This window comes from Sphaeramia orbicularis, chromosome 14 (genome assembly GCF_902148855.1).
Source record: "Sphaeramia orbicularis chromosome 14, fSphaOr1.1, whole genome shotgun sequence".
Taxonomy (NCBI): domain Eukaryota; kingdom Metazoa; phylum Chordata; class Actinopteri; order Kurtiformes; family Apogonidae; genus Sphaeramia; species Sphaeramia orbicularis.
Window position 1 is genome coordinate 19,545,722 of NC_043970.1, and position 274,066 is coordinate 19,819,787.

General features: G+C 36.5%; 7 protein-coding genes and 1 non-coding gene across 15 annotated transcripts; 3 read left to right on the forward strand and 5 right to left on the reverse strand.

The window, feature by feature from the left end:
- Positions 1-15,439: 15,439 nt before the first annotated feature.
- On the forward strand, positions 15,440-50,865 carry LOC115433053 (alpha-1A adrenergic receptor-like). The gene is made up of 5 exons (XM_030154248.1): positions 15,440-15,902; positions 19,132-19,383; positions 22,811-23,198; positions 44,250-44,371; positions 48,517-50,865. The coding sequence occupies exons 1-5, from the start codon at positions 15,573-15,575 to the stop codon at positions 48,937-48,939; spliced, it is 1,515 nt and encodes a 504-aa protein (XP_030010108.1). The 5' UTR covers positions 15,440-15,572; the 3' UTR covers positions 48,940-50,865.
- Positions 50,866-52,460: 1,595 nt separating this feature from the next.
- Positions 52,461-59,725, reverse strand: LOC115433299 (T-cell immunoglobulin and mucin domain-containing protein 4-like). The gene is made up of 5 exons (XM_030154626.1): positions 59,683-59,725; positions 59,158-59,502; positions 56,350-56,444; positions 55,682-55,790; positions 52,461-52,871 (listed from the first exon to the last, which is right to left on the reverse strand). The coding sequence occupies exons 1-5, from the start codon at positions 59,723-59,725 to the stop codon at positions 52,810-52,812; spliced, it is 654 nt and encodes a 217-aa protein (XP_030010486.1). The 3' UTR covers positions 52,461-52,809.
- Positions 59,726-61,049: 1,324 nt separating this feature from the next.
- LOC115433079 (cysteine-rich and transmembrane domain-containing protein 1-like) lies at positions 61,050-70,206 on the reverse strand. 3 transcript variants are annotated; one of them, XM_030154291.1, is made up of 5 exons: positions 70,056-70,206; positions 64,062-64,131; positions 63,675-63,718; positions 63,434-63,584; positions 61,050-61,615 (listed from the first exon to the last, which is right to left on the reverse strand). In XM_030154291.1, the coding sequence occupies exons 2-5, from the start codon at positions 64,129-64,131 to the stop codon at positions 61,467-61,469; spliced, it is 414 nt and encodes a 137-aa protein (XP_030010151.1). In that variant the 5' UTR covers positions 70,056-70,206; the 3' UTR covers positions 61,050-61,466. The 3 variants fall into 3 exon arrangements, with proteins under 3 accessions (XP_030010151.1, XP_030010149.1, XP_030010150.1); XM_030154289.1 differs by having other exon boundaries at positions 64,062-64,162; positions 70,056-70,205; XM_030154290.1 differs by having other exon boundaries at positions 64,062-64,164; positions 70,064-70,202.
- Positions 70,207-72,630: 2,424 nt separating this feature from the next.
- On the reverse strand, positions 72,631-139,089 carry LOC115433038 (rho guanine nucleotide exchange factor 12-like). 2 transcript variants are annotated; one of them, XM_030154227.1, is made up of 38 exons: positions 138,491-139,089; positions 114,449-114,540; positions 110,067-110,165; positions 109,570-109,619; positions 106,995-107,052; positions 104,432-104,628; positions 101,506-101,583; positions 99,583-99,696; positions 99,360-99,455; positions 98,156-98,269; positions 97,902-98,000; positions 95,843-95,953; positions 94,269-94,367; positions 94,138-94,180; positions 93,669-93,774; positions 92,112-92,249; positions 91,993-92,025; positions 90,313-90,427; positions 89,857-89,962; positions 88,653-88,898; positions 87,218-87,368; positions 85,378-85,550; positions 84,377-84,523; positions 83,673-83,758; positions 82,194-82,319; positions 80,600-80,714; positions 80,406-80,506; positions 80,238-80,315; positions 79,838-79,913; positions 79,585-79,752; positions 79,093-79,180; positions 78,924-79,004; positions 78,765-78,850; positions 78,437-78,682; positions 78,135-78,359; positions 76,056-76,255; positions 74,504-74,576; positions 72,631-74,413 (listed from the first exon to the last, which is right to left on the reverse strand). In XM_030154227.1, exons 1-38 carry the CDS (start codon positions 138,520-138,522, stop codon positions 74,400-74,402), a joined length of 4,260 nt encoding a protein of 1,419 aa, XP_030010087.1. In that variant the 5' UTR covers positions 138,523-139,089; the 3' UTR covers positions 72,631-74,399. The 2 variants fall into 2 exon arrangements, with proteins under 2 accessions (XP_030010087.1, XP_030010086.1); XM_030154226.1 differs by having other exon boundaries at positions 78,437-78,697.
- Positions 100,334-100,406, forward strand: trnav-cac (transfer RNA valine (anticodon CAC)). Its single transcript has one exon. It is a non-coding gene; the product is annotated as a tRNA-Val (tRNA).
- Positions 139,090-141,385: 2,296 nt separating the features above from the next.
- emsy (EMSY transcriptional repressor, BRCA2 interacting) lies at positions 141,386-168,311 on the forward strand. Of its 4 annotated transcripts, none has more exons than XM_030154229.1 (20): positions 141,386-141,596; positions 143,478-143,586; positions 143,856-143,955; positions 144,067-144,141; positions 144,500-144,675; positions 144,968-145,123; positions 147,077-147,336; positions 148,373-148,607; positions 150,254-150,472; positions 150,557-150,706; positions 151,816-151,989; positions 152,095-152,231; positions 153,062-153,235; positions 156,469-156,679; positions 158,957-159,163; positions 161,121-161,276; positions 161,407-161,567; positions 162,745-163,323; positions 165,358-165,762; positions 167,362-168,311. In XM_030154229.1, exons 2-20 carry the CDS (start codon positions 143,481-143,483, stop codon positions 167,542-167,544), a joined length of 3,864 nt encoding a protein of 1,287 aa, XP_030010089.1. In that variant the 5' UTR covers positions 141,386-141,596; positions 143,478-143,480; the 3' UTR covers positions 167,545-168,311. The 4 variants fall into 4 exon arrangements, with proteins under 4 accessions (XP_030010089.1, XP_030010090.1, XP_030010091.1 ...); XM_030154230.1 differs by having other exon boundaries at positions 165,361-165,762; XM_030154231.1 differs by having other exon boundaries at positions 158,999-159,163.
- Positions 168,312-199,295: 30,984 nt separating this feature from the next.
- Positions 199,296-220,756, reverse strand: lrrc32 (leucine rich repeat containing 32). Its single transcript, XM_030154910.1, has 3 exons — positions 220,529-220,756; positions 211,214-211,307; positions 199,296-205,045 (listed from the first exon to the last, which is right to left on the reverse strand). The coding sequence occupies exons 2-3, from the start codon at positions 211,301-211,303 to the stop codon at positions 203,147-203,149; spliced, it is 1,989 nt and encodes a 662-aa protein (XP_030010770.1). The 5' UTR covers positions 211,304-211,307; positions 220,529-220,756; the 3' UTR covers positions 199,296-203,146.
- A 14,973-nt stretch (positions 220,757-235,729) lies between these two features.
- On the reverse strand, positions 235,730-265,359 carry mpzl1l (myelin protein zero-like 1 like). 2 transcript variants are annotated; one of them, XM_030154654.1, is made up of 6 exons: positions 265,228-265,359; positions 258,331-258,512; positions 250,004-250,214; positions 246,803-246,923; positions 242,826-242,931; positions 235,730-237,678 (listed from the first exon to the last, which is right to left on the reverse strand). In XM_030154654.1, exons 1-6 carry the CDS (start codon positions 265,298-265,300, stop codon positions 237,583-237,585), a joined length of 789 nt encoding a protein of 262 aa, XP_030010514.1. In that variant the 5' UTR covers positions 265,301-265,359; the 3' UTR covers positions 235,730-237,582. The 2 variants fall into 2 exon arrangements, with proteins under 2 accessions (XP_030010514.1, XP_030010513.1); XM_030154653.1 differs by having other exon boundaries at positions 246,803-246,926.
- Positions 265,360-274,066: the final 8,707 nt, after the last annotated feature.

Sequence of the window (274,066 nt, forward strand, 5' to 3'; positions counted from 1 at the left end):
AACTCAGATTAACATGTATTTGTATTTAGGATTAAAGGGATAGTCTGAATGTTTGTAAAAGTATCCTGATTAATCCTCAGTGGAGGAATTCTTCCAATCGCTCCAAACACAACATCAAAACATTTCAGCCTTCTTCTCTCATGGTCTCAGTCAATGATTTAATGCTTTTATAAAACAGTTACCACATATACCTGGTAAGGTTTCATAACATAAACACTTAGTAATCTATTGATGTAATGACAACCAATAAACTATCAAAAATCAACTGACATAGCACAGCAACAGAAAAGAAAATGAACACATTTCAAAGTCAATTTAAAAACACTGGACATGCTGCAAAAAAGTAAGAAAATTATTGATGTAGTCAGTTCTGTTATTAGTCCTTTTGGCTTGCAGGCTCTGGAAAGGTGAGTTTTTGCATGATGGATGTACAGTGATATTTAGAAAACACTGTTCGTGACTTGAGTTCTTATATCGAAGCAACATCACAGCCATCACAGACTGTGGAAAGATCACACTGGACTTGAATCAACTTGGATTCTGTGCCTCTCATTTGTCCAGAATCTGAAAACTTGATTTACAAACGAAATGCAACATGACTATGGACCTCCTAATAGTGGTCCAGCACAGGCAAGACTCTTCTGACATTGTCTCTGGTTCAGGAAAGTCCATTTCCAGGGCTTGTATGCATGGTGGTCCGCTCTTTGTGAAGCTCCCCAAACTTTTGAATAAGCTTTATTTGATGATTATCTCAAGGCTGTGTTTCATCCTGTTGCACCCTGTTGATCCAGGGTTTGTTACTGGGTTGGGTGGGGGGGGGATGACATATAGTGTCTGTAGGCGTAATAGTTTCACTGCAGATGTTGACGTAATCAGGAATAGATCCACCCATTCTGTCAATAGCCATACTGTTCACTTTTGTGTCCATACATTCCATTCAGTGCTTTCAACAGTCCATTAGAGCCTCAGTAGCCTCAGGTGTCCATTTCCTGACAGTTTGGGTTGTTGCAGACTGTGTCAAAACACAATGTTGGTAACAAGACCAGATTGCGGTCTGATCTTCAGATGCGGAAGTGGTGTTACAGCAGCAGCTCTGTAGTAGAGTATGAGTTTTGACATTATCATAGAGCAGGCCAAGGGCCTTGTTTTCTCTGGGAGGACAATTAACCAACTGTGTGAATCCAGGCAGGGGGAAGGAGAGGGTGGCATGATTGAAATCGCCAGGTATTGCAATAAATGTATCAGGATGTTGGTTTTGTATCTTGGCAACAGTCTGCTGGATAACATCACATGGAAGCCACTGTTCTGGGTTCAATGTAAACAACAAAGGAAATGATGTGCATAGTGCAGAGTCAGATCTGAGACTAACTGCTAACAGTTCAGCGACTTCACAGCAGATCTTTCCCTTAACATTAATATGACCATTCTTACACCACCTGTTGTTCACATATGGAACAAGTTCACCTCCTTTAACCTTTACACTTGCTGTATTTCTGTCTGCTGAAATCATGGTGAAGCTGAGTATATCCACAGAGGAGTTTGGAGTGTTGTTGTTCAACCAGTTTTCAGTAAATCTTATGAGCCTGGCCTCACAATAGACGTAGTTTTCAGTAGCGCCTCCAAATAGTGATTTACCCATACCTGAAATGAAATAATCTAATATTTTGATATACATTTCTTGATTTTCTTTTTGGCTGTAGGCTGTAATTTACAAGCAATTTTCACTTTCCTGCAATAACTGACCAAAAAAATTCAGCTTTTCCACAATATTTAAATTTGTTCAGACACACCTGTCTGCAAGTAAGAGGTATTTAGTCAAAACTCCAAACTGGTTTTGGTTTTTGTCTTTGAACTGAAAGCCTGCTCTGGATCACAGTGTTGGTTCACACTCTTCCACAGCTTCCAAAGCCTTCGTCTGACAATTGTTTCTGCAGGTCTTCATACATGCTAATGTTTTGTTGCCACTTCCATATGTCATTTGTGTTTGTGTCTGGTACTAATTCAGTGAACATTCCACATTGCTCCATGCATAAACACACCAAAGTACTCACTACATCTGTTTGCACTGCCCTTACATTTACTATATACCCAGACAAGTAGTTTTACACCTCTACTAACGGGAACTTTTTTTGCAATATTTCACTAATTTGACATTTCTACTTTGCTTTTTATGTAATCAGTGTACGTATAAAAAATATGAGGACAAAGAGTATTTTACCAATGAGAAACAAGAACTACAACACTTACTTCACATCTTTTTACTTGATGACTCTTACTCTACGAGTACATAGCCCACTGTGGGTCCTTCCATCTTTGTATGCAGTACAAAGTATGAGGCGTCTCCTGGCGTAATGCAGAGGCTTTAAAGGCAGCTGGAGACTGAGGAGCATCCAGCCCATTATTAATCCACAGTTTGCTGACAGAGCACTGGCTCATTTTCAGAAAACCCCTCTGGAAAATACTGCAGTTAAATACAGATACAACGCTGCCAAACACACTTGTCTCTGAAGGTTAAGGGTTTTTATCAGGTGAACAATTCTCTGGAAACTCATTCATGATGAGGTTGAAAAATCAAAACATCAGGTTCATCCATTAATCACAGTAACTGTGTGTATCAGATATAGTCAAAATTCATCATGAAAAAATTCTATATTGAAAACAAGAGTACAGGTTCAATCTGAGTTCTCGTTCAGCAAAATGAAAATGGAATGAAAGATGGTGTTGTTTCAAGTGAAGTTTCAAGCTCGATTTGAAAACAGTATGTTTCTGCTTCTGGCGTTTGGCTGCTGTCTCCCACTAATATGTCATTGCTGTTTGTTTCTTCAAAGTTTTACTTTTTATCCAGACAAATATTTTTACATCTTTACCTACAGAAAACTTCATTTTTGCAATATTTAATTCAAACTTTTAAAGCGATATCACAGTGGCCTTTGTCGACTCGTTTTCAAGCTGTTTAATAAGTTGATTATTCTTCCATCCATTTTCTAGAGCCTATCCTAGTACTAATGGAAAACTTGATTCTTTTTACTGATTCAAGTTTATAGGAGTCACTCACCAAAGAGAATCAAAATTTTGACTCATTTGAGTCAGTCACCCAGAATATGCAGAAATCCACTCCCAGTCCCCACTGATTCATAATGTTAAAACTACCTGATTAGTTTTGCAAGACAAGCATATATATTATGGTGAATAATTTCTTTTTACGCCATCACCCAGAAACTAGCAGATCAGAACAACCGACTTTCAACTCTATAGGAACAGCTCTCCCGATGGTAAGAGAGTGTGAGTGTGATGCTACGAGGCTACCGAGGTCTACGTTTTTTTTTGCAGATCATAGCAGGGAAGGAAAGGGGGAGTTCTGTTGAAACAAAAAATCAGAGTTGTTGATTTTTCCACGGTGCTAACACAGTATCAAACATTGATCAAAACTTACTATATTTACAAAAATCGAGCTAAAATAGCAGTCACACATCAGCGAATTAGTTAAAGGGTACCTATAGTGAATTTTCATTGCTAGCTATTTCAAAAGATCACGCACAGCCTAATACTAGTGGTTCCATCAGGTAACTTATGTTATAGCCTGTTATCAAGTACACGCAAGTACTAAGTCACTGCTCCATCAGTCAGACATGGTCAGCAGCATGTTTCCTCCTTTACAATCTGTTCCAGCACCAGTAGTGAGGCAGACTCATTGTTTTGTCTGATTACCTGGGCTGTGATGGACTGGTCACTGAGCCTGTGCAGCAGACACCAGTCTAAGATGACACATTATCGGCCAGTGCTGGGTTGCATCCCGAGGACAATGGCGGGGTGAAATCAACTCAATCTCACTTACTGACTGCTGCTTGTTTACTCGCACTCGATTCCCCGGAATGAATGATGGTACATCACTTCCAGCTGACAGTGGCTGCTCCCCATAGGTTCTGCCCCCGCCCATAATTCACATAATAAAAGGTCCAATGTGGTGCATTTATGGCAATTTTTGACTGAATTTGAGCCTCTCTTGCTTATAAGTAATAAACAAAACACAATTAATGTTGTAAGCATGACCAGCACAGGTATACTTTAATACAGGCAAGGAATCATGATTCACAACTCAGTAAAATGACTGAAAAGTTTTGAACACTTCATTTAGGACCTGTACATCACTGTATCCTGGTTACCAATGGGTGAAGAGGGGGTTCACTCTGGACGTGTCACCAGTTCATCGCATGGCTGAGACATACACAGATGAACAACCATACTGACTCTCACATTCACATTTGCACCTACAGGTGATTTAGATTGACCATTTAACCTTTGAGTGCATGTAATGGGATGGTGGGAAGAAATTGGGGTACCTGGAGAGAACCCACACACACATGGGGAGAAAGTGCTGACCACTGCACCACCGTGCCGCCCTGCCAGATAGGAATTTTTTAGATATCTTAATAATGTAAAAAGGTGCCACATTCCTTGAGCCTCTGCAAACGGAGGGAAAACCCTTGACACTCTGATGTAACATAATGTCGATGAAGAAAAATGCAACATTCTCTTTTCCAACAGACACTTTCCATCCAGACTATATTCATATATATAACAAACTCCATCGCTTACGCAACAGCTATACTTTCCATATGGACACTCAATATGTGCACTTACATTCTGAGCTGTCTGTGTTTCTGTGCTTCTAAATATCTGTGTGGATCTCCCACACAGGTTAGAAATGTTCGTGAGTCTTTTTATTCGGTCTCTTAAAGTCAGTTAAATTATTTTTTTACTGCCTCTTTTAGTCTTGAGTTTCTGATGTATGACATAAGAACTGTGAACTCCCACACACCAGAGTTTATTTGGATTGATTTCAATTCACCGTTTGAAAGAAATGCTCTTTTTTTATGACTGTGTATTGTGTCCTATTGTTTTATGCACATTTATGGTACTTGACCAACCTGTTTTGATCTTATAATTTAATCATGCTTTTAGATGTAAAGCACTTTTTTCTTCTTCATGGTGTTGTAAAGTGCCATATAAATAAACTCTGATTGACTGATTGATTGACTCATTACAAACTGCATGAAGATACTAAAAATAGGACCAATGGCCCTGTAGCTTACCGGCCAAATTAGAAGCTTTGGGAAATGTATCCAGATGCCATTTATTATCACCCAGTTATGTGTATTTATGATATTACAGAAATAGCCCATGTTTTGGTCATATTCCAATCAGATCTGGAAAAAATTCCAATTCCAACTTGATATCATTGATACTCACTGATTTATTGGATCAATTCACTTCATATCTCTTATAATGGGAAAATATTTCAAATGGCACCAAATCCAGAATCAGATCCGGATCGAAATAATTTCAATACCTTGTGTTGACATCATCATAAAGAAGCTGTATACCAAGTTTGAAGTCAATCAGAACTGTAGTTTGAGAGAAGAAGACGATTGAAATTTTTTTCCCCATAAGAGCCCATGTTAAATTTTCTGTGAGTCCTATCTCTGATAATGGGGAAACTTTTCAAAGTTGCACCAAATCCAGAATCAGATCCGGATCCAAATAATTTCACTAACTTTTGTTGACATCATCATAAAGAAGCTGTATACCAAGTTTGAAGTCAACTGGAATTGTAGTTTCGGAGAAAAAGACAATTGAAATTTTTGTAACAGATGACAGACGACAACAGATGACGACAGACGACAACAACGCCGGATGCTGCATGATGACAATAGCTTACGGCCTGTCGGCCGGTAAGCTAAAAAACAATGAAAAAGTGTTTAGAATAATCTTTGCACATATATGACGGAGCTGCATCAGTTATATATATCCTTATGTTCAGTATAAAATACTCTGCAGTGAATAATACAGGAAGAAAAGTTCAAGCTGTCCATGCTTAGATGGAATTGACCTTTTTATGTGCAAATATCTGATGAAATATTTTCATGCAAAAATATTTTCAGGTTCACCATTGTGGAGTATTTTGCTTTTCTTGTATTTTCACACCATTGACTGAGAAACGACAGCATATTGTGACTGATGTGGAAGATGAAGACCAGAACCAGAACATCAGAGCATAGTTTCATTTCATATCTAAATCCACTATAATTGATGGGTGTTCCGAAACATTGTAACTTTATACACTAATTTTTTATGCCTGCTCAAACTCAGTCTGGTAATAAAACTGACAGTACTGACAGTGAAATCCCACCCACTCCCCTACAAATAACTGTGAAACAACTGATGGTAGAAACATGCATCCACATCACCGGAGTTTTCAGGGTCAAAAAATGTATAACATATATAGGGTGGCCATGGCTCAGGAGATAGAGCGGGTCATCCAATAACTGAAGGGTTGGTGGTTCAAATCCCACTCTGTCCTAGTCAGTCTGTTGTGTCCTTGGGCACTTCACCCACCTTGCCTCTAGTGTCACTCACACTGGTGTATGAATGATCGGTGGTGGTCAGAGGGACCATTTGGTGTGAATTGGCAGCCATGCCTCTGTCACCCTGCCCCAGGACAGACAAACTTAGTTTACCACCAGCAGAGTGAGAATGTGAGAGCTAATGGATCAAGAATGTAAAGCACTTTGGGTGCTTTGAAAAGTGCTATAGAAATCTAATCCATTATTATTATTATTATTATTATTATTATTATTATTATTATTATTATTATTATTATTATTATTATTATTATTATTATTATATGTTTCATAAGAGGGTCTTGTGTAGTTGCCACTACCATCTTCACCTTTATTCATCATCACTGCTTAATTGTTCCAAAGTTAACCCATAAAGCCCCAAACAGCCACTGTCAACCAAAATCCTCTACTGATCTAAAATGTTTAGCACCTATTGATCCACTAATCCTATCAATACATGTAAATAATTGGTGTTAAATGCAGTTTATCATCTTTTCATGGTCATCAGATATGAGCCATTTGGACATTCAGAGGCTCTGTAGTGAACATAGAAACGCCGTCATCTTCTACGACATTGATTCACCAGTAAAACCCATGGAGTTGGATCAATGACAGTGGATGGACACACTTGTTTTTATGCTCAATTAATGATATCTTTGCTGAAAATGTCACTTTTTCTTCAGTTTTCTTTGTTTCTGATATAGTAACCCTCAACTTTAATTGGAGCTTTTATGAACATCTACATGATCAGGCAATTAAATATAGGAAAAGAGATGATTTATGCTGAAAAAATGAAAAACAAGCAGGATAATATTACAATCAATGATGATAAATCACTTAAGAAAGGTTAAATACAGAGAAAAGTTCATTTAAGAACTGCCATAAAAGTAGCTCTGGGTCCTTATGGGTTAATGATAGATTTTAGATTTTTTGTTTATTTGTTCTCTCTCCTATTTTCTGTTGTTAATATTTATTTTTCTCTACACTTTCCTGTCTTGGCAAATTGCAGATTTCCAACTTCTTATCTTATCTTATCTTATCTTATCTTATCTTATCTTATCTTATCTTATCTTATCTTATCTTATCTTATCTTATCTTATCTTATCTTATCTTATCTTATCTTATCTTATCTTATCTTACCCTCCTAAGACCCAGCTATGGGTTTTCTGTCCACATTTGTGGACAAGAGTTTCACAACTTTATACAAAAAAAAAAAAAGAAAAGAAAAGAAAACTGTCTACCACAAAGGACATTCCATAAAAATTTAAAAAAATTGTATCTGAAAAAAACTGTTGTATCAAGATGTTTCCAATATAGGCACTTATTTAATAAAAAACAAAAAATGCTCGTACTTTGCTGACATTTCCTGGGTCTCAGGAGGTTAAACTGAACGGTTTCTTTTAGCATGATGGAGTTATTCAGCGTGGTTGAAATAATTTAAGGGGACAATCTGCAATCTTTTTATTATTATTATTATTATTATTATTATTTTACCATTTTATGATCCAAACTCTTAAAGTGATTGAAGTTAGTTTGATTAATTTGATAATGAAAATAATGCTCAGCTTTATAAAATGAAACAACGTGAAGCTGTTTTAAAGTTGTACATCAACAAAAACAGACATTTTAAGATAATCATTAAAATATTTACATTTATCCTAAAACATTGCATCTAATGGAGAGCAGGTAGATTATTTTAACCTTCCTCCACCCACTTGTGGATCTGGGCTCTGGTTGGCTGTCCACACATTAGCACATAAGCAGGAGGTTATTGTTGCTCTCTTGGCAACATGGTGCACATTTCCGACAATCTGAAAATAGATCTCTCACACACATGCAGGGCTACTTTTATCACCTGAAACTGCCGACCTTGACTCATATCACACACACATACTCTCAGATGGACGGAATCAAAACAGCAGCTAGGCTCACTCTGATCGTCTGTCTGACAGGACTCACATTTTCCACATCCTGTTCGTACCGTCTCTTCTTTTCAGCTCCTGAATCCAACCTGCTCCAATGCCATTTGCCATGAACTCCAGTCCTGTTTCTGCATCAGTAAGTCACACTAAGGAAAAACTGATTAGTTAAAATTAAACAGCAAGCAAATACAACAATGGTGCAGGTTTAATGGAGATTGAAAAAAAACTCAAAATTGTGCAAAAAAAAAAAAAAAAGGTGTTCAGGTCAAAAGTAAATGTGTGTGATAACAGTGAAAACAGACTGAGTGAGTAAATGATTACTGAATGTAATTAAATGTGTATGTGTGTATGTTCACGTGGGAAGTGATACATGTGTGGAACAAAATGTAATTACTCCTAGATATTTCCTTAGTCTGTATACTGTCAAGTGTCACAAATATCAACACTCATGAGTTATGCTGGTCACACACACACATACAACAGTCCACTTCATCTGGTCAATAGAATAGCAGCACTTAAAGGAATAATTGTTGATCAATTTGTCTTGAAAATCGATAACTTCTGAGACCCACCTGCATCCAAGTTGTGTGTGAAAATGAAAAGAACAGGTTTAGAAATGTGACTAGTGTTGATTAGGTGAGTGAAGATGACACCAGAGGTTTCTGAGGGTGGTGGGGGGTCAGGGTTAAAGTCTCAGATTTTTTGGACCATTATTATGTGTACAAAACGTTTATTGATTTCATATTATTTTGTCTCAGCTGGTCATCAAAACAGCTTGGGTGTTGTACCTAGGCCTTTACCATATCTACCTTCAGTTTGTGCTTGTTTGTGGGTCTTTCTGCTTTCAGTTTTTAGTTAGTGAAAAGCTGTTTTAATGAAATAAGATTAGGTGACTGAATGTGCCACTGAAAAACATCCCATTTCTTTACCTTCTAAAGCTCTCTTTCAGTTCAATTCAATACAACTGTATTTGTAGAGCCCTATATCATTACAAGGTTGTCTCACAGGGCTTTACAGAATTAGCTGGGTATGAAAACAAACAACAGTCAAATAAACAGTAGATAAAGGAAATGGATTAATGTCCCAGGCATCCCCTGTCCTTAGACCCTCCTTGTTGGCAAGGATAAACTCCAAAAACCCAGTGGGAAAAGAGAAACCTCAGGGAGAACCACAGTGAAGGACAGATCCACTCCCATGGACAGACAGGCTGTAGATGAAACCAGGACTGATGGACATCCATTTGCAGATGTAGTTCCAGTCTGTAATAAATGCAGTAGGGTGGGGGCACATGAGGGGGTCCATCTAGTCAGATGAGGGTGAGGAGGTTCATCCAGGCTGGTGCGGGGGGGTTCCGGGGTCACAGGTCAGGACAGGGCACAGATGAGTCACCTCAGATCCTGACGTCACTGGGCTTCAGGTGCTTACATCTGAAACAGTAGCCACTGCCCCAGAGGGAAGTGGGGAAAAGGGACACCGGGTGAATAGTGATGAACAGACTAAATAAACCATACATTGGAAATTACAGTAAGGAATTAGTATAAGTACAGATAAAATTGGTACGTAGAACCAGAAACAGGTGATAGGACTCTACTGTACTTCCCCCAGCAATATTGCTCCTTGGGCAACTTAGACTGAACTGTGGGTTCAGTGTGTTTTGAACTCATGCATGTTTTGGGTCATTATTCATCTGAAATGTGAAGTGCAGTGAAGTCCTATGAGTTTTTCATCGTTTGTCTCAATCTGTGCATAGAGGGTAGTCCTGTATACTTCAGAATTCCTCATGTTCCTTCTATCAGCATCACATCATCAACAAACACCAGTGACCCGGTTCAGCTGCAGACATACATCCCCAGTGATGTGGTCCAGGGTATATGGGGGTATATGGAGTATACCTACTTATTTTTCAGTCAGCATTGGGTATGCCCACTTCTAAATCCCCCCGATGAGCACCATTCAGTAGTATTTGTGAGTCAAATTGTCCATGTTTTCCCCTAGGATGGTGAAGCCATGACCCGCCTACTCTGCCTCTGATTGGCTAGTACTTGGCACCTTCACTGAATAATTGGTTAACTTTAGGCATGAGGACTGATGAGCCAATCAGAGGCAGAGTAGGGCGGGTCATGCCAAAGAAAACATTGTTAACTTAGCACCAGAGCCAGGGCTCTGTTTAGCGCTGGCCACTTCTGGAACCTGATTGGACACCTCAGGTGCCAGTGCCACCCCAGTTGATTGACAGGTCACTACACGTTGCGTTGAAAGATGTGCGATTATTGCAAGTGTGAACAAGAAAGGCAGAATAAATGTCTTTCAAATGATTGACACATATTGAGAGAACCTACTTTCATGGAATAAATAATTCTGAGGTAAGTTTTAAGGTGGTTTCAGAATGAGTCACTGTTTTAAACTACTGACCATATGACTGGACATTTAGAGAAGAGATTTTGTCGCCAATAGTTTAACTGTGTGAGTAACGTTATGAAAGGCTACTATTGTGAAAGACTAACGTTATCCTATGTTTGCCTCATGTTGAATACATTTACATTCATGCAGCTGCTTGTGTGACCAGTAATACCTACAAACTGCTCCTGATCAAGTCATGATAATTTTATAATAGTGAGCAAATACTACTGATGGATTTTTGGGTAAACTAAATAGAGTAGTCTGACATGTCACTGTTTCCAAAACTTCGTTTTTCTGGAGTAGTTTAATAAATAAATATATAAACAAATGAATAAATCAATAAATTTTAAAAAGGCAAAAATTGATAGAATACCCACTCCTCCAGGGACCACTACACCACTTTACATCCCCATATCATAACACTGTCCACTATGTTGGGCACATGATGTGGTCTGCTTTGGATCATGAGCTGTTCCTTTCCAAATACTTATGGACTTGATTGTAGAACTGCATTAATGTCACAATAAAATACAAGGAACATGATCATGAAAATGGCAATATATCCTTATGACAGAATAATCAAGTACCAATTCCATATTCACTTAAAATGACAAGCAAATCTGAGGCAAATTTTTAAAAAACGAAAAAAGCAAATTATGCTTTGTCGTGTGGAGTAAATAAACTAGGCTATGTAACAACACTGTTAACCTTCAGCGCACAGGGTAATGAATTTCACAAAGGTATGAATTTAGCTCTAACATTCATGCATTTATTATTTCATACAACCTCAGGAGGGTCATGGTGATACTAGAGCCCATCCCAGGTACCAGCGGGTAGAGGTGGGGGGTATTCCCTGAATGAGCTGCCATTTCATCACAGGGCTGAGATATACAAACAGAAAATGCATCTAGAATATTGCACATTGTTGAAGTGTACAAAACCAAGGTGAACCAAAGGTTTCAAGTCAGTTTTCAGGTGTAGAATTTCTTGCATTTTCCTCCTCATGAGCAACAACTGTGTTACTGAATAAAGCTTCCTCTTTTTATTGAATCTATTGACTAGAGTGATGTTAAATGACTCTAACCAGAGGCATTTTGGCAGTGTTTTCTATGGAGAAAATCCCTCCCTGCCCTCCACCTGCAGGTTGCACTGTGACATGCAAATAACCTACAGCACTAGACAATACTATTACAGATGCTGCAGTCGTTTAGGCCAACATTAAATAAAGCTGAGATAATAAGACACCCAAAGGTAAATCCAGACATTTTAAATTATTGGGATTATTTTCTGTGACATTTAGCTGTGATTCACCCAACAGTCTTTCTGATGAACTATTCTGTTAACTGTTAATATATGAATGGTGAAAATGAACCTGGGTTAGTGGAAAATTGTAATCTTTTTTTTCTAGATGCACTTGTATGTTTTGTATCTATATCTACAACTGCAGTCAGTAGTTGTCTAATATAGTCATCAATCAGCTAAGTACACTACCAGTCAAAAGTCTGGACTCACCTGGTTTTTCTTTATTTTCATGACTATTTACATTGTAGATTCTCACTGAAGGCATCAAAACTATGAATGAACACATATGGAATCATGTAGTTAAAAAAAAGTGTGACATAACTCAAAGCATGTTTTATATTTTAGATTCTTCCAAATAGCCACATTTTGCTTTTATTACTACTTTACACATTCTTGGCATTGTCTCGATGAGCTTCATGAGGTAGTCACCTGAAATGTTTTCCAAAAGTCTTGAAGGAGTTTCCAGTGATGCTGAGCATTTGTTGGTCATCTGCAGTCCTTCCCATGCCATTTTATTACCTCCGTCAAGGAGGTTATGTTTTTGCCAGGGTTTGTTTGTCTGTCTGTTTGTTTGTTTGTTTGTTTGTTTGTCTGTCTGTTTGTTTGTTTGTTTGTTTGTTTGTTTGTTTGTTTGTTTGTCTGTCCGTTAGTGTGCAACATAACTCAAAAAGTTATGGACAGATTTGGATGAAATTTTCAGGGTTTGTTGGAAATGGGATAAGGAAGAAATGATTACATTTTGGTGGTGATCGGGGGTGGGGGGGCCCACGGGGGGGGGGGGGGGGCACTGATCAGCCTTGGCGGAGGTCTGCGCTCTCCGAGTGCTTCTAGTTCATTTATTTATTTATTTATTTATTTATTTATTCATTCATTCATTCATTCATCCATTCATCCATTCATTCATTTATTTATTTATTTATTTATTAGGGACAGTGCATATTAATGAACATCTACAACAATTGCAGCTGTAAATATGCCTGATTGTAGCAGCAGTGCTAATTTCCATCTGTAGTCTCTAGGCAGGTGGCAAGAAAGACAGTTGACAAAAAGGTGAAACATCATAAAAACACACAGAACAACACAGTGAGGACATTCTGCTGATGGACACAGGCTTTGTTTTCCTTCATCCAATGTTTAAGTTGTGATTTGAAGGAGGCGTATGATTGTGAGTCTCTTATGTTGAGTGGTAAACTGTTCCAATATTCAGTTCCAGTGACTGAAAGTGTAGTTTGTCCAAAAGTAGTGCACCTGCGTGGCACCTCACAGTTTCCTCTCCTAAATGAGGAGGTGAGTCCAAACTTTTGGCTGGTAGTGTATATGGCATGTATTTCCTGTAAACATAGAAAAATCAGAGAATCAGGTAATTTACTGTATAAATTAAACCATTCTACTGGCAGTTTTCAACCTGGAAAGTGAATTGTTTCCCAAATTACTGTAAAGACTATATTTTTTCCTGCTGTGTAGTTCCAAGTAAGGTGGTGATGTAATATGAGAGCATTCCCATCTCATATTTATATACTGTATGTAGGACTGAGTCCAAATAAACTGCAGTATGTGTGTTCATAGTGAAGAAGGAACACATAATCCATCCATACCGTCGCTCACTGATGATTTTTATAGACTTTTGCAGCAATGGAACTGGAGGAAGAAGATAAGTCCTTGTTTGTAGAGCTTGAGTCTGCACATAAATATTTATTTAAGGTTATCTGTGGTAGCTGGCCTTTGCTTTTTCTGAAGAGTACTCAAGCCTTCGAATAAATAATTGGGTAAATTTAATTTAACTGACTATAGTGAAGCAGAAAGAGTCAAGTTCAGGGTAATTTGTCATGTGCACAGTTTAGTTAGGAGACATTAAACGCTGCAGATGATCTTGGGTCAGTTGAAGATACACATCATTTAGCAGAAATCAGGAAGAAAATAGGACTTAATATATTTACTTTAGCAACAGAGTGAGTAAAAATCAGTCTGTCTGCAAAATAGCTGACGTGAGCTTGAGCCTGTTAACAGCCATCAACATGAGAACGTACTGGCAAACTCAAAGTCAGTTTATAACAACATTGTGGTATTTTCATTCATTTTCCAAACTACTTAATCCCCAAGAAGCTCGTGGGTGTGATAAAGCCCATCCCGGTTCCAGTGGGTGAAAATGGGCTACACTGTGGCATTATCTTTTTGGAAAATACATTTATTTTTACTGTTATGCACAAATCCAGTTAAGATTCCAAATACAGGAGTGGAAATATTTTTTCACCCTTAAATTTTACACACCCACAAATATTATCATGAAATATTGGCAGAAATGTCAATTTTGTGTTTCAAAAGGCAGAGTGATTCTTAATGCAATACATCACAAATATAAGGGGTGTCCATAAACTTTTTTCCACCACTATATGTATTGACTGATGTGTAAATTTCATCACTTTAGCAACACCTTCATTACATAACTAGCCAGCATCAAAATAATATCATGAATAATTGTGGATATTGATATCCACAACTGCACAAAGAAATTGCACAATAACTGTACAGAAGTTGACACTCTGCCCTTATATATATATATATATATATATATATATATATATATATATATATATATATATATATGTATATATATATATATATATATATATATAGAGAGAGAGAGAGAGAGAGAGAGAGTTTATATGTACATAGAGTTGTTTTTTTTTTTTTTATTATTTGACTTTTCTTGCATTTTTTCTTACATCTTATATTTATAACATATAGAGAGAGAGAACATCTATGGGCAAAAAAAATATTTTTATGTGTTTATATACTTGGCAAATAAAGATGTTTCTGATTCTGATTCTTAGATAAAATAAGTGATGGATATGTGAAACTTACAGACATAAACTTCACACATGGAGACTTCTGTGATAAAGACTGGAACATGTTGGACAAAAATCTATCTGATCATTGAATTTTCAAAATAGAATAGAATAGAACCAAATAGAATAGAATAGAATAGACTTTATTGTCATTGTACAAGGATGTAAAAGTGGGAGTGCATACAAAAAACAGAAAACAAACCACAAAAGCTCAGTTTCCCAGTAAGAAGCCTGTCCATCAGCTGTAGTGGTGTGAGTGTTTGTTGTGTTTATTGAAGAACATGGAACAACCTGTGCGTAAAGTGTCCGTTGACGCCATGTTTCCAGACGCAGTGAAGGAGGATCTCAGTGCGTCTCGGTCACCGTGAGAGTAAGATGCTGCAGTTTGTGTCTTTTTTTCACCAGTCGGAACTTTCCCACATTAAACACTTGAACCATAAAAGGACACAGGCATCTGACCCGCTACTGGAGCAGCACTTCCAGCCGAGGAGGAGCCCGCTCGGCCGGCAGGAGGTTGTCCGACGGTCCGAGCCTGAGTCCCCGCCACCTGCTGCTGCTGCTCCCGGGATGTAAACATGGAGACTCCCGCCGACGGATTTTTATCTAAAATCACCACCCGGAGCTGTTATTAACACACCTCAGAAAGCACTTCATTAAGTTTTCAAGCGGTTTTCCAACAGTGAATCACTTTTGTGTCCACCATGAGTCTGTGGAGTAACGGCTCCTCCGCTGATCTGTACCCGGGGACCCAGCCGCCCCTACCGGACTCCAACACGTCCTCGAACCGTACTGACGGCTCCCAGCCCCGGGGACCCCACGGAGCGGCCCCGCTGGACTTGAGCCGTGCGGTTCCGGTCGGGATGGTGCTGTCCTCCTTCATCATGTTCGCCATCGTCGGGAACATCCTCGTCATCTTGTCAGTGGTTTGTAACCGACACCTGCGGATCCCGACCAACTACTTCATCATTAACCTGGCCATCGCGGACCTGCTCCTGGGCACTACGGTGCTGCCGGTGTCCGCCACCCTGGAGGTCAGTGGAACTGCCCACTGTGCATGGCTTTAGCACTCAAGTGGAAGTCAACCCCTTTGACTGGATTGTTTTTCATTTTCTTTTTTACTTTGTTAAACAGTTGAGTGTTTTTGTTTGTTTGTTTGTTTGTTTGTTTGTTTGTTTGTTTTAATTTGAAATTATTTTGGTTTACATCAGTTTAGACTATTATTGTAGTTCAGGGGCCACACACAACCCAATACCTCAAATGGACCAGTAAAAGTTCAATAACAGAATGAAAAGGTTTATATCTAAACTATCCTTGAAAAAATGTGAATAACATGAACAACAAACAACCTGATATTTCCTAAGAAAAATAAGTGCAATTTTACCAATATTGTGCCTCAACTTATTTCCAGATGTACATTACAACTTACAGACCACAGTGGATCTACAAAGGCACAAAACATTTAGTAACAGGCAGAATATGATAAAAATTGCACTTACTTCTTTTAAGAAATTTCAGGTTATTCATATTTGCTCAGGTTATTTACATTTTTTGTGAAAGGATAGTTTGTAGATACAAACATTTTTATACAGTAGGCTGATTTTTTTCACACTAAATTAAGGAGAAAATTTGGTGTTGGCATTATCTATAGCTTGTTATGATATCGCAGTGTTACCCATAAAGATGAAATAAAATATTCACCTCTGCTCATGAACTGATTGTGACTATGTGATTTATTAATTATATAAGAAGAACGTGTGCACTTCTCTTTTCTTAAGACATTCCTAGTTGTTCATATTTGTTCGGTTATTCACATTTTTTTTAAATGAAAATATAGTTTGTAAATGTAAATATTTTCATGTAATTTTACTTTTTTAAGCTAACACAAAGGGAAAAAAATGGAGTTGTTATTGTTTATAGGTTGTTATTCTATTATTGTACTGGTCTGACCTACTTGAGATCTCATTGGTTTGTATGTGGCCCCTGAACTAAAATAATTTTAACGCCTTGACTGTCAATATCTTCAGTGTATTTGCATTTCACATGTTCATCCCATGGGATGGATTACACCTTTTGGCGTCTGGTGTCAAACATATGGTGTCAAATATTGGTGTCAAACGTTTGACATTTGGTGTCAGTTATATAGCCCACGGGCCACATGTTTGACACACCTGGTTTTGAGTTATTCTACAGATATGAACACTTTTAGCATGATGAAAAGCCTTATTTTTTTCCACCAAAAAGTCATCACCACTATATAACAAGTATTAAAAATAAGATGGCAGGTGAAGGAGCCTATTATTAAAGCTCAAGTGGCTATTGTAAGGTTTTAGGAAAATTAAGAAATGCTACCCTACTGGGTTTATTCTTAAATGTTACAACCACTGAGTGTATCTTAATCCAGATGAACAGAACTGAATCTGTGTCTTAGATTAAGGGATATTTCTTGGGTATTTTCAACCTTTTTCTGGCATTGAAATAATATAGATATTCTCATAAACAGCCAATAAAAATAAGCAAATGAACCAAAAGCAGGTACTCAACATAAAAAAGGAGAAAAACTGAGATTAATGGCTTGAACATTTGGGATCAACTGGCCAATCGTCTACGGCAGAACAATTTACTGCCTCGGTACTCTTCAAAGTCATTTCTCAAAGAAAATATTCTAAATATTTTCTGGTTCTAGCTTTTCCAGAGAGGACTGGCTGTGGTTTTCTATTACACATCACTGTAAACTGATATTCTGGGAATCTGCAATGACAACATATGTCATGTTAATAAGTTAAGTGAGCTGCTATGCTTCTGATGGTCTTTTTTTGCTCATTTCAGGGCAGTTTATTGAAGAGACGTTGGATGATTTGACTAAAATAATAATCTACAGATGAACTTGAAATGAAAATAGTCACATGCTGCAGCCTTAGAGGAAATATTAGGTGGGAAAAATGTAAAGAACGAAAGAGTGGAAACAGCTAGACTTAAACGTCTTTTGAGCAGATCTTAAAGTAAACACGTTCTGACGGTAGACCCTAGGTTTCATTAAACCTAAAAATTATGTGATTGCACTTACAGAGAGCCAAGACCAAACAAGAACATGATAGCAGGGCCAAAATGATCCTGTTTATATAGCCTACTACTAGACTACATAATAGCAAGTACTGTATAATTTCAGATTGAAACTTTTTGTAAATAATCACATAAATAGAAACACACTATCTTGTCTTGTTGGACTATTATTGGACGTAAACATGAACAAACCATGTGACCTGCAGCTCTAAAATTTTCCCACCAAACATGGACCAAACATAAATTTCCAAAGCTTTGAAAATGATCCAAACAAATGGAGGAATGCCTTAAATTATCATTTTGCTTCATCTTAAAATAGTTTCTCTATATTTTTTGTGTATGTTGTGACTTTTTTCCTGTCAGTTAGGACCATTTTTGGGAAAACACCAATGTCTGCCGGATTACTATCTACACCACCTACAGGAGTCATTACGTTATCCTCCAACTGCACTCACACCGTAACAAATGTCACTGCACTAAATAGAGATTGGTGATAGTGTATTTTTAAAGGCAATCAAAAGAGCAATAGTTTGGAGCAGGGAAAAGCAGATAAAGGTTTAATCTGATGATACCCCCCCCAAAAAACATGTCTGACTCTATCTCACATATTAGAAACCAGAAAACTGTTGTACTGATAATCTGACCATCCAACCCAAAGTAATTAAACCAGAAGTATTGAAGTGTACATCACTGTTATTGCAAAAATCAATGTGATTTTCTGTCAAAGTTAGTATTAATACATTAAAAGTCAGTTATTTCCAATTCGCCAATATCGGCATCAGCTTCAGTGCAACTATCAGTGTGATTAACTGGTTCATCTTTAGTACCAAACAAAAACAGATGACAAACTGTTTCACTCCTGAGTGGAGTCATAGTTTTAAAACAGACCTATAAGTGCAGTGTAAGTTTTACTGTGTGTCTTTAGTGTGTGCTGCCCAGTCTTAGTGTTGTAGTAAGTGTTAAGAGAGGAACCACACAGATTCAGGACTAGTGGCCAAGAACAACAGAAAAGATTAAAATCAAAACCACATTTGCAAACAAAACATTTTAATTGAGAAAATACACTTACTAGCTTCTGATTTTGTGATTTGATCCTTTTTTTTGTTCCTTTATACAGATTAAGTCAAACTTAAAAAAAAAAGAAAAAAGAAAAAAAAAACAGTATAAAATGACCTGGAGTTTTTTTTCCGTGCTGGACAGGTGCTGGATTACTGGGTGTTTGGTCGGATCTTCTGTGACATATGGGCAGCGGTGGACGTCCTGTGCTGCACGGCGTCCATCATGTCTCTGTGCGTCATATCCATTGACCGCTACATCGGCGTGCGTTACCCACTGCAGTACCCCATGATTGTCACAGAGAAGAGGGCGCTGCTCGCCATGCTGGGCGTCTGGATCCTGGCCATCGTCATCTCCATCGGCCCACTGCTCGGCTGGAAGCAGCCACCCTCACAGGTAACAACATTACCCATCATGCATCACTGACGGAAACACATCAACATAAATACTGCAGATAAGGAATTGTGCATAAAGGGAATATGTTTAATCAAACCACTGTCTCTTCTCTCCACTTACAATATTTCCAGAACAAGCAGGGCTATTTCTGTTTTATTTTAAGGGACAGCCATGATTATAGTAGATTACTATGTCCCTAATATGTCTGAATATGAACTGGACATATTATTACCCCTTAACTGCACCTACTTCTGCAACTACTTCTTGTAAATGTAAATGTAAATGTAAATATGTTTATAGCCTACAGTTTTATTTGTGCTTTGGTTTAGTCGTGGCTTCATGGTGGGAGGGTAAATCACAGCTCAACAGGTGGTGAAACAACCAAATAAGGCCATAAATCCTTGGCTATGAAGACTGCCACTGACACAGGCCACAGGGCGAACGCTGAAGTTAAAGCTCTTGAGTCAGACAGAAATGTTAACAGAACCTCTGCCGTGTTTTTTGCTGAGCTGGGCTCAGTGTGTTTATGGTCGTACAGGGTAGCTCTGGTGGTTACCAGCAGTTGTACTTCCTCTGATTTATTATGTTCCCAATATATGTCGTTTTTGTGAAGGAGACTTTACAAACAGTGTGTGTCTATCCAGCAAGTTCATAAAATCCATAATGTGCCCAGATGTCAACACACAAGCGTTCATCAACACACACCCTACCCTGAAGAATTCTGGGGAATCTGAAAAGTCCTACCCCCCATACTAGGAACTTTTCAGGTTTGGAGTCGAGTGAATGTTTTTTACCTGAGTAATTTCAGTAGTAACACAAATCCTGGCTAAAGTTAAAGTTCCTGGTAAAATACCTGATGTAGATTTACATCTTTACTGTCTGGTCTGAGACTGAAAAATCAACAATGAGTATTAGTGCAGTATAATTATTATTATTAGATAGACTGCAAACTCTAAAACACCCAGACTTAGTTTACTGCATCAAAGTCTGTATCACGATGGATCTTTGAATCAAGAAATTCCCTCATTTCTACAGATAATTAATGTGCCTTAATTAATGGGCCTGACATCACGACATGTCATCTCACTTTTCCAAGCTTCTGTAAAACCAGTAAAGCGATGAGTAACCACAGCTTTCAGTCTTATATTTAACATTCTGCCTGTGTGAAAACACCTACGAGTGGAAAAAATCTGGGCTCTTCTGGGTTTTTTTTATTCTGAAAGGTAAAGGTACAGTGAACTGTGGAATTGTAATTACACAGTATTAATGACTCAACCACTGAGGATGTAAAGCAACCATGACAACTGCTGTTTGTCATGAGGCTACACAATCAGCTGTGGTGAGGCGTTATCGTGATTCATCACCTGACCTGATTTTTAAAGAACCTGTACAGATTATGTCATTGCATAAAAATACGAATGAAAATGACATCCAATGTTTGTTAATCCATTAATATTAGTCTTAACTGTGTCTAGAACAACTGTAAATGCAGAGAATGGTGCTTTATGGGTTGTTAACATTAAGGTTGTAAGGCTTGCAGGTACATTATAATCCATTTATTAAGGCTCTTTATCATCTGGCAGCACTTGACTGTTCAGTTAGTCTGCAAATTAATCTATAGAGTTTATGAAATGTATAGTTTTGCTGCTGTAGGGCATTTTCATGAAAAAGAAAAAAATTTAGTGTAAGGGCATCACAGAAAAAAAAAGCTTTTTCCAATGGAAAAATGGTTTTAATCAATTACATAAAGAACGTTCTTTCACCTCTGTGCTTTTGATGGGTGTAGTTTTCTATTTTTAGATGAATAAATTGGGCTGAAAAACAACAGACTTTTCTTTAAGGGATCCTTATATAATGACATGTTCCTCTTGAAAAATATGAAGTAGTTCAAATATAGTTCAGAAGACCACATAAGATGACAAGGAAAGAAGAATGCCTCATGAGAGAAGAAAATGAGGAGAGAGTGGTAATAAAAGTGTTCAAACAGCTGCTGTAATTTAATGTAAGTGCTTCAGTGACATCTAACAGAAGCTCATTGATTCTCACTTTGTTGTTTTTCCTTCATCCTCTCCTCCTTTGTAACTTTAAGCCACACTTGTCAGGGGTGTGAGAAGTTTACAAAGATTTAGTACAGTAGGAGGACTAATACACACGTTGAAAATACTCCAGTTTAAATAAAAGTACCAATACATGCTGTCGAAGTATGCAAGTACTACCAATCATGAGCAGCAAAATGGGACTTGTTAGTTTTTTTCTTATTATACATGATGTAATTGGATTCACATTACTGCATTCATGTGTGTTAGATTTTAATACTGCACAGAGAGTGATATTTGCTTTTACATATTAATGTATTTCTTGTAAAAGCAAAGGATCCTGGGAGGTCATTCCACTGACTGGTCAACACCACCCGTGGGGCAATGACCATTACAACCTAGTGAAGACCATAATTATGTGTAATGACCTATAACAAACCATAAAGACCCATAACCACCCGTAATGACCCTTAACTACCTCACATGCCGTCTGCAGCCGACATCAAAATTGGTCTTTCATTAAATTAGTCCACACTTTTACAGGATGAATTACCCAAATGTTTTACATGTTTCACTTGTAAAAGCATTCTTAGAATAACAACTCTGTACAATGAACCTTTATGAATACATATAGTGATTTTTGTTCATTTTGAAGGGGAAATTAACCCTCAGCTGCTGGCAACCAAAACCATCTGCTGATCTAAAAGGTTTAATGACTGTTGATTCACTAATGCTACCAATATATGTAAATAATTCAGGTAAAATGCTGTTTCTCATCTTTTCATGGTCATCAGTTATGATCCATTTGGACGTTCAGAGGCTCTGTAGTGAAACTTCATCATCCTCTACAAAACTGATTTACCAGTAAAACCAGAGACACTTGTTTTTATGTTCAATTATTGATATCTTTGCTGAAAAAAAAAACATTATTTCTTCCGTTTTCTCTGTTTCTGATATAATAACCTTCAACTTTAATCTGAGCTTTTATGAACATCTACATAATCGGTAAATTAAGCACAGGAAAATAGAAATAGAATAGAATGTCTTTAGTGTCATTGTACAGGTACAACGTAAAAACAAAAGTGCAATCGTCCAAGGTGCCATAAAAAGAATAATGTATATACAAGAGTATAAAAACTAAAATACCTGATTTTCACTGAAAAAAATCCAGGTTGAATTAAATCAAAATAATTGGTGATAAATAACTTGAAAGAATCAAACTGAGAGAAAAAGTTATTTGGGAACTGCCACTAAAGTAGTACTGGTTCTTTAAGGGTTAATTCAGCGTAACAGCACTATTCTATTAATGTCTTTTCAAGGTCGTCTGTTTATGGTCTGAATCTGTTTGAGCCTTACTTTTGGTGACTATCATAACTGTGGTGTCTGTGCAGGATGACACAGTGTGTCTGATCACTGAGGAGCCGTTCTACGCTCTCTTCTCGTCGCTCGGCTCTTTCTATATCCCTCTGGCCGTCATCCTCGCCATGTATTTCCGAGTCTACATCGTGGCTAAACGCACCACCAAGAACCTGGAGGCGGGCATGATGAAGGAGCGGAATGAGGACTCCAACGAGCTCACCTTAAGGATCCACTGCAGGAACCAGCAGATCCAGGACATGTGTTCCGCCTCCAAAGGGGGCGGGAACTCAGCTGGACGCAGCACGCTCACTGTCAAACTACTGAAGTTCTCCAGAGAGAAGAAAGCAGCCAAGACACTGGGGGTGGTAGTGGGCATGTTCATCCTCTGCTGGCTTCCCTTCTTCCTCACTCTGCCGCTCAGTAAGTATCCACCAATACAAAATTAATCACATTTGATCAATTAATGTCAAACTGCTCTTCCAAATCAAACTCTGAAAAATGTCTTTGTGTCCATGTCCATTCACAAACATTCACATTCAGTTGTTGGCAGGATTGAGATACAGATTGAATTTTCTAGAAATAGGCTTTCTCTCCATGGCAACAGCAGCTGAGGCTCATGGGTACTGTGTTATTTAGGGTCAGTATTTGACTTGGAAAAATCTGACATTTTTAAACCAGCTTCACCACATTCATCATCACTGCACTGGCATTTGTCCTTTTGTCATAGCCATTAATAAACATTTACTGACGGCTGAAATTTCTTTAATTATTTCATAGCGACCTTTCTGAAATTTTCCCACTTTGTATCAGAGTGTTTCACATTTTTTTCCACATTTCCATATTGAAAAACTGAAGCGAGCATAACCCTCAAATTGTGTGTCTTTCAATAGCAGGCATTCACACACACACACACACACACACACACACACACACACACACACACACACACACACACAGTTCTTCACAGTACCAAACCATCTTTCATAAATTTTGTTTAATTTACACTTAGAAGTTTCAGTATAACACAGTCTGTTGTAATATTTGTCAAAAGTAATCTCAAGTCTTTCTGCTTGGATGTTAAAATTCAGAATATTTTAATCTATATTCTAAAAGGGAAATGGACTCTGTGTGTGTGTGTGTGTGTGTGTCTCAGGCATCACGTAAAATCCAGAAAGAGCTGACTGCTGCAGTTTGGCATACTTATGTATTTTTGGTCAAGGAAGAGACTAGTGAAAACGACAAGTTGATTTGGCCAATATTTTGGGAGATATTAGTAATTCTGGAATACAATAGCCTTACAATGTCAATGATGGTTGACAGGAAGTTGACAGTAACATGCTGCATGACGGAAAATGAGGTTGAAAGCAGGAACAATGCATTTACTAACTTAAGTCTCAAGACATTTGTATTAATATATTAATTGTCATTTAAATTTTAAAGAATGTTTTACCAAATAATTTTTATGTCAGTACTAGAGCTGCCCTATACATCATTTGAGCATTGTCATCGCAATGTACATGTACGCAACAGTCACATCGCAGGTCCTGCAATGTAGGAGGAAAATGAACTCAACGTGTTCTCATCTAATTTCAACCTGAGTACCTGGCACACACTGCAAACAGAGATCCACCGATCACAATCGTTTTTAATCAGTTTGCCGAAGCAGACCCTGGACACTGAGTGAGTCACTGGTAATAACATTGAAAAATGAGCAACGAACAAGAGAAAATCACTGAAAACGAAGACTTTGTGCCAAAAAGAAAGGCAATGTCAGTTCTCTGGAATTATTTTGGCTACAAGAAGGATGAAACTGAAACACATGTTCTGTGTCAACAATGTCTTGCAATTGTTGCCACAACAAGAGGAAACACAACTAATTTGTTGGACCATTTATGTCGGCACCACACAACTACTATATCCTCCTGAGTATTTTTTCATATCAAAATATTTATCACAAGCTTAAAAGAATTGCATTGTCAGTTTTTTCCAATATCGTGCAGCCCTCGTCCGTACTTATAAAATGTAGACGAACATCTTTTCCCAAAAGTCACCTCTCCCCAGCAAAAAAGACTACCACATCTAGAATCCGTGGTTCCCCACGGGTCAGCGTTCCAGTCATGATATAACCATGGCATAACCTCCTTTACAGACACTGAGCATGAATGTGTTTGTAAGTGTCAAAGCAGCAGCTGTACATGGCTGCTTAGTCTCAGCCTGTACACATACACAGCACACTGTGATTAAGCCATTAATGACATCTATTTATTTATCTGTCAAACCTAAATTAACCTGCATTTGACTCTGTGTGGATGTTGATTTTGGACCCTAATAGCTGTTATATAGTAGCCATTTTGCATTTATTTGTAAAATTTTGTAGTGCAGTCTGAATACAATAAGACGGTGGATGCTGTGGTTCCTTCGCATATTGTGATATATAGGGGTATACATCCCAGCATGTTGTATCTTCTAAACCCCCTTTTCATTTGTGAGTCTATACGGTGTGAATATACTGTGGAAGTTAATTAAATTGCATCCTTGTTACAGCAACGTCATTCTTTTGTGATGAAGGCTGTGACTGATCCAAGCTGTCATTGCTGCTCAGCTGTACTTCTGCTGATGTGACCATGATAATTTATGGTGTTATTGCATTTGTGGCAGTTGACGCAAGAATGAGCATGACATTCACTGGAAGGCATGGCTCTGTGTAGTATTCATACAGATTACATCCAATACACAGTAATGTTACTAGGAAATAGTTGAATGTTAACATTAACTGTTGTTGAGCGATAGTTAACGTCTATCAAAAACATTATTACCATGATATATGGTCCCTCTAGATCAGGGGTCCAAATGCGGCCCACCAAAGGTTCCAATCTGGCCCATGGGATGAATTTGCAAAGTGTAAAAATTCCACAGTTAAGGCTGTCGAACTCAGTTTAGTTCATGCTCCACATACAGACCAATATGATCTCAAGTAAAATAATAATAGCATAATAACCTACAAAAAATAATGACTCAATATTTTCTTCTTGGTTTGATGTGAAAAAAACAATATTACATTATGACCTGTAAATAATGACAACTTCAAATTTTTGTCTTTGTTTTAGTGAAAAAAATAACATTAAATTATGAAAATATTTACATTTACAAACTATCCTATAATGATAAAATGTGAATAACCTGAACAAATATGAACAAGAAAGAAAATGAAGTGTAATTTAACAATATTCCGCCTGTTATTAAATGTTTAGTGTCTTTGTAGATCCGATCCATAATGTACATGTAGACATGATAAGTTGAGGCATAATATTGTTGAAATTGCACTTATTTTTCTTAAGAAATTTCAGTTTTTTCAGGTTCACATTTTTTTTTGTTTGGATAGTTAATAAAAGTAAGTTTTTTCAGAATTTAATGGGGTTTTTTGCACTAAAACAAAGACAAAAATTTTGAGTTGTCATTATTTATAGGTTATTATGTTATTATTTTACTGGTCCAGCCCACTGGAAATCAAATTAGGCTGAATGTGGCCCCTGAAAGAAAATGAGTTTGAGACTCCAGCTCTAGATGTTCATTATCCATTGTGTTTTGTTGCTGATCACATGGTGGCAGTGACATAAAGGTGCAATAGAAAGAACATGGCATTGTAATGTCATACTTTTCAGAGAGTGGTGTCACAGAAAAAAGGCTGATGTGTGAATACAGTCTACGGCAGCTGTAGTTTACGATGCTAAAATATTTGTTAAAATCACAAATGTTCCAGTTTCTATTAAAAGTGCTGCAGTGGAGCCACAAGAAGTGATGTCAGAGCTCTGTTTATGGGCTGTTGACAGTTTTGGAGCTGCTCGTCTCTGACCTTTGAACCAGTAACAGTATTTCACTCAGTGCTTCGCAGCTCTGACGTCTGACCTTCAGTGGCTGATTAAAACACCCAGTGAGCACAATAAAACCTTTTTATGTCTACAGAGAGCCTCACCTCGTATTATTAAAATCGTGCAGTAGTCTGGATGTACAGTATTATGTGTCAGAATAAGAGCTACTATTTTTGTCTCAATAGCTGGGTTTCCATTTCAGTCTTCCACAAAATAAAAGCGATATTTCTACAGTTTCGACAAAGTACAGTTGCTACTTGTAGGTGTTTCCACTGAAGAGTGTCTGGATTCGGATGCGTGATTCTAGTAAAGTCGCATCTCGCAACATGTCGTAATCCTCGTAAAATACTGTTTCCTCTTTTTTCTTTCTTTTTCTCTTGGTTCTGTGTTGTTTGATTTTGTCCTTTTGTTTGTTTTGTTTTATTCTACCTACTTTTTTTTTTCTGTTAATTGGACAATTGTTGTATCCACTCTTTATTGATTGCTTGTCAAAATTGGATTTACATTACCGATTGTCTTCATTTGTGTAAGGTGGGACTGTGGGAGGGACAAAAAGAAAAATGAAAGAATGGAAGTCCTTTTTGTCACATTGCATTGTCATACCTGTGAAATTACTTCCAATAAAAAAAGTTAATAAAAAAAAAAATACTGTATAGTTCTCGCAAGATGCTCGTTTATGTAAGATGGATGCACTGAGTGTGATTCCAAACCTCCATGATGTTGGCATTGTAGTGTCGGTTCATCTACTGGTATCGCAGTGACTGTCTTAAACAAAAGAAAAAGGGAACATCTAATTGTCTCAAGACAAAGTACTTATTTATGGCAGCGGCCATACAGAATGGATCTCTGGGAGAGAATTGGACATCAGGAATTCACTAACGACCAACAGCGTTGAGAGTCTGGCTCTATATGCAAAGTGTCACTAGATAACTTTTGTTATGATTTGGCACTATATAAATAAAATTTGATTGATTGATTGATTGATTTGAGTTGTGAATCCAGAATTTCCGAATGACCCGGGCAACATTTAATGAACTGTGTGATGTTATTGAACCTCTCGTGGCACCAGACTTGTCATGCCTTCGGGAGGCAGTTCCTACACAAAAGCAAGTGGATATTGCCTGATACAAACTAGAACCACCTGTTCTGAGTACGGGGTCATATGTGAGATGTTTGGCATGAGCAAAACCACCGTGCACAGATGAGTGAAAGTGTGTTTCAAGTACACTTTTGCTCTATACTTCTAAATCGAAGCGTCTCAAAAACCACCTCATGAGAGCGTAAAACCTTTTTTTGCAATCTTTGACAGTTTTTGCGACATTTTGGTGTTTCCATTACCAGTTTTCTATTGCGCAGTTTACATTTTTTGTGCATTTCTGAGGGTAATGGAAACCCAGCTACTGTGACAGGATTGTCATTCTCCTTCCTTCTGAAATCTGGATGTTACTCTTTTGAAAATCTCCCTCACTATAACTAAGAACAACCTCGCAGCAGCAATTACACATTAAAAATAACCAGTTTTGACAGGTTTTGTAGGGGCTTAGTCATTTAACTATTGCAATGCACATCCTCATGGGTACATGTTCCACCAGAACTTCTTTTCAGACAGTATTTGGCAAAGGAAACTCTGCTGCATAGCACTACTCCAGACATACAGGGTGGGGAAGCAAAATTTACAATATTTTGAGGCAGGGATTGAAAGACAGTGTATGACCAGTTAGTTTATTGAAAGTCATGAGAATTTATTTGCCACAAGAAAATTGACATCATAGAAAATGTTTTTATTCTATGTGTCCTCCTTCTTTCTCAATAACTGCCTTCACACGCTTCCTGAAACTTGCGCAAGTGTTCCTCAAATATTCGGGTGACAACTTCTCCCATTCTTCTTTAATAGTATCTTCCAGACTTTCTCGTAATAGTTTTGCTCATAGTCATTCTCTTCTTTACATTATAAACAGTCTTTATGGACACTCCAACTATTTTTGAAATCTCCTTTGGTGTGACAAGTGCATTCAGCAAATCACACACTCTTTGACGTTTGCTTTCCTGATTACTCATATGGTCAAAAGTTTCTGAAAAGGTATGGATAATAGTGTTAGGTATGATTATGACATCAATATATGTTTGGTTTCAAAACAATTGACGTAGTGCCTGCTGAGAAAAAACAACTAAATGTCCATTGTAAATTTTGCTTCCCCACCCTGTATGTATCCAAAACTAGTCATGCAGTACACTCCTGAACATTCTCTGTCCATAACAGATCATATTATACTGATGTGTGGTTCGTTTCATCTAGTTCTGTTGTTACAGAATCCAAAAGTGTGCACATTTACCATCCAACCTTCAGACGTGTGTCCTCCCTACAGATTCAGACTTTAGATATCATAGAGCTGCTGTTGCTGCTTTTAACAGTAACAGTAAAACACTTTCTGCCTCTTCAGTCCTCAGGTTAGATGTGATAATAAGTCTGATTTTGACATAGTGACTTACACTGAGAACACACAAAAAGGTGCTGGAACCAAAAATAATTCAACACAAACATCATTTAAACCTTCATATTCATTGTTAACTCCATTTGTTCTGGCAGAGTGTCAGTGGAGTAAAGCTGAGTATATTTATGATCACGTTCAGTTCAAGGATGACTGCTTTATCTGTGAAAACTCATAACACTGCTCTTAGAAAATATCTGCTTCAGACATTAAATGTGCTAAATCTTACATACTTTAATAAGATGAATCAGAAAACAAATTACAAAAGTGCTGGTTAGCTCATGTTTTCAATATATATGATGGTGTGTTATTACACATATATGTTGGTTTATGTACATTTATACAATGGATTTATAAATGTTCCACTAGAAACAACCTGTAAAGTGAGTGTATTATATTGTACAGACACTGTTTTGAGGTAGATCTGGCAGCTTTGAGACAAACATTCCTTTTGAATAAAATCCATTCTTTCATTAATTCTCAGAATTTCACATTTTGGCCCAAGACTGGATCTTTGAAACTGCAACCAACTAGCACTGTGGACTTAATTTTTCTTAATTAGTGACTCAAATTTGGTAAAGTTTAACTGCTTTTATTCTGGAAGCATTTTACTTGTAGACCAGTGTAACCTGCCTCTCTTCACAGCAGACATTTGCACCGACCAGAATGATAAAAGAGCCTTTGAACTGCTGAACATGAAGGTTTAATTTATACGTGTTGAATTGTCTGAATTGGAAGAAAATAGATTGGAACCTCTGATGATGTCAGCTGTAATGAGAGGTGCAGGGTCAGACAGGGTCAGCGTGGGTTGGTATGGGAGGAGTTTTCAGGTAGATGGCCTCTCTAAAATCTGGTTTTTACATGGAACAAGAAATAACACTCCATTTAGTACTTACATCTTTTATTTGTTTTCCGCAAAAACATTATTTATGTAGATCTTTGTGTCTATAGTATCTTATGACACTGATATTAAAATATGGGATATAAATGAGTGAAAATACTGAACTATTAAATAAGCCTAAATAAATTCATACTTTTATTTTAAAGTTAAGTTGAGTTATACTGTATATAGTATGGATATTCCAAACTCCTAACAGCAGGGGGCAGTCAAGTACCAGAACACACTTAAAACCAAAACCATCAACAATTCAAGGTTATGTATCCACAGACTGAATCACTCACTGTACAAAGTATAAAGCTCATTGTTTACACACACATCTGTATTATGATATCGAGTTTTCTTCTTCAAATAAAAATTCACAGTCAGTTATTTTGATGGTCGGTCTAAATATCACTGTGTCTTATGATCTTCACGTGCTACGTCAGCTGATAGTTTACATTATAGCTGTGTTTTTAGACAGAAAACAACCACAGTAAAACCACAAATTACCTCCATTTTCTCTAAGGTTTATGTTGTCAGTAGAGGCACTGAAGATCTGTTTGGAATCATCCAAACAAGGTCAGACCTGTAACAGTCTAGTCTGAACTGTGAATCAACAAACGGCAACTTAGCAAAGATAATAACATCACATAATGACTTTATACCTTCATAAATCCTAGAATCAAACTCGCACGTGTAGAAGAAACACTGTGATTTCATCATCAAACTCCATTCTTTTCACTTAGAGCTGTGTCCACTGGTGAAAACAATAACAGTACTACTGGCTTCTATCACTTTCTTTGCCTCTAAATGTTGTTTCGTAGTGGTTCTGACCCCATTTCATCATTTTGGTCAAATCCCCTGTCACATTAGTTTTCTTCATCACTTGTCACTCTAGTGGTCACATAAATCCATTGATTGGTGTGAATATTTTCAGTTCATATCTTTTCAATCCAGTACATTGGCATCTTTGGCAAAACTTATTACCCCGTTCCTCGAAGGAGAAGCAAGGACTCTAGCGGCAAAACTATTGGTTGCATTCATACTAAATTGGGTGTATAGATTGCCAGTGACCCAGAGTAGATCTGATTGCATTTTGGGAAAAGTAGGTCAAAGTTCAGATTTTTTTATGAATTTTAAAAAAAATTTTTTTTTCCATTTACTTATAATAGGCGAAATTTCACATGTCTGTAGCAGCAAACCTATTGGTTGAATTCATACGAAATTGGGTTTATAGATTGCCAGTAAACCAGAATAGATCTGATTACATTTTGGGAAAGGTGGGTCAAAGTTTAAATTTTTTATGAATTTTTTCTTTTCTCCCATTTACTTTTAATGGGCGAAATTTCAAAAGTCAATAAAAAAAAATCAATTTTGTTTCAATTAACTTCAAACTTGGCACATGTATAGAAGCAACTGATATGCTGACATCAGCGCATCCATAGACATTTATTTATTTATTAGGATCCCCATTAGCTAATGTAGGACATTAGCTACTCTTCCTGCGGTCCTCCCATTTAACAGACATAACAGAATTCATTTACAAGCACTGAAATAATGTGATTCACCCTATTACTTTCTTAAGTACACTCAACAGTCAAACAAAACAACATTAACAATAATAATAATACTGCAAGATAAAATAAAAAACAAAAAAAACCCCAAAAAATAGTAAACATGATGATATCCGCTGGATCGATGCCAAAATAAGCTACAATATGTGTGAGGGGCGGGGTTTGTTGTGCCTGGCACCACTTCTTAACTCTTTATTCTAAGCAGTCTAATGATAATTAGATTTTTAATATTTGAAAATATACCCCTTTGACCCCTACAGTGAGACTAAGAAAAATCCCGCCTCTCGGACAAATACAGTTGACGACCCCTGTGACACCATGAGCCAATCAGCAGCCAGTGTATGAAGGACAGAGCCCAGAAAGGCCTGTTGTTGTTTTTTTTCTCAGAACATCGATGTGACACAGAAAGAGGGAGCAACAAGTTTTCTTTATTTTTGGTGATGATTTCCCACAACACAGCTCATGGATCAATGCCAGACATTCCCCACCGACTCATATCACAGATTATCTCACATTACAGCCTGTTTATGTTCATGAAAACTGAGGCCACTGTGTCACAATGAATGAATCACAAACTGGTCTGAGCCCCTTTAAAGACACGAAATCACAACAAATACAAAAAAAAAGATACAGAAGATAACACATACACAGGCAGAGAAAACTAATAATAGTGACTGTGTCAAAGCGTTTTTATACTTTTATACTAAACGGATTTTGATTAAACTCATGAGAGGTTTTGAAGCTCCACGCATGTGTTAAAGTTTACATGTATGTACCATCACTACCAACACATAACTTTAAATCTGGAATATAAATCAGGCTTTCCACTGTTCTGTAGGTCTGTACAATGCTGTATCTGTCACAGTAGGTATGGTAAAAATATTATTATCACTATAAAAGGTAATTTTTTTTTTTTATTATTATTATTTTTTTTTTATTTGCACATCATAAACAGCAAGAGAAAAAGAAAAAGAAACAAACAAACAAAAAAAACCTAACTACTTTCAAACAAGTAACATCATTGTGCAGGAGAGGATAGAAGCCAAAAAAGGCTTATGTGAATACCTCCCCAGAAATAAACAATACACAGGAGGAAGAAAAGAAAAAAAAACAGAAAAAAATAATTAAAAATAGGATATAACTGGAATAATAATAATTTAAAGTAAAAACAATAGAAATACAAATCAAATTACAAATCATCAAATTCAAATCAAATGATATACAGCTTACATTTTTTCATAAATTAGAGTCCTTTTCAGACGCTTTTTAAATAATGATAAAGATGTTGATTGAAGTTCAGGTCGTAGATTATTCCAAAGATGTGATCTCCGATATTTCAGAGAATACTGACTGACAGAAGTTTGGCAGTACAGAAACGAATAATTTGCTTGAATATCGTGTAGGATAATTGTGAATAATAGAGGACAACATAAAGAAGTTCTGGAAAACGTATTCATTAATCTTTACAGTTTAAAGGTTGATTTCTGTTCCTGAGTGAAAGTTAATGTGAAAAAGATGGCTATTTGTAGTTTTAGATTTTTCATCAAGAAAGAAACAAGACAAAAAGGATCCAAAGATGTAAAACAAAACAATCCATTCTGTCCATTCCAATTTTTTTTATAAAGAACAGTCAACCAAAGTGCTGTGCAAAAACCAATACAATACATAATAACAAAACACAAGCATACAGTATGTACAAAATTAAAGAATTTAAAGAAAAAATTGCATAAAAGACATATAATCTAGTGCAAAACAGCATGAGACTGCTCTTGTTTCAGTGTTTTGTTTTGTTTTTTATTGCTTTTTACTCTTTTTGTTGTTTGTTTTTATGATTTATGCACAGCACTTTTAGTCTCAGCAGTGGTTCTTCTTAATGTGCTTAATAAATAAAGTTGAGTTGAGAAATGACACAAGACAAAACCATATTTGTTGTCATCACATTGTATGTTTTCCAGCCCCAGTATCCAGTCTGGTTGGAGTGTGTTTTGTTTGGCTTTTTGGGTCCAGAAGTGGCCATATTTAAAAACATTAGAGCCATAGGGTGTTAAGTACGCTACGAAGAAACACACATCATCGATCAGACTGTAGAAATGGTCAACTGTTCTGACAAAACACATTGCTGAGTTTCACAGCTATTGATTTTATAAACAAGGAGGCCAGAGACTGTTTTTAACCAGGAAACTGAAATGGTTTGATGTCAGTCCTGATATACAGGGTGTATCAAAAAACAAAACAAAACATACATTTTGAAAAATTACCCCCAGTTGCGCATTTGATACTTTTTGGAATTTTCTTTTCTGGACGTCAGTAGGTAGGGGATTGGTGGATATTTGTCCAAATTTACAGACCCAGGTTTTCATGCATGAGTGAGCAGGGGCAAATTGCGCAATCCAAGTTAAAACTGGTTTGTATGACGTAGCGGTGGGATTTAAATCCAATCAAAGGTCATGGGAGGGGACAATGGGCATCCATCTGGTTTTCCACAAAATTAAAATAACTTGGCCTGTTCTCAGTGACATTTTCAGGCCTAAACAAGTTGAATTAACTTTGAACGGCAGGAACAGCTGCCATGGGTAAAGAAATGAAATTGACATGGTGGCCAAAGTGTTAATGCTGTAACCTGGTAATTTTGTGGAAAACAAGATGGATGCCCATTGTTCCCTCCCATGACCTTTGATTGGATTTAAATCCCACCGCTACTTTGCACAAACCAGTTTTAACTTGAATTGCGCAATTTGCCCCTGCTCAGTCATGCATGAAAACCTGGGTCTGTAAATTTGGACAAATATCCACCAATAACCCTACCTACCGACGTCCATAAAAGAAAATTCCAAAAATGATCAAATGCAGAACTGTGGGTAATTTTTCAAAATGTGTAGTTATTTTTGTTACACCCAGTAGTGGAAAAAACATCATTTCTGATAGAGAGCATTCTTGGGTTTAACAGTACTGTGTGGTGTGGACACTTGATCAGAGTGAATAGGAACAAGTTGACCAGGTTTGTGAAGATGGGAAGACAGATACTGGGACACCAACAAAACCCACAAGATGGTTTTCATAGCACAGGAAAACCATGTCACTTATAGGTGAGTTTCCATCCAACTGTGGAAATTATAGGAAATTTTACAGACAGCTTTTTTTTTGGAAACATTTAGAGGCATCTTCTCCATGCTACCAACAGCTGAGGCTCATGGGTACTGTAGTATTTATTTGACAAAAGCCCTGATTCAAATTTTTTGAGGGGTAGTATTGAAGGTGTGGTATGAGATCTTAGAAAAACGGTTCGAGCAGCTACATTTTGAAAATACTCAATTCAAAAGTCCAAACCCCTTTCTTCAGACATCCCCTCAAAGCCACGCCTCCAGAGTACTAGCACGTGCAATGCTTGTTCTCAAGGGTTCACGAGCACTGCACAGCAACAGTTCACCCAGCTCCAGCAGCCCCGGCCCCTGCTCCGATCCATGCATACCCCATTCAGTCTCCTCCAACACCCCCGCTCTTACAGAACAGCCCCAGTTCATACCTATCTGCTAACGTTACATTTCCTAGTGATTTATGTTAGTGACAAAACAGTTTGCCGGTGAACTTTCCATCCTAATAAAAACTAATATAGCAAAGATCTGGCTCTGGCTTTGTTTCCTGTACCAGTGCTCCAAACCTCTGGGAACGCACGATTCATGCACGAAGACGGGTTAATGCAGAGGGGGGAGGGACAAATGACAGTTGAGTTTGATAGACATTACACCGTTCAATCATTTCAATTGGGTGCTTAAAAGGATTGGAGGGTGTTTTTTCATTCCTGTCCGTTCCACAGGTGACTACATTTTTTTATTTTTGTGTTAGAGCATTTGATTAATTAGTTGTAATCGGGGTGTGAAGGGGATTTTAAGCAGTATAGGAAAAAAATGCTCCAGGAAAACATCTCACACCCCACCTTTAAATACCTTTATACTGTACTTCTTCCAACTCCTTTTCAGCCATGCAAATTTAGACTTGTTTGTACTTGAAGACAGATTCTGTTCATTTAAATATTATTTTGTATTTGTTTTATTTTGTTTCTTTATATGTTTGAAATAAATAAATAAATAAATAAATAAACCTGGGGACCTGAAGTAGATTGTCTGAAACCCTGCAGCCTGGCACCGCTGTCCTGACCTCCCATCCTCAGTGACTTACTGGTGCAGTGTTTCATCTGTGCTGAGTCATCCTCTGCACTGCGTCCTTAGTGAAGGAACTGACTCAACCTCCTTCAAACACTGCCTTTGTTTAATTTAATGCTGTGTGAACAAATGTCTGCATGACTGGTTTAATGATCTTTACTATCAGCTTTAGTGTCAGAGTCCTACGGGTAGTAGTCTTCTCTCAGATCTTCACCATATTAAATTTAACATGAAAACAGATTTCAACAGGAGATTATTGAAAAAGTAACTCATAAACAGCGAAATATTCTTATAGACTGGATATGTAGAGGTCATTGTAGGTCTGGGCAATATGAATGGAGATATTACAATAGATATTCCATAATAATTGTAACTGATAGTTACTACAACAAATGTAAAAAACATTATTTATTTGCAGTTGAAAGTATTTTTACTCCTGAGGTGATGAATCATCTGTTTTTATCATTTGTAAAAGACACAACAAGACATTGAATGTAACAAGAAGACAACACATCTGTCGTCTCTGATTTTGTAATTTAGTGCTTACTTTATTTATTATAGCCAGCATAGTTTATGTTTTCCTCTTCCTCATCCGTTCTACTGTTTACATCCTGCCCTGCATCTGAATTTCATGCATCTTTAGAATCATATTTCAGCACCAGGCCTGTGAGGAACCTCTTCTCTTTGAAATCTCCAGCTTCACTCCACAGGAATAAGCAGTTCGGAAAATGAATGAGTGAATGAATGAAACTAATGAAACGTTACGGTTTGCAAATACAAAATGTAACTATCACACAATGACACAACATATTTCTAATACATCATGCGTATGATGAAAATATTAATGATTTCCAGATTTATAAACCACTTCCCCAGTTTCCCAAAAAAAAAAAAAAGAAGATAACAAGTGGTGCCAGGCACAACAAACCCCGCCCCTCACACGTATTTTATCTTATTTTGGCATCGATCCAGCTGATGTCATCATGTCTATGCGTGTGCTGATGTCAGCATATCCATTGCCTCTATATATGTGCCAAGTTTGAAGTAAATTGAAACAAAATTGATGTTTTTATAGCCATGTGAAATTTCAGACTTTATAAGTAAATGGGAGAAAAAAAAGATTTTAAAAATTCATAAAAAATTTAAACTATTACCTACTTTTCCCCAAATGTCATCAGATCTATTCTGGGTCACTGGCAATCTATAAACCCAATATGGTATGAATTCAACCAATATTTTTGCTGCTAAAGTGTTAATAAACAAAGAAACAAACCGAACCATAGACAATACCCCTTGCCTCCCCTTAGAGGGGTGGAGTAAATACCACTACCATAATTACTACAACAAAAATTATATCACGTTAACATTATTAATGTAAGCCCCCTTTTTTGGTGCTGCCCAAAATGGCTTAAAATCTGCATCCACTAAACCTTATAGAGGAGACACTAATCAGTCTGTGTGTAGTTGATATAATTTAGATAATATAGATACATGAATGGTGGATGCTTTATTTATCTTTTGGATACTGATACCCAAAATTCATCTTTTATGTCCTTAAAATGTTTTTTTTTTCCCCTACCCACAACCAAGGTTATAATAGTTTTGGATTTTTCATTCTAGTTTAGTTTTATTTAGTTTTGACTTTTTTTTCTCTAATTCAGTTAGTTTTAATTAGTTTTTAGAGCAGGTTTGCTAGTTTTTATTAGTTTTTGTTATTTTCTAAATGCTTAGTTTAAGTTTAGTTTTAGGTTCTTTTTTTTATATATCTTTTATCTTCTTCTCCGTCGTATTCACATAAATCCCAGACAGGACTCTGCTGCTGTCTCCCACCTTTAGTCTCCATGTTTCCAGGTAGAGTGGGGATGAGAAGATGACTAAACGACAAGTGACGAGAAGTGACAAACTGTTAAATATCATATGGTGCCAGCAGCTAAAATTGCTTGAATCCGACATTGACAAAGATGAAAACTAAGGGAATTTTATCCATAATTTTTATACGTTTTAGTTAGTTTTGTAAGCACACAATACAGTTTCAGTTAGTTATGTTTTTTTTCTTTTAATTATAGTTTTTATTTATTTCAGTTAACGAAAATGTTTTTACAATTCTAGTTTTCGTCATTTTGTTTGTTTTCGTTAATGATAATAACCTTGCCCCCAACAGTTCAAAACCTAAAGGAGTTTGTGTGACTGTTCAGAAGACAAATATGTACAAACTGACACAACTGAGAAGCAGATGTTTGTCATTTTTACTGATAGATCACCGAACTAATTCAAATATTACTAGAGCAGCAGCAGATTATCACTTTTGATCGGCTCATCTCAAATCTCAACGTTACCGAGAATGAAAACGGACCGTGGACAAAACCAGTCCTGGGAACAGTGAATATATTTACATAAACTAAAGTGCAGCTAAAATAGATCAGGGTATTTGTGTGTTTGGAGCAACTCTTCGCCAAAATTGGAGGTTTTTTGCCCAACAGCATCATGTTCAGGTGTCACACGTTGCTCTCATGGCGGTTTCTGGTTGAGCCGTCAGATTCTTCATATATAGTCAGAGACAGCAGCCTGGGGCGCAGGATGGCCTTACAAGTCCATGTTGTGGAAAAAATAATCCATCTGAGCAGGAGCGCTCTGGGTTTAGGGTTATCTAAGGAACATCAAAACTCTGATCCCCAAAATCCTCCAAAACCCTCCAACATACTTCAGATCACTTGCTGATCTGAGGGTCATGATCTTTGAGCAGGAGGAGGAGGAGGAAGAAGAAGAGGAGAAGGAGGAGGAGAAAAAAGGACAAGAGGAGATGGAGGAGAATAGAAGAGCAGGAAAAGGAGGAAGAAGAGTAGGATAGAGAGGAGGAGGAGGAAGTAGGAGAAGAGAGGAGGATGGGAGAAAGACTAAGAAATAGAAGAGGAGAAGGAAGAAGAGGAGAAAGAGTGGGAAGAGGAGGAGAATGAAGAAGACGAGGTGGTAGAGGAGCGTGAGGAGGAAAAAGAACAGGTCAAGGTTTATTTATATAATACATTTAAGAACAGACACTACTGCCCCAAAGTGCTGTACATAATCATGAAACAGAATATAAGTAAAAGACAATAGATAGAATATAACAATACTGACCCGTAGTTCATGCATTTAAAATATTAATCCTTTCATGCATGAATTATGAGAACCTTAATCAGGATTTTTTCCCCAGTGTTTTTATTCCTCTTTAGTTATGAAAAAAACAATGTGATTGAAAATTTTCTTATGAACCTATTTTTCATGGAGTTACAAAAATATCCACTCAGCAGGACCTCATGTGTTTTATATTTGAAGCAAAGAAAAATGTATTTACTGATATATTGTGTGAAAACTATGAAGTAGAAACATTTCTAATGCTGCTAATCTGTTGTTTTCTTACATTTTAACATACTATAATACTAGTTATTACTCACTTCATGGAGATAATATGCAAAAAACAAAAGAAAAACCTTTTGTTAATGACAGTCTAATAACAATAACAAACAACTGATTTACACTCAAACATGTTACTGCAGATCAAGTTTATCAAGAACAGCAAAGTTACAGTAATGGTATGAATTGCAGTGTATGAGATGATGCCTAAACGTCCACTGTGTTGGCTGATATGGAACTAAAACAACAAAATCCATGAATATATCCTCTTGAGACCCTGTAAGTAAAAGTTTTCGCCGTTTTACATTAAATAATTGCCTTAATTGGAAACAGCATGATGCAACAGTTTTTTTCAGATGCTTTTTTTTGTGTATATATATATATATATATATATATATACATATATATATATATATATATATATATATATATATATATATATATATATATATATATATATATATATATTATAAAATGTCCTTTTTAGTGGAGATTTTTTTTTTTTTTAAGTAAAGATGTGAAACTCTTGTCCACTACAGAAGACAAAGATACATTGCTGGGTCTCAGGAGAACATAAGAGAATATCTTTGAATAGCTGTCCACTGTAGTGACCACTATGCATGAAAGGGTTAAAACAATAAATATAAACATTGAAGTAAAATGTCTAGCTCAGCACATATTAAAAGCCAGTGCAAAAAAAGTGAGTTTTAAGCAGCGATTTGAAACTCTCACCAGAGGTAGAAGCTCAGGTAGAGAAGAAAAGACAATAGGAGAAACAGGAGAAAGTAGAAGAGGAGAAAGAAAAAAAGAAGAAAAAGACTGGGAAGAGGAGTAGGTGGAAGAACACAAAGGAGGAGGAAGACGAAGACCAGAAAGGAAGAAGAAGAGTGGGAGGTGTAGTAGGTGGACGAAGAGGACGGAGGATGAAGATGACTCAACCACAGTTTAAGTCCAGCCACCAAAACATTACACTAAAATAAAAAGTAGAAAAATAAAAAAACATGAACATGTTAAGCAAGTTGTTGTTATTACACAAATTACTATCACATTTATCACTGATTTATTGCTATTACTTTTATTATGGATTGATTACATTGAATATGATCTTACTTGAATTCTTTTATCCTTGACACTGTGAAAATGGAGGAATGTTTTTACAGAACACAATTACTCTCATCTATTGAAATTCATTTGTTTTATTGTATTTTAATTATTTTATCTTGGAGAGGAAGGTGCAGTTAATAGATTAGATGTATTACATAATTATGATTATGCTGACAAAATCTTGAGACTGAGTGTGTTTTTGTTTATTATATGTGTCCGAATGTGATTATAGGAACATGTAGCACTGTTGTCCAAGACAGATTTCCCATGTGGGACAATAAAGTTTATCCTGATCCTGACTTAATTTTAGCTACATTTAGAAGTCATTCAAGTAGTATCTGTCAAAACAAGGGGAAAAAATCTTGTTCCTCTGTTGGATATTACACAAACCACTGTTTTAGTTTGTTAGTGATTAGGTCCATTGAAAACACAGATTATTATTTATGACAAAGTGCAGCAACATTAAAATATCTGCATTCTGTTGTTTAGGGTTTGAAGAAAGTCTGACCGACACAAGTTACAGCAGCAAAAGACAAGAGAGCAGCGAGCTGAGACCATCTTAGAGAAAATATTTTCTGCTCTTTTTATCTTAAGACCAAATAAAGACTTGTCTGAAACTGAGCAACAACATAAACACTATAAGAGGTGCATGCTTTTTGCACTTCACACATCTTCACATCTCTGCAGTGTGATGTTGATTGTCCTAATATTTATGCTGAAGACCAAAAATGGCATCTAAAGTGTCATCTGAAAGTGTTGCTTTCACACCATAAACTGACACCAAAATCTGAAAACAGCATCTAAACTTTTTTAAAAGCTTTTTAACGTCTCCTACTCTCACTTCTAGAGTGTGTAATTCAACCTTGTTATAGTCCTTCTGACAAGAAAATGAGCTACAGATGGGACGTTTAACAGCTCCTTCTGTCGTTGCCATCAGGACAGGAAGGACATGAGGAGAAGTTTGGATTTGAATTCAAATCTCAGATCTGAAAAGTTAAGACAGTATGGAAAGTCATATTAAAAAAGAACACACTGATATTAACCCATGAAGACCCAGTGCTATTTTTATGGCAGTTCCCAAGTGAATTTTTCTCTATATTTAACCTTTCATAAGTGATTTATCACCACTGATTGTAATAATAATAATAATAATAATAATAATGATAATAATTCTGTGACATGGTGGTGCAGTGGTTAGCACTCGTGCCACACAGCAATAGGTCCTGGGTTCCATTCCAACACCAGTGGATGGGGGTGGGACCTTTCTGTGTGGAGTTTGCATGTTCTCCCTGTGTCTCCGTGGGTTCTCTCCAGGTACCTCCCACCATCCAAACACATGCACTGATAGTTTAGTCTGTTAATCTAAATTGCCCATAGGTGTGAATGTGAGAGTGATTGTTTGTCTCTACATGTCAGCCCTTAGATGAACTGGCGACTCGTCCAGGGTGTACGCCGCCTTCACCCCTATGGAGCTGGGATAGGCTCTGAGCGACCCCCATGACCCTAGTGAGGATAAAGCGGGTTCAGAAAATGAATGAATGAATAATAATACATGTTATTCATTGGCGCCTTTCGTGGCACTCAAGGACACTGTATGGTAAACAAGGAAAGTATGAAACAAGCAATAAAACAGAGTAAAAAGTAAAGGTTAAAAAATTGAACTATGCAATTGTGGTCACAAAGAGAAAGCAGTCCTAAACAGATGGGTGTTGTGTCTGGATTTGAAGAGAGGGAGTGAAGTGATGTGTCTGAGCCCTGGTGACAAGGAGTTCCAGAGCTGGGGAGCAGAGCGGCTGGATGCTCTGCTCCCCATGGTGGTGAGACGGGCAGAGGGAACAGTGAGGTGGACGGAGGAGGAAGATCTGAGGGTGTGAGAGGGAGTGGCAACATGAAGGAGGTCAGACAGATGTGGAGGGGTGAGGTTATAGATGGCCTTGAATGTCAATAGAAGGATTTTGAATTCATTGTTATGCTATTATTCTCCTTATTTTGCATTTTTTCAGTGTAAATCATGTGTTTTCCTGTATTTAATTTATTGATCATGTAGATGTTCATAAAAGCTCAGATTAAAGTTGAGAGCTATTATATCAGAAACGGAGAAAACTGAAGAAAACGTGACTTTTTTAGCAAAGATATCAATAACTGAACAAAAAAACAAGTGTGTTCATCTACTGTCAATTGTCGCTTTTCCATTCAACCTCGAATTGTGCAAATATAACTTGCACATAAAAATTTGTCTAATGGAAAAACAACAGTTTCGCTAAAACTCTTGTTTTTCGATTAAAAGTCTTTGCACTGGCAAGAGGTGTTTTTTCAGGCGTAGCGCAAATGGTATTTCATGCAAAACTGCAATGGAAAGACCTTTTTCCACAACTAGAGTCAGGTGAATCAAAAAAACAGATGTTGACAGATGTTACAACAAGTGAGGAAGAAGAGTTTTAAAAGAAACATGGCGCGATATGTGTAGACACACCAGGAAACCAAATAATTTTTTTTAAAATTTAGAATTGGATAGAGGGGTAATAAATTATAATAATGAATATATCTGTAAATCAACATGATATTTACATTCATCACCATGTTCACTGAATGACTTCTCGTGTCATCTCGTGATAATAAATAAACAAATCATCACGTTTGTGATTTAATGGAAAAAAAACAACTTTACACACTTCTGGTTTTTTGACATTTAGTAAATATCAGTAACATTTTATGCATCTATCCAATGGAAAAGCCACTAGTAATCCAACTCTATGGGTTTTACTGGTGAGTCAATGTTGTAGAAGATGACAGTGTTTCCATGGTAACTGCGGAGCCTCTGAACATCCAAATGGGTCATATCTGATGACCATGAAAAGATGAAAAACTGCATTTTACACCAGTTATTTACATGAATTGATAGAATTAATGGATCAACAGGTATTAACTATTTTAGATCAGTTAGTTTTTGTCACTGTGGCTGTTTGGGTCTTTATGGGTTAACGTCATTATTACTTTGCCTTTAGTTTCCATCATCACCTACCAGTAGTCACAAGCAACTACCAACAATAAGTCCAGAGACCAGGGTTAGTTATGGTCTGGGACTGAGTCAGTGCAAAGGTCAAAGGCCACTGTCACCTCTATGATGCACCATTAACATTTTGGAGCAACATATGCTGCTTCAACATGATTGATGATTTTCCAGATTGACCTTTACATATTTCAGCAATGGACACTGGAAACCACATTCTGCAGACATGACAAAAGCCTGGCTGAGGAAGAAGAGGGTGCAAGTACTTGACAGGTCTGACGTAGTCCTGATTGTCCCCAGTGAAGTACTTTCATAACAACCTATAAATAATGACAACTCCATTTTTTCTCTTTAATTTAGTGTAAAAAAAAAAAAGGAAAATTACATGAAAGTCTTTACATTTGCAAAGTATCCATTCACAAAAATGTGAATAAACTGAACAAATATGAACAAGATGAAATGTCTTAAGAGAAGTAAGTGCCATTTTAACAATATTCTGCCTGTTATCACATGTTTTGTGTATTTGTAGATCCACTGTGATCTGTAAGTTATAATGCACATGAATGAATGATAAGCTGAGGCATAATATTGTTAAAATTACACTTATTTTCTTAAGATATTTCAGGTTCACATTTTTTACAGGATATTTTGTAGATGTAAACATTTTCATAATGTAATTTTATTTTTTTTACTCTAAGGCAAAGAGAAAAGTTTGGAACTGACATTATTTATAGGTTATTATGTTGTTATTTTACTAGTCCAATTAATTTTACTGAACTAAAATGAGTCTGACACCCCTGCATTTAGGCGTATTACAAATGTGTACTGACCTGTTGTTGAATGCTGCCCCACAGTGGTGTAAAAAAATCCTACACTTGGACTTCACAGAGTGAATGCAATGAGTAACCCTGACTTTGATGCGTTCTAGTGTGATTTTACATCATCACATTGATCTGCTGTGTAGCTGTCATACATATGTTTGTTTGTGTCAACAGGTTCTTTTAACAGCAGCCTTCGACCTCCAGAGACTTTCTTCAAGGTCATTTTCTGGCTCGGATACTTCAACAGCTGCCTGAACCCCATCATCTACCCCTGCTACAGCCGAGAATTCAAACAGGTAAAATATATAGATGAGAAGAGGAAGGACAGAACAAAGTATAAATGTCACTGATTCAGTTTCTGCTGTAGTTTTATGCCTTAGTTTCAAAACAGATTTCATTAACTTTTTTTTTTACAAGTTTTGAAGGGGTTCTATGTAGTATTGATTATTGATTGTAGTATTGATATTCCAGTATCTCCGCAGTAGGGGGAAGTCATGTACCAGAACACACTTACATCCAACAAATTAACACTATGTATCCACAGACTGTATCACTCACTGAATAAAGTTTAATTTTCATTGTTTACACTCATCTGTGTTATGGTATCATCAAGTTTTCTTCTTCAAACTCATAGTTGTTAGTTTGACAGTCAGTCAAAGTCAGAGGTGTCAAAAGTATTCACATTTACTACTAGTATAGATACTAGGGTTTAAAAAGACTTCTGTAGAAGTTGAAGTATCAACTCAAGCTTTTTACTCCAGTAAAAGTATAAAAGTACTGGTTTTAAAACTACTTAAAGTATAAAAATAAATGTAAGGGGAAAAATGCCATTAGGACAAAAACTTAGGCGGTGCCACAGGGGCTTATAGTGCACTACCCACCTCCCCAAAACACATTTTTCTAAAAGCCATAATGACTATCATATTATATTAAAATATTAAAGTTGAAAAATTTGGGATGCACTAGTCTACCTGTTTCAGCCGCATATATGCCTTTTGAAAATGAAGGCATTTTAGTCCAATGCAAATGTGTTAAAGAACCATATACGTGCACTACTGAGCATTAACATGTTTATGTTTATGTTTATGTTTACGCATTTGGCAGACGCTTTTTTCCAAAGCGACTTACAGGGGAAAACCAATTAAATCACTCAATCAATCAAATTTTATTTATATAGCACCAGATCACAAAAAAAGTTATCTCTTGACATTTTATATATAGAGTTGGTCAAAACCAGACCCTAAGTCAATTTACAGAAACCCAACAGAATCACATGTGTTTCATGGAGCCGAAAATATGATGAGTAGTTGAATATAAGTATTGGAATGATGCAGAAAGTCAGGTGTGATGGATCACATACAAACCAATAGGGTGTTGGAATGGTATATGTTTAGACTTCTCATCCAACCACAATCAAATTCACTCTATCCGGATGGAGCCATTTATCTGAATAGTTATTTTTTATTTGAATGACGACAGGCCAGAATGAAATAGGAGTAATGAGGCTATTCTTAAAATATAAGGAGTAGAAAGTACAGATAATTGTGTGAAAATGTAAAAAGTAAAAAGGCAGCTGAAAAATAATTACTCCAGTAAAGTATAGATAACCAAAACTTCTACTTAAGTAAGGTAATGAAGTATTTGTACTTCATTACTTGACACCTCTGGTCAAAGTAACACTGTGTTTTATAATCTTCATGTGCTGCGCCAGCTGATAGTTTACATTGTAGCTGTGTTAGCTTAGCTCTGTTTTTAGACAGATAACAGTAAATCTACAAATCACCTCAGTCTTCTGTACAGTCTGTGATGTCAATAGCTGAACTAATGATCTGTTTGTAATCACTCAAACAAGGTCAAAACTGCCACAGTTTATGGCAACTTAGCAAAGATAATAACATCACATAATACATTTATACCTGCATAAGCCTCATAGTCAAACTCAACCATGTAGAGGAAACACTGTGATTTCAGTTTCAAACTCCATTCTCTTCATTCAGAGCTGTGTCAGGTGGAGAAAACAACTACAGTGATTCTAGATTTGATCACTTTGTCACTTTGACTCTAAAAGTCATTTCTTAGTGGTTCTCATCTCATCTCATCACTTTTTGACACTTTGGTCAAAGGCTCTGTGGTGTTAGTTTTCCTCACCATGGGAGACCAGCAGATTGACACATTATTCCCTCTAGTGGTCACAGAAATCTGTCTGTTTAAAGGGGTCATATTTTGCTAAACCCTCTTTATTAGTCTCTGGTACATTTATTTCTGTATTTGGGGACCCTAGTAGTTCATAAAGTTTGAATTTGAACCCTCCAGGTGCTGCGAAGCTATCTTTAACCCTTTCATGCATGAATTGTGAGAGCCGTAATCAAGATTTTTTTTCCCCCGAGTGTTTTTATTCTTCGAGGCATTAAAAAAACAGTTCGATAGAAGTTGTTTTTATGAACCCATTTTTCATGGAGTTGCAAAGTTGTCCACTCAGCTGGACACCATGCTTTAAATTTTTGAAGCAAAGAAACGTGTTTACTGATAAACTGTGTGAAAACTATGAAATGGAAACATTTTTAATGCAGATAATCTGATGTTTTCTCACATTTTAACATACACTAATACTAGCCATTACTCACTTCATGGAGATAATATGCAAAAGAAAAAGTAAAAAAAAAAAAAAAAAAAAAATCCCTGTTAATTACAGTTTAATAACAGTAACTAGCAACTGATTTTCACTCAGACATGTTAGTGCAGATCAGGTTTGTAAAGAACAGTAAAGTTACAGTAATGGTATGAATTGCAGTGTATGGGATGGTGCATGCACTGCAAAAATCTAAATGTTACCAAATGTATTTTTCCTCATTTCTAGTCAAAATATCTCATCACACTTAAAATAAGACATAATCACCTAAAGAGGAACATTTTTTTTTGCTTAATTCAAGGAAAAAAATCTGCCAGTGGAACAAGTGAAAATTATCTTGGTAAGATTACTTGAAATCAGATTTTGCAGATCCATTGTTTAAAAATAAGTTCTTATATCTAACTGAAAAGTTACTCTTTAGGTGATTATGTCTTATTTTAAGTGTGATGAGGACTGATGATTTGGACTACAAATAAAAAAAGTACACTTGGTAAGATTTAGATTTTTGCTCCGTGAGCGTCCACTGTGTTCGCTGATATGGAACTAAAACAACACAATCCATGAATATACAAGAGAACAGCTGTCCACTGTAGTGACCACTATGCATGAAAGGGTTAAAGCGAAGACACACCAACCTGATTTTCAACAGTCGGACGTCGTCAAGCAGTCTGGCGAGGTCGGTGACATGAGTCTGGTTGGTGTGTTCTGTGTGATCGCTAATGCTGTCGCCAGTCTTTTCAGCCAATTCAGCATGTGTAATCAGCCACTACCCGTCGTTCAGTCAGACCAGTCTGATTGGTGGATGGATAGCCCTTGACTAGTGAATCAGTGAAGGAGAAGTTTCCATGTGAATACAGCTATGCCAAGGTACTTCACACTATTATTGTCTTCTATAATAGACCACTCACTGCTCATATCGTATCTGAATGAGTGCCAGTCAGTGTTTTCTATGGACTTCATTCATTTCATCAAGTGAACACTGTTAGCACTGTTAGCATAGTGTGATTTCTCCTTATTTTTTGGCTTTGACATCTTTTGACAAGAAGAAGCCAGAGAGCTGACAACACCAGTATCTTCTTATTACTTACCATCTGTTCAACAAGTACAACAACCACAAACCTTCTGGACTACTCAACACTCTCTGCTGACAACAGTGACTGACAACAGCAAGCTCTGTGTTTGAGAGATGTTCCATCATGTTCTGGTTTTACGTCTTGCGCAAGTGCAGAACATACGCTCAAGTCGGTAGTCGATTTGGTGTGTTCTTCACACTTTTTTGCTACCTTTTCTGGTGACGATCGGCTGTCGGGTTGGTGTGTCTTGTACTGGATTTCTTGCTACATTGGCTGTATCACAGCCTCATCAATGGTGTCAATGACATCAGTGAGCTTTTTCCTTCAGGTCGTTGATGTCCCGTATCTTTGTTCGATACACAATATCTTTAATATAACCCCATAAAAATAAATCCAGGGCAGTGATATTTGGTGTAGGAGGTGTCCAGGGAATTGGACCATCCTTTCCAATCCACCGGTCTGGAAATGTTTAAGTTAGGAACCCACCAACATGCAGTCCCCAATGTGGTGGTGCACCATCTACCTGGAAAATGATGGTTGGCTGAAGGTCATCCAGTTGTGGTGACACATATTCAGTCAAAAGGTCAAGGTCAACATTTACAGTAGCTGACTTCTTGTTCTTTGTTTTTTTTAATTGTAAAGACACTTTGTGGACTTCCTGTATTTGGTGTTGCTCACTTGATATCACTTACCTGTATTATTCTGTGTTTTTGTTTTGTGTTACTCATTGTTTTTTCAGGCGTTCATTCGGATCCTACGTTGTCAGTGGAAGAGGAAGCGTCAGGGTTGGCAGGCGTACTACAACTATCGGAACCAGCAGGGCTCGAACCAGTCCTCGTTCCTGAACGGCAGCCAGCAGACGCTGTCATCCATCAGCCCTAGCCCACGCTGCGTCGACTCCAGGCTCCGCCCACCTCCATGGACCACCACCAGGACCACTTCGACATCATCCGACACCACCAGACCTAACCTGCTTCCCGGAGAACGAGCGAAGCCCAACCCCATGTCACCTCTTGCTAAGGATTCTGGGTCGATGTTCAGCAAATTGATGAATGGACGGAGTGGAAACGCAGAGGACGGCAAAGGAGTAATGCCATCGAAACACACAAATGCCGCCTCTGAGCCGGGATCCATCAGGCCATCAGGAGTTTATCTCACATGACGCACAGGTACTGATGACATCACCAGGTGTGATGGACAGGCGGGATGAATCACAACGCTGTTCTCAGATCAGCTGCTGAGGAAACAAACACTAAAGCATCCAGACATTCAGCTCAGTTTGCTGTGAATATGTAACAGGTTACACAAACACTACAACCACACATCTAGTATGTGTGTAATACTGTAATGGAAATCAAGGCCCTGTCCACACTAATCTGGATATTTGACTAAACAAACATCTTCCTGTACATTTGGGTCGTTTTAATAACTGCTACTGCTGTTACCCCTAAACGAGAACTGTACCTATTAATGTGCATCCAAAGCATGTCAAAGTTCTAAACTGGAAGAACTGACGTAATGGATTAAATTAAAGTTTGATGGTCATTTCAACAGTTATCCAGTTTGTAAAAGCGGAAGACATTTCATTTTAGACATTAATAGCATGTTTTCAGTGTCAGATCTTAGGGCTGGGAGTAGCTCTTTATATCACTGATAAATGTTTTATATCTGATAATGTTATATATCTTTATATCAGCGTTTAAGACACTACAATCAGTCAGTTTCTACAGGAAACTAAGACACTACGCATCCCAATTTGTGCACATCTACTGCTTTTTTGGTGCACTGACCATGCACCTGCAGCTTCCAGTTTTTCATATTCCCTTAGCTCTCAAAATTACAAGTTTACAACTTCACTTGATGGTTTAGTTCCAAAATATAAGTCTCTGCAACAATTAGACATTTAATTGTTTTGATGTTTGCACTTATTTTGCATTATCATGTGTTTAAAATAAAAAGAAAAATACCAAGGTGGTCTGGGTATACTTGTCTTTTAAATGGGAGTAGAGGGATCAAGAAAAATGCGGAAAAATATCCACATTAATGTGAACATGGTTCATTTCTTCCAACATGAAATGATTTTTCTTTCTTTTTTTTATTATCTGAAAGAAAAAAATTACTCTTTATTATGATGTGTCAGTAAAACAAAAAGAAAGGTAATACACTACTGGTCAAAAGTTTTCTAATGGCTCCATTGACATTTTAAACACCTGTAGTAAGTCTGTTTTTTTCTGTTGATTACCATTAACTAATCCTCTGGTTCAAGGTGAAATATCTCAGTTTAACACTGTCTGGTCTAAAAATGGTTTATACACATGGTTTTTATTAAGAACTGAACTCAAGTCATATAAAGGTAAACGTCCATCCATTACAGAGACTGTGAAAGCAGGTTGAAGTAAAGGTAGAAGTACTGATTCATCTTCTTTACTGCAGTAAAACTAAAAAGTCTCTGAAACGCACTCACAGTGTAATAATAAATGGTTTATGGTCATTTCTGAAAAGTAAACTGAATCTCATGCCTCATAGTTCCATGTTTTCATGTGTCTTATATGATGTTTTCACCTCATTTTCGTCTTGCTTTGTCTTTTGTGTCATTTTCATCTTATTTCAACTTATCTGCACACCTTATTACATCCTATGAGTCATTCTTGTCAATCAGTCAACCTTTATTTATGTAGCGCAATACAACAACCTAAGAAAATAAAAGATTAAGACATAAATACAATAAAAGCAAGACAACAAAACACAATAAAACAATCAAAGTGCCGTCATATTCCAAAATCCATTCATTGTCTTGTTGATTTTTATGTTTTTTTCATTTAATCTTTTGAATCATTTGCATCTTATTACATGTTTTATGTCATCTGTCTTTGTTTCATTTTCCTCCTGTTTCATTGCTTTTTCAGTTCTTAGTATTCAGGTTTATTTTTTACATTATTATTCATTGCTTATATTTCAGTAACAGTATGTTTTATCACTTTTGACCAGTAGTGTAGGCAAACAAAACAAAGAATAAAATACTGTAGTGTTAAAGTTGGTGAAGACAGTTTTATCTATTAAATACTATTGTGTCAGTTTTTATTAAAAATAGGCTTAAGGAAGTGTGTGAAACATAGATTAGTCTAGAAAAAACAAATAATTGAATTAATAAAGAAGAATTTAAGTAATATTGATAGATTAATATATTTTCTGTGGGCTGAATTTTTTCTCGTTTGTTATTCAAGATGCTTTAAAACGGGTCTTAAATTATCATTAAGATGCAATAAGTGAAAGTAAGTTTAAAGTTATTTGGACCTGTTTATTCCCATAATGTAATTTATTCTGGGAATGTGATGAGAACACATAAATTCTCTATTGTAAAAACTGTTGTAACTTTTCATTGTTCAAGTTGTTTGATTTTTTTTCACGTCACAGTTTTTTTTTTTTGAGCAGCATCTAGTGGACATCAGAAGAACTGCAGCTAATTTCAGTTCATCTGTTGAGACATTCAGATGATTATTCTGAAGACATTGTAATGTTTGTTGTGTGTGCTGTATTATCTTGTGTTACAATAACAGAGGTTTGGACAACATGTTTCTGTTATGATGGACAGATACTAGAGTTGTAAACTACACTAAAACCCCAGGATGTGTCTCTGGATGGAGATAAAACAGATGAAACGTCAAACTGTTGGACGACAATGAGTGACAGGACTTTACCACGTCGACATGGGTTTGAAGTTCTGCAGATACATGTAATTATTTAAGTTAATTCATCAAATAAAAACTTTTATTAAATTTGATGTTTTGTTCTTAATATTGTCAGACTAAAAATGTTCAGGTGATGGATTGTGGTGAAAATATTGAATATGTTTTGTAATTGTGAGATTAACTCATAAAGTAAAAAAAGAATAATAATAATAACCTGTACTTTATGTCTTTGAGTGTGATATGTTGGAATGTTTATCATTATTTTTTTTGGGAAAAAATCCCTTTAATTTGAGAAGGTTTGCTGCTATTTTGGGAAGTATCTAATAATTTTTGAAAGAATAATGTGTATAAATCATATCAGAAGACATTCTTTTGTGACACTTTTTTAAATTTTTTTCAGATATGACCTCATTATTTTGGTGTACAGCACATTTTATTTAATCACAGTGACAGAAATCATTACATCCAAAGAATCGTCCGATCTTCAGAAAAAAGACAAACATTGTAAACTGAAGTATAATAGGATATACAGGGTGACACAAAAAAACGGGAACTTTTTAACAATCCAATAAAACCAAGAGTGATGGAAGAAAAATATTTTATTCATAGTAATTGAAACCTTAAAACATGCCATTTAAGAAACAATGATGGAATTTTCATTTTTTAAAAATTAAAACGGGAATTTTTGAATGCCGTGGGCTCCGTAAGACAGACTCGCGTACAACATCAATGTTCTGTGGAGTACGAGCACTTCTTGGTCGTCCTGCTGGTTTCTTCTTTAGGGCAGATCCAGTCTCTTCAAAGTTATTAATCCAACATTTTATCACATGTTTTGATGGAACAGCACCATGACGTCCTAAGTTGTAAAAACGTCGGAACTCCCTCTGCGCAGCTGTCAAACTATCACCGTTTTTATAAAACATTTTTATGGCTAACGCACGCTGTTGCCCATTCCACTGATCCATGGTTACTAAAATGGGGGTGTGTTTACTTGCTCAAGGTCACTGTCTCGCAGTGCTGCCATTTGCTCATGTCTGCCAATACGCACTTCAAAAATTCCCGTTTTTTTGGGTCACCCTGTATTTATCAAAACACAACACTTTTTATTCATATTGAGTTTGAGATAAATCTGTTAATTTGTTTTAAACACTGTTAATCTTATTCTGCTGTAATATTAAACTATGTTCACAGGTCAATAATAAGGTGAACAATCTATATGTAAATACCACTGGCTACATTAATTTCATTACTACATGGATTATTTTACTGAAATAGATACCTGTATCTTTAAGGAAAGTAAAAACACATCTTACGCATACATGTGTATAGTTTCTCTGTGGAGTCTACACTGAGCGGTTCTCCTCCTCTGATTGGTTCTCTGCTCTGTGTTTACACCTCCACACTCCTGCAAACACAAAACAAAAAACACATGAACAAAAGTGGACTGAAGTCTCTTTAACATTCAGAGTTTGACTGCATAACATTCAGTTTGACTGCAACTAGATGGTTGGAAAGCTATTTGAAAAACCGAAAACAGTTTCATTTAATGGAAGTTTATTTGAGCCAAAAGTCATTGATTGATGAGTCCCACAGGGAAGTAGTCTTGGTCCATTGCTATACTCAATATTTACCAATGACCTACCATTGACCCTAAGGGATGCTAAAATTTCAATGTATGCTGATGATTCCACAATATACATAGCAAAACCCACAATGACTGAACTTGTTTTAAATAGCGATGGCCTAAGCCAAAGCTAACGGAGATCCAAAGAAATGAAATGAAATGAAATGAAATGAAAAGAGGGCGGTGTGTGTAAGAGCTGCTTCTAGCGCACAACAGGCCTGCTAGGTGTCCATGCTGTTTCTATGGTTACCTGCAGGTTAGTGCATAAAACTGATTAAAGATGAAGATGAAATTTTAGCCACTTTTGCCATATACAGTAGTGGACAAAAAGTTTTCAAACACCCTTGAAATTTGACACAATCTCAAATTTTATCTTGCATTTCCACAAAAATGTTTTTTCTCTTTCAAAAGGTGCAGCTGAATCAGACACAAACAAATACACATTGTTTTGTTTATTATTTGACAAGAAAAAAAAAAAAAAAAAATTGAAATGAACTGCATCTCTTGTTGCACATTATACACATCACCAACATAAAAACATAGGACCAATGGCCCTGTAGCTTACCGGCCAAATTAAAAGCTTTGGGAAATGTATCTAGATGCCATTTATTATCACCCAGTTATGTGTATTTATTATATTACAGAAATAGCCCATGTTTTGGTCATATTCCAATCAGATCTGTAAAAAATTCAAATTTCATCTTGATATCATTGATACTTACTGATTTATTGGATCAATCCACTTCCTATCTCTTATAATGGGAACATTTTTCAAAGTTGCACCAAATCTAGAATCAGATCCGGATCGAAATAATTTCAATACCTTGTGCTGACATCATCATAAAGAAGCTGTATACCAAGTTTGAAGTCAATCAGAACTGTAGTTTTGGAGAAGAAGACAATTGAAATGTTTTCCCCATAAGAGCCCATGTTAAATTTTCCGTAAGTTCCCGGATCCAAAAGAAGATCCTGATCAGCATGTGGCCATTATGTTTTGGTCATCTCCCCATCAGGGCTGGACTGTAGAAATTTACATTTGATATCATTGATATTTACTGAGTTATTGTATCGATCCACTTCCTATCTCTTATAATGGAGAATTTTTTCAAAGTCGCACCAAATCCAGAATCAGATCCGGATCCAAATAATTTCACTAACTTTTGTTGACATCATCATAAAGGAGCTGTATACCAAGATTGAAGTCAATCGGAATTGTAGTTTCGGTGAAGAAGACGATTTAAATTTTTGTAATGGACGACAGACGACGACAGACGACGACAGACGACGACAGACGACGACAGACGACAGATGCTGCATGATGACAATATCTTACAGCCTGTCGGCCGGTAAGCTAAAAACAGACCCTTCTTGGCCTATCCATAGCATAGACCATAGCTCCAGATTGAGTTGTCAAGTCTTGTTACCACCTCCCACCAGTAAATGGCAGACATGTGCCCCTTTAATTTTAACACCATTTCAGGTCATGTTTCTATTCAAAGTGAAGAAGAAAATCCAGTTTCAAAGGCACAAAATGTTGAGATGCTTGTTCAGTGTTGATGAAGTGCTTTGAATGATATTTGCTGACTCTGATTCTGACAGGACTTTTTTTGTCTTTTGACAATGCATGAAGATCAGATTTGTGGTCTTACTCCATTCTACCACTCTTTTATTTTACCACTTTTTTTTTTTTTTTTTTTTTAACTTTTACCACTGTTCTTTTTTTTCTAACTAAACTAAAGAAAAAAAAACTATCATGTAAATATCTTCAAATTTCAGTTATACTGAAAGTTATTCAATCCAATATGGCCACCACCATATGACATCACAATATGCAAATTTGTTGTGTAAATTTACTCCCATCATAAACTTTGGGTCATATCCAGTATTTTTCTCAGTATGCCTTTATGTCAAACCACTCCCAAGCAACAGCTTTTTAAATTCTTGATATCAAAAATTCATATTTTTAGGGAAAAAACTCCAGCACCTTAAGGGTTAAAAGAGATGACACTCACTTCAGTCTGGTCATGTTTACGTTGCAGAGACGTCTTCAGGAGATCATGGGCAGAGACACTTACAATGATGTCACTTCTGTGACTTTCAGGTGTGTAGTTTTTATATTTACGTATTTGCACAGTTTGACATTTCAGCAGTTTCCCTGTTTTTAACTGACAAATGTGTACATGATAGAAAATTTTAAACAGCATCAAAGTCTCTCTCCTTGACTTTAATACAGATATTAATACAAAGGTGCCCAGGGGTATAACTGGGAATGGGTGGGGCTTAAGCTCTCTATTGTTTAATTAGCCTCTGTTCTCCTCTCTCTATGGACCAGACATCACTGATGAACTGTTTGGTTAATGCTGGAAAAACCAACCAAGCATCATGGCTCATACACCTTCAGGTTTTGCTCAGTGTATTTCTATTTCTGCATTGTGCACAAATATTAGTTTGACTGCTGATGTCATAGTTTCCTGTCATGCTGATGGGGGCATGCATGATGGGGAAGTGATGTCAGTGTAAAACCTGATCTGAATGCACGACCCTAGTGTGTGTGTATGTGTGTGTGTGTGTGTGTGTGTGTGTGTACTGACCGTAAACAGCAGCCATCATGACTACAGCCATGAGGATGAAGGACAGTTTGACTGCATTTGTTATGATTCTGTGTTCAGAGTTATCCTGCTGTGCAGCTGTACTCCATTTCTGTACAAGACAAAGTTTACTATTAGTCTATTAGTGCACCTGAATAACACGTGTTTTATTCTATATTTAATCATCAAAGATGTAGGACTATTTTTAAATGAATGTGAATTAACTTTTTTTCCCCTTATTTAGCCTTTCCTAACTGATTCATCACCTTTTATTATAATACTATCCTCTGCATTTTTTGCTGAAAACCAGATATTGTCATGTATTTAATTCACTGATCATGCACATGTTCATAAAAGCGCAGAGTAAATGTAAAGGTTATTTTATCAAAACAGAGAAAACTGTAATTTAAGACATCTTGTCAAGTGAAATTATCTTGCTGCATGGACAGATTATTTCACTTGTTTTGAGTACCTTGTTCCTCAGATTTAGTGTTTTTATCTTTTTTTACACCCCTTTTTTGCAGTGTACATGTGTTGATAGGATTTGTGGTTCAGAAGTAATTAAACATTTTCGATCAGTAGGTGCATTTGGCTGCCTGTGGTCATTTATGTCTTTGGGGAACAAAACACAGTACATTATAAAGTAAATAATAATGTTGGTTGCCATTAACCTGCTGGGTTCCTGTGACTTCTGTGAGTTTGACACCGGAAACATCACTTCCTGTCATTACAGTTATGGCTGTTGTGGTTGGACGGTGGGTGAAACCTGACGAAGCACCAAACAAACAAAGAGCAGTTGGTCACAATGACAATCAAAGTACAGTTTAAGTGTATCTATGACTAAAATTTGATTAAATCACAAAACACACCCTCAGGGAACTGAAACACACTTTAAATACTCATAGGATTACAGGCAGACATGAGACTAGCATCTCAATGTGCTCATGTTGACCAGAAGCACAACTATAAAACCCCCCAGGAAGGAAGTCAGCACATGTTATTTTTATATGTTGAAGTGACATTCGTAGTTATGGACATATGAGGTTTTCTTTTTTTTTTTTTTTTGTCTTCACTCTTTGCTCAAGTAAAATGTACCTTTACATTATTATGCTACTGCAATAAGCTCAAGTAATATTCACCTTATCGCTTATTTACTGCACCTTCTTCATTTCGGCTAAAATTTACTTAGGAGGTCAAATGAGTGGCCATTTTTGTCAAAAAAAAAGTTGTAAGAAATATATAGAACTGTGTTGAAATAATGCTAATACATTTGTGCACAGACTACTGACATTATTTGACAGTGGAAGCTATATTTTCAGAAATATTGGATTTTGAATAGCACGTGTATGTGAAAACTTTTGCTGGTGGACAAATGTGACATTACCCATGATGATCTGGTCAGTACCAGTACTTTATTAGTAATAAACTTATATACTTACTATTGCTAATTCTCCTCTTATTCATAAATGTTAGTATTATGGATCTAAAACAATAACAGCTGACACAAAAACACAAAATGTGGCAGTGGACGGATGTGACATGGTTGTTACAGATCCCATCATACTGATGCTCGGCAGCCATGTCACCGTTTCCACAAATGATCCCTGTGCAAAAACCTTTATCATAATTATTTATTGTGTAGTTTATCATCATACTAAACAGTAAATAACATTATAGAATTGTTATTTCTTTATAAAAATGCTTATTATTAGAAAACTGTTGATTTAAAAAGTGACGTGTGACATTCTTAATGTATGTATTGGTGTAGCATAAGCAGGATGGATCAGCACCATACTCCATATTGAACCTGTAAAAATAAAACATGTGTATGTAGTATATAATCTTGTAAGAAAAAAATGGGGAATCTAAAGGAATAGAATATTTGTTTTTCAGATAAATTCAGTTAAAATATAACTTGGCCATTTGTAACATGAAAATATAGCATTAATTGTGATGAAATTGGACATATTTGACCTGAAAACATAGTTCATATGACCATCAACATGTTGCAACAGAACTGAAATCCTGTAAATTTGCATAACTTGCATTTACCAACACAAAGTTCCTTTGGGGATTCACTTATATTGATTTCTTATGCACAAAGACATAAATAAGACCTCTAAGCAAATTTTAGCCGATTTATACATTATATTTTAGACTTTAGACTCTAGAATTTGCTCTGTTTTTTACAACTGTGTATTTATTCCTTTTTTAATACTTTGAATTTTTAACTCTTTAACCCCTGAGACATTATTTCAAGTAAACGTTCTGCTGTGAATTTGTAGAAGTACCATAAAAGTTGCTGTGAGTATGTGTTTGTGTTCCTTTTCTTCAGTGGTTTTGTTTTGCTGTGTGTTTTAAGGTCAAAACAGGGTGGAATAACAGAAAAAGACAAAGAGAGGAATTGAAGTTTGACAGGATTTTACTAAATAAGGCACTCAGAATGGACATCCGTAAGAGATTTAGGATGTTTAACATGAACTGTGAACTGGAACACACTGAACAACAACAAGTATTTGAATTTGGGCCCAGTAGTTTTTGTTTTGGGGCTCATTTTTTCTAAATCAGTCCAGCTGCTTTTTGGCACTGAGTTGAACTCAAAAAAGCAGCTACACAGTCAAAAATACGTAAAAACACAATGAAAAATGGAAAGGAAAAGAACAGAAAATTACAACAACACTGCAAACAACAGTAAAAACAAACAAACAAACAAACAAAAAAACACAAGGAAAACTGTCAAAAAAAAAAAAAAAGCCCAAATGATCTATTTTTATGAAGAGCTGGTCCCGCTCACTGCTTTGTGTTTTGCCTCCTATTCCACGGGTGGCGGGGGGTGTATTGAGCATGCTCAGATGTCTATGGAAAGAACAAGGTCTATTCCATCACCATGTTTTGAAATTTTTGCAATTGAGCAAACAGTTCAATTTTTATGAATATTTAAATTAAATCATACATTCAGAAAGATCTCCACAGACATGTCAGGGGCTAAAGGGTTAATGATGCACTTTCTAAAATGTTTGATGTAATTCACATCTTCTTACAACTTAGACTTCTTATATGCCAGCACTTTTACAATATCCACTGGCTCTGTCTATTCTCTTCATCTTGTTCTATTTTAAACTATGTCTGCCTCTCTGTCCAATTTGTTTTTTCACTTTGAAAGTATTTCTTACTTTGGAGTATTAAATTTATTTGGAAAAGTTCAGCTACATTCAAACAAATGTTCCTTGGTACTTTTAATTGTTATTTATGTTGTTGTGTTTCTTTTTTCACTATATTTGCCTCCAGATTACAGAACACATTGTCCTTAAATTTTTATTTGAATGGTATTGCATGTGATGTGTTTTTGCCTTGGACCCAGAATACATTAGAATTCAAGGTGATCTAAAGTCAGCTCTGTCCTCAAATAATTTGTTTATAGCTCCTTAACGTCGTCAACTACCTTTATTCTGTTGAACCTAAATTCGGTCTTTTCTTACCTTGATTAATCACCAAATCGATGTGATATTTTTCATCATTGAACCACCCTGTCACCTCCACCCTGCATCCATACCGTCCAGCATCCTCATCTTTGAGGTTCAGTATGGTCAGAGAAACGTCTCCTTGGTCCAGTGGTCCCAGTAGCTGATACCTACTGGACAGTCTGGTGTTTTTTCTTACTGTCTGTCCATCTAAGGCGATGATCTGCCTGTTGCAGCCGCTGTTTGGTAAATCTCCTCGACCCCAGCAGACTGACAGAGCACCATGATGGTAGATGTCATAGGAACATGGCAGAGTGACGCTCTGACCTCTGAAGCCAACGATCTGAACGCTGCATTCACTGACTGTAACACAGAGCACCAGTCATGTTAGTGACCTTTACCTTTTCATCCAAGGTTCACACCTCATATGAATATTCACCCACAGAACCTTAAAGAAGGGCCTTCAAACAAAAGAAAGGCTGTGGATAAATCACATGAAATCTAATTGTTTTTCCTCTATTTCTACTTAAATAAAGTCAGTACCTCTGAGAACAGCGAACAGCAGCAGCAGCAGAACGTTCCACATCTTCACAGTTTTTATGATCAACACGTCATAGACACTTTCACATTTAAACCCACTGCACAGAACTGTCCACTCTGCACCACAACCCACAGCCAGAGGAATGAGCACGGAAACATTTTGTGTTCTGTTAAAAAACATGTAGACAAAGTTCTGAGTTGAACCATTGATTAAAAACTTCATTCAATGACATTTTGGTAAAAAAGAAAAGTCTTGGAATATGACCTGACTAAGACTATGTCATGAGCTTCACCACTTTTGTCTTCACAGTAAGGGCATTATATTTTAAACTAATTATGAAGTTTTTTGATATTGAGCGATTTTTTTTAAATTTATATTTAACCTCCTAAGACCCAGCTATGGGTTTTCTGTCCACATTTATGGACAAGAGTTTCACAACTTTATACAAAAACAAAAAAGAAAAGAAAATTGTCCACCACAAAGGACATTCCATAAAAGTTTTAAAAACTGCATCTGAAAAAACTGTTGCATCATGATGGTTCCAATATAGGCACATATTTAATAAAAAAACAAAAAAAACGCTTGTACTTTGCTGACATTTCCTGGGTCTCAGGAAGTTAAATATGTAAGACAAATATCATTGTATCATTGATCACATTTGCCATATTTTGGTTTAACCATTACAGAAACACTTCTGTTAGTTTTTTCTCAGTCCCTTTGGTACATTTCTCAGATCAGAATTGAAATTCTCAAAATCATTAGTTCTACCTTCACTTCACCCTGTCACTTGTGCACATTATCAAACCAGTTGCCACAAACAAACAGCGATTGCTTTCACATGTCCATGAAATCACCTCTTTGTCTGCTGTGTTTTACATTATAAACTGCATTGTTGTCATTTTGATCAAATGCATTACACGTTCTCTGTTGAGTCCTTCCTCAAAAACATTTAGGCATTAGTTCATAGCTCATATCATTAAATGCAATACTAGTTATCTAATCTGTCAAGCAGATTTTTATATTCTGTTAATTTTGTTTGTAAATCTGTCTTACATGAAACAAATGTGGTGGATAAAAAAATGTCCTGAAAGACTGGAACATTTTTAATTTTTGGTCATATTGTACATCTTTCTTCTCATCCTCTTGTTATTGGACATGCATTCTTCTTCATTGACTTTTATTTGATAAATTGCAGTTGTTTCAATTAAAGACAGTGCTTAACTGTGCATTGGTTTTTCTCTGAAAATAAAAAGAATTTAATGCTTTATTTGGTTGTTTTGTCAGAATAAATAAGAACCACAGTATTTTAATGACTTGTCTCCTTTTCTTCACAGCCTCAATTCAAGATAGAATAATACTTATTAGAGTGTTCATTAGTTTATTTATTCATTATTTTAAAGCTTAACAAGGAATGATCAATAGTCAATCAACATACAAAAGTCACCAATGAAGTAGAACACTGAGAGAAATAAATAAAGAAAACAGATTGAGTAGTTTTGGGTTTGTTGTTCATCTTTTTACTGCAGAAACCAACAACAAAAGCAAACTACACCATCCAGTGACAGAAAGAGAAAATAGCAACACATGGAAAAAAAACAAAATAAACCTTAAAATATAATAAAAATAAACACATATTCTTGACTGTTTTATTAAAGCAAAGAAAAACTGTGGTGTGATTAAGGACAATTCTGTCACTGTGGCTGTTACAGGTCAAAATAGGTCAAATGACATCAGTTTAGTCTTTTATAGAGAAAATAAGAGACATAAAGAGTGAAGCGTTCAGAGGTCATCTGGTGAGCATGTCCCAGAGGCAGCAGCAGCACAGAATGGCTGAGCACGCTCCGAGACAGGATTTGAGGCCACCTCCGAACCCTCCAAGCCCTCCGAGCCCTCCGAGCCCTCCGCTGTTGCCTTGATCCGGCTTCACCATGTACACTGAAACCAAAACATCACAAATACGTCCACACCGAGAACCAGATCTAGAACTCCAACAAAAGCCAAACCAAAAATGAAGACTGGTCCTGTGCTGTAGGATACAAACTTTAACCCTTAAAGACCTAGAATTATTTTTATGGTGACTTCCAAAATAGTTTTTTCCCCACATTTAACCACCCCAAGTGATTTGCTACGACTTACTCTAATACTATCCGTTACATTTCGCATTTTTCAGTTCTAATCTAATCATATGTAATTTATTATATCATTATATCAAAAGTTACTGGTTCAGCAAAATATGTTATTAACTGGACATAAAAACAAGCATCTATAGCCACGGTGAACTATGACTGAAGTATATTATCCTCTTGATTAATCACAAATTTTAAATATTTTATCCTGAATACAGTTACATCTTGGTCACTACAATTACTCTGTGATTATGTCTTGATTATGTTTTGTTCTATATGACATTTTTCCTCAAAAGTCTTTCAGTTCAATCATCTGGAGCAAAACATTAACCCATAGAGACCCAAACATCCATCGGCGACCAGAACTATCTACTGATGTAAGCTGGTTAATACCTGTTAATCCACTAATCCTATCAATACATGAAAATAATTGGTGTAAAATGCAGTTCGTCATCTTTTCATGGTCATCAGATGTGACCCATTTGGACGTTCAGAGGCTCCGTAGTGAACATGGAAACACCGTCATCTTGTACAACACAGGTGTCAAACATGCGGCCCGGGGGCCAAATTTGGCCCGCCAAAGGGTTCAGTCCGGCCCTTGGGAGGAAGTTGTAAAATGCAAAAATTACACTGAAGATATTAACAATCCTTTTAGTTCAGGTTCCACATTCCGACCAATTTAATCTCAAGTGGGCAGGACCAGTAAAATACTATCATAATAATCTATGAATACTCACAACTCCAAATTTCTCTTAATAAATGTAAATATTTTCATGTATTTACACTAAAACAAAGTATAATTTCACAAAAAATGTGAATAACCTGAACAAATATGAACAACCTGAAACGTTTTAAGAGAAGTAAGTACAATTTTAACAATATTCTGCCTGTTATTAAATGTTTTGTCTATTTGTAGATCCACTGTGATCTGTAAGTTATAATGTACATGTGTAAATGATAAACTGAGACAGAACATTGTTAAAATTACATTTATTTTTTCAGTTGGTTCATGTTATTCACATTGTTTGAAAGGATAGTTGGGAGATGTAAACATTGTCATTGTTTAATTTTACTTTTTTCACTTTAAACAGAGAGAAAATTTTGGCATTGATATTATTTATATATTATTATGTTATTAATTTACTGGTCTGGCCCACTTCAGATCAAATTTAGCTGAATGTGGCCCCTGAACTAAAATGAGTTTGACACCCCTGTTCTACAACATTGATTCACCAGTAAAACCCATGGATTTGGATCAATAACAGTGGATGGAGACACTTGGTTTCTGTTCAGATATTGATATTTTAGTGAAAAAGTCTCTTTTTCTTCAGTTTTCTGGGTTTCTGATATAACAACCCTCAACTTTAATTTGAGCTTTTATGAACATCTACATGATCAATGAATTAAATATAGGAACATGCAAGATTTTTACTAAAACAATGCAAAACATAGAGGGTAATATTATAATAAATGGTTATAAATCACTTCAGAAAGGTTAAAATTAGAGGAAAATATCATATGGGAACTGACACAAAAGTAGCACTGGGCCTTTATGGGTTAATATTTCCACCAGTCAACACTACGTAAATGTGTTTTAAATCAGTGAAGCTGCTCTCCTCTGGCCTACCTGTGTCTTTGGGTGCCTGTCCCTCCCAGGGGTAGGAGGCCCCTGGGGGCCCACTGTGGTGGTCCTGGTGGTAGGGCCACGAGGGCCCCGGTACCGCAGAAACAGGAGGAGGAGGAGGGCCCTGGTAGTAGAAGGTCTGAGCGGGAAAGGTCTGCAGAGGAGACACAGGTGGTTGTCATGGTAACAGAAGAGGTCATGTGACAAGTAGGGACAGGTGTGTGCAGCAGTGCATGCTGGGTACCTGATACGGTGAACCGGGGAAGGCTGCAGGCTGAGAACCAAAGGCTGCAGAGAGATGACAGGTCACATGATCAGAACAGATCATTTCCATGGTAACGAGTAGATAATCACTCAGTAAACTACAAACCCCATTTCAGCAAAAGTTGGGACATATTCTAAAATACAGAACTAAAATATGTTTTTTTTTATTTATTGATTTAAGTTTGCCATGAATTAACAGGTCACAGATTTTAGATCAAAAAAGCTCCAAATCTTCTGGAAATGGTGTTTGGAAATGAAAACTTACCTAAGACTCTTCAATTCCTCCAAACAAAAATACAATCAGATAAAAAATGCAATTGAAATTATAACTGAAGTTAAATGTTTTATTGTTGTGAGGCTGACGTACGTCCACTGAATCCAGGGGCAGAGGGTCCAGCAGGGGGAGGAGGGGCATACGGAGGAGGCTGGTCACTCATCTGGACAGGTAACAGGGGTCAGAGGTCACACCTGTGTAGTGTGTGATACCATTAGACAGGTCATACAGATACACTGCACTGCCAGACTAATTCTTAAATGAGAATTAGTCTGGGCTTGGTTCATTTTTTTATTTCCATCAGCAGGTAACTGGATGGTTGGTGTGTGATTGTGATGGTTGAATGTGATTGGTTCAGCCCGATGTGGCTCCTGGATTAAAGATAAAGAATTTGTGCAACTGTCACCTTAACTTAAAAAAAACCCTGTTTATACACGGGATATGAATATATATTTCTGTGGAGATAATGAGTGTAAATTAAAGATTATATTGCTTTATTATCACTGTAGGGAAATTCGGTCTCTGCATTTACCAATACAGTATCTTGGATTAGCATTAGCATACATTAGGAGCAGTGAGCTCCTAATGAAGGCCCTCGGGGACCATCTCCAGATCTTCATTCGGACTGTGGTCAGGGGCAGTGACAGGAGAATTAACCCACATGTGCCTGTTTTTAATGGCAGAAGCACTGGGTCAGCAAAATAAAGAATATTTCAAAATAAATGTAATTACAGCATAAATACATAATGATCATTAAGTTGCTGTAAATGGTGAAAACCTATTACATTACAGACTGAGGTTTGACCTAAATCCTGAATATTTACAACATCTGACTCCAAAGCTAGTGTGGCTTCATTTATAGACCCACACATAGAAATAAAAACAAAGATTTGACCCTTGGACTGTCTGAATAACTCAGTATGAGTGACCAAAACATAAAAGTTTGATTACTAAAATATCAACAACAGTGAAAAGAACATGACTTCAGTACAAACAGAAAAAAACATCCAGACAAAAACCGCCTTTAACACAACCCACACTCAGACTCAGTGTTTTGGTGAACAAGGTGTTTATTGTGTCAGTCAGAAGTCAAAGGTCATTCTGTCAACAATTGCAGCAGTGAAGCATTTCTGCTGACTCGAGCCAGACGTCACACATTACATTGTCCAGTCAGAGTGGAGCTGAGCTAAACTTAATAATCACACAGCTACGACCTCTGACCTCTCACTCTGTTGTAGAATGTGACATCATCACAGTCAGGTGACACCACCATGGTCAGGTGAACTTCACATCCCATAAGCCTAGGCTCTGTAAAACTGTGTCAGTTTACAGATTACACCCAGATTATGAAGGTAATTAACAGTTACAAATGAGGTATTAAAAACAGATATTAATCTGAATATCATTTCACCTCATAACATAATTGCCTAAAGTCATATTTTTGGCCAAATTGTGATATCGCATAACTTTACTCTCCTAACTCTGCTGCTTCATTTTTCATCATTGGCTGTGACCTGAAAAAACTATGACTTGGAAAAATTATGCTTGGCAACTGTGCTATGAGGCTAACGATATGTAGGTATATAATTCTAAAACAAAGTCAGTTGATAAAAAAAAAAAATCTGGTGAAAATCACATGCATCATGCTCCCTCTGACAAACAGTGATAATGTGATTTTTTTTTCAGCTACAACTAAACAGGTGTTGATTCTGCGATGTTCATCTGGTTAATGAATATTCAGCATGTGATTTTGGGGGGGGGGGGGCAGCAGTTATATATACGTGGGGTTGTGGTCCATAACTAATGTAACTAAAGTAACTAATGCTGGCATGAAATGAAAGTGAACACAAAAGTGAAACTTTACATACTTTCAACATTCAACTCCTGTGTTCTATTCCTCTATTATACAGCAGATCTTACAAGAAATTTTCACAACTTCTAACCTGAATCCACTGGACCCTCTCCACTGCTCTATGGCCCCCCCACAAATGCTGGGCCCCAGGAATTTGTTACGTCTACCCCCCACTTTACGGCGCCCCAGTGCATGGGGACGTTCGCAAATTCTGAGACTGCCAACAGTTCCTTTCAGGTGAATGTTAGTGCCAGTAAAATGCAGTCACAACGTGCCTGTTATTTACATTGGTTGGTTGTCTCCCCCAAGGATGAAATTAATTCAGCAGAGGCAGGGATGTAAAAACAGGAGGGGGGTGTAGTAGTACCACACGGCAGTGTCCCCATTTCTTTTGCTATAATGTAGCAGGATTGAGACTTCATTCTATATACTCCACATCTGTAGTAATGAGTGGGTGTAGATTATCCATTTTATTCTACTGTAGTTCTTTTAGTTCAAGTATGTAACTAGGTATACTAAGTAGGTATACTGTAAGTAGGATACTGTAGAACAGTGTAGAACAGTGGTTCTCAAATCCGGTCCTCGAGGATCAGTATCCTGCATGTTTTAGATGGTTCCCTCTTCCATCACACCTGGAAGCCGTTACATCGTTATCAGGCTTCTGCACAGTTCGGTGATGAGCTCATCATTAATTAAACCAGGTGTGCTGGAAGAGGGAAATATCTAAAACATGCAGGTACTGGTCCTCAAGGACCAGATTTGAGAACCACTGTTGTAGAGTCATTGAGCCTTGCCACCAAATTCTTTAAGTTCTGCAGAATAAAGTTTCTGAAACCATCACTTTGGCGTCTGTCGACTCTCTGGGCTAAGCTAACTATCCACCTGCTGCTAACCATAGTCATCTACATCCACCCAGTGTTACATTGTATGTCTCCTTTAAGTAACACCAGCAGCTGACAGTTTGACAATGACTATGGAAAATAACCAGACTTAAACAGATGGTCTAGTTTTCTGCCTGTAAACATTTAAACCATTAGTTCTGCAATGAACTTCAGATCACTACCATTATATCTGAATCTGCAGTAATAAGTGATAAGACTGCACAATGTCATGTTACTGTTACATCTCTAAGTCAATTCAGTTTATTCAGAAGGGGAGGCAGGGGTTTCCCATCATGCACTGAGCTCTGCAGAGTCTGAACCATAAACCTGAATCTGTCTGGATTGTGTTCTATGTCGCTGTGACTTCAGAGGGAGTCAGGATCAAGTCAGCTAGAAACCAGCAGTGTTGTGTGATGATCTAGTCCACGGGTGTCAAACATACGGCCCTCCAAAGTGTCCAATTTGGCACGTGGGATGAATTTGTGAAATGCAAAAATTACGCTGAAGATATTAACAATCACTTTAATTCAGATTCCAGATTGAGCCCAATTCGACTTCAAGTGGATCAGAACAGTAAAATACAACCAAAATAACCTAAAAATAATGAGAACTCAGAGTGTTTCTCTTTGTTTTAGTGTAAAAAAGGAAAATTACATGAAATATTTCACAACATTCACAAAAAATGTGAATAGCCTGAACAAATATGAACCTGAAATATCTTAGAAGTAATTGCAATTTTAACAATATTCTGCCTATTATTAAAGGTTTTGTGTATTTGTAGATCCACTGTGATCTTTAAGTTAAAATGCACATGTATAAATGATAAACTGAGACATAATATTGTTAAAATTGCACTTATTTTTCTTAAGAAATGTCAGGTTGTTCATGTTATTCACATTTATTTTAAAGTATAGTTTTACTCTAAAACAAAGAGAAATGTTTGGAGTTGACATTTATAGATTATTACGCTATTATTTTACTGGTCTGGTCCACTTTAGATCATACTGGGAGGATATGACCCCTGGACTAAAATGAGTTTGACACCCCTGATCTAGTCTATGCAGGTCTGGGATTGTTGGCTTTTCATGATTTAATTAAGGATTTTTATCAATACAGGTAACCACCACCATGAACATTCATTATAAGGAATGTGGACAGTCAATAATTTATTCTTTGATAAATGTAAAATCAATAACTCAATAACTGGAGTTCAGTTGTTTGTAACTGTTAAAACTACATATATTAATACAAACATGCTACCTATACATTCCTGTTCATGTTTTATTGTAGTGATATGTTTAAAAGTGTTAAAAAGTCAAACAGCTTCTAATCTAAGCACACATAATGACACTGTGTCGTGTTGTTGTCGTGTGGGATCCGTCTAACATCTGGTCAGCTGAGTCTTCATTCCAGATGTAATCGAATAAACCGGTTTCCATGTCAATGACGGCACAAACACAGACTGTTGTTGTGTTTGTTAAACTCACAGTTAATGAGCCGCTCTACACAAATGTACACTTATGTGACAGAAAAATGCAAAAATGTGTTCCTTTTTCTAAGACAAATGACTTCTGAATGAGTTTGTATTTACTGTGTATTTACATAATGGCTGTAATGGTGTGCAAAAATAATAGTAAATGCACTAAAAAAACTGTTTTAAACCAACTTTTCTCTATTTCTTTTCCCAATTCCCTCAAAATAAAGAAGGTCTGACAACATATATCCACTAAGAGTTTTGTAGGAAATCTTGTGTGTGTATTTTTTTATGGATCTTCATGAAAATAAATAAAAGGAAAGAAAAAGATAGATTTTTGCAGTGCACTCATATACTTAGAATAAATGCTGAGCATTTTAAATATGTCATTTTGCATCATATATGCAATAGTTATTCAAAGTATTACATTTTAAATAGTACAAACGTGTGTTAAAACATGACATTTCACCTTAAGACATGACTGTGATGTTTCTAGAAGATGTAACTATTAAAAAACCATAATTCCTACATTACTTTTAACTCCCTTACTAAAATCATTTTCAGGTGTAATGACTCTAAAGGGTTAGGACAGGAAATTTCACATTTTTAGAATAAACTAAATATGTTCTCGGTCTGCTGCTTTCAGTGTTTTAACGTTTCATTCAAAACAAATAACTTTACAGCTTTTTCTCAGTCACGGTTTGTTAAAGCTGACATCGTGATCATGAACATAATGCTGCAAATTAAATCATTAATGTGTAAAATATGATTAATCTGAGGAGTCACAGTTCAGATTCAAAGCCTCTAAAGCTAAACCAGTATACAGATATCAATCCCTGTTGATTTCAGATTATTTACTGAGGTTTAAATGCAAAATTCACTTATTTATTATAGTTACAACACAACTCTGTTCTGGTGTTAACCCTTTCATGCGTAGTGGTCACTAGAATGGACAGCTATCCTACAGCTGTTCTCTTATATATTCATGGGTTTTGTTGTTTTAGTTCCACATCAGCCAACACAGTGGACACTTATGCATCATCACAAACAATGCAATTCATATCATTATTGTAACTTTGCTGTTCTTGATAAATCTGATCTGCAGTAACATGATTTAGTGTAAATCAATTGCTAATTATTAGCCTGTAATTAACAGTTTTCTTACAAAAAAAGTTGTTTTTTTTGTTTGTTTGTTTTGCAAATTATCTCCATGAAGTGAGTAACAACTGGTATTAGAGTATGTTAAAATGTGATAAAACATCAGATTAGCTGCATTACAAATGTTTTATTTCATCGTTTTCACAGTTTATCACTTTCTGTTGATGGGTTTCTTTGCTTCAAAAATTAAACACATGGTGTCCAGTTGAGTGGACATTTTTGTAACTGCATGAAAAATAGGTTCATAAAAATATTTCAATTGCATTGTTTCTGTCATGCCTGAAGAGGAATGAAATCACGTAAGAAAAACATATTGACTAAGATTCTCATAATTCATGCATGAAAGGGTTAAAGTGCGCAGTTGTTTCCATTCTGTGCGCAGTCCAGACTCCGTACAAAATCTTTGACATTTAACATTCTCAGACCAAAAATCCTACACTAACAACACTTACAAGCAGATTTTCAACTTTTAAAAATACAATGAGAGGCAGTTTATTAATTCGGCGCTAGTTTTAGACATATTCTCTCTCATTTGTATCACTTCTACAACTTTTCCTGCAGTAATTCCTCAAAAATCCTAACCTAGATACACTTTGGTTTGGTGGTTTATCTGAGCTGAAAAACTCCAAACCTTTCAGATTTACTAAGAAAATGTCCGACAATGAAACTCCACGTCTTCCTGAGGCTGAAGGAGGATCAAACCTGGTCAAAAACAGACTCACCTTCCAGATGGACGGATTCTCTGCTCTGTCTTCGGCCTGGTCGGGTCACAGATGGATCAGCTGATTAACTGATGAATTGATTGATGGATGGAGGAGACTGATGGCGCGCGGAGACAGTAGGGTGAGGCTGAGGCACGAGGGACGGCTGAGGTCAGAGGGGCGTGTCCCAATACTCACGCGCCTCCTCCTTGTACTTTCCTCGTGCTTGTTTTGCTGTACTACAGCGGAATTTTACGCCGTCGTAAAAATATCTGTAATTTATTATTTTCAAAACATGCTTTAGTATTCATGCATTTTAGAGGAATAAACGAATTCTTTTTTTTTTTTTTTTTTTTTTGATTTTGCATCAGTGCACAAATCATTCACAAGACTGGGAGTTATTTCAACCTAAATGGATTAAAACAATAACAGATTTTTTTTTTTTTTAAAAAAGGTAATTTCATTGTGACAATAATAAATAAATCACACAGGTGTCAAACATGTGGCCTGGGGGTCAAATCCAGCCCGCCAAAGGGTCCAATCCAGCCCACAGGATGAATTTGTGAAAAACTGCAAAAATTACTCTGAAGATATTAACAATCAGTGGTGTCAAAATCATTTTAATTCAGGTTCCACATACAGACACATACAGTCCAATTAGATTTCAAGTGGGTCAGACCAGTAAAATATTATCATTATAACCTATAAATAATAACAACCCCAAATTTTCTTTGTTTTTTGGTGTAAAAAAAAAAGTAAATTAACATGAAAATGTTTACATTACCAAACTACACATTTACAAAAAATGTGAATAACTTGAACAAATATGAACAAACGGAAATATCTTAAGAAAAGTAAATGCAATTTTACCAATATTCTGCTTGTTACTAAATGTTTTGTGCGATTGTAATGCACATGTGTAAATGATAAACTGATAAGCCGAGGTATAATATTGTTAAAATTGCACTTGTTTTTCTTAAGACAATTCAAGTTGTTCATGTTATTAACATTTTTAAGGAAACTTTGTAAACTTAAACCCAATCATAATAGAATTTTACTTTTTTTACTGTTATTATTTTACTGGTTCAGCCCACTTGAGTTCAAATCAGGCTGAATGTGGCCCCTGAACTAACACCCCCTGGTAGAAACAATGTAAAAGATGCAACAAGATAATAATGACGTACAGTAAAAGACGCAATGAGATGACACTGACGCAAAAGATGCACAAAAAACCCCCCCACAAAATAAACAATAAATAAATAAAATTAAAAAATAAAGTAGCAAGAAAATACTATAAAAGATGCAACAAGATGAAAATAATGTAAATGGCTGGATACAAAGGACACAAGATTTAAAAAACAAAATGTGTATTGAGATGAAAGTGAGGTTAAAGATGCAAAAAGACAGAACATGTAACACACAAGATGAAAACAACTTAAAAAACTAAAAAAAAACACGACACTTTTGTTAATTTTTTTTTCCTTCATTTTTAACAACAGGCCAACTTCAGATCACATCTCTAAAAGGATTGTGGTTCTTAACAATGTCAGCAACATGACAACAGGGTTAATAACAATACAATAAAAACATAACAGTTGAAACATAATATTTATAAAATACATTAACGTTTGCACGGATATCTCACCCTTCTTTTAAGTAATTTGTGTTAAAATGTTACATGATTGTAAAAAAAAAACAAAAAACGATGCAGTAACAGTAAAACATCCAACTAGATCTTTGATATATCATCATATTTATACATTATTTTCCTTTACATTTCATATTTTCCATTAAAGACAAGCAACATGAATCCATACACGTGTATATATACAGTATTTGAAAGGTTTTCTTCTTTCTTACTCAGAGCTATAGTTTCAGATGTGCAGTCTTGAGGCCAGTGGATGTTTGTGATCAGTCCTGTGGTGAAAGTGCAGATACGTAAAAGAAAGGTCTCCAAAGCTTGTACCAAAATAAGCTTAAATATGGAAAGAGATGAAAGTGGTGTCATCAGGAAGCTTTTTGCACAACCTGAAATTATCCTCCATAGTGTTTAAAAATGTACAAAAGGTAAAATACTCTTCTCAACTTCTGTGTCAATTTATATGTGTTGCTTGTGTCAATAAACAAGGACCACATCCAAAAGCTGCAATACCACTAACAACCACTAGATGGCGACTCCCATAGACTTACATTGAACTTCTCATCAGAATGGCAGTAGGGAAACCAGTGGTCTATGGTTTGCGCTTTTGTTATTGTAGTAAAGACATGATGGATTTGTCAGAATATCAGCTATATTTAGACAATTTGTTTGCACATTCTACCCTTTTAATTTTGTAATTATGTTGAAGCATTAAAGGAAAGAGGCTTTTTATGGTCAGTTTGTGATATTAGTGATACCCAGTGGTGAGGTTGCATATTACAACCGACTGAAAATACCGCTCCCTTCCCTATGATGTACAGAAAAAATGTGATTCTTTTTTTTGTTTTGCCCTTTCGAGTCTTTTAGACAAGAGGATGATAACTCTGGTCCATTGTCAGACATAGTGGGTGAGATAGTAGTCAATTTTAACCCTGCTTTCCTTCCATTTATGTGCGCTGTTTCTTTTAAGTGGGTTACTATAATATAGGCATATAGGCAATGTGGTGTTCTTCTGGTTTTCTGGGTAAAAACCAACTTACTATGATCCTCACTCCCTATTATTCCTCTCATCCCAGTCATTTGACAAATAGAAAAACCAAGTCCCATTGAAAAATCTTAAGCTTTTAGGTACATTATTGATGGATTTTACTGATATAAAACAAAGAAGAAGAAAAAGAAGAAAAGAATGTCTGTTCTGTTCCTTTTGTGGATATAAATGACTCATCTGAAAACATAAGGATTCTCATTTTCATGTGACTACCGCTAATAAAACACGATTATGAATATTACATTCTGTTTTTGCAGTCTGATGCTCCTAAATCTGCCAAACCGGACCTTTAAAATCTACTACAATAACAGCGTCACATTAACTAAGAACAGAACTGACAAAGAAAAAACTCATGTGCCATATTTGTCAGAGGCTGTCATTCTGGACTGTGTTTTGTAAAGTGACTTAGTGAGATTATGCTTCATGCAATTTGCAGAGACTTCTTACATTTGCGTATCTAACTTTATACTTTTACTTTTTGCACAATCTTTATCCAGTTGCTTCTATATTTTAAATAATTCTCATCTAATTTCTGAACAATTTCCTGGAAAAACTGTAATTTGATACTAAACACAAATAGTCTCAGCAGATCCTGGCTAAAATTGCACCTTCAAACTGGGAAAAAGAAGATTTATCTTTGTTTTTAATTTTTTCTGTCAGTGTGTAGTTGGTGTTTCATGTGTTTACTGATGTACTGATGAAAGAAGATTTTAAGAGATATTCAATGTCCTGATGGTTCAGTGTGAGGTTTTGTTGTCAGTGTGTTGAGTCTTGTCACCAATAGTTTGAAAGATTCTATCTAATCAGGAAAAACTATAAAACCTGTTTGGAGACACTTAGAGGTGAAGGCATCAGATGTTACAGCAGATATGTCCTTCAAATGTCTTCAGTTAATATTAGGCTCTAGAAGTCATTAAATAGTGTTAAAATTGAAATATGAGGTAATAATTCCTGCAAATATTTTTATTCATTTTTGTTGAAGTGAGTCAAACTCTGTGTGTGTTAAAGTGTCAGATGTTACATAATACAGTTTTTTTTTCATCTTTACACTTAAACTTGGCAAATGTAACTCAGTCTAATACTCATTTTCCTACATATAATCTACCTCTGTGTGGAAATGCATATATACTACATACATTTATATTTGCCTATTTATTAAAAAAAAAAAAAAAGATGGTTTATCCAAAAAGTCTTGAATTTGGATAAAATCCATCCTGTAAATGTTGAAAGAACCATTCAATCTAAGTGTCTGATATCCTGTTTGTAGTTTTCAAACATCAAGTCTTTGTATTTATGGAGGTTTTTACCAGATAACAGTGTCCATATTCAGGTACTGACATGACGTACTGTGCTGCCTCCTGAACGTAACCTCCTGTGATCCTCAGAGAATGTGATCTGTCCATTTCCCTTTCTTCTCTGACCGACTGCTTCTTATCTCCAGTGTTTAAGACGCTTCACGCAGCGACTGAACTGTCCTTGTGTGGGTTCATGCGCTTCACTTCGTTCTCCCTTTGCTGGTGGGAGCATTGTGAGTTAACGGTAGAACAGACACGACTTTGATAAGAGTTTGAAGTTATTCGACAACACCAGTGTTCAGTGGTTAAGGATCAGTCCAGACGATGTGAAAAAAGTAACATGAAAGTCGACAAACACGTCCATGAGAAGCGCAAAGATCAACTCACTGGATCCCATCTGGAAAAGATCAGAAACAGACACTGAGAGGCAGTAAATAAACCGATGAGGTGATATTTGTTCACATATGAGTTGATATCTGACACACACCATTGTTGTCATCAGAGTCAGTAGTTGTATCACCGAGTGTTTGTCTCAGCTCCTTGTATTTCATCTCCACCTCCTGGAAACATGTTAGTATAGCAGTTAGCGCCATAGCCTGTCTGTCTGTCTGTCTACCTAAACATCTGCCTGTGTGTGAGTTCCATAAATATTATACCCCTTATAACAAGTGACAGAGTAAGCAGAGGTTACTAATACAACCACCAGTGTCTGAGAAATTGGTTGGACAAATTGTCTAACTGGAAATTTTGAAAAACTTATTTAAAAAAAAAATCCCAAAATTGCAATTCAGGCATCAAACAGTACACTGCATCTCTCTTAGTGGTGAAGAACATTTGTCCAATTTGAAATGAATCGGGTGAAATAGCATCTATGAAACGGGATAGACAAAAATCTCGAACAGATGGAATTCCTGATCTATCTACATACCCTTATATATATTATAACCCCACCCTCTAATAAACTGTTAAGTTTGAGCTTGTTGTCACATCACACACTACTAAATGTCATAAAATGTTTAAACCATGTGTAAAGAAATGCATTGCTATTTGAGTAAATTTTATCCAGTTGAGGGGATATGTATAAATGCTTGCATTTATTGCAAGTCAATATGTCAATTTTATAATAAAACATAATAATGCACCATTGAAAAACAGATGCAGGGACAGTAAATGTAGTTTGCACATTGACACTTCTGGTATTAAACAAAGGAAAATCTAAACATTAATTGTTATTAACAACACTGGTTTGAGTTTGAAACTAAAACAGTAGATAAAATAGATCAAATGAGCTCAACCATAAACATTTACAGCACTAAAATTGAACACATGATGACATCAGTAAAATAAATCTACAAATCTTCATATACAATAGTAAAACACTGATGGAGACCACTACTGTACAAGGGCTGTGCAGGAAAAAGGTTTAGATTTATTGAAATATCTATTTTTTCCTTTGGTCTCTTGAATGTTTCACTGTTTTGTTGTTTTACATAATTGTATTTCTGCATATTTTGCTGTTGTACAGAGACTCTTTATATATTATGTATGTATAGAAGAACAGAATAGACTTTATTGTCATTACACCGGTGGTGCAACAATATTGCAAGTTTCGTTGCATAACAACAGAAAATTGTGTGTATCTTTATGATAGTTGTGAATGTTTTATGCTTTTGGATTTCTGAAATGTAAGTGGTCTGTGTTTTGATCTTAAAAAAGTTTGAAAGCACAAATGACAGTTTTATATGATGATACAACCAGAATAAATCTGCCTTTAAGCTGGAAAAGAAATAACAATTTGTCATTTGTCAGGACAATTATCAGTATTGATTTGTACATTCATGTACATCTTGTAAATGGAGTACTTTTACTTGTAATGGAGTATTTTCACCACTTAAGTCCTTTTTTTTAGTACTTTTACTTAAATAAAGGATCTGAATCATTCTGTTTTCACTGTCACTGTCACCCTCAGTGTGTTTTCCTACCTTCTCTAGGGTTTGTGAACGTCAGTATATTAAGTCATCATATAAATTCTACTGGACCTTTAGATACTGCAGGTCGGCCTGGAGGAGGCGCAGGTGGGTCATGACCTGCCGACTGAGGTTGGGGCCGCCACCGCCCCTCTGCGACGATGACGACAACAGTTTCCTCATGTCGATCCCCACGTCTCCTCCTGCTCCGAGGTCATCGTCAGTGCTGCTCTCCTCAAAGCCTCCTCCGAAATCCAGAACCACAAAACCACCTGGAAACACAAGAAGAGCAGGTGTATGATGGAGGATATGAGCTGACCGGCCCATTTCTGAATAAAACACATTTGCTTCATTTGTATTCTTACTGGAGGACTTAATGGTGATAAAAAAAAAAGTTACAAAAATACAAATCTGCATCACATAGTACTGAATTACTGTGAGGCAATAACTAAAATCCATTCCATTTCTTAAGTTTGAAAGCAGAGTGTACTTCTCAAAGATGCATCAAAGTGCATGAAATAAGGTGCAATAGCAAGACACAAACTAATTAAAGCTGGACCTCAAATACAGGCTGGGAAAAAAAACATAAACCATAGTATTTATTTACGAGGGCCGTTCAATAAGTTCATGGCCTCACCCAGAACAGAACAACACAGACTGATAATTTATATTTTATTTTTCAACATAATCTCCATTTACAGCAATGCACTTGGTCCATCGATGTTCAAGCATCACTATCCCATCACGAAAGAATGTAACATCCTGTATTATAACAACCAGTATTTCTGGGTGAGGCCATGAACTTATTGAACAGCCGTCGTAGTTACATGACAGTGTGTATTAGCATTAGTTCCAAAGAACAAGATGCGTGCACCAGATTTAGCAGAGAAGCTAATTTCCGTTTCTGTTGTCCTGGACATCGACCAACATAATAAAACATCACATGTATTACGAAGTACTAGTATACTGGAGGAAAACTGTTAAACAATGACAGATATAGGAAAATATGCTCAGGCTGAACGGCTACAGCCAAATACATAAAAGGGGCTTACATTCTAAAAGTACAATAACATGGACTATGGATGTTATCTATGGATTAAGTTCTGGTGCTGGTCCTGTTATGTGCTGCTAATTTAACACAACATATATTTCTACATGTTTATTACATGATTAATTCCATTCAACAATATAATCTGGCTGTTTTCAACACTTCAACACTCCTTCTTGTTCAGTTTTTTGAAGTGTGATTGTCTGATTTCAGTCACTGCAGGTGTGTGTTTTACTCTTTCAGCGAAACTGTCACTTGTAGAAACTTAGAAGCACAAAAGGAAGAATCTGTTTGCTCAATAAAAGTTCTGATAAGCGATGAATGGCTTCACTCCACTGAAACGCTACAGGGTTTTCTTTGTTTTTGAGATGGTTAAGGAAGTGCAGTGTTTGTTGAAAAGAGAATTGCAAACAGGGGTGGATTAAAACAAGGCTTTGCACTAAATATGACCATTTCCACTTATTCAACAGAGGAAATTAGAAATAAAGATCTGTCTCTAATATTATCTCCAAAGACTTGATGCATATGATAAACATGTTTTGATGTTTTGCTGGTGTACAAAGCCTTAACCCCTTGTAGACTATTGTCACAAATTCAGCTTGATATTCCACTGTTTTGCTCTTTTTAAATGTTAGCCTCATAGCATAATTGCCCACTGCTGCTTCATTTTGCATCATAGACTGTGTCCTGAAAAAAATATGACTTAAGCCATTATTCTATGAGGCTAATGATGTTACCTGGTTATCTAGGATCCCTGACGTTCATGGATCAATTTCAACAGCCTGTTTCTGTAACAGTGTTATTAATTTTATGACATTCTACTGATTTTTGGATCATTTTTGTTTTGTTTTGATTGCTGACTGGAGGAACTGAATAATAGTAGCATCAATAAAATAATCTACATGCCCGAAACAGGAAAACTTGTTTAATTACTAATATAACAATTATGCCAAATGTTACTGGTTTTCATAACAGCTATTGTAGGTGCTATATTCCATAGACAACACAATTTTTTTATATAATTGTAAATAAATGTAGGCAGTAAGGGGCTAATGCTGGTCAGTATTTAATGTCTTGTTTTGTTTGTTTGTTCATTCTCTCACCGTTTCTTTCAGCAGGAAGGACCTGAGGATCTTCTTGCGGTGAATTTGCAGACACTCTGCTTTCGTCCCATGCCGTCGCCGCCTGGTCAGGACCCTCTGGTAAGGAGGTGTTCATCTGACACCCAGAGGCCTCACTCTGTTTAGTCTCCTCTGTTTCCGTGTCTTTTTCCTCCTCGCCGTCTCTGCTGATCATGTGGTCAAACACGACCTGCTTCAGCATCGCCACTAAACACAAGACATGAGTTATTTCCTGACCAAAACGCCCCGCCATGGGTGTTTTGAAACTCTCGTGGTGAACTCACAGGTCCTCAGAGCCTCTTCGGCTTTGGATGAAGGTATGCTCAGAGAGTTTTGCTGTTGGTTTTCCTGCTGTGACTCTTCCTGCAGTCTGTCTGCCAGCTGCCCATCTAGGAAGGCTTCGAGCTCGGCTTCATCCACTTCTCCGTCCTCCTCCTCTTCCTCCTGCCTGTCTGCCAGAGCCAACTCCTCTTCTTCATCCTCTGATTTCATGCCATCAAAGGGGTTTGTGTTCGCTGGAGCTTGAGCATCTGGAAAAAAGACATCTGGATGAAGACTTCAGAGCTGTTAGAGCTGCAGCATTAACACAGGGTTTACTTCCATTGGTGCTACCTGAACTTCCAGCTGATGTGTCGTTCGGATCTTTGCTCGACTTCGACATCCCATGGTTGATGATCTCATTGGCTTCCCGTTCATCACTGAAACACAACCGACATTAGAAAACACACACAAATCAGCAGCGGTAGCAGAGGTTTGTACTGTTGGACTCACTCAGACCGAGCTGCAGCTGCATCTCTGTTATGAAGCTTGGCCTTCATGGCATCGGCACACTGTGTGATCAGACGCTGCCACCTGCGTTAACAGATGAAAAACAGCGGCATGAGACTGAGGCAACGCAAGACATGTAGTGGAGTTGACCTGTTTGTGGCGCAAGACTTACGTTCTCTGGTCAGAGATGGTCTGAGCTGTCAGTTCATAAATCTGAGCCACGTTGTCTGACATGGACAGGACGAAGAACGACCTGTGGTCTGAAGAGACAGAAGTGTGACACATCTGTATCAGCAGGTAGAGAAAAGGTTCTAAACTGTACAAACTGTAACTGAGGTAAACTGAGACAAACTGAACCAAACTGTAAAGCTGTAAAGAGTTTTAGTACCAAATCTGATTTCTGCTATTGTCATGAGGTATGACAAAGACAACACACCCATGGCCATAAAGTTTGAATAACATACTTTTACCTCTTCCCATGAAATGATTGTGATGATGAGATTTATTATCAAATAATAAAGTATAACTTGTACTCAGTATGCAATCATGGTCAACGGTGATTAATGATGTGTATAAATAGAAATAAAAAGAGCAATGTGGCTCAAAACTAAATTATTCCAACTCTACAGGCCACAGTGTGTTTCATAGTAACTGTGGTTCATACTTGTTGCCACTGGTCGAACCAGGACTGTGCTGAGTTTGATGACGGGGCTGAAGATCTGCTTGGCGTCAGCGGTGCTGGCCAGATTCTTGCCATGAAACTTAAGGACCAGACGTTCATCCTGCTTTTGGAGTAAAACCATAATGTCCTCCAGGAGGATGGTGTACATGTCTGAAAGAAAGACACGCTCATACAGACTGCATGCGTGTGGAAAAACAGGGTATTTCTCACATTGTGTGGAAGTGTGCATCTATACCAATCCTCTTGTCTTTCATGATTTTCCAGGACAGAGGTCCCTCATGTACCATCTTTCTCTTAGTCAGGTCCAGATTCTGTTGGAAAAGAATATATTTCGATGTAAATATAAGACTAAACTTCATTATTAACCACATTATGTTTCAAGTTAGTCATTGGTGGAACTATTGTTACTCAAGTTGTACTCTGATGTACCTATACTTGTACAACTCAAAGTTTCTCATAAATAGACTTTACTTAGACCCATGTGAATTTATAGCCAGTAAAATATACTCACAGAGTAATTTTAACATGTTTAACTCCACCAATAATGTAATAAGCTCTGACGTGTTAATGTACTTGATGCTAAAAGTCAAAACATCACTAAGTTCTTAATGTCTTCCAGTGATGGGATGACCAACCTTCAGTTCCAGGACCACAGGGTTTTCATTCTGTTTGAGTGACGACAGGTCTAACCTCCTCTGATAATCCTCTAACCTCTGTTGGAAAAAAAACAACCCCAATTTTTGAGAGTATACCTAAAATATCCCACTAGTTGGTTGTGAATAATAAATAACTGACTCCTGTACCTGTTTGTTTTCAGCCTCTTTGACGGCCTGGTTAACGTGGTTTAGGATCTTTTTACAGCATTCTGCAGCTTTCTTTACCTTTTTCCTTTCCTCACCATCCTCTGTCAATACAACACACAAGCAACTGTTAAAGGAGCTGCTAAAGAAAAAGCCAACATTTAGTCCAATCAAAGACAACGTCATGTACTTTGTACCTGTGTATTTGGCGATGTTATCCAACAGGAGCGGGTACTTTGTGACTCTCTGCATTTCTACTGGAATGATGTCTTTAAGCTGCAGCCTCCGACACAGACGGTTGCTTTCAGCTTCCTGAAGAAAAGCAACAACCACATCATAAAGTTACATAACTATTTCTAATACGTGCAGCTTTATTGATCTATTCCACTGTATTTCAGAGACAAATATTATACTTTTTACTCCACATTTCTCTGACAGCTATAGTACCTTTTCAGATTTGACAATAAAACACAATCCAGTACAACAGTTAATGTCAAACAAACCTTTTGTGTTGACCTTTAGCATAAAGCTGTGTGTAATCAGACACCTTTAACTTGTCTATAAACTATTATTAATAAATATAATAAGAAGAAGAAGAAGAAGAAGAAGAAATTTTACTTATTAGCGCCTTTCACAACACCCAAGGACACTGTACAGCAGAGGATAAAAAAGACAATACATAGAATACAAAAGAAATAAATTAATAGATTTTTTTAAAAAGTAATTACGATACATAAAAGATACAAGGGAAAAAAGTGAAGAGGTGCAGTACAAAGTAAGATGAAGAGTAATAGTTATGGTCTGTACGCTATTCTGAAGAGGTGCGAGAAACAGTTCCAAAAATATAATAATGATATTTTTCCTTCTGAACTTCTAACAGAGTCAAACCATCTGATATCCCACCAAAACGTAAAGAGAAAAAATACAAAACTGAAAACAGATTTGTGTCAGAACCTTATTTTTCCTTCTGTTCCCTCTTCTGGACTAGTTTTAATAACTGAAATTCTGGATATATTACTTAAAATATGAATGAGAATACAAGTTGTTCCATATCAACATGTCAGAGATTTTTCTCCCCAAAGATAAGCTCATTATTATACAGTAGAATTTTTTCCATTCAGAATTACATTTTCCCTCTTTTTAAAATGTTTATTAGGGATTAAAAAGTGAGAGACAAAGGTAAACAGTTCAAAACAGTTCCCTTTTTCTTATGTTAAGAGCAACAGGAACATAGAACATCCCTGTGGAAAAAGTGAAAAAAAAACAAAAACTGTTGTATAATTATGTACAAGCCAAGCCACTACATCACGGGAAAAAAACAATAACCTTATATTTCAACAGGGATTCATTTTGAGCAACTGTTAACAGAATTTACTAGGTTTAGGTGATACAGCCAAAAATATTATCATGATAAAAATGATCATGAAACAAGACAAAATAATGTGAACACAGCAACAAGACATATCAAAATGAAAATAAAACATGTAACAAGACGTAATAAGTCAATATAACATAACTAAAAAAGACCTAAAAGACCATATCAAAATGAAAAATATAAAAGCTGCAAAAAACGATGATGCACCAAGAAGACAACATAAAAAATGCAAGACTCAACATTACAAAAGCATCTCAAAAACTGTAATTAGATAAAAAAAAAAAAAAAAACATGTAAAGCTCTTAACAATACACATAATATTATACTACAACATATCATTTCATCCCCCAGCCCTCTACAATCAGAATATTATGATCATCACGTTAAAACATACATGTACGAGCACTGATTCTGACCTGCATGAACAAGGCGAACCTCTGGTCTTTCTTCTTTTTGGTCTTGATGAGCTCCAGAGCTGATGGTTGGTTACTGCAGAAAGTCGCCACCGCCCTCCTGATCTTCTCCTCTTCATCGCCACTGAACTGGAATGAAAACAGAATTAAAAATAGCAGCTAATAAACTCCAGCAAAAGCAGCTTTGGAGGTGGTTGTACCTGAAAAAAGGCACAGTGATCATAAACAGCATCCAGGCTTTATTTAGGGATTGTTATTGTATTATACTGAATCCCAGTGGAATTACTGAAAAGCCTCAAATGTGGGCTGTGGCTTTCATCTACGTCTACTGCAGAGATCAGAAACACTTCACATAAAACAGGTTTATATTTGAGACAGACTTTAAAAAAAACAGAAATCAGAGAAACATGGGATGATATTAAAAATGCACATGAAAACAGAGCAGTGACTTCTAAATGTACAAAGTGCTGACTTGTGTTTGATTACAAACAGTAGGAAAACAACATGTTTCAGGTTTATCTGGTCAACATCAGTTCATTTTGTAAATATGCATCTATTCCTGGCATTCAGGGTTGTAATGTGCTAATACAGGGACATTTAAGGACAAGTTTATATGAGGAAAATGGTTCAGCATCAAGAACCATCATCCATCCACAGCTGAGGGTTACTGTTGAAAACATTTATTAAGCGTTACAACACAGAATTAGAGTCACAAAAACCAGTTCAAGCTTTACTGAGCCAAAAAGGAAACTTATGTTAGTGTGTCCAGAAGTGTTGTCGACTTCTATGGACTTAAAGCGCTTTACATTATTGACCCATTATTCATTCGCTCTCACATTCCTCCTCTAGTGGGGGTAAACTACATCTGTATCCACAGCTGCTCTGGGGCAGACTGACAGAGGAGTGTCTGCCAATTCACGCCTACAGCCCCTCCGAACACCATCGAACATTCATACGCATTCATACACCAGTGTGAGTGGCACTGGGGGCAAGGAGGGTGAAGTGTCTTGCCTAAGGACACAACGGACTGACTAGGACAGAGCGGGATTCGTACCGCCAACCTTTTTGTTATTGAAAGACCCGCCCTACCTCCTGAGCCATGGCCATGGCATTTTTATTATTTACCTGTAAATCTTTTGCCAGCTTGAATTGAACTGAAATGAAAAATCTTTAATGTCCCCGAAGAGCAATTTGATTTGCAACAGAAGTGTACATAACTCACATATCACCAAAACAATCAATCTCACATAATACATTAAATACAAGAAATACAGTAAATAAGTCATCATAGTTAACAGTGCATGGTTCCCAACAAGCTCAACTACAGACTATTTAAAAACTTAACAGCAGATGGGACAAATGATTTGAGATATCGGTTTGATTTGGTTTTATAACATAATGGAATGTTCTCTTATGCTGCTTGTTGTTAACATATAAAAATAAATCCAATAGTCAGAATATGGCATATCCAGTCTGTCTTACCCATCCCAGCAGATCATCTCCAATCTGACCAATCACTGACGTCTCACTCCTCTTTCGAATGGCTGTCATCTGCTCTGTAACAGAAACTGACACACATATGACAATTCATATATTTACTGCAAATACATGAAATATATGTCATTATAACTTCAAAATCTTAACATGGGCAAAACAACCTGAAAAAAGCTTGCTGCAGAACAGAAAACTGTGCATATATCATGGTTTTTATTCCATTTTGTCGGCATCTTAACACATTTTTTTCTCATGGCAGCTCATGTTTGCTTTGGGAAGGGTTTGTTATCTGATGTAATAAAAGAATAAAAACATTAGTAACAAGTCAAAAGATTAAATTATCTAATTTAATTTATCCTCTAAACTAGAAGCACTCGGAGAGCGCAGACCTCCACCAAGGCAGATCAGTGCCCGCCCCCCCCCCCCCCCCCCCCCAAGATCACCACCTGAAAACATTTCCTGAAATTTTCATCCAAATCCGTCCATAACTTTTGGAGTTATCTTGCACATGGACAGACAGACAGACAGAGAAACCAACGCCGGCAAAAACATAACCTCCTTGGCAGAGGTAACAAATACTCACTCTAACCAGACTGTTTGAGGGCATAAAGTCACCACTAGGTATCACTAAATCTCTCAGGCTCAACCTTTAAAGCAGGTTTGCAGTGTTGTACATGTATGTGTGTGAATACCATGCAGCTGAATAATCTCCTCCAGGTTGCTGAAGATGTGTTTGATGTCCTCTGGTGGGAGGATGCCGTCTTTGTTCAGCCTCTGGTAGAAAACACAGTCCAACACCTTCAGCCTCCGCAGGTGGGTGCGTTCAGTGTAGAACAGCTCTGAGGATGAAATAAAGACTGAATGTAGACATAGAGCGATGTGGCCTCAAATATGATTATAATAAAAAGTCAGTCAATATCCATAATTATCACAATAAATGTCAAATTACTATTTCTTTAAGTTTTAAAGCTACTTTTTGGTCCTGAGAGAAGACACCAGATAGTTATTTCTTGTTTAAAGTATTTGTACAAGACATAACAAGGTAAAAACAATGTAAAATATCTAACAAAGTAAAGGTAAAAGACACAATAAGATGAAATTGACCTACAGGATGCAACAAGACAAAAACACATCTGTGGATCTCATTCAACAACATGAAACTCTTCTTTATGGTCTGACCTCGGCAAACACTTTACAGATCTGGTAGGAAAACATTCTAAACAACATAATCATCATGTTTAATATCAAAATATAGAAGCACCATTCAAAAAATAAATGGATGGATGGATGGATGGATATGGATGGATGGATGGATGGATTATTCCTATTTTGGTCATTCATGTTCCATTGTTTGGTTTGAGTAGATGATTAATGTCTGTTTGTTTCTCCTTTGTTTGAGCCAAACATTATCAACTACTTGGTTATTTATGGATTTCTTCTGTCATTACTGCTGGGACTCAATAAACAAATCAACCAAATCGTCCTCTCTGACCTCGTATCCAACCGTATGTCAGTGCAGAAGGTTGAAGTCATGATGTGATGTAACATATCATAATTATTACCATTATTACTTTATTGACAGATGAATACATTTAAAGACTGTAAATAAAAAGAACATGTCCATTCCAGATTTGTTCATGTAGAAGTGCCTCATACTGTGTGTTTGAGAGGTTCAGACTCTCACTGTTCTCACCGTTGATGACTTCTTGTCTTTTAATCTCCTGTGGCTGTAAACTGGATAGGATGTCTGGACTGACCACACTCTGCCAGTTCAGAGGGTCTTCCTCACACTCCACCTCTGCTCCCTGATCGTCTTCACTCAGGACGTCGGCCGAACTCACCGCACACTGAGCCTCCATTCGACGACTGTAAGGCATGGAGCATTAGAGGTCAGAGGAGAGTGGAGTGCTGAATCAAAACTATACATCAAGTACTTATGAAAAATAAAGCTTAACTCATAAAGACCCAAACATCCACTGGCAACCAAAACCATCTACTAATGTCAACTGTTTAATACCTGTTGATCCACTAATCCTATCAATACATGTAAACAATTGGTGTAAAATGCAGTTGTTCATCTTATCATAGTCATCAGATATGACCCATTTGGATGTTCAGAGGCTCTGTAGTTACCGTGGAAACATCGTCATCTTCTACAACGTTGATCCACCAGTACACACACTTGTTCTACGTTAGTTATTGATATGTTTTGCTACAAAAAGTCCCTTTTTCTTCAGTTTTCTCAGCTTTTGATATAGGGTCCTGAGACCCAGGAAAGTGAAATTTGTTTAGCTTTTTTACATTAAACAATTGACTTGATTGGAAACTGTATAATGCAACAATTTTTTCAGATACATTTTCAAAATTATTTTATTTATTTTTTAATGGAATGTCCTTTGCAGTGGACATCGTTTTTTTTAGTAAAACTGTCAAACTTTTGTCCCCTACAGAGGACAAAAATGCATTTCTGGGTCTCAGGGAATATGAACCTTTGAATTTGCTCTGATATTTACTGAATGTCTACATGATCGGTGAATACATGTGAGAAAATACATGATTTTCACTTAAAAATGCAAAATACAGAGGATCATATTAGAATAAATGATGATAAATACACTTAAGAAAGGTTAAAAATAGCTAAAAATTCATTTGGGAACTGCCACGAAAGTAGCACTGGGTCTTTATGAGTTAAGATACAAAAAGCAGTTGTGGTTGTGGTACAATAAGTCAAAAGGAACAAAATTAAGAAAATACACAAATCTGGTATATTTTTATTTTTTACATCTCATTGCGTCATGTTGCATTATTATTGTTTCATACTTACTGCATGATACTGACTGTGGGTTTATCTTTGTACAGTAGTGGAAAATAAGTCTTCGGACACCCTTAAAATTTTACTGTCTCAAATATTATCATTAAATATTTATGGAAAAATCTGTTTTGTGTTTAAAAAGGTGTGGCAGCATCAGACAGATACAAACAAATGCAAATGAGTTTCTTGATTTATTGTGAACAAGAAAAAAATAAAACAAAATTTTTGACAGTTTCAATACATTATGTCCTGGATGTGTTTCAAGGTCTGCTGAAACATCCAGTTTTGACTTCGACAATACAGAGCATGTGCAGAAGGAAGCATGTGGATTTAGAGAATGGAACAGTACTTGACACAGTTCAATAATTTAAGTGTAATTATAAATGCAGTACATCACAAATGTATGGGGTGTCCAAAAACTTTTTTTCCACCACTGTATGTGTTATTGTTTCACCCATTTTAGCTGAAATTAATCTTCACATTATGAAGAAATGATGATGCAAAATTAAACTAATGGGTAATTTCCCTCAAAAATCAGAGTTGAAGGTGCAGATACTTGTGTTAGAATAAAAAGTATTTGTTCTTTATCTGTATAAACATCCTGTTCTAAATCTGTTTTTAACAATGGGATTTTGGTGTTTTCATATACACTTTTCATATCTGTGTTTTATGCATTTTCCACTTCTCGTACTTTTATTGATGATTAATGTAAAACCCAGACCTGAAGGCGTCCTGGTCCTCCTCCTGGAGCTGCTCCAGGTTGGTGGGGCTGAAGTCAAACTGGGTGCTGGTCGGGGTGGAGAGTCCTTCCTGATGGTCTGATGACTGTAGACCCTCACCAGAGCGGAGCTGGAGGGAGAACGGAGATAAATCTACAGAGGAAAGAAGAGAAGAGTCACTCTGACTTATTTATGTTCATGCTTTTTCATATACAGTATTTCCATCTCTGGTTCACATACTGTTAAAAGATGTATTTGCACTGGTTACTTCTCCTTTAGTGTCTGATTATTTCACTACAGCTGTGGTTGTTTTAATGCATCGTTGTGTTGTAGTGAAGACCAGATATATACACAGTAGGAGCATTAGATCCTGTTTGTTTTGAAGATCACTTGCAGCTTTGGTCACATTAAATCTTAACAAATCAGAACTAGACAAGACGTCCATTTTCCAAATATGCACTTTTGAGCGTATTCATCTCATTACAAGTGTATTGCAATAATCTGTCCATTTGGATACACTAAAGAGTGTATTCAGCAAATACGCTCATAACAGCCAGGACCCTGTATTTGCCGAATATGCAGAACCCATAAAGACCCAGAGCTACTTTTGTGGCAGTTTCCAAATGAATTCTTCTCCATAGTTAACATTTCTTATGTGATTTATCACCATTTATTGTAATATTATCCTCTTTATTTCATGTTTTTTTCCATGAAAATCAGGTATTTTCCTATTTTTAAATTCACTGATCATGTAAATGTTCATACAAGCTCAGATTAAAGTTGAGGGTTATTATATCAAAACAGAAAACTGAAGAAAAAGTAACTTTTTTATTTTTAGCAGAGATATCAATAACTGGGCATAAAAACAAGTATCTCCATCCACTTGTCAAACTCCATGGGTTTTAACTGTGGCTCAGTGTTGTAGAAGATGACGGTGTTTCCACGTTCACTACGAAGCCTCTGCATGTCCAAATGGGTCATATCTGATGACCATGAAAAGATGATAAACTGAATTTTACACTAATTATTTACAGGTACTGATAGGATTAGTGGATCAATAGGCATGAAACATTTTACATCAGTAGAGGCTTTTTTCACCTGTGGATGTTTGGGTCTTTTTGGGTTAAAATACATTCATGAGACTTTGAGTAAATGATTGGAAATTACGAAGCCTGATTTGAATCAATTTGAGGAGCGGTGGAAACGCACACCACATTACCAGGAATTCTTCTACCCTGGTAAATAAATGTTGGTGGGAAAGGGGCTAATGTGGTAGAACTGAACTGATCTGAGTAAATGGAAATGCAGTTCCTTGATTCATGAGTCATTTTAGGGATTTGAGATCCGAGGAGGGATTCACTCAGTCGACCTCTACACAGGTTTTATATTTGCAGCCCATTTTGTCCATTTCTGGTGAGGACAAAGGAGGGGTCTTACTGGAGTCAGAGTCGTGTCCACTGGTGTCTGAGGCCACACCGGTCGGGGAGCTGTGAGTGGGGGAGGTGGTGGACAGTGACAAATGTAGGCCCGAGTCCGACCCTTCACTGGGCAGATTTCCTCGGGTTCGTCCGGAGCTGGAGGCAGAGGAGGAGGAGGAGGAGTCGGGCTGCTCGGGGATGGTGAAGGTTGGCTGAGGAAGCTGCTTTGGAGACCGCTGCTTGTTCATCTCCACGGCTTTACCCACTGAGTCAACACACACACACACACACACATCAGCTGGATGCAGGACACTTGAGTTATAGGGCCGTTTCATCGTCATCATAAGACCACGCAGACGCAAACGCATTGCGACACATCATGGCGCATTGGCAGCCACGATGCGTGCTTGCGTCTCAAAATGTGTTGTCCATTTAAGGAAAAAAAAAAAAAAAAGAAATCCTGGTTGAGAACTCTTAAAAAATTATTTCAATTCATTTATATGATATGATTTTAATTTGTAAAATAACACTGCATTACTTTCAGCTTTTTTCAACTTCCCCTCTGTCATGCGTGGTTCTACTTGTACATTTGTTGTGTGTTATATTTTAAATAAAGCTAAAAGTACTAGTGATTCATTCTTAAAAAAAAAAAATGTGTCATCCATTTTTTTTATACGCAACACAGTGACGCGTGTAATACCATACATCACTGGCGGGGGCAATGCACAAGTGATGTAGTTTAATTTAACACATATTTATAGAAGAAGAAGATGAAATATGGCAGGTGAGGAGGAAAAACTCTGCAAACTTGTGTGGGCACATTCTCATTTATATGACAGTTCCAGTGCCCTAAATTCTATGACACAGACATTTGGAAATATTGGAAATGCCTCTCCCTGTCTAGAATTCGCATAGGCCGAACATGAGATTGGAATTCCCCGTCCTGACCTCTGCTGCAGTTCAGAGGTCGGACATACCAGCATCTATATTTGGCATGTTTTTTTTTAGCACCGCAGATTCAAAATCAACATCAGAATACCAATATACACCGATAATTTTGATCTGAGTATCACCTGTTTTGACACCTGGAAGTACCTGACTCTGCTACTCCCTATTGCGCGAGCAATGTGTTGCATTTTACGTGTCGCCCGGCTCACTTGCGTTCAATGTATTGATTGTGACAGGACTGATTATACAGTGATGTGGGATGAACGGTACTTCACCTGATGTGGAATCCACTCTGCTCAGGCGCCGTGGAGGACCGAGGATGTTGGGAAACCGAGGCTTTTTCACCTTCTCCTCACCCTCCTTCTCAGGTTTGATACTTTTCTAATCATTCAAAAATATGATCATGTTGATAAAGTGCTGAAGTTTGTCTGACATGATGATAATATGATAATCCCACACAGACAGAGACACCTGGACCTAGTGTTGGCATGTTTATGTGAGAATTGTGTTTTTGTTGTCACTAATTTAAATACACTTACTTTTTTCTCTCTGTTTTTGAAACGATCATTTATTGTGTTGTCAGATTTGTGTCAGATCTATACACAAACCTAATGTCTTTACAATTCACATTTATGACGAATCTTCACAGTGGAATACAAATCATTTCCAAAGTTGTGTTATATTTCTACATTTATCAATACGTGAACATGTTTGTGATGAATGTGTCACACCTTAATCTTGGGCAGGAAGTTGATTCGTGCTCGTTTCTGTTCGAGGCCACGAGGCTCCTTCACTTTGACCCCGAGATGCTTCATGTAGGTTAGAATCACATATTGCATCGTTGTGCTGTAACACAAAACAAAGGATTATGTTCAGCTGATAATTATTTAATCTTCAACAATGTGTTAGTAATACTACTACTATTACGACTACTACTACTACTACTACTACTAATAATAATAATAATAATAATCATAAATAATAATACATCTGTGCATCTGCAAACAGTATAATCACAGTAAAAACTATTGACATTTTACATTAATTAAGGCATTTTCATGCAATTAATGCATTTTAGTTATTTTTGCTCATTTTACTTCCTTCTGGATCATTTTAAGAATTATCTTCTTCATTTTTCTTCATTTTGTTGATTGTTTTGCAAATTTTTCTTCATTCTTTGTTAATTTCTTGCTAACTTTTTTCTTTTTACTTCATTGTGTTGACATCAAAGCATACCATACACCATAATCAAGGTATTTTCATGCCATTTGCACATTTTTGTTCATTATGTTTGCTCATTTTATTTCGTGTTGGATAATTTAAAGATGCATTTCTTAAGTTTATGTTAATTTTCATTCATTTCTTGCTGTTTTCATTTTTCATAGCATAGCATAGTTGCAGAGTTAAATGGAGCCTATGCGATATTCAGTATTGCAATGGATCTATCACTGATTTACTAGTATTAATGCAAATTTTTGGGGGGTTTTTTCAGCATGACAACATCATCTATAATGCAAGAAGTTTACTCTTCAGTGCACTTCAATAAAACTCAATTCAAAGTCTGTTGCTTTTAAAGTATGTAAAATTCTTCCTCACATCACATACGTTTTAGGGATTATACATATATTAACATTAAGTTTGTTGTTTTAGTAAAGTTATAATGACCACACATATGCATTTCTCAGTTTCTGTGTTAAGAATAATGATACAGTCTGTGAAGTATGTACAGCAATTAAAAACAAGACTTTCAAGAAATAAAACAAGCTTCTATAAACCAAAGAGGTAGTATTTAATGTGATCTCCATTTGCACTTAACACGTCTTTAACCCTTTTGTTCAGATAATATGACATTTATTGCATTAATTTTCTGTTTTGACACATGTCAGATGTTTGTAATTGTGCTGTTTTTTGTCATGGGGTCAGGGGTCACACGAAATAGTGACTTAAACCTTTAGAACCCACTTAGATGGGTTTTAGTGTGTCTTTTAAGACTGTGCACATATTTCCTGCATTTCTTTGTTGTATCCGAAGAGAATGAGAAATAAATATATATGTAAATTTTAACCCTTCAAGACTTTTCTAATGTATTCTTTATTTTTATTACGTTGCCTTTTGTTGCTTATACATCCTGCCATTTTTTAGTTTGTTTTGCAATTTGTATTGGATTCATAGAGTGTAATGTGTTTTCTTTTACATTACAAATGACAATTATGGATATTTTAACTGCCCAGTACTGGCATCATTGCTAAATATTCAGCATAGATAAGACCCTAATAAGGATTTAGGATGTAAATGTTGCATAGATACAATATTTTAAGTTCACCAGGAAAGTAGCTGAACAGAAATTATAATAATAAGACTAGAATTACATCCCACAGCAGTTTCACAATTTTACAGATCCCTCCTCTTACCACTTCTCCTCCTCTGTGGGCTGGGACGTCAACCTGCAGCACAAACAGACAGAATAAGGATGAGAAGAATGGAATATGTGTGTTTGTAGTGAGTGTTTAGGATGTGTGAGGAGACTCACAGGATGTCCTCGATCTTGGAGAGGATGTGTTCAGCGCAGGAACACTCCTTCTCTAATGCCTGCTGGTCTTTTCCCTGATCTGAGTCCAGTTTTGACAGTTCGTCCTCGGCCAGAGTCAGACCCATGCTGCGCTTGTGTCTGCAAACACACAACGGTAAAACATGAATAATCCTGTTCATAAGGCTTCACAATTTTGGAGATTATTTGTTTATTTTTCTTCATTTTGTTGATTTCGGTCCACAAACATTTAGTTTCTGGTAGCTGTTGGCTTTCATGTCAGTTGACCATCAACTGCTATTGGGGCGACTCTTTTTAGGTAAAAAAAAAAAAAAAAAAGGACATTTTTGAAGCAATTTTACTTAAATAGTAAAATGAGCAAAATGTTTAAGTATTAATTTCTTCATTTTTTTTTATTTTGTTGGTTATTATACACTGTGGAGTCTACAATATCAAATAATGAGACATCATTGGTATGTTTTTTTTTTATTTATAAAGTATTATTATATAAACTCACATCTTATTTGCCTATAATTTTCTGTCACTTAACAATAGCTGTTATAACTTTCACTCTTCTATATTAATTCTACACAACATTAATCTGATTTATACAGGACTTGGGAAAACTGTGTTCTCTTATTTTGCTCCCTGGTCTTGAAATAACCATCAGAATACTCTACAACTTAACCTCCTAAGACCCAGCTATGGGTTTTCTGTCCACATTTGTGGACAAGAGTTTCGCAACTTTACACAAAAAAAGGAAAAAAACAGAAAACTGTCCACCACAAAGGAGATTCCATAAAAATTTTAAAAACGGCATCTGAAAAAACTGTTGCATCATGATGTTTCCAATATAGGCACTTATTTAATAAAAAACAAAAAAAGCTTGTACTTTGCTGACATTTCCTGGGTCTTAGGAGGTTAATGTTAATATAAAACTCTGGAAAGAAACTATGCTGCTGAAGAACGTAATTGCTATTCAGAGTTGATTTTGTCTGTTTTCTCATCCTTTCCTTTACCTGTTGTTTTTTTCTGTACATTTTGTCATGTTTCAGTTTCTGTATGTACTGGTGTGTCTTTCAAAGGACTTCCTGGTTAATTACAGGTGAAATAAGTGGTGCCAGGTACAACAAACCCCGCCCCTCACACATATTATTATAAGTATATGGGAAGATTTTAAAAATTCATAAAAAAATTTGAACTTCGACCAACTGTTCCCAAAATGTAATGAGATCCATTCTGGGTCACTGGCAATCTATAAAACAAATTTGATATGAATTCAACCAAGAGGTATGCTGTTACAGACATTTGAAATTTCACCCATTATAAGTAAATGGGGGAAAAAAAGATTTTAAAAATTCATAAAATATTTTAACTTTGATCTACTGTTCCCAAAATGTAATCAGATCTATTCTGGGTCTCTGGCAATCTATAAACCCAATTTGGTATGGATTCAACCAACAGTTTTGCTGCTAGAGTGTTAACAAACAAAAAAAGAAACAAACAAACCTCATCTTTTACACAGTAAAGTAACTACAAATGCTTTTGTGCTTGTGTTACCTGAAGTCCTCCAGGTTCTTGTGCAGGTCTGGCAGGAGTGTGTCCTGTAACAGCTGTGTGTACTGTTTACACAGCTCCTCTGGGATTAACTCCAGCCTCCGTTTCTCTGCAGCGACACACACATTAACACAACTCACAGTGATGGATGAAAATGGTGAACACACAGCCTTTTAGGTCAACGAGATCAACATTCAGTCAAGACGAGTTAAGAACTAAAATGGATGTTTTTTGGGTTTTTTTATACTTTATTTACAGTTTTTAACTTTACAAAAACTGTACAAAACAACAAAGAAACAGCCACAACAACGAAACAGACAAACATAGAGGCTGACAGACAGTTATAAACTATGAAATGGATGTTTAGACACATACAGGTAAATGTCAATTAACACTAGAACGTATATTATAGTGAACGTGACAGTTTTTAGTCATAAAGCCAAGTTGTTTTAAGTGTCTTTCTATTTCTTACCCAGTTCGGCTGATAACGTCTCAGGCACCGCTACTTTAAGATTCTGTGAAAGACAGATAATGTCAGTTACATCAATAAATATACAAACAGAACAAAACAAACGAGTGATGAAGAATTAAAGAACAACTCACTGCCGTTCGATCCATGAAGAGGGAGTGGAATTCTATGAAGAAACGTCGGCTCTCTTTGGAGCTGGTTTGTTTATGTAAGTCGGCGTAAAGGTAACACAGCTAACAGAGAAATAAAACACACACGCTTAAAGGAGTGACATTTTGCTTTTTTAAATGGAATTATGCATTTTAAAACATTTCCCTGTGGTCTACATAAACCGTAAATGGTATGCTTGGGTCTGAATTCGTCATTAATTCAACTCCTCAGGTCCATCTTCAAACCTATTTCTGAGTAATGACACCAGAAAGGTCGTTTTGTGGCGCTGGCCCTTTAAATGTAAATGAGCCACTTCATGCTCCACCCCCTCCAGGTTGTTGGCTGTGCTGCTCTGTCCCATTGAGCCACTTATGTTTGTTAATGCAACCAGTAACTGAATATTTTAGATAATCAGCTCTAAGTTTGAACATATTTTCAGTATGGACTACAACCACTGCTGCTGACAAACAATTATGTTGTACTCAGAGAAATGTTCGTCAGAAGTCTTGACCTTATATGTGCAAATGTCGTGACGTAACTAGTTATAGACGTCCCACATTAAAAAGGGATTAAAACAGGTTGTAGAAATCCACTCGATTTTTGCCAAAATGAATATAAAGATAGCTTTGCAGCGCCTGGAGGGTTCAAATTCAAACTTTTTGAACTATTAGGGTCCAAATACACAAATGACCCCTTTAAACAATGTTATTTTATAACTGTTTTTCACCTGGATGTATGATTAATGATAATATTCAGCCATTTTATTTGTATTTATATCTGCAGTGACACTCATATCATCAATGGAAACGTTAAAATTAGATTGATTCTGAATTTTCAACAAATTTTAATAACTGATAGGCATTTCAATAACTTTGCAAATAAATCTTGTTCCTCAGCGACAAAATAGAGAAAAGTCAACATTTCTCATATTGTATAAATGTGAGACAAAAAAAACCCCAAAACTGTTTATTTTAGAGATGTAATAAAGAAGTAAACTAGCTAAATGAACAACAAGCAGGTTGTTTTCTATATGGATTCTAGTTTGACTTAGTCTAGTGAGAGAGCCAGAGAATAATGAAATAATTACTGGACCACTGTGATAAACTAGTGAAAATCTGAATAAGACACATGCTTTAATGTACTGAAGAAATGAACTATTTAAATTTATTACAACCACCATTTTCTGAAGTGACATAAAATAAGAACAAATTGATGTTGAAGTAAAAACTAGAAGAAATCAACATTTAAGAATGGAATATTAAAAGGTCATGTTAAAGGACTGTTGGATTGAATTCACACAGAAAATCTTGGGAATAGTCATTATTTCCAAAGCTGTAAGTGTAGAAGTACAGTGATGAGTCTGGTACAAAGAAATAATGAAAGTTCAGTAAAAACTTTCCAGAGGGCTTACTAATGTAGAGCTGTATCATACAGAAATAGGAGATTTTTTAAATGTTTTTACGTCTTATGTTTCTGTACTTGTGCATCATAGTACTTTAACCTGTACTGTGAATGTGTTTGTATACATGTATGTGTGTATAATGTGTTTAATATTTACCAGAGGAGCGGGGTCAAACTGGGAGACGACATGATGGAGGAAAACGGCGAGGTGTGCTGGACGACATTTCAACAGTTCTATACTCTGGAAACAGCTGCACTGTCCATTAATCTGACAAACAGACAGTCTCAGTTAATGGAAACGTCCAGTTTTAATGTTAATTCAAACAGAAATACAAAAAATATCAATGAAAAAAAATTACAGAATGTTTTGTTTTTCTGCAAAAACATCTTCTCACTCATTTCCTTAATAAAGTGGCAAATAAATGATTTCATAAAAACTCTGTGTCAGCGATCTGATATTAGTGTCAAGTCTCGTCACACCTGAAAAGTCTGGAGTTTATGGTTTTAAGGTGAGTGAGGCGATACTCTGAATCAACAAAATGCCTTAATAATGGATGTGATGACTTGTACTGTTTGTTTTATTGTTATTCTTCATGACATTCACGGTACTGATGACTGAATCTGGATATTAATCATCTTCTGTGCCCTGTGTATGTTGTATTGCTTCAATCCAGTGACTGGTCTGGAATATCTGGACAGGAACATCTACATGATCAGTCAAAGAAATATGGGAAAATACCAGATTTTCACTGAAAAAGGCAAAATGCAGAGGATAATATTACAGGGTTCCTACAGGTTTCTACAACTTAAATGTAAGACCTTTCTAAGACTACTTAGAACAGAATTTAATGCTTATTGTACAGCTTATTTCACAACCCTACTGGCAAAAAATTTGTGATTCCTAGAATTTAGTCATTTCTCACCGGGGGCTGCAAAGTTAGCAATAATAGGTTCCTAATTTCAGTGTAAATTGTGGGGTTCAGACAAAGTGGAACTGAGTCGACTAACGTTACCTTCTTTGTAACTTGGACATTTCTCAGACACATTTAAACACAATACAGCGAACAAGTTTATAACAACACAACTTAAGACCTACCATATCAAACTGAATACCTTTTAAAGACTTTTTTAAGGTATTAAATTCAGATTTGTAAATTCAAGACTTTTAAGACTTTTTAAGACCGCGCGGGAACCCTGTATTATAATAAATGTTGACAAAACACTAAGGAAAGGTTAAACGTAGAGGAAAAACTCATATGTCAAAGTCAAAGTCAGCTTTATTGTCAGTTGTGCCATACGTACAGCACATACAGGGTGGGGAAGCAAAATTTACAATATTTTGAGGCAGGGATTGAAAGACAGTGTATGACCAATTAGTTTATTGAAAGTCATGAGAATTTATTTGCCACAAGAAAATTGACATAATAGAAAATGTTTTTATTCTATGTGTCCTCCTTCTTTCTCAATAACTGCCTTCACACACTTCCTGAAACTTGCGCAAGTGTTCCTCAAATATTCGGGTGACAACTTCTCCCATTCTTCTTTAACAGTATCTTCCAGACTTTCTCGTAATAGTTTTGCTTATAGTCATTCTCTTCTTTACATTATAAACAGTCTTTATGGACACTCCAACTATTTTTGAAATCTCCTTTGGTGTGACAAGTGCATTCAGTAAATCACACACTCTTTGACGTTTGCTTTCCTGATTACTCATATGGGCAAAAGTTTCTGAAAAGGTATGGATAATAGTGTTAGGTATGATTATGACATCAATATATGTTTGGTTTCAAAACAATTGACGTAGTGCCTGCTGAGAAAAAACAACTAAATGTTCATTGTAAATTTTGCTTCCCCACCCTGTACAGAAGACTGAAATTGCATAACTCTAAGGCCCTCAGTGCAACAAGAAACATAGTTAAAAAAAAAAATAGAATACAACTAGAAACATAGATTATAACTATAAAAAACAAGGGACTGAAGAGACAAATAAATAAAACTTAACATCAGCCACCTAACAAAACAGAGTTACAGAATAAAGCAGCAACAGTAAAGTGGCAGATGAATTGGTGAAATAAAGTGAAAATCTGGGAGTCACAGCAAAAATAGTGTACATTTTTATGGGTTAAATAAGCTTTTATTTCCTTATTTTCAATCTAAAATAGTTATAAAGTTGATCTGAATCAGTTTGATGCTAGTTTAGTGCATTGAAACATTACCTGTTCTTGCTGAGAGTCAAAGTAGTCATCTTCAGCGCCGATGATCTGGGGGTTGAGGTGGTACGGAGGACTGTTCACACAACACTGGACCTTTGAGTCCTGAGCGAAAGACTCAGTGTTAATGTACAGACAAGCACAAAGACACCACTGCACTGTCAATGGCAGCTGTCACTATCAGTTCTTTTAACTGTGTTTGAGTGAAAGTGTCACTTAGGTGTTTAATCTGGTTGTGACGGGCACACAGTGTTTCTCACATTGTCCGGAGCATCGTCTGCATCAGGTGATGGACAGATGTTGAGGTCGTCTTTGTGGCTCGTGGTCGGACTCTGACAGGACGTCTCTCTTCTGCCAGGACTGTCTGGGAGGATCTAACACACAAACATTAACAAAAATACACAACACTTAAGTCAAATTGACTGTTTAGTCTGGATGTGAACACTGTGGAAAAACCCCAGAGACCTCAAACCACGTCCACTTCATCCTCTAAATGGAAGTCATGATAAAAGACTGTAATTACACTGGAAGCAGTGTTTGCTGATAGACTTCCTGCTGTATTTACCGCCAGACTGGAGGTAATCGCACAACATTATTAACGATGATTATGGGGTCAAGAACACGACTTGGGCCTGATTCAACAGCACAAATAATTATTATATATTATAAAATAAAACTTAAATGCACAAAAATGTCCTGTTTTTATTGACCATTCATCCAAAAATAATAGATATTTGCACTAAAGCAGCAAAACTAATCTTCATGATTTAACCAAATTAAATCAGCGTTTCACCTAGAACTAGTTTTGTGGAAATTTTCTCTTTATCTGACCTTTCCTAAGTGATTTATTTATTTCATCCTCTGCATTTTTAAGTGATAATCAGGTGTTTTCCTATATTTAAGTTACTGATAAAGTAGATGTTCATGGAAGCTCAGAATAAATTTAAAGGTTTGTTATATCAGAAAAAAGAACACTGAAGAAATGGTGACTTTTCCAGCAAAATATATCATTAACTGAACATAAATTTCTACAACCACTGTGATTTATCAAACTACATGGGTTTTATTAGTGAATCAATGTTGCAGAACATGACTAAGAAGCCTCAGAATATTGAAATAGGTCATATTTGATAATGATGATGAAAAACTGATAAAGTGTATTTTACCTGAAAAACATGTATTGTTGTAAGTATAATTCAAACATTTTATATCAGTAGATGTTTATGGTTACTGATGTGGTAAAGTATGTTGTACCAAACTTTAAAACTACCTTAAATCTATGAAATATTAAATTAATGAAATGTCACAACCTTTAAAGCAGGTTTTTCTAAATCTGAACAGTTAGCCAAAGATTAAATTAATCTTTGTTGGTGTGACACAACCTCATCCAGTGGAATAAACACATCATACAGTTGACACTGTGTGCGTGGTTCCCTCTTTACATGCTGTGATTTTTACACTCACTGAATTGCTGTTGGTCCACGGCCCATCAACGCCGCTGTCACCCCGTGAGGACGGAGACTGTTCTCCCTCCTCAAGCTCCCGGTTTGTGGATCCATCCTGAATCACACAAAAACACACACGTTTGTTTAGTTTCCATGTAGACAGTGACAAAGGGAGGAGAAAATAATAAAGTTTTAGTTTTGCGTGTGATTCTGTTTGTGCATGTTTGTTTCTGTTTGTCTACCTGTTGCGCTGCTTTACTGAGCTGTTCCTGCAGCCGTGAAATGTTCTTCTTTGCCTCCTGGATCTCCTTCAGTAGTTTAGGTCTTGGGTTTCTGTCGTACTCTTCCTCCTTTGTCTTAATAAAAGTCAGCAACACTCATCAGTTATATGACACAGAGGACGTCCATCATCAAAATGTATGAATAATGGTTTTGACATGAGTATTAGTATTTGATTATTGACTAATGCTGCAGTTAAACTATGTGTATATACAGATACAGATAAACTCAGACAAAAAAATTGTTCAGAGAAAATCAAAAACCCACTGTAGAAGAATATTACAGATATTGAAATTTTTTAGACAATGTTTAAAATCTTCCTGTACAGTTTCTATAGTGTTGTGGTTATCACTCATCCCACGCACACAGCTTCAAATTACTTTTAGCGGAAAGAGTGAAATAGTGCCCCAAACTTCGTACCAGTGGTCAAAAATATATTACAACCATAGTGATAAGGCCTATCAATAGGAACAAATAGGAAAAGTTCATGCTAAAGCCTGCTGCACACTCCCGAACAGACTTTCTTCTCATTCCCAGGGCTGCGAGAACAAACTGATTTCATTTTGTTCTCGACACACATCATCCAGGCAGGACTTTCTTCTCGTGCAGTGTGGAAGAACCATCGTGCAACTGGTCAGAGATTCGAAGTGGGTGTGGTTAAGCTTCTCTGCTCTCGCGGAAAAAACGGAGATGTGCTTCAAGTTTTGGATATGGGTTTCTGTAGCGTAGTGGTTATCACTTTTGCCTCACACGTGAAAGGTCCCCGGTTTGAAACCGGGCAGAAACAACTTTATTTTTGGCTGATGTACCCCCAAGCAAGGCAGTAGACCTCCCATTTGCACCCTAGGCACCTGGTATGGCAGTCCACCATGTGGTGTGCAGTGTGTGGTGTATTCCTACATGTTCAGCTAGTGATTGGTTAAATGTAGATGTTCAGTTTCAGTGTGTTGCATTTCCACATGTAAAATATACTGAAAAATAATGATTATTCTTGTTTTGATTTTAACATACAATTATTATTAAAAATCATGTAGTGGCAGAATAACAATACTATGGATATAAAGGTTTCCTGTTTTTCTTTTTTGTCAGACAGATAGAATTAGTTGATTTTTTACCTTGACATGTTTCAGCTACAACCTGTAGCCTTCCTCAGAAGGGTCACTTGATGTTACTGTGACGTGTCATTGTCAGCTGTTTTATCCAGGTGTGACAGACAACAGGGGACGATTATGGCCCCTGCTGCCTGGCATCCCACGGAGGACCACATTCCAGGTGACCCTTCTGAGGAAGGCTACAGGTTGTAGCCAAAACATGTCAAGGTAAAAAATGAACTTATTCTATCTGTCTAAGAAAAAAAGGAAACCTTACTATTTTCAGCAGACAGTATGAACCTAACCAGACTACTAAGAATACTGTGGATTTACAAAAATGATTGAAACTCAGAAAATAAGAAAAATATAAAGCTTAATATAAAGCTTCCTATTTTAAACAACCATTTGAGTTATATTTTTGGATCTTGCAAGGTGGCCTTGAATTCACCTTTGACTTACTGCCATAGAAAAAAAAACTGGTAGGCCTACTTAATTACAATACATAGCTTTATATGGATACGTTGCATTGATTGTTTGGTGGTTTTGGTAGACCTAAGTGTGTTTTAACGTGCAACTTCCACCTGCTGTTGACAGTTTAGGATATTAATACTACATATAAGTTATAAAACCCATTTTAATTTGGTCTGTGCTTGTGTGTTAATGGATGTTTCTTGTTATCAATCTCCATCTCTGACCTCAAAGAGACTGTTTAAAGATCCAACGAATGAATAAAACTTACTGATCCACCTCTTCAATCATAATGAATATAAAGATGTCAGTGTATCGTTCACACACCTGCAGCTCCTGTTGCTCCTTGGTTAACATCTTCTGCAGGGAGTCCAGCTTCTGGCTGTTGACACTTTTGTTATCGTCCTATAAAATATCAGATGAGGAGTAAAGACAGAGCTAGAGCTGAAAACACATGATCATCCCTGCAAAACACAAACAAGATGAAGGGCAGCGACAGTTTAAATCTGAGGTTTAACTGGAGGAACAGGGTGTGAAGTGACTCTGACTAGAAGTGAAACCCAAAATAAGGAACATGTAGATATTAATAAATAAATACACTATGAGAACTGAATGACTCAGAATGATAGAGCACAATCTGTGTGTCCTGAAACTTAATTAGAAGTGGATAAGAGAACTGACAGAACGATGTGGATTCTTTCATGAGCATTTTCACCAATAAAAACTCAAGTATTTGACTCACTGGGGCAGATTAGAAGAACTGAAATATTGACACTGATAAAAATAATGAGCTGGGTGGGTTGTAACACACAGATAAACTGCTACTTTAACGAACATTTTTGGAATTTCATTGATTTCATTGTTTATAGTTTGAGTTGACTTATGGAAGAAGTATTTTTTCTTGCACAACAATTCAAGTAAAATGCTGACTCAATGAAAACATAATGTTTTAACATCTCTTTTGGAGTGTTATCTATTGTTGCTTCACTAAATTAAGGCAGCAACTCATCATGGGGATAACAGACTCCATTTTCAAATCATTTTATTAATTATTTTCCATGAACTAGTGGAACTATAGAACATTATTTTGTCTTTTAAAGCTTATACTTCCACCCACAAAACAATTAATACCAATGACATTCCACTATTTAAACAAAGAAAATAGTTGTTATCTAAAAACATGGGAAAATATATCAAGACTAATAATGAAAAATAAATATTTTACATTCCTTGAAGTTTGTAACATAGTACATTATTGCAAAAACAAATCTCATCTTCCAGTAACAAATAGGGCTAAAATCAAACTTTGCAGCAACATCGACCATAACCCAACCTGGTCACCTATTAATTTTGTGGTCAAAAGGTCAAAGTTCAAAATCACAGGATCAAATCACTTTAAACCCCTGTAAAGTCTATAATGCAGATATCGTATCATATTGTGTGTTTCTGCATATATGAATATAAATACGTATTGGGTGTCATATTTTAGAAAACAGAAGTCTATTAAGCTAAAAAAAAAAAAAAAAAAAAACTCAAAAAAGGGAAGGTAAGTTAGATATTCTCATCTCTTTTGGGATTAAAGAATCAGATTGATGGTCTTTTACTTTAAAATATTAAATTTATTATACTTTAACTGTTTTAGTCGTAAAAACAACCAACTAAGGTGTAAAATGACCTCGTCCTTTCCTTCTACATGTTTTCTATGTAAATCAAAGAGACACAAGAAGTGAAAAGAAAGGCATGTATATTCTTGTCACATTTTTGTCTTGTTGCATCTTATAAAACCACAAGAAATAATCATCATCATCATCATTATCATCACCATCATCATCAGGTTTCTGTAACAGTTGCTTACCATTAAAGGAGTGATATTCTGCTTTTTTTTTTATATGGAATTACACATTTTAACCTCCTAAGACCCAGCTATGGGTTTTCTGTCCACATTTGTGGACGAGAGTTTCACAACTTTACAAAGAAAAAAGGAAAAAAAAAACAACTGTCCACCACAAAGGACATTCCATAAAAATTTTAAAAACTGCATCTGAAAAAACTGTTGCATCATGATGTTTCCAATATTGGCACTTACTTAATAAAAAAACAAACAAGCTTGTACTTTGCTGACATTTCCTCTGTCTCAGGAGGTGAAAACATTTCCCTGTGGTCTACATAAACTGTAAATGGTATGCTTGGGGTCTTGAATTCTTCATTAATTCAACTCCACAGGTCCATCTTCAACCCTATTTCTGAGTAATGACACCAGAAAGGTCGTTTTGAGCGCTGGCTCTTTAAATGCAAATGAGTTACTTCAGGCCCCACCTCCTCCAGGTTGTTGGCTGTGCTGCTCTGTCCCGTTCAACCAACAACTGAACATTTTAGGTAATTGGCTCGAAGTTTGGACATATTTTCAGTTTTTACTACAACCGCTGCTGCTGATAAACAATTATGCCGTACATGGAGAAATGTTCGTCTGAAGTCTTGACCCTATATGTGCAAATGTCGTGACAGAACTAGTTATAGACGTAACAAATTAAGCAACAATTAGAACGGGTAATGGGAAATCCACTCAATTTTTGTCAACATGAATATAAAGATAGCTTTGCAGCACCTGGAGGGTTCAAATTCAAACTTTATGAACTGTTAGGGTCCAAATACACAAATAAATGTATCTAAGACTAATAAAAGTGGGTTTAGCAAAATATGACCCCTTTAAACTTTACTTTGTGATATTGATAAATATCCACTGATATGAACGTTTTTTCAACTGCAGTTCTATTTTAGTTTTGTGTGTGCAGCATTGATCACTGTAGTTTTTATCTAGTATTATTTAGTTTTAAAGTGTTTTCTAATCTGTCATTTTCACTCCATCTATTTTTATCTATATTTATATTTCACTGAACTCCATCAATACTTTTCAAACCCATATGATTACCTCCGCCAGGAGGTATTGTGATCACTTTGTTTGTTTGTTTGTCAGCAAGATAACTCAAAAAGTTATGGACGGATTTTCAGGAAATTTTCAGGAAATGTTGATACTGGCACAAGGAAGAAATTATTACATTTTGGTGGTGATGGGGGGGGGGGGGGGGGGATCTGTCTTGGCGGAGGTCTGTGCTCTCCGAGTGCTTTTCTTGTTTTATTTGTAGTTCTTTAACTCCTCGTGTAATTTTTTTTTTTTGATATCAGTATTATTTCCAAGTATTCCTCTATTTTTCTACTGACTCGGGGGTGAAATCTCAGCTCTTTGGTTTCTCACCCCATCAAACGCTGTGGAGCTGCTCTGTTCCACACCCGTCTGTGCAGGTGAGTGCGGCGCTGAGGGCGAACACAGCTGGCCGACGTCTCCGCCTTCCTCCTCATGCTCCTCCTCCTTGTCGTCGTCATCTTCTTCCAGGGGGATCTGAGGAAGCCCCGGAGGCCTCCCCAAAACCGTGAGAGCTACATAGGAACCCGCTGCCAGAGGAGAATCATGGGAAACAACAACAGGATGGAGAAGGAAACAGAGATATTTAATAAATGTCTCAAAGGTGGCGTGAAGAAACCAACCAGCAACAGAGACAGTATGCATGAATAATGCTGCAACCCCATGCAGGGGACAGTATGGAAAATGTACAATAAGTAAAATGCAGTGATTCCTGAAAGTGCTTTGAATTGTATGTCACTGCAGACATTAATCAAACTGAATATTTAATGCTTTTCTGGTCCACATTATCACATCTCTGCCTCATAATGGTAAAAATTAAATAAAAAATTAAAAGTGTGACTCATATCAGAATATCTGTAAAAAAATTTTTTACAAATAATGTACAAATACCAATTATAGTTACCTTTGCCGAGGAGGTTATGTTTTCACTGGGGTTTGTCTGTTAGTTTGTTTGTTTTTTGTTTGTTTGTTTGTCTGTCTGTCTGTCTGTCTGTCTGTCTGTCTGTCTGTCTGTCTGTCTGTCTGTCTGTCTGTCTGTAAGCAAGACAACTCAAAAAGTTATGGAATGATTTTGATGAAATTTTCAGGAAATATTGATACTGGCACAAGGAACAAATGATAAAATTTTGGTGGTGAATTTCTATTTTTTATGAATAGAAATTTGGAATCATTTAACTCTGTTCTGCATCATAAAAGGTAATAAATGTCCAAACCCCTTCATATATGTCTTTGAGGAACATTGTTTCAATAATCTCTCACATATTTATTGACCCATCTTTACTACTACAGAAACTCTTATAGGTCTTGATTTTGTGCCAAATCATGATTACAACACCTGTTTCAAAACCATTATTTACAGTTTCAGCTCATTATCGGCTCTAAATTGCTGTACATCTTCAATGTGTTGCAGCCTTATTGTCTGAAAAAGATGCATATTCACAAACAAAATGAAGTCCACCAGACATAACATGAAACATTGTGTGTTGACGCTGCTTTTAGAAATCTCTGCTTTCTGTGTTTAGGTGCATGTTCCACACCCTACGTTTCTGTTTTGTGGCTGTACATTATCCTGTTGCTAATCTTGATCTCAACTCAGAACTGCTACTTGATGCCGGTCCAAAAAAAACTTTAACTGTACACAAGAGTAATGGGAAAACCCCAAATATCTCAGTGGAAAATCAATGTCAGCATGTCTTTTCCACATGAGCAATGACTATGTTCAAATTCTTAATAATTAAAAAAAAAATTGAGATTCATTCATTGTATTGATATGGTTTTCTGTTTTACCAGGTGTAACGAAGAAGTTAACTTTGATGATTTAGTTTTTTAACAAAACACCAGAAAACTTCATCTGTTCTAAAAGGGTGGGTTCTCTGCTCATGTCACAGTAGATTATTGTATCATGTGGGTTTTTCCACCAGCTTTAGGTTTGCATTTTACCCTTTTTTAATCACGCTGAACACAGTAACATTACATCATGTCTCTAGTTTGTCTGGCTAAAGCACAAAGGCCTCTCTTTGTCTGGGTGTGTTTAGAAAAGAGGAAAAAAAATCTGAAACTGAAACAAAAACTCAGTCGATTAGATTACTCAGTACATTTTAATCCTCACTGGTGAAAATTCACACTGGTGTCCATATTTAGTTTTGTCTAAGCCCTGCTTGGCTGCTTTCCCTGATGTAATATCATTTTCCAGCTTCAATCATGAATCCACATGCAACATCATTCTCTAAGTCTGGGTCCGAGGTATGTTCAGCTGACTGCCCACATTTACTTCAACACATCCTGAATGAATGGAAGAACCTAAAGAAATAGTAAAATCCAAGTTAAAAACTCCCCATTATAGATACATGAATGATCTGTTTATTTTTTCTGGGTTTTTTTTTTGGTAAAACTAAAGCCACTTTGTCAGAACCCTTCATATTAGGTATGTTTCTACCCAAATTGTTTTATTTGCTTTTTCAATTCATGTATTTAATAAGACCCAAATGGAAATGCATAAAAGTATTTATTGAGATACATATTTCACTTTATTCACAGAGAACATCTGATTTTTAAGACTAAAGCCCTGAATTTTTTCTTCCTCCTTATATCACTCACTCCTCACGTGCAAAACAAATACATGGATTCACTAAAGTGGTCCTTATACACTGTCATTTCATGGAATTTGGGGGCAAAAAAGTGGTCACTGAATGTATTTTGTGCTAACGCAATGACAAAATGTTGAGACAGAGTTGTGTTTCAGTGAAAAGTTTTGAAATTGCGACTTTATTTTTAACCAATATATGTTAAAAAATGAAATAAGGCTTGATTTAGTTCATTTGGGGACATTACATCCTCATGCACTGTGCAAATAATTTTAATTAAATGTGACAGTGTATGTTTCATGTGTACTTACATTTAATCAGCTTCACGACCTCGATGTGGTTCGAATGTGTAACTAAGGTTCCATTAACCTGTCAAAGCAAAAAGCATCAAGTGAGACAAACAACGTTCCCTTGTATTCCCTCTGTTATTACCTGGCCACATGCCCATAGTGTTCAGCTTTCTTCATTATTTTTAGATATCTCTAGACCCTCCTCCATACAGTACAATGCACCAGCCTGTTTCAGGTCTTCAATAGCTGCCGTTCAGTCTGAACCCTCTGGCAGAGAGACGTGAAATAAAAATCAGCTTTGTGCTTTCAGATCTACAGATGTTCAGGGGCTCAGTTGGAGATGTAGGGCAAAGACATGCAAAGAAATGCTAAATAATGCATCTGAGAAGGGGTCCAAACCCTGCATGTGAACAAAAGGACCTCTAATAAATGGGTGAAAGCATTTAACCATGCCATTTCATTCATTTTAGGACTAGTGTTACAGCAATGCATTCGTCTGTGATTTCTGCTGGTACTGATAGTTCTGGACAGTGTGTCCTTGACAATAAAGGAGCAATGAACCAAATGAAAGATAACCTAAGTTCTTTAATACACTGAATTAACTTAGTTATTAGTTAGTTAGCATTTTAGTAGTTATGAATAAGTTGTGTTGAATGAAACACTAGAGCAGTGGCTCCTAAGCTTTTTTCCTTGAAGCCCCCCTGCTTGTGTGCATGCTAGCCCCCCTCCCCAATTGAAACTGTCCTGTCCTTCACTAAAACCAAACTTAAAGCAACTCTTGACTTTCTTTGTTGATACTGATGAGTAATCTGCATTTCTCAGACATGGTGCTTTATACATATGATGATACACTGACAACAGGATTAAAAAAAACATCTGACCTGACCAGACTGTTTCTCTGGCTGTGGGGATCATAAAGTTTCAGAGGTCAAGAGGGTGTGGCTACTAAACAGCTTGATATTTTTAAATGCAGACACAATATGTTTTGGGTGAGTTCATACAGACTTTTGAGTATCTTATTGAGTGTATAAGTATTTCTACCTCTGCCAGGAGGTATTGTGATCACTTTGCTTTATGTGTTTGTTTGTTTGTGTGTTTGTTTGTTTGTTTGTTTGTTTGTTTGCAACTTTACGGGAAAACTATTCCAACCATCTTTACCAAATTTTACCCACAGATAGGCCTAGGCCCTGGGACCAACCCATTAAATTTTGGGCCAAGTAGGCCAAAGTTCAACGTCACAGCAAGGTCATAAAATCTTAAATTTTTCTTTCTCTCATCATTGAGCAATTTTCAAAAATTCATAAAAAAATCAAAATGACTCCGATTAGCCTCCAATTTCATACACCCGTAGCTTACAACAATATCTTGTATCTGGCACAAAATTGTCCACATCCACTATGGAATGTGGACTCTGTGGACATTTCAATGTAACACTGAAAATCCTATTTACGACACATTTTTCATTATAACTGAACAAATATTGATTGGAATTTAATATAATTTGACATCCACATGACTGGTACCAAGTTTCAACTTTTCCTGCTGTATGGAACAACCTTGAAACTGTTTAATTTAAAAAGAAATAGTCGATCCACACATGCACACCGTTCGGGGTGCTTGGTAGAGGTTTGCGTTTTCTGAACACTTGTTTCTTTAGCATTCACAAACAGAATTTTCACAACTTGTATCGTCAAAGCAGACAAAGTCTTGTGCCCCCCCCCCCAGGATCTCTGGCACCCCCCTGAGGGGGACCTGCACCCCAGGTTAAGAACCACTGCACTATAGGACCTTTAATATGAAAGGGTGACAGGAAATATAACAGCCCAGCTTTAAAGGGTACCTGTCCTGAATTTTCATTGTTAGTTATTTCAAAAGATCACGGATAACACTAGCAGTTCCATCAGGTAACTTTCATTATAGCTGTTATTGTCAGGTACATGCGAATACTAAGTCAGTGCTCCGTGTGTCAGACATGGTCAGAGACATGTTTCCTCCACCATGGGCTGTTTCAGCACCTGTAGTGATGCAGTAACGTTGTATTGTTCAGTGACGTGGGCTGTGATGGACTGGTCAGTGACCCTGTGCAGCAGACACCAGTCTAAGATGACACATTATTGGCCAGTGCTGGGTCGTATCCCTAAGACAATGGCGGACAAAGCTTACAGCTGCACAAACAACAAGTGCGAACACGTGCTTTCCACTCAATCTCACTCGCTGACTGCTGCATGTTTACTCGCACTCAATCATCCAGAAACAACACTGGTACGTCACTTCGAGTCGGTAATGGCTGCTCCCATAGGTTCTGCCCCCGCATGTAATTCATGTAATAAAAGGTCCAGTGTGGTGCCTTTATGGCAATCTTTTTGCTGAATCTGCACCTCTCTTATAAGGATATAAGTAATACACAAAGCACAAATAATGTCATAAGCATGAACAGTACAGGGACATTTTAAAGAGCACCACTTTGTTCATTCTTAATATAGATGTACTGTAGATGTATAGTAGGAAGTGTTCCAGATACTCATTTTGTCAATACACACACCAAGTGTTATGAAGACTGATGTAAGTGTTGGTGAAGGACACAAACCAGGCTCACCTTAATGATCCGATCCCCCGTCTGCACACCAGCTCGCATGGCAGCGCCATCTGTAAAACAATACACAACTTTATACAACTGTGGTGATGATGATTGTGTGTAGTCGTTAAAACTGGGCAAAAAATGATCATGAAGTTCAACATGACAAATAACTGTCTGGTTACTTCATATGTCACTCAACCAAACATCAGGCTTTAAATAAACCATCGAAACTGTCAATATCAAGGGCTTTAATAAAAGCTTTATATACATCAATGTACAAAATGAGACACAACTCGGAAAGAAAAAGCCACAATGGAAAGTTCAACAGAAGCAGGACAAAATTAAAGTATAAGTGATGTTCAGATGAAATACAAAGACACAAAAATGTAAAATAGATATGCAGGAATGTGACATGGAAAATGCTAGTATAAATAAATAAACAAAAATGAAAGCAATGAAATGCTAAATGTAAAAAAAGTTTGCATGCAAGCGTCCGTGTGCATTGTGAGTTTTACCTTCTTTGACCAGCTGCACAAACACTGGGTTGTCTCCACTCACTGTCAAACCAAACCCATTCTCATCTCGCTGGATTATGACACAGCGCTGGACGAGACCTGCAGAATACACACAAATGCAGACAGTGCTACATTAAAATGACCTAAAATACACTGAAGATGTAACAGTGGTGTTTGTGTTTTTGGACAAACACATGCACATCCAAACAAACAGCCTCACACAGGGGATGTAGTAAAAATACTGTTAAGGAAAAAAGTTTGACCTCTGTACTTTTTATCCTAAAGAATTTCTGCTGTACTGTCTGAAATACTTTTGTCTGGTCGGGTCGGTGGGAAAATTCTCCAAACAGGAAGTGACAAATCAGGAGACTAAAGCAGAAACAGTCTCCAAAGAAAGACACACTCACAAAAAAGGTCTTTTTCCTCGTCTGACTCACATCCTTCAAAGAGAAGCATCATTGACGAGAGTTACAGTGGACGAGACATGATTATTCAGAAATATTTCTTATTTCCTCCATAAAGCAGGAGGAATGTAAAACCAGAATATCAGGCCTTACTTTTAGTCTCTACTATCAAGCAAATGTCACAGATTCAACAGCATTTTTGTTAAATCTTCCTGACAGTTTTGTTCAAACATTTCATTTCTCACTGCTCATTCAAAACAAAGCCACATTTTCCAAAATGCATGAACTTTATTTCTCTTTCATTGTTCAATATAGCATGGTAAGTCTATTATAAGTTCAGATTTGGCCCCCACGGAGTCAGGCAAACTTGACACCAACCTGTTTTACATGTGAAATTGGTACGCTCGATCATGACACCTCAAACATCCGCCACACCACAGCTAGAGGCAACAGGTAGAGTTCAACAAAAGCAAACAAGCATTTAGTAAAGGCACTATGAGAAGAGGGGCAAGTATGTTCAACACTGATCCTTTTATGGGCTGCCTAGATTCTTCTTTTTCTCATTTTGAATAGAATAGAATAGAATAGAATAGAATAGAATAGAATAGAATGCCTTTATCTTTATTGTCATTATACATATGTACAACAAAATTAAAAGAGACAACTCTCTTGTGGTGCGTAGTGCAGAACAGTTTAAAAGAAATGACAAGTGTAAATATATATACAGAATAAAAACCAGCATGTCACCCAACCAAGAAACAGTAGAGATAAATATATATTGCACTTTGACCCTGGCTGGTTACTACAGATATATGTTAAATATATATCCTTATTTGAGGTATTGTCACTGCAATGTGTTCAGAACACTTGGGTAAAACGTGCTGCTAAATCTGAAGGTGCAGGCCTGGATAGATCTGAACCTCTTCCCTGAGAGCAACAGTGAGAACAAGCTGTGGGATTTTGGACTTCTTCCTCCATCCAAGACCACCCAATACACTGATTACCAAGTGAAAAACCAGAGCTACCAGCCACCTGTTCTGGAAGCCTGGAAGATTATTTGAAACGGGCATTTCTTCATTGATATTTTGTTCTGTTTTTTTTTTTTTACATTTCATGTTTATTGAAAGCTACCTCAAAAACCAAGTGCACTTTAGTTTTTATGTTCAAGAGTGCACATAATCAGAGTGTTGTTTACATTTCAGTATGTTTATGTTCTTGGCACATGTTGGCAAAATTGCACAAATTAAATTAAAAATGTTCTGGAAGGTTCTTTGGGCTAAATTGTTTTATTGTTTTCTTTTAGGGCTATGTACCACATAGGTTGCACTATTCAGAAACTTGCAAATTAGTCTCAAAGATCAATGTAAAGAATCGAGATAAAATCGAGATCATGATTTTATTTTTTAAAAATCATGATAGGATATTTTTGCCATATCACCCACCCCTAATTACACCCGTCTATCCTTCAAACATGCAAATGTTTCCACGACTCTATTGTTAAAGTCAGTCATGTCCCTGACAAGTGTCTTTTCCACTAATAGTATGGACAATGCATTTAGACCAGCGGTGAAGGAAGCACAGGTAGATCACACAGCATTAAAAAAATAGAAGTTAGCCTATGGGTTTAACAACTCTGTTGTTATGGCTCTTGCCAGGATTCAAACACCTGTCTCCCACATTGTAGCCTGTAGTGTTTCCCACTGAACTAGTGTTTCCTACTGAACTGTCCACTGATATATTAATATATAGTGGACGTACACCATTTTGTCTTGGTCACTCTAAAGGTGTGGACACTCCTGGTTTGGATGATCTTGTGACCTTGCATTTCTAAGGAAGGTCTTGATTCTTTTTGGGATGTGACATTTATTCCTGTGGGTGGTGCTTGGGTTCACCTATCTCTTGTATCGGAGGGGGGTGCATGCACCATTTATAACTAGAGTCTATGGTAAAGAGAGAGCCCTGGGGTGTAGATTTTTGCACCCAAAACAGGAAACATGACTGCTCACTAAACAGCCAAAAACATTTTAAACTACATTTAACAGATTATTCAACATGTATCATGTACAGCTTGTTTATTCAAATATTAATGTTTTTGTAAAATTATTTTATGTGATTCCTATCGTCTTCTTCATGTGAGACAGGTGGGGCGGCGCCCTATCGCCCTCTACTGACGAGCCCCCACTGAACAGAACCAAGATGCTACTGTCATAAACGGTAAAATCTGAGAGGTAGAACTCACCTCCTCTGGGCAGAGAAAACCTTCACTGCTATTATTATTTTCAAAGCTGCACTGATACACTCATATTTCATCTGATTCTGTCAAAAATCACACACTTGGTGACATTACGCTGGCTTTGTTTGTTTTAGTGTAAAGATCCAAAACGGGTATAATGAGGGTTTTTTCTTCATAGTGACAGAGCAGGATACTTCATCCCTTTTTCCTGGAGGGTAATTGGTTGTCCTGTGTCGTCCATGAAGGATTCTCAGGACTCCAGGGTGAGGAAAAGGTCAGTCAGGATTAATGCTGATGGAGAAACCAAGGCAACCACCATAACTACACACTCCTGAGAGCGACCAGAGCCTTTTCTGTTCTTTTCACCTGAGGTAAAGGTTACGAGATGAGTCCGCAAAGAGGGGATAAACCTCAGGGAGAAGCTTTATTAAAACATATTTAGAAGAGGTCTGAACAGGTCATTAGACTCAATTTGTCATTCCTGTGACAAAGTTGTAAAAGAAAACATGAATCAGCCTGTTACGTAAAAGCAACAACATGACCTTCCTGCTCCTGTCACTTACACTTATGACGACACTCGGCTCCCACTGGTGGAACTGACAATGAAACCTTCACCCTGGATTTACAGTCTGCTCTGATCACGTGTGCAGGCATGTGTAAGTGTATGTATGTGTGGTCACGGAGGTAAAACTAGGCAGGTTTCATGAGTAGAGTCACAGCAAGATGACCACAAATACCATCATGACAAAAACGTACGTAAAAGTACTTATCATACTGTCAAATTGTTAGTTCTTAATGTTGTTCCACGACTTTTAAAGGAAGATTAAAGGCTGATTTCTAGGGCTGAGTGAAAATAGATGACTATGGTTTAAAATTATTTGTGAAAAAAGATGCCACACAATGAAAAATGACGCAAAAGTTGTAACAAGGTAAAAATGACTAAAAACACAAAAATGATGCAAAAAGACATAATAGACATAGCAAGACAAAAACAACTTAACAACCCCAACATAAACAAATCCTAAAGACCACAGACATGAGAATACATAAAATTATATCATGACAATCAATCTGCTCACCTCCATTAAAATAATTACAGTATGTTATGAAATGATATAAAGTTCTGTCACTACTTGTATTTCATATCCTTTTGGAGTGTTCCTTTAAAAAATACAAAAATGGCTACTACTACAGTAAACTCACAACTACTGCAGTAGAAAGTCTGATACAAATATATGATATATGATATTTAAAGTACCACACTATGGTGTAAGGTGTAAACAATAACAACTTACAAAAAAATAAAAAAGAAACAATCAATACATGATCATAATCAATGCTATTTACAATAAACAATGGTTTCTACAATTAACAATAAGAGGAATAACATAATATACTGTATATATAATTAAACAAACGACAAGAGGGAGAAAAGAAAAACATTAGAATTGTTTGACTGGTTTTTAATTGTTTAAGTGAAAACCAGAGGTAAAAAGTAAGACTATTTGGGCTTGTCTTTATATTAGCATAATTTCCATGATCATTTTCAGGATTAAACCATAGCTTTAGGTTAAAAGTTGGAACTGAATTAAAGTCAAGGTATGAATTTTAATTGATTTTATCAGCATGTGATTTTTGATTAAGACCATTGTATTTCTGATGTTGAACTGCTCCTTTACTTTATGAAGTAAATGTCTGAAGAGTGTTTTCACAACGGTGTGTGTTTATGTGTGAGGGTGAGATACCTGTGGGGTCGAAGTCATGTTTGAGGGACACGGGGGACTTGTCATTCTTAGGCTTCTTGTCTGTCGGGTCCTTGTTGAGAATGTTCGGTGTCCTAAAAAAAACATGGAGTAAGAACACAAACCAGATAAGATGTAAAGAGAGAGATAAAACCTTCACCAAACCAACATTACCTCTAGGGTTGATTGATATAATCAAATGTCCCTATCAACTGATATCGACAATTATCTCTAAATGTCAAATCATTATTTACAAACAGTTTTAAAGCTGAAACTGAAGAACCCAACAACAACCAGCAATGAGACAAAAATGACAGAAACGACACAACAATATGAAAAGTTTTCACAACAGAAAAACTACAATGAACAATGCAACATACAGTAAATAAAACAACACAGAACAAGAAAAGCACTCGGAGAGTGCAGACCTCCACCAAGGCAGATCAGTGGGCCCCTGTGGCCCCCCACCCCCGCTCACCACCAAGATTTATTCATGTCTTCCTTATGCCAGTATCAACATTTGCTGAAAATTTCATGAAAATCCATCCATAACTTTTTGAGTTATCTTGCAAACAAACAAACAAACAAACACACAAACACGCACGCATGCAAACACACAAAGCAAAGCCTCGTGGAGGTAATCAGTGTGGTTTTGTTTTTTCCCCCAATGTTATGGTTCATGTTGCAAAAGAATAAAGGAATAAGATGTCTTTCACAATAGGGAACCTTTAATACACAATGGTTTATAAATCATATTTGATGTTATTCAATCTTTTATCAGACCTATTTCAGCTTCTGTAAATCAAGATTCTCCTAGTAATACCTGAAAAATGTAAACTGAGACTAAAAATAAAGAAAAACTCAACTAAAACCATCAAGTCATCAAATAAAACTCAAAATAAATGAAAACCTCAACTAAAAACTCCACTAAAACTAGTCAATTCATCAAATGAAACTAAAAGTGAATGAAAAAACTCAGCTGAAATGAGTCAGGTAATCTAAATAAAAATCAAACTAACAATAAAAACTAAAGGAAAACTCAATAAGAATATAGTCAGTTTATCAATAAAACTCAAAGTGAGTGACGCAATCCAAATAAAACTAAAGCTTACTATAATCCTAAGGGAAAACCAGTGGATTCTTGTGAATAACACTCAAACTAAAAAGAAAAACTCAACTAAAACCAGTCAGTTCATCAAAAACTAACACTACTTACACACTCACAGTGAACTTCATATAGAAAACACACAGAGACAGTTCAGAAGAGTCATAACTCTATAGAACAGGTTTTCTTTTAATAAAATACTGCATCAGGTATTAACAGACTCCAAATTCTGCAATCCATCCTGTTGATTTCTTTATTATCACATGAGGGTTTTATGTTTCACAGTCAACCAACAGGCTTGACTCTGCTTCCTCAGATACATAGTTTGTGTTTTGAATCATTGTTCATCTACAACTGCTTTATAAGAGATAATTCTCAGTTTCTGTGAAATCGACCCCTGGACTGTTTCACTGATAATGAATGTCTCTAAAGGGACGTGGACTTGATGATCTTCATGTATTAATAGCAGAGTCTCCTCCTCCTCCTCCTCCTCGTTCCGTATGAGGGGAGTTTGTTTGTGCTGCTGTTCCTCCTGTGGACAATGGGGGCCCTGGGCTTTTTAACAATGGCCCCCACGTCAGAGCCAACTCACTATGCTGTGGCTTTGTGGGACAGATTCCCGGAAACAGAGACTGGGCCTTCTGGAACAGGTCCAGTTTCCTGAATGTGGGGGAAGGCTGGGAAAGAAATGGAGGAAGAGGAGGAGGAGGAGGAGGGGGAGGAGGGGGAGGAGGGTGAAAACAAGGAGGAAGTAGAGAAGGAAGAGGAGGAGGAAGCATGTATGTGTGTGTGGAGGGGGCACAGAGGAGGAGCTAGAAGGAGAAGGAGGAGAAGGAGAAGGTGAAGGAAGAGGAGGACAAGGAGTACGAAGACAAGACCCAGGAGGGGGAGGAGCTAGGTAGGATGACGATGAGCAGGAAAAGGACAAACATGAGCATATGGAGGAAAAGGAAGAGGAGGAGGAACGAAGATATTGAGGAGGATGACAAGGAGGATGAAAAGGAGGACAAGGATTAGGAGCAAAAGGGCAAGAAAGATGAAGAGGCAGAGGTGGAGGAGGGGGAGCGGGAGGAGGCAGACAAGAAAAAGGATGAGGAGGAGATCAAGAAGGAGTAGAAGGAGACAGGTATTGAGGTGGACGAGGAGGAGGACAAGGACTAAGAGGAGGATGGAGAAGAGAAAAAATAGGACCAATGGCCCTGTAGCTGAGCGGCCAAATTAAAAGCTTTGGGAAATGTATCCAGATGCCATTTATTATCACCCAGTTATGTGTATTTATTATATTACAGAAATAGCCCATGTTTTGGTCATATTCCAATCAGACCTGTAAAAAATTCAAATTCCAACTTGATATCATTGATACTTACTGATTTATTGGAACAATCCATATCCTATCTCTTATAATGGGAAAATTGATTGAAATGTTTTCCCCATAAGAGTCCATGTTAAATTTTCCGTAAGTTCCCAGATCCAGAAGAAGATCCTGATCAGCATGTGGCCATTATGTTTTGGTCATCTCCCCATCAGGGCTGGACGGTAGAAATTTACACTGGATATCATTTATATTTACTGAGTTATTGTATCAATCCACTTCCTATCTCTTATAATGGGGAAATTTTTCAAAGTCGCACAAAATCCATAATCAGATCCGGATCCACATAATTTTACTAACTTTTGTTGACATCATCATAAAGAAGCTGTATACCAAGTTTGAAGTCAATCGGAATTGTAGTTTGGGAGAAGAAGACAATTGAAATTTTTGTAACAGACGACGACAGATGATGACGACAGATGATGACGACAGACGACGACGATGACAGACACTGCATGATGACAATAGCTTACGGCCTGTCAGCTGGTAAGCTGAAAGGGAGGCGGGAAAGATGGAGTAAACAAGGAGGAGAACAAGTGGAAAAGGACAAGGAGGAAGAGGAGGAAGAGAGGGAGGGTTAGGATGAAGAGAAGGATGAGAAGGATGGGGGACAAAAAAGACAGGGAGGAAAACAGAAAAAAGGAGATGCAGGAAAAGGAAGAGGATGAGGAGAAGGACTTAGAGGAGTAGGAGGAGTAGGAGGAGGAGCAACTAAGCTTCATCTCAGTGTGTAAACCATCTCATGAAGTGAAAACGTGTCAAATAAAATCTACAGACTGAGTTCAGACTAAACATGTCCAAAGTGTTTGGACTCCTACAGACACAACAAACCCACAGTTACAGACAAAGGAGCTAAAATAGTCCAACATTAAGTGGGTAACCTTGTGTTTTTGTCTCTGAGTGGACATCCCACTCAGCTGATAAGACGCAGACAGACAAGGGCAGACTGCATCCTGTTCTAAGTGCCCGTCACTGGATAAGACGCAGGAAGCTTGGTGTATGTACCGCCTATAGGCCGCAAAGGCTTATGGGTAGACCAACAGAGATGTTTACAGCAGACAATAACCTGCTGATGTTCATATTGTTTCAGCTGGGACATCTCTGTCTATTACAAATATACAGGGTGTCCATAAAGTGTCTTCACAAGTTAACAAACTTATTACAAAAGCAACTTAACAGACAAATCTGTGCAAATTATTACAAAATGCACTGCACGTTATTTGGTTCTTACCAAGATAAAAAAACAACTTAGATTTACAAGTGTTACATCATTTATCTTGCTTTAAGAGTTAATTTCTTATTTTAAGTGTTCATACATCTGTAGACATGCTTATTTCTAGACTTAACAATGTTAATTCAAGAATCTTGTTAAGTGAAATTATCTTGCTGCATGGACAGATAATTACACCCCCCACCCCTTGGTTCAGTTTGTTTGTTTGTTTAACACTTTAGCAGCAAAACTATTGGTTGAATTCATACCAAACTGGGTTTCTAGATTGCCAGTGACCCAGAACAGATCTCATAGCATTTTGGGAAAAGCAGGTCAAGGTTAACATTTTTTATGAAATTTTAAAAACTTTTTTTCCCACATTTACTTATAATAGGCGAAATTTCAAATGTCTATAAAACATCAATTTTGTGTCATTCTACTTCAAACTTGGCACATATATAGAGGCAGTTGTTATGCTGACATCAGCACACGCATAGACATGATGACATCAGCTGGATCGATGCCAAAATAAGCTACAATATGTGCGAGGGACAGGGTTTGTTGTGCCTGCCACCACTTGTTTCACTTGTTTTGAGTACCTTTTTCCTCAGATTTAGTGTCTTTATCTTGTTTTTAGACACTCCTTTTTTGCAGTGTGAAAAGTCTCCATCCACTGTCATTGATCCAACTCCATGGGTTTTACTGGTGAATCAATGTTGTAGTTGACAGTGTTTCCACATTGACTATGGAGCCTCTGAACGTCCAAATGGGTCATATCTGATGACCATGAAAAGACGACAAACTTCATTTTAAACCAATTATCTACATGGACTGATAGGCTTAGTGGATCAAAGGAATTAAATATTTTACATCAGTAAATGGTTTTGGTTGCTGGTTTATGTTTAAATCTTTATGGGTTAAATTTGCATGTTTGAGGTAGAAAAAGTACACATCTTAAAACAGCAAGTAATTTGTGCACAGTTAGAGATGGGCAGACATATCAGCTAATAACTGCCTTCCCAAGCTAGTAGTGAATAAGACTCATTCAACCGATGGCTGAAATCACTAGTTCCTGCTGGGTTATATTCCATATATTTGTATGATTGAATTCATGCTCATTCAGTGACATGATGAAGGCATCAATGACTGTAACAGTTATTTTTTACAGTTAAGATTTCTGTGCTTTTTTGGCACAAAAGGAAATAAATAACAAGAAAAAGTAAATAAACAAATAGAAAATAACATCTGAATAGGCAACTATTTCACTAAACTGTCCCCAGTATGTTGTCAGTAATATCAGAGTTAACAGATTCCGTCAATAATCCGCTAAATGTGGTGAGAACTTGTCGGTTTACTGCAGTTACTGGTCTTGTCCCTACATGAGTGGGTTCATGTATTTTTCCATTGTTTTGTCCAGTTCATCTGAAGCACCAAAGGTTCATAAGTTCACAAACTCAAGTGTGCGTGTCCATGTGAACAGTTTACTGGCACCGCAGAAAAAGGAGCCATTAATTTACTTATTGTATTAGTGTCTCAGTGTCGGGTCACATGTCCACTGGCTGTTTGAACAGACTTCTACTCTCAGATACTGCACAGTTCCTCAAAGGAGACTGAAAACACACGCACACACACACACACACAGAGGCAGTGATCCACTTGTGCCTCAGATGCCAAAAATACCAGACGATTCCTCTGGGATGATAAGAGCACAGGACTGGGCTCCAGGGGCTTCAGACAAAATTGGAACTTCACACATAGAACATATATCTAATTAAGACAGAAGAGGCTGTGATTTGAACTTTTATGATGTTTCTGTGCTTTATGGCATCCACATCGATCCACTTTTAATGCACTGTTTTATTTTTAGATATTACATCACTTCTGTTCATTTCATACACTTGAAGTTTAATTTTTGCAGTATATAGTAGAGTCTCCTAACAAGGGCTGTGCATTAAAACCATGGCAATTATCGCAATATAGTTTTCTATGACAATTTTTATGTTATATTGTGATAATTGTCCTTGGAGATCATCATCATCAATATAGTTTCATATTGCAATAGTTTTGTCCTGAGGGTTTATTTGTGTTTACAATGTCAAAACAAAATATATGTTTTACTGTTTCACTTTATTTTTCTGATGTATATTCTGATGTTGGACATTGTCACTGTCGGGCGGAAACCTCTTATGTCCAAGAGTTACTTTTCAGGAAACTGGAAAAAAGATGAAAATTCCAAATAAATGAATGGAGTTAAGAGATGTAGTCACAAGCTGTTTTCAAAACTTTTCATTGGTTAAATATTTCTAAAACTGTCAGGCAAATGTGAAGACTGACCAGTAGAATCGTTTTATGACAACAACAAAAAAAGACCAAAAATGGACTTGTGAGGTTTCTGCCTGACAGCAATGATATATTACAATTGGACATTTTCTGCCTCTAGTGTTCATCATGTTTTGACAGACATGTCAACATTATACAAACACAAATAGATGACTTTTGCATAATTTTCATCTTACTGTATGTATTACATTGTTTTAGTCTGATTGCATCTTTTACATCATTTTGGATTCTATTACATGAAAGTGAGGGATGAAAAAGTAAAGAAAAGAATGAGTGCAACCTTATTTAACAGGAGAAAAATTATGTAAATGTCAATTATTTGTAGTTATAAAGTCCAAGTCGATCACATTCATATGAGTGGACAGATGTAGCCACAGTCATCTTGACCTTTGGCCACCAAAATATTTTCAGTTTATGCCTGAGTTCAAAACAATGTCTGCAAAAATTTTGCTGAATTTCCCTCAAGTCTTCCTGAGTGTGAGGAGAGTCTGAGAGAATGCTCATAAGAATGGACAGATGTGAGGCAACAGTGATGTTGACCTTTGGCCCCCAAAAGTGTTCAAGTTCACTCTTATATTCTCATCTAAAAGAACATTTTGTCACATTCAGTCAAACCCTTCTTGAGATATCCCATTTTAAAATGGACTGACCAACCAGCAGACGAATAATGAACGCATATAAAATGTGTATAATTATCATTACCCTGATGATACGTCTCTCACACAGTTGTTTGTTTGGTTTTAATAGCTGGATCCAGACCGATGCTCAGTGTAAATAATGTGGCTCCACCCCTTTATCACCACAAACATCCACATTCAATAGAGGCCTGTGAACTCCCAGGGCTGATCCAATAAAACCCACTGCTGCAGTTTGGAAAACATTGTGTTGTTGTTTTTCGTGAAGTTGTCTATACCCAGCGTTCTCCCAGACCAGATGAAGGATCACATAAATCATAACCATGTTAATAACTAGTAATTGTGTTTGTTACATAGTAGCATGAGAACCGCACAACAAAACCCTAAGTCATGGCTGAAATATGACTGAGTCACTCCAAAGTAAATATAATTATATCTCAGCCTGAAAAAATGGACGCAGGCTAGTTACTGCACTGTGTACTATGTTCCATGGACATTTATCAAAAGCTCCCGAAAGTCATGACGAAAAATCCTCATCAGTTTATAAAACGGTGTTGAGGCTAGACCTGGACCTCATAATCCTGAGTACTTCTCACCCAAAGACCTAATGAGACCATCTCAGACCGGACCCGACATGCCTGAAGACTCTTTCAATCAACTGGAGTAGATTTGGAGTTGACAGAATTTTGTGAGAACAAACCGAGTAACTGAGTCAGTCCACTACACAACACACTGAACCACCAGTGGACCACTAAAGCTCACCAGATTTATCAGCTGTCACCAGTTCCTAAACCAAAACAAACACAGATATCAACAGTTTATTTGCCTTGTAGGTTGTGTTGAAAAGCAAATAAACACTCACAAAAGAAAGCACACACTCAGACATAGAAAATGACAGTCATGTATTTTAATGTCACTAGAAATAAAACAGGAAAAAACAAAGTGTTCTGATTTAGTGTAGACATACAGACTCATTCCTATGTGTACCCCTCCACACTATTTTCCCGCGGCCACTGGGACATAATGTGGGACATACCTGAGGCCCACATCAGGATCCTGGAGGATGTTTTCTACTTCTGTCTCACTGACCAGACAGTCCAGATGACTGTGGACTAGACCAACCTCCAGGGAAAGCGCTGCGTCCAGGACCGGTCTGATACCGAGCCCACATTTGTCTGTGTATTCAGGTGGTGGTGTACCACTCCCACAAACAGTTCTGTGTTTGGCTCCACCATGTCCCTAAAGTGATTCTAACTCATCGCCATGATCCAGTTCGATGCCCTGCTACCCCAGCCGTGGCATTGCAGCACGGACAAACCGTCAGCCTTCAGACAGGTGTGGACAGGTGTGGACAGGGTGACGCCCCCATTATTCAACTTCAGCGATGAAGCCTGGTTTGGGCAGTGGTGCCCCCTACTGTCGACACCACAAATCCCGCCGTGGAAAAGGGCAATTAACCGACAATTAATAATTTAATTGAGCACATTCTTATCAACAATTAATTGATAGTTCATTATTTGTTTACATCCCTAGTTGACAACTGACAAGAATTTATCTTTTTTTAGTAAAAAAAAAAATTGTATTTGTTTATGTTTGTCTGATGCAGCCACATATTTTGAAACATAAAAAAGATTTTTCTGTTAATATTTCACGATAAAATTTGAGACTGCGTAAAATTCTAAGGGTGTCTGAAAGTGTTTTTCCTCTACTGTATAAACTGGGCTCATTTTGAAGTAACAAATATGCAACATTTGTTATTTTCAGGTGATTATACACCAATGGAAACATAATTATCCAGCTTTATCCTCCTAAATCTGACACAGTGGAGAGTTAAGTAATGTCCTTTGGTGTCTTCCACCCATGTCCCACATTTGCTTTGTGTGTTTGTTTAGTCAAATATGATGATGATGTGGGTGCTGCCAGGTGTGAAAGTGATGATGAGGTGATTAGTCCTGGACCTGAATGATGGCCTACAGTCTGTGAACCAGCACTTTGTCACATAGTTTTGCTGATCTATTGGTTTTCACAAACACACAGACTGAGTAGTGGTGACATCAGCGCTGAACAATGTGTGTCAGGTCTGTCCGAGCAGGTCCAGGCTGACACAGCATTAGTCCACTGTATGGAAACATGAGTAGGACTTGACCAGTCTGCATGTTGGCAACTCGGCTGCATCTGGACTTTATATGTTGTATGATCCTTCCTGTCATGAAAAGCACACACTAAAAACAGGTCCAGCATTTCCCATAGATAGTTTTGGACGGACGCCAAGGTTCAGCAACAGGTGGAGTTCACTGAGGTGGTTAGTGTTTACGTGGTAAACTGTAACACAGGCGACCCATGGTGAGCTCAGGGAGATAGAAATGCCCTGTGGAGCACTTAAAGTGTAGCAGTACTGGTCATGCTTACGACATTAACTGTGCTTTGTGTATTACTTATAAGCAAGAGAGGCGTAAATTCAGTATAAACAAATCGCCATAAATGCACCACACTGGACCGTTTTATTACATGAATTACGCGCAGGTGCAGAACCTCTGGGGAGCAGCCATTAACAGCCGGAAGGGCCGTACCATCATGGATTCCGGGTGATTGAGTGCGAGTAAACAAGCAGCAGTCAGTGAGCAAGACTGAGTTGGAAGTACATGTCAGAGAAGCAAACTATGGTGTGCAATTTTAAGGAAATGGGTGTAAATGGTTACCTATTAGGGATGTAAACAATTAATCAACTATCAATTAATTGTCGATAAGAATTTACTTGATTAAATTATTAATTGTCGGTTAATTGCCCTTTTCCACGTTCCGTCCGAAGGCTGCCAGTTTGTCAGCGCTGCAATGCTGCAGCTGGAATAGCTGATCATCGAACCGGATCATGGTGTTGATGAGTTAGAATCGCTTTAGGGACATGGGGGAGCCAAACACAGACCGGTCCGTCTGTTTGTGGGAGCAGTGCACCCCCCCCAAATACACGCACAAATGCGGGGTCAGTATTAGATCGGGGTGTTTTCCCTGGAGGTTGGTGTAGTCCATGGTCATCTGGACTATCTGGTCACTGAGACAGAAGTTGAAAACATCCTCCAGGCTCCTGATCTGGGCCACAGGTATGTCCCGCTTTATGTTCCGTGGTCACCTTGATGGCCACAGGAAAATAGCTGTTGAAATCTCGCTCCATCATGTCAGTGATGCAAAGTCAGAAATTCCCATTCTTTCTAAACTGCCCCACTTCAGATCCATTTATTTTATTGAATTTCTCTCCAGAATTTCTTTAGTTCTACTCCATAAATATCATTGCCTGTACTGTATCCAATGGTACAATAAATCAATCATTAAGGAATATGACATGATTTTTTCATGAAGTATATAAACAATATTTAGCTTTTATTTTATAGACCCTATCGAAGGAGAAATTCAGGTTCTCAGGAAAATTGCTGCTTATCAATTCATTGTTAATCGATCGATAAGGTCAACCAACTAATGATTAATGAATTAATCAATAATTTGCATCCCTATTACCTATTTGATCTGATGACGTGTCATCTTAAATTGGTGTCTGCTGTACGGGGTCAGTGACTAGACCATCGCACCCCAAGTAGCCCAATCGGGAAATACTGCGGTGTTTTGTCACTACCAGTGCTGGAACAGCCCATGAAGGAGGAAACATGTAGCTGACCATGCTTAACTGATGGAGCAGTGACTTTGTATTCGTGCACACTTGACAACAGCCTTTGACAAAAGTTACCAAATGGAACCACTAGTATTATGCGTGATGTTTTAAAATAGCTAGCAATAAAAATTCACTCCAGGTACCCTTTAATGAAATCAAATCTACATGTACATGGATCTTAACTGTGTTTATCCAAAATAATACATCTGACTATTTTGATTAGAAGCTTAGAGTGCAGATATTTTCTTCATTTTAATTTAACCTGTTAAACCCTTGGCCCTTTCTTTCCAGTTAGAATCATTCCTGCATAACACATAACAATGGATTAGCCGATACCAGAAGCTTCACTCATATAAAACAAAGTTCTGATCAGAAAAGAGCAAAGACAAAACATGTAATCATCACTTAATAATGCAAATTTTATATCTTACTTTCTTGGCTCGTTCAGTGTATGCTATACTTGTACTGTTGGATCTGCTTAGTGTTTGCTTAGTGCTGCAATGTTTCTCACATTGCTCTTTTGTTTTATGAAATTATTAATGATATACTGTACGTTGGTCTCAGACCGTTAGCATCATTTAAATATTTGTACAATTAAGTGCTTGTTGTTTGGATTGTGTTCTGTTGTCTGACAATTGGTTTTGTTGAGGTTTTAGCTGATGGTCTTCTGGTTCAGTCGATGTATAGCATGCATATTTTGCTACAAGCATCGCATAGTGTTACCATGGCAACATAGATGGAATGAGGGCTTAATTCAAAGCTAGCACAAGCGAAATAAGTACTAAATTTTAAAATCAGGCATCATCGTTTTCATCTTTTTTAGTATCATAATTTTCATCTGGCAAGATACTTTATATTGGTTTCATCCTACTATGTTTTTTTTAACAAACAATTTATAGCTAAGACAAGCATCTTTTTTCTTCCAATTTTACTTGGGATCAAAAATTAACTTCAAAATTTCCACAGCTTGAAAGAAACAATGATCAAAAGCAGTGATGATTATAGATAGAGAGTATTTCTTGTCCATGTGTCCAATTTACTGCCTAAATCAGGTTTACATTGTGCAATGCTGGGCTGTCTCAGACCAAATATGACAAATTGTAATTATATCTTTGGTTGCAGATTTAAAAAACAGTGGTTCTGTGTCGCACAGACCAGATCTTGTATCCAAAGACAGTCTGAGACAAAAATGTAACAGTGTCAGAAATTTAGCTTCCCCAATCTTCCAGGGTGAAACAGCTACTATCCATGTCGACTTAACAACCAAAATGAAATGACAGACTAATCAACACTACATGTAAATATATGTAGCCTAAGCTCTACAGTTTTTGCGACTTCGTGACTTCACTCGGATGCTCCTCCTTCTCTTCCCTCAATTTTGGGGATTTCACTGTACATACCACTTTTGTAGCAGTGTGATTATTAGCTTCACATAAACATGTATTACAGGCTATTATTATTAGTATTAGTATTAGTATTAGTATTATTTTCCTGCATCATAGTTTTAGATTCAGTAAATGCTATGTTATTTATGAAACCCAGATTTGCTAGATCCGTGTTGCAGAGTATGGCTGCTAATAATCTTACAAAACTGCTGAAATTTCATACTCTTTAAGTTACTTTTACATTTCAAACTAAATGTACCAACAGAGAAAACCAGCACAGAATCCCAGAGGAGAGACCAGAAATATGTCCCACACAGACGGTAAAACATCTCCTCCAGTGGAATTCTTCACACCATGAAACCCTTGAACAACATCCAAGAAGTGACCTAACCACTGCTGGAGCTGCCAAAAATGTTGCCTGGCAACCAACCTTTTTTGGATGTAGGCCTCAGACATAACCCCCCAAATACACAGGCTAATGTAGTGTTTAGATAATGAAACAAGCGTACCTCGGCACTAAAGTGCAGTAGAAATGACACCCACTGTACAAAACCCAAACAGTCTTCATTCACAACCAGCATGAGTCACCATTTACAAGTTAAACTAAGGAAATAAAACAAACTCAGACGCAGCTAATGGACGGAACATATCAGACATAGAGTGAACTGAGCATACATGTATAATCTGTTGGTTAAGGTCAGTGGCATCTGTCTTCTTAGGTGTAAGCAAACATGTACAGAAAAATCTGATCCACCTGAGTACCTGCTCTTAAAGTCTTTATGACAGGGGTGGCAAACATACGGTCTGCAGGCCAAAAACGGCCCGCCAAAGGGTCCAAACAGGCCTGTGGGATGAAGTTGTGAAATGCAAAAAAGATATTAACCATGGTGTCAAGTAGGGCTGCAACTAACAATAATTTTAATAATCAATTAATCTGTAGATTATTTTAATAACTAATCAATTCATTGGACAAACACAAAAGACTCAATTCTCAAACCCAAAACCCAAATAAAATATGCTGCAGACAAGTCACTAATGATTAAAACCCCACAATGGCTTCGAGTATAGTTAGCGAGTACTAGCACACTACCTAGACTTGTTATGGCTACAGACTAGCAAACTATAGTCTTCAACCAGCTCCGGTTATAGGCTATCAAACTAGCATTGTACGTATTAGTTCCAGTCAACAACAGGTAACATTAGTCTGGTGTCCTGATAAATGGAGATGGATGAAAATATTATAATTACAATGATAGTGTCTAAGTAGCTAGCGGGCTAAAGTAATCATGACATGTAGGCTATCTTCAGCTAGGTTTACATTATGTTCCAGCTGTCCACAGCAGCCCCATTTACACAAAACGTAGTGCGCTGTGGGATTTTGTCCATTGTTTTCTCCATATTGATGTTTTGTTACATAAACAGCGCACTATGTTTGGGCCAAACGGGGCTACCGGGAACATAATGTAAACCTAGCTTTAAAAATCTGTCTTTCCATCATGTGAAGCCTCAGCCATGCTGCTCTGTGTTTTCCTCTGTTTCACTACACAGCATGAGGGCATGCCTCAATACTAACGTGCTCAAGATCCAACAAATCGACTATCGAATTTGTCTCCAACTCTTTTAAGAATCAAGTTGGACTGATTTAATTGATTCGTTGTTGCAGCACTACTGTGAAAATCTTTCACTATGATTCAAGGCTTATTATTATATATAGCATACCATATACAGCATATTATTTATCGTCATTTTCACTCTTTTTTTGTGTGTGGAAAACATCACCAAAGGCAGGGGTGTCAAAAACTTTTTAGTTCAGGGCCCACATTCTGCCCAATGTGATTTCCAGTGGTTTGGACCAGTAAAACACTATCATAATAACGTATACATGACAGCTCCATTTATTTATCCTTCTCTTAGTACAAAAAAGTAAAATTTCATGCAAAAGTTTACATTTACAAGCTATCCTTTCACAAAAAATGTAAATAACCTGAACAAATATGAATAACTTGCAATCTTAAGAGAAATAAGTGTAATTTTAACATTATGCTTCTCACTAAATGTTTTGTGCCTTTGTAGATCCACTGTGATCTGTATGTCACAATACATATGTGTAAATGAGAAGCTGAGGCATACTAATATTGTTAAAATTACACTTAATTTTCTTAAGAAATTTCTGAATTTTCTTTTTTTCACTCTAAAACATAGAGAAAAGTTTGGGATTGATATTATTTGTAGGTTATTATGTTACCATTTTACTGGTCCGACCCATTTGAGATCATATTAGGCTGTATGTGGCCCCTGAACTAAAATGAATTTGACACCCAAAAAAAAGAGTGAAAATGATAGATAAATAATATGCAATGTAATCAGAATCATAGAGAGCTGGTATAAACCCAGCTGAGGATCTATGCAAGAGTAGAGCTATAAAAACCTTGAAATATAATCAAAAAGAACTAAATCCACAAATAACTGGTTTGATAATAATGATTTGACATTTATTGTGATAATTGCCAAACATATGAACATGTTATCTCAGCATTTCACACCCTGCAGCCCTGCAGCATATCTGTACTGACAGTTTTATCACTGATCAGATAGATACATTTCTACTGGCTGGATTTGGTGATATATAGTCAGTTCACATGGCAAAAAAAGTCTGATTAGTTGAAATCTATAATTATCATGACAAATCTTAAATCATTATTTCTCTCAGAGGGTTTTAAAGTGTAAAGATTGGTCTCGTGTAAAAGAAACCAGATGTTCCTTTCTGGTTTTAAATAAGGGTTGGTTATCAGACCCAAACATCATATGACCATCTTTTGAGGCAAAATCCCGTGTACTTTTTGCTCTTCTTTTCGTATGTTATGTCCAAAGCCTGTGGTTTCTTTATTTATAAAACAAGACACGCCTTTCTGACAAGAGAAATGAGAAGAAAATGGGTTTGAGAAATAGCACCTTTATTCTCTCACTTCTTTTAAAATGTAGAGCAGGTCCAACCAATCTGTTTTCTGCTCATTTTCTGTGGATTCTGGTGGTTTAGTCTGTGTGTAACGGCTTGTCATTGTTATTTTCTGACCAGAAACTCTGCATTTTTGCATAATTTAGAACAAAAGTCATTACAATATTGGCATTACTTGGATGAGGTAAACACTAGTCACATTTTCCAGTTCATACAGCTAGTATGCACTGCCGATCTGGATTTTTTGCTTCCGATCCCATCCGATTTTTTTAAGATTAGATTTGCCGATACCAATCTGATGCCGATCTGATACCGACTTTTATAATAAAATTTTGATTTGAATTTGGGGTCATTATTTATAGGTTATGCCATTACTTTACTTCAGATCACAATTAGGCCAAATGTGGAAGCTGAACTAAGACACCTTTGACTCTTAATTTTTGCACTTTCCAAATTCATACTGTGGGACAAATTAGAACCTTTGGCAGGTCGGTTTTGGCCCACAGGCCATATGTTAGCCACTACTGTAGCACATCTATGTACAGGTCTGTCCAGGTATTATATGAGGTTGTGTTCCGTGTCATACCTTCGTGATGCACACATCAGCAGGTTACTCGCAGGTCAGGTTGGGGTGGGTCAAAAGAATGTCAGTTTATTTGCAGGGCAGGTTGGGTCGGGTCAAATAATTCCACAAAAGCCCCGCAGGTTAAAAAAACCCAACTCGTGCATCATGTTAAAGTGAAAGTGAAACCTATTGACGTTTTACTAATTCTTTACCTAAACTGTGGAGGACTAATATGTCCTGCTGTAGTTTTATAATGAATCAAAAACATTTTTACAGTCTAATATGACTCTGAAGCAGTGGTTCCCAGCCTTTTTTGGCTTGTAACCTCATTTTAATATCACAAATTTCTGGCAAACGTAGACATTCAAAATGGGGACATTTTTTTTGCTACAATTAATTTGTTTTTGATCATATAATAGTTTGCTACACTATGTTGCAAATAAACCTTAATTTTAGACAATATTTCGTCTATATAATGTATATTATTATGGACGGAGGCAGAAAAGCCAGGTGTAGATTACTGCACAAAGTGAGAGTTTTATTTTCCTTGGTCAGGATATGTACAGTCAGTCCAGCTTGGATTTACAAGGCTGACAATTAATACTGAACAAACAAGAACTCAAACTATGAATTATGAAAGAGCTGCAGCATCTGAAACCGACCACAATGAACATTTGAAAGATAAACAGTACCACAGTGCTTCAGTTTCAGCTTCACAGTTTGTCATGTCTTTTATGGATTGTGATTGTCTCTCTCAACTCACCATATTTTTTATTAGTAAGTTTTTATTTTTATCAATTACTAGAAATTTCAGGCGACCCATTTGAATTCCAGGTGGGGTCCTGACCCCAAGGTTGAAAAACACTGCATTACAGTAGCTCTGCAACTTAATGTGGACGATGATTAAGTATCAGAAATAAAGTCACCGCCCACAGGATCTGTTTAAGGGACATTAATTATACAAACCCTTAGATTAGTGTGACGCTGTGTGTGAAATAACCTCATTAAACTAACAAAGATAATGAATAATGAATGTTAGTTGAGGACAAATGTTTTGACAGTGCCGTTATTTGTTTTTGTTTGTGTGTTTTTTTGGTTTTTGTAACGGCATGATCTGTGCTATCCTCCAAAAAGATCACGTGACAAATTAACATAAATCACAATCTAAAATCATGAGCTCAACCAGCCCTACTTTAAATCATTCATTAAAAAAATGATCCAATGACACAAAAATAACATAAAACACATGAGATGAAAATGATAACAATAAACCCCATATGATGCATATTTTTTTTAACCTTTTTCTGAGTTTTCTTCTTGCTTATTTGTTTTCATCTTCATTCATATTTTACATAATTTTAATCTCATTGTGTGTTTTATGTTATTTTTGTCTCATTGCATTTATGTCATGATTATCACAACTGACAGCATAACATAAAAAAAAAATAAAAATACAAAAGAAAATACAGTCAGATAACGTTGTGCATTTCATGTGTTTTTAGTTATGCGGAGTCAGTTTCTTGCATGACGTAGATCAGGGGTGTCAAACTCATTCTAGTTCAGGGGCCACATTCAGCCCAATATGATCTAAAATAAAATAAATAAATAAAAATAAATAATAACCAGTAAAATAATGACAGTGGAAAAAAGTCAAGTTACACTGTGAAAATGTGTACATCTATGAACCTTCCTTAAAAATATGAATAACATTAACAACCTGAAATATCTTAAGAAAATAAGTGGAATTTCAATACCTCAGTTTATCATTTACACATGTACGTTACAACGTACAGATCACAGTGGATCTACAAATACACAAAACATTGGGTAACAGGCAGAATACTGGTCAAATTACACTTTCTTCTCTTAGGTAATTTCAGGTTGTTCATATTTGTTCAGATTATTCACATTTGTTGGGAAAGGATAGTTTGTAAATGTTACATTTACATGTAATTTTACTTTTTTACACTAAAACAAAGAGAAAAAATTGGAGTTGTCATTATTTATAGGTTATTACAATTAGTGATGTCCCGATCTGGATTTTTTTTTGCTTCTGATCTGATTTTTGTTGGGGTTAGTTTTGCCGATACCGATCCAATACCGATTCGATATGACCTTTTTACAATGAAATTTTGATTTAAATTTGGAGTCATTACTTATTGGTTACTATTTTATTATTTTACTTGAGATCACAATTGGGCTGAATGTGGAACGTGTGGCGTGGAATGTAGTGCGTCTTCAGACAGGTCCATCCAGGTATTATATAGGGGTGCGTTCGGTGCAGGGCATTAGTGATGTGAAGCGGGTTACTCACTGGTCGGGTTGGGGCGGGTCAAAAGAATGTCAGTTTATTAGCAGGGTGGATTAGATCAGGTCAATTCATTCCACAAAAGCCCCACAGGTTGAAAAAACCAGACTCGCACATCGCAACCGTACCTCATGAGTACAAGCGCAGAGTGAAAGTGAAACTTAGAGATGCTTTACTAGTGCCTCTAAGCCTCCCGCTGTTGTGCAGCTTTTCCATACCTCCAGAAACTTTAATTTGAGGAGGCAGGATGTTTGCTTCCCCTCTTCCCGAACCCAGCCCATATCGGCCCAATCTCATGACTAAATCTGATCCAATCCGATCTTCTAAAAAATGCCAGATCAGCAGCCGATACCGATCTGTAGATCGGTTTGTGACATCCCTAATTACAATCAGATTTTACTGCTCTGACCCACTTGAGATCAAACTGGTCTGAATGTGGAACCTGAACTAAAATGATTTTGACACCCTGGATTATTAATATCTTCAATGTAATTTTTGCATTTTACAAACTCATCCCAGGGGCCGCTTATGGCCCATGGGCCGTATGTTTGGCACCAGTGACGTAAAGTGAAGGTCCAACAGTGGTTTCCTTTCAGATCAATGAGTTCAAGACGTAATATCTGAGCTGTTTCATCATCATAATGTGTTTGATTTAGTACGTTATGTCCCTTCAGCTCACAGAGGCTGATGTTGTGAAAACTGAAGGCAGATTTTCCCTTTTAGTCCGTTTCACTGGTGTGTCATGTTTTCCACTTCCACTGTGTTCGGATTTTAAACTGTATAGTCTTTATGTGGAGTTTGTGATGGAAACTTTACTGCTGTTGTAAAATAAAGCAGAGGAAAAGCTCAGTCTTTTCTGCAGACTGAAGGTCAAGAAATCAAATGACTCTGTTTGGCTTTCCAACGCAGTCATGTGTGCCTTTATTTTGGCGTTTCCTCAGAGGAAACTCCTGAGCGTAAAAATATACAAGTGACTTATGAGGACTGGAATCTAAAAAGCTGAAAGTCAACTATTATCACTTCTCTGATATTCACCTCATATGGTTCTTACAGAAAAGGAAACAGCCCGATATGCATCTGGTCCAGTGTGAACACAATGCAGAACTTCAAGACTTTATCAGGGGTTCCATTGTCTGCCAGGAAACACATCACAAAGTCACGTCTTTTTCCAACATTAGGCAGCGGGTTTCACTCAATATCGTCAAGTAAATATAGAAACTAGCTTCATATATTACAGAATTAGGGAAATTAGTCTTTGAATGGTGCCTGAATGAAGTGGCATGAAGCTTTTCAACATTACAGGATTGATTACAAAGACACAGGACTCAAACTGCAGACTAACATTAGCATTAACAGTGTTTCATTTACTGTCAAGTCAATTCGAAACAAAACTTTTCTTTAAAAAAGTCGCAAAAACAGAAACTGCGTGTTATGTGCACAGAGCATCCTGTTACTGCTTTTATCTACAGCCTTACACATAAAGTTTGATTAAATGCTTTTACCACGTCTCATGAAATGACTGCGACAATGTGATTTATTCCTGATAGATAAAGTGTAACTGGGATTCAAATATTTAAATAGGAATAAAAAGAGGAAAGTGTCTGAAAGCAAAGTGATTCTAACTTTATGGAGAATAGTGTATAATGTCTCAGTCCACTCAGATACATGATGTTTTTTCATTGTCTTAGTTCAGGGGTGTCCAATCCTGGTCCTCGAGAGCTACTATCCTGCATGTTTTAGATGTTTCCCTCCTCCAGCACACCTGACGGTCATTATCAGACTTCTGCAGAGCTTGATGATAGGCTTATCATTTGAATCAGGTGTGTTGGAAGAGGGATACATCTAAAACATGCAGGATAGTATCTCTCGAGGACCAGGATTGGACACCCCTGTCTTAGTTGACACAGGATTTTCTACATAAACTCAACACAAAACTTGACACAAAATTAGAACTGCACAATATATCGTTTCAGCATCGTCATCACAATGTATGTGTGCGTAATAGTCACATTGTAGGTCCTGCAACGTAGGAGGCAAATGAATTCAATGTGTTCTCATCTAATTTCAAGGGTACCTGACACACACTGCACACAGCGATCCACCAATCACAATCGTTCTTAATCAGTTTGCCGAAGCAGACCACACCCCTACACACAGAGTGAGTCACTGGTAACAACATTGAAAAATGAGCAACGAACAAGAGAAAATCACCAAAAACGAAGACTCAGTGCCAAAAAGAAAACCAACGTCAGTTATCTGTAATTATTTTGGCTATAAGAAGGATGATACTGAAACACAAGTTCTGTGTCAACAGTGCCTTGTAACTGTTGCCACAACGATAGGAAACACAACTAATTTGTCTGACTATTGACATCAGCACCACACAGCTATTTCATATGGTATTATATATGAATGAATGAATGAATGAATGAATGAATTTATTTTAGATTGTACATCAATCATTGCATAGTACATTAATCGTATTAAACCTAAAAACCAAAACATGAATAGGCTAGAAGCAAAAGCTTTTTTTTTTTTGCCTATCCTTTTCACCTAATACTGCTTACATCAACTTAAATGTGTACAGCATCGAGCATTCACACCATAAAAAAAATTACAATTACTCTCTCTTAATTCCAAGAAACCACGAATGGTATTTGAGACAATAGTATTTGTATCCCCCATCTTCCATATACCTATTTAGAAACAATTTTTTAAACCTCTTCTTAAATATATTTATGTTTGTACTTTCCTTTATCTCCTGCTCTAGATTGTTCCACAAAGTCACTCCACAGCTTGTTATGCGCATACTTTTCATTGTTGTTCTTACTTTTTTTTTTTTTTTTTTAAATTTAGATCTCCCCTTAGATTGTACCCTCCAATATCGCTGGGTTAAAAAAAAATCACAATGTCAGTTTTTTTCCAGTATCATGCAGCCCTACAACCAAAATAGTCTTTTTTTACTAAAACTCTATGCTCCTGGTGAACACACTTCTAACATGTACAGTATATAACACACAAACAGGTTGCATTTTTCATTTTTGTTGATGAAGAAATATGTTAAGAGGATTAATATCACCTCACAATTCTTTTTTCATGATTTTAAGACAGCAAAAACTTGATGAATCACATCAGTGTGAGATATTGCTCAGCCATAGTCCAGCCCACCTGTTGTACCTCCAAACACTTTTGACCTTTTTAAGGGAATATCTGGGATGACACCATCACTTATGTGACTTCAGTGTCTTCCAGAAATAAACTGTTTCCATTTCCCTTTCTGTGCGTCAACTCAGAAACCATGTCAAGGAAGAAAAAACATTTTCCCATCTATAGAAATACTTTCTACTGAGAAACTTCAAAATGTACAGAAATGCATTAATGTCAGCGCGTCTAATGACTTTAACTGACTATTAAAGGTTCAGTGTGTGATATTTAGTGAAATCTAGTGGTGAATCTGCAGATTTCAACCAACCGAACACCCTCCCCTATTGTGGCCGAAAAAGCACAAGATGTAACAAGGCATAACAAAACAACACCAATGTAAAAGACATGAGACGAAAACACCATTGTAGTCTGAGATTTTGTTATTTTTTCTATATTTTGATTTAATGTTGGGAAAGTCGATGTATGTTCATAGTTGTTGCAGTTGGTTTATCGGAGTAAACTTCTTTTTGAGTTTTTGTTTCTGACATTAACCCACAAAGTCTGTGATACTGTGGCAGAAGTTGGTGCTATTAGATAAATATGTAGGAGTTATAGGAGCTAAAGAAAAAATACAGATGGTCGATAAAGAGCTAATGATGTTAACATGATACAATTATAAACTATATCATCATGTCATTTTCATTTCATATTGGAATCATTTTCCTTTAAGTACAACCATCTATGAGCATCACAAAGTGTATTTAGTTGTTTTCAAAGTTTATTTTGTTACGTTTTCATATTAAACAGAACCCACTTCACTGTTTGGTTGTTTTACCTTTTTCTTACGTTATATATTGAACAAAGTTTTATCATTATAATAGTCTTGAATGTTCTACCTGCACATGTTCTTACTATGATGAAGAGTTTAAAGTCAACAATAACCATCTTTGATCATCTGTTGTGCCTTTTACATTTGTTCATTTGCACTTTATTGACCTTTTAGTGATGCCCTTTTCAATTATTATATGCTATTATTATAATTATTTTATTCTTCATAGCTATTTTATGTTTTGTACAGTGTATGTTTATGTATTCTATCTCCTTTTTATTATTTTTCATGTCTGTGATGTGTTTATGTGAGCAGCAGTCAACACAATATCCTTCACAAATTATAGGTAGGGTTTTTGTGTCGCTGCTTTACCATTGTTTTCTTATCTCATTTTCATTATATTAACGATTTTACACCACAAATATCTGTCTGGATCCTTGATATTTCACTCAGGACCAAAAATCATTCTTTAACCTTGACTTTTGTGATAATTTTGCCCATATCTTCCAGACTTTAAAACAATCATACCCAGTCTCCCCTACTTTTAGTGCATGTTTATATGTTACATTTTAAACAATAGTACTAAGTTATTCCAACACTAGTCGTAAATAAAATGTCAAAATAAACAAAGACTGTTTGATACAATAGTGACAAGCTCTGCTACTTCTTGCTCCACTTTTCCTTTGTTATATCCAGAGTACTTTTTGCTTTTTCTTTGTTTATAAATCAAAATATGCTTTTATTAAAAGAGAAATGAGTCAAAAATGTGTTTTGTTCATATACAAATTTGATAAAAGTGTTTTCTACATATAAAAGTACTAAGTTATTACACAAATGGGCATAAACAGTGGTAAGTTTTACTACTTTTAGCTTTTCTTTCCTATGTTATGGTCAGAGTTTGCTTTTACTGACTTTATAAAAGAAGACACGCCTTTATAAAAAGAGAAATGAGTCAAACGTGTTCTGTTCATATTTAACTTTGATTTTTTTAAAAAGTGCATTTCTCTTACATGTCAGCGAGTGTTGACTATGTACCGCTCATTGGGCTCCTCTTATGAGTTGCCAAAACACTTAAAGAGTATGTTTTATCTGTTTTTTTTCTTCTTAGTAGTTGTTTTTTGTCTTGTTGCATCTTTTTCATTGTTTTTGTCTCATTATCATTATTTACTAATGATTTAATACCACAGATATTATCCTCTGGATCCTTAATCATTCATTCAGGACCAAAAAACTTCATTTTTGGGACATTTTTGACCCTATCTTCCAGATTTTATTGAACTATACAAAATCTCCCCTTCTTTTAATGTATTCTTCTACATGTAAAAGTACTAATTTATTACACATATGGACATAAATAGTGGTAAGTTTTGCTACTTTTATCTTTTCTATCCTATGTTATGGTCAGAGTTTGCTTTTACTGTCTTTATAAAAGAAGACACGCCTTTATTAAAAGAGAAAAGAGGAGAAAATGTGTTTAATTCATATATGAATTGGAGGAAAAAGTGCATTTCTCTTACATGTCAGCGAGTGTTGACTATGTACCGCTCATTGGGCTCCTCTTATGAGTTTCCAAAACACTTAAAGAGTATGTTTTATCTGTTTTTTTTTTCTTTCTTCTTTGTTGTTGTTTTTTGTCTTGTTGCATCTTTTTCATTGTTGTTGTCTCATTGTCATTATTTACTAATGATTTAATACCACAGATAACTGTCTGGATCCTTAACCTTTCATTCAGGACCAAAAAAACTTCATTTTTGTGACATTTTTGGCCTTATCTTCCAGATTTTATTTAACTATACAAAGTCTCCCCTTCTTTTAATGTATTCTTCTACATGTAAAAGTATTAATTTATTACACAAATGGACTTAAACAGTGGTAAGTTTTGCTACTTTTAGCTTTTCTTTCCTATGTTATGGTCAGAGTTTGCTTTTCCTGTCTTTATAAAAGAAGACACGTCTTTATTAAAAGAGAAAAGAGGAGAAAATGATTTTTGTTCATATATAAATTGAAGGAAAAGTTCATTTCTCTTACCTGTCAGAGAGTGTTGACTATGTGCCGCTCATTGGGCTCCTCTTATGAGTTTCCAAACTACTTACAGAGCATGTTTTATCTGTTTTTTTTTTTTTCTTCTTTGTTGTTGTTTTTGGTCTTGTTGCATCTTTTTCATTGTTTTTGTCTCATTGTCATTATTTACTAATGATTTAATACCACAGATAACTGTCTGGATCCTTAATCTTTCATTCAGGACCAAAAGACTTCATTTTTATGACATTTTTGGCCTTATCTTCCAGATTTTATTTAACTATACAAAGTCTCCCCTTCTTTTAATGTATTCTTCTGCATGTACAAGTACTAATTTATTACACAAATGGACATAAATAGTGGTAAGTTTTGCTACTTTTAGCTTTTCTTTCATATGTTATGGTCAGTTTGCTTTTACTGTCTTTATAAAAGAAGACACGCCTTTATTAAAAGAGAAAAGAGGAGAAAATGTGCTTTGTTCATATATAAATTGAAGGAAAAGTGCATTTCTCTTACCTGTCAGAGAGTGTTGACTGTGTGCCGCTCATTGGGCTCCTCTTATGAGTTTCCAAACTACTTACAGAGCATGTTTTATCTGCAACTCCTGTTTATTTATACATTAAACTCATTGATTTTGTCTCCACGATGAGTCTTTACATGCACTTTCACCGCTTTACAGGCGAGAAAAAGGAGAAAACAGACGATCAAGTTGGTCAAAGTGAGTCTTGTGGGTGTGAATGTGCTTTAATAGTCGTGTGTCCACATCCACGGGGACATCTGGACCTGGACTCTCGTGGACAAGTTGCAGTAAAATGTCCAACTTTCACATTCTCTCTGATCCACAATGATGAGCTGCTTCTTTTTCCCTGGGAAATACTTCCACGATGACACTACATCCTATTCCTGGTGTCCGGGTAAGAACTGCGTCAAACTTTGGCTGTAAAATCCAAAAAACAGTTGAATTCTCTTGTTTCCTTCCGCGACACTGTCCACGGAGCTGCAGTGGGTTTTCAACAGCATCTTCCTCCACGTCCACGGCGGATCATTTCACCTAATTACAACCGCTTTAACAGCCTCGTCTTTTCCTCTGTACTGAGATGCAAATGGAAAAAGGAAATGCTTGTCCCCCACCCCACAAAGAGCAAAAAAGAGGAGAAAAACCCACCTTCTGCCCCGGTGCGTTCAGGGAACCCTCGGACGTTTGTCAACCCTCACGTTTCAACTTCGTAAAATGTTTCGATCTCTCGTTTTTATACCGATTTATATGCAAATAAACACATTAAACAACGTTATTTAGCGCAAAGTAAAATAACAGACATATGAAACTTAATATTGAGAAAGTGTAAGCGATGCCTTCAAGTGCATTCTGTAAGAGCTGACTCCGATGAGCTGAACTCTTACATAAGTCTGTGTTTTAGGGAAACTGAGGCTATTTCACCATCAAATGTTCTTACTTTATGTGTTGCTTGTTACTGAGAACTTTTAATGAGTATTTAACGTAAATACAGTTTATAACTTGAATACATTTATGCAGCAAAAACTCATGTAACTTTCTGAGGTTCTTTATTTGTTTATGAGGTGATTATTCAGAGCGAGAATTGTTGTTTGTTTAATTTATTTGATTTATTTAGTGTCTTTGGAAGAGACATAGTATATAAATGAACATAGTTTAGAAAACCAATGTATATATGCTCGAGTAAGAATAATTGCTAAATTATATCTGTACTTTCTTGGCAGGTTATAAACAATAAAACAATACATATCTCACACAAATACAGAGAAGATCACAGAAATGCAGTCCAGTCACAATAAATATGATGTAAAGTGCAAAGATATGGATATAGCATCTTCTGATTCAAAGCATGATAATATTATAAATAAACGATCTTTATATTGATTGCAATTTCAACATATTCTGACTTTTTGTAGAAAAATTGCAAATTTCTTCGCATAAAACAACTAATGATTTTTTTTTTTTTCTCTCTGAACGAAAGTAGTGATGCCTTCAGGTGCATCCTATAAGATCTGTCTTGTCTGTTCTGAAGTCTAACATGTTGTATTAATGTCACGGCCTCACTAATATAAAACATTTTGATGAAAAAAAGATGGATTATTACTTTGGACTATAGGGGCTCCTTTTCTATCATTACCATAATAGAGAAGTACATTTTCCAGAGTAAAAAGCGTAATATTAATATATAAGTATACTTCTTTGTTTTACAAGTATCCAAGCCTCAATAATGACATGTAATGCACATAATGTATTGCTTTTGTTATTTCCGTTATCTGGTGTTACAAGTAGATGTGAATTTTGCAAATTTTGATAAATTTACTTTACTTAACCCTTTAAAACCTGACATATCATCACTTACACACTCTCCACATAAGCAGTTTGGATGGCTGGAACTCTTTCACTGTTTTTACAATTGGAAAAACGGTTTCTGAAACCTCAGACGTTGTGCTTTATAGGTTTTATTGGGTCATTATGGTAATTTTACTCATGCTTGTAATAGAAGCTGGAGAAGAAGCCATTTTAGCAGAATTATGACATGCAGTAAATTGTAAATGACTGCTAGAATATGGAAGATCTGGAAAAAAAAAACAACAACAGTGCTCTGGAAAAATGGACATACAAATTCACTCACAGCATATTTTCTAACCTTTTAGTTCGTCAAAATCAGAAAAAAAAAAGTCCAGGCGGACCATTTTAGGTTTAGGGTTTAAAGGGTTAAAATTATTTCATTTGTTAACATAGCCTTGATCAGATTTGACAGCAGATATTTTACGTACTGGCTCAAAAACCACAGGTGTTGTTATTAACATCAATATTGTCTTTGTTTAATTTAGAGGCTTTGTCACAGTAAGACAGTCTGAAAATGAAATACATGGAATTTTCAAATACCATTTATTATTTATGTGACATTTGTGTTATTCCCACTCCCTGTAAGTCCCAGCCTTAACCAGTTTGCATTTCCTGGAAATGTTAGTCACATACAAGACAGACATAACAGAATGTGTGCATGGATGTAGAATGGCCAGAGCTTCCTTTTCCTTTATCTATATAACAAGACACATCATTATTAAAAGAGTTAATGAAGATAAAATGTGTTGTGTTCAAAGAGCAATTTGAGAAAAATGCATTTGTCTTACCTATCTGTAAATATTGATTACATGCCACCCATTAGGCTCCTGTATGAGTTTCAAAACTATTTAAAGACCATGTTTTATAAGTAACTCCTATTCATTTATTTATCAAAGTGACTCAGAGGAGGAAAACTAGTTTATACCTTATTCACTGTATCCTTGTCCTCTTTATTTTAATCCATTATGTTGTATGTATTTATGGACGCTGCCCTCCTCCTCCTGTAGGTGGCAGCACTGTTTGTTTCTTCATATTTTATCCGAAGAAGAGTGAATACACGAAGGGGCCGACCGCTGCTAGCTAGCTGAAAACATAAACACTGATATTTCTGCCGCCCCAGGACATCGGTTTCTTCTTTATCTGTAACTGTTTGTCGGTGATACTATCATTATGCGGTAACTTACACGACTTACCTTCGAAAATGGTTGTTTGGATCTTGGATTTATTGACAAGGCCTTGAAGTTGTCCTGCTAACGAACGGTAAGACATTGATTTAAGTGCTAGCAGTTAAGCTAAGCTAGCACTGTCCATTGAAAAGGTTTTCGTTTGGGAATAATAAACTGTGAATATAAAATGTATGATAAATCTCCTTCACAGACCAGCTATATAGATTTCCTGTATTGTTATGTTACAGTGAGTCGCTACTCCGTTAGTTTTACTGCTTTGTTTTCTGGTAAAAATGGTGACGAAAGCGAAGACCCATAATGTGCCGCTTTCCGTTGTTTTGACACAATTTGACAGAGAATTCATGTAAGAAAATAGGATCTAAATGTTTTGTTAAACTGTCCGGACCTTAAAGAAAACATCCAGGACTGTGTAATTGCAAGGGGGGGGACGTTTACTTTTAAAGAAAGCGTTGTCCTCCAAGCAGAACAAAACTGGATTCATCAGTTAGAACGGTGGGCCGGTTCTCCTCCATGTTTTGTGCAGAAATATGGCCCATGGTCGGCGATACTGGAAAAAGCAACGTCAGAAAAGCTTAATCCTTAGTGATATTAAAGTTTAAATAAAATAAACAGCATTCTTATTTTTATCGGTTGTAGAAGCACAAGTAATTATTGTTCCAGTGAAAAGTTGACATCTGTCATTATTGCCCAAATCCAATATCCAAATAATCCATATAGTGCAATAAACCGTATCCCTATCCAACCTGTGGCATGATCAGCATGTGCACAGCTGTAAATAGTATATATAGCTTTTTTGATTTGTCTTTATTTTGGGGTTTGCACTTCTTTTGCTCTTGTGTGCTTTTGTGCTTTGCTGCTGTAAATCTGGAATCTCCCCTTGTGGGATTAATAAAGGCATATCTTATTGTGACTTGTGAATAGGGTTGGGTGATGCCAGTTGTGCTGATTTTTTTTTTATTCACTGAAAGTTGAAGAAACTATATGTTTTGTTTTGTTTTGTTTTTCTCATTCCAAATTAGTTATTAATGATGGAAACTCTGTGAAAAGTCCACATAATTAGATCCACCTCCTCGAGCCATTGTCCCAGATATCTGATTGAGTGTGTTTGGATCGGTGTCAGATCTATACACTTCTATTTTAAAGTGATAAGTGTCAAAATCATTATTTCTTTTTAAGACAGATTTTTGCTGAGTGAATGTTGAAGAAACCAGATGGTCAATTGAAGTTGTAAATTCAATCAAGTGATTTTATAATGATCCAAAAAAAAAATATCAAAAAAGAGACAAGATATAAACATACCTTTGTCTTTGATTTTGTGAATTTATGTTTATTTTGATCCTGTCCTTTAATTTGAGTCAGTGTTGTGAAAACAGAGTTCCTATTCAAGAAATAAGCAATGTAAAACACAGCTTTTTGTGGTTTTCACTTCTTCATGGTCATAACATAGCAAACATCAAAGAGCTTTCCACAAATCTGGCAGTTGCACCTTCAAACTACTGTATGATGGTCAACTGTTTGTTTGATGTCAAGATACAAAATATGCAGAAGAAATAATTAGGTATAACAACAAATCACTGAAATGTGGTTTAACTGAAAGTGTAAACAAAATTAGCTCAAAAGAAAAATGGATATCTCTTGAAATATATTTGCAGCAAATGAGGTTTACGTAAAAAATAATCTTGAACTGAACAGCCTGGTGTAGGACTAGTGCTTTCATTCTAAAACACTTAAATGGTGCCGCTTTTGAGCTTTTGGTTATTTTAAAAGTGTGCAGTATTATTATTTTTTCTTTCAAGTAATAATTCCTTCTACTTATGTATTTTTTACCTATAGTTTTGCTTTGTAATTTGATAAAATTGACTCTACACTTGTCATATATTGTCTTATATAAATAAATTATATAAATAGACTGCATTTATTAATAGACTGCAATTATTGTTTTCTCTTTCTTCAGCCCATGATTCAGCTGGACAAACCGGTGCTGACTGGTACCATGCCTGTGGTATGGCCCACCATCCTCGACCTCGGCAGGGATGAGTGTAAAAGAATTCTCCGTAAACTGGGTAACTGTGTCAGATTGTTTACACAAAACTGTTTGTCCATAAAGACACTGGAAGCACTGGTTTCACAGGTGTCATGTATAAAGTGCCTGCTGGTAGAAAAGCATATCATTATAAAATGGCTTCATGTTGTGTGCTTATGATGCATGCTGTATGTTTATGATGGAACTCCTCCATTAGTTGAACCTCTAACAGTGGTGCTGGATGTCTTTGTTTTTTTTTTTTTTTTGTTTTGTTTTATTTTGTTTTTTTTGGGTATGTGTTGACTCTAGAGCTGGAGGCGTACGCCGGGGTGATCAGTGCCCTGCGAGCCCAGGGAGATTTGACAAAAGACAAGAAGGATCTGTTGGGAGAACTCACTAAAATCCTTGGGTAATTTTGTCCTAAATCCTTTGAGAACTGACCACTTTTCTCACAAAATATCGCTTTATTCAGTGTTGAGACTATTATATTTATATGTGCCGTTCCTCTTGGTCTTGTCAGTATCTCAACAGAACGCCATCGTGCAGAAGTCCGCAGGGCTGTCAATGATGAACGCCTCACTACCATCGCGTATCAGTAAGTGTAATGTGTACAATAGACAGACCTCGGCATCTGTTGAATGAAAATATAATACTCTGCAGATGTTAGTTAGAGCAATGGTGCCGACTGTTATTTAGGTCAGCAAAAAATAACTGGTGACTTTGAGACATCTATTTATAAACTGATGTGACAATGCAAAATGTTTTCACACTTACTGTCACTTTCCTCCTCAGTCACTGAGTTTGTAAATTCAGAGTTTATCAGAGGGGAGAGGACTGAAGATGGAGGGGCTGGATTTTCAAATCAGTTTTTTTCCTCCAAATTCCAAGTCCTTCACAAAAAACTATTTTATGTTGTAAGAGGTGGATGTTTTTTGGGTTTTTTTTCCCTACAGCATGTCAGGTCCAAACAGCTCATCCGAATGGTCCATCGAAGGACGCCGGCTTGTTCCTTTGATGCCGAGGCTGGTCCCTCAGACTGCATTCACTGTCACTGCTAACGCTGTAGCCAGCGCCACAGCCAATCAAAATGCATCCATGCTGCTGCCGGCTGAAACGGGAAACAAAGAAGGTCAGTCAGCGTCAAAATATGGATTGAAGGAATAAGAATATACAACAATAAACAGTTGTAAGCTTAAAAGTATTACATGTGCAAAAACTATAAAGATGTATAAAACCATGGAAATGAAAGAAGATATACAAGTGCAGTGACAGTGAAATTGTACTTGACTTTATTTCCACATTGAATACCCTGATGCCTGCTGGCTGCTAAAACACCTCCAGGGCATGAAGTGTGTGTACGAGTCATGTGCTCTACTAATTAAATGGAATTTTGCATTAAATGATCATTTTCCGCTCTGCAGTGGTTGTATGTTACTCCTACACAAGCACTACCTGCACCTCCACCAGCGCTACGGCGACCAGTGGTGCCATAGGAGCCACGGTGAAGTCTCCGCGACCCCCCAGTCCCTCATCCAACGTGGTGGTTCTGCCCAGCGGGAGTACCGTCTATGTCAAGAGTGAGTCACACTGAAGGCTGGTTTTTACTTAAAACATGCTGTAATCTGTTGAATAATACTGTATAGCGTTCAGTGAGTAAGAAGTAACACTAGGGCTGGGTGATGTGGCCACAATTACAAAAGCACAAAAAATGTCACATCATTATCGCTAATCTGCTTTTTAGTCCTGAGTGAAAGTTGAATAAACCAGATGATTATTGGGGGTTTTCAATTATGTGTAAAATGTGCAACAAAATGTGTTTTAACAAAAATACAGTATTACACAAGCAATGTAAATACCATAAGAAAAATCATGATTTTATGATTTATTGCTTTCTTATGTTAATTTTATTCACAAGTGCAGTCTGAGTCCTTAATGAGCTAAATGAACACAAGACAAAAAGCCAAACATTTAAAACAATTTTAATGTTGTCTTTTTTTAAATCTTCAAATTAAAAACATAAAAGAGAAAAAAATAAGTTAAACAAGAAAACACTGCACAATGTTTTATTTGATACTATAAAGGAGATAAACCCTAAAAATTAAATGAACCCTAAACCCTTTGTGTATTTTAACCCTCTATCCTCCTTTGTTAAATGCCTTTTTCTATTTCCTCTTTTTGTAATGTTGTACTTCCTGCAAATTACACTGGAGGGCGTAGTAACATAATTTATCCAAACACTGCCCATATACGCAGACCGTTTATATAAGCCACAAACTTACCTGAAGGAATTGTTTGCACTAACTTTCAAGGTAGTGTGTATTTTCTTCTGTTGCAGATAAAACATTGTTCACACATTCCCTAAAATTTTTTTTTTTTTTTTGTTATTTAGTAAGTAAAATGTTTTTATACTGGTGTTTTTCACAGATAAAAATACACAATGACTAATGATACAGCGGCAATGCCTAGAAATAAATGGAGCATGTGGAGAACAGTATGTAGTTCTGCACAATATGGTCAAAAGAGCACGATCAGGATCAGGTCTTAACACCTTTTGTACAATGTAGGTGAGATACAACCAAACAATAACAAGTGTGTGTGTGATGACTTTGTGTTGTTCATTTCATCATTACCTCCACCAAGGAGGTTATGTTTTTGTCGGCATTGGTTTGTCTGTTTGTCTGTCTGTGTGCAAGATAACTCAAAAAGTTGTAAATGGATTTGGATGAAAATTTCAGGAAATGTTGATACTGGCACAAGGAACAAATGATTAAATTTTGGTGGGGGGTGGGGGGGCACTGGCACTGATCTGCCTGGGCAGAGGTCTGCGCTCTCCAAGTGCTTCTACTTTTCAACTGCTATTATATTGAAACTGGACATATTTGAAACAAATCAATGATTAATTAAACACTAATCATAGATTTTGACATAATTTGTCCCAACAGAATTATAAATGTTTTTATGTTAAAGTTATGTTTTTTTGTCTGTATAAACGAGTCTTGGCTACTCACAGAGTTACTGACTCAAGATCATCAGTCATTGTTTCTTCTGCAGCAAATGATATTTTACACAAATACTGAAAAACAGGAACACAATAAAAGTCCATTTCCAAAGAATAAATCTTTTCTTACACTGTAAAAAATGAAGATGAAGATGTGATTTTTTCTTGTGTTCATTTTATTCACAAGTGCAGTCTGAGTCCTTAATGAGTCAAAAAGCCAAAGATAGAACATTTAAAACAATTACAATGTTGTCTTTTTTTAGCTTCAAAGTAAAAATATACAAGAGAAAAATAAGTAAAACGAGAAAATGTTTTATTTTTATTTGAGGCCAAAATTATTTCTTCTGCAGCGAAATTATATTTTACACAAATACTAAAACACAAACATTTGCGATGAATGAATCATCCCTAACATTGTAAAAAATTAGTTAATTCACTTGATTAATTTTTCTTGGCTGTGTCCTCCAGTTCTACATAATGATACTGAAGTTCAGTCCAGAGCAGTTTCCTCAGGTTCTGTCTCCCGTCATAGGTGTGAGCTGCTCCGATGAGGATGAGAAACCACGCAAGCGAAGGCGGACCAACTCGTCCAGCTCGTCGCCGGTGATGTTGAAGGAGGTGGCGAAGGCTTCCCCGCCGGTTTCCAAGAACATTGCAGTACCGGTGAGCGGGAGCCCCAAGATGAGCAACATCATGCAGAGCATCGCCAACTCTCTGCCGCCTCACCTGTCACCTGTAAAGATCACCTTCACCAAGCCCACCATCCAGACCACCAGCACCACCACACAGAAGGTCAGCTTCCAGTCTGGATTTGGCTAGTTTTAGTTCAATTTACAAATAGATTAATGTTTTTAATATTTTTCAGATTCATTTTATAAAGAAAAAGGATTAGTTTTAGTCTTTTATTATGTGACTGGACATTATGTTGATTATTTTATTTTATTTATTTATTTATTTGTATTAAGTTTTTGCTTTCTTTTTTGTTATTTTGAGAAGTATCTGATCAGTTTTGTTGATTTAGTGCTTATTCTAACATAGAATAAACTGCATTAATCTAAATAAAATAAATGTTTCTAGGTCATTTTATTTAGATTAAATGATCAGTTTAAATAGAGTTTAGATTTAGCTTGACTTTGTCTTATTTGATTGCACAATATTTTGATTATTTTATTCAGGTGTGGTTTAATTTTTTGTTTTATACATAATTTTGTGCTTGATCATTTTGTTCAGTTTTTTTGTTTTGGGTCCCCCCCCCCCCTCATTTTTCCAGTTTTGTCACTTTTACATAATTTTTGTTCTCAATCATTTTAATTTGTTCAGTGTTTCCTCTTTCTGGTTCATTTTGGCGATTTGTGTTAATTTTTTAAGGTAATTTTGTTTCTCTGGCTTTTTTTGTCGGTTGTAGGACATTTTTGTTAAATTGTTGCTTTCTTTTTCATCATTTTGTGAAGTATTTCATCAGATCTGTTGATTTAGTGCTCATGCTAACGTACTCTATATTATGCTAACAACAATTGTTATAGTCACTCTTATAGAACGTTTCTATTATTTTTAGAAATAGGAGAAAATACCAAATGGTGTGAAGTAGATCTGAGGAGACAAAATGTACTTCTGTTTTTGAATAATATTCATTATCAAGACATTATATGCGTGATTTTACATGAGTGTGGTTGTTCATGTTCAGTCTTTTTTAAATAAATCAAACATGTCTGATAACTGTGGATGTAAACAGTAACTCAGTGGAGGCATACGACCACATGATGCTAAAATTTTGGTCGTCATCCGTCTTGGAAAGTAATATTTTTTTCCTTGTTTCCTCCTCCATCAGGTGATCATCGTTACAACATCGCCAAGCTCCAACTTTGTGCCCAACATCTTGTCCAAGTCCCACGCCCACAACAACGCCACCATGTCCAAGCTGGGCTCCACCTCCATGCTGACCACACCTACTCAGAAGCAGACAGTGGTGTTCCCCGCCAGCTCCAGCACTTCCGCCAACACCATCGCAGTCACTACCGTGGTCTCATCCACGCCCTCCGTCGTCATGTCAACTGTTGCACAGTGTAGGTTTTTATTCTCTGCACACACACACCTGGTCATTCCCAAAAATCACTTTAATCAAGCATTTAACATCCGTGTGTGTAATAATAATAATAATTAGGGTGGGAGATTAAATGATAATAATTGTCATATAATTTCCTATCATATCACAATATCATTATTATATTCCCATAATTGTTCTTGGAGATCAGCTACTATGATTTTTGCAATGTAATTTCATATATAGACATATTTACTTTGTCTTCAGAGCTTATTTTTGTGACATTGTCAAACAAAAGTAAATATTTCATTGTTTTCATCTTATTCTTTTTTTTACATTGTTTTATCATGTATTTTTTGTCCGTTGTTTTCACCCTGATGCATCTTTATATCATTTGATTTATATATTTTAAATCTTGTTGCATGTTTGTTATTTATTACTTGCTGAATCTTTTATTTTTATTTTATTTATTTTGTTGCTGCATCCTTACATGTCATTAGCCTCAGAGCATAATTCAGTCATTCAAGTCATATTTTTGGCCAAATTGAGATATGTGTGACTTTACTCTCCTAACACTGCTGATTCATTTGACATCATTAGCCATGACCTGAAAAAAATTATCACTTAGTCAGATATGCTATGACAGTGGTTCCCAACTTTTTTTGGTTCATGACCCCATTTTAACATCACAAATTTCTAGCGACCCCAGACATTCAAAACAGAGACTTTTTTTTTTTTTTGCTTAAACTAATATGTTTCTGATCATGTAATAGTTTGCTAAACTATGCTGCAAATAGATAAGATGACATTTAGTCTATATAATGTATGTTATTATGGACAGAGGCAGAAAAGCCAGGTGTAGATTACTGCACAAAGTGAGAGTTTTATTTTCCTTGGTCAGGATATGTACAGTCAGTCCAGCTTGGATTTACAAGGCTGACAATTAATACTGAACAAACAAGAACTCAAACTATGAATTATGAAAGAGCTGCAGCATCTGAAACCGACCACAATGAACATTTGTAAGATTAACAGAACCACATTGCTTCAGTTACAGCTTCGCAGTTTGTCATGTCTTTTATGTATTATGATTACCTTTCTCAACTCACCATATATTTTTATTTGTAAGTTTTTTTGTTTTTTTTTTTTTAATTGCTAGAAATTTCAGGCAACCTCAGTCAAATTCCAGGTGACCCCAAGGTTGAAAAACACTGTGCTATGAGGCAAACGATATGCTATTTTTTTTGTATCTTTTTATGTTGTTTGATTTGTTGAATAGTTTTGTTTCTCTCACATCTCGGTGCATGTTTGTCATATGTCTTGTCACTCCTTTTAGGTCTTGTGTGTAACATCTTGTGCCTTGTATATCATTTGACTTGTGTCTTATGTCTTATTGAGTTTTTTATGTCTGTTGGTTTTGTTGCATTTCTTATACCTTGTTGCATCTGTTACATCTTTTACACATTGTCACATTTTTTACATCTTGTACAAATAACCATCCGCATAAAAAGCACAGCCTTGAGCCTGTGAGACTTATAATGGTAATTTACATCTAATATAAACTTTTTCATAAACTTAACATTTTCATTCATGTTTCTGAGCCCTGATCGATAATACCATAGTCATGTTTCCGACTTTGAGCCTCACTGTCTGTGTTTTCTGCTGCAGGCGGTGCTTCAGCTGGAGTGAAAGTCGCCACAGCCCGGCTGCCTTCGCCCAAAACCCTGGTGGGCTCGCCGACTCAGATCCTGGCCCAGTTCCCTAAACAGCAGTCACCTAAGCACCTGCAGCAGAGTTCAGCCATAGGGGCTTCCAGCATGACCCAGACCCAGGCCACCACCACCTCACCTGCCTCCAAACCCACCATTCAGATCAAACAGGAGTCAGGTGTGCATTACTTCCGTGATTTTCATAATCGCTGTGTCATGTTTTGCTTCTCAGTACTGACTGAAGGTGGTTGTGTTGTTGTAGGGGTGAAGATAATCACGCAGCAGGTTCAGCCCAGTAAAATTCTCCCCAAACCTTCATCGGTGGCTTTGGCTAGCAGCAGCTCGTCTCCCATCATGGTCGTTAGTAGTAACGGAGCCATCATGACCACCAAACTGGTCACACAGCCCACAGGTAGGAAAAGCTGATCTCACAACAGAAAACACACTCTGAAATGCAATGTCAGGTCCAGAGAAAAAAACACATGACTCTAATCTCATTTTCAGATATTGGTCTTTTCATAATCAGATGATGGTACATGTCAAACTCATTGAAATGATGTAAATGAAACTGGAAGTAATTATGTATTTTTCTAAATGTTTAATACAAGTGCAGATTTGATGGTTTGATACCAGGTCCTAAACAATACAAAAAGAAAACTATTACACATTGAAGTTTAAATCTTAACTTTTCTTTTTCAGCTCATTTGAAAAATAACAGTAGTAAGATAAGATAAATAATCATAAGAGAAAAATTCTATACCACTTTATCACACTGTTTATTTAACTTGTCTGTTTCATCTCTTTAGTAAAGTTTCAGCTCGCAGACACTTGTGTTTTACCACTTAAAAATGTGCTTATTCATTGCATTACACAGAAATTAATAAAATACAAAATGACAGAATATAACCAAGCATGACAATAAAAAGAATGAAAAACAGATAAATTAGACGATACACAAGCAGCTCTGATAAAATCAGGATATGTTTTCCAGTAAAAGTGTGTTGAAGAGATGTCCTTATGTTTTGAGAAGAGATATCATCAATTAAAATATTAAAAACACTGTGTACACTCTGCAGGCACTGACACTGATGAGATTTAGAGCTACTGGAGGTATTAAAATAAAAGAAAATGAATTTGAACTCCTTCTACTGTCACTGTTAAAAGCATAAAATTCCACAGTTCAACAATAAACCTTATAAGAAAATAAAAACTTTAAAGAAAAGAAAATATAAAGAGACAGACTTTATTCAGATTGACTCTGCGCAGTACTCATCAGAATGAGATTTTATTGTATAATGAATTATCTGAAATAAAACAGCAGCATGTGTTTTATATTAAAGAATTAAAAGATGCAAAACTATTGAATACTGTATAAAATTTTCTAAATGTATTGCACATGTATGTGTTATATTGCACAGCATTAGTATGTACACTCCTGAATAAGTCAAAACACCAGTTGAATGGAGCAGTCTTCACATGATGCACTGGCTTCATATGGTTCAACACACGTTTTGTGTGCAGCTACACAGGCGACCTACACCAGACCCACTGTGAGTCCCAACATTGGAGCCAGAATTTCCGCTTCCAGTGGAGGGACCACCTACGTGAAGACCACCAGCGGTAGCATCATCACGGTTGTACCCAAGTCTCTAGCCACACTGGGCGGGAAGATCATCAGCAGCAACATAGTGTCTGGTGAGTTAATGAAGACCTGCATCAGAGGACATGACTTACACCCTGTGGGTTTGGGGTATATCAGTCATAGTTTGATGAAAAAAATCTGTGTTTTGTCTCATGAAGGCACGACAACTAAGATCACCACCATCCCCATGACTTCTAAACCCAACGTCATCGTGGTTCAGAAAACCACGGGTAAAGGAGCGACCATCCAGGGTCTGCCTGGCAAGAATGTGGTCACCACACTGTTGAACGCTGGGGTTAGTGGAGCATCACAGTATTTCTAGTCCACTTCACTAAAGTAGCACTTACAACATTCAGTGTTAAAACTCCCATGTGTAGAATCTGATCAGCATTTAAAACTAATACATCTTTATTAACTTTGACAATAGTTTAATCAGAATTCAGTGTAAGTGTGTATGTATAGCATTTTTTTTTTTTATTCTTCAGCCACACTCAACTGTTTTGGGGGCAGTGATTCTGTCTCATAAAACCACTGTCTCGATCAGTTAATCTGTTCCCCTTAAGGCTTCAGATCCATATGTGAAAACATTGTATGATGGCAAGAAAAAACAATGAAAGGACTGTCTGACAATGTCAAAACAATGCAGTCGGTGTCTTGTGATTCTCTTTTCTGCGTATGTCCCTGAACTTCTCTTGTCACACACACCCACATCTGCACATTCAAGACACTACACACACACACACACACACACATCGCATTCTCAGCCTGTATCTGACGTATAGATTTTCTGAGTCATGGAGTGGGTGCATGTAAACTAGACCAAGGGTAAAGTTAGATTTATTCTATACTTCATCTGCTCTGAATTTAGGCAAGAGTGATAATAAACAGTAATCAATATATAAAAAATAATTAAAAGTCTTTAAAATGGCAGCATCTGAAAACTAAATTTGTACTTAAATACATGATAAAATTAAACCAGTCTTTTTATCGGACTTAATAAATAATTAGGGGGAATTTATCTCAACTAATTTTTAATCGGTCCACCAGTGGAGCCTTTCGTTATCTGAGAAACTCTGTTGTAAATGACCTCGCAGCGATAATATCCTCGTGTGAATTGTTCATCAGGGTGAGAAGAGCCTTCAGGCCGTTCAGGGGACCAAACCGGCCATCATCACTGCCTCTAGACCCATCACCAAGATGATCGTCACACAGCCCAAAAGCTTGAGCTCCGGATCCCAGTCCACCGCCACCAAGATCATCCCCACCAAGATCGTCTATGGCCAACAGGGCAAGACACAGGTAAGACCCACACCAGAGGATACACCTGAATGTTGGACCTCTTTGATTACTGAAATATTCCAACCATAAAGAAGAGGGGTCTTCCTTTTATGTTATTTTCATCTTGTTTAGTAAGAACTGATTTGGACATGAAATTTAATCAAAATATGCACTGAAATTACGGTGTGTTTTGTGTTGAAATGTCTTGTTAGAACACGTACTTTGTTTCTGTCACTATTTTAATATTCTTCTTTGTCTTTAACATCATTTTCATCTTTTCTTGTCGTTTACAAATGATTCAATCCCACAAATAACTGCCTCAATTCTTTCAGTTTCACTCAGAGCCAAACATCAGCCTGAAAGAAAAAAAGATTAGACGTTAGTCATGATTATTATTGAGCAAATCATTTTTCATCATGACAATTGTGGCCCTATCCCCCAAACCTTGGATGTTCTTCTTTTTTTTTTTAGGCTTTGTTTTCCCATATTAACATGTGGTGATAAAGTCAGGAGGTTTGTCACACAGTTGTTTTTGAGATTTGCATAAAAAATTTAAATACCATGATTAAACACTGGTTAACCACATCTCTTAGAGATTACACCCGAGTGTCTCATGACCTGACTGAAAACACATGAGTAGTCAGGGGGACAAAAAGCTGTTTCTTTGTTTAAACACTTTTTTTTTGTTTTGTCATGAACCAAACTTCTCTCTTCTTAGTTATGTCCTCACTCATACTCCACCCACACCTGCTCTGGATATTTCCTGGAGAAGTGTGATTAATTTGCTAAAATGCACAGTCTGATCAAAAAAAGTCCCACACTCAAATTTCTTGGCAGAGCACCTTTAGCTTTGATTACACCACGCTTTTTCTGCAGCATAGTTCCAATGAGCTTCTGCTAGATCACAGCATTTACTTCCATCATTTTTGGATACGTAACGTTACTGAACACAAACGTGACCAACTGAAGCCACCCCAGATCCTAACGCCCACAGGCTTGTACTGTAGGCACTAAGCATGGCGGGTAATCACTTCATCCACTTTTTTTCCCCATCTCTTGGAAACAGGGTCAATCCAATTTTTTCCCTATTAAAACCAGTCCAGTGTTGATGCTTCTATCAAACTGATGGTGGTTTAAGAAATGAGAAGCTCCTGCATCAGTTTAAATTAAAGAACATGTTGCAGCCGAAACATATTAATCACTGCAGTAATTATCGTAGCTGCACGTCTTTTAACTGGCACAAGAAAGTTTGACCACATTTTATCGATTTTAGCTTCTCTCCACTGGCTACCCATCCATTTTAGAATTCATTTTAGAAGTCTTTTATTTGCTTTTAAATGTCTAAATGGTCTTTCCCCATCATACCTCTCTGAGCTTCTGCACCCCTACTCACCCAGCCGATCTCTCAGGTCAGCTGACCAGCTGCTCCTGAGGGTTCCCAAAGCTAGGCTGAGGCTCAGAGGGGCCTAGCCTTTGCTGTTGCAGCTCCAAAACTGAGGAATGAACTGCCTCTGCACATTAGACAGGCCTCCTCACTGTCTAATTTTAAAACTCTTCTTAAAACACATCTCTTTTCTTTGGCTTTTCACGCTGCGTAGGTTGTTGATTTCATGTGCATGGATATTTTATCAGGGGTGGACAGTCTATTTATTTATTTATTTATTTATTATGTTTTTATCTTACTATTTTATCTTCTTATCATGTTTATTGTTTTTATTTTTTACTGTACAGCACTTTGGAAACCTATGTGTTTATTTACATGTATGCTTTATAAATAAAAATGGATTGGATTGGAATTATCTAGTGGAAGGATTTTAAATGTTTGCTCATTAAATCCAGAAGGGGCTTTTTTTGGCCAGGCTGTACAGGGGTTGGACAAAATAATGGAAACACCTTCACCTCAAGATGATAATGCCCCAATCCATACAGCTAGAATTGTTAAAGAATGGCATGAGGAACATTCTAATGAAGTTGAGCATCTCGTATGGCCGGCACAGTCCCCAGACCTCAACATTATTGAGCATTTATGGTCAGTTTTAGAGATTCAAGTAAGACGTCGATTTCCACCGCCATCGTCTCTAAAAGAGTTGGAGGGTATTCTAACTGAAGAATGGCTTAAAATTCCTTTGGAAACAATTCACAAGTTGTATGAATCAATACCTCGGAGAACTGAGGCTGTAATTGCCGCAAAAGGCGGACCTACACCATATTAAATTACATTTTGTTGATTTTTTTAAGGTGTTTCCATTATTTTGTCCAACCCCTGTATATTAATATAGAAGAGAAAATACCCGTTCTATAGGTAAAATATATCTTGCCGACCTTTTTCCTCTTCCTCATTTGCTGCTTCTATTGTAGAGTTTTTTTTAGTTCTGGGGGAAATTCTTGTCTGAGATGTATGGAGTAAAGTAGCCAGGTGTCTGTCACTGCTAAGGTTAACCACCCTGATCATGTATCTGTACATTCCACCAAACGGGTTTCGAGGTGATTTTTTTTTTTTTTACGAAGATAGGAGCTTAAATATCTACATCTGATATTTTATCATCGGAGTTTGATGTTTGTCCCAGTTCCATTAATATGCAGGGGTTTTTTACACAATTTGGGTTTTAATCTTGTGGTTTTGGTTTAAAGCTTGTCTGAATTTAGTTTCTGTTTTACTCATCATGTGGAAATTGAGGTCAATGTACTCTGCTTTTATATAAATATACACTACACACTGTATTTAACACCCACGGTTTTACGATCTCATCTTAATCTACCAAAACAGACTGAAAAGCACCTCATATTTTACAGTCAGAGTGGAACCAAACATTTCATATTTCCCCCAGACAACTTTTACAGCCATTTACCAAGTCTCAACTTTAATTCCAGTAATAATATTGAAAGTCGTGTGACAAATATGTAATTTTGAAGTCTGTTTTTTTTTTTTTTGCTTGTGTCAGTGGTTTAATTTACTTTCATAACTGTTTCATAAGAACCAAGGATGCACTGGTGACGCAGAAGAGCAGACGGAAATATGTCTCAGTAAAATGATTCAGACTTACATCAAGTTTTGATTGTGACTGTAACGTCTGAGTAAAGTGTATCAAAATGAACATGACCACACAGGAAGCCATGGTGATGAAATCAACAATCAAAATATTGACCAACATGACATCACAGACCATTTGTGTAAAGTCAAATCTCATAGCCATGTTTTTTTTCCATGTTTTAATTTATGTTTTACTTTGCTGAATACTGGTTTCCTCCTCCAGGTCCTCATCAAGCCGAAGCCGGTCTTCCAGACGGCGGTGGTGAGCGAACAGACACGGCAGCTGGTCACGGAGACGCTGCAGCAGGTGACCCGCTCGGCAGACCTGGGTCAGAGCCAGACCTCAGGCCAGGACGGGTCCACGAAGGACGAGGCCGGTGCCTTCACGGAGCCCGGAGGTCTGGTCACCGAGGCCTCGCACAGCGCCGCTCAAGGTACATGTCTGTGTGTAGATAATTCACACGGATGATACAGTTTACTCTGAATCTGTTACTGAGTGATTCTTTAATTCATGAATAGGGATGTAGTGATTACCGGTATAACGATAAACCGCGGTAAAATTCCCAACAGTTAGTATTACCATTTCAATTGTAATTATCGTAAAAACCGTGTTTAATTACCGCACTTTGAAAAGTCCCAGTGATGCTGCTCATTTCCTGGAGAAGCAGCAGCGCTCCAGGTGCACATGCACAGTTTGCAATATCTGGCCTCTGAAAACATGGCTGAAGGCACCTGCATAGACAGCACTTCGGGGATAGCGGGCCCAAGCGGACTGCCATCCCATACATCTTTCCCTCCCTTTCTCACTCTCTCTTAAAAAGAAACTAAAACAACTCAAACTTGATATGGAAAATGGTTACACAAACCCCACTATGGCCTGTCCAACTACTTTTTTCCCGCTCAAAAAAACACTCAGGAATCGATAGGAGAATTGATAAGGTAAGCAGAATTGACAATGGCATTGATATTGATAAAATCCTATCAATTCCCACCCCTAGTGCAGATACCTCTTATGGCGGGCCTTAAGGTGCCATATTTAATGCACAATTGTATGTTTGATGTTTACATGTTAATATTTTAATGTTTCTGCCAACAGAAAGTACATTATGCATGTTATTTTATTTGTTTTTTTCAAAATATATACACACTGAAATAATTTAACCAAGTATAAGTACTTTTTTGAACATTTTGAGCATTTTTCAACAATATCGCGATAATAATGATAACCGTGATCATTTTGGTCACAATAACCGTGATATGAAATTTTCATATCGTTACATCTCTGTTCATGAATAGTGTGATCTGGCATTTTGTTGATTTTGTCTAATTTTCAGCTTCTGTTTACTATTGCTTTTTCTTTTATTTGTGGAACTTCCTGCCAATAACTGCCATACTTCCTGACTACTAAGTTTTAATGTCCTCCTGAGATCCAGCAGATAACAAGTCTCACAGCTTTACTTAAAATAAATAAAGCTAGAATGCTGTCCACTGCAAAGAGCATGTATCTGAAAAAACTGCTGCATTATACTGTTTCCAATCAAGGCAATTATTTAATGTAAAAAAAAGCCAAAACTTTGACTTGCGTGGGTCTCAGGAGGATATGCATGCATGAGTGAAATTATGAGAAACGACAGACCACTGAAGCATTTATTTGATCAACAAAATAAACCCTAAAAACAAAACACTTTTAGAGCACGATAATTATTGCAATGTAAAGTTACGTCACAAGGACATACGAGGGGGTTTCAAAATGTTCATGGAAAAAGAACATAACTTTGACATGGTTTAAATCACATGGCCTTCAGTTTCACACAGATGGACTTAAAGGCTGGTGTCACTACTTGCAGAAGTATATTGACCTAGATGGAGAATATGTTGGAAAAGAAACATAACTTAAACCATTTTAACTCATCAGCCAATAGGTATTGAGCTATTGTAAAAGCACTGTGTCCGACATCGTCTTCATCGTCATCTTCGTTAGCAATTTCCTCAAACATCTACTGGTTGGATTCATTTAAAATTTTATATGTAGCTTCCTTGGGACAGTGTCTACAAAGTTTGTTCACAATTTTGAGACACTTTGATTTTTTAATTTTTAAATTATTAAACATTTGCGTTGACTTATAATGGTCCATATTTGTGGCTTATATCATGGAAATGGTTACAGATGTCAATATAGTTACTATTGAGCACTGATAGGAAGTCATACATGGACTTTCATTTAATTAGTTGAGTTCTCCTCCATTGAAAGTACCACCCACTTTTATTAGGAGATTGATCTCCTGCATCCAGACCACAACACTCAAACGTAGTGGCAGAACCTGACAACCTCACAAATTCAACTTGTTATTGATTTTTGATAGAACATCAGGAGGCCCTTGGTCCTATTTTTTCCAACTGTCCTTTTTCCACTAACTTTTCGAAGTCCCCTCATACACACTGGTCTCCACTGAAAATGATCACAGTATAGCACACAAGGTATATCAGAATAATTATCATGTTATTGACCAACTGTAAGTATCCACATATTGATGATATGTAATGTGCCGTCCTATGTGAAATAGTGTAAATAACAACATGTGATTTCTGAATGTATCACCAGTCACTGAATAAACCCAGTCAGGGTCATCAAGACCTTGGTATTTCTCATCCATATTATCCAACTGTAATAGTCTGGTGTTCATTTATTGAGGTTTTGCCCTCCTGTTCAGCCCATACTAGACTCCGTCCCACCTTGTCCCGTCCCTCCTCAGACCCTCAGCCTGTAGTACATGTGGTGTCCTCCAGAGAGCAGGATTGGACTGAGCAGGAAGTGTCCGTTGAGTCCAGTCCGACCATCATCTACCAGGAGGTGTCTGCAGCGGAATCCCAGTCGGCCACTTCCACCATCAAAGCGCTGCTGGAACTGCAGCAAACAGGTGAGTGGTTACGTCACGGAAAGGCTGCAAACATAGGCTGAAGAGGCCGATCACACCTGTGCATGTGCTGACTGAAGCGTTGTTGCAGCGTCAGGGGAAATATTCCAGCTGAGTAACTCTATCACCTCGGGCTCTGCTTTCATAATAAACTCTTTGAGTCATGAAAAAACTTGTCGAACCGGATTTATAAGCCATAGACTTTCCCAAACATTTGAGGAACCTGTTGAACCGATGAAGTTTTAAGTATTCTTGTAATTTAATGCTTGACACTTGATCAGATTAACAGATCTTACTGTCAGTGGAGGTGTTTAGTGTCTTCCCCAGCCTCTTTAGTGTGAAACCTGGAATTTCTCCATGAAATGACCCACTAAAAATAAGACACAGTTCTCATGGTGTCATGAGACTCAAAATTTTCATGACGGAAAAAAGCAAGGAAAAAAAATTCAATGCCGTAAGAGAAAAAATATGGAAAATATGCACAGAAACAGAAAGGAGGGATTTCCAAATGTATTTTGCTTTTCAGTGAACGAGATGTTTAATGTTTTGTCTGAATACATTTATAAGTATGTGTACATGTCTGCAACCCATTTGAAGAAAATAGATTGAGCTGAAGTGATTTAGGATGATTCATGTCAAACAACTTTGACAATTTCAGCATCCAAGAATGGTATCATATTTCATATTACACATATTTACCTAGATGTTCCATTGGCCACTGGGTTGTTTACTGACCTCGCCACCGCCGGTCAAGACTGTTCTGTAAATACTGTGTATACAAGTGAACAGGGGAGATGGTTTTCTGGATAAAAAGCACTACGGCACTTACATTTCAGCAAGTTGCTTTCCTCTCTATCATATTGTATTACCACAGCAGAAATAGAAATGCGTTCTAATTGCTCCTCAAACTTTCAAACTTTTATAATTTTTTATCAGTTATATGTTGAAGCGGGTCCTTTTGCTACTTATCATCAAACACAGTTTATTGAGTAAGCCCTGTACTCTCTGTCAAACATTGAATTATGCCCCTGAGACGAGCTGTATCTGCTCAGATAGGCCACGCCCACATCTGACTGACATGCGTTCATGAAATCTCAAACTGAAAACTTTGTGTCAAGTGATTCTTTGGATTTGTTTATGTCCATATCTATTGACCACCTATTTAATTTTGTTTGATCACCTTGGGTCTTTTTGGGCAAAACATTGCATTCAGACAACCTCCACATTATCTGATAGTGTACACTTGTCAGTTATTAATTCAAAACACAGCGTTCAGTGAGAAAACACTTGTAGATGACACTTGGTATATTTTTTTGAAAACAAATTCTTATGGTTATTAAATCCCAGGTATATAAAAGGGGGATGTAGTGGTTAGCGTGGATGTGAACAGATTCCAAATTCCAAACAGAACTGAAAAACCATTCAGTATACTTCCACTATCATAGAATTTAGTGTGTATTTATGTGGCTTATTTTGCTATTCATAGTGTTTTTCCATAACAGAACTTGAACTTGAAAGTCAACATATACCTTCATTTTTCCCCTTATAATCACATACATTTTTTTAACATGTCATCAAAATGAACACATTATGTATGAGATTTAGTCATGGAAAAGTTGTCCTTTTCTGTCAGTGCAAAAAGAAAAAAAAAATGTACTAAATATATGTAAAACCAGTACGATCTGAATTCATTTGAGTGTATCTGTAATTGTGTTGTTTTTTTTTACCTTGATGTATTTTCATTTTTCATCACCTGGCCAATAAGCCACCCCTCCCTCATAGTTTTGTTACACAAATGTTATTAATAAGTAAAAAACACTTGAAAAGCATCTTGTAAACGCTTTTGCAGAAATTGATGTGAGTGTATTTATATTGCTTTTTCAAATAAAAAGAGAATAAAAAACAAAGAGCGGATTACTTGAACTTTGACCTTGAGTCTGAGCATCATCTCTGCTCACAGTAAAGGAGAAGGGGGAGGCCAAACCGAGGCAGCACACCATCGACCTGAGCCAGATGGCCGTTCCCATTCAACTGGCCCAGGAGAAGAAGCCGAGCCCAGAGTCGCCCCGACCCTCCACCTCAGAGGCCGAGCCCAGCACTGAGCATGTCACAGCAGGTACACGATCACTGTGCACTTCCTGTTTTGGGTTGGAGACCCACACCCACTCACATCCAAACTAAATCCACAGCTCTTTGTTTGGTTCATTAAGTTGAGGTTAGACCATATGACTGATTTCCCCCGTCAGGTAAAGCCAGCAGAGGGGGCGTGTCTGCAGAGGATGACAATGTGGTCATGTCCTCCAGTCAGCAGCTGGGGAAGCCGTACAAAATCACCAGCCAGGGAACCACGATAACCAAACCGGCTGCGACGACCTCTGTGGCCACAGTTCCACACCTCAGCCTCACGGTGAGGAATCACACTCCACTCAGAGGAACTGGGATGGACACGGTTCCACTTTCAGAATCGAAAACGAAAACTGTCACTTGAATATGTTAAACAAATTCACCCATTTTTCTATTATGATTCTACTCTAAAATCTGTTTATTTTCTCAAATAGATAAAAGATGCAGTTCGAAAGATACAGGTCAGATCAAGCACACAGCTTATGTAGGCAGAGTTTCTTCACAAAACCACAAAACACGCTGGATCCTCCACTGAACTGCCAAAATTTTTCTCAGGAACCTTGTCTTCAACTGAAATATTTGTTGTATTTCCAGTGAAAATTTCTCACTGACCTAATGTTTCTCTGGAATTTATGTGAAATGACACTTAACTGTTAACTCTTTGTAAAGGAACATATCAATTTCTATTCTGTCATCTAACTTTATGCTTTTCAACAAAAAGGAAAACGGCACAAAATATAGAAGTCAAACCTAGAATAACCTCGATATTTTTATGTTGATGTGATATTGATTGCTGCATGTTGACTTGCGACAATTGATTGGTTAATCAATTGGGTGTTGACTCCATTAAGCATCAATTATCAAATCAAACTTCTCTGATTCCAGCTTCTTAAATGTTAGTCTTTGGTTTCTTTATGAAAGTTCATTATTTAAATATTTTACATGTATATATATATATATATATATATATATATATATATAATAAGAATATTTTAACATGGATTAATCTGCTCATTGTTATATAGATAATGAGCAGATTAACCCACCGTTAAAATATTCTTTTGTTGCAGCTGTAGTTACAGGTCTTTTTCCCACATATCCAGTCTGTGTTCATTACTAAAACAGATGATTTTTGAAAGGGGTTCATTTCAACACAAACGTACCAACAGTGTCATTTTTTTCCATTATGTCAGTGAATTAATCAGCTGTTGCCTTCTTCTTACTCTAAGATGTTGTTATTATATTGGCCGTTACGGCTCCACTATGGGTTGACCTCTGACTTTATTTTAGCTTGATGATTTTTCAAGGTCCTTTTTAACATCATAAAAGTTTGAGTGACTTTATAAGAAGTAAGACTTTTTTTTCCAATTTCAATAAAAAACTGACTGTGAACTGTGATGAGCTCTAAATTCAGGTGTGCTTGGGTTGACTCTTCCTCATTGTTGTTCATTCTCTTCCAGTCTTCGGACGGTCCTGGTAAAAGTGAGACGGTGTTGGAGGTGGGAGAGCTGGAAGGTGACACTTTGGACCCCCAGACCGGGCTGTTCTACCGCTCCAGCCAACCGACCTCAGAGCCCACAAAGCAAAGCAGCCACACAGCTGGAAGTCAACCTCCGGTTCTGAGCCCGGTGGAGGCCGCCACCACACAGCCGCCACCGCCACAACTGCAGAGCAAACCTCAGATTAGCCAGCCTTCCTCTTCCTCCTCGTTGTCCTCCTCCTCCTCCTCCTCTTCTGCTGCCTTCCCCTCCACACCTCCACTGACAAAGAAACTCCCCAAACTACGAGAGCAGGTCCCACCCAAACCTCCTCAGACCTTGACTCAGAGTCCAAAGGACAGACCTGTGGCTGTGCCTGCTCAGGCCAGCCCAAAAGTCACAGCTCCGGGAACGCCCACGAAACCCCTGGTGACGCCACAGCTCCCAAAACTCCAGCAGGCACCCACATCCCACCACAGGCCGCTGCATACGCCGATGTCGCATCCGCCTCCACTGCAAGCCCACCACCCGGTCAGCACGGAGAAGACGGCCTCCAGTCAGGTGAGGGATAGGTGGGAATCCACCAGGTACAACGACCCTCTGTTCTGCCTCTCACTGGCAGGACTGGGTTATAAAACAAAACATGTCATGTTGTGAAAGACAGTGTAAAATTAACACAGTAAGCGCAAAACAGTGCTACAGGTTCATTTTCTTTTCTTTTTTTGCCTTCGCCAAGGAGGTTATGTTTTTGCCGGTGTTGGTTTGTCCGTCTGTCTGTCTGTGTGCAAGATAACTCAAAAAGTTATGGATGGATTTGGATGCAAATTTCAGGAAATGTTGATACTGACACAAGGAACAAATGATTAAATTTTGGTGATGATCGGGGGGTGGGGGGTGGGCACTGATCTGCCTTGGCGGAGGTGGAGGAGTGCTTTTCTAGTTTTTACATTGTTTTCATCCTGTTGCATCTTTCACATGAGTTTCAGTTTTTTGTGTCTTGGATCATTTACATCTTGTAATTTAAAACCATAACTTCAGTGGGAATTGTAGTCGTGTCATATTCTACAATTTGTGAAGACAGGATGGAGACTGTGACAGTAACGAAGAGAAACCAGTGTTGGAAACAGACTGTAAACACCCTTTACGCTATTTCATTTGTAAAGAGATGATTATTTATGAAAGACGTGCAGTAACAAATGAAAACATTGTTTCTTGTACTTCAGTAATGGTTTTATTTTTTCCTTTTAGATGCTTTACAGCAGTGCTGAAAGTCAAATGTGCAGATACTCTGTTACAAAGCCACCACCATGACAAAGGGATTTTTCGAAACCTAATGGGTTTACAAGAGAAATTCCCCTTGGGTGTTTAATCCTTAGTGACTCGTCTTATCTTACCTGATGTAACCACACTCTTGTGATGGGGTTTCCCTGTACTGTCTGCCTAATGCAATAAAACATTTTTCCTGTTTACCTTCAACAGACCACATACTGTTAAGCAATAAATCACTTGATTTATATTCTAGTAAACCCATTCTACTGAAGTGCACTGCTGTCACATAACTAAAAAAAATAGGCCTAAAATGTTGCATTTTAACATTAAAATACACAAAAACAAATAGACCTATGTTATATATGTTTTGGCCAATTTTCTTGTATCATATCAAATGTTTCAAATCAGTAACTTTATTGCCCATAATGTGTCATTTCAGTTGGTCAAAATCTTCATATCTCTTTTATCAATCTTATAACAGTTTTAATGTTTAATGCTTCTTACAGTAGTTTCATCACAATAAAAAGAGGTAAAATGAAAGTACTTTAAGTATCACATCAGGTAGATGTTCATTAAGAAAAATATGGAAAACTCCCAAGATCCTATGTTCATCTGATTGAACATTATCTAGAAATGTAACTTATCTCATACTAATGCTGGGTTTTCAGTAGATAATGAACACATACTAAACAGACTTAAATCCTTTTTACATTATTTTATTTTATTTTTTTCATTTACTGAATTGTAATTTACATGACGATGGCTTGTGTTTTGCACTTTTGCTGAGGTCCACTTGACCTCTGACCCTCTGGACATGTTTCTACATCTGATCAGGCCATATCTTTACCGATAAACGTGACTTTGCTGTGATGTTTATTGGCAGTGTGGCTGACCATAGTGTACCCTGGGACCTTCAGGATGGTCTAATTTTCCATGTGGGTCAGGATCATGGTCACATTGTGTTTGCTGGATATTTGCATGAACATGCTGGTCTTAGTGAGGCCCTTGGTCTGAAAACTTAGTGAAGACACTGGTTTGACATAAAGAACATGTAACCTTTCAACTACTCTGCAGCTCCTTACTTGGAGGGCCAAGTGGAGGCTGTCAGATGGGTAGAAGAGTACTGGCTGCAGATGTTTGTTTTGTATCAGTTTAAGGTTCAGAGACATGACTTTGTGCTCTTCTAAGTAGCACAGTTGAAAGTGGATGTCAGCCAGTGTGTCTGATGTCTGCTGGGCTGAATGGATTAAAAGAGTAAATAAACATTAACATGAACCCAGAGGAACTAACACACTCTTTCCACTTCTGTTTCTCTTTTCACCACAGCAGCCAATCATCACTCAGAGCGCCACCGTCACCAAGATCACCTTTGGCACTTCCCACCATTCATCGCCGGTCTTCAGCAGCGGCGAAGCCACCGCCAAGCTGATCCCAGAGTCCAGCTCGGGGCCCTCGGGGGACAAGCAGTCGGTGTCGGACATCCTGAAGATCTCCATGATGGAGGCGGAGATCGACCCCAGTACGGAGCCCATGGTGGTGGACTCTTCCAGTGACTGTGGCCCTCTGGGGAAAGCCCTGGAGGTCCAGGCGGTCTCAGGCACACTGGACTCGGGCCAGTTCATCAGCAGCTCTGGGAGCTCCATGCATCATTCCCACACAAAGGGCCAGCAGTACAGCTGCATGCAGGGCCTCGCAGCACAGAGGAGCAAAGAGGACCTGGACGTCATCGAGGTAACGTGTTCATCACTCTGTACGTCATCAAGACTGAGGAGGAGCTGGTCTTAACTCTGACAGGCTGCACGGAAATAGAAAGAATGTCTTAGTTTTTTGTCCTTATTGCATCTTTTACATTGTTTCATGCGTTATGTCTTTTTTGACGTATATCTGGTTAGGTCTTCTATGTGGTCAAAATCTTCATATCCCATTATAAACATTAATAATGTAAACATTTCTCGTATCAGTTTCATCACATTATAATTACATAAGATGAAAGTACTTCACTAAATATCACATCAGGTAGATATTCACTAGGAATGGTATGAAAAACTACTCCAGATATCAGATATTCCTCTGATTGAACAGGAATCTGTAAATAATGATTAACTCTTTTCTCATACTTCTATTGGGTTTAGTATGTAAGAGCTGCAGACTTAAATGCCTTTTCCATGAGTTGTTTATTAACTCTTTAAGTGCCAGACAGTTAAGGGGCTAATAAGCCTTAAAAGTGCCACAGAATTTGGCCGTTTTTCAGTATTTCGCGTCGTTTTTATAATATTTGAAGAATCCTGCAGGAAACCGCTCGGTAACATCTGACCGATTGCTGATTAGATCCAAAACGCACCGGACGCAGCCGATTCATTATTGATCGTAATTTGCATAATTTATAATAATAATAATAATAATAATAATCTTTATTTATATAGCACTTTTCATACATTAAAAACTGTAGCACAAAGTGCTTTACATATCAGTTTAAAAATCAGTACCGCCCCCCACCCACACCCACCCACTCACCCTCACACACACACACACACACACACACACATATACATGCAAACCCACAAGCTCACACATACTTAAGAAGACTGACTGAGCACGGGTAGACCAGAACAAAAATGTACAAGTAAAAGTAAAAGATCAATTTAGGAGGCGCTGTCTCAGGGAGCCATCCGCACCAGGATGCAGCTGCCGACCCCGGCGACCAGGCACCAGCAACACAGTCCCGCATCCCAACTAGTGGGAGAGGGCCAACTGGGACCCCCACCCACCAGAAAGGAGCAGACCCCAGTGAGAGAAGGCGCCACAGCCCCCGGAGTCCACAGCCGCCCCCCGGCATGGAGGGCTCCCTCTGATGAAACACCGGAGAATAAGAAACATTAAAAAGATATAAAAATATTATTCGGTCGCGTGACCTCAAATTCCCGTCTGATTGGTCTCAAAAGGGGGACACAGAAAGAATGTCATCGAAATGTGAGAAAGAAATGGGGGTGGATGGTTTGTTTGTACACAAATATGGCGTGTTCTCCAAAGCCGATCTGATCAGCCCGTGGCACTTTACAGGTTGTTCTCGTAAAGCCGATTTAATCGGCCCATGGCACTGAAAGTGTTAAGTCTTCAATGTGGTTTTTGTCTCTTAGTGTCTTTTACATCATTTTTGTCTCATAAACTACCACATGCCCAAATGAATGTAGATATGATTTAAAGACCTCTCTATGTACAATTAGCAGGTAAATATCATTTTCAAGTGGTTGAATTGTTTAATAGATATGACTGTAACGTATCAGCGTTGTGTCTGAGTGACTGATGCCTAAATCCCTCCCTGTGGTTCAGGTCATCCCTCAGTTCTCCATCCTGCCAGACTCCAGTCAGTCCAACGTAGTGGTGGAGCCCAGCGGTTTCCTGGAGATCACCAACTATACCAGCCAGCAGTTGGAGGAGGACAGCCCCATGGAGCAGGAGGTCGACAGCAGCAACGATGAGGCGGCGGCGGCAAGTCCGCCCGACCAGCCGTAGCCCACTCCTCAGCTGAGAGCGTCGGGATCACCACGAAGACACAGGGACAAAGACACCTGTTTGACTGATAATGGACAGAATGACTGACTAGCAACGTGCAACAATCTCTTTGTGTAAAATATATATATATATTTTTTTTCTTTGTTTTTCCCACTCCAGAAAGAAAGACTCCTGGTTTTTATCAGCAACAAGAACAGGTGGATGTAAAGTTAGGGCAATGCAGGAGGATTTGTTTTAGTTCAGTTGGAAAAGAGCCTGTCAGAATATGTTGAACACCTCCAGCACATTAACATGGTAACTGTAACCTTCACAGGCCAGTCGGATTTTCTGGTGTTGGAAACTCTGTTCATTTTAAAACCAGACAGCAGCGACGCATATGTGTCTGATGACAAACGGACGTCTTCTTTTGAAGGATTCCTCATCACCAGTACTTTGTTCTCTTTGTTTTGTAATAAACTTTTAAAACTACTTATAGGACTTTACATTTTCAGAAGGGAGCATGAAAACAGTGAAGCAGAACTGTAAAACCAGGTCTGGATGAAGGACAGAGTCCGACACGTTGCTGTTTATTGTAACTGATGTAAAGTAAGATGATGAAATTACCTTTTTTGTAAGATAAATTCTGCTGTTCAGAAAGTTGCTGTGAGTATGCATTTGCTTTGCATAGTGTTTCAACTATGCATTTGTTTTATACCTTTTCAAACTAGAAGACTAGTTGAGAAAAATATCATTTAATCCACACAATAAACCATCTGAGTAGAAACACATCCGTTTCACTGTGTGTGTCACTGCATTCCAGTCACTTAGGCTGCGTTCAGACAGCAGGTCTTAATGCACAATTCAGATTTTTTGGTGAAATCCTTTTTTTTTTTCCTCGTTCATATTACACATTAAATGTGACTTCTATCAGTTTTGAGTATGAATTGAATGCGACCCTGAAGTGACCTGCATGTGCAAAAGAGGTCCTGACGTAATACATGACCACACAGGCACACACTGTGTTTACAGAAGTAAATATGTTTTTTCCTGCCACTCTTCCTCCTGGGAAACAGAACTGTCACGTTTGTCGCATTTCAATGACGTAAAAGTCGGATGAAAGTGGCCTGGGTCGAATTTGAAAAAATCAGATTTGTGCTGTTCAAACTGTCTTTAACAGATCAGATACAGGTCACATATGGGCAAAAAAATCAGATTTGGGCCACATTAGCCTGCAGTCTGAATGTAGCCAAATATTTAGCATACCACATTTTTCTTAATATATGACAGTGCATTATATCCAAAAATTAAATTAATATTTTTATTTTAGTTTTCAAAGACATTAATTCATGGTAATGGAGTTAGAATCCAAAAAAGTAACAGAGGGAGGTGTTTGTTCAGTGTGATGCACCATAATAATAATAATAATAATAATAATAATCAAAGATTTTATAAAAAATACTGATAAAATTTTCAGTCTTTGGTGACATATGTTCATTACTATATTTAACACACATCTCTCTGCTGTTTATAATGAATAACATTCAAAATCATCGTAGATTTTAATTATTATGAAATATAAGATCAGACACAGGCATATATTTTGAACATATTTATTTACACATTGCTATTTAAATTCTGAATTTATGCTATATACATTCATTTACAACCTTTACTGTCTTTAATTTACACAGAATTTACATTTTTCTTACATATCCAGATGTAATTCAGGTACAAATTAAATAAACACAGTTTTAGAAACTAGAGATATAAGTCTTTCATGCTGAATAATCAAAAATATTGTTTTAGAGAAAAAAGAAATTGACCCTGATGTTCACTTTTGCTTGGCCAGGCCCTGTGAGTCTTTAATATCAGAGGTCGACCAATAGTGGATTCTGGAGACAGAGAAAGCAGATAAAAAGCTGAGATGACACCTGTTAACTCTCCATTAAAGTGCCAGAAACTATTGAACTAAACATCAAACTCAGTCATCAATCAGTGAATCTGGGACTGAACATCAATCAACCATGGATGAAATAAGGGTGGACAGATTTGTGTTCTTTGAAACTCGTATTTTCCATTAAAGTTTATCTGTACTATTCAAATGTGTGGTAGGACCTAAAATGGGAGGTAATATTGTGTGGGAAAATGTAGATTTACGAGAAAAACCTAAGTAGAGAAGATTACAATATTCTGTGAGACTATAAGGACATAACTGAATTTAAAACCATAAATTTACAAGAAAAGACACACGTTTGTGTAAACCTGGTGTTCAAGTATGATTAAAGTGCATCTATAGTGGAGACATTTCATTCAGGTTCAGCCAATGCTTTATTTTTTAATCAAACACCTGATGGAGGTTGTTTTAAATACAACCAAAAACTATGATCTTACTCAAAGTACATTTTGATAAAAGTATACAGTAGTGGCCAAAATGATTAGAACCTGACTGATCAGAAAATACTGACCTTTTTTTGCTTCCAAAATCTGATTTAATTTCATAATGTTCATGAAACTTGCAGATGGTCGCTCTGAACACAACAGATATCAGATGAAGTGAGTCCTACTGGTTTTATCCACTTCTAACTTTAATGACAGAAGATTATGAGCAGGATATTGACGGCATCACTTATCAGTGTAACCACAGTCACACCTGACACACTGCAAAAATCTAAATCTTACCATGTCAAAATATCTCATCACACTTAAAATAAGACATAATCACCTAAAATGTACCTTTTCAATAAGATATAAGAAGTTATTTTTTGACAATAGATCTTGAAAATCCTATTTCAAGAAATCTTACCAAGATAATTTTCACTTATTCCAATGGCAGATTTTTATTTATTTATTTATTTATTTTTGCTTAATTCAAGCAAAAAATCTGCCAGTGGAACAAGTAAAAATGACCTTGGTAAGATTTCTTGAAATAGGATTTTCAAGATCTATTGTCTAAAAATAAGTTCTTATATCTCACTGAAAAGTTACGTTTAGGTGATTATGTCTTATTTTAAGTGTGATGAGATATTTTGACCAGAAATGAGAAAAAAACACTTAGTAAGATTTTGATTTTTTCCAGTGCAATGATTACACAAAGAATTTGGATTCTTCTGTCAAGGAACATGTTAGATCTGAGTTTTTTCGATGTGTTTTATGTATGTTTTTAATGTGGATGTATGGATGAAATCTCTGTTGTCTGTAATTTCTGCTGCTGCTGTCTTGGCCAGGACACTCTTGCAAAAGAGGTTTTCAGTCTCAATCTCAATCTCTTTTTTTTCCTGCTTAGATAAAGGTAATTTTTATTTATTTAATTATGTATTTATTTATTTATTTACTTTTTAATGATAGTGTGACATTAATACTGAAACAGATGTAGCATGTTTTTTTGTAAAATGACCAAAATCTCCTTATGATGTCTCTATTCTATGGTTTATTGTGGATAATGATAACTTTTTATTCCTTTATAGTTATTTTAATGGACAATTAAAACAAAAATGCACAGATTAAAATTCTTAAATATGCCAAGTGTTCTTATTATTTTGGCCACCACTATATATGGAGTAGATTTTTACTACACTTTCACTACAACAATGCAGTCAAGGACACATCATGGGTACAACTACATGTGGATAATTCCATGATATAATGTGATCAGACACATGAAAAACTGCTTGTATTTATTTCATAGTGGAACAGTGAAGCACACAGGAAAGTTCAATGTGTGGAATGTGATGAGTTAATGTAAACTGTCACTGAAGCAGGCAGCTGTGGACTTCATTACAGTTTGTGTAACATGGCTGCTTTTATGTTGATTTTTCAGACCCGGATCAGTTTCAGCTGAGAGCACTGGAAGCTACACTTTAACCTCCTTTCAGATCTGATTCATGTTTAGAGGGATTCATTTGACAAAGACACTGTTGACAAGTAACCCCACGGTTCTAGTTCATGGTCTGGATGGAGGGGTAAGTTGTGTCTGAGGTTAAACCAGATGAATGTGAGGTTCAAGTCAGTGTGAATGTTTTCAACCACTAACTATGCAGATTTTCACAGTGTTTTGCTAAAACCATGAATGTTTACAGCCCTATTAATCTTCAGTAGTAATCGATTCCAGATTGACCAAAGGGAGTCCCTTACACCTTCTTGCACCTTAACTTAGTGTCACAGTGACGTCCAGAATGGCCCTTTAGTGTACTTCAAACTGACATGTTCTAAGAAACACTCAGCGTTTGATGGTTGATTGAATTAGACAAATATCTCCACTTCTGTTGCGGTCTACTTCTTAAACCAACTGGCAGTGCACCCTTTATACTGATTGGCCCTTATTCTAGTTTTCTAATGTGGTGTTTTTCTACTTAGATGTTACATCAGTTCCCAGCTCTTAAACCACAACATGCTCAGATGTTTAAAACTCATAGATAAGGGTTTGTAGAGTCCAGAGACATTCTGGCCGGTGTAAAAGTGTTATTTATCTACTTATAGTTGGAATGAAATCAGGTCAGGCAGCCAAAAGACTTATGTAGAATTAATGGTGGCTCCTACCAGCCAATATAAGAGCATATTTATTGCATTATAAAGACACTCTGAGCCAGGGCTTGTGTTTATTGGACACTGTTGTGGTGTTAGAGGTTTTTCTACTGGCTCTGCACTCTTGTAAATATTTTAATTTGGCCTCTCTGGTTGAGCCGCTGCACACCAGAGCTTCACCTCCTCATGCTGAAAGTGATCCACAGCCTCCTGGGGAGGGGGTGGATGTTGTTCTTAAGATCCAAATGCCACATTCTCATTGGTTGGCCTCAGGTTGAAGACATGTGGCTCTGTTTAGGAGCGTGCTGACTTATCACCCCCCCACCCCCCCACATGGATAATGTTGCCAAAGTCCTATAGGGTAACTGGTTTCAGTCTGCACCGCTGACTTACCTAACTGCGAAATAAATTACAAGGAAACTATAAGATCCTTCATGAGCAATATTAAAAAAACAGACCTAACCCCAGTCTAAGACACCCAAAGATTAACATAAAGGGCTTTGTGGTAGTTGTACACTACACTACAAACAAAAAGTTAAGGATATTTTTAATTCTAGGGCTATTTTTTTCATTTGGGAACGCTTTTTACTTTTTCATGTGTGAATTGAATTGAAACATTTTTTTTAATGACCAGTCATAGTTTTATCTACAAATGGCAAAAATGACAAAAATAATGACCAAAAAAAAAGAAACATCCTTAACTTTTTGTTCTTTTTGTTGTAGTAGTAGCGGTATTGATACTTTAAACTCAGCAGCAGGGGGAAGTTGTGCACCAGAACACACTAAGGACCAAAACCACCAACAAATCATCAGTGTGTATCTACAGACGGTTTCACTCACTGAATCAAGTAAAAAGCTCATTGTTTACACACATCTGTATTATGGTATCATCAAGTTTCCTTCTTCAAACTAAAACTCATAGCTGGTTACTTTGACAGTTGAAATAACATGTGCTACGTCAGCTGATAGTTTACATTATAGCTCTGTTAGCTTAGCTCTGTTTTTGACACAAAACAGTTTGTGTTGTCCATAGCTGCACTGTTTAGTCTGAAAAGTGGATCAACAAATGGCCAACTTAGCAAAGATAATAACCCGATATAATAACTTTATATCCTCATAAGCCTCATAATCAAACTCACCTGTGTAGAAGAAACGCTGCCATTTCATCATCAAACTCCATTGTTTTTACTTACAGCTGTGTCCACTGCTGAAAACAATGACAGTGCTTTTAGCTTTTATCATTTTGTGCAACTCTAAAAGTTGTTTAACAGTTCTCATTCCATCTCATGACTTTTGAGTCATCTTTTTTATATTTGAAGGTAGAATGACGACATATAGTCCCCTTAAACAACAGTGAAATTAATAATGAAATGGAAGTGTTTTCTAAGGCATCTTCATGTTTGCCAACCAATAACTACACTAAATGCTACAAAACTATCATTTTGCATGAACACATCCTCCTTAATGTATTAAAGGTGTTTTTCAGGTGATGCATTAATAATAAGGGTGTTAGAAAATATCAGTTCTGCAATATATCGCAATATTTCATTTCACAAAACTGTATCAATATTAAAAAGTACTGTATCAATATTTTTAGGTATTTATTCAAATGCAGATATGGCGGAGGCTGATTTTTGTTTTTCTTTATTGTATATATCTTATTTATTATTATTTAACACTGTTTTATCAAATAATGGTAATTTGAAGCATCCTAAAAGCACTTTTTACTGTCCAAGACACAGATGGTAGTTCCTTTGTTGGGAAAAAAATAATGTTCTGATGTTAGTTATGAACTAATAGAACATTTGAGCAGGATCTTAAACTGTAATGTCTGTAAAACATAATTTAAGTTTTAACAGAGGAAAATTTTGAGATATAGCATTAGATCCCGTTGTGATGAAATAAAAATGTGTATAGTATTTATGCATATTTCTGGTGTAATTCAATTCTTCCAGGAAATAATCATTTTAAAAAAAGAAACAAACAGAAAATGGCCTTTTTAACAGTATCATGATATATCGTGATATATCGTACCGTGATCCAAGTATTGTGATTTGTATCATATCGTCAGATTCTTACCAATACACACCCCTAATTAATAAGGGTATACTCTGAGTACAGGTTTAAAGTTACTGTTTATAGTGTTTTCGTACACTGGTTAGGCATTAACAAGTGGAGTATTAAGACGATGGCAGGTTTTCTGGCTGTGATCATTTGTTTCTGAAATGGACATATGTTTCCAAGGTGATTTAAGTGGTTCCAGTAGCATTTCCAAATGATTACTGTGGGGTTTCAAGTACTTGTGATGAAAGTGTGTTTGACAAAAGTAATTTTTAGACAGGTAAGTTTCTGGGGTGTTCCAGTTGCAATAATAAGTACACTCTGATTTATTGTAAATGGTTTCAAAGTGTCTTTCACATTGTTACTGGTGGTGGATTAGTAAGACTATACTATGTCCTATGACAGTGGTCATTTTGGTCAGATTTACAAATAGTACATGCTTCTGAGTGTTTTAGGTGTTTCTAATAGAATTAAAAGGGAGTTCCAGGTGTTTTGTAAGAGTTTTGTAAGCCTGCACCAAGGTCATTCTGGACATGATTGAACTGTTGTGGTGGTTTTCTCTGGCATTAACACGTGATCCTTGATGGTTTTTTTGTTTGTAATTTGTTCTTTTCCAAGGCTCTTTCGTTGTTAAGATATGCTCCATAGTAATCATGTAAATGCTAAAAAAGCCTGCCTAGGGAACAGAGATGGAAACTAGCAATAGCTATAATCTCCTTATGTGAATTATCAGTTACTACAGCTTGTTTATAACAGGTAGAAATTAAAACGTAATTTTCATTGTCCCTATCAAATAAACTTGGTAACACTTTATAATAAGTACACACTATGAAGCATTAGTTAAGCATTAACAAATACTGAATTCATCATTTATAAAGCATATTTCTGACATGAATACTCATTAATATATGGTTTATCAGCACAGTTATAAATGTTTTACTCATCATTAATACGCTCATCTACAATGTGCTTAATGATTGTATTTTCATACTTCATAAATTATGGATTCAGCATTTAAACATTTAGTATTCAGACATGTACTAAGGGTAAGTGAATATGTCAGTGTGTATTTTATACTAACTCACATATTTATTTTCCAATAGATGTCTTATAAACAGTTATTAATACAGGAATTTGTTATTTCAGGTAGTTATAAAGCACTTCTTACTCATTAATTAAGTCAATGGTGTGAGCTCATCTGAAGTGTGGACTATCTATGACATATAAAGCATTTACAAATGAGATTTAAAGGTTGGCAATGTCTAAAGACTCACAAAAGTCTCAGTTATTCTAACAAAGGAAAGACACAGCACATGGGATTATCAAATAAACTGCATGATTGAATGATGGATGATTACGAATGATTAGTAAAACCTTTATAACTGTGCTGATAAACCATATATTAATGAGTATTCATGTCATAAATATGCTTTATAAATTAGGAATTCAGTATTTATTACTGCTTAAGTAATGCTTCATAGTGCGTACAGGGTGGGGAAGCAAAATTTACAATACTTTGAGGCAGGAATTGAAAGACAGTGTATGACCAATTAGTTTATTGAAAGTCAGAAGGATTTATATGCCAAGAGAAAATTGACATAATAGAAAATGTTTTTATTCTATGTGTCCTCTTTCTTTCTCAATAACTGCCTTCACACGCTTCCTGAAACTTGTGCAAGTGTTCCTCAAATATTCGGGTGACAACTTCTCCCATTCTTCTTTAATAGTATCTTTAATAAAGTCAACATTGCTGTGTGATGTTCTATTGGTAGCATGTTCTAAAACACCCCAAATAGCAGAATCCAGAGGGTTTAGATCTGGGCTAGAAGGCGGCCATAAACATGATCCCCAAAAATTGCTAAAGTTGGACTTGTTGCTGTTCTCAACAAGTGTTTTGGTGTTCTTGTGTAAGATTTTAACTTCAAATCATATTTTACTGCATTTCAAACGCTCTTGTTGTCTACCTCAAGTTGCCATTTTTCTTATGGATTTGGTTGGATCCTTTAGGATTTTGGATTTGAGAGCTTTAATAAAAGCTTTGGTACGTTTTTTTGTTGCTTCCTCCACTTCCAGACTTTCTCGTAATAGTTTTGCTCATAGTCATTCTCTTCTTTACATTATAAACAGTCTTTATGGACACTCCAACTATTTTTGAAATCTCCTTTGGTGTGACGAGTGCATTCAGCAAATCACACACTCTTTGACGTTTGCTTTCCTGATTACTCATACGGGCAAAAGTTTCTGAAAAGGTATGGATAATAGTGTTAGGTATGATTATGACATCAATATATGTTTGGTTTCAAAACAATTGACGTAGTGCCTGCTGAGAAAAAACAACTAAATGTTCATTGTAAATTTTGCTTCTCCACCTTGTACTTATTATAAAGCGTTACCATAAACTTTAGAAAATTAGTCTCTGATAAAAGTTAAATTCACCTGTGTTTGTGTGACCTTTTCTCAAACCTACAATACCCACATATGAAATTTAGTATCATATAATTGGCTATTTTAATAAGCAGCCTCAATCCCCCTCCATGGATGTTTTCTTTCCTCCTACAAATCACCCTCTCAAAAAAATGGAAAAGTGATGACACATTTTCCAAAACCAAACAATAAGTCTAGTTCTCTGTGACAGTCTATGATGACTAAGATGACTGCATTGTTATTCACAGTTAAGAAAAGCTGATGGTGTAAAAGGGCTGGATAGGAGTTCCCTTTTGTACGTCTGTCATCTGTCATGGGGCCAGCGCTGCATTCCTCCACTTATAGTTTACACAGTTTCATTTCTTATTGCCCTTTAGTCAGGGTGAGTCCATCATGAGGCCTTCATTTCTACACAGACAACTCCCAGTGCTCTTTGAGGTTTGTTTCGTTATAATCCAAGTATAATCCAAAGAGTTTTCAAATGTTGAAGACGCAAATATTATTGTAATGAACCCATAAAGTAATGCATATGATCGAGTAAAAACATGGTCCTGGCATCCTCCATTAGAGTTAAAGTGAACAGAAACATGAGGCCAACAGTTAAAGTCAACCCTGAATAGGATAATTGGATAATTCGTTGGACAGAGTTACAGATATATTGGATAATGAATTGAAGGGTGGGAAGAATCCAAGAACCACAGCCCTTAAACACATGCACATGAACTTACACAAATAAAATCACAGAAAGGCTAAGGCTAACCATCATCATATTGGCTTCGTGGTGCCAGAAGTGACCATATTTGGACAAAATGGGCAGAGCAGGATGAAGAAAATACATTTTAGTCAATAAACAGAAGCTCTGCTGTCAAAGCCCAACACAGCAGACATCACATCTTCTATTAACTGTAAAATGTTGTACAAGAGTCCAAATAAAAGGAATGTGAGCAGAATGTAAATATACAGGAGCCAGGCCTTTGTGGAGCAGCAGCTACTGGCCGTCAGTAGTATTACACTTTAATATACCAAACCGCTATAGCTTCAGTTTGGACCTGAAGTTCCTTCCCTTTAAAATAAAACAGACTTCTGTAAAGTCAAAGATAAATAGAACAAATAAGAGGGAACATGAAATATAGAGTAGAAGATGAAGATGGCTACAGTAAATCGGAATAGCATTGATTTTTGTGGTTTCATAACGAATTTCAGCTTTCACATAAAATGAACATTTTTGGAATCGAGACAAACCTGAGCAGATTAAATTTAGAAATGATTATCCTACCTGTAACTTTTAGTGTGACTCCAACATCAGCATCAATATTTTTTAGTTACATTACTTGTTATTAAGGAAATTGGGTTTTCTTGTCATTAATTGAAATCATTCATATCCTCCTGAGACCCAGGAAAGTGAAAATGTTTGCTTTTTTACATTAAACACTTTCTTTGATTGGAAACTGTATAATGAAATATTTTTTCAGATACAATTTTTAAATCATTTTTATTTCTTTAATTATTTTTTAATGGAATGTCTTTTGCAAAGGACATGAATTTTTATATAAAACTGTCAAACTTTTGTCTCCTACAGAGGACAAAAATGCATTGCTGGGTCTCAGGAGGATATATCTTTATTTCTATTACTTTGTCATTCTTATGCAATAATTATTTCCATTGCTATATGGACTGTCCCACTGGCTCATGTTAGAATTCAGATTTTAAAAAAAAATCTAAGAATCATCAGTTTTTCTTCATTATCAGTGTGAACGTGATTTCAATCACACTTTAGATATTTCCATTCTAGAATGGTAACTGTCTCTAGATTAATTTCTGCATCAGATGGTCTCATTTTCTGTTACATATTGATTTTTTTTTTTTTTTTTTGCCTCACATTTATATCCAAGAAAACCCTTATGTCATTATTTATGACTAATGTAGCTTCTTTTACTAATTTGTTATGTTGGAACAAACATTATATACAAAACTGTACAAATATTCAGTCAGAGATCCTTTCATGCTTACCATTAACCATGAAGACCTGAGCTGACCCTGATGAATGTGAAACTGATAAGTCTAATTCATTCAGCACCTCATAAACACCCACGGCCTCCAAACAGAGACGTTCCTCTTCCTGTTCAGTGGATGATGGTCTGCCCGTGAAAGTCAGACCAGAGGATAAATAAATGACGGCTAATAATTCAGACCTGCTTCCATCTGCTGAATGTCAGGAAACAGACGCTGGGAGGATCTGAACCTGTGGAGATGGATGTGTGTGTTGATGTTGGTGGTCGGTGGTGCCTTGCTCCAGGATCTCCACAGTAACTCAGCGAGGCTGGCAGAGCGAGAGCCGACGGCATCCGATTATTCACCACAGAAATCCCTCCGCTCCCACATACAACGCTCACTATCCCAGTGTACAGTTAGGGACCATGGGAAAGGCCAGAGGTGATCACTCATGTTTGTTTCCACCCATTTACACAAATTTAATGGAATGTTTCAGTCTGTGCGTCTGTTGCATTAACATTCGTGTTGCTTCACTGAGCAGCTGCTGCACTTGAACTCAAACTTAGAGGAGACTAAATCCAAACAGACCACAGTGGACAATGAAACCACCCATCCTGCTGTTTGTGCACAAAACCTGTCGCTTTGAGCTCTTTCCAAGAACATTGTGTCTGAAAATGCAGGTTGATTCAGTTTGGACTTGTTTGTTTATTGAGCAGAACATTTTCGACACATGGCTGTGAGCTAAACAATAAATGATGCTGGATTTCCTGTTTTATTGTCCATCCACAAGCTCAATGTTTTATTGACTGGATGACGGGAGGCGGAAATTTAACAACATCCAAGTTTGGTTTGTGATTTAACAGGATTAAAGTAAACTAAAGACAGATGTACACATTATAAAAGTCAGTCGATTGCCATTATATCTAAAATGCAATATGGTAGGAATGGTTTAATACAATTGTGCAAAACTTGACAAAAAAAAAAAAAAAATCAGAACTCATTTTAGTGGCCAAAGGTCAAAGGTCAAGATCACTCTGACCTCAAGCCTGTCCATTCAACTGTTTTCAATATCTCAGGAACACCTTGTGTGTTTCAAATCTGACAACCATTTAGGAAGAATTAAGTGAAAACATCTAAGGTCAAGGTCACTGACTAAACTTTAAGCTGAGGTGAATAAAATCAGTTGTAGGTTGTTATAATTAGTGACAGAACTAGATGAACAAGGACTGAACTGTAAGTCCTTGTATGGTCTTCATGAGATTAGAAGTCTATTCCAGATATTTTTCCTTCAGTAGACAAATAAGACAGATCTTTGAATTGGACTTCAGTGTTTTTCCTTTTAGATGCATCTGCAACTGTCAGCCCCCAGTAAGTGTGAAACACAACATAAAATGTTTTACTCTAGCTTCTTTAATGCATGTTACTTGGTTAACTGGTTAACCCAACTCACCTACAGGTATAAATGGTTGTATGTGTCATGCAATGAACTGGTGACACATTCAGGGTATACCGCACCTTCACCCGTCAGTAGCCAGGATAGTACTGAGCAGATCGATTTTCAATCGCATTATCTAGGTGTGTTAGTCCGACTAGTGAAACTTCAGTTCCAGTTGAACTAACACATTTACATGGACTTTTATGCCGCGTTTCCACTATGTGTTATCAGCTCAACTCAACTTGGCCTTTTTGCATTTCCATTACGAAAAGGACCTGGAATCTGGTACCCGGTACTAGTTTTTTGGTATCACCTCCTCCGAGGTTCCAGGACGGAGGACCAGATACTAAAACATGACGTGTAAACTCTGCAGACCACTGATTGGTCAGAGAGTTGTCTCTGTGACCCGCTGTTTTACAAAAAACAGATGCAGAAGTTTCCAGTAAAAATAGCAGTAGGTTAATCCACATGATGACAGCCCACAAAACTACACCATGGTTTGTAGAGGAGGTTCAGACGTAAAAATTCAGCATGAGTTAGATGAGACAACACACAACGAGTGAGTTTATCTGTAACTCTCTGAGCAGACGACACAGAAGTAACGCGCCACATCGCTATGACGTCCAGGTACTGTAAAGTTGGTACTATCCTGTAATGGAAACAGTCTCCAGGAATAGGACCTGGTACCCAAGTTGACCCGAGCCGAGTCGAGCCGGCTCCACGTAGTGGAAACGCAGCATTTAAGTCCTGTATTAGTTGTATCATGTTGTAGTACCATGTTGTTCCAAACCTGACACAATGAACGCAAGAAAAGACGATACACCTATTTTCCTAAACAAAGAAAGATGTTTAACTAAATAAAACTCAGAATGCAGTATGTGGATGGCAGGTATCGGTAATCGAATGCATGTTTGGGTGAGTGAGGTCTCTGTGTGTGTGTGTGTGTGTGTGTGTGTTGACAAAACCAAACAATACCATTGTGTTGGCCATGAGGTCAGCAGTCTGCTCAGTAAGAGTGAGCGCACACACCTGTTGAGGTAGCCCTTTTATAATCTTAAGCCACACCCATAAGAGGTGTGGCCAAAGAACAGACGGCCCACAGTCATGCACTGCAGGAACACCAGCAACGGGAGAGAAAACAGAACATTAGTGAGGCCGTCACACATGTAAACAAACTGAGTGTTTTTCTATGTTTTCAGACAGGAAGGAAACTAAATGAGTGATTGATAACCGTAATTATTGATCACTGATGAGATTCCATTGATCACAACCAAGATAAACCCTGTCTTGACCCAGAGGCTTCATTTCAGGTTGTCAGTCATGTAATTATATTTACTTTTTTGTTTTGAGCTGAGAGGAGAGATCTGCAGAAGGAGTTTTTCCCTCTTAATTTGGACTCCTGCACCTGTCCTGAACTCAACTGTAGTTTTTCTTCTGCAGAAACAACACTTTTCTGTGACCACTAACTTTTACACAAGGTTTAAAACAAATTCTCGAGTTCAACAAATTACTAAAAGCGGAACTAACCAGGGTCTGAGAGTGATTTATGTTTTTACAGAAAGTGTCTTTACAGCTGATTTTCCATTTAAAGAGCTGTGTAAATCAAACACTGCCCTCTTATTTGGTTGTTTTCAGCTGCTTCACATCAGTATATTTTCTTACTTTCTCCAGAGTATGACTAACTAACTAAGAGTAAACCTGCCTAAGTCCAAACCTCTTCATCTCAGCAGGACGCCTCTATGATAAATACAGGTCAGCATTAATTTATGACTCAATGCCCCGTCACAGAGAAGAGGAAAGTGACTGAGGTCTGCTTCCAATTAAGGAGCTACAAATACTTCCCGGAGGCCTTGTCTGATTCCATCTGCACTCATCTTATAAACAGGGGAAAAAGTGGTGGAATTTTACAAAAGGAGAAATGTTTCAGGATGTTGAAGGCCTCCAGCTGCTTCAGTCCACCACAACTTTATATTGTCCTTAAAAGGTGAAGGTAAGAAGAAATGAACATCCATCTGGATTATCAGACGTCCTCCTCATTTCACAGAACAGAACAGTCGAGTCGACCACGGCTTTACCCCTGAGAGGTGATAGACACTGGAAAAATAAACACAGTGGTCTCATTTTATCTCCCTGTAGATCAGTTTCCAACTAAATAAGTGAGAGGGAAACGTGTGTGTCAGTAATTAAGTCAGAGATGACGGTCAGTGAATCATCTACTACTGGAGTGTTCATGCTGGTCTGTGGTGAACTTTATAGTCTTTTATAAATAAACTAACAGGAAGGAACAATAACTAGTAGGAATTACTACTCATGATGTCCAACCCATGTCACAAATACACTGATTGTGTGACACTATATACTTTACAAGACAATCATACACTATGTTACAATGAGCCCGTTTACATGACCATGAAAATCCTATAACTGGGAGTAATCAGATAGTTGTAATAATCAGATCTGACACGTTTAGAAAAGAAAAAAGCCCTGGTTTAGACATTTCAGTCCTTTATTGGATTTCTTTCAGAGTACGTACATAGTGATGATAGACTCAAAGTGACGGAATCAAACGAGAGAGGAAGACAATAATAGGAAGCATTATTGTCTGTTATTGTTTCTAGGATTTGTTTTTGCACACGCAAAGATAAAAAAGAAGGAAATACATCAGATTAACATGTATACATGCATGAAAATGTCATAGTACTGGGGAGAGATCTAGGTGTGTTAATCTGATTTCTCTGATAAAGCATATCAGATTATACTGTTAACACGATCAGTTGAATAATCTGATAACTCCAGATATCAGATAATTATCAGAATAGAATAGAATAGAATAGCGTTTATTGTCATTGTGTGTACAATGAAATTAAGAGTGCTACTCCAGTCAGTGCAGCAATATTAACAAAACCAGTGATACAGAAATAAGATTAAAGTGAATATAAAACAAGTGGTGCCAGGCACAACAAACCCCGCCCCTCGTACATATTGTATCTTATTTTGGCATGGATCCAGCTGATTTCATCATGTCTATGCGTGTGCTGATGTCAGCATATCAGTTGTCTCTATATATGTACCAAGTTTGAAGTAAATTTAAACAAAATTGGTGTTTTTATAGACATTTGAAATTATAAGTAAATGGGGAAAAAAGATTTTAAAAATTAATTAAAAATTGGAACTTTGACCTTATTCAGTCAATAGTTTTACTGCTACAGACATGTGAAATTTCACCCATTATTAGTAAATGGGGGGAAAAAAAAGATTTAAAAAATTCATTAAAAATTTTAACTTTGACCTACTGTTCCCAAAATGTACTGACATCTATTCTGGATCACTGGCGATCTATAAACCCAATTTGGTATGAATTCAACCAACAGTTTTGCTGCTACAGTGTGAACAAACAAACCGAACCAAAAACAATACCACTTGTCTCCCCTTTGGGGGCCGGGGTAATTACAAAAGCTAAAAAATAAGATAAGAAAATAGAATAAAAAATGTACAATTCAACAAAGTAACATTAAAATAGAGTTTAGTAAAACAGAAAAATAAAAATAAAATGGGATAAAATATGAAATGGCGCAATCTACTGTATTAACTGTATATATATATCTATGAAACAGTATTTATCTCTATTAAATGTATTAACAGTATTATTTCCTATAGAAACAGTCTGTATATCTATGTAAAACAATATGTATATCTATGAACCAGAGGCGATTTCTCACAGACTGCAAGGGAAGCCCGGCTTCCCCTAAAATTACAAAAATTAAATGGTTAAATACGTACGGTTGTGTTGACATTTCATTGACTACAAATGTGTTAGAACACGTTCATCTCAAAGATGAGTTTGTTCAGAATCAGCTTTATCACAAATCAGCAGACTTGATGTTGTTTACTTCTCATACATTCCTGTTGTGCTGTTTTCTCATGCGATCTCTACTCAGTGCATTTGCCCGTAGACACTCAGCCTCCATGCACTTCAATGGGACTGAGTGGAACAGTTTTTTTCATTGCCTCAAAACTGGACTGTAATTGGATAAATACCACGATGTTGTCCCGCCCCCGGATGCCCGGCGTCTCTGGGGGTGAATGGAGCTGGACGCCAGGCTTCCACGTGCTGATTGGAGGATCAGTTGAAAGGTCAATCCCATTTGATTGACAGCTATTTTCAGATCTACTCCTTCACTGACACAGTTCAGTTTAATACCGTCGTGCATTCTGCTGTGAAATCAAGAGATTAACCACTACGAAATTACTTGTTCATTTCTTGCACTGTAAATAAAACACACTCATTGTACTTCCTTGTTTCAATTTAACATAATTTCAGTGTTTTCTTGTTTACTTGGTACAATAAGGTCACTGACCATTTTCTTAAAAAGGAACGGAGGGATGAATTTATGTTTAAATAACTTGACCGTTTTTTCATGTAAGCCGACAATGAGCTTCCCCTGTCTGAAAGACGAGCAGCCGCCACTGCTATGAACCATGAAGATAAAAAGTTTGTATGTATGTATTTATCCACTACATTCTACACTGATCTGATAATGTGCACTTACGTTAAAGAAAGTAATCAGAATATACATTTTCTGACATGTACAAAGTCATTGTAGTGTGAATATTGTAATGTAATATTTTACTCCTTTATGTTAGTTTCTAATGTTTCTGACAGGACATTTGCCGCAATTTATTTACTGTATTTTTGTAAGGGTTGTAAAAGTTGTTGTTTTATCAGAAAGACATAGAGGGACATAACTGGAATAATGTCAGACCTGGATCAGGGATGGAGGTATTGAACTTGAGCCGATACTTTGAATATTTTATGGATAACTGCAGTTTTTCCCTTTCATTAAATGTGTTCATGTTGAGGTATTTTACTTCACTTCAAATTACCTAAAAGAAAAAGAATTTCCTCTTGCCAGGAAATAATGTGAAGTTCATGCCAGGTGAGAAAAAAAGCACAAAACAACTGGATAAACAGGACCTGAACGAACCTGAATCCCAGTCACGTTCATCTGAGGCTGAAGGTGAACATGTGTGAGTAGAGTTCTTGGCCACATTTAAGGGACCAGTTCAACTTCATTACTTTATTCTGCAGGAGAAGCTGTGTTTACTGTTTACAAAAACTGACTTCATATCACATATAAAAGCATTTTGACATGACCAGTGTTGGGAATAATGGCGTTAAAAATAACAGCATTACTAACACTGTTATTATTTTCCAGCAACGGGTAATCTAATGAATTACTATTTGAAACATTACAACGCCGTTACCGTTACCAGCAGTGAAATGTGGTGTGGTGTGTTACTATGCACTGATATCTAACAGCTGTTATCCGTCCTGGCTCACTCAGCGAGGCACGAGAGGTATGACGTTCACGGACGAGTCTAGTCTCTTTTCAGTGAACGATAAGAACTGATGCGTATCCAGGAGGAGCGACTGAAAAAAGAGAGGTGGGATTAACTGGAGGAGCATCTTCTTCCTATAAATGCAGATATGCACTTATGTGGTGGAAAAGCCGGCCCCTGGTGGACCCCAGCCGGCCCCTGGTGGACCCCAGCCGGCCCCTGGTGGACCCCAGCCTCACCACAGTCATGGTATGAAGTACCTGTCTGCTGTTCTACTCTATGCAACTGGCCTGTGAAACCCACTCAAAAATCAGTTTCCTTTTACATATTTGAAGGTTTTTCAAAAAAGTAACGCAATAATTACTTTCCCTGGTAACTAATTACATTTATGAAGGAGTAATTCCATTGCTAATTCAATTACTTTTTTGGGAAATTAACTGGTAACTATAATTAATTACTTTTTAAAAGTAATTTGCCCAACACTGGATGTGACACCCTTAAGAGCAGGGTATTTCTGTCTTCTGTACCCGTTACAACTGTTCCAAATCACTGCTGAAGAGAGGAAAACTGTCTGATCTGACACATAAAGATGATGTTTATACAGAAAAACACAGTTGGAGGAATAGAGCAGGGCTTAGGTTAAAATGATCATGTTAACATTCTGAAAAGGATCATGTGACAGTTTTCAGAGCCACAAAAGGTCCTTGTCAGGGGAAGATTAAGTGTTTGTGTGTTGAGTGCTCCCCTGAGGATACAAACTTTCCACTCAGGACGCTCTGTCCTTTACCCCAGGGGCCACGAGACTGAAAAATGTCTATTTTTCGCACAAGATATCACATAATTTAAAAGACAGATTGGTAAATGATGGAGCCAGAGGTGGAAAAAAATTAAGTTCAGCAAAAGTTCTGCATTAAAATCCTGATTCAGTGAAAAGTATGTGAGTATTTTCAGTCAAAAGTGCAGGAAAAGTATCAATTCACCACAAATAAAAGTAAAATCTGCTCACAAAATATGGTTAAAATATTAAAACTTACAGTAAAATGTTCCCTGTGTGTATTTTATTACCTCTGCCAAGTGAAACAGTAGAGGTTATGCTTTCATCGGGGTTTGTCTGTTTGTCTGTTAGCAAGATAACTCAAAAAGTTATGGACGGATTTTCATGAAGTTTTCAGGAAATGTTGATACTGGTACAAGGAGTAAATGATTACATTTAGGTGGTGATTGGTGGGGGGGGGGGGGGGGGGGGGGGGGGCACTGATCTGCCTTGGCAGAGGTCTGCGCTCTCCGAGTGCTTTTCTAATTATTGCATATGATGTTTTGGTTCATTTTATTGCTGTACATACTGAAGGTTGAGCTCATGTCAACTACTTTATATACTGCTGTTACTATAATCTGCAGCAATTCATCATATTCTGTAATGTTTGGAGCATCATTGTCCTGTGAGAACCGTGAATCTAGAAAGTCAGATGAAAAAATATCCCATTCCAGGTTCACGATGATGTATTTTGCATTGGATCCAAGAGATTTTTGAAGAGTTTATTTAACTTAAGAAGGAACAGGATGTGAAACTCAGAGCACTCTCTGTTCAGTTTAGGTGTTTTTTATTTGTTTAAGTCATTATATTGTGTCAGTTCTAATGTTTCCACCTGGAAAAACACTGAATAATAGATTAAACTGAACAAATTGCTGATATGATTAACTATCAACAAGTAAATTATGAAACTGCATTGGCACATCATGGACTAGAACTTTTTTGCTTCATGTTGGGAAAAATGGGATCAATATATGATAATCCAACAGCCTGATTTTATTTTATATAAATGAACAATAACAGCTACGTGGTCACTCCCAAATGTTTATTGTTCAAGACTTGTGGTTTTGTTGTTGTTGTCGTTTTCTTTTGTTTTTTTTTTTTTAATGTTCTTTCTATTACTTTATTTCAATTGTTCCTTCCACTGACGGCTAAGAAAAGGATGTATTAGAGATATGGTCTTGAGAAAATGAGTCTACAGGACACATGTAACTGTAAAAGAATGTACAACGTGTATGTGAATATCTGTAGGTGCCTAAGATGTACATGTCAGTGGAAATTCTGAAAAGCAATAAATAAATAATTACAAAAGAAACCAAACAAGTAAACTATGAATGTTTTCATTTGAATCATTGTTTCTGCATCTAAATGAAAAATCTGATGTTAAAAATACAAAACAGGCACTAGAATTCAACAGTATTTCAATAATTATAAATATAGAAATTACTAGAAAAGCACAGACACCCCCCCACCCCCCATCACCACCAAAATGTAATCATTTGTTCCTTGTGCCAGTATCAGCATTTCCTGAAAATTTCATGAAAATCCATCCATAACGTTTTGAGTTATCTTGCTAACAGACAAACAAACAAACCCTGATGAAAACATAACCTCTGCCGTTCCTAGGCGGAAGTAATAATGTGTTCATCATCATAGAGTCTAAAGAATAAACAACTACACTTAAAGCCTTAATTGATAATAAAGATGTTTTCCCATATTTCCCACAGGATATGAGTTGAATTTACCATCTGGGTCATTGTCCCCTGTGGATGAAGGTCCGTCCAGTTCCATCCATGTTTGTCTGAACCTGCTGATAATGGCCCTGAAAAAAAAGAAAATTTACTTAAATTCTCAGACTAATTCTCAAATGACAAAAGTAAATATATGTTTTTGTGATGTGAAAGGTGTTTCAGGAGGGAATTTAATACAGTCACGTGTGACTGATTTAACCCTTTCATGCATAGCGGTCACTACTGTAGACAGTTATTCTCCAGCTGTTCTCTTGTATATTCATGGGTTTTGTTGTTTTAGTTTCATATCAGCCAACACAGTGGACACTTATGCATCATCTCATACGATGCAATTCAAACCATCACTGTAACTTTGCTGTTCTTGATAAACATGATCTGTAGTAACATGTTTGAGTGTAAATCAATTGCTAATTGTTATTAGACTGTAATTAACAGTTTCTTAAACAAAAGTTGTTGTTTTTTTGCATACTATCTCCATAAAGTGAGTAATAACTAGCATTAGAGTATATTAAAATGTGAGAAAACATTAGATTAGCTGCATGAAAAATGTTTTTATTTCATATTTTTCACAAATATACAGTACAGGCCAAAAGTTTGGACACACCTTCTCATTCTTCACATTTTCTTTATTTTCATGACTATTTACATTGTAGATTCTCACTGAAGGCATCAAAACTATGAATGAACACATGTGGAATTATGTACTTACCAAAAAGTGTGAAATAACTGACAACATCTCTTATATTCTAGTCTCTTCAAAGTAGCCACCCTTAGCTCTGATGACTGCCTTGCACACTCTTGGCATTCTCTTGATGAGCTTCCAGAGGTAGTCACCTGAAATGGTTTCCACTTCATAGCTGTGCCTCATCAGGGTTACTTCGTGGAATTTCTTGCCTTATTGATGGGGTTGGGACCATCAGTTGTGTTGTGCAGAAGTCAGGTTGATGCACAGCTGACAGCCCTATTGGACAACTGTTAGAATACATATTATGGTGAGAACCAATCAGCTAAGTAAAGACAAACGAGTGGCCATCATTACTTTAAGAAATGAAGGTCAGTCAGTCCTAGAAAATTTCAAAAACTTTGAATGTGTCCCCAAGTGCAGTCACAAAAACCATCAAGCGCTCCAACGAAACTGGCTCACATGAGGACCGCCCCAGGAAAGGAAGACCAAGAGTCACCTCTGATGCTGAAGATAAGTTCATCTGAGTCACCAGCCTCAGAAATCGCAAATTAACAGCAGCTCAGATTAGAGACCAGATGAATACCACACAGAGCTCTAGCAGCAGACACATCTCTACAACAACTGTTAAGAGGAGACTGCGTGAATCAGGCCTTCATGGTCAAATAGCTGCTAGGAAACCACTGCTAAGGAGAGGCAACAAACAGAAGAGATTTATTTGGGCCAAGAAACCCAAGGAATGGACATTAGACCAGTGGAAATCTGTGCTTTGGTCTGATGAGTCCAAATTTCAGATCTTTGGATCCAACCGCCGTGTCTTTGTGCGACGCAGAAAAGGTGAATGGATGGATGCTACATGCCTGGTTCCCACCGTGAAGCATGGAGGGGGAGGTGTGATGGTGTGGGGGTGCTTTGCTGGTGACGCTGTTGGGGATTTATTCAAGATTAAAGGCAACCTGAATCAGCATGGCTACCACAGCATCCTGAAGTGACATGCCATTCCATCCGGTCTGCGTTTAGTTGGACCATCATTTATGTTTCAACAGGACAATGACCCCAAACACACCTCCAGGCTGTGTGAGGGATATTTGACCAAGAAGGAGAGTGATGGAGTGCTGCGCCAGATGACCTGGCCTCCACAGTCTCCAGACTTGAACCCAACCGAGATGGTTTGGTTGAGCTGGACCGCAGAGTGAAGGCAAAAGGACCAACAAGTGCTAAGCATCTCTGGGAACTTCTTCAAGACTGTTGGGAAACCATTTCAGGTGACTACCTCTGGAAGCTCATTAAGAGAATGCCAAGAGTGTGCAAAGCAGTCATCAGAGCTAAGGGTGGCTACTTTGAAGAGACTAGAATATAAGAGATGTTTTCAGTTATTTCACACTTTTTTGTTAAGTACATAATTCCACATGTGTTCATTCATAGTTTTGATGCCTTCAGTGAGAATCTACAATGTAAATAGTCATGAAAATAAAGAAAATGCGAAGAATGAGAAGGTGTGTCCAAACTTTTGGCCTGTACTGTATATATCACTTTCTGATGCTGGGTTTTAAATATGTTTCTTTGCTTCAAAAATTAAACACATGATGTCCAGCTGAGTGGACATTTTTGTAACTCCATGAAAAAAAGGTTCATAAATGCCCAAAGAGGAATAAAAACACAAAAAAATCTTGACTAAGGTTCTCATAATTCATGCATGAAAGGGTTAAATGACAATTTGAGAAATAATTTGACTGATTCTCAAATGAGAATTAGTCTGGCATTGTCAGGTGATGTTACTTGTATGTTACATACACTAATTTTGTGTCTTCCCAAACTTTTACCAAGTGTTAACATTTTTTTGATAAATACAAATATCTTTGTACTTAAAAATATAAATAAGTTACTCAGTCATCCATCACTGATTGTAGTTTGTTTTTTTTTAGTACATTTTAGGAAACACCCCAGCTAGAAAACACACTTTACTTCTACTCTCAGTGTGTGCCCTCTTTCCTCCTGTGTTTTTCCAACATGCTACACAGTCTTATTTATCTCCAGTTTAATGAATCCCTTTTGCCCCTGATGACTCAGAACCCCCAACCCCCCCGGCCCTTCCTCATCCAGGCTGAGGAGGGGGCACATACTGGAGCTAATGTTCAGCTCAGGGTGGTACAGGAAACTGTCAACGTGCGTCCTGTTTTACGCCAAAAGGGAAAAAGCTTCTTTATCACCAGAAGACAGAAAGGAGAAGATATTATAAATGAGCTCAGTAACACATGAGGTCAAAGGTCATTTTCCACATGTGACTGTTTGTGTTATAAATTCCACCCTGAATCACTGTATACATAAAAAAAGATAGCGTTTGATCTGAACATTAAAGAAACTGTCCATGTTTTAGCGATGAATATAAGTGAGTCCGTGTGTTATTGTTGGGATACACACAGATGAAACTCAAGTAAATACACACATTCCTCCTCAGATATGATTTCAAAGCTGTTATTATTACAGTAATGCAGTGAAACATGTAAAAACATTAACAACACGACCCCAGTCTATTCTGTGCTGTAGGATTTACAATACAGAACTTGATTATTTATGTAACTGTGGCTGTGTGGAGTTACAGGAAACTGACAGGAAACCACAGGAATAATCTGCATGGCTTTTATCATCTATCAGTGCCCGATCCCTCTGTTTGATAAACACAATCAAATGTCTAGACTGTGTTTACGTTGCTGAAAACATTACGCCTTCATTAACAACTGCAGTCTGATGCTAAGTTACGTAACTGATGGAGTAATTTTCATCATTAAAAGCATGTTTACTACTGTCTTCAGCGAGACAGTCAGTGAACCTGGTATTGTTTCACCAAATAAGAAAGAAAAATATATGTAAATGTCATGTGGATTCATTTAACTAACTTTACATGTATTGAAAGGATTTGTGATTCAGATGATAGTGAAAGTTTTAGATCAGTAGATGCTTTTAGGTGTGGCAGCTGTTATGGTTTTTGGGGGTTAAGGAGTGTTTGTCTCCTTGTCATACAGTATTTGTTCACTGTGGTACTTGTACTTGAACTACTGAACACTTTACCACCAGAAATACACAAGTAGGGTTTTACTGGTGTCTTCATCTCAGGTGACAAAATGATTCGACAGCAGTAAAAATGGGTGTATTATGACAGTTCAACATGAAATTTTTAAGGGTCCCACATTTATCTTTTTGGTCTCAAGCTGTAAAAGTTTTAAGTTTTTACTTCGTCCTACTCCTTTTTTTACCATGAAAATTCAGACCTGCTTGTACTGGAAGACAGATTGTGTTCATTTAAATGTTATTTTTGGGGGGGGTTTATTTTATTTCCTTGCATGTTGAAAGAAAGAAAGAAAGAAAGAAAGAAAGAAAGAAAGAAAGAAAGAAAGAATGAATGAAAGAAAGAGTGAGAGAAAGAAAGAAAGAACAAGAGAAAGAAAGAAAGAAAGAAATGAGTGAAAGAAAGAACAAGAGAAAGAAAGAAAGAAAGAAAGAAAGAAAGAAAGAAAGAGAAAGAAAGAAAGAAAGAAAGAAAGAAAGAAAGAAAGAAAGAATGAAAGTCTGTTTGTAAATCACCTGTGTCTTACACACATGTATTTTTGTCGTATCTATCTCAGCCTGTGTGTGTTTGTTTTTGTGTGTGTTTTGTGTTGTTTGGTCTTTGTATGGCTGCTGCCTTGGTCAGGTCTCCCTTGCAAAAAAGATTCCTAATCTCAATGGGACTTCCTGGTTAAATAATGGTTAAAAAAAAAAAAAAAAGTGGTGTTCAGTGGTGGGAAATGGCGCCTTTATTAATGTTAAACATAATTCATTACTATAATGGAGTAGTGTTTTCACACTGACATAAAATATAACATAACATTTCAATAATAAGGACAATAAAGAGACTAAAGTTCAATCACATTTTTTCAAGAAAAAACAGTCATCATATTATGAGAATAAGGATGTAATATTTTGAGGAAAGAGTCATAGTGTTACAGACGGGTTTCGTTCTTTTTAAATCAGAAAAAGGTCAAACTGATCTGATCTTGGTTTCATTACTTTTTTCTCAGAATAAGAGCTCTTTTTTTTCCTCGTGACTTTAATACAGCGTCATACTGTGACATTTGTTCCACATCTTTAGATACTGGCCTTTTATGAGCTGACATGTTAATCATATTTATCAGCCATTTGTTCACTTTCAGTTGTTATTTGTGTATTTTTCATGGTCGCAGTACATGAAAACATCAGTAATGACAAGACATAATCCATTCCAATCTAACTTTATTTGTAAAGCACTGTAAAACAACCACAGTGGACCAAAGTGCTGTACAGAAGAATAAATAAAACCAAAATAAAAGAATAAATTACAAAAATAGATAAAGAAACATAAAAGCTGTACAATTTAAAAACAACAAAAAATAAGAGCAATACCAAATAAAACAATAGAATATAAATTATACATTCAAACATCTGACATGGTTTCAAAAGCCAGGGAGAAAAGATGGGTTTTAAGAAGGGATTTAAAAACAGACAGTGGAGGCCTATCTGATATGGAGAAGCACAGGCAAATAATGACTCGAATGAAATAATAAAAGATGAGGAGTTTCCTTAATATAAATAAAATCTTTAAAAACTCTCTTGGATTGGGTGTTAAAAAAATTGTCAGGAAGCTGAGCACAGGTTCCTCTGAGCTCATGGAGAGCTGACTTTGTAGCTACGTGGTTAACATGCAGGTTATTTGCAAAATGCAAATGAATGAAGCCTCATACACTTTAATGTTATGTTCCTGTTCACAGTCCAAATAATAAGTTCTTCATAAAGTTTATGACAGACTGGGGAAGTTATATGACATGTACATTACCTTCATTTCATAATGTCATTACTGTGGTAATCTCAGAAATTTCCACCAGTTCAAAGTGAAAAGGCTAAAGTAAACGCACCAGTGCACACTGTACCAACAAAAGAGAAACCCCTTAAAATCCCTTTAACTGCTGTGTACATATCACTGTGGATAGTTTACACGTATCATGTAACAGGACTGGGTATTGACCTACATTTACCTAAAATGTCATAGCCAGAGTTTTACAAGTACTGGAAAATTATGACTAAGTCTGAGAATATGATTGGAAAAATGAATTATTTTAAGAGACTTTTAACAGAAAATCAACAATACTCACAAATAATAAAAGGAAAAGCTACACTGTAAAAGACGGAATTGTTGGAGAACAAAAATATCAGAACAGTAATATTGAGTAAATTTAAAGACATAAAACACTTGTCAGTCACATTTACAGTCAAATTTCTACTTTTATAAAATCTCTGCAACCTCTTTTGATGATTTATAGAGAAAACACATTTTAATGCAGGTTTAGATGGTTAGATATGTTTCTATATGTAGATCAGACTTATTATCCTCTGAAATAAAATGACCAGAACCCAAAAAAACAATGTCTGTAATGAGCTTTTTCTGCAGCCACCAACAGGGAGGGTGAGGAAGCCTGACATCTGTAATTTCACCACTAGATGTCACTAAATATTACACTCTGAACCTTTAAATTTAATTTTCTAATCCTCTCTGTTTTTCATTTATAACAATGTATTATATTGATGCATTTAATTTGTTATAAATCATGTTGTAACACAGTTTTTATGTATTACTGTGGACAGTTTTACTATGTTGGATAAAGAACATATTCTCAAAGGTTTAAAAAGGGAGAAAACAGGTAAAGTCTAAAATAACCACCTGGATTATTATTCCAGATGAACACCAGTGGGACTGATGTGTTTGTTTTGCTTCACATTGAAAATTTGCTCATCCATGGGGACAGTATTTGCTGTGTGTCTATAATATGTGAAAGTTTATTTAATGGAGTGGTGGAAAAATCCCTGAATATGCCCCAGCTTTGCATGGACACACATAAAACATATGCAAAACAACATTTTGCATGTTGAATTCACCTCAGATCTAGACTTTCCAGGATGAGTTAGACCCGAGTCGTAAAGCTAGGACGAGTTACAGTGTCAAAAATGTTAATATTGGTTGATACTGACTATGATAAAAGTCATATTATTATTTCTTGATTTCTTTTAAAGGCTTTTAACGTTTGCTCCCAGTGAAAGTTGAAGTCAGATTATTGAGGCTTTTTTTTGTAAAAGACGTACCAAGAAACAACAAAAGACACAACAAATCAAAGATGAAAATTTGAAGAAAGACACAGTAAAGAAGTAACAAGATGAAAATGGTGCAACAAGATGGAAAGGACAGAAGGGATGGAACAAGAAAAAAGTTGTAAAGGATGAAACAACAGAAAGACAAGACAAGACAAAAACTACAAAAAAGATGCATCAAGACTGAAACAATGTAAAACATGTTACAAGACAGAGGTTGTTGATAACACAATAAGCAGTGGTGTAGTCCAGGGTCTATGGTGGTACTTATTTTTCAGTCAGCATTGAGTATACCCATCCCCCTGATGAGCACCATTCAGTAGTATCTGAGCTAAATTGCCCATGTTTTCCCCTAGGCTGGTGAAGCCATGACCCGCCCTACTCTGCCTCTAATTGGCTAGTACCTGCTACCTTCACTGATTAAATTGGTTAACTTTAGGCATGAGGACTGATGAGCCAATCAGAGGCAGAATAGGGTGGGTCATGCCGAAGAAAACCTTGCTAACTTAGCACCAGAGCTAGGGTTCTGCTTAGTGCTGGCCATCTCTGGAACCTGAATGGACACTTCAGGTGCTGGTGCCGCCCCAGTTGATTGACAGGCCACTGCACCTCTCATTGAAAGTTGTGTGATTATTAGAAATGTGAACAAGAAAGGCAGAATAAATGTCTTTCAAATGAGTGACACATATCAAGAGAATCTACTATCATGGAATACATAATTCTGAGGTAATTTTTAAGGTGGTTTCAGAATGAGTCATTGTTTTAAACTACAGGACATATGACTGCACATTTAGAGAAGAAACGTTGTCATCAATAGTTCAACTGTGTGAGTAGGCTAACATTATGAAAGACTAGCGTTATCGTATGTTTGCCTCATGTTGAATACATTTACATTCATGCAGCTGCTTGTGTGACCAGTCATACCTACAAACTACTCCTGATCAAGTCATGATAATTTTATAATAGTGAGCAAATACTACTGATGGATTTTTGGGTAAACTAGAGTAGCCTGACATGTCACTGTTTCTAAAATGGTGGTTTTTTTTGGACTACTTAAAAAAAAAAAGGGGGGGGGGGGGGCAAAAATTTAGGGTATACCTACTTCTCCAGGGACCACTACACCACTGATTATAACACTATCAGAATCAGAATCTCTTTATTGTCATTGTACAAGTACAACGAAATTGAGGTAGAGCTCTCCACCTTGGTGCAGAAATTACAAGGCACAACAAAAGACAACAGAAGGCACACTATTTACAATAGGAAAAATAAAGTAAAAAAGATATGTAGATTTGGTATATATTTAGTATATTTTGACAGTAGTGCAAATGGAATTGGAGAAATGCAAATGACATGGGAATTTAAATATTGTGGGATAAACAGAGTGAAAGGATAAGATAATTTAGGAGGCTGTAAACATTAAACAGGTATTGCAGTCTGTAAGGTCCACCTCTGCATGAACAATGAGTGTACCTGCTTTGTTAGGTACCATGAAGTAATGGTACTAATGTAAGGAATGATGTTCAAAGGGAGAATGTGGATGTGGACAGGGGTCTGGATCAGCACTTACGTTATTGTAATGTTCTAAAAGTGATGTTCTAATGTTCTAAAATACATGTTCCTTTCACCTTACATGTGTGTTTCTTGCATTTTTATGTTTCCATCAGGGTTGGTTTGTCTGTCTGTCTGTTATTAGCAAGATAATTCAAAAAGTTATGGATGTGTTAGAACTCCTTGACTTACGAAACGGTGGACTCAAATGCATGACTCACAAAAACTGAAGATTTTAACAAAAGTATTTTAATAATGAAAAAGTAATTAAAAGGAGGATATATCAAACTAAAAACAATCTCTATGATGAACAAAAAACTCTTTCAGAAAAACTTGAAACAAAAACCTGATAAACATGGAAAACACCTGGTTGGCCGCTTGACGTGAACACTATGATGTAATCAGACGAACTGGCACAAGATAAAGGGAGACAGGACTATTTATACATGAGGCAGGGGAACACAGGTGATGACAATCAGGGGTGGGGCTAACAATCACACTGGTGGGAAAACACACAAAGTGAGGAGGTCAGGGTCTGAAACAAGAGGGAAGAGATGTGTACAAAATAAAACAGGAAGCGCAAGACAGGACCAAATGTGAAACTCTAACTTAACATAAAGTGACTAATGAAACAAAGACAGAACACTGAAAACCAAAGACGAGACCTGAAACACTAAACATGAACATAATTAACAAATCTGATAAGACATGACAGGATGGGTTTGGATGAAATTTTCAGGAAATGTTGATACCGATCTGAGTGCTTTTCTAGTTATATACATACTTTTCTGATTTTTTTTTTTTTTTTTGTCACTTATGGACACAGAATCAAATACAGCAACTTCATTGACTTTGATTTTTACCCTGCCCCCAAAGGGGAGGCAAGGGGTATAGAGGGAATGCATATACGTCACTTCCCCCCTGGGCCACGCCCCTCTAAGTCAGACTGAGTGGCAAAAACAAACTAGCTCTACATGGCGGAGCATAGCAGTAACTACAGTGAGACCGGGAAAAATGTGGAATATAACATGAAATTAAAGACATTTGGACTGGACATGGATCCATACAAGCTACCAAACAACAAGTGGTCTACGAACATTGATATGTGGACAAAAATCACCTATCCTGACATTTATATGAACCTGATTTCAACGCCGGGAAAATCCACAATGCAAAAGCTGAAAGCATACAAAAGACAAAGAGTTGTTGACATCCTGGTCATTGTTAATTAGAGGATTAAAACTGGGGAGTGCTTTCAATTCAACATACTATTGTTTTGGAGGTTTTCTGTCAGTGCAGACGTATTTTCTTGGCGGTGATTTCCAAGGTAAAGGCCCAGCAGTAGTGCTCACAGTTCACTACTGATTTACTGGAGTTGAACCCTTAGTATTGACCCAAGTGAGTGGATGATCTACTGGTACTGTGGAGATTTAAGTAGAGTTAACATCAAATACTTGATACAACACAGCTACAACAGCTTTGTGCTAGAGTATTTGGAAAACTAGGTTAGCCTCAGTTAAAGCTAGTTTACAAATCATGTAGAGCACAAGGTTCAGAATCACACAACTGAAGACAAAAATGTTTCACTTATGAAATATAGAACTAAATGACAGATGCTAACATTAAGAGCTTTACTAAGAAGTAATGTTAGCTAAAACGATATGTAATTACCTCCGCCAAGGAGGTTATGTTTTTGCCAGGGTTTGTTTGTTTGTTTGTCTGTTTGTCTGTCCGTTAGTGTGCAACATAACACAAAAAGTTATGGACAGATTTTGATGAAATTTTCAGGGTTTGTTGGAAATGGGATAAGGAAGAAATAATTAAATTTTGGTGGTGATCGGGGGTGGGGGGGCCCACGGGGGGGCCCATTTCCAACAAACCCTGAAAATTTCATGAAAATCTGTCCATAACTTTTTGAGTTATGTTGCACACTAACGGACAGACAAACAGACAGACAGACAAACAAACAAACAAACAAACCCTGGCAAAAACATAACCTCCTTGACGTGGGGGGGCCCCACAGGGGGGGCCACTGATCAGCCTTGGCGGAGGTCTGCGCTCTCCGAGTGCTTCTAGTTTAAGGTATGATTTTACACAAGAATACAGCATAAATGAACGTTACCTGACACAAATCCAGGTTTCGTTGCCTGGATTCCAGTTATTTCTACGAATTGCAGCGATCCATCTGCTTCTTCTGTCTTTGGCTTTAGGTCGCTGCTAAAACGATAGCTCCGAGTGCTTTTTAAACCTATTTGTGCAATCAATGGCACAACAGCTCTTCCCCATTTTTTAGATTGTTCTAAAGTTTTCGCAGGATTCAAACCAAAGCCACTACTCATCTCCCTCTTTCTGCCACTCAGTGGACGGAACCACGGTGACTTCCGCTAGCGATGATGTCACATGCATACCCTCTATTGTTTTGTTTCTGTTTGTGTGTTTTTGTTTTTGTTTTTCATTTCTTTGTTTGTTAACACTCTAGCAGCAAAACTATTGGTTGAATTCATACCAAATTGGATTTATAGATTGCCAGTGACCCAGAATAGATATCAATACATTTTGGGAAAAGTAGGTCAAAGTTCATATTTTTAATTAATATTTTACATCTTTTTTTTCTCCCATTTATTTATAATGGGAGAAATTTCAAATGTCTACAAAAACATCAATTGCTTCAGTTTACACATATATAGAGGCAACTGAGGTAAATCAGCACACACATAGACATGATGACATCAGCTGGATCGATGCCAAAATAAGATACAATATGTGCGAGGGGTGGGGGTTGTTGTGTCTGGCACCACTTGTTGAACTTGATTTTCGACATGACATTAAAGATTTTGAAAAAAATCACAAAATAATTAAGTCTTGCTAGCTCCTCCTATAACACACTAAGGTTAAAATGTAGAATTTCAGAGTATTTCTATGAGTGACCTATAAAGCATTAAGATTTAAAAACTCTATAATCATTACAATATAAAATAATATTGTGATAATAATGATCATTTTATCAGTTTTAGGAACCAGACAAAAGAACAAAAACAAGACACAAACAACTGGAAAAGCAGTCATTTTAATATAGAATTAAATACTATTTTGCTCCTTTACAGATTGTGGTCATGAAATCTGAATAGTGATTAATCACATTAATAAATAAGGCACCACATGAAGTTGAATGAAATTATAATGTGTGTCTTTAACCACAACTGCTCCAAAGAACAAATGTTTTCAATATGTGTCGACTGAAATTGAAATGTCGCTTTAAATTCTATTACGTCAAATAAGCTGGTGGGAATAAAAAGTTTACATGTTTCTGTATAAAAACTGAGTCCATTAAAAAGACGTTTACAGCGTTTACAACATTCACATATTCAGACACAATAAAAGGAGAAAAAACAACATGACGGGACAATAATAGTAATAACACAGAATCCTGCTGTTTACAATGACCAGTTCTAAAATAAAAAAAAATAAATTATGGTGTTGTAGCATCCTTCATTTTTAGTGTCATCAGCCTAAAACACAATCACATAAACAAGAGGAAAGTTAAAGTGCAAACTACATTACAATGGTAACTTTTAGCACACTCTGTGGTCATGTGACTCCAAACCTGAATGGACTTCAGTCATCCTTCACAAATGAAAGACGCTTTGTTTCATGACCTTTGTTTAGTGTTACGTTCTTCATTCTTTTTTAGCTTAATGGAAAGTTTCAGTTGGATACTCACAGTTATTTCTGAGGTTCAACCAGTGGTGGAAGGAAAAAAAAAACTTTTTATAACAAAACAGTAACTTTTTTTGCAGATTGATCCGTCTAAATATTGTACTTTTTACTACAGCTTTACTTCCTTTCAGATGATTTTATGAAGAAAAACTTTGAAAATACCTCCACTATCCAGAAGTAGGAAACACAAGTACATAATTTCTGTACATCTTTTTCCTTTTACCTCTTGTATTTTTACACAAATATTGTACTTTATACTTCTTAAATTTTCAAGACAGTTCTAAGTTGCAAATCACATAAAGAAAATGATCTATTATTTTTGTATTTTGCATTGTTGTGCAAAATAAAAAACAACATCAGGGTAAATTTCAACCTAGATAAATGGAACAATAACACTTCTACATGATAACCCTATCAAGTGACAAAAAAAAAAAAGAAAAAGAAAAACAGGGAAGTTATATTGAAGATATAACAAGAGAATGACAAAGAAATGTAATTTGAGTACTTTTACACTTTGTATTAAAAGAACTGATTCAACTGCTTTGGATGGATGGATGGATGGATGGATGGATGGATGGATGGATGGATGGATGGATGGATGGATGGATGGATGGATGGATTTGTGAATCAGATCCAAACTATTCTTTTACCTCAAAGCTTCACCTACATATTACCGACACTACTTGAGTATTTTCTGGTGTATTTGTACGTTGTGATGTGAATACTTCTTCCACCACTGGTTTCAACACTCTCCTCTCATCTGTTTTATCTGTATTTTTCTCCATCACTAAGGAGGCCACTCATAGTTCATCATTAGTGTTCTTACTTTTACATTCATAGAACTTGTTTTACACACGATGAGTCAAACATGAAACAGGTCGCTGCTGCAGTTCCTCTAATGACCACTTGGTGTCGACCACAGGAAAACGTCCACTCAAAAAGTCCACACTTCTCTTATGAAGAACCGCGGCTAAAAACGACAGTTCTTGAGAGTCAGTGTTGTCATCAGTCAGCAGTTGACGGTTTTACTTCCACTTCATTGAACATCAACAGCTTTGACACATGGAGTTCAGTCTAAAAACACTACATTTACATGCACATGATATTAATAATAATAGTCCACCATGATTACAGCCTAGAATATAATGCTATTGGAGGATTTTCTGATTAAAAGTACACATCCTAACTCACATCTCATTACATACTGACGTTTTTACTGCAGTTTACTTTGGATTTTCAAAGGGTTTTAGGAGATACATTAACCTTTTCAAGAAGGTGTTTGAAGGATTAAATATAGGAGGCTGTGTTCTCATGGTTGAACATATCTGCTACTGGAAAAACTGTGGAAATTTTAACACAACAAACTGAAATGGCACAAGTTGGTGCAGCAACATTTGTATAATGTCTATGTTTATGGATTTGATGCAATAAAATGTCTAAATAACTGTTAAATCTCCTCATGGTGGGAAAAATAAAGTCTTATCTTATCTTATCTTATCTTAAATGAACATGTTAATCAGTATGAAGGTGGACTCATAATGTATTTTTAACCTCTTGGCGTTAGGTTTATATGTGAGCCATGTTTACACTGATATAGTTTAAGATGTATTTCAGCCACATGTTAAACATCAGGATCTGGACGACGTTCAACCTGAATATTTGCCTCATATTTCTTCTGTTAAGGCAAGTCTGGGGCTCCATGAAAAGAGCAGATGTTAAAGGTAATAATATGTTGTAGCAAGAAAAAAAAAGGTTATCAATCCCAATCAAGGTTAACTACATGAAATGGCTCAAAAAACTCTAAAATGTATTTGGCTTGCCTTTAGTTTTGATTATCCCCTCATCATAACATGTATTTACATCATCTCTTGGAGAAATAATGTTGTTGAACTCAGTCCTGAACAACTAAATTTACCGCAGATCATAACACTGCCCCCACAGGCTTGTACATTAGGCACTAGGCATGATGGGTAATCACTTCATCCACCTCTCCTCCCATCACTCTGTACTCATCAGACCACATGACCTTTCTTTCATTGAACCACAGTCCAATCTTTATTCTCTCTACAAATTAATTATTTAAGAAATGAGAGGCTATTCCATCAATTAAAGGGTTAAAGATCTGAAATACATTACTCTCTGCAGAAGAGTTAAATCCAGGTGGAGAAACTGAATACCTGCAGGATAATCTCACCACTGAACATCACACCTAAAATGATAATAAATAAACCTGAAACTGAGATGCAGTTCATAAAAATATACCTGATTCTACATATGATTGTTATTTATCTGGGTAATTATTTTCATTTGTCGTGTAAACTAACTGTCCTCGTCAGAATAAGGCAAAAAGTGGACTATATGTGCAGGTAAATGTAATGAGACATGAACCCAAGTCAAGGCTTTTATAGCGTCTTTTCAGAAACCTTTGGGTGAAGCTTTACATTCATGTATTTAAGTATCATCAATACCAAATATAGATTCCTTCATGTCCACACTAATACAGATATTTTGCAAAACAAACATTTTCTCTGAATTTACACAAACGAACAGCTAATTTTTTTAAAGAAAGCCTTCCAGAGTGAAAACAACTGGAGGAAATGATGATGATATATTTAGAAGATAAAACAACAATGGTATAATCTTACGTTATATTCACAATTTAATTTAACACATGCCTTTTGCGTTTTTACACTGTTCTCTTCTTGTTGAGTATTTTTTGTTTGTTTTTTCAGTTTTCTCTCAGGATCGAAAATCAGCCTCTTATTTTTAAAACCCTATAAAATAAATAAAAAATTAATTGATGATGATAATTAATAGAAATGCCCAGTTCTATGTGCACCACTACATATATGTATCTGAAAGAACAATAGCAGATACAGTATGTAAGGTATATAGTCTGTCTTTCCATGTGATCAGTCTTTGCGGTCAGTATATTAACTACAGTAGATCATTTTCAGCATAGTTTTAGGAGTTTGGCACATCTTAAATCTATATAATGTAAAAGAATTAACTTTAAAAAACACTTTTAGGTCTAATATTATCTCAAGTGCACAAGACAAAGGTAGTGTGAACAGATTATTTTAAAGAAAACCAGAGAAAATATCTAAATTATCTGTACCAGTGTGGACGGGGTATGGATGTTTGCTGTTTACTTTCTGTTCAGTGGGATATTAATGGACACGCTATGCGCTGAAGCTCCGGTTTCGCTTCCGTCTTCTCGAGTGACAGCATTTAATTAGCAGCACTAGCGTGATCATCAGCACCAACCCTACTACTATGATCATAATGATGTTCACACTTCCGTTCTCCAGGTTCTGACACATCTCCTGGGTCACCTTCTCGATGTTTACCGGTTCTGTGTCCTCCATATAGACACAGGTCACGGTCTCGATGTCCGGGACCACCACGGCCGAGTTCTGGACCATGTGGAGGAAGGGCAGGTTTCTGCAGCAGCTCAGAGGATTGGAGCCCATGTAGATGGTCTTCAGAGTGCGTTCCAGAGCCAGCACCGTGCTGTACTCCAGTGAGACCAGATTGTTGTTTTGGAGGTTCAGTGACTCGATGGAGGACTCTTTGTTCCACATTGGTAGAGTGGTCAGCTGGTTGGTCGACAAGTCCACATATTTCAGGCTTGTCAGTGAAGCCAGGTCCGTGTTCAGTTCAGTGATGTTGTTTTCTCTCAGGAAAAGGTGAACTAGTGAATTCTCCAGACCACGTAGAGAGTCCTGCTTCATGTCTAGACCTGGATTGAGGGAAAGGTCCAGCAGTTTCAGAGGAGTGTCGGAGAACGTGTTGGGGGGCAGCGTCTGGAGGCTGTTTTCAGAAAGGTAAAGATACTCCAGATTGGAAACAGAAGAAAATGAAACACAACCAGATGGATCTGGGTGGTTCTGGTCTGGAACTGCTGATGTACAGACCCTCAGATTGTTTTGTTGGAGGTGAAGGAGTCGGATGTTTGGAAGTCTCTGAAATGTGTGGTAATCCAGAGTAGTGAGCTCGTTTCCACTTAAATACAGCTCTTCTAACGACTGCAGAGCGTTTTCTGCAAATGTCAGAGTCTGCAGTGAATTATAGCTGAGGTTGATGATCCTGACGTTCTTCAGAAGGCCTGCAGAGACTGAGAATGAACTGATGCAGTTATTGCTCACATTCAGGACCTCCAGAGACACCATAGTTGAAAAGAGGAACTGAGGCAGGCTTTTGAGGCTGTTGTAACTCATGTCCAGGTACTTCAGGTGATAAAAACACTGGTGATGTTTGCTGAAACTTGGTGGAGCAGCTAAACATGTGCACATGAAGTAAATCTGCCCTTCTATAGAACCCGTCACGTTAATACTCTGGATTTGGTTTCGTGACACGTCTAAGTATTCCAGCTTGTTCTTTCGAGGGAGAAGAGGCAAAAGAGACATTTTATTTTCACTCAGATCAAGATGGATAAGTTCGTACAAATTGTCTGAGACTGTGCTTCGGAAAAGCTCCAAACTGTTCTTGCTCAAATTAAGAGTCTTTAAATTATAGAGGTTGAAGTCTGTGATGCAGTTGATTGAATTCTTTGACAAATCAAGTTCTGTCAAATGATCTAACGAGTCAAAAGCTCCGTCTTCGATCTCCAAGATGACGTTATTGTGGAGGTTGATTTTTCTCAAAGACAACGCTCCGCTGAAGGTATTATGTGCTATCTTGGTAATGCTGTTACCGTTGAGAGAAACGTTCGTTAACAACGGGGATTCAGCGAGGAAATAGTCCGTCATTCCTGTGAAAAGCCCGTTACCCGAAAGATCGAGCGACTCCACGGCAGTAAGAGGTCCGACGCTGGTTTTTGACTGAGCAAAAACACTCAGATGGTTCTTGGACAGATCCAGGACTTTCAGATCCGTCATGTCTCTGAAGAGCCCGGGCTGGATGAAGTGGATTTTGTTAGAGCCGAGGTTCAGATGGTGGAGGCCGGTGTGATGCGCCAGAGTTTCCTGGGTGAGATTCTGCACCTGGTTTCGCGACAGGTCCAACGTTCGGATGCCATGAGGAAGGTTGAGCGGTGTGCTTCTGAGGCTGCGATCGCTGCAAAACACATCCATCTGGACCTACGAACAAAGACAAACATGCATGTGTGATTACGTGGGCGTTCTGCCAGACCGGCTGACCATGACACAACACAGAACCATGTTTAGTTGGAGGTCGATTTATGAGTCAGTGCATCGACGGCATGTTCTTGGAAGAAGGCCAGTCCTCTGAGGTTTATGACGGAGCATTGTTCTAATAAAGGATCTTTATTCAAGCTCTGAATTTGTTTGGATGATCAGTTGGAGCTGATGAATATAAAAACCATGATGTCTCATTTTACGGTTTAACACCATATGTAATAAGGAATAAAACTGTCCAAAAAACAAAGCATCAAACATAGCAACACAGCTAAAAGTGCTGATTTGCTCCACATTTTTAACAAGTAACAAAGTACAAATACCTCATTCCGGTACTTTACTCCAGATTTTGCCTTTACTGCTGACATTTTAACATAAATAGCCGTACTGTCAAGTCCTTATATGTTCAAAACCTGCTTTAGTTTAATGCATTTTAGTGGAGTTATCTGTTATTCCTATATATGTACCTATATAAGTTATTTCTTCTGATTTCACCCAACAAAGATGGAACAAAAACACAGAGAAAAGACAGTCAGAAACTACGACAAACAGCAAAAATGAAAATGATAAAACAACAAAAAATAATGTAAAAGATGTGGGGGTAAATTAGACAAATTAATGGAATTTAAAAAAAAAAAAAAAAAATGACACCACACAACAAAACCACCTGTAGAAATACTTTTAACTTTTAGTTTCCATCAGTTTAAGTATTTGAAGTATTTTTTTACACAACTATCCATAGTTCTACTGGAGTGAAGAATGTGCAGACTGGTTATCTGGACAAAACCTTTAAATATCTGAGGAAAAAAAGCTAATTTTTCTTCATTTCTGTCTAACTGTGGCTTCACACCTTCATCACCAACCACACTTTTCATCGTCTTTTCCCTAATTTCTCTTAATATACTGAGATATTTAATGCACATTATAACTAAAGCCATGTGTCCTGAGACTCGTCCAACAACAGCTCATAAAACTGTCTCTCTTTCTGCTCATTCTCTAGACGAGGACATATTTGTGGTATCTTGCGTTTTCAGTGTGGCATTCCTCAACTCTTACATCCATTTCATTTCATTAAACACTCACCGTTCAGTGAAAAACGACGATGTTTGATGTAAAAATCTAGAAAAATCTAAGACAGAGATATTCCCTGTGCAGAGCAGCTGTTCACCATCAGAAACACTGAACCTGAGTCTGACGAGTGATTCACAGCAGAGGAGGAGTTTTACTTCACTTTTAGTCATAATATTAGTCAAATCACAGAGAAAATGGCAAAAGCGCAAGGTTTATATGAGACTCCCTTAACAATAATCACATGGTTTTATATCCTGTGTAATTAATATGACCGGTGACAAATCATTTCTTACATATGTTTTATATTATTTACCTTTGTTACCGTATTTTATTCAAGTAATGTTCTTTTGCTTTCCTTATCTTTTCTTTATCTCTTTCTATGCTCCTTTTTAATGATGAATTACTATTTGTGTGTGTGTGTGTGTGTGTCATTTCAACTGTATAATTAAAACTGCCTTACTCTATCTTATCCTGTTTCTTATTAAAGTTTCATTTGTTCATGAAATAATGCACAGAAAAAACAGTCCAGTCCCTAAATGCATTCCACAGGGATATTATATTATCAAAACCATAAAAAATAATGTAATTCATGATAGTCTGTGTATCTGTCCATCAACATTAATGTAAGGTGTGGTTTTTATAATATTTTCATCATCTTACACTTTATGAGTTTTACAAGAAACTGCATCATTACAGAGTTGCATCAACTTAACAAATATCATATGTGTGATTGATGTCATGATTAAAATAGGATCAAAACAGTGTTTGTAATAATTATCACTGCACCTATAGTTAAAAATAAAATACATGATGATGTTGCACATCCAGTCTGTCTAGTTCTGAAGGTGTTTTACTTCTGTACTGAGCGGATGGACTGACTCATGTTTGGCTTCACTTTGTCCTCGCTGTGACTATTTATAGAAGCAAAAACCACCAAACGTAAACACATGTGACAGTTTTACTTTCAGTATCTGAGTATTTTACAGTCGGGACCTGATCCTGTCACATTTTAAGACCTGCTGTGTCTGTTCAGTCTCAGATGTGAAAACTGGTGGATTAAAACTAAACCAACAGACAAATAAAACCCTTCAAATCTGACCAGAACTGGACAGTATACAGCCAAAAATACTCTCACAGTATTAATGTTTGTATCAGTTATTAGTTAAAATAGTCGCAATGGATGTCATTATTGAAAACGATGATGATTATTACCCCGCCATCCAAAGGGGAGGCAAAGGGGTTTGTTTTTGGTTCAGTTTGTTTGCTTGTTTGCTTTGTCAACACTCTGGCAGCAAAACTATTAGTTGAATTCACACCAGATTGGGTTTATAGATTGCCAGTGACCCAGAATAGATCTGATTGCTGTTTGGGAAGAGTAGGTCAAAGTTCAAATATTTTATGAATTTTTTAATTCTTTTTTTTTTCTCATTTACTTATAATGGGCAACATTTCAAATGTCTGTAGCAGCAAAACTATTAGTTGAATTCATACCAAACTGGGTTTATAGATTGCCAGTGACCAAGAATAGACACCACTATATTTTGGGAAAAGTAGGTCAAAGTTCGATTTTTAATTAATGTTTTTTACATCTTATTTTCTCCCATTTATTTATAATGGGCAAAATTTCAAATGTCTACAAAAACATCAATTACTTCACTGTACTTCAAACTTGGCACATACACTATATTGCCAAAAGTATTCGCTCACCTGCCTTGACTCACATATGAATTTAAGTGACATCCCATTCTTTATCAATAGGGTTTAATATGACATCGGTCCACCCTTTGCAGCTATAACAGCTTCAACTCTTCTGGGAAGGCTGTCCACATGGTTTAGGAGTGTGTTCATGGGAATTTTTGACCATTCCTCCAGAAGCACATTTGTGAGATCACACACTGATGTTGGACAGAAGGCCTGACTCTCAGTCTCCGCTCTAATTCATCCCAAAGGTGTTCTATGGGGTTGAGGTCAGGACTCTGTGCAGGTCAGTCCAGTTCATCCACACCAGACTCTGTCATCCATGTCTTTATGGACCTTGCTTTGTGCACTGGTGCACAGTCATGTTGGAACAGGAAGGGGCCAGCTCCAAACTGTTCCCACAAAGTTGGGAGCATGGAATTGTCCAAAATCTATTGATATGCTGAAGCAGTACCAAGTCTGAAGCAATACCAAATCTCTTGGTATGCTGAAGCAAGAGATTTTGGACAATTCCATGCTCTCAGCCTTATGGGAACAGTTTGGGGATGGCCCCTACCTGTTCCAACAGTTCCAACAGAACCAGGCCTTCTGTCCAACATCAGTGTGTGACCTCACAAATGCGCTTCTGGAAGAATGGTCAAAAATTCCAATGAACAAACTCCTAAACCTTGTGGACAGCCTTCCCAGAAGAGTTGAAGCTGTTATAGCTGCAAAGGGTGGATCAATGTCATATTAAACCCTATTGATTCAGAATGGGATGTCACTTAAATTCATATGAGAGTCAAGGCAGGTGAGTGAATACTTTTGTCAATATAGTGTATATAGAGGCAGTTGCTATGCTGACATCAGCACATGCATAGACATGATGACATCAGCTGGATCCATGCCACAAGAAGCTACAATACGTGTGAGGGTTTACTGTCCCTGGCACCACTTGTTTCTTAGGTTTTAAAATTTGCAGGCTGATTTTTACTTCTAAGTGACAGCTTCTTTTTTTTTTTTTTGTAAGTATGGTTTTACAGATGAGTGACAAAACAGGAACAGGACAAAGTAGATGTAAAAGATACAGTGAAATGAAACTTGTGATAAAAACCCGACAGGATGAAACTGACATTAAAAAAAAATACAAAACAAAAACAACCTAAAAGATACAATAAGGCAAAAATCATGTTAAAGAGGCAACAAGAAGCAAAATTACACAAAATTCTGCAAACTAATGTAATTTAACGTAATGACACAAAACAACACAAAATTATTTTGAAGAAAAAACAGAATGAGAGTGACTGAAACATAGGTCAAATATCTTCAATACATAATTTATGATGTAAAAGACATAACAAAATGGAATTACATCTGTAGGCTGGGATTTCAAGGTTTAATGCTGTTATATCATGAAGAAAATCATCCTGATGTAACATGAAAATCATCCCAATATGGTGTGAAATGACATTACTATTGTATTTTATTTTTTTGTCTGTCAGCTGTTTTTCCTGCCTGTACAAACATCAGTCAATAACCTGTTAATCCCTTCATAAACCTTCTCTGCGTGTCTGCTTTTATTTCCAGGGAAACATCGTCTACGACATCAGACAATGATGCATTTTACTCTCCATTTCCAGTGACATAATACAAACAGGAACTACTGAAGTTTGTGTAAGAGCCGGCGCCAAAAATAAAACACGATTCACTAGAAACTAAAGGGGAAAATATCAGAGCGATGTTACACAAACGACGCGTCTGACTGACTTTTGACCTTTGCTGCTGAGTGGAAACAGTTTTCATCCTCACTGATAATATTTCTCTGTCCAAACACTAAACCCTGACGGTCTGCTGCCGGAGGCTAAAACTAACAAACTCAAAGCTTCCAAATAAACCGTCTGCCTGTAGATAATCTGAAAATACCTCAAGCACCTGATGGATTCAGGACCTCATCTCCATCGCCACGGGCAACCAATAAAAATAAACCAAGTACAGATGAAACAACACAAGCAGATTCCTGACATTAGTGAAGAACGAACGGAAAACTGAGGAAAAATACAGCAGTGATGAAAATGAAAAGAAGACAGTTCAATAAGAAAAGAGACTGAATGGGTTGTGTTCATTTTGATTTGATGCTGTGAAAGACAGCGTTTATAGATTTAGTTAAAAAAAAAAAAAAAACAGCAACAAAATGGATGAAAATGGTAAAATTACATAGAAAAAATCATCAAAATTATCAAGATTACCAATAAAAATGAAGCAAATTACCAAAAAAATCAATAAAGTGAAAAAAAAAAAAATTTTAAAAAATGAACAGAAATCAAGAAACTGAACAAAAAAAGAGTAAAATGATAAAGAAAATGTAAAATATTGACAAAAAAATTAGCAAACTAAACAAAAATGGGTAAAAAAAAATTAATAACCACAACAGTCACAAAATGAACCAAATGAGGAAGATGACTGAACTAATCCATAAAATAATCGAATGGACAAAAATGAACAAACAAATAAGAACATATTTAACAAAATGAATAAATATGAAAAAAAAAACAAACATTAAGATAACCAACAAATGGGGAAAAAGTAAATCTAACTATTAGCAAAATGAGCAAAAAAAAGGGACAAAAAAGAAAAAAATTAAATAAAATGAAAAAAAAAGAAATAAAATGAACAGAAATCAAGAAACTGAACAAAAAAACAGCAAAAAAGAGTAAAATGATAAAGGTAATAAAAGATACTGACAAAATAATCAGCAAACTACATAAAAATGAGTAAAAAATGAATAAAATAGCCACAAAATGAACCAAAATGAGGAAGATGAATGAATTAATCCATAAAATAACTGAATGGACAAAAATGAACAAACAAATAAGAAAATAATCAACAAAATGAATAAATATGAACAAAAAATTCCAAGATACCCAACAAATGGGAAAAAAGTGAACCAAACTATTAGCAAAATGAGCAAAAAAAGTGACAAAAAAGGAAAAAAATTCAATAAAATGAGCAAAAATGATAAAAAATCAACAAAAATGAACTTGAGTTAAAGAAGAACCCAACACACAATGATTTTCATCCTCTGTTTGTAGCTTATTTCATATTCTTTATGACTTCTCAGCTGATGCTCTTTTCTACTAATATAGATTATACAATATATTAGACAAACCTCATTGATTTTACTCATATAACACCAACAAAAACAACTCCCCCTGGACTTCATTCATTCATTTTGTTCATTCATTTACTGCTCCAAAAGGAACATAATACAATTTGTTTCATTAAAAGTACAGTTGTGTAGCCAAGAGTTGAAGTGTTTGTATCCTTAAAGTAAAATCTGATGACTTTCCCACAGGCTTGACTTACCACTTGGCATGATGGGATGCGTCGAGGAGGACGTGCGGTCGTCACCAGGCAGCTGAGAAACAGCGAGAAGAGCAGCTGGAGGGCGAACATGGTGCTGCAGGAGACGGACAACATGGAGAAGACACACATGAGGTGATACTACACTCAAAAAAAAGGAAGGAAGAGGGAAGTTGACACCTACTATGGGCCACACTGACCTATGACAGAGCTATTTATGATACAAAAGGGGCTTTCTGTTCTGATTTACACTCTACTGCTGAAAACCAGCAAGACAATGACTAAGCAAATCACACCACGACTTCTGACTAAATGTAATCAATTCAGAGGACTGTAGCTTATTGTTTTGAAACAGAAAAACGTATGCTCGCTAAGGCCCGGTGAGTCATCTTTTTACAGATGACTTCTACCGCTCATTAGTTTGTGGAAACTTGCACAAAGAAATAAAAAATCTTCCTTACAGGTTCCTCTGCACAAAACAACAACAACATGTAACGTTGTAGAGCAGCAATGTGGGAGTAATTATTATCACAGTAATGGTAAAAACCCAGAGGCATGATGGGAAACAAAGAGCGGTACTCGTGAGGAAAACACAGAAAATAAGAAAACGCAGACATGTCACTTTACAGACGTGGATGTACATGTTTATAACCCACTTAAAGACTAGGTTTAGTTCAGTTTCATTCCATTTAACATCTTTAAATCTCTTCTTCTTAACCCATAAAGACCCAGTGCTATTTTTGTGGCAGTTCACAAATGAATTTTTCTCTGTTTCTACCTTTCTTAACTGATTTACCATCATTTAAAAAAAAAAAAAAATCTTCTACATTTTGCAATTTTTGGATTAAATCATGTATTTTCTGATATTTAATTCACAGATCATGTAGATGTTCATGAAAACTCAGAGTAAATTCAAAGCTGATTATATAAAAACAGAGTTAAATGAAGAAAAAGTTACTTTTTTTGTAAAAAAAAAAAAAAAAAAAAAAAGAATGTAAAAACAAGTGTGTCCATCCACTGTCATTGATCCAGCTCCATGGGTTTTACTGCTGAATCAAAGTTGTAGAAGATGATGATGTTTCCACGTTCACTATGGAGCCTCTGAACGTCCAAATGGGTCATATCTGATGACCATGAAAAAATGACAAACTGTATTTTACACCAATTATTTACTTGTATTGATAGGATTAATGGATCAACAGGGGTTAAACAGTTTATATCTGTAGATGGTTTGTGTCACTGGTGACTCTTTGGGTCTTTATGGGTTAACTTCTCTTCTTTTTAACCTTTCTTTTGTGATTTACTGCCATTTATTTTGAATATTCTTCTCTGGACTTTGCATTTTTAAGTCAAAATCAGGTATTTTTCTGTATTTAATTCGCTGATCTTGTAGATCAGGGGTGTCAAACTCATTTTAATTCAGGGGCCACATACAGCCTAATACGATATAAAGTGGGCCGGTCCAGTAAAATAATATAATAATAGGATAATAACTTTTGAGTGAAAAAAATTAAAATTCCATAATAAAAATGTTTACATCTACAAACTGTACTCAAACATAACATGAACAAACATGAACAACTTGTAAATTCTTAAGAAAAATAAGTGCAATGTTAACAATATTACGCCTTAGTTTATTATTTATACATGTGAATCACAACTTAGAGATCACAGTGGATCTAAAAATACACAAAACAGTTAATAACAGGGAGAATGTTATTAAAATTCCATGTTCTTCTCTTAAGAGATTTCAGATATTCACATTTTTTGTAAAAGGCTAGTCTGTAAATGTAAATATTTTTGTGTAATGTAACTTTTTTACACTATAACAAAGAGAAAAATTTACAGTTTTCATAATTTATAGGTTATTATGATAGCATTTTACTGGTCTGATCATTTTTAGATTGAAATGACCTAAAATGGTTTTAACATCCTTGATTGTTAATATCTTCAATGTCATTTTTGCATTTCACAAATTCATCCCAGGGGCCGGATTGAACCCTTTGGCGGCTGGATTTGGTCCCCGGGCCGCATGTTTGACACCTGTGTTGTAGATGTTCATAAAAGCTCAGAGTATATTCAAATATAATTATATCAAAACAGACAAAACTAAGACAAAGTGAATATTTGGCAAAATATATGATTAACTGAACATAAAAACAAGTGTCTCATTTGTGAAACTCCATGGGTTTTACTGGTGAATCAATACTGAAGATGATGATGTTTCCATGTTCACTACGGAGCCTCTGAATGTCCACATGGGTCATATCTGATGACAACAAAACACTGAGAAACTGAATTTTCCTTGAATTATGTACCTGTTCTGATAAGATTATGGGTTGAAAATGTATTAATCTTTTTATAACAGTAGATGCTTTTGGTTCATGGAGGCTGTTTAGGTCTTATAGGGTTAAGAGAAAACAAAAAAACAGCTACTGCATGACTCAACAGACTTAAATATTGTGGTGAAATAAAGTAAAGAAACCAAAATGAAAGACGGTTGAAAACAACTTGTGAAAGCAAACACCAGACTCTAAAATTAGATGTGGTAGAGTTTTAAATGGAAATTATGCATAAAACTAATAATAAATATTACCTGAGAGTAAGCAAAAAAAAGAATGTGAAGAAAATTCAGGGTCACGGCTAATTTAATATGTTTTTATTCATTTATTTAATGTTATTAGAGGTTCAGGGTGTGATGCAGATTGTAAGTGATAAAATACAGATGCACAGAAAAGAGAGATGTCAGTTATGATTGATTTGTCTGTTTTTAGTTCAGGTGATATTTACTCTGGTTCACACTCAGACACAGTAGGAGACAGCAGTGAACCTCCACAGTGGATGTCACCTGATATGAAACAGAAAGAAGAAGAAGAAGAAGAAGAAGAAGAAGAAGAAGAAGAAGAAGAAGAAGAAGAAGAAGAAGAAGAAGAAGAAAAGAGTCTGTTCTGAGCTTCTGTAGACACAAGGGGGTCTTGGTGAGGCTGACATGCTTCCTCTTAGGGGAAAATCTGAATACACTTAAGTATCACAATATGTCTTTTTCTGATACAGTCTTAATACAAAACAAGGCTGCATCAGTTTTTATTGCTATTTTACAAACAAAGAATTCCACCAGCTAGTTAATTGTGTGTTGTGTTTAAACTCCTGTTTTTATGAGTCTAAGCAGCGACAGGAACCAACAGCACTAATACTGATATAAACAACTATAAGTTCAGTCAAGTGTGTCCATGGGTTTGCATCATACTCTACTTATACCAGTGTTTTTCAACCTTGGGGTCAGGACCCCACATGGGGTCGCCTGGAATTCAAGTAGAGTTGCCTGAAATTTCTAGTAATTGCTAAAAATCTAAATAAACTTACTAATAAAAACTGAATGGTGAGTTGACAGAGACAATCCCAATCCATAAAAGACATGACAAACTGAAGCTGAAACTGAAGCACTGTGGTACTGTTTATCTTTCAAATGTTCATTGTGGTCGGTTTCAGATGCTGCAGCTCTTCCATAATTCATAGTTGGAGTTCTTGTTTGTTCAGTATTAATTGTCAGCCTTGTAAATCCAAGCTGGACTGACTGTACATATCCTGACCAAGGAAAAAAAATTCTCCTTTTGTGCAGTAATCTACACCTGGCTTTTCTGCCTCCGTCCATAATAATATACATTATATAGACTAAATGTCGTCTAAAATTAACGAACTATTAGATGATAACAAACAAATTAATTTTGGCAAAAAAAAAAGTCTCAGTTTTGAATGTCTGGGGTCGCCAGAAATTTGTGATGTTAAAATGGGGTCATGAGCCAAAGAAGGTTGGGAGCCACTGGCTTAAACCATTCTCTCAATTGCTAGCAGTTATGGCCAAAAATGTCTTCACATAAAGCATGACCTCTGACCTTTGACCAACAAAATCTAATCAGTTCATCAATGAGTTTAAGTGAAAGTCAGGAAATGTTTTGTTAAGCCCTTCTTGAGATATTAGGTTCATAAAAATTAACATAACTGAGGTCAGAGTAAGCTTGACCTTTGACCTTTGACCACCATCAATATCAGTTCAATTCAGCAATGACTCCACGTTAAAGGTTATGCTAAATTAGTAAAAATCAAGCCACTCTGAAGATACTGGATTCATAAGAATGGGCACACATGGTCAGAATAAGCTTAACCTTTGACCACCAAAATCCAATCAGTTCTCCCATGAGTCTAAATGAAACTTTCTGACAAATTAGGAAAAATTCCCTCAAGCCATTCTGGAGATATTAGGTTCATAAGACTGGATGAACATGAGGTCAGAGTGAGTGTGACCTTTGACATTTGACCACCTAACTCTAATCAGTCCAACCATAAGTCTAAATGAAACATTCTACCAAATTAGAAAAAAAAATCCATGAAGCTGTTCTGGACACATTGGATTGATAAGAATGAACAGACATGAGGTTGGAGCGAACTTGACCTCTGACCTTTGACCACCACCAATATCAATTCAGTTCATTTATGACTCTATGTGAAATTTGCACCTTCACCACTAGATGTCACTATATTTCAGACACTGAACCTTTAAACATGGATTTTTGGAATAAATACAGAATTTAATTTATAAAATGCTTTAAAATAATTTTCTGTGATCATAAGAGGCTTGGTAAAATACAGCTGCACTTTCTTGAAGATGTACCATGTTTTTAACATTGTTTTTTAATCCTCCTGTTGTTTTTTTATGCATTGTGTAATTAAAATCGGTTGCTACGACGGCGTATTAGGGCCACAAAAGAAGATAAAAACGCTTGTCACTACGAGAACAAAGTCATTATAGTTTGAGAATAAAGTCATTATATATTGAGAATAAAGTGGTAGTTTAAAGGAAAACTCATTATTTAACAAGAATAAAGTCGTACTTTTATGAGATTAAAGTCGTAATATTTTGAAAATTTGACAGAGTTTCCAGTTTTACAGCGAACGCAACAAGCGAAGCAGCAACTTTTACTTCTGTTGGACTCAAAAAGTTGGAGTAGAATCCTCACAGTTTCTTGAGAAACAACAAACCCTATAGTTCTGGTGTCACCACCGATAGCCCTGCAGTCGACCACTTTGTCAGTTTCTCCTCCACAAAAGGGGCAATTTGCTACAAATCAGTTCAGTTCTTACAACAAACCCCAATGTGTGAGTCCTTCGACCTAATGATAACGTGTTGATGGGAGGATAGACTCAGTATTTGGTCTTTGTGCATAAACCCCAAATAAAAGTATAACTTCACAAAATGTTCCAAGTTTTCCATTATTTGATGAGTGGGTGCAGCTTTATTCTCATTATTTTATGACTTTATTCTCGTTAAATAATGAGTTTTTTAAAACTACGACTTTATTCTCATTATATAATGTCTCATAGTGTCAAGCCCTTTTATTTTCTTATGTGGCCCTAATATGCCGTCGTAGGTTGGAACTTTATTTAGTTTGTTTAAAAATCCTTGGAAATTCTTGGAATGTTTGCCTATTTTTGTCACTTTTGTTCATGTCTCACCTGCTGTTGTTGTTATTTTTTATACTCATTTGTTATATTCATTCATCCACCTCAGTTGAAATTGTCTTAATGCTCTGAAAGTGCTTTCTAAAAATAGTGGATAATTCTCTTCAAATGTATTAAAATTAAAGAAATTAGTCTGTTTTAAAAGTGAGTTCAATGCACAGATATTTGTGTCGAAATGTAGGGAGTAAAGAGAAAAACTCTCCAAAAGGCTGAAGTGAAGGACAGATAACAGATTTACAGTATTTGTACTTCATTACTTCGTGCCTCTGGATGTCGAGGAGAAGTTTAGAGCTCAGTTTGAGCAGTGACTGTTTTGTCGAAACTGTTTCCAAGTTCAACAATGAGCTGTGAAGAAACACTTTTATGCCAGAAGATTAGCACTCGGTAGGACTGAACGGCCGACAGTTTGATCATCTCTTTACACTTCCATGACAACTGGGTAAACTTCATCCGCTGCGCAACATGTTTGGGATTCAGACAAGATTTACTGCTTCAGAGATAAAATGTGTTAAATCATACAAAGAGTTTAAACATAGAATTACAGCCTAGAAATCCAAGGAGTAACTTCTTTTCTCTCACTGATAATTATTGTAAACACTCCTGAAAACAGTCGCTGGTGTAAACTGTGAATTTTAGGCACAGATTAGGGCTGGAATAATTTATAATTTGTGATTCCTGTTGATTAATTGGTTGATTATATTCTCAATTTCTCCATAAATGTCTGGAAATCGTGAAAAGGGTTGTGAGAAAGGAGGGAAAAAACAGCAAATATTCACATTTAAGCACCAAGAAGCAGAAAATTATGAGTTTTTTCCCTTAAGAAAAGACTCTAACTGATTATTGATTGGTTTTAGATTAAATTAAAAGGGAGTTTTACATGTGAACAGACGCAGATATGATCACGCTGATGGGACTATACGTATCAACCGAACAAGCGGGAGTTTTCTCACCTGGTAGCACTGGGCTGAATTTACTGACAGAGATAAAATGTGTGGAAATGAAATGACAAAAGTGCTCCCTGGCTAATGTTTTCCAGTATTTTTACATCTGCACATAGGTTTATGTCCAATTATATAATAGATTTATGAAGGTTACACTAAAAGGAATGGGAAAGAGAATGTATTTTAATGTGTTTTTATAGAAGCTCAGAGAGAAATTTTCCAAACGTCAATTCATAGTTTTTTTTTTCCCATTTTGACTCAATACACTATCCCTAAAACCAAAGCCAACTAGCACTTTTCTCTTATTTTTTCTTTATTAGTGACCCAAAGTTGGTAAAGTTTCATTGCTTTACTCTTTCACTCTTTGCCTACAGAGCTCTGTTAGTCGTTAAGTTTCTAATGTGAGAACAACACATGAGCGCAGAGCAATTTCAACAATTAAAGACATTCATTGAAGTGTTCTCATGTGGAGTCAAAGATCTAAGTGTACTTTTTTTCCCCCCATAAATGGCTGTAAACAGCTCCGGGACACAACAGCAACTGTGATTAAAAAACTAAAAATAAAAACAAAGGTTAAGACCTGACTGAAAACAAACCAAAGCTTGAGACATTTTGTTGTATGTACTGTGTTGTACTTTTATGGCTGTAACATATTACATTCAATGAATAAACTGGTTATGTTAAAAGCAGGAACAGAGGTAGTTTAGATTTTTGTTTTGTTTTACATTAGTGGTTCTGGTTGTTTCCACTGAGCTCAAGCCAAACAGTTCTGAGGAAGACCTCCTGTTCGAGCCCAACATATTGTATGTTTCAAAGTCCACAGTTATTTGGACATTAACACGTCGCATAAGATCAAACAAGATTCATTAAGTGTATTAAGGCAGAATGTCTCTTGTTTACCCTTTAAAACTTAACGTGTCATCGCTGATACACCCCCCGCATATTCAGAATCAGATTCAGAAAACTTTATTCATCCCATACGGGCAATTCATTTGCAGCTTACGACAGACATCAGCCCACATCCAAAGTGCAATGTGACAAACATAAATAAATCAGTGCACAAATACAGGATTATTGAAAGCAACTACGAATAAATGCATTTAAATAATCAACAATAAATCATCAATAAATACCAATGCAGACCAAAAGACTAAAAGACCCTGTTGGTTCTGCTAATATTTAAAAAAAAAAAAAGAAAAAAAAAAGGGAGGGGGGGGGGGGGGATCATATAAAATGACTAAAATGGCTTCTGTCAGAGTTTAAAAGTGTGATAGCTGAAGGAATAAAAGATTTGCATATGCAGTTTGGATGGCTGTAACTCTTTCACCGTTTATGCATTTGAAAAAATTCCAACAGTTTCTGAAATCTGAGACGTTGTGCTTTATAGGCTTTATCGGGTCATTGCGGTAATTTCTCTCATGCCAGTCCTAGAGGCTGGAGAAAAGCTGTTTTAAAAGAATTATAACATGCATGAAATTGTAAATGATTTCTAGATTTTGAAAAATCTGCGGGAAAAAAAGGGCTCTGGAACAAACAGACTCACTCACAGCATATATTCTAACCTTTTTTATAGTCAAAATAAGAAAAAAAATCCAAGCGGACCTTTTTAGGCTTAGAGGTTAAAGGATTGATGAAGTCTAGACTGAATAAAGATTATTAACATCAAACATCATATATAAAAACTTATTATTTTATATGAATAAACAATAATTATAAGATTATGTAGGAAAAGTGTTAGTTAACGGCCTAGTTGACGGAGAATTTGACCATGTGTTAATAAGTGTTTTAGAATATTTGTCTATGATAAAATGATCATGTAAATGTTTGGAAAAAGACATTGTCACAGTCTTTGTCAGGAAAAGATTACGTGCTCCCCTGAGGATGTGATGTCTGGATTGCAAAATGTACATAATTCACAAATTATATAATATAACTTAAAGACAGATTGCTATAATTGCTATAATTTACTCATTGCACAAGTGGAAGAAGCAGCAGTGGAAGGAGAAATCAGTCAACTGCATTAAAACTTTATAAAGTAAATATTATCAGCAAAATGTTATAAAAGTGTGAAAAGTAAAAGCAAAATGTTCCCTGTCAGTGCTTCACTACTATATATGATGTCTTTAGATTAATTTTAACAGTATAGGTTTTTACTTTATATACTTTTGGTAGTTTAATCAACATTAATACTTCATACTCTATAAGATCCTCATACGTTTGTCTCTGTCCTGTGAGAACCATGTATCGCTAAAACAGTCAGCTTTACATGCGATCAGAGAAACAGGCCTACTTTCAGCTTCATTACAATGTATTTTCCATCGAATCCAAGAGGTTTTTTTGAATAATTTATTTAGCTTAAGAAGGATGAGAATTTGAGTCAACCCATAGAGGAGATACTTCATCCTTCAGTTTATCACAAACATTAAACATCAACACATTTGGAAAAAAAGGTGTGTCTGAAAAGAAAAAAAACATCAGAAAAGTAGAAGGAAAAGTATGATGTTGACTCTGAGATGATGTAGAGTAATGTGATAAAGCTGCAAAAAGTGGAAGTGAAGTATACGTTTTCATGTGATGTTCCAACTGAAAGCAGATGTGAACATGCAGCAACACAAAACACATAAAAGAGACAATACGGGATATTTATGAGGACAGTAATTTAAGAAAACATTTCAGATCTGGTCAAAATTTCAGCTACAATCCCATAAATGTCAACCCTCCTCTTTCACATGCATGAAACGGACTTCTATAATAACTTCTGCCCTCACACTTTGGTCCAAGTTACAAAACAAGCAGCAGAAAACCAACCGTACAATCCCCACGACATGCTTAGAAGACCTTCAGAGAGCTGTTCATTTACCTCACTTTCAGCTGGTCACTAATCTTTGGCGTGCATCCTCACCAAGTTCATTTCACATCCTCAGCTTTCACACACACACACCCACTTGCGTATCGATAAGGCAACACGAGTGAACGCCGCAAGCCAAAAAGAAGCTCCTCTCAGCTGACTGTTCCCTCCACATTGCACGGCTCCGGCTGCCGTCCAGCCATCACATCCTGTGAGAATATCCTGCATCGCTCCCTCCCACTGTTCTCAGGGAAATGCCTTATAAGGGGGGTTGGGAAGTCCACTTTTAAGCTCCACTATGAGGAGACGACCTCTCTGTTCTACCCCACCCCCTCAAAAAGTACCCTCTATTTATTAATATTACCATCAGATCATTCTTGGAGAAATACTTTGGATGTTTGGCTCCATTTGGAATGTTTTCAGAACTCAAGAATGATGATCCAAAGTTACATCTGGTTTTTATAAATACCTTTTATAGACTTTATAGGGAAAATGTTGGAAAAGAGAGAAAAAAAATATTCAGTTATAATTCCAGAGCCCAGCTGACTTGAATCAGAGACACGTTTCTTCAGGTATCCTTCAGAATTTGTTGATGTTTTTTTTCAAAGCTACATCAGATTGGATCGACCTGATTAAGACACAAACTGTTTAAGATGAATCTAGATCAGCAGAGCTCACAGATCACAATGTGGACTAGGCAACGTGGGGTACCTCCTTCACAGATGCAGACCTGAAGATGTGAGGGAAGCAGACCAAAGACAGACCGAAGAACATTACTTTAGAACTGGAAAAGTCAGACCATCCAACACGTGTGTAAAACAAACAATGAGCGAGGGCTTTACATTTATGATGGACCTCAGTACAGTATCTGGACCAGTGACTCTCAACTGGTGGGTCGTGACCCAAAAGTGGGTCTCAAACCTGTTTCCAGTGGGTCATGGGCCATTGTCTGGGCAAAAAATAATGTTAAGAAACAAATCCTGTGCTTCGTTTTTTATGGAGTGCCGTCCATTCACACCAAGGTTCTAATAGTTTTGGATTTTTCATTATAGTTTAGTTTTATTTAGTTTTGCCTTTTTTTCTCAATTCAAGTGGCCTGGATCAGATTTGAAAAAATCGGTTTTGTGCTGTTCAAACTGTCTTTAACAGATCGGATACAGGTCACATATGGGCAAAGAAAATTGGATTTGAGCCACATTTGCCTGCAGTCTGAACGCAGCCTGAATGCACTTTTAATTTTTAACTGGGTGCACATTTTTGGTATAGGTGTAAATGTACCTAATTTAGTGTTAAAGGGAATATTTCCAAATTTCGCATCACCACCTGCTGGTCAGTTTGGTTTATCATTAAACCTGTCTTCTGTATTGGCATACTGTGATGTTCTGTTTTATCTCAGGTTCAAAGTGGGTCCTGAAGCCAGACCAACTGAGAACCACTGATCTAGACTATGTGATCTTTGAGACGATGCACAGTCATCCAATCATCCAACACCGTGCACATGAGAAATCAGGCTTAAGACACAACTGATAGTAAAATAAAAGCACATGTTCAGCCTTTTCACTGATCACCAAATAGGAGTCATCAGTTAATGTGGACTCGATGTGGAACCTGGAGAAGTGGTGATTGATGGCAGGTTCAGTCGATTTGATTTTACACTGGAAAAAAGCATGAGTTTTGCATTGTTTACATGAAATCTCACCTATCCCTGATTTATTGCCACACTTCATAAACACTGTGTCAGGTCTGGAAGCCTCCACTATCGTTGTGGAATAGGGGCCAGAGTTATCAGAGTTGCTTATCTAGTTTTTGGGCAGCGCTGAAAACAGGCTGCTGCAACAGTATGTTTGCAAAATATTGCGAAACGTTACTTTGGTGGAACATGTGTACACGATGACACATGCTGTGGTATTAAAATGACTAAATTCCTATGAACTATATTGCCACATAAGAAAATGTGTGGTCCAAGGACTGAGCCATGAGGTGCACCTCTGGTCATACTGAGAGAATCAAAGGTGAAACCATCAGTAGCTGGGTTTCCATTACCCTCAGAAATGAGCAAAATGGAAATTGCACAATAGAAAACTGGTAATGGAAACACAGAAATGTCACAAAAAGTGTCAAAGGTCGCAAAAAAGTTTTTACTCTCTCATGAGACGTTTCGATGTAGAGGTAAAAGTGTAATGGAAACACATTTTAAGCATCTTCACTCGTCACGGGCATGACAAGTCCGGTACCACAAGAGGTTCGATAACATTAATAATAGTTCATTAAATGTTGCCATGGTCATTCGGAAATTCTGGATCCACAACTCGTTTGTGAATTTTGTATAATTCTCTCCCAGAAATCCATTTCACGTGGCCGCTGCCATAAATAAGGACTTAGCCTTGGGACGATCAGACGCACCTGCAGAGTGAAATTATGAGATACACACTTATCATCCTCCCCTCTCTGCGAGAACTACAACATATAGGTAGATGGGACTTTACTAGAATCACACATCAGAAGCCAAACACTCTTCAATGGAATCACCTAAGAGTAGCAATTATACTTTGTCGAAATTGTAGAAATATTGCTTTTATTTTGCAGAAAACTGTAATGAAAACCCAGCGACTGAGGCACTGGGCTTCATGCAAGACACACTCATACTTACGCATTTGTTACGCCACATATTAGTGATTTAGGAGAACTTATGGATTCACCTTTTTTTCATGTCTTGAATTTTCTCTCTGGTATAAACTCAGTTCATGAGTCCAGAGCTGTAACTGTGTAGAATGGGTTTGCTGGACCCCTGATCCTGGACCCAAACCCTGGTATTTCCACTTCAGATTCTGCATTAAACTTGTTGAATAACGGGACACACGTGTTCCCAGCCCTCTGTTATGGAAATAAAACTATTCTGTCCAAAACATGTAGGCGTGTTGAAAATTCACACATCCTTTTTGAGAGTGTGGGAGTGAGTGTGAGTTGTCATGTGGCTTCGCTCTGGTTCACCACATGGTAAATGAACAGCAGCGAGTTAACAGTGATAATGACCAGTTTACACAGAGGATTACAGCCTGGAAATCTAATGAGTAACACTGTCTTTTCACTCACTGATAATTATTGTAAACACTCCTCAACAAAGGCAGTTGCTGCTGTAAACTGTGAACGAAAGGCACAGTTTAGGGCTGGAAATAATGATGATTTGTGATGATTGTTGATTAATTGGTCTATTATTTATCCAACTAATCCACAAATGGCTGGAAATGGTGGAAGAAAAAGGGATGAGATAGTCCACCCGAGGATAACCAGTTTACTGTTAGAGGAGGATAGAAACCAGAACATATGCATATTTAAGCACCTGGAAGCAGAAAATGATGAGTTCTGTTTCTATTTCCACTAAGAAATGACTCCAACTGATGAATGACTGCTTGATTTTTAAATGTGCGCAGATGCAGATATAATCAGACTGAACCTATTTGTACAGATTATATCTCAGACTCAGTTTTTTAAATGTATTTATTTATATTTATTTATTTTTTTTTATCTCATCTGTGAAATATGTCTACAGGTAAATCTTAAGTGAAGGTCTTAACTAATATATTTCTATGTTAGCCTGGGAGAAAAATGTTTAGATATTTTTATTATGAGTTGCTGTTTTGCATCTTACGTGGATCATTTCTAAATAAAACAAAAATTGTTTAGTTTCCGCTGTTGTTTTCTGTAATTTCTCCCGAAAAAGCAAAGGTTCAAAGGGCCCCAAAATGAATATACATCAAGGTACATTGAATATAGAGGTCGACCGATACAGGGTTTTCTAAGGCCGATGGTGATTTTTAAAAATTTGGTCAGCCGACGGTCAATATCTACAGCCGATTTTTGAGGCCGATATTTAAGGCTGATTTTTATTTGATCAGTATTATGTTTCAGTTTGTCACGTTTACATGTGCATGACAATGTGCAGATGACAGTGGATCTACAAATACATAATACATTAATGAACAGGTAGAAAGCTGTAAAAATTGCATGTAGTCTCTAAAGACATTGCAGGTTGTTTATCTGTGTTCAGATTATTCACTGTTTTGTGAAAGGATAGTTTTTCAAAAATTTGGTCACCCGATGGCTGATATCTACAGCCAATTTTTGAGGCCGATATTTAAGGCAGATTTTTTTTTAAAGCACATTGAGTGTAAAATACAATTGAAACACTCAGATAATTAAGATGTTTATGCAGCAATATAAATCAAATTATTAATACAAATATATATTGTACTCTTTTAACAGTTTTTGAACTTCAAGTGCTGCCCACACAGGTGCCTGATCAAATATCTTATAAGATTTTTACTACTGATCAAATATTGGCTTTCGAAAAAAATTAAGGCCAATGGCCGATACTGAAAAAAATCAATATATTGGCTCGATATGTCAGCCGGCCAAAATATTGGTCTACCTCTAATTGAATATAATGTTAATATGTGAATTGTTATTTAAAAGTACAACAGTATTTATGTTCAAACCCTCTGAGACCTTGAACAGTTTTATTTGTACCTGACCTGTACTAGTTTATTCAGTTTTTCTAAAGTTCTTTTATAGACACAGTTTTACATTTGTTTTGAGATGAAATTATGAGAAATAAAAAATAGAAATATGTGATGTTTTTAATGTGTAACCTATCGGAGGGTTGTTTGTTTCTTATTTAGACAATTGAACATAGAAGTTTCAGACTTTTAAATTAAATCTATCTGTAAACCAGGGGTGTCAAAGTCATTTTAGTTCAGGGGCCACATCCTCCCAATATGATCTGAAGTGGGCCGGACCAGTAAAATAAGAACACAATGGCTATGGGGTTAGGGTTAGGGTTAGGGTAGCCATATTAATTTAAATTAATTCATATAAACTCAAAACTGATAACTGATACAAATACATTATTACAAATATTAAATTGATTAACTCACTGTTGTATTGTGACTGCCTCCACCGCTACCACCGCCACAGTAATACTACCAAATTAGGCTACTGGTATTATTATTAGGGATTTTTGTATTGTTACAACAATTATTATTTTCCCCCTCACTCCCCCCTCTCTCTTTCTCACTTTCATTCACACACTCCCCCCTTCCCCTTTTCCCTATCGCCCCTAACCAAGCTATAGTGTTTAGTTTTTATTTACATGTATGATCCTTTTCATTGTAATATGATGTTGTCATTGTTGTTTGTCAATACTCTGTCGTTGTTGTTGTTTTTGGTTGGTTTGTTTATTTGTTTGATTTCCCCTTTATGTGTTGTTGTTGTTGTTTTTCTGTCCACATTGTCTTGTTAACTATCACTAATAAATAATAATAATAATAATAATAATAATAATAATAACACAATGATCTATTAATAATGTCAACTCTAAACTTTTCTCTAAAGTGAAAAAAGTTAAAGTACATTATGAAAATGTTTACATCTACAATTTGTCCTTTGAAAAATGTCAATAACATGAACAACCATGAAAAAACTGAACTTTATGAAGAAAATTAAGTATAATATTGACAGTAGTATGCCTCAGCTTCTCATGTTCATGTGCATGACAACTTACAGTGAATCTACAAATATACAATACATTCAGTAACAGGCAGAATATTGTTAAAATTGCACTTACGTCTCTTTATATTTGTTCAGGTTATTCACTGTTTAGTGAAAGGATAGTTTATAAATGCAAACATTAATAATGTAACTTTAGTATTTTACTGGTCCGATCCACTTTAGATCAAATTGAGCTGAATGTAGAATCTGAGCTAAAATGATTGTTAATATCTTAAGTGTAATTTTTGTGTTTCAAACATTCATCCCATAGGCCGAACTGGACCCTTTGGTGGACCAGTTTTGGACTGCGGGTCATATGTTTGACACCCATGAGCCAAACTTTCCCAAGGATGTTACTGACATTTAAGAACTGTCCAAGAACTGATTCAAAGCGGAGAACCTGCCCATTACTGGGACTTTTTCAGGCAGAGGGGATCAGTGGTGCAGAAGTTACTGAACATTTATGTAAAAACAGACATTTTAGCCACAGATGGTGGTGATGGTCAAAAATGAACATACGTAGAGATGTTGGTTAGTTTGGATCCAAATGTAAAAAAAAACAAATCAAGAGGGAATACCAACAAAGTAACATCTGATATCTGAATTCAGTGATATTTTCCCCTCAGTCATCATTTTAATGCTTTAGAACGTCTAGATTTGTTAAATGTTTGGTCCATAAAGAAGACTTTACAAAACTCAAATAAACAACTTTTCTAACAATTATAATGGATTAGATTTCTATAGCGCTTTTCAAGGCACCCAAAAAAACTTGTTGCATTTTTTTAGTCATTTTGTCTTTCAAGTCATTTTCCATCCTAATTTTTTGCATAACTTTTGTCTTTTAATTTAATATTTTATATCATTATCACCTTGTTATATGTATTTTTTGATAATTTAGAACCAATACCACTCTAACTCAGGACTAAAAGGATATTTAATGCATAAACTATTGATAGATATTTTCATCATGAGAACAGTTGTGTTGCATCATCCAGCTCTAATCATTATATTGTCATGTGAAAATACTGAATGGTTGAAAGTGGTGACTTCAAATCATTAAAATAAACAAAATTGTGAATGAAATAAGTGAGTTTTCTTACTCTTTTACTGTCCACCTTAAAATCTTCTGAATATTACAGTATGATTAAAAGCTGAGGATGTTTTGCTTGTGATGAAATTCTGTGTAAATGAAACTGAACTGAGAAAGAGACATTGCTCGTTGGACTGTTATAATTAAATCAGAACAGCCTTTAAACATTGCATTTATGAAATATTAAAGATAGTCAACACATGTGAATGAACTGAGCTTCACTTTACCCATAAAGACCCAAAGGTGACCCAGACCATCTACTGATCTAAACTGTTTAACACCTGTTGGTCCACTAATCCTACCAATACATGTAAATAATTGGTGTAAAATACAGTTTGTTATATTTTCATGGTCATCAGATATGACCCATTTGGACGTTCAGAGGCTCCGTAGTTACCGTGGAAACACAGTCATCTTCTACAATACAGGTGTCAAACATGCGGCCCAGGGGCCAAATCCGGCCCGCCAAAGGGTTCAATCTGGCCCGTGGGATGAATTTGTGAAAAGCAAAAATTACAGTGACGATATTAATGATCAGTGGTGTCAAAATCATTTTAATTCAGGTTCCACATACAGACACATACAGTCCAATTAGATTTCAAGTGGGTCAGACCAGGAAAATATTATCATTATAACCTATAAATAATGACAACCCCAAATTTTCTCTTTGTTTTTTTGGTGTAACAAAAGTAAAATTACATGAAAATGTTTACATTACCAAACTATGCATTTACAAAAAATGTGAATAACCTGAACAAATATGAACAAATGGAAATATCTTAAGAAAAGTAAATGCAATTTGACCAATATTCTGCCTGGTACTAAACGTTTTGTGTGATTATAATGCACATGTGTAAATGATAAACTGATAAACCGAGGTATAACATTGTTAAAATTGCACTCTTTTTTCTTAAGACAGTTCAAGTTGTTCATTTTATTCAGATTTTTAAGGAAACTTTGTAGATGTAAATCTGATCATAATATAATTTTACTTTTTTCACTGTTATTATTTTACTGGTCCAGCCCACTTGACATCAAATTTGGGCGAATGTGGCCCCTTAACTAAAATGAGTTTGACACCCCTGTTCTACAACATTGATTCACCAGTAAAACCCATAGAGTTGGATTAATGACAGTGGATGGAGAGGCTTGCAGCTGATACATTTCACTAAAAATCACTTTTTCTAAAGTTTTCTCTGTTTTTTATATAATAACCCTCAAATGTAATATTAACATAATGATTTAAGTACATGATCAGTAAATTAAATATAGGAAAATACCTGATTTTCACTGAAATACTGCAAAATAGAGAGCATGATATTATAATAAATGGTGCTAAAACACTTAAGAAAGACTAAACAGAAGTAAAAATTCATTTGGGAACTGACCTGAAAGTAGCCCTGGGTCTTTAAGGGTTAATGTGTGGATCATGACCTTCATCAGATGATGGAGTTGTAAAAGTTGTCCAACTCCAGCAGCTGATGAATCACACTGTTTGGATAAAAGACACACTTTGACACTTGAAGAAATGAATAAAGAGGGAATAAAAATGACAGCGTGGGAGATGAAAATGAGTATTTGTGAATCATTAAATAGAGGATAATCAGGTGAAGCTGGTGAAAGTAGGTAATATTCAGTAGTTGGTTCAGATCCTACCTGCTCTGGTCTCCAGCTGGCTTCAGATTAGAAAGAGGTTTGGTTTCACATTGAGCAGCCTTTCATCCTTCATTATACTTTATTATGGGTGTCATGTTTTCAGCTCACACACCAGTTCACATTTCAAACAGATGAGCCTCACCACATCATGGTCCTCAGGGGCTGATCCTCCTCACTTACCGGGATTCCCAGACTCCTTCCTTTTTGTTTCTGTTTCTGTGCAGCTCACCGGCTCCATCGCTGCTGGGTGTGGAGGTTTAGTTTAGAGGGTGTTTTTGGTTTGTTTTGTTTTTTTTTTTAATTCCTCTTAGATTTAGTTTCCTGTAGGGAGACGGGGAGCTCAGTTGTTCCGTGTCCACTCAGGGAGGAGGTGAGGATGTGGAGTAAAGCAGTGATGGTTCAGTCAGAGCGATGCTGCCTCCTACTGCTCACAAACACTAAATACAGCTTTAAGCTCATGTCAGGCTGTTCCTGTTTGTGTTCAACACCTTCATCCTCCTCTGGTTCATGTTGGTTCAGGTCGACTCCGCCTGCAGAACTGAAGATACCGTTCATTCCTTCCATTATGTTTTACTGATGTGTATAATACAAATACATGTATTTTACCGGAGTATTTTACTGCATCTTTATCCGTCTACTTTGACTGAAGTACAGTTTTTACTCACAATATGTTATAATTTTACCTTGTATATTTCCTTTTATTATCTGTATATATACTTAGGATGTACATATTTCTTATCTGTAGTATAGAGTTAGCTTTTTGCATATTTTAGTAGTATTTTAGTATATTTAATCTCTGTAGTTTTTGTATACTGCCAATATTTTTCAGTATTTCATGGGATATTTTTACAGTCTTTTAAAGCTGCTACACAGATTTTCATTGTTTTTGTAACAATGACAATAAAGACAATATTCTATTCTATTCTATTTCCCAGACAAACATCAGTCTTTTTATGCCGTTTAACTCTGCATCTCAAATCTGTTGATTTTTAGATAAAGCTTGTAAGACAGTTTTTTTCAAGGATGAGGTCCACATTCAGGGTTTGTACATATTTTTTAAGGTCAAATTCAAGCACAATTAAGGGTGATTTTCAAATTTTTTCCAGCACAGCACCTTATCGCTGGGGTAAAATACATATCTACAGGAATTCATAAACTCATGATTATGTTTTTTCACAATGATGCACACCGTATTATGCTACAAACAACTAAAATTATGTTTCGTAATAGCAAAAAGTTTTGAAATTGAAGAACACAAAGTTTTATCCACAAAAGGGTAAGGCCACTTGGTGTTTCACAGGTACACTTGCACCTAGACAAAGATTAAGACAAACGCATACCTGGAGTCAACCTGAGAGCACCGGTAATTTTTGAAAAAAGTTTTTTTTTTTCAAAATGTATCACCTTTCTGTAATTAGCTTGGGCTTGCCATCTAACCCAGCAGAGATAGCATCAAAAATAAACAAATAAATCACATCACTTATAATTACAAGCACTTTCAAGTACTTAAACTAAAATTCAAGCACTTTTCTGACCTTGAAAACACATTGAAATTCAAGCGTTTTCAAGAATTTCAAGCACCCATTCGGACCTTGCATATTTTTGAGTCTAAAATTAACTCTGATTTGTTCAATAACACAATTTCTGTTATTAAATACATTATGTGACTCTAGTTTTCCATTTAAAAGCCTAATGTAATGTAATGTGGTTCATTATTCACCATGTTAGAGTGGTTTATAAAATGTGTCATGATCTTAAAGTCAAACCAACTGTATCTGCATTTAACCACAAAATCCCCTGAACCTGTTAAAATATCTCACTGTACACAAACTGACATGATATAAACAACAGTACATGACCTTTACAGAGTAAAAAGACATGTATTAAAGAGAAAGTGAAGCAAAAAAAACACTAGTAAACACACGGGTAATTGGCCAGGAATAGGTTTTATATAAAATTTGGACAGTGGATACAGAGAGATATTATGTTTATAAAAAAATACATACAATAAAAGGAAAATAAATGAATCTTATATTTTCTATTTTGAGCAGATGGTCAAGTTAGCTGATGAAATGTAAAAGGCACTAAATGTACAACATTCCAGTTTTGAAGGCGTTAAACAAAAGGCCAAAAGAATTCAGAGATAAACCAAAAAAAAAAAAAGAAAAAAAAAAAAAGGAAAATAAAAATAAAATCACAGGGCATTTGTTGTCTTTGATATGCAAGACATAGTGCAGATTTTACAACAGAACATAGCAAACAATTCTCAAATAACACACAACTATTTACCATCGAAAACACACTAAGCACTTTAAGACCTGGAAGTGGAATGAATACTGCGACCTGCATTCACTCGAAACTCGGAGGAACCGACATGAACGACGAGTGTCAGCTTGGTTACACTGGACATCTTTCATAATTTATAGTTTACATCACAATTTTTACAACAGCACTTAACATCACATTTAAGAACAAAGCGACAGGCAGTAAAGGTTTGGATTTTGGTCAAGACATGGACGAACATGTCGACAAGTAAAAAAAAAAAGACAAAAGGAGAAAACGTCAACGTAGAGAAGGAAAAAGGACAAGGACGACACGGCCCGAGTTCCAGCCACAGAACACAAAGGGACGAAGGTCTGGAGTGGATTCATACCAGTCTGTACAGATAATTACACTAAAACCACTACATCTGGTCAAAGTTGATGAAAGACGATGGTTATTTGTGGTTTTAATTTATTCCTTAAAGATACAATAAGATAAAAATGACGCAAAAGACAAATGCAAGGGGAAAATGAGGCTGAACACATTAAATGAAAATGGAGAAAAACAAAATAAGTGAATAGAAACACGTCTTCTACAAAAATTTCGTTTCATCGTATTTTTTTTTTTTAAGTTATTTATATCTTATATTCTTTAACCCTTAAAGACCAAGAACTATTTTTGTTCTAACTTCATAATGAACATTTTTCCACATCTAACCTTTCTAAAGTGATTTACCACAATGTATTCTAATATTATCCTCTGCATCTGACAGTTTCAGTGAAAATCAGGTGTTTTCCCATATTTCAAATTCAAAGATTATTATATCAAAATGGATAAGAATAACTTTTTTGACAAAATATATCATTAACTGAATATAAAAACGCTGCCACTTGTCAAACTACACGGGTTTTACTGGTGAACTGATGTTGCAGAAGATGACATTTTTACTTTGACTGCAACATCTGATGCTGCTGAAAATCTGAGAAAATGCTACAGGGCGTGTCTTAAAAAACAAGTTTGGACTTTTTTTTATGGGCCATATGGGAATTTTATACCAGTACTATTTGTTTAACTGGTGCTGCACAGCAAGTTTAGTTTACATAAAGCAAAATGTACGGACTATGATGTTTTACACTGTAGTAATTTGATATGTACAAATATTTTAAATAAATATCTTTATTGACAATTATTGTGTACAAAATAATTAGTGTCATTGAAATAGTTTTTTCAAAAGTTTCTACTTGAAATTTGTAACTGTTCTCATTTTTAGGTGGGCTTCTCTTTTGCCGTGCTGGGATACTGATGCCTGTGGTTGGCAGTTCAAATCCCCCTCTGACCTCACCCACCTTGCCTTGTCACTCACACTGGTATGAATGTGTGTTTGTTGGTTGGAAGGGCTGTTTTTCAGAGTGCCCCAGCTGTGGCTACAGATGTCGTTTACCACCAGAGTGAGAATAATGGATCACTAATGGAAAGCCATGAAAGGCGCTTTAGACGGAGCCATTATAATCCATTGTTGCTGTTCTTCCTGTTTAGTGAGGACAGGGTTGAAATCCTGAATCTGCAAAATCACAAACTTTGAGATTCTGACCAGTGTTTTCGGCTACAAACACCACAGCACCAGACCAGTCTTTTGGATCCATGTTGAACAAAGCTGGAGGTGTGTTGATGAAGGCTGTTGTTGGTGATGAACGGGCTTACAGGTTTAGACACGATGTTGTCCAGTGACAGTGACAACCAAAATAACACCCAACTGCAGCACTATTAACAAGTGTTCAGAGAACGCAAACCTCCGCCAAGCACCCCGGACAGTGTGCATGTGTGGATCGACTATTTCTTTTCAAACTAAACAGTTTCAAGGTTGTTCCATACAGCAGAAAAAGTTGAAGCTTGGTACCAGTCATGTGTATGTCAAATTATATGAAATTCCAATCAGTATTTGTTGAGTTATAATGAAAAATGTGTCATAAATGGGATTTTCAATGTTAAATTGAAATGTCCACATTCCACAGTGGATGTGGACAATTTTGTGCCAGATACAAGATATTGTTCTAAGCTACGGGTGGATCAAATTGGAGGCTAATCGGAGTCGTTTTGAATTTTTTATGAATTTTCGAAAATTGCTCAATGATGAGAGATAGAAAAATTTGCAATTTTGTAACCTTGCTGTGACCTTGAACTTTGGCCTACTTGGCCCAAAATTTAATGGGTTCATCCCAGGGTCTCGGCCTATCTGTGGGTAAAATTTGGTAAAGATGGTTGTAATAGTTTTCCCGTAAAGTTGCTAACAAACAAAATGCAAACAAACAAACACACAAAGCACAGGGATCACAATACCTCCTGGCGGAGGTAAATATTGTGGAAATGGCCTAAAATTTTTATGTGGCAGGTTTTTTTTAGTAATTACAGCCTGGCCCATTTAAAATAATAACTGTACTTTTATGGCACGTTCTAGAAAATGTATTTTATCTGAATTTCACTGAATTAATACTATTATCATTTCTAAAGTTATTCGGCCTTTTATATCAGGGGGTGCTTTTGATCACTGGCATCTGTTTAGGTCTTTGAAGGTTAAAGTCAATTTCTTTTTGTTCCATTTTTCTCCAATTTCTTCTTATGTGTTCAGGTCATTTTCTTCTTGTTGCGTCTTTTATAACATTTTCATCTCGTTACATTAAATACATTAAAACTTCACGTATCCATCTAGTTTCTCAACACTGAAGCCAAACATCATCCTTTAAACTTGACAAGAATAATGATTTGACATTTATTGTGGTAATTATCTATATTAACTGATATGGACATTGTTAATCACAGACTAAATCAAAGCTGCTGCTAACGTGACCACACTAGTGACAACGTGAGAAGGTAAAATCTAGATTAGAACCTCAGTTTCTAATGCACTAAAGTCAACTAAAGCATTTTAAATCTATCATTATATTACTGACATTCTTTAAACTACAGTCTGATCAAACCATGACAAATTAACCAGTATGTAACTAATACAATATGATCTTAACATATATCTTAACAGTGAACTAATGAATAGTGATGAAACTGAATTCTGTTTGGGGATAAATACAGTCAATCTGTGTTGGTTGGTAAAAATATAATAGTCTTTACAGTATCTTCATGTTTTTGTTTTTTTTTTTACACTTTTACAACTACATCAAACTTATTTCAGTCCACTGTGAGTCGACTGGGGCTGAAACGCTTCATTGGGTGGTGAAAGCAAGAATTAAGACTAAAAAAGAAAACCCTTAAACATGCCACCGACTCTCTAAACCTCTACAGCACTGGGTCGGTCTGGAGAGACGACCTCGGCCACATCACGCTGGAATGAGTTACAGTAAACAGCACTATATCTTACATGAGCAAGAAATATATACAAATATGGTCGACGAGGAATTTTACTGCATTTCAGAATCACGAGCTGAAGCTGAAGGCATTTTGACAGGTTGCAAAACATATTCACAAATCAGAACAGAATTTTGGCTTTTAATGCTTCAAGACATAAATGACCAGAATTTGGAATGCATTTTAAAGCTTAAAAGAATGTGGAAAAACTTACCTAATATTACTGTTGATATTAGATATTTGGCCCATTGAAACAAAAACAACCAAAAAAAAAAAAAAACAAAACAAAAAAAAGAGCTTTACATAATTCAAAGTTTAAGAAAAGATGGATAACGCTTATGATTGCTATGTTAGTAAACTGCATGCAAACAGTGTATTTAATATTTGTTTTGACCAACAAATAGAAGCTCCCGGTTTCATAGAAACTAGTGTTTCTACAGAAATATTTCACCTCAGTTGAACACCTGTTTTAACGTGCAGATTTGGAGCAGCGAACTGTTTTTACACTTACAAACAGGCTTTTTCCATGTGCTGAATAAAACAACAGAAGAAAAATTGACCTTATGTTCATATGCAAACGAAGACGAATAGATACTGGAGCAGAGCTGGGTGATAAGACCACCCTGTTAGTTGTCCTCATGTCATGTTACGGTTGTTTTTAAATTAGAATGTGGTCATTTTTTCATCTTGTTGAGTGTTTTTGTTGTATTGGTTTTTTTTGTTGCATCTTTTATAAATGCTTCACGGCCACATATAACTGTCTGGTGTATTTCACTTTAAATCAAAACCCAAAAATAGCCTTTAAAAGAAATAATGACTCAATGCAGGGGTGTCAAACATAAAGCCAGTGGGCCAAAACTGGCCCCCCAAAGGTTCCAATCCGGCCCATGGGATGAATTTGTGAATTTACACTAAGATACTAACAATCAACTGTGTCGAAATGACTTTAGCTTATGGCCACATTCAGACCAGTATGAGCTAAAGTGGGTCAGACCAGTAAAATAATATCATGATAACCTATAAATATTGACTCCAAATGTCTCTTAAACAGACAAAACTTTGTAGTTAACATTATTTACATGTTATTATGATATTATTTTATTGGTCCAACCCACTTTAGATCAAGTCGGGCTGTATGTGACCCCTGAACTAACATGAGTTGGACACACCTAATTTACAGTTTCTCCTCCTCCTTTGGCTGTATCGCCCAGCTCTACCTGAAAACAAAAACAACACCAACAGATCCAGAAGCAGCTAAAGCCGTGTTCTACTGAGGTGGAAACCAAAAGGGAGGCAGTGTCTTTTTAAAAAGGTACCACAACAACATGCCATTACTTTACAGAAAACCGAAGCATTCACAGTAGACGTTAGACGGCTTCATCTGTTTTACAAATAGCTGAGTAGTACCAAAATAACATTTTAGATGTTGTTATAACTGCATGCAAAGTTACTTTCAGCAATGACAATTCAACTACGACACACACCCTTACAAGAGGTGATCACTATGGCAGAGATGGGCAGAGACTCAGCAGCCTGTTGCACAAGCTGTTCGCACAAATAGTAAAAACCGTTGAACTTTGGTCGGATTTTAGACACATCTAGTCTGCATCTTTTCCTGGCCAGACGGGACGCTCACAGATAAGGAAGCTGCAGTGAAGTATTGATGGTATTTCCTAAAGGAGTGCCTGGTTTGACATAGAAACGCCGCTGTGCTGTACAGTCGCTGTTCATGAGAACAGTCAAGTGCACTGGTGTTACAGTACTGTGATGTGTTCGACCTGTGAAGAAGGCGTCGCCGCCGCCGTTCGATTGTTCAGAACAGACGGATGCAGCTGAAGGTATGGACAGACTCGCTTCGGTCGTGTTTCTCTGGCGTTAACATGTGTCTCTGGTGTCAAAAATAGAAGAGCTGCCATATTAAATGACTGATGTTGTTTATTTACTGCTTGGGGATGATGAAGATACACAGAACCTTGAATTTGGTCAAAGAAAAACAACAGGAATAAACTCAGTCTGCATCATTTTGTGCATTTGTTTTTATTTCCTTCTTTAGCTGTCGATTATTTTGTCAAATATTTCCTCGATTAATGGATTACTTGTTCAGTTTATTGAAAAACTGAACAAAAACTGTGAAAACTAACAATCAGAATGATGCCTTTAAACATGTAGTTTGGTCCTGAGACTTCCAGTTCTTTTCACAGATGAAAGAAACTGATCGAAATATAAAAGATGTTTTTGATTCACAATCTATCACTGATCAAAACACATTTCGTTTCCAGATCTATGAGCAAATCTTGGCATATTCTCCTCCTACTGTTGAAAAAGAATGCACTTATTTTGTGGATTTTGATTTAAACCAAATATTAAATTAAAATCAACAATACAAATGAACAAAATGTGAGTGAAATAATAGATGAATGGACAAAATGAATGAAACAAGTGAGAAAATTAAAAAAAAAAAAAAAAAAAATGGGTGAAATAAAAAACAGAAATAACAAAAATGAAAAACAAGGGAAATAATGAAACAATATTTGAACAAATAAAGTATGTTAAAGAAAATGATCAAAATCAGCAGCTGGTCTGTCATTACTATCAGATGGTGACTTGTTTCTAATTGTAGTTGCAGCTCTGGTTTTGCATTTCTGTTCCAAAGTGGAGACACATCGGTTAACGCCAGCTGAGAACTAGGCCTTGGACATTAAACTGAAGCTAAACTCACACTAACTGTCGGTGAAGCTGCAGTTTTAGCTGCAGTTTTAGTTGAGTTTAACGTTAACCGGAGCTCCGGCCGGTGCAACAGCTGCTGAGGTGTCAGTTTTTACTGTCAGAGGCACAAAACCACGATCATTCAAAGTAAATAGTGTTGTTGTGACTGTGTCTGTGAAGGCGTTCAGATGCTGACAATGATCCCTGTATTTGAGGCTGATGGAGAACTGATGGAGTGTCCACTATAGTGTTTCTTTACCATAAAGCACATACAGACATTTTTATCATACAACAGCGTCATGCTTTATGTGGACAAATCAACTAACGGGAAAAGAATTGAGAAAGAACTGGTTGAAATATTCCCACCCTTCCCAAGAGCAGCTGATTGAGAGGTCTGATACTTTACTGTGGTATTTTCTTTTTTCGTTTTTTGGTCCCCAGTTTCTCTTCAGTTTTTACGAATGTCAGCGTAGACCACTGGCTCCATCTTATGGAAGGAGTTTTTGCTGCCTGAGTGATCCAACTGGGCGTATATCACCGGGCCCTGGAACCAAACAGCAACAGGAGGAGGAGTCAGTGCACAGGCAAGGTCAAGGTTATTTATACGACACATTTACAACAAGGTAAAAGTAAAAAAAACTACAAGATATGATCAAACTAGTAAGAATATGTAAACTATACTAAAACTGATGAAAACAGATACACAATAATAGGATAAATAGTATCCAAGTATCTAAGAGGTAAATACACACTGGTTTGACTTCTACCAGAGTGGGTTCAGAGTTCGGTCTAGTCCGGTTAGTCGTACAACGGCATAAGGAGTTTGAGTTAATTTGGATGTATTGCTAGTTCTGGTTGAGGATTTTCTATAGCTTTAGTGTGAGTGATTAATTTCAGGTGAGTTTTTCTTTAGTTTTAGTGTTAGTTTGAGTTCAGGAATTTCGGAAAACCTTGATTTATATAAGAATGAATGACAGCAAATGATTTACTAAGTAAATTATTTATAAAAATATTTTCCGTTTGTTCAACATGAACCTTCAACACAGAATGGGAAATAAAAGCAAGATGTTTTTACCTGATGTTTAACCTCACATTCTACTTAAGACACTATCTTATTTTAGGTCATTTGAGTCATTTTTTCTTTTTACAGTTACTAAGCAATTTTGGTTTTCAGTGGTTGTAATAACCTTTGACAAAACACTGTTCTGCATCTGAATGTGCTTTAAATTTAAACTAACTTTTCAGAAAATTGTGAAAAGAAAATGCATTTCCATTCAGCAAGTAAGAAGTGTTTCTTTATAGTCACATTTTAAACTGTTAAAGTTTTGTGTAATATTTCATATAATAACATGTGGACTGAGTTGTTTAAGGAGCTTGAAGCTGGTTTAATTTTTGTTTCTAAGTTGAACCTCTGCTCGTCCACCGTTTGTCAAAGCTTTTGTCTAACATTTGTTTCTGCAGTTCCTCATACACAGCGACATTTTGTTGCAGTTTCCATCTAATGTAATAACTCTATTTCTTGTATTAGTTCGGTGAATGTTCCACACAAGAACGCATAAATATTTACTAAATCTGTTTGCATTGACCTTATACACATTTACATTTTATACAGACAAATACTTTAACACCTCAAACAACAGGGAAGGCTGTTTCCTGGTGCCTGTCACGTTTTTTCCTTCATATTTTCAGTATTTACATGTGCTAATCAACGGAACTCAGACAGTAATCTCACTGTACAATAAGGTTGGGCGATATGGAAAAAAATCATATCACGATAATTTTTTTTTTCATATCAGATATCGATATGTATCACGATATAAATCAAATCACTATTTTTGTCTAGCTTAAATTTTCCGTTCCTCATAAGTTAGTTGTGAAGACATCAGAAGGTTATTTTTGGTTTAAATATGATTTATTTTCTGTCAGAGGTTGAACATGACAGATGTGATGAAGAACATTATACAACTGTTTCAGATAAATAAAACAGGTACATATATTTAAAACCAAACTAAAAGTCTGACTATCAAGTTTTAAAAGAGAACACAAACCAAACAGACCATCTTCACCAAACAATACCAGGGGTATATACATGGGGGTGTGTTCCATACCTGCCGTAACTACCGTAACTCGTATAAACCAAAAATGAAACTTAACATGCTTTGAATGTCTGACTCTTTGTTTCTATGCCTTCTACACTGGAACTGAGACGGTTCGCACCCTACTTTTCAGCAACCCAGTCGCTCGAGATCTCAGTCTATCACAGAAAAGTTATTTTGCGATATATATCGTTATTGTTTTATCGCCCAACCCTACTGCACGTGTGTTTCTACAAACGGATTTAATCCACATTTAGAAGTTTCACATCAGTAAAGTTTATCAGAACACCAAAATTCTAGAACATGTCCTCAAGTTTTTACTCTCACAAAATGGAAACACCTATTTAAGTAATAAATAAGTGTCTTCACAGATAATCAGATAAAGAGCTTAGACATGTCTAGTTGAAGATTAGTGTCAGTTTCATCCATGAAAAAACATCAGCTATTTAAGAAGAAAACAGCCACAGAATGCTCCACTTCTGCTACTCACCTCTTTATCATCATCTTTATAATCTACATATTTAATGTAGATAATAACATCACTTTTTAATGACATTATGCAGTCCAGTTTCACTTCACACCTGTTTATCAAAACACCTAAAATTCACCTTTTCTTTTTGCTATTTATCAAAACCTTCTATCAAATTTGTCTAACATTTTATGGAAACCAGCATAAGACCTTTGTTTTTTCACTGATCCATGATTTAATGGTCAAATGATCCTCGATTCAGTCTGTTTAGACTGCTATCTGGAGTCAGTAATCTGTTTTTCTTTTTTTTTTTGTGTGTGTAGAACCTGTCTGACAGAGTTCTCATTGTACAGTTTGACCCTGAACAGTTTACTCATAAAAAAAAAAACAACTCCTGGAAAAAAGCTGTAAATGCAGTGAGGTGGAAAAAAGCAGATTTATATGCTAAACGTGTGCACAAACAGCAGCTCTAAGGAATTAAAGAAGAATTTACTGGACAGTTACAGCACAGACCATCCACTCTATCAAACTAATATATGTCTGTATAATCTGCATATGTAGTTTTCCCCCTCTCATCACTGCATTTAACCTTGTTTTTTCTATATCCTGTTACCTTTTGTGCTTTGAGTTTGGTTTTCTCTCCATGTAGCGTTTTTAAGACCTTGACCTGAATTTGTGAAATGCATTATTATGATTGGTGCTATATGAATAAAACTGACTTGAACTGATGTAAACAGCAGCATTAAGACACAAAGTAAAAGCTACAGATAAAAATTACAGCTGTGCAATGAATGGAAGGCATTTCTACAACAATGCCTCTGAAAGCAGCCAATGACAGGCAGGTTCTGTCATTCTGAGTGATAACATATTTAGTGTTTCATCTGTACCTATTCAGGATGTGACTGTTTATTGTTTATTTCCTGGTAAACTGAAGACATGTCTGTTCAAACCACCTTTCAACGACAGTCAAAATATGTGCTTATTAATTATATAGATGAGTCAGTCAGGTACATTCGGCTCTGATCATCCTGTTACACATGCAGATAAAATCTAAGTTTGTCATTTCCTGCAAACATTGGTTCAAATACTGAAAAAAACAGCCGAGTATCGTTGACTCTGGTTGTTGCTGTTGAACAAAGACTAGCCTTGTTTACTGAATTACCCTCTTATCACCACTGCTTCTTATTGTTTCTCAACCAAGTTATTAATATAATCTGAGATGAAATACAGAGGTGAAGTGTGCCCCATGGGACCCAACTTTGTTAAAAAAAAATATTAATGGCGGTCAATGGCGAGAGACAAATAATTTTTTGATGATGGATGCGACCGTCAGCCAGTATGAGGACTGTTCTATAATGACCTAGTGAATGAATCAGCTTTACCTAAAGATTTTCTTGTTTCCATCTGGTGTATCAATGTAATACACAATCAGGGGTCTGAGACAATGTTGGACGTACAGTCTCTTCACAATTTAAAAAAATGGATTCCAAGCGATGTTGATCAGATTTGTTCTACGTACTTCCATAGTTACCAGTTTTTAATCACATTGAATTTGTGTATTTCAGGTATCCTGTGGATGAAATAGGTTCTGTTAAATAGACCCCTTAAAAATGACTACTCCTCAAGAAAACGAACAATGTGTACCGTGGTTTATTGAAACAAAATCGGATACAGACTCAGTGAGACTACAGGATTAAGTATGGAAGACATCGTCACATCCGTCAATTCGTGCATGGCAAATGAAATTGATGAGGCTATAATAAAGCCAACATGGCAAGAAATGTAGTACCATCTGGATGTGCTTCGTTTAACTAATGGTGGATTAAATGAGGCCAAAAAAACTTCAATACCTACTTCTCATTTTGTAATAATTTCCACAGATTTGTCTATTTATTTGCTTTTGTAATAAATGTGTTAAATTGTAAACGAGACGTTGTATGTTTTTGTATGTTTACTGTACAAAAAGCTCTTAAATGTATAAAAAGAAAATGTATTTGTTACTGGGGTTAAATTATGAAATGACAAAAATGTACATTTAAAGATGTGTAATACATTAATTGTTTTCAAAACATTGGTTTGTAAAGGTATTTTCGAGGGATACAAGCAGGAATGATTTTTGATATTTTGACTGGTAGCCTAAAACTAATTTTGATTTGAATGTAGGTGAGGCGTATATAAGTGTTTAGCTTCTGCCTAAGCCTATTCAGTCTCCGAATTCAGTTGGTTGACTTAAAATCCACCTCATTGTTTGTATTTTCTGTATTATGGAAGATGACTGAATAAACTTAAACCTAAAACTTTATGCACACCCTGTATTTTGTGATTGGTTCTAACTCTGATGAAAGCTCTGTAATGAAATGCATCACCGTACATTTGTGAGATGTATGCTAAATAAAGAAATCTAATGTGAGATGAATGATGAATCTCAAGAGATGTGCTACCTTTTTATAAACTTTTGTCTTGTTTTGATCCCATGTCAATTGCACCCCCATTTACACAGGTGATGTTTAATTTTACAGGCTTGTGTTTCAGATAGTGAAGGTACATCTAGTTTTGTGTGGATTCCATCTCTTGTCACATGTGATACACGTCACCAACACTGAAACAGCCGCTGCTTTGGCATGGTTTACCTTCATCTTTGAGAGGATGGTGAAAAGGTAAATATTTAAAGAAATAAAAAAAATCACTACAAGTCTGGTGTTGAAGCTGCAGTGACATCTTCAGCATCTCTGGATAGATGAACACAAACAGTTATGATGGCGTCACCTCCAAGACTTTTGGGTGTGTAGTCTTTGGATGCATGTACTATCACGGTCTGATACTTCAATAATTTTACAACAAAGTGACTTTCTTCAGGTGGAAAATCTTCTTTTGAATTGACAAAAACAGGTGTAATTACATAATTCAAAGGGATTCAATGAATGATTTGTCTCTCACAGCTGACAGCTGTAAAAAATGCCATTCCAGAAATAAGGTCCCCTAGGACACAACAGGAAGAGATGGGACTTTAATGAATGAATTCCTGAAACTTGGATGCAGAACATCCTGTAATATCCATCCTTTCTTCTAATATTATTGACTTCGATTGGAGTCAGCCAGTGGGTTTGCCGGGCCCCCAGCTCCTACCTGTAGTGGACCCGAGGGACTGCTACACCTGGACACCTCCAGGCTGGACTCCACCTTCTTTCGTGGCTGCGGAGCCTGAGAACTCACGCTTTCCAAGGACGTACATCTAGTTTAGGGTTACCGTTCGATCGCCATGGGCGTTGAGCAATCATTGGTGCACAGTCAAATGGAGACAAACACAGACAATGGGACACAGACAGAAATTAAAGGCGATGAGTGATGAGCACATGAAACAAAATGCACGGCAGCTTCCAGTGTTTTGGCAAAGACACTGAAAACAGTGAGACACTGAAAGGAGAACAAAGGTGCAGCAAAGGGATCTGACTATGACCTGATGCTGATCCCAAAGGCTCATATCACAAAATAGATTCATCCTCAGATCCATTTCCCAGTGTTAAAATACTCAACTATCACATGTTGGATGCACATAACTAGTATCTGGATGTCAGATGGATTATGACAACTACTGAAGTCATCTGTGACTTTCATCCTTTGCCATGTCTGTAACTGGCAAAGCAAAAATTAAACCACAAATGACCAACAATAATTCAATAAATACAGGAACGGTGTGATAATATTTGTCCACTGGGAATATGGATGGATTTTGCAGGTGTTTTTTGTTTTCTCTGCACCTTTTCTGCCTCTTTCTTGACTGACAGTTACCGAGGCTGTGTTGGCAAATATAAAAAAAAAGGAGAAAAAAAGTTTTGACAGCATTTTTGGTGACAACTCAGGAGGCTCATGTTGCTACTCAGCTATTAACAGACAGAGCAAACTCAGATCCTTCAGAGGAGTGAAATCCCAAATGATGAGATGATGACATGTATGGCAGCGTGCGGTGATAGGAGCATTATTCTATCTTTAACAGGCTCAGTGGTTAATATGTGATAGACTATTAATAGGAAAAAGAGGCATCAGATCTGGAGAAAATGTCAGTAAACTTGAGAAATTATTTTATTTTTGGTGCTTCAGAGTATTTTTTAGGTCATGGTGTACACAGCTGAAAAACAGCTGCTAAACTGAAAACACTGACCATAAATACATTTTGATAATGCCTTCTACGCCTGGTTCAAGAACGTTTTATTACTTCTATTATTGTCAGTCTCTAATCTCTAAATAAAGTGCCCGAGATACAGGACAGAGAGTTTTTATAAAAACAAAATCCAACCCAACATTAACTGCAGAGGGATATATCCCACATTTATGAGATTGGAGGTAACCTGAGCACTCCTCCTCTGTTTTCACTGTCAACAGGATTAAGCCAAAACTACTCAACTGATTTTTATTAAACTTAGTGGAAACTGTCCAAGGAAGGACCCGTTAAAATGTTGGCTTATATCCACAAACAAAAACAAGGGTTTGGTTGATTTAGTGACCTTAGTGGAGGTTTGTTAAGTCATGGTTTTGCTCTACATGTTATAAAACCTCACAGCAGCAGATTTATGCTGTAATGTCAAATAAAATAAATATGTTCTCTGTGTTTTGTAAAAGACAAAGTAAAGCAGGACTTAGGTTTATAATAACTAAACGGATGGGGTGGGAGTAAATAAGTATATACATAATATATAATAATACACTTCTTCCCACTCCTTTTCAGGCACATAATATACAGGACTATAAAAGATCTATGCATGTATGCATCTTTTTTCTACGTTCAAATGCACTAAAAAAACCCATCAATCAACTAAATGTTTGATCTCTATATATCATACATGCTATGTTACACCTCTATTATTTATTCCCATTGCAAATTATATTTCTAATAACGCCACAAAAAGATAAGTGTTAAATAATAATAATAATAATCATAATAATTCTGCAGAGAGGACACGCTTTAAATTCATGCACCTCCATTAACTTCCATTTAATCAGAAGCTTAATGTAATCTTTTTCTAGTGGGTCAGTTTCAAACATAGAGTAAAAAAAAATGTCAGTCTTTCATAAATAATTATTGTCTTATATTATAATTGATTTTTTTCGTGCTTCTCTCTTAATAATACTGAATTGTAAATCACCTACTAACAAGTTATTTTCCTTATTAACAGAGAGAATGACCATAAAATAAAGACAGAGATAACAGAGAATGGCCTGTAATAAGTGAATGACTTATCATTCAGGTAATTTCAACTAATGTGAGTCTATTTACTTTATTATTCAGCATAGAAACAGAAATCCAAGCACCTCCAGCTGACAGAGGCCAAGACCTGTTAGCACTTGAAATGGAAAATGTTAAATTCCCGCATTCCTTCTGGATCACTTATGCATAACTTAAGATAAAACATTTGCCTCCAGAGTTGTAAAATATTACTGTTTGTCTGCCTGGGTTCCATAGATTGTGTTTAATGTCTAACCTGAAACTCAGCCCTGTGGGTAGTTTTAACACAGGGCTGTTTTTGGTCTGAAAACCTGCTTAAACTGAAAAATACTCAAAACCTATCTCATGTTGTGACTGAACATGTGTCGTTAAAATATGTTAGAGAAAGAAGACAGTGTTTAGTTTCCCACAAATAGTGTGAGTGTCAAATGGTGATGGACAAAGACAAGAAGACATGCAACAAATTCACAAAGCGCTATCCAAGGATGTTAAAGGAAAGCGATGCTGAGAGTTACTGTGTTAATACACTGAATGAAGGACAGTGACTGGCACCATTGTGAAGCCCAAAGAACCCTCTGATTTTAAGCACCCAGCAGCCAAGCAGAACTTACTCTAACTCCTACTGTTTCTTATCTCATTTTCTATATTAATACGTGGTTATTTTGAGGAATAAACAGGTTGATTAGAGACAACTGTAGGCAGCATGCCAGGTACGGATCATTAAACCTCAGGGAAACAAAGTTTATGCATATTTCTTTGACAAACATGTTAATTATTAATGATATGCAAAGTCCGAAATTAACACCCACCAAGCAGCAAGAACACTTTACATCTGAGAAGGTTATTTACCAGACTTGTAAGTAATGGCTTGTATGAATAAACAATTACGATTGGAATTACAGGTTTATTGATACTGAATTTTTAGAGGCCAATGGAATAATGATAATTTAAAATACAAGAAACTGTTGCTAATTAATTGGCTGATATCATCCCTACCTCTCCCCTCAAAAATGTTGATGCAGATCATGTATTTATGTCTGAAATTATCCTTTACATTATTAGAATTAATTAATAATTAATATTATAAGTAATTAATAAATGCGTGACTTAAGACTAACTGAAGAAAAAATGTAATATGGCAGAAATTTTTTACTTAAGAGCTGTTAATTTAGGAAATAAATCAGTTTAGACGACTATTATTATCCATCAGTGCCAACTTGTGCCGACTCATGCCGATATCAGCACTCATTTTTCAAGTTCATGTGGGTATTTGTGGAATATAGGTGGGAGGAAAAGAAACGGAGCTAGCTACCCTTAGCATAATCAAACAGCTATTCAGCAGCAATATTTACATGGAGGTGGACTCGACGGTCATGGCTGGTGGATTTTTTTATCTATCAGTCACATTGTCTGGTTAAAAAGTTAATTTCGGACACTGACGATATATCAGATCATCACCAGCTGATGATTCACAGAAAAACACAGATAGAAAGAGACCCCGCTCCCATGCAGAGTTAGTGAGGTGTTACGGTAATGATCACATCTAACTCACTCACTCACTGAATGTTAAATATAACCAGAAGCAGCAAAGACTCCCAAAAAAACTGCTCACCCACCATGTTATCCCAGATGCATTTTCAGTATAACAAAAATTAATCAAGAACTCACAAACAGAAACACATAATTTAATACAATACTAGATCGTGAAGGTCAGGACACGGACAGACATTTATAGGTCATTCAACTATGGTCCTTCTGTAGCAGTAAAAACATCATTATCATCATCCACATACTCTTGACATTTTCTGGGCAGCAAGTTCTGAATTAGTTGTCTTAAAGCAATGAAAATAATACCATAAACAATGTAAATTAAGACACTCACCCTTCATAATCATGGCGGTTGTGAAGCACCCTCATGACAAGGCAGGCAGCTACGATGATGAGGATGAGCAGGACGACAGCACCGATAACTGCTCCGATTATAACAGCATTGTTTTTTGATTCTGCTGAAAGAAACAAATGCACCGACAATCATTTATCCATCTGTAAAAATTAAAATAAAATGTGAAAAAGACTCAGGTTAGAAGCTGTCATATTATGCATTATTTAATTTACCCTTCACCCTTTTTCCTGTCTAAAATTAACAAAGTACTAAGACATTAAACAGGTACAAACTACAGCTGGGTAGTAAAGATCATAATATTAGTATCAATATTTATCATGATAAACGTCAAAAGACCATTTCTTTTATAGGTTTTCAAAATTGAAGGAGAGATTTTCCTGTTATTTGTGGGACTAAATTATTTGTAAAATGCAGAAAAAAACATAGGGTGATAAAAACAATGTAAAAAAAAAAAAATGTATTTTGTGATTTTATTCTAATTCAATACTGTAAACTCAGTGTATGTCCAAATTGAAATAACTACAATGATACATTCTTTTTTCAACATCAGTATATATGAGTAACATGAAAAAAACAATACTTTATTGTGAGTGTTTTAGCTGAGAATATGACTACATAAATAATAACAGCAATAATCCTATGAAATCATGTAGCATTAATCACAATATAAATTATACAATAAATACATAAAGTGAATGCTTTTTAAGACACTGTAAAGATTATTTAATAAAAGTCAAGAGTCTGTTTAAAAAAAAAAAAAAGGTCTTTTTCAGGCATTGTAGGAAAATATAAGGTTCAGATTAGGTTCATCTACAACAGCTACGTAGGAGTATGAAGCAAAAAGACAATATTAGTGGAAGGTTTAAAGATCTGTAGTATCGTAAGCTTTCATGAAGAAAGTGTGACTCACAAAATTTTCAAAAATAAATTAAAAGATGTGTAAATGAAATTAAATAAAACCCTCCCACATTCATATTTAAGACTGCTTAATGACCTGCAGACAGAACACAATGTACAACTGATCTGCTTCATGCTTTGGTTGAATGTGCGTGGATCTGTAAAGAAAGAAGAGTGAGTCCAACCCTTTGGATCCAACAGCTTTTCTCTTTTTTTGCTGGAGGTGCTCCATGGATACTGTCAAATAAACAGAAATAACTCCACCTCCAGAGTGTGTGTGATGTAGTGACAAGAAAATATCATTATTAAATGAAAAACATCTTGTCTTAAGAATAAATCCTTCACCTCATACTTAGCTGTCCCTTTTTTTTGGGTGTGGTAGTGAAATGTTTTCAGTCATATTTTTTTAAATGTACAAACGTTTTTGTTTTGGAATTGTCCTGTTATTCTTTCAGAAAAGGCACAAAGACCATTATAGGACACACTCTCCCTCTGGAATGCATGACAACCGCTGATAACATGCCATCACACGCAAACGTCGCCTCCCAAAACAACAGGTACACACCTGTAAGGGACCCTTTTATACAGAAAACATTAGAGGGCATAGCATTTCTCACAGTCCAAGTACTGTACCCGGTCAGGAGTTTGTACAGCAGAAATGTAGAAAAGATGCAGTAATCCACAAACATACTGGGTGTGGTGCACCACAAACGAGTAAAAAAAACTTGGCTGACAGAAATGTCTGCTTAGAAACACAACAGATTGTGCTCAGCAAGAAGACAGGGCTCCACAAAGTGTTTTCATATCCTCTCCAATCAGCATGTTTCTACTACGCAGCGTGTGCAGAGTCCATGAGTGGGTGAAAGAGCTCCAGGGTTTGGTCAAGGCCTCGCAGAGTGAAAGCAAAGTATTCCTGAGTTTACCGTCATGCTGTCCTCAGTAAAGAAATGAACAGAATTTATTTATTTGTCATTTGACAGCACAGTACAATGTACAGTACAGCAAACGAAATTGTAGTTCGATGTTAGGGACATTGGGCCTCAGCAAAAACTAGTCACGCTGCCCAGAACCCGTTCTTCAAAATTTGCAGTGAAGAGCAGAGAAGATAATGCAAGCACATACATCATAAGATATCATCATATCATATCATCATCATAGTTTTCACACGTTACACGTGGACACATGCTGGTACTTTTTCAATGGATTTGGTAGGATTTGGGGGATAGTGCAAGGATACAACTAGATGTCATTTTTAAAATAGGACTAATGTCACTGTATCTTATCGGTATGTTCTATCAAGAGTCAATAACCAGTTCAATTTGTGAGGTTGTCAGGTTCGGCTCCTATGTTGGAGTCCTGTGGTCTGGATGCAGGAGATCAATCTCCTGATAGAAGTGGGTGGTACTTTCACTGGAGGAGAACTCAACTAATTAAATTTAAGTCCATAGATGACTTCCTACCAGTGCTCAATAGTAACTATATTAGTATCTGTAACCATTTCCATGTTATAAGCCATCAAAATTTTTAATATTTAAAAAATTAATCAAAAATTCAAAAATCCAAATATCTCAAAACTTTGAGCAAGCTCTGCTGATATTGTCCCAAGGAAGCTACATATAAAAGCTGAAATGAATCTGACCAGTAGTTTCTTCAGAGAAGATGTTTGAAGAAATTTCAAATGAAGACACCGTTGACGAATACAGCACCTCCCCAACCACTCATGGTTTATCAGCTGGTGAGATAAAAAGTGCTCACTGATGACTGCGTGAGGAGATACACATGGAAAAAGGACAATTGGGACCATTCACCTCTTTACCAACTGACCAGAGATGCAGCTGTAGTGTACAACTCACCTCACTACGATACAGGACTGAATGGAACAGGAAATCCTTCATCACAGCAAAAGACTAAAAAAAGAACCTTATCTAACAGAAAATACAGACAACATAGAAACCTTTTAACAGTTCTATAAAATGTTGGAGAAAGTCCTTTTGTTTTTGTTTGCACTGCAAGAGTTGTGAACATTTTTAGTACTTCTAATGGTGTTTTTGAAGTGTATTTTTAGTTCCTATAGCAGAGCAGGTACTTTCACAGTGTGAAAATGACCTCCATTGAATGCAGCGAAGAAATCACTGTGTTTAAGTATCATTCATTCATTCATCTTCTGAAATTCTAACTCCTCAAGAGGATTGCGGCGGTGCCAAAGCCTATTCCAGCTACCAAGGGAAGGGGGGGGTAGAGTCCCATAGAAATCAATGAAGTTAATCTGAACTTTTCCAATACCTTTCAGAACGACCCTGAGCTCTGTTCTGGCCCGTGTTCCCTCCACATCCGGAGGGTTCTTCACATCACAGAAGTAGGTGCCATTGTCGCTGAACTGGACTGGGCTCAGCTGTATCGACACGTCCCGCTTGTTGATGTCTCCAATAAACAACACCCGGTGTTTAAACTCATCGGGTCCCGGGAACGCCTTACCATTGGCGAAATACAAAATCTGAAAAACAGAAAACATTGACATAGATACTTGAAATACTCACAGTAACACTGACATTATTATGCCAAGCAGTGACAGACTGAAAAACACATTTATACAGTGTTGATATCTGCAGAAAATGGCTCCAAAAATGGATAATATTAGGCTTCTCAATAGGAATGAATGAATTTCAAGTAAAAAAAAAATAAAAATCACCTCTAGAATCACCTCAGTTTCAGATTTATTCATTACATTTATTCATTGACTTTGATCAAGGGTGTCCAACTCATTTTAGTTCACAGGCCACAAACACCCCAATTTGATCTGAAACAGGTCAGACCAGTGCAATAAAAGCATAATAGCCTATAAATAATGAGAACTCTTACTTTTTCGATCTTTCTTCCTTGTAGTGCAAAACAGTAAAATTAAATCATAAAATCATTTACTTTTACAAACTATCCTTTCTCAAAAAAATGTGAATTACCTAAAAAAAACTGAGATTTCTTAAGAAAAATAAGTGCAATTTCAACAATATTATTCCTCAGCTTATCATTTATATGTGCATTACAAGTTACAGATCACACTGGGTCTACAAAGACACAACACATTTAGTAACAGGCAGAATATCGGTAAAATTTTGTGGTTGGGAACTAAAAATAAGTTTGACACCCTTAACTGTTATTATCCTCAGTGAAATTTTTGCACTTGGCAAATTCATCCTATGGGCCACATCCACTGGAACCTTTGGTGGACCAGTTTTGGCCCACAGGCCACATGTTTGACACCCCTGACTTAGATGTTGAGTTCAGTAATTCAGTTTTTGATAAAGTCAAATACTCTGTTTTTCTAATTTGATTTTTCTGCTCCCACTGATTGTTATCATGTCTGTCTTTAAAAACTCACTTCAGTCAGTTCATAATAAGAAAAAAACCTAATGTGCTGCGCACTTTTAATACCCCTCGGCCAAATATAGTGTAAGATTCTGTTGAAAGTTACTGCACTGAAATTTAGATTAGATTGTCTTTGTGTAAAACATTACATACATATTTATATTTGAAAGTACTCAGATATTATAACTGCACAAAGCCGTTTCAAGCAAACATATCCCAACAAAGGGGTCATGTCTCCATTTGATGTCATTTGACCTTGGAAAAGTAGGTCAAGGTGACCTATTGTCAATAGGCTTGTGCTCCATGCCAAGATGCATCCACAGTATAAATTTGGCATAGATATCTCAATGCATTCCTCAGATAATGCGATTACGTCGTTGAATGGACAGACAGACAGATGACAAAATGATTACAATACCCCTTCTGCCATTTCTGGACGAGGGGTAACAATTACAATATCACAAAACTCAGAATTCTGAATATACTCCTTATACAAACCACTATCACTGTTTCTGAGATGACCTGGTGGCATTGGAAAAAACACAACAAGTTCAGACATTAACTAAGATGCCGTTGTCTGGGCCGAAACTAACTGAACGTTACAAGCTTTAACTTGCAGATTTTGTTGATACCCATGAAAAACAGGCTCAGTGGGAATCACACAGACATAGAAAACATTAATATCAACGTAACGGTAACACATATACTAAACTGTGAAATACAATTATCTGATGGAGCAGTGATTACAGCTAATCAAATGTAGGTTTTATTCATGTTATTTTTATGTTTATTTTTTGTGATCAATAAAAACACATTTGCTGTAAAAACTTTCTAGAAGATAAAATGAATCCGTCTAAAGAAAATCAATCAGCAACAGCTGTTTTTATTTTTTCTCTGCAGCTACATTGGCTGTTACAGTTAAATACAATAGAACTACAACAATTTAATTCTCCAGAAAAACATCAACATTTGAATGAATAAATGTGAAAGGGACATAGTTTGTAGACTCTCAGTTCATTTTTGGATGCGATTGGACAAACCTTTATCAGTCTGATGGTAAATCAAACTCCTATTGGAAATACATGATCACATGGGTGCAAACGGATATTCAAGTCTAATCTATGACGCAAATGCTCGATAATATTTGGTAGCATCTACACATCACAACACAGTTCAATCCAGTTCTGATTTCACAGCATTTGGCAGTTTCTTATTCACACTGTACATAACAACTGATCCCACATATTTCACTAATGAACTTGTACAGATGCAAAATTAATCAATCACTTAGTGAAGCCAGGCATCATAAAGTGAGTTAAACACATGGTTAATAGAGTTATAGGTGGACAGTGCAAAACTCATACAACAGATCCATTTACTCTATCCAAGTACAGTAGAACAGTACTCGTTCTATCTAAAATATAATAATAGCACCATATGTTGTCTGACATCTTCACATACTGTACATTATATGTTCATTTTAAGAACAGAGAAACACAAATCACATGAATAGGTCATAGGTCAAGCACCAGTCCAAATTTTACAAATATGACCAAATGCATAAGTTTATTTTTTAATTAAATTTTGTTCAGTCTTCCCCTACAATCTAACAAATTTAAAAGAATGAATACAATTTGGTGTTAAAGTATGAAGATAATTTTGTGTCTTTATTATGAAAGCAAGTCCAAAGGTCTTGCACCTCTAAATCTTTTGCAAATCAAAAAGTTTTGCTTGCAAGTTCAAGTGGTACTTACTTCCAGGTCAAAATCGTTTGCGAGTAAAAAAGTTTTGTGTGTCAAAATCTTTTGCAGAGGAAAAACTTTTGCTTCCACACCAGCAGAAGGGGTGGATTTCTATTGGTAGCTTGCTTCGGACTGACAGTGTGCCTGGTGCCTGTCCCCCCGCCCACTTGAACACAGTGGGAAGTATGAAGATAGGAACTGGTGGCAAAATCAAATCTTGACTTTTTGTTTGCCTTTTATTACCTCCGCCAAGGAGGTTATGTTTTTGCCAGGGTTTGTTTGTTTGTTTGTTTGTTTGTTTGTTTGTCTGTCCGTTAGTGTGCAACATAACTCAAAAAGTTATGGACAGATTTGGATGAAATTTTCAGGGTTTGTTGGAAATGGGATAAGGAAGAAATGATTAAATTTTGGTGGTGATCGGGGGGGGGGGGGGGGGCACTGATCAGCCTTGGCGGAGGTCTGCGCTCTCCGAGTGCTTCTAGTTCCCTTTGCTTACATAATGAAGACACAAAATTATCTTCATATTAAAGACTTGACCTTAAGGTGAGTTAAAGACACCCTGTGGATACTTGAACAACATCACTAGTGGAGCAATACTCCACTGCTACTGTTCTGGTGCAGGGCTGTGTTCAGAGGTTCCTCTAAAGGTGCGATTCTTTGTTGTCCTTAATGAGTAATATTATATCCATCTAGACTGAATGGAAATCAGTCTGAATAGAAGCAGTTCCTCAGCTAGAAAGAATCTTCATATGGGTGACAAATTATCGATATTTGTTAATTGCATTACACTGGATAATCGTAGTTGCAACTGGGCTGTGTGTTATACTGAATGAATTCAATTAACTGAGTTTTTGTTTCCTGAAAATTACGAAAAATGTCTGAATGGCTTTGGCGAACAAAAATTAAAGATGTAATCCATTTACTTATTTTAATAATTCATTCTAAATGTTTTACCTGTCTGCCTGTCAGTGAAGCATATATGATTCCTTTTTAAACAAATTATACAGATTGACAGGGCTGAATGCTTAATGTGTAAAAAACAACAACAAAACGAAACTACCTTTGAATCATGTTTAGCATGAGTTCACATAGAAAATGTGCAAGTAGAAAAATGGTCCTTAACTTGACATTAGAGTTTCTTGGATTTTTTTAGCGGTAAATTCCAACCCAATCCAGTCAATAATATGCAATTGCAATTGCTTGGGGTAAACTGCACATTAATGATGAAACTCAGCCCTCTGTGGTAAATATGAGGCCATGATGGCTTCATGTTAAGCTCCTTATTTGCTTTACATTCATTCATTTGCTTATTATTCTTAGAAGAAAAGCTCCATTACAAAAACTGACAAACAATCCTGCCCATATTTTTAGACTTGAAGAGAGGCCAGTGAATAGTGAAATGTTTGATCAGAGCAAACGCAGCCCTTTGTTTCTGTGCTGAGTCACATGACTCATAAACAAACCAAATACACTGAACAGAACCAGCATCAGTGACAGGAAATGACCCATGAATCACAACAGTCGGATTCTGTACCTGCACTAACACAGTGTTCAGGTTATCAATCAGTTTGAAACTATTAGATTTGATGACTGATTAAACTGTTTGAGTCATTTTTAAAGAAGATAAAGAAAAAAAAAGTCTGATTCTGGGTTAAAACTAAGTAATGCTGTCATAATGTTACTGTAATAAAACTGTTCACATCACATATTGACTATTACAGTGATAAATAGCAAATCATTATTCAACTAAGTTTAAAGCTGGATAATCGGTCCAGAATGAAGGTTGAAGAAACAAGACAAATATCTGTGGTTTTACGTTATACACAAGAGACAAAATAAGAGAAAACAATAAGAATCATTGAGTAAACACTGCTCTTGTCTTTAAGTTTGTTTTAAGCTGCGTATGACATTTGCCACCAATTTTTCATCAAAACTGTAAAACCAGAGTAATAGCCTAAGTATCACGAATCCATTAGTGCTTCTGTGATTAGACACCAGAATCACACCCCTCACAGTGAAGAACTTCAAAGGGTACTCCACCACAAATACTCCATTTGTTTACATACAAAACGAAACCTAAACAAAACTGTCAATCGACTTTTTTTGAGATTCCACACAGTCGCAGTATGGCCGTAGCAGCAATAAACACGGAAATGGTTTCAATTGCTTCTTGCTGCTGCGTGGAGATCATATTGGTCTGTATTTGACCCCTGAACTAAAAGGGTTTTGATTTCCTTGGGTGTTAATATCTTCAGTGTACTTTTTTGCATTTCACAAATTCATCCCAGGGGCTGGATTGGACCCTTTGGCGGGTCGGTTTTGGCCTGCGGGCCGTATGTTTTACACCCTTGACCTTGATAGTAGAGTTTTATGGTCTCTGTAGATCTCACTCATGTCTTTAAATGTTAATACCAGCATCAGTCATCTGTGTGTTTCATTGTTCTTTAATTACAACAGAAACTAGACACGGTGAGCTAGTGGTCTGATGGACTACTTCCTGATACCACAGGACGTTCAGTTTCAGTGTCACAGAATCCCATCCCAATGTCAGCATTTATATGATACTTTTAGAGCTCAGAGATCATTATCGTACATTAATCTGGCTCTGACTGATCCACAGGTCTGTGTAGTTTGATCTCTGTGGTCATATGTCAGTCATCTACAAATCTACAAATTGCATCACTTGTTTTTATTTTATTTCTATTTTATTTTCTATTTTATTTCTTAAGCTGAGGGACAAATGAACTTCCCCTGGGGACCAATAAAGTTAATCTGACAATGTACTTACAACAGTTTCTATGGTGATTTGCAACAGGAGGAATACCACAGGTTATAGTTTAAGTCAAATGTGCAGCTTCAGGACCTTCACTTTTCTTTCTGGTTCAGTGTTAGATGAAACTACACACACACTGATGGGACTTTCACACACAACATGACAAAAGAAACACTACACTCAGAAACCCATTACATCCAGCGGCTGGTGCCCGGGGCTGACGATACAGAGCAGTGTTTCAGTGCATGATTCACGATTTTATTATGCTTTTCCTTTCTCTGTGAACTTGAGACAAAAATTTGGCTCAAAAAATACAGTCGTTTTCTGTTAAAACTATATTCCAGTAATATTTTAGTGTCAATGACAAGAACACTGACAAAAATGAGCACTTTAAATGAAACTGAGCACCAGTCATGAGAAATATATTCACAATGACCATATTATAACACTTTGACTTCTGGTGAGAAAGAGAAGTCTCCAGAGAAAATAGTCCAGGTCTCTGGAATAACAGTGATTATCATTCTCTTTCCTCCTGCTATCTGTGTATTATCACTATAAAAGTTCCACTCAATATAAAAAAACAAAAAATAGGACCAATGGCCCTGTAGCTTACCGGCCAAATTAAAAGCTTTGGGAAATGTATCTAGATGCCATTTATTATCACCCAGTTATGTGAATTTATTATATGACAGAAATAGCCCATGTTTTGGTCATATTCCAATCAGATCTGTAAAAAATTCAACTTCCAACTTTATATCATTGATACTTACTGATTTATTGGATCAATCCACTTCCTATCTCTTATAATGGGAAAATTTTTCAAAGTCGCACCAGATTCAGAATCAGATCCAGATCGAAATAATTTCAATACCTTATGTTGACATCATCATAAAGAAGCTGTATACCAAGTTTGAAGTCAATCAGAACTGTAGTTTCGGAGAAGAAGACGATTTAATTTTTTTCCGCATAAGAGCCCATGTTAAATTTTCCGTAAGTTCCCGGATCCAGAAGAAGATTCTGATCAGCATGTGGCCATTATGTTTTGGTCATCTCCCCATCAGGGCTGTACTGTAGAAATTCACACTTGATATCATTTATATTTACTGAGTTATTGCATCAGTCCACTTCCCATCTCTTATAATGAGAAAGTTTTTCAAAGTCGCACCAAATCCAGAATGAGATCCAGATCCAAATAATTTCACTAACTTTTGTTGACATCATAAAGAAGCTGTATACCAAGTTTGAAGTCAATCGGAATTGTAGTTTCGGAGAAAAAGACGATTGAAAGTTTTGTAACAGACGACAGATGACAACGGACGCCGCATAATGACAATAGCTTACAGCCTGTCGGCCGGTAAGCTAAAAACAATCCCTAAGCTGCAACTACACCCTAAAAATTGCAAGTTCTGACAAAGGAACATCTTTATATGTGCCATTTTGTTTTATATGGCATTTTAACCCTTCAAGACGTAAAAACCTGCAGGTGACCGAAAGCATCTTCTGATCTAAAATATTTGATAACTTTTTAATCATTAATCCTATCAATACATTGAAATAATTCAAATAAAATGCAGTTTCGCAGCAACATCAGAATTTTTGGTACACTCAGAAACTCTGGGGTGAAAAAGGGAACACCTACAACAATGATTCACTCATAACACCCATGTAATTTGACAAATGAGAGTGGTTGTAGACACTTGTTTTTAAGTTCAGTTAATGATATCTTTTGCTGAAAAAAGTCACTTTCTGATTTAGCTTTACCTGCTCTGACACAATAACCTCTGAATTTACTCTGAGCTTTTCTGAACATCTTTCTGGCCAGTATATTGAAAATAGGAAAATACCAGATTTTCATTGAAAAATATAAAATGTAGAAGACAATATTATAATAAACAGTGATAAATAAATTAGGAAAGGTTCAATGCAGAGAAAAAAATCATTTGGATGTCATCATAAAAACAGGTCTAAGTGTTTAAGGGTTAATATTCAATGTGTTTCCTCATTCACACCTGTTACACCGAAATGTAAACATTACAAGGAAGTTCAGATATGAAAATGAAAATGTTTTTGCATTAGACTCATTTCTTTTTCAAGAACTGGTGATGGAAACAGATATGGTATAAGATACCTTCCTTCTTTCTCATCTCTGTTGAGAGTTGCACATATGCAGCATCAATCAGACATGAATAAATGTCATTAGTGCATGAGGAAGAAACAAAAATCAACATGTCACTTGCTTTACTTAAGTCTTTGTTGTGCTAAAGCTGAAGAGCTAATACATACAACAATTTACAAAGAGAGAAGTGAAGGTTATTTCTGACTTTGCTGATGAAGGCAGTTCATGCAGAATATCTTATTATAACAGAAAAAAAGCCCAAAAGTAATGTGAAGCTGGCAGCAAAAACAGAACCAAATGCAGTGTGTGTGAAACCCCATGAGTCACAAAAACAGCAGAAAAGGAAAAAAGGAGAGAAAACAATAGCTTTCAAAGAACCACATTCAGTTTAATTATATGAATGAACCTAGAAAATGTGTGTAAGATTCTTTCAACTTGTGCTTCGTATATTGAGTGAAAAACTACCCAACGCTTTTGCGACCTGTTTCACAACAAAAACTTTAACTCCCACATGTTTACATGTTTGCTTTTAACTTTTCTGTGTTGGACAAAGACAGGAAAACTTCCCGCTGTTGTTGGAAACCTTTCCAGAGTGGATAAGAGGAGTCAAACTCACCGTATAAGGAGCTTTGGAGAACTGAGTGTCGGGCTGACTCGACTGGAAGCTCCAGGTCACAGTGGCGTCTCTGCTGACCACCTGATTGGACTTAAAGGAGCAGCGGAGGACTCCGGTGGTGCCGTTCTCCACCATCACTTCAGGGTCGGCTCTTATGTCGATGGCCGCCGTGGGCTGTGTGACTGTGAATAGGCAAGGCATATTTAGTTGTACAGCGCCATTCATATAAAAGGTAATTCAAAGTTCTTTACAAAAGCATAGAAACACATAAAATTACATAAGACAATAGCAGAATAAAACATGAAACAAAAGGAAAGTGCAGAACAGATGCGCCACTCCGGTGGAAACCACTGCCCCTGGGGTTACCTGACTTGTCGTGAGCACAATTCGCTACTTGCGCCCCCGGGGACTCGAAGAATCCCAAAGCTCAACCGGTTGTTAACAGCTTCTCTGCGAACAGCAGGTTAGCCCTGCTGTCCCGGGTCTAACAAACCCTAAAGCCCAATCCGGATGTTCCCCCTGTACAAATTGTGAAACCCTGGCAGTGGCCCAAACTGCCCGCTAGTACCTTTAACCCTGGTATACCACACACTTTTTAAACTTCCGCGGGGAAAAGAAAGAAAATGAAATGAGAATAAGTGACAGTCAAAACAAAAGCTAAAACAGTTTTGACTGAAATTAAGAATTTAATGTTAAATCAATCAAAACAGTTCAAATTGTGAGTTGCAGTGCAGGTATCAGGAAAAAACAAAACAAAATAAAAAAACATGGTCTTATTAACCTTCGTCTTGTGTTAACTTTCTGTTACCAGCTCTCATGTTAACGGGTCGGTTTTGACCCATGTCTTAAATCAGCCATAAAATACACTAAAAACAATTATCTATCATCCATTTTGTTTCTCATCTCTTGGTTTCCTTGTTAGACTTCCTTATCCATAAAAATATTGGTTTTAATATTTTTGGTGTGGACCTCTGGGTCTTTTTTTTTTTTTTTGTCAGTATACCCCTTGATGTGCACTCTGTCAGTCACCAGCTCTATACTGAACTGACCTCACATGTGTGGACATGCCCATCTCTGCTTGTTTTGTTTTTGTGCAGGTATACTGGATAACAAGGCAAAATGAGAATCCCAAAAAGCTCACGATTGGGAGAGGAGCTGTCTGTCAGTGTGCTGGCTGACAGTGCACTTAGGATTTCAGTTTTGGCTCTAATTTCTGCTTTATTATTTCATTTTTATAACTGGGTCGAAATCGACCCTAACAAAACAAAGATCATAATTTCAACCAGAGCATATTATAATTTAGTGACAACATTTTTTTTTTTTATTATTTTGTTGAAATAGAGGTTCCTGACAGAGTCAAAAAGCCTTGATGCAATAAACAAATTTTATGTGGTTATTTTATGCATTTAAAATCTAAAATGGGTCGGTGCTGACCCTAACACAAGAGGAAGGTTAAAACAAGAGAGGCTGGACTTTCTGACCTCTGTCATGCACTACAAGCCCAATGCCTTTGAAAGAATATGGAAACCATTCCTTGACTATATTAATATGAACATATCTGCTATATGACAAGAACATTTGTATAAAAATGGTCCTCCCAGTTTTCTTTATATCTAACTTCCTTTGTATTATATTGTATTGTACACTACATAATGTATATTGTACCTCTCATATAAATTGATTTTTTTTAACACTCCCCACTTGTTTTCTACAATGTTCATTGTTGCACCATGAGGCCTTAGAGTTTTGTAATTTCAGTTTTCTGTATGCAATGTACAAAACTGCAAAACTGACAATAAAGCTGACTTTGATGTGTGTGTTAAAAAAAAAAGAAAAAACAAAACAAAACAATAAACACATGAACAAAAAACGAAACAAAAACAGAGGCCATATTTTGGGGTGGAAACAGATCCAAAATACCATGTAAAGACTTACATCATCAAGTCTGAAATAGCTCAAAACAGTCCAGTAAGTCACATGAATCAATAATTTCAGCTTACACTGAAATACAAGAGTAAACATTTACATAAACACCAGTGTTCAACAGTAGTTACTCTGGTTAAAGGCTGATGGGGAGGATGGAGGCACCATGTTAACTGTATTCCACCAGTCCATATTTCTAAAGATACTTGGTAAATATTTTTACATTTACAATGAATCAAATGAGTTTGTGTTCTGTGAAATGGCTCACAGAAAGGACAACCACAATGCCAAGTATTATCAGCCGTCTGTGCATATTTGTCTTAACTCATTTTAATTTTAGTTTTCTGGCCATAAAAGCTCTCATCAGCCTGTTTTCAAGATAATTATTCTACGACACCCTGTTGTGTTTTCTGGTGAAGTCCACACTATAAGGGATGTAAGAAATCATTCATTGAGGAGAAAAAAGACAAAGAAAAACAGAAGTGAGTGCAAGTTAACAGTTACTTATTGATTAACAAACATATACTATAACTACTTCCTTTTCTACAAATACCCTTCCTACAGAGGAGGTTTATCAGATCCACTCTAGAGCTGGGACTTAGAGACTGAACAATCTTAATTTGTCATATGATCTACTTTTCATGTCTTCAAAAAATAAGGAACTAAGCTGCCAAAATGTTCTCCCTCACCTAACGTTTGTTTTAAATAGCCCATTTACCAGTGTAATTACGGTATTTTACAGATACACATGACAGATTTTTATGTGTTGCACATAGGCGTTGCACTGACCAGTGGGTTTGTAGCATCAGTGTCACTGGCGTAGGTGGGCAAGCCAGTGAGTTTATTTCAGTCTGTTCAGTGTCTGTCTACATAGTGTTTGGATTTAGTCTGCATTCATTTGCAGAGTTTATAAGATGTTTTGTTTTGCTGCTGCTTTAGAAATAATGACAAAGAATTACTGTTACTTCCATCAGCTGCAGGTCCATTTTCTAAAGTCTGACATGCAGTAAGTCTGATCTACACAGATGCTTCAGACTTATGTCAGAATGTAAGAACATTTGTGATTCATCATAGAACTCTACCAGGACACGATTACTTCACCACACTCTAAGTAATTAATAGAAAATCTATAACTTTATTGTCAATGTTGTAATAATTTTGGTCCAAAATGATGGAAAAATGCAGTCTGACCTCAGATAAGAACAACAAAAATCCATCATATGCAGCAGAAAACATACACATCGTTTGGTTCTAAGTCTTACATTTTATACAAGATAACAAAATTGTGATTCAGATAATGTTTGATTCTACCTCAAAAGATCATCACATCTCTCTGCCCTACTTATACAATTTTAAGTGTTATCATGATAAACATGACTTAAATAATTTATTATGATTAATGTAAAATCATGAGCTCTTTAAATGTAAAGCCTGATTTTTGGTCCTGGTGTGAAAGCTACAGAAAGTAAATGATTACTCGTGGCTTTAAATCATTCAGTCAAAACAAGACTATAAAACAGGATGAAAACACTCCTGTGGTCTTGTTTTGTGATTTATTGCTGATTCTATTCATGTTTTTTTTTTTTTTTTTAATTATGATTTACTGTTGCGAAAGTCTGCTACAGGTCCGCTTCCGAAGAAAAATGCTTAAGATTGGAGTCATCCTCATATTGCAACACTGAGTCAGAGCCTCATGAATTTCACTTTTGCTCCCAAACAGAAAGTACAAAAAAGTATTTAAGAAAAACTGCCTAATGCATCAGCTCAGATTCAGTCTGAATTTAGTGTAATTCGCAGTGACAAGACTCCTACCATCCATATGGGAGACAGGCCAGGGGGAACACACTAAGCACTAAACTAAAATAACTGTGAGGAAGGTCAGCCAGCCTGTAATCACTTCAAAACCATTTCTCAACATAAGACGGAAGAAGCGTTTGAAATGCATTTGATCCGGTCACATCTTGTTTGTTCATCTACTGTGAGAGTCATAGCAGATGAAGAACAGAGCTCTTCTCCAAACGTCAGCAGACACAGAATCAGCAAGTCAGCAACTACACATCCAGGAAGCTGCACATTTTCAGCTAAGGCTGGGTAATGAAAAGGTAGTGATTATTAACATGACATCAAATTTTTATTATTATATTATAATATCATAATTTTTTGTATTCAACCATGATCATTTCCCTTAAATATCAGCAGCTTTTATTGTGTCAGTGTACCGCAGTGTTGGGTTGGGTTTGTAACATTCACACTGTCAAATAAAAAAAAATCTCAAAGTTTCACTGCTTTCATTTAGTTGAATAAGAGCTTGGATTGCACTGATTTTATTTAGCAAATCAGAACAAATAAAGTCAATGCAATTTCCATCAACTTGCCTTGACTGGACAGTGGACACACTAAGCAAGCAGGAAGGCCAAGGAGAGTTGATCTGATGCATCCCATGAATTGAAATGAACAAAAACTAGATCACAACTAAGCTTCATTATATTTTCATTTTGTTTCATCTTTTGCAATGTTTTCATCTTGCTGTGTCTTTTATGATAAAGGACGAAACATCTGTTTAAAGGAATATTAATTTGACATTTATTGTGAAATATTCATATCACCCAGCTGTAGTTTATTATAGTGACCAAAAGTTTGGGCAGTGACACAGATTTTGTTTATTGAAGGGTCGCTATCTCAGTTTGTTTTAATTCATACATATTTTTTTTCCCCCACATTTGTGATGTATATTGAAAAACTATAACCATATTTATATGTTTCAAAGACTTATTGTCAAATAAATCATATTTAAACAGAGGGTCAATTTGTGTCACTTGTAAAACATTTGGCCACCACTGTATAATGTCTAGGACTATTTGCTTGCTGGTGGCAACATCTACATTGTGAAATTAAAAAAAAAAAAAAAAATGTATCAGAGTTTTATTGCTTTACTCAAACATACTGAATATTGTATCTCTAGATTTGTGAAATGTTCTGAAATGTTTCTCAAGAAGGGTTTAAAAACCACAACTAACTTCTGTATTGAGTTCTTGCCAAATAAGAACTCAGATTATGCTCCGACTGATTTAATTAAAGTAGAGCATTCACTGGCTTTGACAACATCAAATAAAAAATTAACAAAAATGCACTTAATCCAAAAAAATCCAGCCTCTTCTCATTATTGGGTTTGTTATTTTGTTTTCCTCTTGTTAATGTCTTTTACAAATAACTTAAAACTCCACAAATTACCCAGAAATCAGCCTTTGATTTGATCATTAGTACAATGGGTTTCACATATTTTAAAGAAGAAAAACGTAAGCACTAAATCAGTGTTTTTCAACCTTGGGGTCGGGACCCCACGTGGGGTCGCCTGGAATTCAAATGGGGTCACCTGAAATTTCTAGTAATTGATAAAAATAAAAACTTACTAATAAAAAATTTATGATGAGTTGAGAGAGACAATCACAATACATAAGACACGACAAACTCTGAAGCTGAAACTGAAGCACTGTGGTACCGTTTATCTTTCAAATGTTCACTGTGGTCAGTTTCAGATGCTGCAGCTCTTTCATAATTCATAGTTTGAGTTATTGTTTGTTCAGTATTAACTGTCAGCCTTGTAAATCCAAGCTGGACTGACTGTACATATCCTGACCAAGGAAAATAAAATTCTCACTTTGTGCAGTAATCTACACCTGGCTTTTCTGCTTCTGTCCATAATAATATACATTATATAGACTAAATGCCATCTAAAATTAATGCTTATTTGCAACATAGTATAGCTAACTATTACATGATCAAAAACAAATAAATTTTCAGCAAAAAAAAAAGTCTGTTGAATGTCTGGGGTCGCCAGAAATTTGTGATGTTAAAATGGGGTCACAAGCCAAAAAAAGGTTGGAAACCACTGCACTAAATCCTTAAAAACAAAGCACTAATTTACAAAATCAGTGCAATTTTCTCATTGTTACATATTGTTAAAAGCCAAAATATCCATCAGGGTTGTTCAACTTTCACTCTCAGAGCCAAAACCAGCCTTTAAAGTAGAGAGAAATAATGGCATATATCATGATAACGATCTATGTCGACTGAACATTTTTATTAGGTGTGTATTTCTAACTCTATCGCTTTGCTTTATTTACAGACACATTTATGAGTGGAAGATGGGAACAGTTCCTTTTCAATACCTCACAATGGAACAATACTTATCTCCAAGGCTTTCAGGATTTACGTCGAAGGATGCATATTACACGTGTGTTTCTGTGTGAATCATCAGAACATTCTTTATCAATAAGGGAATGCGCTTTCCTCTATGTATCCGAGGCTAAGCTAACTCAGGTAACTTTAAAGTCAGACTCCCCGCAGAGCTGATGCGTTGGCACAGTTTGCAACGTCCTGTGTTCTTTAAGCAAACCCAGGCTAAAGACACAGTAAATAAGCTACAAACACGGCGGTAAATGGTCACCTATTGTGTTATTGAGCTTTGCTACTGACCATACAGGACGGTAGATTAGTAGTTAGCATAGAAGACCCAGGCTAACCATTATTCATGAACCTGACACTTTAATGTCGCTTTGTTTATTGGCAGCAATACCTATGTGATAGTACATGTATTGCTATTTTAATGAAAAGATGCTCTTGAATACAACAAAATTATTTCGGCATATCCAGCTACGCGTCTTTCAGTAAACAATACCAACTGGTTAGCCTTTTTTTTTAAACGCAAATGGTGAATTTAACGTTTTCTACCAGCCACGTCTTCAAGTAAAGAGGCCAAGATTGTTAATTTACAAGCTGAACTATGTCTGTTTTGTTCATTCTTGTCAGAAGCCGTTAGATTAGATTTACAGACTGTAAATAAAGGTTAGGGGTGGAGAGGTGTCTCCCGTACAAGCGATACGAGATAACATCGCTAGCTAGCTAACCTGATATCCACATCAATTTAATCCGCTCACATTCACACACGCAGGCAAACTGTCCTCCAACACTCACCTAAAACGACACATAGCGTAAATCCAGTCAGTAAGACGTGCTTGGAGACGGAATGTGACCATTTAGGATCCATTATGTGGTTGTAAACAGGACAAGTCCCTCCGCTTTTTTTCCACCCTCTCTCGCCCAAGTCCGTTCTTCTTCGCTGGTTTCGCAGTGTTTCATAATGAGCGCTCAGTCTCACCGCTTCCCCCTACAGGTCAGCCACCGCTATAACAACTTTGGTAGTAGCCCGGTACTGCACATGGGACCTGTGAGGGGCGTCAGGTGAGGGCCACATGCTGGGGGAGGGGGAGGATGTGGGGGAGGGGGCACGATCAGACTGTGTTGGGTTTTCCGCCTCAGGAAAAAGGGGAAATAATGGTGTAGAGTGGTGGGGGTTGTTATTGTTCTCTGGTAACACTATGGCCTCATAACTGTCTGAAATAACACTAATATAATAATAATCTGTACACTGCACTTTTAAAAGCAGCCGTTTACAGCAAAACAAAAGAGATTACTGGCACAGCACATCAACCTGCTTTTTGCACATATTTATTTGGATGTCCAGTTTTGTTGTTTGTGAGTTTTATTTTTTGGGGTGTTTTTTAGATATTTTAAGATTTTTTTTTTTTTTTTTTTAATTTTGTGTCTGTAACCATCTGTTGATAGATTTTGTCTTGTTTTTTTTAAACCTTTTGTCACCAATAGGAATTCTGTTATGTACAGGGTGGGGAAGCAAAATTTACAATATTTCGATTGAAAGGGATTGAAAGACAGTGTATGACCAATTAGTTTATTGAAAGTCATGAGAATTTATTTGCCACAAGAAAATTGACATAATAGAAAATGTTTTTATTCTATGTGTCCTCCTTCTTTCTCAATAACTGCCTTCACACGCTTCGTGAAACTTGTGCAAGTGTTCCTCAAATATTCGGGTGACAACTTCTCCCATTCTTCTTTAATAGTATCTTCCAGACTTTCTCATAATAGTTTTGCTCATAGTCATTCTCTTCTTTACATTATAAACAGTCTTTATGGACACTCCAACTATTTTTGAAATCTCCTTTGGTGTGACGAGTGCATTCAGCAAATCACACACTCTTTGACGTTTGCTTTCCTGATTACTCATATGGCCAAAAGTTTCTGAAAAGGTATGGATAATAGTGTGAGGTATGATTATGACATCAATATATGTTTGGTTTCAAAACAATTGACGTAGTGCCTGCTGAGAAAAAACAACTAAATGTTCATTGTAAATTTTGCTTCCCCACCCTGTATATGCATAATAATGCTAAAAAATCTTTTCTTATCTGTCCATAGTTCTGCCTTATCATGTGCATACTGTAGATACTGTATATTCTGCACTTGCTACTTCTGGCCAAAAAACAAAACCTCCTATCTGCAAATTTTTAGATTTTGAGTTTTCACATTAAATGGTGAGAACAAGGATGACTCCACATTTTCAGTCTATCTACAAGATAATCCCACCCTTTCTTATCACATGAAGGTCACCCGACAAAAACCTCCTAGACCATACTATAATAAAACTAAACGTTTTTTTTTTTTTTTTTTTTTTTTTTTTCCTGAAAAAAGTGTTTTTTTTTTTCAGATAGGAGGTTTTGTATTCTGGCCATCGTATTGTATTTCTGGTTAGATGTATTTTGTTGCCTTGTACTTGTGTAATGACAAGAGAGTTTAATCTAATCCAATCTATTCATAAAAATAGTGAAAGTGGTTATCCATTACAGTGATAAAATGGGTAATCACTTAAAACTAACAAAAACAATGAATGTTAAAAGCAGTAAAACAGAAGTTAATAAAACTAAATGATACCACAAATATGATAAACAAATCAAATAAAAATATGTTGGCAAAGCCAAACTAAACTAAAAAGGAGAGTGAATATTAAAATCACATGAAGCCTACAGAAATACATTTTAAGAGCTGATTTAAAAGGTGTTTTTTTTCATTCTATCAAGGATATTCATTTCTACAAATATGTGTTGGTCAAGCTCAGGGACTCAAAAATAATAACTTACTTTTCAATAATTATCAACGATTTAATAATTCGCCATTATATTCAGATATTTGAACCAAGAGAAAGATTCTTTATGAACGGAGTTAAATTTTCTCATCAAATTTGACATAATTTTTCCAACAAATTAGCTCTGGTTCTTAAATCAGTTCCATTCAGGATTCTTAGGACTTATTTAACACACAAAACAGAGCCTGTAGTGTGTCATTTTATCAACTCCTGCTTCTGTGTTTGTATAATCCATGCAACATACTTCTTTTGTGCATCACCGTCCAACTGAAAAGCATTCTTCTCTGTTAGTTCCCCCACCCCTCGACTCAACTCTCCAGTCCTTCCTTCTAAACATGTAAAGGGAAGTTGAAGCAACTGGTATTTATCAAAATGAGACATTCTTGCCTCAGAGCCGTTACTTGTGAAACAGGTTTATGCTTAGTAACAGTCACGGCTGTATTTCATGATCTTTGACAGATGAAGGTTGATGTAAACTTCAGATTAAGTCTTAATTCATTTCACAGTGTGGTATAATGTGCTTGAAGGTGATGCAGGAATGTCAGATTTTTTTTTATTTAACACGTTTGATCATGCATCTTATCACACTGATGAGAATGATAAATGAAAAAAACCTTTACTTTATTTTTTACTATACTCATGTGTAAACCACCAGCCCTGTGTCACATCTGTTTCAGACCATAGATCTGATCTCTAGAAAGACTTCCATCATCGATATAGAATATGAATATTCAGACGTGTCATCTGCTGTTGGAATTTGTTACTCTAATTTATAATTTATTGCACTGTAGAAAATGTCCAACTCCTCTGGAAACTGAGTTAGAAAAAAAGAAGAAAAATAGGACCAAGGGTTCTGTAGTCCAACGGTATATTTAAAGACATTAATTGACATTTGTTGGCAAAGGTCATGGCACCAAATGAAAGCCCATATGTGACTTCCTATCTTTGCCAATAGTAATTATATCAGTATCTTCAACTGTTTTCAAGTTAGAGCACTTTGAAATGTGTTCCATTATAAACCAATGGGGATGTTTAAAGTTTCATAAAAAATAAAAAAAAATCAGTATTTCCCAATTTTTTGAACAAACTTGGTAGACCTGATCCCAAAGATGTTCCACGACAAATATCAAGTCATTTCTGACTAAATTCTGATTGTTGAAAAATTGTTTACGGATGGACAGACGACGGATGCCAACCAATAGACTCAATGACATCTAAAATTAACGCTTATTTGCAACATAGTATAGCTAACTATTACATGATCAAAAACAAATAAATTTTCCGCAAAAAAAAAGTCTGTTGAATGTCTGGGGTCTCCAGAAATTTGTGATGTTAAAATGGGGTCACAAGCCAAAAAAAGGTTGGAAACCACTGCACTAAATTCTTAAAAACAAAGCACTAATTTACAGAATCAGTGCAATTTTCCTCATTGTTATGTATTGTTTAAAGCCAAAATATCCATCAGGGTTGTTCAACTTTCACTCTCAGAGCCAAAACCAGCCTTTAAAGTAGAGAGAAATAATGGCATATATCATGATAACGATCTATGTCGACTGAACATTTTTATTAGGTGTGTATTTCTAACTCTATCGCTCTGCTTTATTTACAGCCACATTTATGAGTGGAAGATGGGAACAGTTCGTTTTCAATACTTCACAATGGAACAATACTTATCTCCAAGGCTTTCAGGATTCACGTCGAAGGATGCATATTAGTTTCATAAAAAATTTTAAAAATCAGTATTTCCCAATTTTTTGAACAAACTTGGTAGACCTGACCCCAAAGATGTTCCACAACAAATATCAAGTCATTTCTGACTAAATTCTGATTGTTGAAAAATTGTTTACGGATGGATGGACGATGGATGCCAACCAATAGACTAAATGTCATCTAAAATTAATGCTTATTTGCAACATAGTATAACAAACTATTACATGATCAAAAACAAATACATTTTCCGCAAAAAAAAGTCTGTTGAATGTCTGGGGTCGCCAGAAGTTTGTGATGTTAAAATGGGGTCACAAGCCAAAAAAAGGTTGGAAACCACTGCACTAAATCCTTACAAACAAAGCACTAACTTACAAAATCAGTGCATTTTTCCTCATCGTTACATATTGTTGAACCCTTTCATGCACACTGATCACTACAGTGGATAGCTATTCTACAGCTGTTCTCTTGTATATTCATGGATTTTGTTGTTCTTTTCGTTGTTTTTTTGTTTTTGTTTTGTCTTTACACATATCTTTACTAAAGTTTTAAGACACTACATGTCTTTTCTGACATGAATTGGTAACATTATGTAGATCTCTCTTGAGCATAAACCCCCAGAATCACAAGCCTTCCCCACAGTTTTCACACAATTTATCAGTAAATACATGTTTCTGTGTGTCAAAAATTAAACGTGTGGTGTCCCGCTGAGTGAACATTTTTGCAACTTCATGAAAAATAGATTCATAAGAATTTTTTTGTCATTATTACTTTTTTTAATGTTTTTTTTTTTTTTTTTTATCTATTTTTCAGAAGACAATTTTCTATCATGTTTTTTTCATGCCTAAAGAGGAATAAAAACACTCAGGAAAAAATTTTGATGAAGGTTCTCATAATTCGTGCATGAAAGGGTTAAAGTCAAAATATCCATCAGGGTTCTTCAACTTTCACTCTCAGAGCCAAAACCAGCCTTTAAAGTAGAGAGAAATAATGGCATATATCATGATAACAATCCATGTCGACTGAACATTTTTATTAGGTGTGTATTTCTAACTCTCGCTCTGCTTTATTTACAGACACATTTATGAGTGAAAGATGGGAACAGTTCCTTTTCAATACTTCACAATGGAACAATACTTATCTCCAAGGCTTTCAGGATTTACGTCGAAGGATGCATATTAGTTTCATAAAAAAATTTTAAAAATCAGTATTTCCCTATTTTTTGAACAAACTTGGTAGACCTGACCCCAAAGATGTTCCACAACAAATATCAGGTCATTTCTGACTAAATTCTGATTGTTGAAAAATTGTTTACGGATGGACAGACGACGGATGCCAACCGATACCAATAGTCCATCGGACCCTTCAGGCCGTTGGACTAAAAAGATGGAGACACAGAAAAAGGAGAAAGATGAGGAAGAAGACAAAGAAGATGCAGGAGGAGGCTGAATTTAGCTGTTTTGGTTTTGGTTTCTGCTCATTTCTCACTCATAAAGCTCGTTTTGTGTTGTGTTGTTGAACATAAACTGACCAATCTAACCTCTGACATGTTTCTTGTGGATGTGAATCACCTTCAGCCTCCACTTGGACACAAACATCACCTTTTTCTAATACTGTATTAATGATGCACATGCTCCTGTGGTTGAAGTCAAACCCACTGGGATGTAGATGCAGATTGAACACACAGACTCAGAGAGCAGATCTTTATAGTAAATATTATTTCAACGTCACTGTATTCTTCATTCAGCGTGCGGCTCATGCCTCTGTCAGATAATGGGTCAACGTACAGTTTCCGTCAACATTTTGCCTCTTTTGCAAAGTGGATTCACCGGTAGAAACATGAGGATTCAACTGATACGGGATTGAGAAAGTCAGAAACTAATCCAACATCAATCAAGTCAATAGATCATATGATTATTTCTGTTCAGTGTCTGCAAGCGGGGATATGGACTGAAAAGGATTACAGATCATGTGTAAAACAGGTATGAGAGAAAGTCTTTAACACAGATGGAATGAGAAAAATCGGAAAAATCTGAAATCTTCACAACAATGAAATGAAAAACCAGTAAAGTGCAAAAAAAAAAAAAAAAAAAACAGTGGAAATGTATATATCTATTGTTTGTCACTTTTACACTTTCCAGCCACTTTAAGGAACAGTTGATATATTTCAACAAATTAGATGATGAGAAAAAATGTTGAAATGTATGAAACCGTGTTGTAAATACACATCAAGTCATGTAATGTGGAAATCCAGGGTTCACTCCATTAATTTAATAGTACAGGTGTTTATTTTCTTCCTGTTCTAAATCTGAGTTTTTTCTTGTAAATTCACATCATTTTTAGTGAAAATCCATCTCTTTTTACTAATAACATATGAGATTTTACTTGTAAATTCATGGAACTATTGAAATAATGTTTTTTCTAATAAATTTAACTCTTTATTCCCAGAGATTGTCCATGTTTTTTCTTCAAAATATATTTGAGTGTGTATGAGTTTTAGATGTGAATGTAAGAGATTTTTCTGTTAATTTGTGAGGTTGTTCCACCTCCTTTCTTAGAAATTTATCTCTACAACCTCCTAAATGCGGAGTTTGTTTCTAGAAATGTTCCCCTCATCCTGTCCTTTGTAAAAACTTTCGAATATGTTTGTGCAGTTGTGTATTTGTATTTTCTACTCGTGGGTCTGACCCTGTTTTACTCCTCGATTATGTCTAAATTCATGCTGTAAAAGTGGGGTTAGTTTTCTGGATGTAAATGTGTGGTGTAATGTCATCTGCAGCCTTTGTTTTGATTAATGGATTAGCTATCAATCTTTTTAAAAAATCACTGTTCTGATAACCAATTAATCCAATTAGGTCATTTTATCTAAAAAAAAAAAAAAAAAAAATCCCTTGTCTGTTTTCTGCTTGTTAAATGTGAGTTCTTGCTGGTTTCTCAGTGTCTATGCCAGTAAAATGTATATTTCGGGATTTAAACTGAAGACATTTGTGGATGTCGTGTGAAGCTTTAAAAAGTATTGATCAACATTTTTCATGGTTTCACAAACTAATCAGCTGATCAATTAATAATAAGTCAAATATCCAGCAGATGAACAGATTAGTTGTAGCTCTACATGTGACTATTTCTGATTATCTCCTTTTGTTTCTAATCATTTGGGGTTTGAATGAATGCTTTGCAAAACCTGCACTGATGTTAGATGAATCAAAAACTATATAATATAAAATAAAATCCCACTCTTTTCATTGATGATCGGTAAGAACTTCTAGACAGGCTTGTGTTAAAGCCACATGAATGAAGAAATATGACATTAAATCCAACCCAGTCCATAGAATCACATGTTGACAGTGAAAGTTTCCACAAACCAACAAAGTTTTTGAACCAAAATTTTATCAATATTTCTACAAAACTCCTTGTCAGCCATCTTACAAATGATGCTGATACATATCAAATGATTGTTATAATTTGGGTCATTTTTTTTTTTTAAATTTAAGTCACATTAAAATAAACACTATTATTGCTGTTGTTATTACTTATATAGTAACTGTTTTGAATAATTGATAATTTATGTTATTTTGATGTAATTTTCATCTTGAGCCTTTTACATTTTTGTCTTGTATCTTTTTAAATGTCATTTTGGCCATTTTATTTTCATCTTCTTCCGTCTTTTACATCCTTTTTTGTTGTATTTATCAGGTATTTATTTGGTTGTGCCTTTGTTTTACATCATTTTTTTCTCGTTAGGGCTTTTAAATAACTTTCATTTCACGCTGTTGTGTCTTTTGTGTCATTTTCGCATTGTTGCATCTTTTGTTGTTTTCATGTTGTTGAGTCTTTTATGTCGTTTTCATGTTGTATCTTTTATGTCATTTTCATGTTGTGTCTTTTATGTCATTTTTGCGTTATTGCATCTTTACCTCCACCAAGGAGGTTATGTTTTTGCCAGGGTTTGTTTGTTTGTTTGTTTGTCTGTCTGTTTGTTTGTCTGTCCGTTAGTGTGCAACATAACTCAAAAAGTTATGGACAGATTTGGATGAAATTTTCAGGGTTTGTTGGAAATGGGATAAGGAAGAAATGATTACATTTTGGTGGTGATCAGGGGTGGGGGGGCCCACGGGGGGGGCCACTGATCAGCCTTGGCGGAGGTCTGCGCTCTCCGAGTGCTTCTAGTTTCTATATATAGTAATTATTATTATTATTTAATCTGTTTATTTCTCTGTATTTTATTGATTGCTTGTTTATGTTGTTTTCATGTTGTTGAGTCTGTCATTTTCATGTCTTCTATGTCGTTTTCATGTTGTTGCGTCTTTTATGTCGTTTTTGCGTTGTCTTTAAAGTCATTTTTGCGTTGTGTCCTTTGTTGCTTTCATTTTGTTGCATCTTTCATATCGTTTTTTCGTGCTGTTGCGTCTTTTGTCATTTTCGCATTGTTGCATTTTTTATATCATTTTCACTGTTGTGTCTTTTATGTCATTTTCACATTGTGTCTTTTATGTCGTTTTCATGTTGTTGTGTCTTTTATGTCATTTTCATGTCTTCGATGTTGTTTTCATGTTGTTGAGCCTTTTATGTCGTTTTCATGTTGTTGATTCTTTTGTGTCGTTTTTGCGCTGTCTTTAAAGTCATTTTCGTGTTGTGTCCTTTGTTGTTTTCATTTTGTTGCATCTTTCATATTGTTTTTTCGTGCTGTTCCATCTTTTGTCATTTTCGCATTGTTGGATTTTTTATATCATTTTCACACTGATGTCTTTTATGTCATTTTCGCGTCTATGTCTTGCCGTTTTTGCGTTATTGCATCTTTTATGTCATTTTCATGTTGTGTCTTTTATGTCATTTTCATGTCTTTTATGTCGTTTTCATGTTGTTGTGTCTTTTATGTCATTTTTGCATCTTTTATGTTGTTTTCATGTTGTCGCGTCTTTTATGTCATTTTTCTGTTGTCGCGTCTTTTACGTCGTTTTCCTATTGTTGCGTCTTTTATGTCGTTATGTTGTGGTGTCTTTTACATCATTTTAGTCTTGTTGCATTTTTGCACCTTTCCATCATTTTCATCTTTAATGACTCCTTTTAAACAACAAATGACCGTCTGGTTCCTTTAACTTTCACTCA

What these genes read in the sequence shown, in the direction of transcription:
- LOC115433053 (XM_030154248.1), top strand. Translation starts at nt 15,573, where the DNA reads ATGAGTCTGTGGAGTAACGGCTCCTCCGCTGATCTGTACCCGGGGACC. An exon ending in GGAAGCAGCCACCCTCACAG is followed by an intron (nt 19,384 to 22,810) that starts GTAACAACATTA and finishes GTGTCTGTGCAG; the next exon opens with GATGACACAGTGTGTCTGAT. An exon ending in CTTCCTCACTCTGCCGCTCA is followed by an intron (nt 23,199 to 44,249) that starts GTAAGTATCCAC and finishes TTGTGTCAACAG; the next exon opens with GTTCTTTTAACAGCAGCCTT.
- LOC115433299 (XM_030154626.1), bottom strand. Translation starts at nt 59,725, where the DNA reads ATGTGGAACGTTCTGCTGCTGCTGCTGTTCGCTGTTCTCAGAG. An exon ending in GCTGTTCGCTGTTCTCAGAG is followed by an intron (nt 59,503 to 59,682) that starts GTACTGACTTTA and finishes TCTGTGTTACAG; the next exon opens with TCAGTGAATGCAGCGTTCAG. An exon ending in CATGATGGCTGCTGTTTACG is followed by an intron (nt 52,872 to 55,681) that starts GTCAGTACACAC and finishes TTGTGTTTGCAG; the next exon opens with GAGTGTGGAGGTGTAAACAC.
- LOC115433079 (XM_030154291.1), bottom strand. Translation starts at nt 64,131, where the DNA reads ATGAGTGACCAGCCTCCTCCGTATGCCCCTCCTCCCCCTGCTGGACCC. An exon ending in TGCCCCTGGATTCAGTGGAC is followed by an intron (nt 63,719 to 64,061) that starts GTACGTCAGCCT and finishes ATCTCTCTGCAG; the next exon opens with CCTTTGGTTCTCAGCCTGCA. An exon ending in ACAGGCACCCAAAGACACAG is followed by an intron (nt 61,616 to 63,433) that starts GTAGGCCAGAGG and finishes TTTTGGTTTCAG; the next exon opens with TGTACATGGTGAAGCCGGAT.
- LOC115433038 (XM_030154226.1), bottom strand. Translation starts at nt 138,522, where the DNA reads ATGAGCGGCACACAGTCAACACTCTCTGACAG. An exon ending in CAGTCAACACTCTCTGACAG is followed by an intron (nt 114,541 to 138,490) that starts GTAAGAGAAATG and finishes TGTTTTTTTTAG; the next exon opens with GACACCGAACATTCTCAACA. An exon ending in GGTTCGCCTTGTTCATGCAG is followed by an intron (nt 80,715 to 82,193) that starts GTCAGAATCAGT and finishes GCTTTTCTTCAG; the next exon opens with GAAGCTGAAAGCAACCGTCT.
- emsy (XM_030154229.1), top strand. Translation starts at nt 143,481, where the DNA reads ATGATTCAGCTGGACAAACCGGTGCTGACTGGTACCATGCCTGTGGTA. An exon ending in AAGAATTCTCCGTAAACTGG is followed by an intron (nt 143,587 to 143,855) that starts GTAACTGTGTCA and finishes TGTTGACTCTAG; the next exon opens with AGCTGGAGGCGTACGCCGGG. An exon ending in GAGTACCGTCTATGTCAAGA is followed by an intron (nt 145,124 to 147,076) that starts GTGAGTCACACT and finishes CTCCCGTCATAG; the next exon opens with GTGTGAGCTGCTCCGATGAG.
- lrrc32 (XM_030154910.1), bottom strand. Translation starts at nt 211,303, where the DNA reads ATGTTCGCCCTCCAGCTGCTCTTCTCGCTGTTTCTCAGCTGCCTGGTG. An exon ending in GCATCCCATCATGCCAAGTG is followed by an intron (nt 205,046 to 211,213) that starts GTAAGTCAAGCC and finishes CTTTGTTCGTAG; the next exon opens with GTCCAGATGGATGTGTTTTG.
- mpzl1l (XM_030154653.1), bottom strand. Translation starts at nt 265,300, where the DNA reads ATGGATCCTAAATGGTCACATTCCGTCTCCAAGCACGTCTTACTGACT. An exon ending in TCTCCAAAGCTCCTTATACG is followed by an intron (nt 250,215 to 258,330) that starts GTGAGTTTGACT and finishes TCTGTTTTTCAG; the next exon opens with ATTTTGTATTTCGCCAATGG. An exon ending in AACCGCCATGATTATGAAGG is followed by an intron (nt 242,932 to 246,802) that starts GTGAGTGTCTTA and finishes ACCCTAAACTAG; the next exon opens with ATGTACGTCCTTGGAAAGCG.